Raw genomic sequence first — 221163 nt, 5'->3', positions numbered from 1 at the left:
ACCTTCTATGTTTTAAAGAATACTGTCCTAACCTATTCAATCTTTCCTTATAGCTCAGGTCCTCCAGATCCAGCAACATCCTTGTAAATTTTCTCTGTACTCTACCAGCTTTGTTTGCATCTTTCCTGTAGGTAGGTGACCAAAGCCAAAACTTCCTCCAGCTGCCTGTTTTTTTATGCTCCAGATTCCAGCATCTGCAGTCTTGTGTTGCCAGTTTACAGGTGAGGGCAGTTGGGTAAGCAGTGGTGTGGGATGTGGGCAGCACCATAACAAGGCTGCCCACATTGGCTGACAATAAGGTGGGTGCCCTGTGTCGTCTACCAGCTTGCTCAGATAATGGGATGTTGGTGATATGGGTGGAAAGCTAATGAGCCTGACCTACATTTCCAATGGCCAGAGTGTGGCGACATTGCTTCTTCCTTTTCAACCCCCCCCCCCCGCCCCATCAGTGGGATGCAAAAGTACAGTAATAAACCCAGAGTCCAGTAAGGCAGGGGTTCCCAACCTGAAGTCCACACACCTCTCGGTTAAGGGTAGGGTTCCATGGCATAAAAAAAGTTGGGAACCCCTGCAGTGAGAGATTACAGTACCCCAGGGGAAAATTCTCTATTGCCTTAGATGGGTCAGGAGGTCCCATAGATGGTGTGCTATCTTATGCTCCTGTCAGGAGACCAGGGGTTGCTGGGTGACACAGCTTGAAGGGACTCTTCTGTATCTCAAAATAAATTTCACTCTTCTAGCTTTAAATTTGTGCCCTCCTGTTTTAGACTCCCTGACCCTGGGTAAAAGACTGTGACGATCTACCTGATCTATGACCCTCAATTTTATGAACCTCTGTAGGGCCATTCCTTCAGCTTCACTTTAATGGAAGCAAGTCTTGTCTATCCTTGTAGCTGAAGCCATTCCAGTCCGATCAATGTCCTGTTCTGCACCATCTCTAGCATAATCAAACCCTTCTTATAGCCATTGAGTAGAACTGCACATAATACTTCGTGTGGTTTCACCAATGCTGGGACTTGTAAGTTTGGAACAGATGTTAAGGATTATTAGGCGCCACCCTAATGTAGTGGTTAGCGTGACACTATTGCAGCTCGGTGTGTTGGAGTTTGGAGTACAATTCCAATGTCCTCTGTAATAAAGTTTGTACTTTCTCCCTGTGGTATGCATGGATTTCCCCCGGGTGCTCTCACAGTCCAAAGCTGTACTGGCAAGGTTGATTGGGCACTAAATTGTCCTGTGATTAGGTTAGGGTTAAAGCATGGTTGTCATGAGTTGCTGGAGTGCCTACTCTGCACTGTATGGCTGAATAAAATTTTAAAACTGTTACTCTGATGTTAGCCACAGCAGTAAGTGCTACAGTGTACAATCAATCATAGCTGGGATATTTTCTCCTCCTCCTGCCACTCATTAGATTTACCCCTACCTTTGTTGGTGTTTCATTATGGATCCTTTATCCCTTTGTGTCTATATGCTGTCCTGTTTCCTCTTCTCATTCCCCACTCCTATTTCCAGCCACCAGGCTTCTGTGCAGCTTCCTCCACTTACCCCTCCTCTCCACTCTGTGTGCTTCTCAAGCTTCAACCTCTTTCCCTCAGCTTAACATCCAGTTATTTCCACTGTGTAGGGACGCAGTAAAAACACACATTTTTATTTGGGATAAAGATTAATTTATTGATTGAATGAATGATTGAGATACAGCACAGAATGTGCCCTTCTGGTCTTCTGTGCCATGCTGCCCAGAAATCCCCCGATTTAATCTGAGCCTAATCATGAGACAATTTACAATGACTAATTAACCTACCAACCAGTACATCTTTGAACTGTGGGAGGAAACCAGAGCACCCGGAGGAAACCCATGTGGTCACTGGGAAAACATACAAACTTCTTGCAGGGAGCAGTGGGGGTTGAACCTGGTACCATAAAGCGTTGTGCTAACCACATGGTAACTATGCTACCCTGCCGCCCCATCTAAGATTGCTTTCGCATAAGCAATGAATAACATGGGCTTCCATCATACTTTTAGTGAACTTACTCTTCTTACTGGAAGATCTATCTGAGGATTGCCTGCACAACCTCCAATTTCTTGTTGAACCGTCTTGCAACCAAAGTTCCTCAAGCAACCATTGTATCTTGCAGACAGAGATAGGATAAATGGCTCTAAAATATGCAAGACAAATTTGACAGTAATCCACCCCTGCTTCATAATGGGGGGTGGTTTTGAGATCTGTCCTTGAACTGGAGGTCTTGCTTACTTCTGGTGTGAGATGGAGGTACATATAAAAGACAAATATTCGAGCTTTGTGTCATTGGATGGGAGTGGATAACAGCACAGAGAAAATCCCTCTGGCCCTCACTTGTCCATGCACTCTGAGACATATATTCAGGTTAGTCCTTATTCTGAGCATGTTTGGCCCATATCCCTCCAAACCTTTGTCATCCACAACCATTTAAATATATAATGCATCAGCCTCAATCACTTCCTGCTTCCATATACCTACTACCCACTGTATATAAAAATAAAGGCACCTTAGATCAAAATGAACCTTTCACTTCTAACATTAAAACTATGTCCTCTAAGCTTTCAATTTTGGAAAAAAGGAGCTTCATGAAAATGATATTGGGATTGAAAGGCTTATCACATGAGCGTTTGATGGCTCTGGACCTCTACTCACTGGAATTCAGAAGAATGAGGTGTGACCTCACTGAAACCTATCAAATGTTGAAAGGCCTCCATAGTGCGGAGGTGGAGAAGATGTTTCCTGTAAGACAGCCTCAGAATAGAGAAATGTTCTTTTACAACGGAAATGAGAGAGAATTTCTTTAGCCAGAGTGTGGTGAATCTGTAGAATTTGTTGCCACAGGTGGCTTTGGAGGTCAAGTCATTGGGTGTATTTTAGGCGGAGGTTGATAGATTCTTCATTAGGACATGAAGGACTGCAAGGAGAAGGCAAGAGATTGGGGCTGAGAGGGGAAAATGGCTTAATTCTGCACTTATATCTTATGGTCTTGCAAGAGGGAATGTGTATACTTCAGAAATGCGTTTTTCCTTTCCAAATTACTCTAGAGAATCAGTGCCGAAGAACATTTGCACACGATGCCAGATTGTTGCTAAGGTGCACCGGTCACATTTTGTGATCAGTTCCCATTCCAAAGGCATGTACATTAGCCAGACCAATGCCCATAAATGGAAGCATCCTGAAAGAGTGCTCCCCTGTCACTGGAATCTTCCATGAAAATTGAAGCTGAATCCCACGGTCTTGTTTATCACTCTGTGTTTAACCCTGGGAGTGTGGGATGAGACAAACACCCACCATTTCAGGAGGATTGAAATTACCTCAGAGTGTTCTGAAAAAATCTGAACTGCTTCTATAATGTACTGATGTTGGTATTTAATAATCAACATTGTATGACCGTTCTGTGCAGAAAATCATTGCCCTATATTTGAAATAGTGGTGGCTCTTCAAAAGGTTCCTGATAGAAGTTCTATTGGGCATGCTGAATGATGTGGTAAAGATGTGTGCAATCTCTCCACATTCTCACTGTATTTCATCCTATACTTAAGGCTGGGACAGTGGAGGTGTACAGAGTACCAGGTTCTAGTGGTGGTTTGGCTCAACTGCACACAGAATGATCCCAAGTGTGAGCCTTATTGGGAGAGACATACGTTCAACGGCATGCCAGTTCATGCTTTCCACTGCCTCTTACTTGAGCTGTCCCTGCCCTGGGAGTGTGTGATGGGACAGTGTAGAGGGAGCTTCACTCTGTGTCTGACCCTGGGAGTGTGTGATGGGACAGTGTAGGGGGAGCTTCACTCTGTGTCTGACCCTGGGAGTGTGTGATGGGACAGTGTAGAGGGAGTTTCACTCTGTGTCTGACCCTGGGAGTGTGTGATGGGACAGTGTAGAGGGAGCTTCACTCTTTGTCTGACCCTGGGAGTGTGTGATGGGATAGTATAGAGGGAGCTTCACACTGTGTCTGACCCTGGGAGTGTGTGATGGGACGGTGTAGAGGGAGCTTCACTCTGTGACTGACCCTGGGAGTGTGTGATGGGACGGTGTAGAGGAAGCTTCACTCTGTGTCTGACCCTGGGAGTGTGTGATGGGACGGTGTAGAGGGAGCTTCACTCTGTATCTGACCCTGGGAGTGTGTGATGGGACAGTGTAGAGGGAGCTTCACTCTGTGTCTGACCCTGGGAGTGTGTGATGGGACAGTGTAGAGGGAGCTTCACTCTGTGACTGACCCTGGGAGTGTGTGATGGGACAGTGTAGAGGAAGCTTCACTCTGTGTCTGACCCTGGGAGTGTGTGATGGGACAGTGTAGAGGGAGCTTCACTCTGTATCTGACCCTGGGAGTGTGTGATGGGACAGTGTAGAGGGAGCTTCACTCTGTGTCTGACCCTAGGAGTGTGTGATGGGACAGTGTAGAGGGAGCTTCACTCTGTATCTGACCCTGGGAGTGTGTGATGGGACAGTGTAGAGGGAGCTTCACTCTGTGTCTGACCCCGGGAGTGTGTGATGGGACAGTGTAGAGGGAGATTCACTTTGTATCCCACCCTCTGGGAGTGTGTGTTACTGGGCTCTTGAAATAGAAAGAATTCTTTATCTGCAGCATCTACATTCCTTCCTTTCGATGAGCACAAAGTGTAAATCACCCAAACCAAAAATAGAGGGCATTGGACAGAAATGAATGGAAAGATTTTCAGTTAATTATTCTGTTGAAATTGTTAATTTCTTGCGCCAATGGACAGACTTCTTTGGAACTTCTGTGCTTAATCTTTGATTTAATCTATACAATATATATAAACTTTTTTTTAAAGAAGCATGTAACTTATATGAAGTATTACCTTTGGGGTAATAAACAAGTTCAATTACTGGAACAATTGTTGAAAGATTGGTATCTTTTGCCTATTTTCGAACAAATTACTTTTATTTTTTTTCTCACTGCGGTAACAATAAATATATTCAATGATGTATTGACCCTGGGTAATCTTGTTTAAAATGTGTCGTTTGTGTCTGTTGCAGACAACAATCATGCTGTTGATTGTAGACCACTTGTAACACCTCATAGCCAACTCCCTGAGCAGTTGTTTAGGAGGGGACAGATTGAGAATAAGGTTCGATATCACTGACATTTGTAATGAAGTTTAACTTTACAGCAGCAGTACAATGAAATACATGATAAATAAATATAGAGAAAAAAACTATTACATAGTTAAGTTTAAATAAGTAGTGCAAAAAATAACAAATAGAAAAGCAGTGAGGTAGTGTTTATGGGTTCAATGTCCATTTAGAAATTACATGGCAGAGGGGAAGAAGCTGTTCCTGGATCGCTGTGTGTGTGCCTTCAGGATCCTGAACCTCCTACCCGACAGTAACAATGAGAAAAGGGCATTCGGTGGTGAGGATCCTTACACGCCGCCTTCCTAAATCACCTCTCCTTGAAGGTGTCTTTGATACTACAGAGGCTAGTACCCTTGATGGAGCTGACTAATCTTACAAGTTTCTGCAACTTACTTTGATCTTGTGCAGTAGCCACCACCCCACCCCTCATACCAGACGGTGATGCAGCCAGTTAGAATGCTCTCTGTGGTACATTTGCAGAAGTTTTTGAGTGTTTTAGTTGACACACCAAATCTAGTCAAACACCTAGAATGAAATATAGCTGCTGTCTTGCCTTGATATCCGCATTGATATGTTGGGTCCAGGTTAGGTCCTCGGAGATATTGACAGCCAGGAACTTGAAATTGCTCACTCTCTCCATTTCTGATCCCTCTATGAGGATTGGTGTGAATTCCCTCATCTTACCCTTTCTAAAGTCCACAATCAGTTCTTTGGTCTTGCTCATGTTGAGTGCAAGGTTGTTGCAACACAACTCAACTAGCTAGTAAACCTCACTCCTGTACGCCCTTCCGTCACCATCTGAAATTCTGCCAACGTTGTCAGCAAATTAATAAATGCCATTTGAGCCATGCCTACCCACACAGTCATGGCTGCAGAGAGAGTAGAGCAGTAGGCTGAGCACACATGCTTGTGCTGCACCGGTGTTGATAGTGAGGTCGAGGTGTTATTTCCAACCCACACAGATTGTGGTCTTCTGGTTGGGAAGTGGAGGATCCAGTTGCAGAGGGAGGTACAGAAGCTTCGGTTCTATAGTGTTTCGATCAGGGCTGTAGGATTGATGGAGTTAAATGCTAAGCTATAGTCAATAAACAGCAACCTGACGTGGGTGATTCAAGGCAACATGGAGAGACATTGAGATCGTGTCTGCAGTAGACCTGTTGTGGCAATAGGCAAATTGCAGTGGATCCAATTCCTCCCTGAGACAGGTGTTGATTCTGGCTGTGACCAACCTCTCAAACCATTTCATCACTATAGATGTGAGTGCTGATGGATGATAGTTGTTAAGGCAGATCACAATGCTCTTCTTGGGTATAATTGTTGCCCTGCATGTATCAGTCAGGCCAAATGACTTCTCTGCTGGAGAGTCCAGAGGAGATCCGCAGGACTTTGCCTGGACTAGAGGACTTTAGCTTTGAGGAGAGATTGAATACCCTGTGCTTGTTTTTTCCCGGAGAGAAAAAACTTGAGGCAGTGACAAGATTGGTAATACTATGCGAAGGCATAGTTTGATGTGCAGTTTTGGTCACCTACCTATAGGAAAGATGTAAATAAGGTTGAAAGAGTACAGAGAAGATTTACAAGGACGTTGCCAGGTCTGGAGGACCTGAGTTATATGGAAAGATTGAATAGGTTAGGACTGTATTCCTTAGAATGTAGAAGATTGAGGGGAGATTTGATAGAAAATTATGAGGGGTATAGATAGGGTAAGTGCAGGCTTTTTCCACTGAGGTTGGGTGGGACTACAACTAGAGGTCATGGGTAAAGGGTGAAAGGTGAAAAGGGCAACAGGGGAAACTTATTCATTCAGGGGTCATGAGAGAGTAGAACAAATTGCCAGTGCATGTGAGCTCGATGTCAACATTTAAGAGAAGTTTGAATAGGTATATGGATGGGAGGTGTATGGAGGGCTATGGTCCAGCTGCCGCTCGATGGTAGGGGCAGATACATTGGGCACATTTAAATTCAAATTTAAAATAATCAAATCAAGTTTAGCTATCATTCAACTGTACATGGATACAGCTGAATGAAACCCGGTGTCCCTCTAGAGTCAAGGTACAAAACATACACAGTACATTCAAAATAGCAAGCAAAAAAAAGTATAGTCATGAAAAAAAAACATATGGCCCAAGACCCTGAACGACACGTCATGCAAATTGATGGTATAATTCCCGGTACTGTGCAGACACACAGAATCTAGCCTGTCATTCCACCGATGCGTTAAGAGATTGGCACATGGATGAATGCAAAATGGAGGGCTATGTCAGAGGGAAGGGGTGCATTCATCTTGGAAAAGGTTAGAAGGTTGGCACATTGTGAGCTGAAGGGCCTGTACTGTGCTGTACTCTAATGAAGAGACATTCAGATGGACACTTGTATAGTGAAAATATAGAAGGATATTAAACATAGAAACATAGAAAATAGGTGCAGGAGTAGGCCATTCGGCCCTTTGAGCCTGCACCGCCATTTATTATGATCATGGCTGATCATCCAACTCAGAACCCAGCCTTCCCTCCATATCCCCTGACCCCTGTAGCCACAAGGGCCATATCTAACTCCCTCTTAAACATAGCCAATGAACGGGCCTCAACAGTTTGCTGTGGCAGAGAATTCCACAGATTCACCACTCTCTGTGTGAAGAAGTTTTTCCTAATCTCGGTCCTAAAAGGCTTCCCCTCTATCCTCAAACTGTGACCCCTCGTTCTGGACCTCCCCAACATCGGGAACAATCTTCCCGCATCTAGCCTGTCCAATCCCTTTAGGATCTTATACGTTTCAATCAGATCCCCCCTCAATCTTCTAAATTCCAACGAGTACAAGCCCAGTTCATCCAGTCTTTCTTCATATGAAAGACCTGCCATCCCAGGAATCAATCTGGTGAACCTTCTTTGTACTCCCTCTATGGCAAAGATGTCTTTCCTCAGATTAGGGGACCAAAACTGCACACAATACTCCAGGTGTGGTCTCACCAAGGCCTTGTACAACTGCAGTAGTACCTCCCTGCTCCTGTACTCGAATCCTCTCGCTATAAATGCCAGCATACCGTTCGCCTTTTTCACCGCCTGCTGTACCTGCATGCCCACTTTCAATGACTGGTGTATAATGACACCCAGGTCTCGTTGCACCTCCCCTTTTCCTAATCGGCCACCATTCAGATAATAATCTGTTTTCCTATTTTTGCCACCAAAGTGGATAACTTCACATTTATCCACATTAAATTGCATCTGCCATGAGTTTGCCCACTCACCCAACCTATCCAAGTCACCCTGCATCCTCTTAGCATCCTCCTCACTGCTAACACTGCCACCCAGCTTCGTGTCATCCGCAAACTTGGAGATGCTGCATTTAATTCCCTCATCCAAGTCATTAATATATATTGTAAACAACTGGGGTCCCAACACTGAGCCTTGCGGTACCCCACTAGTCACCGCCTGCCATTCTGAAAAGGTCCCGTTTATTCCCACTCTTTGCTTCCTGTCTGCTAACCAATTCTCCACCCACACCAATACCTTACCCCCAATACCGTGTGCTTTAAGTTTGCACACTAATCTCCTGTGTGGGACCTTGTCAAAAGCCTTTTGAAAATCCAAATATATCACATCCACTGGTTCTCCCCTATCCATTCTACTAGTTACATCCTCAAAAAATTCTATGAGATTCGTCAGACATGATTTTCCTTTCACAAATCCATGCTGACTTTGTCCGATCATTTCACCGCTTTCCAAATGTGCTGTTATCACATCCTTGATAACTGACTCCAGCAGTTTCCCCACCACCGACGTTAGGCTAACTGGCCTATAATTCCCCGGTTTCTCTCTCCCTCCTTTTTTAAAAAGTGGGGTTACATTAGCCATATTGACCTGATGCAAGCATGTGGCTTTAGTGTAGACAGAGAAGAGTATCAGCATGGACCTGGTGGGCTTGAAGGTCTTTTTCTGCAGCATCTGCTGGAGGAACTCGGCAGGCCAAGTAGCCTCTATGGTTGGAATAGTTGATGTTTTGGGTCAAAAGCTTTCATCGGGGTTAAGAGTGGAGAGGAGATACAGTCAACAGAACTGGTATGGGAATGCAGGACAGGAGCCTAAAGCCACTGTTGGACTGAGGAGAGGCAAATAACGGACAGTTTACACTGGGAAGGAGAGGTCCATCTAATAGGTGGTAGATAAAGAGCAATGCAGATTGAGCAAGATCACATAGGGTGACCAGTGCTGCATTCTACGTAAGAAAGGTGAGAATGGAGGAGAGGTGAACGGCAGGTGGAACCAGAACCAGGTGGAGAGGAGGGTGTGGAGAAACCTGTGGATGAACTGCCTGTTCATGGTGGATGGAACGAAGAAGAGGGAGAACGAATATGAATGATAGTAATGCGGGGAGGGGGGGTGAGTGGAATGAATAAAAGAAGATGAATATTGGAGGATTGAAAGGAGGGGGTGCCCACTGTTGTCTAAAATTGGAAAACTCAATATCTGGGTTAGCATAGTCTGAGTAGGGATAGTCAACATGTCTTTGTGGGGGAAAGTCATGCTTCAGGAGGCTGATTGAATTCTTCGAGGATGTGATAAAGCACATTGATGAAGGCAGAGCAGTGGATGTGTATATGGATTTTAATAAGACGTTTGATAAGGTTCCCCATGTAGGCTTATTTAGAAAGTCAAAAGGCATGGGATCCAGGGAAAGTTGATTTAACCATCAAAGACAGAGGGTGGCAGTAGATGGAATGTATTTTACCTGGAGGTCAGTGACCAGTGGCATTCTACAGGGATCTCTTCTGGGGCCCCTGCTCTTTGTGATTTTTATAAATGACTTTAAGAAATTATGTGTGGGTTAGGTTTGCAGATGACACAAAGGTTGGTGGAGTTGTGGCTAGTGTGGAGGATTGTTGTAGCTTGCAATAGGACATTGATAGGATGCAGAGCTGAGCTGAGAAGTAGTAGATGGAGTTCAACCCAGAAAAGTGTGGCGTAGTTCATTTTGGAAAGTCAAATTTGAAGGCAGAATGCATGGTTGCTGGCAGGATTCTTAGCAGTATGGAGGAACAGAGGGATCTTGGGGACCACATCCATAGATCCTTCAAAGTTGCCGCACAAGTTGATAAGAGTTGTGTTGCCCTCAGTAACTGAGGGATTGAGTTCAACTGCAGCTCTATAAAACCCTGGTTAGACCACTTTGTATTTAGTTCTGTCACCTTATTATAGGAAGGATGTGGAAGCTTTAGAGAGGATGCAGAGGAGATTTACCAGGATGCTGCCTGGATTAGAGAACATGTCTCTTGAGGGAAGGTTGAGCAGGCTAGAAATTTTCTCTTTGGAGAGAAAAAGAATGAGAGACAACTTGATAGAGATGTACAAAGTATAGGGAGTATACCAGAGATAGGTTCTTTAGACAGAGTGCTGGGTGGGTGGAATGTTCTGCCAAGGGTGATGGTAGAGACATTAAGGACATTTAATAAACTCTCAGATAGGCACATGGATGATAGAGAAAGGGAGGGCTATGTAGGAGGGAAGGGTTAGATTGATCTTAGAATAGGTTAAAAATTCAGCACAATATCATGGGCCAAAGAGCTTGTACTGTGCTGTTATGTTTTATAAGATTGTAAGAAGCATAGATGAGATGAGTGCTTGTTTCAGAGGGTGGCAGTGGCAAATACCAGAGGACACAGCCTCAGAATAGAGGGGTGTCCTTTTAGAACGGAGATGAGGAATTTCTTTAGCCAGAGAGTGGTGAATCTGTGGAATTCATTGCCACAGAGGTGTGAGAGCTAAATTTTCATGTATACTTAAGGCAGAGGTTGATAGATTGTTGATTGGTCAGGGCATGAAGGGATACAGGGAGAAGGCAGGAGATTGGGGCTGAGGGAAAAATGGATCAACAAAATGAAATGGCAGAACAGACTTGATAGGCCAAATAGCCTAATTCTGCTCCTATATCTTTATGGTCTTGTGGCCATCCGTTTAATGTGATTGGAGGAAAGTTTAGGGAAAATGTCAGAGGTAGCTTTTTTTTACAGGAAGTGGTAAGTACCTGGAACACACTGCTGGGGTGGTGGAGGCTAATTTATCAGGAAAATTTAAGAGACTCTTAGTTAGGCATATGAATGAAAGAAAAATGGAGGGAAGGGTTAGACTGATCATGAATCAAGTTGAAAGGTTAACACAACATTGTGTCTGAAGGGCTTGTATTGTACTGTTCTATGTTATAAGTAAAACTTCCTCTTTCCGTAGTGGTTACCTGACCTACTGACCGTTTCCAGTCTTTTCTGTTTTTCTTGCCAGATCACATCTTGGAAACTACTGTAGATTGAATTGATTGCTCAATGGCCATGGAGTTTAGGTCTTCTTGCCCCGACTATTGGCTTGAAACCTGACCGAGAGGTTATTCAGAGACTGAAGTCTTAGTGATTTCTGGGGTCAACCCAAAACTAATTCCAGAAGCATTCCCCCTCTCTCTGTGGTCCTGTATCTGTCTACCCCACTGCCCTGCTCTGTCCTCACAGCACTCAAAGTTCAAAGTAAATTTATTATCAAATTACATATATGTCTCCATATACAACCCTGAAATTCATTTTCTTGTGGGCATACTCAATCAGATAACCATAATAGAATCGATGAAAGACCACACCAACTGGGTATACAACCAGTGTGCAAAAGAGGGGGAAAACTGCAAATACAAAAAGAAAGAAATCATAATAAATATCAAGACCATGAGATGAAGAGTCCTTAGAAGTGAGCTCAAAGGTTGTGGGAATAGTTCAGTGTTGTTTCAGCGGTGAGAAGAGAGCATATTCTGGGAGATGGGGGTCTCTAACGATAGATGCTGCTTTCCTGCAACAGCATTTCATGATGTGCTCAATAGTGAGGAGGGTGTTAGGTGTGATGGACTGGGTCATATCTACTATGTTTTTTTTTAGTATTTTCTATTCTAGGATATTGGTGTTTCCAGATCAGGCTGTGATGCAGCCAGTCAATATACTCTCCACTACACTTCTACAGAAGTTTGTCAAAGTTTTGGATGTCATGCTGAATCTCTGAAGACTTCCAAGGAAGTAGAGGTGCTGCAGTGCTTTCTTTGTAATGGTACTTATGTGCAGGATCCAAGACAAGTCTCCTGAAATGATAACATGGAGGAATTTAGAGTTGCTGACCCCCTCCACCTCTGATCCTCCGATGAGTACTGGCTCATGGACCTCTGGTTTCCTCCTTCTGAAGGCAATAATCAGCTCCTTAGTCTTGCTGACATGGAGTAAGAGGTTGGTGTGGCACCACTCACCAGATTTTCAATCTCCTTCCTATATACTGATCCATCACCATTGCTACCTTGTACCAATCCCGCTGCCCTGTGCTCCCCCAACAGCCCTGAATCAGTCCTCAAACTAATCCCACTGCCCCACTCTCTCCCCAGACCTGAATCAATCCCCAAACTAATCCCACTGTCCCACTCTCTTCCCACAGCCCTGTATCAGTCCCCAAACTAATCCCACTGTCTCACTCTCTCCCCACAGACCTGTATGTCCTCAAACTAATCCCACTGCCCCACTCTCTTCCAACAGCCCCGTATCAGTCCCCAATCTAATCCCACTGCCTCACTCTCTCCCCACAGACCTGAATCAGTCCCCAAACTAATCCCACTGCCCCACTCTCTCCCCACAGACCTGTATCAGTCTCCAAACTAAACCCACTGCCCCCACTCTCTCCCCACAGACCTGAATCAGTCCTCAAACTAATCCCACTGTCCCACTCTCTCCCCACAGCCCTGTATCAGTCTCCAAACTAATCCCACTGCCCCACTGCCTCCCGACAGACCTGAATCAGTCCTCAAACTAATCCCACTGCCCCACTCTCTTCCCCACAGACACAGACCTGTATCAGTCCCCAAACTAGTCCCACTGGTCCACTCTCTTCCCACAGCCTTTTTACTTCTAAAAATCACTTTTGCAAACTTTAAATTATGATTTAACCCCAACCTCCCCCTACTTCCTTGCTGAAATGACGAACAGTTCAGAATATATTATGGTTTAAACTACAGGGGTTGAATCTTAAGAAAATGACATTTTACTTGAAACAAGTTAATTGATCAATATTTTCTGCAATGATAATCTTTATTGGTTTAGCTTCAATGGCAATGAGTTCTTTGATTCAGATAATTTTCCATTTCTTCCACTCTGTTGACATTTCATCAGTTCAGAATCATCAGAAGTTGCTTAAAAACAATTTGGAAAAAGATTTTTTTCAGAAATACCATTTAACATGTGGGCACAATGCACAATTTAAAAACTTGCATTTATGTGGTGCCTGTCTTAACTCCAAGCCAATTCAAATTACTGAGGCCCCAGTGAAATCCTGTCAAGGTGAAGCCACTGTTGAAGATTCAGCAACTAATGAATTCCAGTAAGAATGAAGAACCCAAAATAGGAGCAGGTCATTTGGCCTCTCCAGCCTGTCCTATTACTACAAGGTTGATCCACCCCGGGCTTCATCTCCCCAGGTCTCCCTGATCCTTTAAAAAAATGATTATCTACACTCAGTGGCCAATTTATTAGGTACACCTGTTCAGCTTGTTAACACAATAATCTAATCAGCCAATCATAAGGCAGCAATTCAAAGCATAAAAGAATGCAGACATGGTCAAGAGGTTCAGATGTTGTTCAGACCAAACATCAGACTGGGGAAGAAATGTGATCTAAATGACTTTGACCATGGATTGATTGCTGGTGCCAGATGGGGCGGTTTCAGTATCTCAGAAACTGCTGATCTCCTGGGATTTTCACGCACAACAGTCTCTAGATCAGGGGTTCCCATGGACCCCTCGGTTAAGGGTAAGGTCCATGGCATAAAAAAGGTTGCTCTAGAGTTTACAGAAAATGGTGTAAAAAAAAACAAAATTAAAAATATATGGTCCAAAGCTCTGAGTCCATGGACGTTGCAGCAGTCTGTAGCTGAACACAATACAGCTTGTCATGGGCTGACCAAACACTGGGGGCAGCACTCCAACGCCTCATGGTGGAGCATGCTAACTCCAACGCCTCTCTCCATGGCTGTAAACAAGTGACACCGCAGAAGCATGCAGACTTGGTGAAAAGGTTCAGTTGTTGTTCAGATCAAACATCAGAATGGGGAAGAAATCAGATCTAAGTCACTTTGACCATGGAATGATTGCTGGTGCCAGATAGGGTGGTTTGAGTAGCTCAGAAAATACTAATTTCCTGAGATGTTCATGCACAAAAGTCTCTAAAGTTTACAGAGAATGCTGTGCAAAACAAAAAAAAAAAATCCAGTGAGCAGCAGTGTGGGCAAAAATGCCTGGTCAATGAGAGAGGTTAGAGCAGAATGGTCAGAGTGGTTCTAGCTGACAGGAAGGTGACAGTAACTCAAATAGCCACGTGTTACAACAGTGGTGTGCAGAGGAACATCTCTGAATGTGCAACACACCAAACCTGGAAGTGGATAGACTACAGCAGCAGAAGACCGCACCGGTTCCACTCTTGTACCTAATAAAGTGGCCACTCAGTCCATAACCACTTGTAATGAACAAGTCTCCACAAACACTCATGTAGAGAATTGCAGAGATTCATCACTCTCTGTGTGAAATGACCACCCCCTAATGCTGCAGCTATGTCCTGTCAGTGGAGACTGCCCCACTGGTGGAAATATATCCACATCTGATTCAGGATTTTGATTTGAAATATCAACCACCATCTACATTGCCTGACCTACTGTGTTTCTCCAGTGGTTTGATTATAATTCTAGATTCCAGCGTCTGCAATATCTTGTGTCTCTGCATTGCCCCCGTCGCATCCCCTTTGGAGTATGTTGTAATAATATCACCCCTTATTCTTCTAAATTCTGAAAGAGAACTCCTGGAGGAGGCAGCAATGAGAAAGTTGGGCACATACTTTATTTGAAGTATGGGACCAATATTGACCTCCAACCACCAGGGGACCTCACTTGCTCTTGTTTAATATGGAGGCAAAGGGCGATGGCGTATGCGAGACTGAGATGGTGCAGTAGGGAGGTTGGGGGAGGGATGCATCAGTTTAACATTTCATTTTACAGGGGTTCCTGCTCCAGACTGGCTTTTCCTATACACTGCTGTTGGAATATTGGATTTTTCCACATCCCAAAGAGCATGGTAGTCCTTTGGCCATGTAGTCTGTGTTGACCTGTTTTACTTCCTAGACCCATCTACCTGCACCTGGACCATAGATCCTCAGACCCCTCTCATTTATGTACCTATCCAAGCTTCTCTTAAATGTTGCAATCAAACCCACATTCACCTTTTCCTCCAGCAGCTCATTCCACACTTCTACCCACCTCTGAATGAAGAAGATCCCCCTCAAGTTCCCCTTAAGTACTTCACCTTTCATCCTTAAACTACAACCTAGCATTTTAGTCTTGCCCAACCTCAAAAGAAAAAGCCTGCATGTATTTATCTGTATTCCTCATAATTTTGGATATCCCTATAAAATCCGACCTCATTCTCCTGTGCTCTACCGAATAAATTCCTAACCTATTCAACTTTTCCCTATAGCTCAGGTCCACAAGACCTGGCAACATCCTGGTAAATTTTCTCTGCATATGTTCAAGCTTATTAATATCTTTTCTGTACATAGGTGACTAAAACTGCACACAATACTCCACATTCAGTCTCTCAAACATCTTATACAACTTCAACATTACATCCCAACTCCTGTACTGAATGCCCTGTTGTATGAATGCCAATGTGCCAAAGGCTTTCTTTATGACCTTATATACTTGTGACGCCACTTTCAACGTATAATGGACTTGTATCCCCAGATCCATTTGTTCTATCACACACCTCAGTGCCCTATGCTCATTGTGTTAAGACCTTTCCTGGTTTGTCCTGCCACAGTGCAACACCTCGCACTTGTCTGCGTTAAATTCCATCCGCCATTTGTCAGCCCCTTTTCCAGCTGGTCCAGGTCCTGCTGCAAACTTTGATAGCCTTTCTCACTGTCCACAATATCCCCAATCTTGCCATTGTAAATCCTGCAAATTATCATCATTATGTAGCATATCATATGTCATGGGTGATCATGGTCTTTCCATGACCATGATTGTTCTTCGCAAATTTTTCTACAGAAGTGGTTTGCTTTTGCCTTCTGGACAGAGTCTTTACAAAGCAGGTGACCCCAGCCATTATCAATACTCTTCAGAGATTGTCTGCCTGACGTCAGTGGTCACATAGCCAGGACTTGTGATATGCACCGGCTGCACCCATGGCTTCACATGACCCCGAACAGGGGGGCTAAGCAGGTGCTAATCATTGCCCAAGGGTGACCTGCAGGCTAGCGGAGGGAAGGAGCACCTTACCTCTCCTTTGGTAGAGATGTATCTCCATCCAGCCACCCAAAAGTCTCAGCCTACCTTTATAACTCAAGTCCTCCAGTCCCAGTAATGCCCTTGTGAATCTTTTCTGCTTTCTCTCCAGCTTAATGACATCTTTACTATCATGGGGCAACCAGAAACACACTGTCTCACCAACGTCTTGCTCAGCTGCAACGTGACCTCCCAACTTCTGCATTCCACACGGTTCCTGGATGAGGTCACAGTCTAAAACACTGGTCCTTTAGTTTCCTCCCCTGGGCTGACGATTAGATAGTGCCAGAACTTTCCTAATCCTAATGCCACAGATTCAGAGAGGCACTCAGGTCAGAAAACTGTTGGGCCTATGCTACACTCACCTGATTTCCAGAGCACTGTGTCTGGCTTGGCAGAGAGCTGCGGAGGCTTGGTCTGCCGAAGACCTGGGAGGCAGAGGGGGTGTTGTGGGGAATGGGGTGGAGGGTACGGTCTACTAATACCTCTTGCGTTGTCTGCGGTGCCTGGGTGGAGCTACCAGCTCATACTCTGCAACACAAGGTAAGACATCAGCAAGACCATCTCTGTCTAATCCCTGACGAAGCTTCCTCCTGCCTCTCTGGACAGTAAAACTCTGATAATCCGTCACACTCTGGGATGTGGTACTCGCAAATAGCAGATTTTCTCCACTGCTGGACATTATTCCAATACATCAGTTTTAATTTTGATGTCACTCAAAATCAAAAGTGACCCCGCTAACTTTAAAGGGAAAGAAAGAAATGGGGTCGCGGTGGGTTTAAAGGGAGCAGGAGCTAAGGTTCTGGAGGGCTTAAAGAGTGCAGGGAACAGGGTCCTAGTGGGTCTTAAGGAAATGGGAGAAGGGGGACCAGTGGGTTTAAATGAAGTGAGGAATAGGGTCCCAGTGGGTTTAAAGGGAACAGGATACGGGGTCCCAGCGGGTTTAAAGGGGGTGGGAGACAGGGTCCCAGTGGTTCAAAGGGAGTGGAAATGGGGTCCCAGTAGGTTTAAAGGGAGCAGGAGACAGGATACTGGTGGGCTTAAAGGGAGTGGGAGATGGGGTCCTAGTGGATTTAAAGGGACCGGGAGATGGATCCTGTTGGGTTTCAAGGGAATGGGAGCCAAAGTCCCGGAGGGTGTAAAAAGAGTGGGAGATGGGGTCCCGGCGGGTTTCAAGGGAGCGAGAGATGGGGTCTCAGTGGATTTCAAAGGAGTGGAAAACAGGATATAAAGGGACTGGGAGACAGGGTCCCAGAGGGTTTAGACGGAGCAGGAGCAAAGGTCCTGGAGGGTTTAAAGGGAGCAGGAGACGGGGTCCCGGCAGGTTTAGAGGAGTGAAAAACGGGTTCCTTTTGGGTATAAAGGGAGCAGGAGACGGGGTTCCGGAGGGTTTAAAGGGAGTGGGAGACGGGGTCCTGGCGGGTTTAAAGGCAGCAGCAGGCGGGGTCCTGGTGGATTTCAAGGAAGTGGGAGATGGGGTCCCGGCAGGTTTAAAAGAAGCGGGACATAGGGTCCCAGCAGGTTTAAAGGAGTGGAAAACGGGCTCCCGTTGGGTATAAAGGGAGTGGGAGATGGGGTCCCAGAGGGTTTAAACGGAGCAGGAACCAAGGTCCCAGTGAATGTAAAGGAAGTCTGGGACACGGGGTCCTGGTAAGTGGGAAGAGAGTGCAGGACTTGGAGCCTCCGACAGTTCAAATAATACCATACTACTGGAATTTCAAATCAGTTGGACAGTGAATTATTGGCATTTTACAGAAAAAATGTATCAGGACACACCACCATGAAGTCCTTTCTGCCCACCCCCATGCTCCCTGTCCAGCTGGAGTGCCCATTAGCAAAGGTACAGAACCAAAAGAGGCCATTCGGCCCTGTCCTAGGCTCTTCCAGCTCTGCTGCCCTGCCCCACAACATTAATTCGATTTTATTCACTCCCTACTCTCCTCAAAGATTCTCCCACCAAAACCACACTCTCGAGGGGGAACTTACAGCAGGCAATTCACTTAAGTGGATGTGGGAAGAAACGGGAGCATCTGGGGAAACCCACGTGGCCGCAGAGAGTATGTGGACATAACTCTACAGAGAGAACATGCAACCTCCACATGAAGCTCTCGAACCCGAGTCTCTGGCGTGATGTGACAGCAGCTCTACCCCCTGCACCACTGAGGACCTCAGAATCATGATCCATCCACTGGCCTGGCAGGTCACAAACTCAGAAAATGCCCCAGGCCACGTAAGGTGTGCAAACTCTCCATCGCTAAGCAGCGCGAAAAGAAAAACGAACAACTTTGATGATCCCACCTCTGATAGGCTCCTGGTCCAGTTGGAGATTCCGCACAAGGCAGCACTCTGAAAATTGCACGTTACTGTGTTCTTTGCCGGTAAACCAATTAATGATCGTTCTGAGGGGACCTTTCACATAAGCTAAACCAACTAAGATGCCTGCCAGATGGCCAACAAACGAAGATCTGGGCAGAAAAGAGAAAAGAGTCTGTACAGTTAGTTCATTTGTAACAATTCCAGTACCAGTCTAGATCAGAACAATTCAATGCTCTGCAGATATTAAATTCAGAGACAGTAAGTACACCGTGTAGTATATGGTAAAGGACTTGAGAGTAATGTTGTTAGTAGACATATAGAGACAGACCCATTCCCCTGAGCCCATCAGTCCTATACCCTGGTGTTATACAGTGACAGACCCATCCCCACCCGTACTGTACCAAGGTGTTATACAGTGACAACAAATCCCTATGGATACTGTACCCCGGTGTTATACAGAAACAGACCCATCCCCACCCATACCATACCCAGGTGTTATACAGTGACAGACCCATCCCCACCGGTACTGTACCCCGGTGTTGTACAGTGACAGACCCGTCCCCACCAGTACCATACCCCGGTGTTATACAGTGACAGACCCATCCCCACCGGTACTGTACCCCAGTGTTACACAGTGACAGACCCATCCCCACCCATACCATACCCAGGTGTTATACAGTGACAGACCCATCCCCACCGGTACTGTACCCCAGGGTTATACAGTGACAGACCCATCCTCACCGGTACTGTACCCCAGTGTTATACAGTGACAGACCCATCCCCACCGGTACCGTACCCCAGTGTTATACAGTGACAGACCCGTCCCCACTGGTACTGTACCCCAGTGTTATACAGTGACAGACCCATCCTCACCGGTACCATACCCCAGTGTTATACAGTGACAGACCCATCCCCACCAGTACTGTACCCTGGTGTTATACAGTGACAGACCCGTCCCCACTGGTACTGTACCCTAGTGTTATACAGTGACAGACCCATCCCCAGTGGTACCATACCCCAGTGTTATGCAGTGACAGACCCATCCCCACTGGTACTGTACCCCAGTGTTATACAGTCACAGACCCATCCCCACCGGTACTGTACCCCAGTGTTATACAGTGACAGACCCGTCCCCACTGGTACTGTACCCCAGTGTTATACAGTGACAGACCCATCCTCACCAGTACCATACCCCAGTGTTATACAGTGACAGACCCATCCTCACCGGTACCATACCCCAGTGTTATACAGTGACAGACCCATCCCCACTGGTACTGTACCCTGGTGTTATACAGTGACAGACCCAACCTCACCGGTACTGTACCCTGGTGTTATACAGTGACAGACCCAACCTCACCGGTACTGTACCTCAGTGTTATACAGTGACAGACCCGTCCCCACTGGTACTGTACCCTGGTGTTATACAGTGACAGACCCATCCCCACTGGTACTGTACCCTGGTGTTATACAGTGACAGACCCAACCTCACCGGTACCATACCCCAGTGTTATACAGTGTTACTCAGTGTTAATCTATCTGTCCACATTCTCACTTCCCCTTCTGTGCCAGTTCCCCATCACCTGCATTCCACCAATCTTCAAAAAGTTCCCGTCTTTTTATTTACATCTCCCTGTGTTCCGGCCTCCACAGCTCCCAGGGTGTGGAGTATCCCAGCGATTCAGAGGTTCCTGCACACCTCAGTGATAAAAGTCCCCTTCCGTAACTTTGTCCCCACCTTCGAGAATCTCCCACTGAATAAAATATCTCCACATCCCCTCAGGGTCTGAGATGTTTCAGTCAGAATGTTTCTCATTCTCCTAAACATTAAGAAATGACCCAATTTCCTTTGATACTGGAGATGGGACAGGGGTCTCTTTCCATGTTTGACCCAGTAAATTTCCCTTGGACCGTCTCCAGTGCCAGAGTGTCCTGACTTACAGGACAGGATGAAACATGTGCCCAGCACTCCAGGTGTGACCTCTTAACAAGCTGCATCTCCGCTTGGTCCGGAAACTGCACTGCAGTGGACAGGAAGGCTTCACACCGGGTCGTCACATCACCATCAAGGACATGCTGTATATACTGAACAGTGCTAGAAAAGGGCCAGTAACATCATAAAGGATCCTACCCTGCTCATGTCCCACTCCCATCAGGAAGGAGGCTCTGAGGCATCTACGCCAGGACCAGACTCAAAAACAGTTACTTTCCCTAATCAGTGAGGCTGATCAACACCTCCACCCACCAACCCACCCCAGCACACATCCAAGCACCACTGCTTTACCATTTCCTGTCAGAGTCACAGACATTCCTGTGCCCCATGTCACTTTATGGACATACAATCAATCTATATAGATAAACTATCTTACATATTTGTATTTATTGTGTTTTTTATTGTTGTGTTCTTTACCTCATTGTTTTTTTTGTGCTGCGTCAGATCCGGAGTAACAATTATTTTGCTCTCCAGACACTTGTGGACAGGAAATGACATTCTTGAATCCTACCGTATCTCTGAACTCCAACGCCCTTGCGATAAAGGCCAATGTACCACTTGCCTTGTTTCCTACCTGTTGAACTTGCCTGCTGGCCTGTGATTTATGCACCATAACAGCTAGATCCCTCATAACATCACTGAGCTCCAGGCTTTCCCCTTTAGATAATAATAATATTCCTCCCATTGGCTCCTCTCCCCATCTCCCTCCTCCTGTCCCATACCTTCCCACCATCACTTGTGTTATGTTGGTCTCTATACCAAAATCGTTACAGTCATAGAGACATCATCATCATCATCATCATGTCCCATGTCATGTGACGTGGGTGATCATGTGCTTTCCATGACCGTGATTGCTCTTGGCAAATTTTTCTACAGAAGTGGTTTGCCATTGCCTCCTTCTGGGCAGTGTCTTTACGAGATGGGTGACCCCAGCCATTATCAATACTCTTGAGAGATTGTCTGCCTGGCGTCAGTGGTCACATAACCAGGACTTGTGATATGCACCGGCTGCTCATACACCATCCACCACCTGCTCCCATGGGTTCACGTGACCCTGATCGGGGGTCTAAGCAGGTGCTACACCTTGCCCAAGGGTGACCTGCAGGCTAGCAGAGGGAAGGAGCACCTTACATCTCCTTTGGCAGAGATGCATCTCCACCCCTCCATTCACCATAGAGAGATAGAAAGCACAAACAGGCCCTTCAGCCCATTGAATCCATGCTGACCATTAACCACTCATTTACACCAATCACGGTTTATATTCTCCCCACATTCCCATCAACTTCCCCACTCCCCACCCCCCACCCTCAGATGCGACCCTCGCCCTCACACACTAGGGGGACAATTCACATTGGTCGATCAACCCACCCACTCTGCACATCGTTGGGAGGCAGGAGGAAATCAGGTCACCAGGGGGAAAGCTCATGCAGTCACAGGAAGAACATGCAAACTGCACACATGCACATGCACACTCAGTGCCAGAGGTGGGGATCGAACCAGAGTCTCTGGAGCTGGGAGGCAATGGCTGTTCCTGCCGTGGCACTCATCACTCCTCCAGTTCTGGGTCTCCTGAGATCTTCTCCACCTCCCACCTCCCAGCAATGTCCTCCCGTCCTCCACCCCAACTCACACATCCCGGTCAATCCCACCTCCCAGCAACGTCCTGTCCTCACACGTGTGTGTAACCCACATCCCAGTCACTCAGGGTGACACTTTACCTTGGAGAGAGTAAGTGGATCAAGGCGAGCTCTGCCCAGCAAGCGTCTCGTTTCTTGATCTGGAATGGCCCTGGGATGTTTCCGTCTGCACAGTGGCCATTATTAATCACCTTTAGAGCAAAAAGGATTCCTGTTGGAGAAACAAGAGGAGGCCAATGAAACAGTTGCTGGGCATTCCCTCTTCTCCCCTCTCCCAAAGGGCAGAAGGTACAAAAGCCTGATAGCCTGTACCACCGGTCTCAGGGACAGGTTCTGTCACACTCTCTCTGAGGACCTCCACTGGTTGGGGTCGACCATGGATGTTCCCTATGAGAGGGGCAAACCAGGGCAGTACGATATGGAGAGCAAGCTGTTACCCATGCAACAGGCTCCCCCCTCCACACAGCTGATGAATCCAAAGCTACGGCAAAGACCGAGAGAGTTTGGAACCAGCGGATTCGCAGGAGTTGCCAGTCAATGTTGAACTCAACCTGCTTTCGGGACTCCAGCTCCAGAATTTTTCCTCAGGGTTTACTCCTGAAACCCTTCCTATGAGTGGGTATAGCAGTGGAGGTTTGAGATCAGGGTTTTTCTTCTCCTTGGTGAGCTGCCAACCACAGTTGAAGAGCCCCACCTGCCCAAAGAAATTGGGTTTAAGGCGCCGGTAATCCGTGTTTGCCTCTCCTCTTGTCAGTTGAAACGGTTCCACTGGGCTTGGTAGCTAAGCCGCATGTGAAGGCCAGGAGTTGGACTTGGTGGTCAGAGGCTGTCTGAGGTGCTCCCCATTGGGAGCGTTTAATGGGTAGTGGGAGCTTGTCCCCACTACCTCCCCCAGGTTATAACAACCTGAATGAACCCACTACCCCACTATTAGAAGAGTACAATAAGATAGACTCTTGACCTCGCAATCTACTTGGTTATGGACATTGTATACTGTTCGTTCTCTGTCACTTTAACACTCAGTTCTGTTACTGCTTTTCCCTTGTGCTACCTCAACATACTGATGTGAGGAACGGTCTGTATGGACAGCATATTTATTCCCCTCCACAGATGCTGCCTGACCTGCTGAGTTACTCCACTATTTTGTGTGTGTTGTTCAAGAATCTCTTGTGGACCTTGGTTCATGTGAAAAATATTGACTGATTTATCAATTGACCAATTTTAATCCGTTTCTTGATTATTGAATTTCTATTGAGGTGGAGTGTGTTTCCACAGAGTCCAAGTTATTCTCTATTGGAAAACAGGCCCTTTGGCCCATCAAGTCTGTGCCAACCATCACCAACTTCTCTACACCAATCTCATGTCATTGTCCCCACATTCCTATCAATTCCCCCCAGATTCCACCCCTCTCCCACACACTAAGGGAGGGCAATTCACGGCAGTTGATTAACCTATTGACCCTGCACGTCACTCAGATGTGGGAAGGAACTGGTGTACCCATGGACCAAGGGGAAACTCACGCAGTCGGGGGAGAAGGTGCAAAATGCGCACACGCATGATCTCACACACACACACACGCACGCACACACTCACTCTATCTCTATCCCACTGTCTCTCTCTTCTTTCTTCCCTCTCTCCCCTCCTCCCTCTGCTTCCCTCTGTCTCTCTATCTTCCCCTCCCTTTTTCCCATTCTTTCCCTCTTTCTCTGTCTCTCCCTCTTTCTCTATCCCACTGTCTCCTTCTCTCTCTCCTTCCCTGCCCCCAGCCTCTCTTCCTCTGTCTCTAGCATTTCCTCTCTCCCCCTACTTGTCCTCCCCCCTCCTAACCCTCCCCAAACACCACCCAACCCCGTGATTTCCTGGATACCCATTGTACCCTCCTCCCCTCAACACCGCCCCCCCGCCACCGGTCCCGGGTCAACGGTCACGGTCACCAGCCCACACCAGTATCCTTGTACACTCTGGCCCGTACCACCTGAGAATCCCACAGCATAGTCCGTGTTTTCCCAGATACCCATTGTATCCGGCCCGTACCACCTGAGAATCCCACAGCATAGTCCGTGTTTTCCCAGATACCCATTGTATCCGTCCCCCCCCCCCCCAAGTCCCCAGGTCAATGGTCACGGTCACCAGCCCACACCGATGTCCTTGTACACTTGGGCCCGTTCCACCCGAGAATCCCACAGCATAGTCCGCGTTTTCCCAGATACCCATTGTATCCGTCCCCTCCCAGACCCCGGGTTAACTGTCACGGTCACCAGCCCACACCAGTGTACCTATATGCCCACACTACCTGAGAATCCCACAGCGCAGTCTGCATTGAAGGTTTCGTTGAGCAGGTGGGAGAGGCCGGCCTTTATGGACAGGTAGATGAGGCCGGTCAGCAGGCCGAAGACGCAGACGGAGATCATAAAACGGGCGCTGCCAATCCGCCGCTCCAGCCGGCTGCCCTTCCACACCAGCGAGGCCATGTTGAAGCCCAGGTGATCGATATCGATGTGATGCAGGGGGGCGAGCAGCAGCCGCTGCCACTCACACATGTAGACCGTGGTGGTGACGCTGAGGCAGACTTCGCCCACGCTGAGCTCCGGCGCCAGGAAGATGAACATGTTGAGAATGATGAGAGCGAGGGTGGCGGGAGGGATTCCTTTGGTTTCAATGAAGAGCAGGATGAGGAAGATGATGTAGCTGCCCAGAAATTCCTCCATCGGTCATTTCCTGGAGAGCTGCTCTGTCCTCCTGGTGCTGAGTACTTTCCTCCCCGTGCCTTTTGCAGTCCCTGCAACACCAAGAGATCAGCGGAGGCTAAGTAAGGTGACAAAGACAATCGAGAAATTCAAGTTCCTAGGAGCGAACATCATCAATAACCTGTCCTGGCTGTACCACAGCCAGAAAAGTTCCCAGTTCCTCCTGTGCTCATTCTAATATTTGTTTAGCTGGGGTTCCCAACCGTTTTTATGCCACGGACCTTTACCGTTAACCGAGGGGTCCGTGGACCCCAGATTGGGAGCCCCTGGTTTACAGATGCAACGTGGTATCAGGCCCTTTGAGCTCTTACCGCTCAATTCAGCAGGACCAGCCAGGGTGAACGGTAGGGCACTGAGGAGTGTGGCGGATCAAAGGGATCTGGGAATTCAGGTACATAACTCATTGAAAGTGGCATCACAGGTAGATAGGGGCAAAAATAAAGCTTTTGGAACATTGGCCTTCATAAACTAAAGTACTGAGAAAAGGAGATGAGATGTTGTGTTGAAGTTGTATTAGACACAGGTGAGGCCTAATTTGAAGTATTGTGTGTCACCTACCTCCAGGAAAGATGTAAAGGTTGAAAGAGTACAGAGAAAATTTACAAGGATGTTGCCGGGTCTGGAGGACCTCAGTTATAAGGAAAGATTGAAAAGTTAGGACTTTATTCTTTGGAATGTAGAAGGTTGAGGGAAGATTTAATAGCGATATACAAAATTATGGGGAGTATAGATAGGGTAGAAGCAAGTAGGCTTTTTCTACTGAGGTTGGGTGGGACTACAACTGGAAGTCAGGGGTTAAGGGTGAAAGGTGAAAAGTTTAAAAGAAACGTAAGGGAAACTTCTTCACTCAGAGGGTGGTGAGAGTGTGGAATGAGCTGCCAGCACAAGTGGTGCTTGCGAACTTGATTTGAATGTTTAAGAAAAGTGAAGATAGGTACATGGATGGGAGGGATATGGAAGGCTATGGTCCTGTTGCAGGTCGATTGGAGTAGGCAGTTTAAATGGTTTAGCATGGACTAGATGGGCCGATGGGCCTGTTCCAGTGCTGTACTTTTCTATGACGCTATACAGTGTGTTATCAGGCCTGATTGGCCCAACCATCCAGACATATCATTGTGTACACAAATATTTTGGGGTAGTGTAAAGCAAACCAGAATGCAGAATAGAGTGTTACAGTTACAGAGAGAGTGCAGTGCAGGATGACAGTAAGCTGCAAGGGTCATGATGAAGTAGACCAGGAGATCAAGACTTCATTTTTTTATGTATTCGTTTGTTTTGTGCCATGTCGGATGACATGGGCGACCATGATTGTTCTTGGGAATTTTTTCCTGTGAAGTGGTTTGCCATTGTCACCTTCTGGGCAGTGTCTTCACAAGACAGGTGATCCCAGCCACTATCAATACTCCTCAGAGATTGTCTGCCTGGTATCAGTGGCCACGTCACCAGGGCTTAGGATATACAACCATCCACGACCTGCTCCCATGGTTTCACCTGACCCTGATTGGTGGCGGGGGGAGGTGAGGCTGAGCAGGGTGCTTGCCCAAGGGTGACTTGCAGACTATTAAATAGACCTTTTGTATGATAAAATGAAATGTCTGATAATAGCAGGATAGAAGCTGCCCTTCAGCCTGGTGGTACATATTATCAGGCTTTTGTATCTTCTGCCCGATAGGAAAGGGGAGAAGAGATATGGCTCTACCAAAGGAGCTCCTTCCCTCTGTTAGTCTGAAAGTGCTGTCTCTCTGCACTGCACTTCCTCTGTAACTGTAACGATTAAAGATTAGCTTTATTTGTCAGAGGGGCTTCGAAACCTTAGGTTCCTTCAGGTTGTTCTAGCTGGTGGTGGTAATGGGGATAAGCTCCCACTCCCTATTAAATGCTCCCAGTAGCGAGCACCTCAAATAGCCTCTGACAACCAAGTCCAGCTCCTGGCTGTCACGTGTGGCTTAGCCTGGAGGAGCCATTTCTACTGACAAGAGTAGGGGCCAAGGCAGGTTACTACCACCTTAAAATCAGTCGCTTCGGGCAGATGGGGCTCATCAGCCTTGGTTGACAGCTCACCTGGGAGAAGAAAAACTCTGATCTCAAACCTCTGCTGCCTTGTGGCTCGACCCACTCATGGGAAAGGCTTCGGGATTCAACCCTGAGGGAAAATCGAGCTGGAGTCCCTAAGGCAGTCTTAGATTGAGTTCAACTTCAGTGATGCCACTGGTGCCAAACTGTATCAGTCTCTGCCATTCCTTTGGGCTCATCAGATGTGTGGAGAGGGGGAGATTGCTACATGGGCAACAGCTTGCTCTCCATATCTTCATAAGAATTAGGCCAAGTCTGCTCCACCATTTCATCATAGCTGGTCTATTTTCCCTTACAGCCCCAATCTCCTGCCTACTCCCTGTAAACTTTCATGCCCAGACTAATTAAGAATCTATCAACCTCTGCCTTAAGTATGTCCAATGACTTGACCTCCACAGCTGCCAGTGGTAACAAATTCCACAGATGAAGGTAGGGCAGTGGATGTAGTGTATATGGATTTCAGTAAGGCATGTGATAAAGTTCCCCATGCAAGGCTCTTTCAGTAGGTAATGAGGCATGGGATCCAAGGAGACCTTGTTTTGTGGATCCAGAATTGGCTTGCCCACAGAAGACAAAGGGTGGCTGCAGATGGTTTGTATTCTGCATGGAGGTCAGTGACGAGTGGTGGTTCATGGGAATCTGTTCTGGGACCCTCCTGTTTGTGATTTTTATAAATGACCTGGATGAGGAAGTAGAAGGGTGGGTTAGTAAATTTGCTGATGACACAAAAGTTGGGGCTATTGTGGATAGTGTGGAGGGTTGTCAGAGGTTACAGCGTGACATCGATGGGATGCAGAACTGGGCTGAGAAGTGGCAGATGGAGTTCAACTCAGATAAGTGTGAAGTGGTTCATTTCGGTAGGTCAAATTTGAAAAAAGAATATAATATTAATGGTAAGACTCTTGGCAGTGTGGAGGATCAGAGAGATCTTGGGGTCCATGTCCATAGGACACAAAGCTGTTGCACAGGTTGACAGTGTTGTTAAAAAGGCATATGGTGTGATGGCCTTCATCAACCATGGGATTGAGTTCAAGAGCCGTGAGGTAATGTTACAGCTATACAAGTCTTTGGTCAGACCCCACTTGGAGTACTGTGTTCAGTTCTGGTCACCTCACTACAGGAAGGACGTGGATACTATAGAGAGAGTGCAGAGGAGATTTACAAGGATGTTGCCTGGATTGGAGAATATGCCTTATGAAAGTAGTTTGAGTGAACTTGGCCTTTTCTCCTTGGATCAATGGAGGATGAGAGGTGATCTGATATAGGTGTATAAGATGATGAAAGGCATTAATCATGTGGATAGTCAGAGGCTTGTTCCCAGGGCTGAAATGGCTAACACGAGGGGGCATAGTTTCAAGGTGCTTGGAAGTAGGTACAGAGGGTATGTCAGGGGTAAGTTTTTCACACAGAGAGTGGTGTGTGTGTGGAATGCACTGCCAGCGACGGTGGTGGAGACGGATACAACAGGGTCTTTTAAGAGACTCTTAGATAGGTACATGGAGCTTAGAGAAATAGAGGACTAGCCAGTAGGGAAATTCTAGGCAGTTTCTAGAGTTGGCTACATGACCGGCACAACATTGTGGGCTGAAGGTCCTGTAATGTGCTGTAAATTTCTATCCTATTCACCACTCTCTGGCTAAAGAAATTCTTCTACATCACCGCTCTAAATGGATATCTCTTTATCCTGAGGCTGTGTCCTCCGGTCTTGGACCGCACCGCCCCCCGCCCCCACCATAGGAAACATCCTCTCCACATCCACTTCATCGAGGCCTCGATAGGTTTCAATGAGATCCACCCTCATTCTTCTGAATTCCAGAGAGTAGAGGTCCAGAGCCATCAAACACTGCTCATATGATGAGCCTTTCAATCCCGGAAACCTCCTCTGAACCCTCTCCAATGTCAACACATCTTTCCTTAAGATAACTGGCCCAAAACTGCTCACAATACTCCAAGTGAGTCCTCACCAGTGCTTTATAAAGTCTCAACATTGCACCCTGACTGCCCTCGCTTATATATCCAGACAAATCGGATGCAGCGTCCATGGTTGACCCTGACCGCCGGGGCTCTCAACAGCATCAAAACATACAGTGAAACCTAGCATTTGCGCCAAAGACCCCACACAGTTCGAGGATGTGCTGCGGGCAGCCCGTGAGTGTCACTATTCTTCTGCTGCCAACACAGCATGTTCTTAACTTCGTATCCCACACGCTTTCAGGAGCTGGGAAGCAAACCGGAGTACCTGCAGGAAACCCACATGGTCATGGGAAAACACAAAAATTACTTGCAGACAGTGGCAAGAAATGGACCCCAATCGTTGTAAAGCATTATGCTAACCAGACGTTGCCATAGCGCCCCTTCTGAAAAACTCGATTCCGCAATGCCTTATTGCTTATCCAGTGTACGACCTCAATCTTCTGATTAGAACCAGAATCAGAATCAGGTTTAATACTACCGGCATATGTCGTGAAATTTGTCGTCTTTGTGGCAGCAGTACAATGAAATATATGATAATACATGAAAAAACTGTGAACTACAGTAAATTATATATATATTTACTGTAATTCACAATTATTTCTATATTATTATATATTGTATCGTATACATAGTGTGGTTGTGTGTGTATTTAGTTAAATTAAATAAATAGTGCAAAAATAGACATAAAAAAGTAGTGAGGTAGTGTTCATGGGTTCAATGTCCATTTAGGAATCGGGTGGCAGAGGGGAAGAAACTGTTCCTGAATCATTGAGTGTGTGCCTTCAGGCTCCTGTACCTCCTCCCTGATGGTAGCAATGAGAAGAGGGCATGTCCTGGGTGATGGGGGTCCTTAATGATGGATGCCTCCTTTCTGAGGCATTGCTCTTTGAAGATGCTCTGGATACGACAGCAGCTAGTGCCCATGATGGAGCTGACCGAATTTACAACTCTCTGCAGCTTTTTTCGATCCTCTGCAGTAACCAACTCCCCCCACCCCCAGTACCAGACAGTGATGCAGCCAGTTAGAATGCTTTCCATGGTACATCTGTAGAAATTAGCGAGTGGCTTTAGTAACATACTAAATCTCCTCAGATTCCGAATGAAATACAGCCTCTGTTGTGATTTCTTTGTAATTGTATCAGGTCCAGGTTAAATCCTCTGAGATGTTGACATGCAGGGATTTGAAAATGCTCACTCTCTCCACTTCTGATCCCTCTATGAGGACTGGTGTGTGTTCCCTCATCCTACCCTTTCTGAAGTCCGCAATCAGTTCTTTGGTCTTACTGACATTGAGTGCAAGGTTGTTATGAAATTATCTGTATGGACACCCCTGTCAAGCTGAAGGCACAAAAGCCAGGAAATACACAGCATCCAGGTAGGACAGCTTCTACCCCACTGTTATAAGACTATTGAATGCTCCCCTCGTAAGATAAGATGGACTCTTGACCTCACAAGTGATTTAGTGATTTGGTATGTCACCAAAGACACTCACAAGTTTACTGCAGAGAGCATTCTAACTGGCTGCATCCCCCCTCTCATATGGACAGGGTTGGGGAGTTGGTTACTGCACAGGATCAAAATAAGCTGCAGAGAGTTGTAAACTCATTCAGCTCCATCATGGGCGCCAGCCTCCGTAGTATCCAGGGCATCTTCAAGGAGCAATGCCTCAGAAAGGCAGCATCCATCATTAAGGACCCTCATCACCCAGGTCATGCCCTCTTCTCATTGCTACCATCAGGGAGGAGGTACCGGAGCCTGAAGGCTCACACTCAGTGATTCAGGAACAGCTTCTTCCACTCTGCCATCTGATTTCTGAATGGACACTGAACCCCTGAACACAACCTCACTACTTTTTTAGTTCTATTTTTCCATAAATTAATTTTACAATTTAATATATGTAGTTACTATAATTCACAGTATTTTTTCTATTATCATGTTTTGCATTGAGTTGCTGCTGCAAAGTTAACAAATTTCATGACGTATACTGGTGATATTAAACCTGAGTCTGATTACTTGCAGGTACAGACAACAGACAGAATATGAATTATACATGGACTGTACAAGGTAGTGAAGGGAAGACTGTGTCAGAGAGGTGCTCAGGGTCATATCCATGGTAGAGCAAGAGGCGGTCCATTGCTGAGGTTGGCTTAGAGTCAGGATTTTGACCATTTTCTGAACATAGCCATATCCGCTTGAAGTGTCCTCAAGTCCTCTTCACTATGATCTCCACCTTTTTGCGTGTCATGGAGTCATTAAGCATTACTGCCTTTCGGCCCATCTAGTACATATCAACCTGGTTTTCTGGCTAGTCCCGTCGATCTGTACCCAGACCATTTCTCTCCACAGCCCTCCCATCCACGTACTTCTCTTAAATGTTATAATTGAACCCACATCCACCTCTTCCATGCAGCTTGTTCACACTCGCACAAACTTCTGAGTGAAGAAGTTCCCCCTCAGGTTCCCTTAAACATTTCACCTTTCAACTATGACCTCTAGTACTAGTCTCATCCAAGCTGAGGAGGGAAGGCTATTCACACTATCTGTACCCCTTTTAATTCCTTATTCCTCCTTATCATCGCCCCTCATTTTCCTGCACTCTTGGGATTAAAGTCCTAACCTATGCAACCTTTCCCCACAACTCAGGTCCTCCTTGCAAATTTTCTCTGCACTCTTTCACGTCCACTGAAATCCTTCATGGGGGTAGGTGACCAGGACTGCATAGAGCAGTCGAAATTTGGCCCCACAAACTGGCTGGAGTGTTCACTGAGATCTTTAACCCCTTGCTTCAGCAGTCTGAGGTAACCAGCTGCTTCAAGCAGGGTTCGATTATACCGCTGTCTAAGAAGAACTTGTTAACCTGCCTTAATAACTATCATCCAGTAGCACTTGCATCCACTGTGATGAAGTGCTTTGAGAGGTTGGTGATGAAACATTTCAACTCCTGCCTGAGAAGTGACTTGGATCAACTCCATTTTACCTACTGGCACAACAGGTCCACAGCAGATACCTTTTCATTGGCTCTTCATTCAACACTGGAACATCTAGACAGTGAAGATGCATACATCAGTATGCTCTTTATCGACTACAGCTTGGCACTCAACACTATCATCCCCTCAAAATTAATCAATAAACTTCTAGACCTTAGCCTCAATACCTTTTTGTGTAATTGGTTCTTGGATTTCTTTGTGCGCAGACCCCAGACAGTTCGGACTGACAACAACATCTCCTCCATGATCTCCAACGACACAGGTGCACAAGTCTGCGTGCTTAGTCCCCTGGTCTACGTACTTTACACTTATGACTGTATAGCTAAGCACAGCTCTAATTCCATGTTTAAGTTTGCTGATAACACTACTGTCATTGGCTGAATCAAAGGTGGTGATAAATCAGTAAATAGGAAGGAGATTGAAAATCGGGCTACGTGATGCCACAACAACAACCTCTCACTCAATGTCAGCAAGACCAAAGAGCTGATTATTGACTTCAGGGGGAGGAAATCAGAAGTCCATGAGCCACTCCTTAATGGGGGATCAGAAGAGGAGAGTGTCAGTAACTTTAAATTCCTTGATGTTATAATTTCATAAGACTTGTCCTGGGCCCACCATGTAAGAGCAATTAAGAAGAAAGCACGTCAGCATCTCTACTTCCTAAGGAGTTTGCCAAGACTTAGCAAGAAAGGCTGTACTTGATCTGGTATTGGGGAATGAACCTGGTCAGGTGTCAGATTTCTCAGTGGCAGAGCATTTTGGAGATAGTGATCACAATTCTATATCCTTTACCATAGCATTGGAAAGGGATCGGGACAGACAAGTTAGGAAAGCATTTAATTGGAGTAAGGGGAAATGTGAAGCTATCAGGCAGGAACTTGGAAGCATAAATTGAGAACAGATGTTCTCAAGGAAATGTACGGAAGAAACATAGCAAATGTTCAGGGGATATTTACATGGTGTTCTGCATAGGTACCTTCCAATGAGACAGGGAAAGGATGGTAGGGTACAGGAACCGTGGTGTACAAAGGCTGTTGTAATTCTAGTCAAGAAGAAAAGAAGAATTTATGAAAAGTTCAAAAAGCTAGGTAATGATAGCAATCTAGAAGATTTATAAGGCTAGCCAGCAGGAAGGAGCTTAAAAAAGAAATTAGGAGAGCCAGAAGGGGCTCGGTGGACAGGATTAAGGAAAATCCCAAGGCATTCCACAAGTATGTGAAGAGCAAGAGGATAAGACATGACAGAATAGGACCAATCAAGAGTGACAGTGGAAAAGTGTGTATGGAACCGGAGGAGATAGCAGAGGTACTTAATGTATACTTTACTTCAGTATTCAATATTAAAAAGGATCTTGGCGATTGTAGGGATGACTTACAGTGGACTGAAAAGCTTGAGCATGTAGATATTAAGAAAGGATGTGCTGGAGCTTTTGGAAAGCATCAAGTTGGATAAGTCACCGGGACCGGACGAGATACACCCCAGGCTACTGTGGGAGGCGAGGCAGGAGATTGCTGAGCCTCTGGCGATTATCTTTGCATCATCGATGGGGACAGGAGAGGTTCTGGAGGATTGGAGGGCTGCAGATGTTGTTCCCTTATCCAAGAAAGGGAGTACAGATAGCCCAGGAAATTATACACCAGTGAGTCTTACTTCACTGGTTGGTAAGTTGATGGAGAAGATCCTGAAAGGCAGGATTTATGAACATTTGGAGAGGCATAATATGATTAGGAATAGTCAGCATGTCTTTGTCAAAGGCAGGTCATGCCTTACAAGCCTGACTGAATTTTTTGAGGATCTGACTAAACACATTGATGAAGGTAGAGCAGTAGATGTAGTGTATGTTGATTTCAGCAAGGCATTTGATAAGGTACCCCATGCAAGGCTTATTGAGAAAGTAAGGAGGCATGGGATCCAAGGGGACATTGCTTTCTGGATCCAGAACTGGCTTGCCCACAGGAGGGAAAGAGTGGTTGTAGATTGGTCATATTCTGCATAGAGGTCAGTGACTAGTGGTGTGCCTCAGAGATCTGTTCTAGGACCCCTACTCTTTGTGATTTTTATGTGACCTGGATGAGGAAATGGAGGGATGGGTTTGTAAATTTGCTGATGACACAAAGGCTGGAGGTGTTGTGGATAGTGTGGAGGGTTGTCAGAGGTTACAACGGGACATCGATAGGATGCAAAACTGGGCTGAGAAGTGGCAGATGGAGTTCAACCCAGATAAGTGTGAGGTGCAAACAACAGGAATTCTGCAGATGCTGGAAATTCAAGCAACACACATCAAAGTTCCTGGTGAACGCAGCAGGCCAGGCAGCATCTCTAGGAAGAGGTGCAGTCGACGTTTCAGGCCGAGACCCTTCGTCAGGACTAACTGAAGGAAGAGTGAGTAAGAGTGAGTAAGTGTGAGGTGATTCATTCTGGTAGGACAAATATGATGGCAGAATATAGTACTAATGGAAAGACTCTTGGCAGTGTGGAGGATCAGAGGGATCTTGGGCTCTGAGTCTATAGGACACTCAAAGTTGCTGCGCAGGTTGACTCTGTGGTTAAGAAGGCATAGAGTACATTGGCCTTCATCAACCGGGGATTGAGTTTAGGAGCCGAGAAGTAATGTTGCAGCTATATAGGACCCTGGTCAGACCCCACTTGGAGTACTGTGCTCAGTTCTGGTCACCTCACTATAGGAAGGATGTGAAAACCACAGAAAGGGTGCAGAGGAGATTTACAAGGATGTTGCCTGGATTGGGGAGCATGCCTTATGAGAATAGGTTGAGTGAACTCCGCCTTTTTTCCTTGGAGCAACAGAGGATGAGAGGTGACCTGATAGAGGTGTATAAGATGATGAGAGGCATTGATCATGTGGATAGTCAGAGGCTTTTTCCCAGGGCTAGATTGGCTAGCACGAGAGGGCACAGTTTTAAGGATTAAGGAAGTAGGTACAGAGGAGATGTCAGGGGTAAGTTTTTTACACAGACAGTGCGTGGAATGAGCTGCCAGTGACAGTGGTGGAGGCAGTTATGATAGGGTCTTTTAAGAGAATCCTGGACAGGTACATGGGCTCAGAAAAGTAGAGGGCTATGGGTAAGCCTAGGTAATTTCTAAGGTAAGGACATGTTCGGCACAGCTTTGTGGGCCGAAGGGCCTGTATTGTACTGTAGGCTTTCTATGTTCTATGTTCTAAGACATCCAAAACTTTAATAAACTTCTATAGATGTGTGACAGAGAGTATACTGACTGGTTGCATCACAGCCTGGTATGGAAACACCAATGACCTTGAAGGAAAAATCTTAAAAAGTAGCGGATATGTCCCAGTCCATCACAGGTAAACCCCTCCCCACCATTGAGCACATCTACATGGAGCGTTCTGCAAGAAAGCAGCATCCGTCATCAGGGACTTCCACCTCCCAGGACACACTCTCTTCTCGCTGCTGCCATCAGGAGGAAGGTACAGGAGCCCCAGGGCTCACACCACCAGGTTCAGGAATGGTTACTACCCCTCAACCATCAGGCTCCTGAACCAGAAAGGATAACGTCACTCAACTTCACTCGCCCCGTCACTGAACTGTTCCCATAACCTATGGACTCACTTCCAAAAACTTTTCATTTCAGGTTCTCGATATTTATTGCATATTTATTTATTATTATTATTTCTCTTTCTTTTATATTTGCATAGTTTGTTGTCTTTTGCACACTGATTCTATTATGGTTGTTGGATTTACTGAGTATGCCTGCAAAAAAAAAGTTTCAGGGTTGTATATGGTGACATATATGTACTTTGACAATAAATTTAGTTTGAACTTTGAACCAAGCCCCACACAACCCCAATGCAACATCCTAACTCTTGCACTCCAGGTGATGTTGAGAACTACCAGAAGGAGTTCAGGTACAAGGTTCCCTCATAGTGTCACAGGTAGACAAGATGGTGAAGGGGGCGTTTCACATGCTGGCCTTCATCAGTCAGGGCACTGAGTACAGGAGGTGGGGGGTCACACAGCAGTTGTACACAATATCAGTAAGACTGCATCGTGTTCAGTTCCACCAGCCCTGCTACAGGAAAGAAGGAATTAAGATGGAAGACTCCAGAGGAGATTCACGAGGATGTCGCCAGGGCTCAAGGGACTGAGTCACGGAGAGCCGTTGGGCAGGTCAGGAACACATTCCCTTTTGCACGGGAGACTGAGGGGTGACCTAACAGAGATGAACAACATCATGGGAGCACAGACATGGTGAATGCGCACAAATCCCTCCTCACCCCTGCCCCCTCCCCCAGAAGCAGAGGACACAGGTCCAAGGTGACGGGGAGAAATTCAACAGGGATCAACCCGGACAGCAGTTCCCTGTAGGACGAGCTGTCAGAGTAAATGGTAAAGGAAGGTACATTGAAACTTGGACTGGTATATGAACAGAGAACAGGAGAGGTTCACAGGGACCTGGACCAAATGTGGTGTCCTTAGCAACCAGACCTTCAGCAGCTTCATCCACTCCAGGACAGTGAATGAAGTTGGGTTGCTGACTGTGTTTAAGAAATTTTCTAGATGATTAGGGGTGGGAGGCTAAGGTCCATGTGCTGAACATGGAATTTCTGCGGAAGGGTTAACACACTGGTTGGAATGGATAAGTTGGGCCGAATAGCCTGTTACTGTGCTGTCAGTTCCATTTTTCTGGGCGGCTCAGCTTGATGTGAGATGAGATTGTAGCCCACCACTATCAAGTACTGCCTTTGTCAGAGGGTTTGACATTGGCTACACTTCATTAGGAGTTTGAGGAGATTTGTTACGTCCACCAAAGACTGCAGCAGATTTCTACAGATGCACGACAGAGGGCATTCTGACTGGTTGTCTCATTGCCTGGTACGCAGCCTTCAATGTGTAAGATTGAAAGAGGTTTCAGAGGGCTGTAGACTCAGCCAGTCCGTCACAGGCACAAGCCTCCCCTCCATCAAGAACGTCATCAAGAGGTGGTGCCTCGAGAAGGTGGCATCCATCACCATCCAGGACATGCTCTCTGCTCACTACTGCCACTGGGGAGGAAGTAGAGGAGCTGGAAAAGCCCCGCTCAATGTTTAGGGAATGGCTTCTTCCCCACCACCAGCAGGTTTCTGAATGGCTCATGAACACTGCCTCACTATTCCTCTCCTGCACGTTTTTTAAATTGATTTACTTGTAATGTATAATAATTTTTATGTATTGCACTGAGCACGTGGCCAAGTGGTTAAGGCATTCAACTAGTGACCTGAAGGTCGTGAGTTCGAGCCCCAGCCGAGGCGGCGTGTTGTGTCCTTGAGCAAGGCACTTAATCACACAGTGCTCTGCGACAACAGTGGTGCCAAGCTGTATCGGCTCTTGGGCAACATCGGTGTCGTGGAGAGGGGAGACTTGCAGCATGGGCAACTGCCGGTCTTCCATACAACCTTGCCCAGGCCTGCGCCCTGGAGAGTGAAGACTTTCCAGGTGTAGATCCATGGTCTCGCAAGACTAATGGATGCCTTTAATGCACTGCCACAAAACAACAGATTTCATAACATATGTCAGTGATAGTAAATCTGTCACAACATGATCGCGTAGAGGTTGGCACAAAGGAAGATACATTATCAAAGTACAAATATGTCACCGTATACAAATAAGATTCATTTTCTTGTCGGCATACTCAATAAATCCATAACAGAATAACCGTAACAGAATCAATGAAAGGCCGCACCAGCGTGAGTGTTTAATTAGTGTGCAGAAGGCAACTATCTGTGCAAGTACAAAAATAAATAAATAATAATAATGAATAAATAAGCATAAATATCGAGAACATGAGATGAAAAGTCGACAATGAGTCCGTTGCTTGTGGGAACATGTTAATAATGGGGCAAGTGTAGTTATCCCATTTGCCAATAAGGGTGCTGGGTAGAAGAGGCCTCATTCCTCTGCATTTTAGCCTGGCTTGTTGTCTCCCCCACCCACTCCTGGCCATGAACCTTCACCCTCTTAAAGCCGATGATCACCACATCATTTTTACAGTGTCAACAATCGGGAGATCTGGTTCAATTTCCGCCGCTGTCTGTAAGAGTACATTCTCCCTGTGACCATGTGGGTTTCCTCTGGGTGCTCCAGTTTCCTCCCACATTCCAAAACGCTGTACAGATTCACCATAGTCAATTGTGGGCATTTTATGTTGGCACCGGAAGCAATGGCAACACTTGTGGGCTGCCCCCAGCACACTGCAAACTATGTATTCCGATGTACCTGTGACAAATAAAACCGATATAAAAAATAGATTTAACTTTTGAACCTGAACTTCCCATCTCGGTGTAGTCTAATCTTCTGGTTGATGTTCCTCACTCAGCCAGCAGGGGGAGGTATGGCCCGTTTATTCAACTGTGCTCTGGCCATTGACATCACAATGTTTTGTAGGATTCCTCATTGAAAGTCTTGCCCATATTCCTATCGTTTCCCGCTGTTGTAAATGTCACGCATGCAAAACGTTTGTCAGAATCATAGCCAATTGAGCCTGACTTCAACAGCTGAGGAATCCTATAACCATCGTAACACACACAAAATGCTGGAGGAACTCAGCAGGTCGGGCAGCATCTTTAGAAATGAATACACAATCTACGTTTCGAGCTCAGACCCTACTTCAGGGTTGAGAAGGAAGGGGGAAGATGCCAGAATAAAAAGGTGCTAGGAGGGAATGGAGGCTAGCTGGAAGGTGATAGGTGAAGCCAGATGGATGGGAAAGGTTAAGGGCTAGTCAAGAAGGAAGTTGTACATCAGCTATATGGGACAGAGTAGGGTATCTAACTCTCAGAATTTTACCATCAACTGAACCAAGAATCTTCAATCCCAGTCACCCTCCATGTTATCTGTTTAGGGGAATTAAGGTTTTAAGGAGCCATCTTAAGCATACTTGCACCTCAAGTTTCATAAATTTATTGTCCCTCCATGGACTGTCTATACTCTCACTGCCTCAGTAAAGCAGCAGCATAGTCAAAGACCCCTCCCACTCCAGATACTCTCTCTTCTCCCCTTTCCCGAAAAGCCCGAAAGCACGTATCATAGATGTTGACAGTAACACTGCGTGTGCATGGATTGAGTGAAGAGCCAGCGTCTTTTTCCCAGTGTGACAATGGCTAACACGATAGGAAGGGTATGGAAACACCAATGCCCTTGAACAGAAAATCCTACAATAAGTATTGGATACGGCCCAGTCCATCACCATTGAGCACATCTACATGAAACACTGTTGCAGGAAAATAGCACCCATCAAAAGGGACCCCCACCACCCAGGCCACTCACTGCTGTCACCAGGAAGAAGGTACAGGAGCCTCAGGAACAGTTATTACCCCTCAAACATCAGGCTCTTGAACCAAAGGGGATAACTTCACTCAATTTCACCTGCCCCATCATTGAAATGTTCCCATAACCAATCACTTTCAAGGACTCTTCGTCTCATGTTCTCGATATTTATTGCTTACTTATTATTATTATTTCTTCTTTTTGTATTTGCACAGTTTGTTGTCTTCTGTACTCTGGTTGAACGCCCAAGTTGGGTGTTCTTTCCTTGATTCTGTTATGGTTTGGTTATTACTCTGTAAATTTACTGAGTATGCCCACAGGAAACTGAATCTTAGGGCTGTATATGGTGACATACATGTACTTTGATAATAAATTTACTCTGAACTTTGAACATAATTTTAAGATGTTTGATGTTGTGGTGTCCTCAGAGCTGGGCAGTTATCTTGCAGATGTTTCATCACCAGTCGAGGTGACATCCTCAGAGTGCAGAGTCAACCGAACGGGGACTTATGAACGTGAGTACTCCCAGAGAGAAACGCCAACAACTGCACCCTGAGGATGTCACTTTGACTGGTGATGAAATGTCAGCAAGCTAATTGCCAGGCTCAGCAAACATCGCAACATCAACCGCCTCAAAGTGAGCTACCAATATTCATCACCAACCAAGATCATCTTAAGATGATTGGAGGAAGGTATAGGGGGTGGCATCAGAGATTGCCTTTATACACAGAGAATCGTAACTACCTAGAACACGCTGCCAAGGGTGGAGGTAGAGGCAGATACATTCAGGACATTTAAGAGACTCTTAGATGGGCACATGGATTTTAAAAAGTTGGGTTTTATGGGAGAGAAGAGTTGGATTGATCTTGGAGAAGGTTAAAAGTTTTGCACAATGGTGATGGCTGAAGTGCTCGTACTGTGCGGTACCATGTATCACCAGGTTCAAGGACAGCTTCTATGCAGCTGTAAAGGATTATTGAATGGTCTTCTTGTATGATAAGATACTCTTGATCTCACACATCTTGCTTGACTTGGTCTTTGAACCTTATTATCTGCCTGCACTGCACTTCCTCTGATTGTTACGGTCATGTCAGTAATATTTCAGTAATATCTGAGCAATCTTGTGTGTGTGTGTGTGTATGTATACATATATATATATATGTATGTATTCTCTCTCTCCTTTTTCTCCCTCTGTCCCTCTCACTATACTCTTTGCCCATCCTCTGGGTTCCCCCCCCACTCTCTTTCTCCCCGGACCTCCTGTCCCATGATCCTCTCATATCCCCTTTGCCAATCACTTGTCCAGCTCTTGGCTCCATCGCGCCCCCCCCCTCCTGTCTTCTCCTATCATTTTGGATCTCCCCCTCTCCCTCCCACTTTCAAATCTCTTACTATCTCTTCTGTCAGTTAGTCCTGACAAAGGGTCTTAGCCCGAAGCGTCGACTGTACCTCTTCCTAGAGATGCTGCCTGGCCTGCTGCGTTCACCAGCAACTTTGATGTGTGTTGCTTGAATTTCCAGCATCTGCAGAATTCCTCGTGTTTTTGTAAAGAAACAATCTGTGCGGCTGTCATACAGACCAAACTTTTCCCACTGCACTTCAGTACACGTGTCAATATGAAACCAATTTGCCAGTATGCAACCCAGCATCCAGGGCACATTCAAAAAGCGATGTCTCAGAAAGGCAGCACCCATCATTAAGAACCCCCATCACCTCTTCTCATTGCTACCATTCAAGCAGGGGGTACAGGAGCCTGAAGGCACACTCTCTCAATGTTTCAGGAACAGCTTCTTCCCCTCTGCCATCAGATTTCCCAATGGGCATTGAACCCATGAACATTTCCTCAGTATTCTTCTCCCTTTTTGCTCTACTTACTTAATTTAATTTTCTTTTTTATATACACTTCCCATTGTAATTTGTAGTTTTTATTACGTATTACAATATACTGCTGCTGCAAAACAACAAATTTCATGACATATTATGAGGGGTATTGATAAGGTAAATGCAAGCAAGCTTTTTTCACTGAGGTTGGGTAGGACTACACCAGAGGTTATGGGTTAAAGGTGAAAGGTGAAAAGTTTAAGGGGAACATGAGGGGAAACTTCTTCACTCAGAGGGTTGTGAGAGTGTGGAAGGTGCTGCCAGCACAAATGGTGCATGTGAGTTCAATTTCAACAGTTAAGAGAAATTTGGATAGGTACATGGATGGTAGGGGTATGGCGGGATATGGTCCCGGTGCAGGTCGATGGGAGTAGGCAGTTTAAATGGTTTGGCACAGACTAGATGGGCTGAAAGGCCTGTTTCTGTGCTGTATGACTCTACAGGCCAGTGATATTATGGTGTGCAGCCTAGCACCGCCATCTGCAGGAACAGCTTGGAAGGTGTGCACCCTCGGGGAGCAGCCCCATCTACATAGAAACATAGAAAACCTACAGCACAATACAGGCCCTTCGGCCCACAAAGCTGTGCTGAACATGTCCTTACCTGAGAAATTACTTAGGCTTATCCACAGCCCTCTATTTTTTTCTAAGCTCCATGTACCTGTCCAGGAGTCTCTTAAAGGACCCTATTATATCCGCCTCCACCACCATCGCCGGCAGCCCATTCCACGTACTCACCACTCTCTGAGTACAAAAAAACTTGCCCCTGACATCTCCTCTGTACCTGCTTCTAAGCACCTTAAAACTATGCCCTCTCATGCTAGCCATTTCAGCCCTGGGAAAAAGTCTCTGGCTATCCACACGATCAATGCCTCTCATCATCTTGTACACCTCTATCAGGTCACCTCTCATCCTCCGTCGCTCCGAGGAGAAAAGGCCGAGTTCACTCAACCTGTTCTCATAAGGCATGCTCCCCAATCCAGGCAACATCCTTGTAAGTCTCCTCTGCACCCTTTATATGGTTTCCACATCCTTCCTGTAGTGAGGTGACCAGAACTGAGCACAGTACTCCAAGTGGGGTCTGACCAGGGTCCTATATAGCTGTAACATTACCTCTCGGCTCTTGAACTCAATCCCGTGATTGATGAAGGCCAATGCACGTTTTGCCTTCTTAACCACACATTAACCTGTGCAGCAGCTTTGAGTGTCCCATGGACTCAGACCCCAAGATCCCTCAGATCCTCCACACCGCCAAGAGTCTTACCATTAATACTATATTCTGCCATAATATTTGACCTACCAAAATGAACCACCTCACACTTATCTGGGTTGAACTCCATCTGCCACTTCTCAGCCCATTTTTGCATCCTATCAATGTCCCGCTGTAACCTCTGACACCCCTCCACACTATCCACAACGCCCCCAACCTTTGTGTCATCAGCAAATTTACTAACCCATCCCTCCACTTCCTCATCCAGGTCATTTATGAAAATCACAAAGAGAAGGGGTCCCAGAACAGATCCCTGACCCAGTTCCTCACCAATTTTGCCAACTGAAGCTGTGTGGGAGACTGAAGTACTGAGACAGCAAGTGGTGTGTTCGCTAATCTTCAGAAGAAGATCCCTGTACTCAAGCAATCCCTCTCTCTTTTGATGGTGAGTGAGAACCTGTCGATCAACGAGAAGGCGGGTGGTGGATAGGGGGTCTTGGAGAAGAAATGTAGAAGATTGTAACATCGGAACAGTGAGCTGCTGGTCTCCTCTCTCATTGTTGCACGAGTAATCTCTGTCTCCCTTGACGGAGAGAAAGAGCCCGTCTGAGATACCAACGTGCTGATTTATGCACTGTGGTTTTGATGGACTCCAGATCAAGGTCTCCTTGGGGGTTTTGATGTTGTTTGCATGGTGGTGTGGTGGGGGGGGGGTGGTGCTTGGTACTCCTGGCATGTTAGTGTGGGGGGAGGAGAAGGGGTTCGATGCATTTGCTGCTGCTTGAGCCAAGGGAGGGGGAAGGGGGCTTCAATGTCTCTATCATTCATTCTGTAGGGTTCTTGTTTCGTGGATGTCTATGAAGAGTGTGAATTTCAGGTTGTATACTGCATACCCTACCCTGAGTCCTCAAGGTTGTTATAGCCAGGAGTGATAATGAGGACAAGCTCCACTACCTACTAAATGCTCCCAATGATGTGCAACTCAAATAGCTCTGACAACCAAGTCCAGCTCCGGGCCTTCACACATGGATTAGCTACCAAGCCTGGTGGAACCGTTTCTACTGAAAAGGGGCAAAGGCGGGTTACTGGCGCCTTAAAACCAGTTGCTTTGAGTGGATGGGGCTCATCAGCCGTGGCTGGCAGCTCACCTAGGAGAAGGAAAACCCTAATCTCAAACCTCCGCTGCTTTGTGGTTATATCCACTCATGGGAAAGGCTTTGGGAGAAAACCCTGAGGGAAAAATCCAGAGAAGACAGTCCTACGCTGAGTTCAACGCTGACTGGCAACTCCTGTGATGCTGTTGGTGCCAAACTGCATTGGCCTCTGCCGTCCCTTTGGGTTTACCAGGTGCGTTGAGAACGGAGCTTGCTACACGGGTAACAGCTTGCTCTCCATATCGTACTGCCAGGCTTGTGTATCGAGACAGCCAGGATGCAAGATCCATGGTCGACCCTGACCAACGGAGACTTCATCACTCTGATATTAAATGAACCTTTGATATTAACCCTCTCTCTGGCTGTGACTCTGATAGATTGGTTTAATATTGTCACATGTACTGAGGTACAGAGAAAAACTTTTTGCCATCCAAACAGATCATTTCATCACAACAGCGAGGTCTGACTTGCAGCAGTGTCACAGGCACAGAGGTACAGACAACACACAGAATACAGATTATGCATAACATTCAACAGGTTAAGACTTTAATCCTTAGAACGGAGAAGACTGAGGGGAGATTTGATAGAGGTATTCAAAATTATGAGGGGTATAGGTAGGGTAAATGCGAGGAGGCTTTTTACACTGAGGTTGGGTGGGACTACAACCGGAGGTCATGGGCTAAGGGTGAAAGGTGAAATATTGCACAGACTAGATGGGCCAAAAGGCTTGTTTTTTTTGTGTTGGAGTGCTCTACAACGCTATGACTCTACCTTACCTTCCTTCTGGAAGCGATGTCTTCATTGAGACCGAGTGTGTGTCTCCTTTGCATCGACACATTGCCTCCCCACCATGTGGTGATGATGTACAATGGACAGTGAAATCACCCCTTTGTTACATCACTTGTGATGTCTCGTGAAGTAAGCAGGCTTTGTCCATCCCTCTCCACCTCTGGACCTCCTGCTCAACCACAAGGAGGCCGTTCAACCCATCAAATCCCTGCCTGCCCCTGGAGCAATCACCTGCAGAGGAGGCAGGAGGACCTGCAGATGCTGGAATCTGGAGCAACAAACGATCTGCTGGAGGGTTGAGCAGCATCTGTAGGGGGAAAGGAACAATGGGCATTTCGAAGATTCAAAGTACGTTTATTATCAAGCAACACACACAAAATGCTGGAGGAACTCAGCAGGCCAGGCAGCATCAATTGAAAAAAGTACAGTTGACGTTTCCTGCCAAAACTCCTCAACAGGACTTCCCAGCTCTTTTCCTCATTCCCCCCCCCCCGCCACCAGGTTTCACCTATCACCCTATGTTTCTCTCTCCCCTCCCCCACCTTTAAAATCTACTCCTCATCCCTTCTTCTCCAGTCCTGCCGAAGGGTTTCGGCACAAAATGTCAGCTATACTTTTGTCCATTGATGCTGCCTGGCCTGCTGAGTTCCTCCAGCATTTTGTGTGTGTATGTTGGGCTCCTAGCATCTGCAGGTTTTCTCTCGTTCATTTATCAAAGTATGTATACAGAATACACCTGAGATTCACCCTCCCACACCACAGAACACTGTGGAACCCGTTCAAATAAACACCAAACATCCAAGAAAAGAACGTTTTGAGTTGAAGCTCACTTCAGGGCTCTTGACCCGAAATGTCGAGTTGTTTTCTCCCCATGGATGCTCCGTGACCCACTGAGTTCCTCCAGCAGATTCTCTGTTCTCAAGATTTGTCCACAAGCTTCCCCACTCGCATGTTCTTCTTTCCCCAACAACCCACCAGGGATCACTTACAACGGTGATAACCTACCGACCCATGATTCTTCCCGCTGTCACCTCCTGATCTCCCCAATTCCTCCTAAACCCACCTTTCCCCTCCCACACCCACTCCATCTGCCTGTCACCCACACTCCTCGCACTGACCATCTGCCCTCCCACCTCCACCTTCCTCTATCAGATCCCACCATCTGCAGCCCTTTGTCACCTCCACCCGTCACCTCCCAGCCTCTGTCACTATTCCCACTCTCCCCTCCTCCATCTGTCCATCACCCCTCCTCACCTGGATCCACCCATCACCTCCCAGCCTCTGTCACTATTCCCACTCTCCCCTCCTCCATCTGTCCATCACCCCTCCTCACCTGGATCCACCCATCACCTCCCAGCCTCTGTCACTATTCCCACTCTCCCCTCCTCCATCTGTCCATCACCCCTCCTCACCTGGATCCACCCATCACCTCCCAGCCTCTGTCACTATTCCCACTCTCCCCTCCTCCATCTGTCCATCACCCCTCCTCACCTGGATCCACCCACCAACTCCCAGCCTCTGTCACTATTCCCACTCTCCCCTCCTCCATCTGTCCATCTCCCCTCCTCACCCAGATCCACCCACCAACTCCCAGCCTCTGTCACTATTCCCACTCTCCCCTCCTCCATCTGTCCATCACTCCCCCTCACCTGGATCCACCCATCACCTCCCAGCCTCGGTCACTATTCCCACTCTCCCCTCCTCCATCTGTCCATCTCCCCTCCTCACCCAGATCCACCAATCACCTCCCAGCCTCTGTCACTATTCCCACTCTCCCCTCCTCCATCTGTCCATCTCCCCTCCTCACCCAGATCCACCAATCACCTCCCAGTCTCTGTCACTATTCCCACTCTCCCCTCCTCTATCTGTCCATCTCCCCTCCCCACCCAGATCCACCAATCACCTCCCAGCCTCGGTCACTATTCCCACTCTCCCCTCCTCCATCTGTCCATCTCCCCTCCTCACCTGGATCCACCCATCACCTCCCAGCCTCTGTCACTATTCCCACTCTCCCCTCCTCCATCTGTCCATCTCCCCTCCTCACCTGGATCCACCCATCACCTCCCAGCCTCTGTCACTATTCCCACTCTCCCCTCCTCCATCTGTCCATCTCCCCTCCTCACCTGGATCCACCCATCACCTCCCAGCCTCTGTCACTATTCCCACTCTCCCCTCCTCCATCTGTCCATCTCCCCTCCTCACCTGGATCCACCCATCACCTCCCAGCCTCTGTCACTATTCCCACTCTCCCCTCCTCCATCTGTCCATCTCCCCTCCTCACCTGGATCCACCCATCACCTCCCAGCCTCTGTCACTATTCCCACTCTCCCCTCCTCCATCTGTCCATCTCCCCTCCTCACCTGGATCCACCCATCACCTCCCAGCCTCTGTCACTATTCCCACTCTCCCCTCCTCCATCTGTCCATCTCCCCTCCTCACCTGGATCCACCCATTACCTCCCAGCCTCTGTCACTATTCCCACTCTCCCCTCCTCCATCTGTCCATCACCCCTCCTCACCTGGATCCACCCATCACCTCCCAGCCTCTGTCACTATTCCCACTCTCCCCCCCTCCATCTGTCCATCACCCCTCCTCACCTGGATCCACCCATCACCTCCCAGCCTCTGTCACTATTCCCACTCTCCCCTCCTCCATCTGTCCATCTCCCCTCCTCACCTGGATCCACCCATCACCTCCCAGTCTCTATTCCCACTCTCCCCTCCTCCATCTGTCCATCTCCCCTCCTCACCTGGATCCACCCATCACCTCCCAGCCTCGGTCACTATTCCCACTCTCCCCTCCTCCATCTGTCCATCTCCCCTCCTCACCTGGATCCACCCGTCACCTCCCAGCCTCTGTCACTATTCCCACTCTCCCCTCCTCCATCTGTCCATCTCCCCTCCTCACCTGGATCCACCCATCACCTCCCAGCCTCTGTCACTATTCCCACTCTCCCCTCCTCCATCTGTCCATCTCCCCTCCTCACCTGGATCCACCCATCACCTCCCAGCCTCTGTCACTATTCCCACTCTCCCCTCCTCCATCTGTCCATCTCCCCTCCTCACCTGGATCCACCCGTCACCTCCCAGCCTCTGTCACTATTCCCACTCTCCCCTCCTCCATCTGTCCATCTCCCCTCCTCACCTGGATCCACCCATCACCTCCCAGCCTCTGTCACTATTCCCACTCTCCCCTCCTCCATCTGTCCATCTCCCCTCCTCACCTGGATCCACCCATCACCTCCCAGCCTCTGTCACTATTCCCACTCTCCCCTCCTCCATCTGTCCATCTCCCCTCCTCACCTGGATCCACCCATCACCTCCCAGCCTCTGTCACTATTCCCACTCTCCCCTCCTCCATCTGTCCATCTCCCCTCCTCACCTGGATCCACCCATCACCTCCCAGCCTCGGTCACTATTCCCACTCTCCCCTCCTCCATCTGTCCATCTCCCCTCCTCACCTGGATCCACCCGTCACCTCCCAGCCTCTGTCACTATTCCCACTCTCCCCTCCTCCATCTGTCCATCTCCCCTCCTCACCTGGATCCACCCATCACCTCCCAGCCTCTGTCACTATTCCCACTCTCCCCTCCTCCATCTGTCCATCTCCCCTCCTCACCTGGATCCACCCGTCACCTCCCAGCCTCTGTCACTATTCCCACTCTCCCCTCCTCCATCTGTCCATCACCCCTCCTCACCTGGATCCACCCATCACCTCCCAGCCTCTGTCACTATTCCCACTCTCCCCTCCTCCATCTGTCCATCTCCCCTCCTCACCTGGATCCACCCGTCACCTCCCAGCCTCTGTCACTATTCCCACTCTCCCCTCCTCCATCTGTCCATCTCCCCTCCTCACCTGGATCCACCCATCACCTCCCAGTCTCTGTCACTATTCCCACTCTCCCCTCCTCCATCTGTCCATCTCCCCTCCTCACCTGGATCCACCCATCACCTCCCAGCCTCTGTCACTATTCCCACTCTCCCCTCCTCCATCTGTCCATCACTCCCCCTCACCTGGATCCACCAATCACCTCCCAGCCTCTGTCACTATTCCCACTCTCCCCTCCTCCATCTGTCCATCACCCCTCCTCACCTGGATCCACCCGTCACCTCCCAGCCTCTGTCACTATTCCCACTCTCCCCTCCTCCATCTGTCCATCTCCCCTCCCCACCCAGATCCACCAATCACCTCCCAGTCTCTGTCACTATTCCCACTCTCCCCTCCTCCATCTGTCCATCTCCCCTCCTCACCTGGATCCACCCGTCACCTCCCAGCCTCGGTCACTATTCCCACTCTCCCCTCCTCCATCTGTCCATCTCCCCTCCTCACCTGGATCCACCCATCACCTCCCAGCCTCGGTCACTATTCCCACTCTCCCCTCCTCCATCTGTCCATCTCCCCTCCTCACCTGGATCCACCCATCACCTCCCAGCCTCGGTCACTATTCCCACTCTCCCCTCCTCCATCTGTCCATCTCCCCTCCTCACCCGGATCCACCCATCACCTCCCAGTCTCTGTCACTATTCCCACTCTCCCCTCCTCCATCTGTCCATCTCCCCTCCTCACCCGGATCCACCCATCACCTCCCAGTCTCTGTCACTATTCCCACTCTCCCCTCCTCCATCTGTCCATCTCCCCTCCTCACCCGGATCCACCCATCACCTCCCAGTCTCTGTCACTATTCCCACTCTCCCCTCCTCCATCTGTCCATCTCCCCTCCTCACCTGGATCCACCCGTCACCTCCCAGCCTCTGTCACTATTCCCACTCTCCCCTCCTCCATCTGTCCATCTCCCCTCCTCACCCTGATCCACCCACCAACTCCCAGCCTCTGTCACTATTCCCACTCTCCCCTCCTCCATCTGTCCATCACCCCTCTTCACCTGGATCCACCCGTCACCTCCCAGCCTCTGTCACTATTCCCACTCTCCCCTCCTCCATCTGTCCATCTCCCCTCCTCACCCGGATCCACCCATCACCTCCCAGCCTCGGTCACTATTCCCACTCTCCCCTCCTCCATCTGTCCATCTCCCCTCCTCACCTGGATCCACCCGTCACCTCCCAGCCTCTGTCACTATTCCCACTCTCCCCTCCTCCATCTGTCCATCTCCCCTCCTCACCTGGATCCATCCATCACCTCCCAGCCTCTGTCACTATTCCCACTCTCCCCTCCTCCATCTGTCCATCTCCCCTCCTCACCCGGATCCACCCATCACCTCCCAGTCTCTGTCACTATTCCCACTCTCCCCTCCTCCATCTGTCCATCTCCCCTCCTCACCTGGATCCACCCGTCACCTCCCAGCCTCGGTCACTATTCCCACTCTCCCCTCCTCCATCTGTCCATCACCCCTCCTCACCTGGATCCACCCATCACCTCCCAGTCTCTGTCACTATTCCCACTCTCCCCTCCTCCATCTGTCCATCTCCCCTCCTCACCTGGATCCACCCATCACCTCCCAGTCTCTGTCACTATTCCCACTCTCCCCTCCTCCATCTGTCCATCTCCCCTCCTCACCTGGATCCACCCATCACCTCCCAGCCTCTGTCACTATTCCCACTCTCCCCTCCTCCATCTGTCCATCTCCCCTCCTCACCCGGATCCACCCATCACCTCCCAGTCTCTGTCACTATTCCCACTCTCCCCTCCTCCATCTGTCCATCTCCCCTCCTCACCTGGATCCACCCGTCACCTCCCAGCCTCGGTCACTATTCCCACTCTCCCCTCCTCCATCTGTCCATCTCCCCTCCTCACCTGGATCCACCCATCACCTCCCAGCCTCTGTCACTATTCCCACTCTCCCCTCCTCCATCTGTCCATCTCCCCTCCTCACCTGGATCCACCCGTCACCTCCCAGCCTCTGTCACTATTCCCACTCTCCCCTCCTCCATCTGTCCATCTCCCCTCCTCACCTGGATCCACCCATCACCTCCCAGCCTCGGTCACTATTCCCACTCTCCCCTCCTCCATCTGTCCATCTCCCCTCCTCACCTGGATCCACCCGTCACCTCCCAGCCTCTGTCACTATTCCCACTCTCCCCTCCTCCATCTGTCCATCTCCCCTCCTCACCTAGATCCACCCATCACCTCCCAGCCTCGGTCACTATTCCCACTCTCCCCTCCTCCATCTGTCCATCTCCCCTCCTCACCTGGATCCACCCATCACCTCCCAGCCTCGGTCACTATTCCCACTCTCCCCTCCTCCATCTGTCCATCACCCCTCCTCACCTGGATCCACCCATCACCTCCCAGCCTCGGTCACTATTCCCACTCTCCCCTCCTCCATCTGTCCATCTCCCCTCCTCACCTGGATCCACCCATCACCTCCCAGCCTCGGTCACTATTCCCACTCTCCCCTCCTCCATCTGTCCATCTCCCCTCCTCACCCGGATCCACCCGTCACCTCCCAGCCTCTGTCACTATTCCCACTCTCCCCTCCTCCATCTGTCCATCTCCCCTCCTCACCTGGATCCACCCATCACCTCCCAGCCTCTGTCACTATTCCCACTCTCCCCCCCTCCATCTGTCCATCTCCCCTCCTCACCCAGATCCACCCACCAACTCCCAGCCTCTTTCAGTATTCCCACTCTCCCCTCCTCCATCTGTCCATCTCCCCTCCTCACCTGGATCCACCCATCACCTCCCAGCCTCTGTCACTATTCCCACTCTCTCCTCCATCTGTCCATCTCCCCTCCTCACCTGGATCCACCCGTCACCTCCCAGCCTCTGTCACTATTCCCACTCTCCCCTCCTCCATCTGTCCATCTCCCCTCCTCACCTGGATCCACCCATCACCTCCCAGCCTCTGTCACTATTCCCACTCTCCCCTCCTCCATCTGTCCATCTCCCCTCCTCACCTGGATCCACCCATCACCTCCCAGCCTCGGTCACTATTCCCACTCTCCCCTCCTCCATCTGTCCATCTCCCCTCCTCACCTGGATCCACCCATCACCTCCCAGCCTCTGTCACTATTCCCACTCTCCCCTCCTCCATCTGTCCATCTCCCCTCCTCACCTGGATCCACCCATCACCTCCCAGCCTCGGTCACTATTCCCACTCTCCCCTCCTCCATCTGTCCATCACCCCTCCTCACCTGGATCCACCCATCACCTCCCAGCCTCGGTCACTATTCCCACTCTCCCCTCCTCCATCTGTCCATCTCCCCTCCTCACCTGGATCCACCCATCACCTCCCAGCCTCGGTCACTATTCCCACTCTCCCCTCCTCCATCTGTCCATCTCCCCTCCTCACCTGGATCCACCCATCACCTCCCAGCCTCTGTCACTATTCCCACTCTCCCCTCCTCCATCTGTCCATCTCCCCTCCTCACCTGGATCCACCCATCACCTCCCAGCCTCTGTCACTATTCCCACTCTCCCCTCCTCCATCTGTCCATCTCCCCTCCTCACCCAGATCCACCCATCACCTCCCAGCCTCTGTCACTATTCCCACTCTCCCCCCTCCATCTGTCCATCTCCCCTCCTCACCCGGATCCACCCATCACCTCCCAGCCTCTGTCACTATTCCAACTCTCCCCTCCTCCATCTGTCCATCACCCCTCCTCACCTGGATCCACCCATCACCTTCCAGCCTCGGTCACTATTCCCACTCTCCCCTCCTCCATCTGTCCATCTCCCCTCCTCACCCAGATCCACCCATCACCTCCCAGTCTCTGTCACTTATCCACCCATCACCTCCCAGCCTCTGTCACTATTCCCACTCTCCCCTCCTCCATCTGTCCATCTCCCCTCCTCACCTGGATCCACCCATCACCTCCCAGCCTCGGTCACTATTCCCACTCTCCCCTCCTCCATCTGTCCATCACCCCTCCTCACCTGGATCCACCCATCACCTCCCAGCCTCGGTCACTATTCCCACTCTCCCCTCCTCCATCTGTCCATCTCCCCTCCTCACCTGGATCCACCCATCACCTCCCAGCCTCGGTCACTATTCCCACTCTCCCCTCCTCCATCTGTCCATCTCCCCTCCTCACCAGGATCCACCCATCACCTCCCAGCCTCTGTCACTATTCCCACTCTCCCCTCCTCCATCTGTCCATCTCCCCTCCTCACCTGGATCCACCCATCACCTCCCAGCCTCTGTCACTATTCCCACTCTCCCCTCCTCCATCTGTCCATCTCCCCTCCTCACCCAGATCCACCCATCACCTCCCAGCCTCTGTCACTATTCCCACTCTCCCCCCCTCCATCTGTCCATCTCCCCTCCTCACCCGGATCCACCCATCACCTCCCAGCCTCTGTCACTATTCCAACTCTCCCCTCCTCCATCTGTCCATCACCCCTCCTCACCTGGATCCACCCATCACCTTCCAGCCTCGGTCACTATTCCCACTCTCCCCTCCTCCATCTGTCCATCTCCCCTCCTCACCCAGATCCACCCATCACCTTCCAGCCTCGGTCACTATCCCCACTCTCCCCTCCTCCATCTGTCCATCTCCCCTCCTCACCCAGATCCACCCATCACCTCCCAGCCTCTGTCACTATTCCCACTCTCCCCTCCTCCATCTGTCCATCTCCCCTCCCCACCCAGATCCACCCATCACCTCCCAGCCTCTGTCACTATTCCCACTCTCCCCTCCTCCATCTGTCCATCTCCCCTCCCCACCCAGATCCACCCATCACCTCCCAGCCTCTGTCACTATTCCCACTCTCCCCTCCTCCATCTGTCCATCTCCCCTCCCCACCCAGATCCACCAATCACCTCCCAGCCTCTGTCACTATTCCCACTCTCCCCTCCTCCATCTGTCCATCTCCCCTCCCCACCCAGATCCACCCATCACCTCCCAGCCTCTGTCACTATTCCCACTCTCCCCTCCTCCATCTGTCCATCTCCCCTCCCCACCCAGATCCACCCATCACCTCCCAGCCTCTGTCACTATTCCCACTCTCCCCTCCTCCATCTGTCCATCTCCCCTCCCCACCCAGATCCACCAATCACCTCCCAGCCTCTGTCACTATTCCCACTCTCCCCTCCTCCATCTGTCCATCTCCCCTCCCCACCCAGATCCACCCATCACCTCCCAGCCTCTGTCACTATTCCCACTCTCCCCTCCTCCATCTGTCCATCTCCCCTCCTCACCCAGATCCACCAATCACCTCCCAGCCTCTGTCACTATTCCCACTCTCCCCCCTCCATCTGTCCATCTCCCCTCCCCACCCAGATCCACCAATCACCTCCCAGCCTCTGTCACTATTCCCACTCTCCCCTCCTCCATCTGTCCATCTCCCCTCCCCACCCAGATCCACCAATCACCTCCCAGCCTCTGTCACTATTCCCACTCTCCCCTCCTCCATCTGTCCATCTCCCCTCCCCACCCAGATCCACCAATCACCTCCCAGCCTCTGTCACTATTCCCACTCTCCCCTCCTCCATCTCCCCTCCTCACCCAGATCCACCCATCACCTCCCAGTCTCTGTCACTATTCCCACTCTCCCCTCCTCCATCTGTCCATCTCCCCTCCTCACCCAGATCCACCAATCACCTCCCAGTCTCTGTCACTATTCCCACTCTCCCCTCCTCCATCTGTCCATCTCCCCTCCTCACCCAGATCCACCCATCACCTCCCAGTCTCTGTCACTATTCCCACTCTCCCCTCCTCCATCTGTCCATCTCCCCTCCTCACCCAGATCCACCAATCACCTCCCAGTCTCTGTCACTATTCCCACTCTCCCCTCCTCCATCTGTCCATCACCCCTCCCCACCTGGATCCATCCATCACCTCCCAGTCTCTGTCACTATTCCCACTCTCCCCTCCTCCATCTGTCCATCTCCCCTCTTCACCTGGATCCACCCATCACCTCCCAGCCTCTGTCACTATTCCCACTCTCCCCTCCTCCATCTGTCCATCACCCCTCCCCACCTGGATCCACCCATCACCTCCCAGCCTCGGTCACTATTCCCTCTCTCCCCTCCTCCATCTGTCCATCACCCCTCTTCACCTGGATCCACCCATCACCTCCCAGCCTCAGTCACTATTCCCTCTCTCCCCTCCTCCATCTGTCCATCTCCCCTCCTCACCTGGATCCACCCATTACCTCCCAGTCTCTGTTACTATTCCCACTCTCCCCTCCTCCATCTGTCCATCTCCCCTCCTCACCCAGATCCACCCATCACCTCCCAGCCTCTGTCACTATTCCCACTCTCCCCTCCTCCATCTGTCCATTACCTCTCCTCACCTGGATCCATCCATCACCTCCCAGCCTCTGTCACTATTCCCACTCTCCTCTCCTCCATCTGTCCATCACCCCTCCTCACCTGGATCCACCCATCACCTCCCAGTCCCTATCACTATTCCCACTCTCCCCTTCTCCATCTGTCCATCACCCCTCTTCACCTGGATCCACCCATCACCTCCCAGTCTCTGTCACTATTCCCACTCTCCCCCCTCCATCTGTCCATCTCCCCTCCTCACCCGGATCCACCCATCACCTCCCAGCCTCTGTCACTATTCCCACTCTCCCCTTCTCCATCTGTCCATCACCCCTCCTCACCTGGATCCACCCATCACCTCCCAGCCTCTGTCACTATTCCCACTCTCCCCTCCTCCATCTGTCCATCTCCCCTCCTCACCTGGATCCACCCATCACCTCCCAGCCTCTGTCACTATTCCCTCTCTCCCCTCCTCCATCTGTCCATCTCCCCTCCTCACCTGAATCCACCCATCACCTCCCAGCCTCTGTCACTATTCCCACTCTCCTCTCCTCCATCTGTCCATCTCCCCTCCTCACCCAGATCAACCCATCACCTCCCAGCCTCTGTCACTATTCCCACTCTCCCCTCCTCCATCTGTCCATCACCCCTCCTCACCTGGATCCACCCATCACCTCCCAGCCTCGGTCACTATTCCCACTCTCCCCTCCTCCATCTGCTGATCACCCCTCCTCACCTGGATCCACCCATCACCTCCCAGTCTCTGTCACTATTCCCACTCTCCCCTCCTCCATCTGTCCATCACCTCTCCTCACCTGGATCCACCCATCACCTCCCAGCCTCTGTCTCTATCCCCACTCTCCCCTCCTCCATCTGTCCATCACCCCTCTTCACCTGGATCCACCCATCACCTCCCAGCCTCTGTCACTATTCCCACTCTCCCCTCCTCCATCTGTCCATCACCCCTCCTCACCTGGATCCACCCATCACCTCCCAGCCTCTGTCACTATTCCCACTCTGCCCCCCTCCATCTGTCCATCACCCCTCCTCACCTGAATCCACCCATCACCTCCCAGTCTCTGTCACTATTCCCACTCTCCCCTCCTCCATCTGTCCATCTCCCCTCCTCACCTGGATCCACCCATCACCTCCCAGTCTCTGTCACTATTCCCACTCTCCCCTCCTCCATCTGCCCATCTCCCCTCCTCACCTGAATCCACCCATCACCTCCCAGTCTCTGTCACTATTCCCACTCTCCCCTCCTCCATCTGTCCATCTCCCCTCCTCACCTGGATCCACCCATCACCTCCCAGTCTCTGTCACTATTCCCACTCTCCCCTCCTCCATCTGTCCATCTCCCCTCTTCACCTGGATCCACCCATCACCTCCCAGTCTCTGTCACTATTCCCACTCTCCCCTCCTCCATCTGTCCATCACCCCTCCTCACCTGGAACCACCCATCACCTTCCAGCCTCTGTCATTATTCCCACTCTCCCCTCCTCCATCTGCCCATCTCCCCTCTTCACCTGGATCCACCCATCACCTCCCAGCTCTTGCTCCGCCCCTTCCAATCACTACTTTATACTGACTCTGTCTCTCTTCAATCTTCTAGTCCAACGTCAGTTACTGGACCAAACCGTTGACTGTCCATTTTCATAAGACCATAAAGCATAGGAACAGAATTAGGCCATTTGGCCCATCCAGTCTCCTGCACCATTCCATCATGACTGTTTTTTATCTTCTCAATCCCATTCTCTACCTTTGCCCTGACTAATCAAAAACCTATCAAGCTTCTTCCACAGATGCTGCCCAACCCGCTGAGTTGCCCCTGCGACTTACATGTTGCTGCAGGCTCCAGCATCGGCAGTCTCTTGTGTCTTGACAATGCAATAGTGTCGTGGCCAATGCAACGACCACCCTCGCAGGCTGTTGTAAAATTTGCATGCTTCTCTGGTGTACTGTGTGGGTGTGTGAATGGCGTCATGCATCTGGTGCTGCTGGATGAGGGTACACTTTCTGACTCAGCACCTCCGACCTGTGTGAACACACTTACCTCTTTTCAACACAGGAGCATCATCTGTCATCATTTGGAGAAGAGTGGGCATGGAAACAGGCCTTCAGGCTCATTGAGTCCGTGCTGACCCATTTACACCAGTCAGACCCGTCCCTATTGGTACTGTACCCCGGTGTTACACAGTGACAGAACTGTCCCCACTGGTACTGTACCCCGGTGTTACACAGTGACAGAACTGTCCCCACCGGTACTGTACCCCGGTGTTACACAGTGACAGACCCGTCCCCACCGGTACCGTACCCCGGTGTTACACAGTGACAGACCCGTCCCCACCGGTACCGTACCCCGGTGTTATACAGTGACAGACCCGTCCCCACCGGTACCGTACCCCGGTGTTATACAGTGACAGACCCGTCCCCACCGGTACCGTACCCCGGTGTTATACAGTGACAGACCCGTCCCCACCGGTACCGTACCCCGATGTTATACAGTGACAGACCCGTCCCCACCGGTACCGTACCCCGGTGTTATACAGTGACAGACCCGTCCCCACCGGTACCGTACCCCGGTGTTATACAGTTACAGACCCATCCCCACCAGTACCGTACCCCAGTGTTATACAGTTACAGACCTATCCCCACCAGTACCGTACCCCAGTGTTACACAGTGACAGACGCATCCCCACCAGTTCTGTACCCCAGTGTTATACAGTGACAGATCGGCCCCTACCTGTACTGTACCCCGGTGTTATGCAATGACAGACCGGCCCCACTCTTCGGGTATCCTTGCATTCTGCCTATCAGTGTGGATTGGAAATCGATAAGCTGCAGACACTGGAAACCTGAAATAAAACTGGGAACGTTGAAGGACACTGGAGGTCAGGCAGCATCCGTGGAGAGGAAGACGGGACAACATTGCAGATCAGAGACGCTGCATCAGAAGCGCCTGTGGATTGTCCCTACAACCATTGCACATGAGTGCACTGCGTTACCTATAGCCTGGCGTGTGTAAATGGGCCAAGGTGAAACACCTACTCTTCTTGGGAAAAGTAACGTGCCCAGTTTGATAACTGTGTGGAAGTGTCTGGCTGGATTTCCAAGGGCAGCTGCCATTGGCCCAAGCTCAGCAGGTTTGGACCATTAGGAATGCAACAGGGAGCCAGATTGGTTGGCGTGGCAGACACTGCCCTCCCTGCTGCTTATATTTGCAGACAGGGCGGTGTCGCTGGGTCCTAGTGCCCCTCTTATTCCAAGGCTCGTTGGATGGATTTACCTGAACGATTTGACAATGCAAGCAAGGAGGCTGGTAAATCTTCACAAAAGCATCAACAAAAAAGAAAAATACAATGGAAATATTCAGCAGGTCACGCAGCAATTATGGAAAGAAAGTAGCGAACAGTTAACGTCCATGAATGACCTTTCATCAGAACACAACTGTGGGTCTTGTATCCCAGCAAAATCTTGCAACTTCTTAAAACACTGGTTCGGCCGCATCTGGAGTATTACATACAATTCTGGGCGCCTATGGGAAGGATGTTGAGGCTTTGGAGAGGGTGCAGAAGAGGCTTACCAGGATGCTGCCTGGTTTAGAGGACATCTGCTATCAGGAGAGGCTGGATAAACTTGGGTTGGTTTCTCTGAAGCTGAGAAGGCAGAGGGGAGATCTGATGGAGGTTTATAAGATTATGAGAGACAGATAGAACGGAACTGATAGAATCTTTTTCCCAGGATTGGAATGTCTGATAGCAGAGGGCATGCATTGAAGGTGAGAGGGGAGCAGGTTCAAGGGGGATGTGAGGGGTAAGTTTTTTACTCAGAGAGTGGTGGATGCCTGGAATGCACTGCCTGGTATGGTAGTACCATACCAAGTATATTGGCAAGTATATTGGGGGCTTTTAAGAGATGTTTGGACAGGCACATGGGTGTGAGGAAGATGGAGGGATATGGACATGGTGTAGGTAGGAGTGCTGGGCCGTTTTTGTTTTGCTTTTTAGCTGATTTGGCACAATCTTGTTGGCCAAATGTCCTGTTCCTGTGCTGTATGCCTAGTAAGAAACAAATTCAAAAGGGAAGTTTGCATCTTATAATTTTGTGGGAGTCTCTGATTATACACTCTGCATGTTTCCAATAGTTGCAGTGCTGTGAAGAGGTACCTGGACTGTTACCAGCCAAGTGGCGGTGGGGGGGGGCGGGGGGAAGAGACAATGTAGAACTTCGTCATACAGATGTACAACATGGTAACAGGCTCTTCGGCCCAACTACTCCATGCTGCCCAAGCTGCCTGTCCAAGCTAGTTCTTGCATTTGGCCGACATCCCTGCAAACCTTTCACTCTCTCTTCACCTCTCTTCCCTCCCATGTTCTTCAGTTTCCTCAGCCCCAACTTTATTTGTCCTACCCCTCCAGCTTTTAAAGGTGTAACCCCAACTTTTTACTTTTTTTCATAGAAACCTTCAAATCAGTCTGGACCACCCAGCATCATCCAAACTTCCAAACATCTCTCAATTGTTCCCTGTGTTAGCACAACTAAACAGGAAATGTTTCTGTATTTCTGATAGAATAGGCACTTAAGCAGCTTATTGTCTTATTTGAGATGGCAATATATTATGTCACAATATAGGAGGAGGCTATTTGGCCCATCAAGTCTATGCTGGTCCACAAAACAGTCCTTTGCTGACTAAGTTTTCCTGTTACCTCTTGTCTACACATTCCAATCCCACCTAAATGGGAACAACTCACGTTAACCCAGTCACCCCACACCCGGAGCACCCCAGGGGAAACCTACATGGTCACAGGAAGAAATCTGCAGACTCCATAAACACACACACACACACTCAAAGTCCAAGTTAAATTTATTATACATTGTACATATACGTCACCATATACAACCCCAAGACTCATTTTCTTGTGGGCATTCACAGTAAATCCAAGAAACACAATCAGATCAGTGCAAGACTGCACCCAACATGATGCACAAATAACCAGTGTGCAAACAAACCCACAAGTGCAAAGTGCAAATACCAAAAGAGAAAATAAGCAATAAATATGGAAAACATGGGATGAAGGGTCCTTGAGAGTGAAGAAATTACCCCTCAGATTCTCCTTGAATATTTCATCTTTCACCCTTAACCTATGACCCATGACCTCTAGTTCTAGTTCTGGTCTCACCTAACCTGATTCTCTCCCTGATAGGAGGGTTTGTGGGAGGAGGGTGGGGACTGAGAACAATTGATAAGTTCAGATCTGGGATGGGGTTGCTTATTGCAACACATAGGGTTTATATGATCAGTGGAGCAGTAGGTTGGAGTGGCTGAATGGCTTTCACTCCTACATTCCTGAGGAATCCTCAGGTCCCATCGTTAGGATCTGTGGTAAGAGATGGGATGGCCTGGCTACAGCAGTGTCACCAGTCTGTTTAGTGCCTTGTGAAGACATGTTCATTCATTCTGTGTCGTGTTGTATGACGTAGCCGATCATGATTGCTCTTGGCAAAATTTTCTACAGAAGTGGTTTGCCATTGCCTTCTTCTGGGCAGTGTCTGTACAAGACGGGTGACCCCAGCCATTATCAATACTCTTCAGAGATTGTCTGCCTGTTGTCGGTGGTCGCAGAACCAGGATTTGTGATCTGCACCAGCTGTTCATACGACCATCCACCGCCTGCTCCCATGGCTTCACATGACTGATTGGAGTTGGTGGGGGGCTAAGCAGGTGACCTACAGGCTAGCGGAGGGAAGGAGTGGCTTACACCTCCTTTGGTAGAGATTTATCTCCACCTCACCACCCAATGTGGAGACATTAGGGGCTGCAAATGCTGGGAGCCTGACACCAAATGCTGGAGGAACTCAGCAGGTCAGTCAGCATCTGTGGAAGGAAATAGTCCGTTGATATTTCAGACTGAGACCCTTCATCTTGACTTAAGAGTCTTGATCTGAAAGATTAACAGTCCACTTCCCTCTTAAGCCTTAGCTCATCACATCACAGATTGAGGTCTTTGTCGGTGGGATCCTGGTTAATACCGACACAAAGTTCAAAGTTCAAAGAGGTGGAGACAAAAGTGACGACAGTGCTGGAACCTGTGTAAATAAATAAGCTGCTGGAGGAACTGAGTGGGTCAGATGCTGGCTGACTTTGTCTCTTAGCTGGCACACCTAACGGTATCAGCAACCCCAACAACACGTGCCTTCAATCTGGCAATCCGTCCTAAGCACTGTTCTTCGGCTCCTATGAGATGCTACAATGGGTGAGCAATTGCTGGCTTTACAGAGTGATGGGAAATAAAGAGAGAGAGATACAGGGGAAGAGAGGGGAGAGAGGGGGAGGGAGATATAGAGCAAGAGAGGGGGAGAGCAAGAGAGGGAGGGAGGGAAGGAGGGAATGACAGCGGGAGAGAGAGAGAGAAAGAAAGAAAAATGGAGACAGTGGGTGCATGAGAGAGAGAGAGAGAAAAGAGAGGTTCAAAATGATAGTTCCAGGGCCTGGGAGCTGGAGGTCTGTCCTGCAATTGGAGGGACTATCCATGAGAGAGAGAGAGAGAGAGAGAGAGAGAGAGAGAGAGAGAGAGAGAGAGAGAGAGAGAGAGAGAGAGAGAGAAAGAAAGAAAGTGTGTGTGTGTCTATGTTTGTCTGTACATGTGTGTGTTTGTGTGTGTATACGTGTCTGTGTGTGTGTAAGTGTCTGTCTGTCCGTGTGGGTGGATAGCAGGGAGAAACAGGATTTGTTTTGCTGTTGTTCTTTTGTTGCTTGTTGTGTTCTGTGTTGTTGCGCTGAACATTGTGGACACGCTGTGGTGGCGCCGGAGTGTGTGTCGACACTTGCGGGCTGCCCCCAGCACATCCCTGAGTTGTGTCGGTCGTTTCACTGTATGTTAACGTTGAACGTGTGAGAAATCTGAATGGGAGTGGGGTAGCCGAGAACATCCCGACAATGGTGGTTCAACATTAGCAGTGGATGCGCAGGGGTGCGGGAGAGAGAGACTTTAAATCGGGGTTCCCAACCTGGGATCCACGGATCCCACGGTTAATGGTACGGCTCCATGGCATTAAAAAGACTGCGAACCCTTTAAGGGGTGCAGCGATCGCAGGCGGTTGCCGGGCTGCAGGGAGTTAAAATACAGGGGGAGTCTGAACGAGTCTAAGTAGTGGGGCGCGGGGAGTGCACACGAGTGGGAGTGATGGGCCACTCGGCGCGTTGTACCTGCTCTCCCATTCAATAATCTCACGGGTGGTCATTTGACTCAGCCGTGAAATATCCGCCCCCCCAAAAAAAACCCTCCATCTTGAACAGTGACTCAGTGACTTGGGTAGAGAACTACAAAGACTTGGCTTTGTATTGCTATTCTGCAGGACCAGGCGCTGGCCTGGCAGTTCTGGCCAGAGGAAATGTGATCAACAGCTTTCCTCCAGTTACGCTTCATCAGAATTTTGCAAGTTTTAATGAGAATCTCTCATTAAAAGTTAGAGGAGTTTCTTTTAATCTCTGGAGCTCTTCCACGAACTCCTTGTTTAATGGTATTGGTCCATGGCATAAAAAAAAGGTCGGTAACCCCTGGCCTAGAGGGTACCTGGGCAGTCAAAGTGAGCTAGTTGAACTCCCTCCATATATGAGAGTTACCGAAACAGCGAACTATGCATTTTTGGGAGCGCAGAGATCGTTCTTCAGAGTATCTCTTTTGTATAACGGCGGACGCTAGGACCCAGGTTGCGCAGACTTTATTTTTCTCTCTATGTGTGTGTCTGTGGGTCCTGGCTCCCTATTTAGAAATGCAAATCTACCCCAGCAGTTAAAAAAATCCACATGCACCCGAAATATAGTGTGTATGTGTATAAATCTGCAAACGGACCGGTCAGAGGCGCTTCTTCAGAAATTAACAGCAAACCAGGAGCAGGGTGGCAGATCGCTTGTGTGGGGAGGTGGCGAGGGACAGCGATTTAGAGAGAGAAAAAAACATTATTGCAAAGTTTTATTTGCAGTACGGGGTGGGTGTGTCGTGCGCACAAATTAATCGGGAGCAAAACCAGGAGGCAAGCAGAGCGAGGAATGTGAAGGAGAAATCGAGACACGGGGCGGGAGAAGGACTGATTTTTTATTTTTGCATGTGATATATTTTTTTGCAATGGCGAACCCTGCAGAGGATTGCCTGGACGGCGACGTGAGGAAGTGCGGGAATCTCCGCAAGTGCAAGAGCCTGCACCGCAGGTACTTCGTGCTGCGGGCGGCGAGCGAGCGCGGCGCGGCCCGGCTCGAGTACTACGAGAGCGAGAAGAAGTTCCGACGCGGGGGCGCGGGTCCGAAGCGCGCGCTGCCGCTTCACAGCTGCTTCAACGTTAACAAGCGCGCCGACTCCCGCAGCAAGTACCTGCTGGCCATCTACACCCGCGACGAGTGCTTCTCCGTGGCGGCCGACAGCCCGCAGGAGCAGGACAGCTGGTACCAGGCCATCGTCGAGCTGCTGGCCCCAGGTACGGTTCAAAAAAGAAAAATCAGCGCGACGCTTCGGCCCGTCAGGCGCCGGCACGCCCCCACCGCCTCACCACAGCCGCGCACCGTGAATCTTTCCGCCGCTCCCGCGCACTTCGGTGCGAACTTCATCATTCACTCAAACTCTCATTTCCTCCGTCCCTCAAACCCTCATAAATCGCAAAACTTCATCGTCACACAAACCCTCATAACTCATTGCCGCCCTCATTACTGCGTCTTTCAAACATCCCCTTCGACTCTCACGCCTTCATCCCCCTCCGTCCCCCGCGCTTCCCACACCCCAGTACCTTGAACCCCCGATCCCTCGCATCCCCCGTCCCTCCGTCCCTCGCACCTATGTCCTTCCTTCCCTCGCAACTTCATCTTCCATCCCTCCGTCCTTCACAAATTTGTCACTTCATCGCTCAGACCTTTATCATTCCGTCCCTCTGTCCCTTGCAACTTCATGCTCTGTCCCCCTGCTCCCTCGGTCATTCCGCCCCTCCGCGCCCCTCACGCCTCCGCCCCTCCATTGATCAAACTCTCACAACGCCTTTCCTCTGTCATTACTTCGTCCCTCAAACCTTCGCTGTGACCCTCATACCTTCATCCCTCCATCCCTCACACCTTCATTACTCTGTTCCACCATCACTCACACCTTCGTCACTCCCGTTCGTTTATTCCTCACACATTCATTACTCCATCCCAACGTTCCTCACACCTTCATCACTCCGTCCTTCTGTCCCTCAAATCTTTCCTCCAGCACTCACAGATCATCCCTCCGTCTACTAACCTTCGTCCCTCACACCTTTGTTACTCGGTACCTCTGTCCTTCACATCTTTGTCACTCTGTTGTCCATCACTCCCTCGCACCCACCCTCCCTCCATCACTTCCTTGCATCCTCCATCCTGTTTCCCCCCGCACCCACCTTCCCTCCATCACTCCCGTGCACCTTCCCTTCCTCCATCACTCCCTCGCACTCTCTCCCTCCCTCCTCCGTTCGTCACACCTGCCTTCTCTTCCTTGCATCCTTATTCCATACTTGCATGACTTCCATTCCCATCTCCCCTCTTCCCCTCCATGACTCATGCCTCACCTCTTAGATCTCCCTCTCCCCTCTCAGCTTCCCTGCCCCTTCCAATATCCCCCTCCCCTGCCACACTACTTTCCTCTCCCTTCCCCTCCCCTTCCTTCCTCCTTCACCCTCTCCTCACCACCTTCTTTCTCCCTTCCTGTCTCCCCATTCCCAACCCTCTCCTCCCTTCCTCTCGACTAGTTTCCCCATTCACTCTCTCCTTCTCCCCCTCACACTACCTTCCTTTCCGCCTCCCATCTTCCCCATCCCCCATCATACTCGCACCACTGCTAATCCCCAACGACCCTCCCTCCCATCTGTCCTCACTTTCCCTGTCTTCTCTATCTCCTTCCTACACACCCACACACCGCCTTCTCCACCTCTCACCTCTACACTCAGTCTTGTTCACACGCGCACACCTTTCTCAGCTTCTGCCATGCTCGCATCTTTCCTATCTCCATCACTACCCAGTTTCCTGTCTGCTGTCTGCCTCGTTCACAGGACCAACCTCCTCGTTATGTACACGTTGTCCTCTGTGGTTCAGTTTTCCCTTTCTCTCATCCTCCTCCTCATCTGGTATTCTGCCAAGTCTCTTTGTGCCTCTGAAACTCTTTGTTCTGGGTTTAATATTTTCACTTATCTGCTCCCCTGCTTACTTTCTGTCCTTTTCCCGTTAGCTCCCTCTCTGTGTGTACCATTTTATACATTTGTGAGACAATCTTACTTTATACTGCAGAGCAGGGGTTCCCAACCTGGGGTCCACAAATCCCTTGCTTAATGGCATTGGTGATGGCAGAAAAAAGGTTGGGTTTCCCTGCTGTAGAAGGAAGGATGCAGAACTGATGAGGTCTCACTTGGAGAATTGTGTGCAGTTCTGGCCATCCTGTTATAGGAAGGATGTTGAGGCTTTGGAGAGGGTGCAGAAAGGGTTCACCAGAATGCTGCCTGGATTAGAGGGTATGAGTTTCAGAGGTGGCTGGACAAACTTGGGTTGTTTTCCATGCAGCAGTCAAAGCGGAGGGGAGACCAGAGTTATAACCCATGAGAGAGGGAGATAGGCAGTTCTGGAGGACATTTAGAAGGTGGGGAGAAGAGAGAGGGAGATGGGCAGAGAGAGCTCCCCAGAACAGAATTGTCAATTCTAGAGGACATGTAGAAGGTTTGGGATGGGTGTTTAAAGGAGATGTGTGGGGCAAGATTGTTCGCATTGAGCAATGAGGGACTGGAACATCGTCACAACGGATTCTGCAGATGCTAGAAATCCAGAGGAACACACACACAAAGCTGGAGGAACTCTGCAGTTTTGGATCAGGCCGCATCTTTTGAAAGGAACGTTTGATATTTTGGGCTGAGATCTGATGAAAGGAATAAAGATAGACACTCTATTTTTTTTCTATAGATCAGGAGTTCCCAACCTGGGGCCCAGGGACCCCTTGCCTAATGGTATTGACCTGTGGCTCAAAAAGATGATTGGGAACCCCTGCCGTAGAAGGAAGGGTGTTTGATGGTAGTAGTACAGCAGTTAATCAGTTAATGCTTTGTCCTCATAACTCCCACATCCAAGGTTCAATCCTGTGATCCATTGCTGCCTGTGCAGAGTTTGCAAGCTCCCCCTGTGAGCACACGGGTATAGGTTTCCTCGAGTTGCTTTGGTCTCTCCCCACACCTCAAAGATTGGTTCAGTCATTTGGCTCTGCTCTGTAGGGGTGTGCCAGGTAGTATAGTGGTTATCACAACGCTTTATAGTACCAGTGACCTGGGGTCGATTCCCACTACTACTTGAAAGGAGCTTGTATGTTCTCCCCGTGACTACGTGGGTTTCCTCTGGGTGTTCTGGTTTCCTCCCACAGTCCAAAGACATACCGGTTGGTAGGTTAATTGGTCATTGTAAATTGCCCTGGGATTAGGCTCCGATTAAATCAGGGGTTGCAGGGCTGCGTGTCTGTAAGGGCTGGAAGGAACTCAGCAGGTCAGACAGTATTTATGAGCGGATTAAACAGTTGACATTATAGGCTGAGACCTTTATTAAGAAGTGCTAGTGAAGGGTCTCGGCTGAAAACACTGACTGTTTATTACCCTCCATGGGCGCTGTTTGACCTGCTGAGATCCTCCAGTAGTTTGTATGTGTTTATTCAAGATTTCCAGCATCTCCAGAATGCTGTTACCGACTCTGCTTCAACCACTGTCTTCCAGGTATTCACCTCTCTGGGTGAAGAAGGTCCCTTCATATCTTGCTTAGCAGGAAACACAATAAAAACTCGTTTATTCTCTTCCAAAATAAGTTTAGTTTAAGGGATGCTGTAGACAACACTTTAGGGAACTTGTTAATTCTGCAACTGTCCCCCTTCAAGGTTGGCGATGTGAGACATTGATATATTAAACATCTAAGACTGTATATCCAACCATTAAAGAAGAATTTCTTTAGCCAGAGAGTGGTGAATCTGTGGAATCATTGGGTATGTTTAAAGTGGAGGTTGAAAGGGTTTTGATTTGTCAGGGTGTCACAGGTTAAGGGGAGAAGACAGGAGAATGGGGTTGAGAGTGATAATAAATCAGGCATGCTCGATGGGCTGAATGGCCTTAATCTGCTCCTATGTCTTATGGTCTAAGATCGAAACCAGCGGTCAGAAGCCTGAGCTAAATAGCCAAGTTGTTGCAGTGTGGTGGAAATTGTTCAGTTAAAATGTTGTAACAATGACCATCACTATCACTGAAGCAAGCTAAGATGTTATAGGGGCAACACCATTTGTTACACTAGTTCCCTCATATTTCTAACAAATCAGATGACTTTCATATGTAACTGCAGGATGAGGTATCTGGTAACTCAGAGCATTTATGTTGGACTGACAGAATTTCTGGAATATTGGATATTCATGTGCAATGTCGTATGATGTGGTCGTATGATGTGGCCGATCATGCCCTTTCCATGACTGTGTTTGTTCTTGACAAATTTTTTTCTACAGAAGTGGTTTGCCATTGCAACCTTCTGGGCAGTGCCATCATCAATACCCTTCAGAGATTGTCTGTCTGGCCTCAGTGGTCGCATAGCCAGGTCTTGTGTTCTGCCCCAGCTGCTCATCTGGCCATCTACCCCTACTCCCATGACTTCAGGTGACCCTGATGGGGGGGGATGGGGATGGGGGGGCTGTGCAGGGGCTACACCTTGCCCAAGGGTGACCTTTAGGCTAGCAGAGGGAATGAATGCCTTACATCTCCACCGCCACCCACGTTAGTCCTTTTAATACTCCAGCACATTTTTAGTTCACAGTTTGTAAATGTCACCCAGTAGTACAGAAAAGTTTAGATGTAGGGCAGGCGACAAGGCTCCAGCGAGATCAAAAGGAGCATGAGAATGGACTCTTGCTGAGTTTTTAAAGGGAGCTATAAACAGGACTTGGTGAGTTTAACGTGAACCCAGGACACAGGACCCTGGCAAATTTAGAGGGTGATTTTGAAAGAGGACCTGGTAACCAGATGCTGAAGCGTCGAGGATTTCCAAACAATCGGTTACCAGACTACTGGCGTTTCTCTAATTCCTTTACCAGCGTAGACACAACTAGGCCAGCTGTCAGGTGTTACCCAACCCAAGCCTGATGAAACTTGACCATGTGTTTCGTGTTCTGATCTGGTTGGCTTTGACGAAAATACAAGTCCTTGGGCTTGGTTCATATCAGACCCTGCTTGTTTTTTTATAACTAAATCAATCAAAGTCTCTGCTGTTGATTTAAATGCTGGCTAGTGGCCTGCATTCTAATGATACAGTCATAGATCACTACAGCACAGAAACCGGTCCTTCAGCCCATTTATTCAGTGACAAACTATTATTCTGTCTAGTACCATCAACCCGCACCTGGACCAGGGCACTTCATACCCTTCCCATCCAGGTACCTCTCTAAATTTCTCTTAAATGTTGAAATCAAACCTGCATCCACTATTTACGCTGGCCTTTTGATCCACACTCGTACCATCCTCTGATTGAAGTAGTTCCTCCTCAGGTTCCCCTTTAACATTTCACCTTTCACACTTAACTATTGACCTCTAGTTCTTGTTTCACCCAACCTCAGTGGTTAAAGCCTGCTTGCATTTAGTCTATCTATACACCTCATACTTCTGTATACGTCTATCAAATCTTCTCTCAATCTTTTACATTCCAAGGAATAAAGTCCTAACCTATTCAATCTTTCCATATAACTTAGGCCCTCCAGACCCAGCAACATCCTTGTAAATTTTCTCTGTACTCTTTCAATCTTGTTTACATGTTTCCGATAGGAAGGTGACCAAAACTTCGCACGATACTACAAATTAGGCCGCAGCAATGTCTTATCCAACTTCAACATAACATCCGTCTCCTGTACTCAGTATTTTGATTTATGAAGGCCAATGAACCAAAAGCTTTCTTTATGACCTTATCTAGCTGTGACACTACTTTCAAGAAATTGTGGACCTGCATTCCCAGATCCTTTTGTTCTATCACATTCACTGTGTACGTCCTACTGTGGTTTGTCCTCCTAAAATACACCACCTCGCACCTGTCTGCATTAAATTTCATCTGGTATTTTTCAGCCCATTTTCCCAACTGGTGTAGATTCTACTGCAAGCCGTGACAGTCTTCCTCACTGCCCACTGCACCCTCAGTCTTGGTGTCACTTGCAAATTTGCTGATCCAGTTAACCATATTATCATCCAAATCATTGATATAGATGACAAACTACAATGGACTCGGCAGTGATCCCTGCAACACTGCACTAGTTACGTCTCCAGTCAGAGAGGCATCTCCTACCACTGTAAATCCAATGTCAAGTCCAATTTAGCACAATATTCTGAATGCCAGCTTGACCAGCTTCCCATGAGAGACCTTGTTAAATGCCTTGTAAAAATCCTTATATTGTACACAACATCCACGGCCTTTCCTTCATCAACTTTCATGGAAACCTCCTTGAAAAACTCTACAAGATTGGTGAGAGACGACCTACCATGCACAAAGCCCAATTAAGTATCCCAGTCCACACCACCCAAGGCATTCAAGTCTCTGAGCCTATCCGCTGCCAAATGGAAAATTGAAAAGGGAAGGCAAAGTAGCAACTTAAAAGTGTCCTTAGGGTGAAGGATAGTTCATATATGATGGTACAAATATGGGTCAAGGATGTACAGTAGTCATTAATAAAGGAAAAGGGAATCTAAGAGCAAAACGTCAATACAACCAGAAATAGACAATTCAACTTCTCAAGGCTGGTCTATCAATCAGCAAAACTCTAGATGATCTTCCACCTCTACTCTGATTTCCTACTCAGTGCTTGTATCCCTCAATTGCAGGGGTTCCCAACTTGGGGTCCATGGACCCCTCAGTTGATGGTAAGGCTGATTGGAATAAAAAAGGGTGGGAACCCCTGCTCTAATATCTTGATGTCTGCTATCTTTTAGTGCAATGACTGGACACCTACGGTTGTCTGGGATGTAGGATTTCAATGAACCAAAGAATTTCTCACCAGCTCTGTCGTAAGTGGTCTTCTTCTAGGACCCTCAGCCAGGGAAAATTCACCCTATAGCCTGCTGGAAGACCTCAGTAGCTCATGTAACATCTGTGGAAGGAAACAGAGAGTTGATGTTTCAGATCTACGAAAAAGAGTACAGTCAACATTTCGGACCCAGATCCTTCAGCAGCACTGGAGAAAAAAAGATGAGTAGATTTAAAAGTTTGGGGTTTGGGAGGAAGAAACACAAGGTGATAGGTGAAACTGGGAAGGGAGGGGTGAAGTAAAGAGTTGTAAAGTTGATTGGTAAAAGAGATACAGGGCTGGAGAATGAGGAATTCTCATTCCCATTCTGATATGTCAATCCGTGGCCTCTACTGTCGTGATGAGTCCACACTCAGGTTGGAGGAGCAACACCTTATATTTTGTCTGGGCAGCCTCCAACTTGATGGCATGACATTGATTTCTCAAACTCCTGTAATGCCCCACCTCCTCCCATCACCCCCCCCCCCAATTCTTCACCATTCACCATCCCCTTTGCCCTCTCTCACGTTATCTCCTTGCCTGCCCATTGCCTCCCTCTGGTGCTTCTTCCCCCTTTTCTTTCTTCCATGGCTTTCTGTCCTCTCTTATTAAATTCCCCCTTCTCCAGCCCTGTATCTTTTCCACCAATCAACTTCCCGGCTCTTTACTTCACCCCTCCCCCACCCAGTTTCACCTATAACCTTGTGTTTTCCCCTCCCCTCCCCTACCTTTTAAATCTACTCAACTATTTTTCTCCAGTCCTGCTGAAGGGTCTTGGCCTGAAACGCCAACTGTACTCTTTTCCATAGATGCTGCCTGGCCTGCTGAGTTCCTCCAGCATTTTGGGTGTGTTGTTTGGATTTCCAGCATCTGCAGATTTTCTCTTGTTAATGTTTCAAATCTGTTAAGGTCCTCCAGTAGTTCTTTATTTTGTTTGTTCTAGATTCCCGCAATTCCAATTTCTTATCTTTCTGAAAATTATCCCTGTTTGGCCCCCAATAATACTTTTTATATTTTAATGAGATTTTGTACTCTGCTAAACCCTCGAGAATAGATGCTAGTTAACTGCTCCTGATATGATAGACCACCAATCTCAAGAACCAGACTGGTGAACCTTCTCCATGTCCCCTCTTTAGCAAGGGTCTCAATTTTTTCAATAAGGAGATTAAAATTGTGCTTCACACTCCAGATACATTTGCACCAGTGCTCCGTATAATTGTAATGTAACATCCTGAACCAGAGATCAGTGGAAGTAGGGTGCTTGCTCCCAAATGATTGCTGCAGGTGACGTGGGTGCAGGTGCCTTCAAGGGAAGTGAGAAGTTAATGACACATGAACAGAAAGATGTGGTGTTTGGCTGAAATGAACAACAGTCCATTGACTTGAATGGACTTTTGATGTTGTAAATAGCTGTTTATGTATTTGACCATTCTCTGATGCATTTTTTAAAAGTTCATTTCATTTTCTCCCTCACTCGTTTCCATGTGGCAAACTTGATTTCTGATTTCGTTGCTTTTTGTATAAGTCAGAGAATGTTGTCACTAACTGATTGATCGATTGATCTTTGAGGCTGTGCAGTTGGATATTGATCCTGTCTCTGCCTGGTACAAGCTTGTATTGACTGGTTTCTTATGGGTGTCAGTGTCTCCATGCCAACTCATCTGCATTCTGTCTGCAGGTTGTAAGTGCTGCCTTTGGACTAAAAGCTCAGCACTGGGGATAGGAGGAATTGATGTGCTATTGTGATATACTATCCATGTAATGGGACAGTGTATATGGAGTTTCACTCTGCATCTAATCCATGCTGTCTCTGACCTGGGAGTGTGTGATGGGACAGTTTGGAAGGTGGTTCATTCTTTATCTAACCCGTACTGTCGCTGTCCTGGAGTGTATCATTGTACAGTATAGAGGGAGTTTCACTCTGCATCTAACTCGTGCTGTGTCTGCTCTGTGAGTACAGAGAGAGATTCAATCTGTAACTGATGCTGTTCCTGCCTTTTGGAGTGTGTAACAGGATAGTATAGAGAGGAAGCTCTGTTCTCCATCGGACTTCTGCTGCTGCTGCATTGGGAATGTGTAGCTACACAGAGGGAACTTTACTTTGTGTCTTGTCCTGAGGGATGGGACAGTGCAGCGAGAGTTTTCTTTTGCATCTAAGCTTGGACTGTTTAATGATATGTACGGAGTTAACAATAGTTACCAATATGCATGGTGTTGCCTGCAGCCTATAGTTCAAAAAGTAGGAGGAGTAATCTGGAGGGGCAGAGTATTTTTTAAAATTACAGTGTTCACATAAATTGTACATTAGCTCTAAGGAAGGACAGAATAAGATATCTTTAAAAGATTAAGACAACAGATCTATTCATTAGGAAAGCAGCAGCCTTATTCTGAGACCCCCACTCCGTGACTGTTCTACTGATTTATGACAGAAATTCAAGTGTTTTCTTGAGAATCAGAATCACTGACTGACCTACTTATTTACTGCCTGTTACTCCACGGGTGTTTAGGGCATCAGTGAATATCCTTCATCTCTGGTGGTGTTCAGGGCTTCCTTCATTGTGTGAGCAGCTTCCTCATGGTTTTCACTACGGTCAGTTTTGCACGTCCTGGGTGGAGACTCAGGAATACCATCACATCAGATGTAGAAGGATTCTTCCTTGCTGTTTCTGTAACAATTTTGTTTGACCAGTCAGGGTTGTTAGCCCTCAGCTGAACCCCAAACCTGGAGAACTGTTGGGTCACTCTTAGTCTGGCCTCTACCTTTTGGCCTGTTTAGCATGGGTGACCCTACCAAGAGCCAAAGCATAAAGCCCTGACTGCAGGCAGTATAGTTCTCCAGGTCATTAAGGCACGTAAGCCTCCAAACCCTTCAACAAGGTTGTGGTCCTCTTGGAAGAGAATCACTGGCAAATGTCGTGAAATTTATATGGTGTGAGACATAAACATTCCTGTAAGTTACAATAAGAGATATATGAAAAATAGTGCAAGAAAGCAAAAATAGTGAGGTAGTGTTTTCAGATTCAATGTCCATTCAGAATTCTGATGGCAGTGGGGAAGGAGCTGTTCTTAAAACATTATGTGTACGCCTTTGTGCTCCTGAACCTCTCCCTGTTCGCAGTCATGAGAAGAGAGCATGACCTGGATGGTAAGGGTCTCTAGTGATGAAGGCTGCCTGTTGCAGGTGACCTCCAGTCGAAAGGTTTGTGCTTGTGATGGAGCTGGCTGAGTCTCCAGATAGTGGAAGATGGATAGTAGGAAGGAAAGGAAGAGGACACATTAATATCTGTGAATATCTCTGAGGACCTAACCTGGACCCAACATATTGATGCAGCTACAAAGAAGGCAAGACAGCGGCTATATTTCATTAGGAGTTTGAGGAGATTTGGTATGTCATCGAAAACACTCGCAATATTGTACAGATGTATGGTGGAGAGCATTCTAACTGGCTGCATCACTGTCTGGTATGGTGGGTGGGGGCTACTGCAGAGGGTCGAAATAAGCTGCAGAGAGTTGTAAACTCAGTCAGTTCCATCATGGGCACTATCCTCCGTAGTATCCAGGACACCTTCAAGGAGTGATGTCTCAGAAAACAATGTCCATCATTAAGGGACCCCCATCACCCAGCTCATGCCTCGTTTTCAATGTTACCATCAGGTAGGAGATGCAGAAGCCTGAAGGCACACACTCAGCGATTCAGAAACAGCTTCTTCTCCTCTACCATCCGATTTCTGAATGGACATTGAAACCATGAACACTACCTCACTACTTTTTTATTTCTATTTTTGCACTAATATAATTTAATGATTTAATTACACACACACATATATATATGTACTCACTGTAATTCACAGTTTTTCCCCTCTATTATTATGTATTTCATTGTACAGCTGCTGCAAAGACAACAAATTTCAATACATATGCTGGTGATAATCTGATTCTGATTCTGAATCACTTTCTGATTTTAGAATTTCAAAACATTGCGAAGAGCTTTTAAGTGTGCTGTTGGATTTGTACAGGAAGTATCCAAGTAGCCTCTCCCCACCTGCCCACATTACACTGACAAAGCAACTGTGAAATCTTTGTGCCTGGCTGAATTCACCTGAATATCACTTCTCTGTTCCACTCACCAACCACGCACAATACAGTAGCGGGAGAAATCAGTGCGACAGGATATTCGGGCAGATGGTGAGATTTTGTCTGGAAGCTGAAGCCAGCTGTCTCGATCCAGTTCAGCAAGTGACAAGAGTGATTTTAAAAACTGAGAAGAGGCTACATTCCGTCACTGATTTGAGGGCGTAATCACAGAATAATAGGATGGGAAGTGTATGGTCATGCACCTTGGTAGAAGAAATAAAAGTGTAGACGATTTTCTAAATGGAGAGAAAAATTCAAAACTCTGAGGCACACAGACTTGGGAGTCCCAGTGCAGGATTCCTTAAAGGTTAATTTGCAGGCTGAGTTGGTGAGGAGGAAGGCCAATACAATGTTGGCATTCATTTCAAGAAGACTAGAATATAAAAGCAAGGATGTAATGTTGAGCAATGCACGCAAAATGCTAGAAGAACTCAGCTAGCCAGACAGCATCTATGGAAAAGGATAAACAGTCAGCATTTCAGGCCGAGACCCTTCATCAGGACTGGAGAAAAAAGATGAGAAGCCAGAGTAAGAAGGTGGGGGGAGGGGAGGAAGAAATACAAGGTAGTAGGTGGCTGGTGAAACCGCGGGAGGGGTGAGGGGGTGAAGTAAAGAGCTGGAAAGTTGATTGGTGAAAGAGATAAAGGGCTGGAGAAGGGGGAATCTGATAGGAGAGGACAGAAGGCCATGGAAGAAAGGGAAGAGCGAGGAGCACCAGAGGGTGGTGATGGGCAGGTAAGGTGATAAGGCGAGAGATGGGAATGGGTAATGGTGAAGGAGACGGGAGGGGGAGGGCATTACCAGAAATTTGAGGATTCGATGTAATGTTTGAGGCTTTATAAAGCAGTGGTGAGGTCTCACTTGGAGTATTGTGAGCAGTTTTGGGATTTATCTGAGAAAGGATGTGTTGACATTGGAGAGGGTTCAAAGGAGGTTCTCAAAATTGATTCTGGAATTGAAAAGCTTGTCATATGAGGAGCGTTTGATGGCTGGGCCTGTACTCACTGGGATTCAGAAGAATGGGGGGGGGGGATCTCATTGAAACCTATCGAATGTTGAAAGGCCGTGATTGAGTGGATGTGGAGAGGATGATTGCTATGATGGGGGAGTCTAGGGCCAGAGGACGCAGCCTCAGAATAGAGAAACGTCTGTTTAGAACGGAGGTGGGAAGGAATTTCTTTAGCCAGAGAGTGATGAATGTATGGAATTCATTGCCACAGGCAGCTGTGGAGGCCAAGTCATTGGGTATATTTAAGGCAGAGGTTGATAGATTCTTGATACATCAGAGCATGCATAGTTATTGTGAGAAGGCAGGACATTAGGGCTGAGAGGAGAATGGATCAACCATGACGAAATGGTGTAGCAAACTGGATGGGCCAAATGGTATAATTGTGCTCCTATGTTTTATGGTCTTATGGTCATATAACTATTTGATTGACTAGTTAGTAACTGCTTGTGGCAATTGTTATTAAAGTCTGTCACGAGCCTTGTGGCCCATCAGGCCGGTGCTTATGCCGGTTTTCATGGCGTGAAGCAACTGAGAGTACGAGACTCCCCCCTCCACCCCCCACCCCCCGGATAGGACGCCAGTCTATCGTGTCTGGCAATTGTTGGGTGACAGAAAATCTCAACTTTTCAGATTGGAAAATTGGGGAAAATCTGCTTTATTTATTTTATATGATCCATGGAAAACTCTATGTGTGAATTTCAGAAAGATTTGTTAAATTAATTCAGGGTGAAAAATACCCTTAAAAGAATTGTTGCTTGCCTATGCTACACAACAAAAAAAAACTCTGATCATCAGCTGTTGTGGTAACTCTAGATTTGTGGTTTGCCTGTAGTGTTCTCTGACTGAGTTGGAATGTGAATTTATGTTTAGACTTCAGCTTTAAGCTAGGTTGTAGTCTTGGAGAGATGTTTTCATTTAGGGGCCAGCTCATGGTTAATTGTGGAAAGTGTTTTTTATCGAAGGGCAGCACTTTTTTTTAAATCCTCTTTTCAAGATTTGGAAACAAGGATTATCATGTTTATATAAAAAAATGACTGACTTTCTTTGGTTTATTTTTAATATCTTTATCTCCTTTGAGAGTCTCCCATGATTGAGGTTGACATGCTTCCCCTCTGGTCTTGTGGGTTGTGAGGTGGCTGATAAGGCCAATGTGAACTATAGATGGTGCAGGATGTGCTGGTTAGACGGGTGAGTGTATAGTCTGTAAGATGGTACATTCTTTCCAGCATTCGCGCAGGCCTTCTGATGCATGTACCCCAAGTTATCTTTGTAATTCCGAATGCTGTTTCTGTATGGTGTGTTCATGAATCAGAGATTTCATGGAGTTAGTGAAAATGTTGTATTTCGTCAGGCAGGTTTCGAGCACATCCTTGAATTTTTCCTTATTTTGACCTACACGATGTTAGAAAGTATTTCTTCACCCAGAAGAAAGTTATAGCCTGGAATGTGGGAAGTTGAATTAGACTTGGGGATCTGTGGAGATTTGGCATGACATCTGAAACTTTGAGAAACTTCTATAGAAGTGTAGTGGAGAGTGTATTGATTGGCTGCATTATGGCCTGGTTTGGAAACGCCAATGCCTTTGAACAGAAAATCCCACAAAAGGTAGTGGATTCAGCCCATTACATCATGGGTAAAGCCCTTGCAACTATTGAGCACATCTATATGAAATGCTGTCATAGGAAAGCAGCATCTGTCTTTAGAGACCCCTACCACACAGGACTTGTTCCCTTCTTGCTGCTGCTCTCAAGCAGAAGGTACAAGAGCCTCAGGGCTCACAGCACCAGGTTCAAGAACAGTTACTGCCCTTCAACAAAGGGGATAACTACACTCACTTACCCATGCATTGAGGTGTTTCCATAAGCAGTGATCTCACTTTAAGGATATTTTATCTTGTTATCTCACTTTCTTGTCATTTATATTTGCATTTGCACAATTTGTTGTTTTCTGCACTCTGATTGATCTTTCACTGATCTTGTTATACAGTAATTACGATTCTATAGATTTGCTGAGTGTGCCCGCAGGAAAATGACTCTTGGGGTTGTATATGGTGACATATGTGTACTCTGATAATAACATTTATTTTGAACGTTAAACTTTGAATCATTGATCCTCCACTCAGTTCCATTTACCTCAGCTCTATCCTTGTAACCTTATGATTTATCTTCTTCCTCAAAGTAGGAAAATCTGGAACAGTGCTTTGAAACTAGGAGCCTTCTATAAACTTCAAATCTGCGATTATTAAATTTATGTTAGACAAGAGTGTTAATGGTTACGGAAGTAAAACAAATAGATGTACTGAATGTATTGGTCAGCATGCAGATCAGACTTGAGGGAGTAAATGTTATTTTTCTTGGTCCAATCTTTCTTTTGCTACTTGCTGTGAATAGAATCTCTCTTTGTATTTATGTATATATGTGTATTTGTTTAATCTAAGTACTCCTACGCGCGATAGATGTTGAATCAAGGTTAAAATGTCTGAGCCACATCTTCTCTTGCTGCTTTGACTCCCACTATATCTTTTACCGCAAGGTGCAGGCTGATTTTTAAAAACTTTTCCCAATGGGGGGCTCTTCAGTTTTTAAGTGGACCGAAAGTGGAATTCTCATCAATAAAGTCAATAGGAAATTTCGGGGAAAGTCTTGTTTATACAAGGGCACTGGGGGTGGTGTAAGAAGAAATATTTGCAATGAAAATATCAGAACTAAGCAGTTATAAAAGTCAGGTACATTGGAATAAGCTGCGGCTCTTGGCAATAACTGAGGTGATCCAATAATAATCTGAATAGTCTGAATATCTTTTTCCTAGAGGCTAAAAGGTGGTTTGATAAAGGACCAAACGTGAATGGGGTTGATAAGGTAGACAGTAAAAATATTGAGGAAAAGTGGAGTCCAGATTTGGGCGGGTGGGGGGGGTGGGTCTGTCAGTGCAAGATCACTAATAAACCACGGTAGCAGAACGGTTAGTGCAACGCTGTTGCAGCTTGGGGCATCAAAGTATGGAGTTCAATTCCGATATCCCTCCCATGGAATGCATGGCTTTTCTCTGGGTGCTCCAGTTTCCTCCCACAGTCTAGAGATGTACCAATTAGTTATTGTAAATTGTCCCGTGATTAGGCTAGGATTAAATCACGGGGTTGTTGGACGGTGTGGCTCGAAGGGCCAGAAGGGCTTATTCCACGCTGCAGCTCAATAAATAAATAATAAACAATCCAGCTGGGAAAGGTAACCCTCTTTATCCAGAGGGTATGAGGAGATTAAAGTTCAGAATTGCCTGCTCTGAGGCAAATATCAGAGATATGTCTACAGAAGCTGAATATGTTTGAGGGTGAAATCAGTTCTTTGCTCTTTATTTGCCCCAAGGTTCACCTGAGGCATTAATACTAACTTACACCTGTTGGGTAAATTATCTGCTCCTGTTAGCTGATATTATTGTATTTTGTAAAATCACTATTTAACCCCTGTCTATGTCCAGCCATTTAAGGATTCCGTAAAAATGGGTTTTGTGTTCCATGGGCTGGGATTTGCGTACTTACTTACTACCCGTTATGCCTCTGGTGTTTAGGGCAGCAATGAAGGTCCTCCAAATCTGGTGGTATTCATTGTGTCAGTAGCTTTCTGTGGATTTTCACTACTGTCAGCCATGTAAGTCCCGGGTTGAGACCCAGGAATACCATCGTGTTCAGATATAGAAGAATTCTTAATTGCTGTTTCTGTAACAGTTTTGTTTGACTGTTCAGGATTGTTAGCCCTGTGCTCAACCCCCCAACCTGGAGGACTGGTGGAGCACTCTTAGTCTGGCCTTTACCCTTTGGCCTGTTTGGCATGGGCGACCCAACCAAAAGCCCTGTCTCCAGCCAGTACAGGTCTCTGGGTCTTTGAGGCACACAAGCCTCCAAACCATAAGGTCATGGTCCTCTTGGAGGTTTCATGGGCTGGGAAGGTGAAAATTGGCCAGGCAACGAGGGTTGTAAATTCGCATAAGCTTTACAAACTAATTTCCCGCGACCAAATGCATTGGATGGTGACGATATATGATCTGTATAATAGCTCTGTACCTCAACAAGTGCATATACCTTTAGAGCCAAAAGGGAGACTATATTTGGTGTCTTCCTCCATTGTTAATCTCACACCACCAGGCTCAGGAACAGTTACTACCCCTCAACCAGCAGGTTCTTGAACTAAAGGGATAACTTCACTCAACTTCACTCGCCCCATCATTGAAATGTTCCCACAACCAACGGACTCACTTTCAAGGACTCTTCGTCTCATGTCCTTGCTATTTATGGCTTATTTATTTATTATTATTCTTTCTTCTTTTTGTACTTGCGCAGTTTGTTCTTGTTTCCACTGGTTGAACACCCTAGTTGGGCAGTCTTTCACTGGTTCTGTTATGTTTATTATTCTATAGATTTACTGAGTATGCCCACAAGAAAATTAATCATAGGGTTATATATGGTGACATATATGTACATTGATAATACGTTTACTTTGAACTTTGATCCATCACCCTTGTGTTCACTGCTTCCTCTGCCCTCCCATCTCTACTGCTCAGTTGAGCAGGCCTTGATTTTTAAAACTCCCCCCCCTCCCCCCCCATCCAGGCCTTGCTCTGTTCTCAGTGCTGCCATTGGGAAAGTGTTACAGGAGCCTTAGATCACACACCACCATGTTCAGGAACAGTTGAGGCTTTATGCAGGGAGAAGGCAGGAGATTGGGGCCGAGAACATGAAATGATGGAGCAGACTCGATGGGCAAGATGGCCGAATTCTCCTCCTATGTCTTATGGTTTATTGGTCTTATGACCCTTCAGTTATCAGGCTCCCAAATGCTTGTGGATAAGTTCATTCACCTCAACACTGAACTGATCACTGAACACAGCCTGTGGACTCATTTTCAAGGACTCCACAAATCTTGTTCTCAGTGCTATAGATTTATTCATTTGTTTGTTTGTTTATTGTTTGTTTGTGTTTTGCACATTGGTTGTTGCCAATCAGAATCAGGTTTAATATCACCAGCATATGTGGTGAAGTTTGTTGTCTTTGAAGCAGCAGTATAATGCGATACATAATAATAGCAAAAGATGTGAATTACAGTAAGTATAAAATAATTAAGTAAGTTGTGCGGAAATGGAAATAAAAAAGTAGTGAGGTAGTGTTCATGGATTCAATGTCCATTCAGAAATTGGAGCAGAGGGGAAGAAGCTGTTCCTGACTTGTCGAGTTTGTGCCTTGTTTGTGGTTTTTCATTGTACTTCTTCGTTCTACTCTGAATGCCTGCAAGAAAATGAATCTCAGGGTTGTATATGGTGTCATATGTGTGCTTTCATAATAAATTTACTTTGTGAACCCTTCCATCCCTTTAATTGATTAGAGGTTATAGACAAGTGACAATGCTGTTGTGCTTAAGAGCAGAGAAGCCTTAGGGAAGTTTCCTGAAGTGGTTCAAAATGTTTTCGTAGAGAAAAGAAGGCAAAACTAGTTCCACTGATGGTGTTTCTACTGACAGAAGAATACAGTTTTAAGGGAATAAAAGATCAGGGAGATTTTCTTAGGCTCTATCACTTCATTATTGGTAATGCATCCCTTTAATAAACGGTTGGAGGAATCAAATGCAGCAGCAACTTTTAAGAAAAGCTTTGGTAAATATTTGAAGGAATATCGGGATGGAGAGGACAAAGAATCTGGGGCTGGGAGGAAATAAGCTGACGGGGCATGATAGGCCATATGGCTTGCTTCTGTGCTTCGAGATTAGATGATTCAAACCACACACAAAACAAGGTGCACAAACAAATTTGCTGAGTGACTCAGCAAGTTGGAAAGGCCAGCATCATGACTTTCAGACAATGCTGAGAGTCAGTCTCCTTCACAGAAGATTCACTGAGCTTGAACTATATGATCATCATCCAGAGTTGAATAGGTTTATGATCTGAGGGATGGGAGGGGGTTAAGAGGGAGAAAGGAAGCAATTGGGACTTTATTCCCTGGAGCGCAGAAGATGGGGAGATTTGACAGAGGTATACAAAATCATGAGGGGTATAGATAGGGTAAATGCAAGCAGGCTTTTTCTGCTGTGGCTGGGAGGGATGACAACCAGAGGTCATGCATTAAAGGTGAAAGGTGAAAATTTTAAGCAGACCATGAGGGGGAACATGTGAGAGTGTGGAACGAGCTGCCAGTGTTAGTGGTGCATGCAAGCTCAATTTCAACATTTAAGAGAAATTAGGATGGGTACATGGATAGGAAGGGGATAGAGGGCTATGGGCCCAGAGTAGGCCGACGGGAGTAGGCAGTTTAAATGGTTTGGCACAGATTAGATGGGCAGAAGGGCCTGTTTCTGTGCTGTACTTTTCTATGACTCTAAGTGAGATTAACTGTTTTAAAGAATTGGTACTGGTATGATGAGCTGAATTTCCATTGTGTGACTATGACTTTATTTTCACTTGCATGTAGCAGATTTCACTGCACAGAAACTGTCCAACATTGAGAGAGGCTGACAATCAATTTAACTGAGCTTACATTGTTTGTTACTAAGAGTAGTATCATGAAGGATCCCACACACCCTACTCATGTACTGTTTGTCCTACTCCATCAGGGACGAGGCTACATAGCATCCATGCCAGGACCACCAGACTCAAAGACAGTTACATCTAAGCCACCAGGCTGATCACACCTCCACCTATTAACTTATCACACCACCACTACATCACCTAGCATCACTTCACGTACATAGAAACAGTCCGTGTGTACAACGCAAAATGCTAGAGGTCCTCCGGACTGAAGAAGGGTCCAAACCCGAAGTGTTGCTCTGGATTTCCAGCAACTGTAGAATCTCTCGTCTTTATGATGACAACATTTATTTGTATCTCATGTTTAATAGGATTGCTTTTATATTTATTGTGTTTTTTAATCTTGTGCTTTATGCTTATTTATTTACTTATTGTTTATTTATTGAGATACAGCACAGAATAGGTCTTTCCGGCCCATCAAGTCACACCGCTCAGCAATCCCCCGATTTAATCCTAGCCTACTCACAGACCAATTTACAATGACCGATTAACTTACCAGCCAATACATCTTTGGACTGTGTGAGGAAACTGGAGTGCCTGGAGGAACCACACACAGTCACGGGGAGAACGTACAAACTCCCTCGAGGCAACTGTACTCTAAAGTGTTGTGCTAGCCACTACGCTACGTGCTGCCCCAAATTATTGTTTTTTTTAATGCTGCATCAGACCGAGAGTAACAATCACTTTGTCCTCCCTCACACTCGTGTACTGAAGAATGACAATAAACCATCTTGTATCTTGAACGGTATTGAACTAGAAATTAGATTTGAAGTATGTTAGGTAGGAGTTAATTGACCGAGGCTAAAATATGGAGTAGAGTTTTCTGTGATTGTCCCATCAAGCAGACCCAGGGTAAACTCAGCATAGATTAGATTAGAGGTTTCCAACCTGGAGTCCACAGGGCCCCTTGCGTAATGGTATTGGCCAATGGCATAAAAAAGGTTAGGAACCACTGGATTAGATTGAAAAGTTAATAGTGCTTCTTTATTCCCAATTAAAGATTTCTTGGGACCCCCTTGCAAAACTTCCCTGGTATGGGTGTGGGGGGGGGGGTGCTACTTCACAGGATCAAAATAAGGTACAGACAGTTGTTAACTTAGCTTCATCGCAGGCACTAGCCTCCGTAGTATCTAGGACATCTTCAGAAAGGCGGCATCCATCATTAAGGAGCCCCATCATGCAGGACATGCCCTCTTCTCATGGCTGCCATCAAGGAGGAGGTACAGGAGCCTGACGGCACACACTCAGCGATTCAGGAACAGTTTCTTCTCTCCTGCCATCCGATTTCTGAATGGACATTGAAACCATGATCACTAACTCACTACCTCTTTTATTTTTGGTTTTTTTGGCACTGCTTATTTAAATATACTTGCTGTAATTCACAAATACAAGAAATTTCATGACACGTGCCGGTGATATTAAACCTGATTCTGATTCTGGTCCTCCTACTACTGTTCCCATATCCAAGGAGAAGCAGGTGGAGCTTTAGAGAAGGAATGCTGGTGTTGCAGCTGATCAAAGGGTGCTTCTCAATATTCTGAATGTCTTTGTTGAAATAGTTTATGAATTGCTTTGCTACGCTGCTGTCTGCCATTAAATGTGATGAAAGAAGTCTGTGCTATATCATTAAGTCCTATTTTTTAATTCCAGGTAAAGGCCACGTGGAGAATGGAGACTCTAACTACTCTGTGGCACCCGGCCCAGCTTTCAAGGAGGTCTGGCAGGTCAATCTCCGCCCTCGGGGCCTGGGCCAGTCACGGAACATGAGTGGCATTTACCGGCTGTGCCTGACCGAGAAGACTATCAACTTGGTGAAGCTCAACTCTGATGCCGCGGCCGTGGTGCTGCAGCTGATGAACATCCGCCGCTGCGGCCACTCGGACAACTTCTTCTTCGTGGAGGTGGGCCGCTCGGCCGTCACGGGGCCCGGCGAGTTCTGGATGCAGGTGGACGACTCGGTGGTCGCCCAGAACATGCACGAGACCATCCTGGAAGCTATGAAGGCCATGAGCGAGGAGTTTCGGCTGAGGAGCAAGAGCCAGTCGTCCAGTTCCAACCCTATATCTGTGCCCACCAGGCGGTACCACCTGGCCAACTTGCCACCCAGCCAGGTGGGTTTCTCCACCAGGAGGAGCAACGCCACCTCGCCAGCCCAGCGCAGCAACTCGGCCAGAGCGCGGACCTCGAGTGACGGCAGCGGAGCCTCTTCTTCTTCCTCCTCCTCCCGCCCTGCGTCGGCTGATGAAGTCCCTGCTAGCCCCTCCCCTGGTACTGGGTTGGTCCCCTCCCGGCAGGGGATGAGCAAAGCCCACCCACCGCTAGGCCAGACCAGGTCTACCCCTGACCCCTACTCCCGGCGCTCTCCCTGTGCCGCAGGCCTGGTTTTCGGCTTGACTGCTGACCGCGGCTTCTCCTCCCCCTCTGCCTCCTCCTCCCCACCGTCTTCGTCTGACGGCGAGGGGGAGCTGGGCTCCAGCCCCACGCGCTTCCCACTGGATGGCCCTCCCCGGGACTACGTGGCACTGTGCAGGCCAGCTCCAGCTGAGGCGGGTGCCCTGCCACGGCGGGTGCTAAGGCGAGCTTGCAGTCAGGGCGAGGAGGAGCTGGGGGAGCGTGGCCCGAGCAAGCAGGCCTTAGCAGGCAAGGGAAATTGGCGAACCTCCAGAACACCTGAGCCAGCAGAGGGAGCCTGCAAGGATGTTGTAGACAATGGGTACATGGCCATGCTGCCCGGGGTGGTGCCTGCTCAGGGCCAGGGAGGAGATTACGTGGCCATGAACCCAAAGGGTGCCTCGGCTCCCCAGCAGATTCTGGGCCCCCGGCCTGATGACCGCTGTGGAGGGGGCTACATGCTCATGTCGCCCAGTGGGAGCTGCTCCCCTGAGGACTGGTCCCGAGCAGTCGATCGGAAATTGGGCCTGGGAGATGGAGTAGGGGACTACATGAACATGTCACCCGGCAGCCGCTCGGCCTCCAGTACACCTCCAGAGAGCCCCCATGCCCCACTCCCTCCCCGCGCAGAGCAAGGCGAGCTCCCGGACACCTCTCGCCATGGCTTCCGCTCACTGCCCCGCTCCTACAAACAGCCAGCCCCTGCCGGCTCCTGCGGCCAGCTCTCCTGCTCCTCTTCCTATTCCACAGGAGGCAGCAGTGACAGCCTGGGGGAGGTGGAAGGGCGGCGTCTTTCCTCCGTGTCTGCCTCTGGCCAGCAGGCTCACAGGCTGGGCAGGAAGGGTGGGTGCCGCCCGACTGGTCTCTCTATTGACGTGGCCAAAGCAAATACCCTGCCACGCCGGCGTGACAGCCCGGAGCCCCAGAGCCCGGGGGAGTACGTCTGCATTGAGTTCCGGGATGGGACCCGCACCACCCGGACTCTGCCCAGTCCTGGATCCCGAGCCGGTGTTTTCCAGCACCTGCCGGCACCAGCCTCCGAGTACGTCAATGTGGGACCCAGCAAGGCACCGCGCGGGGATCACACCATCAGTCCTTCTCCCAAAAGCACCCTGGAGCCCGCTGGCGTGTCGGAACTGAGCCCTGACCGCCACCGAGGAGCCAGGGTGATCCGCGTCGATCCTCAGGGGAGACGACGCCACTGCTCCGAGACCTTTCTGCCCACGTCCCCTGCACCTCCTCCCCCTGTGCCCTCCGCCGACCACGCCAGGCGCTGTGGCTCGGCGTCCTTTGAGAATGTCTGGCCAGTAGAAGATGGCAGGGGTGGGAGTGTCACCGAGGAGCCGTGCACGGGGATGTCTCGTCACATGTCGATTGGCTTCGAGAATGGCCTGAACTACATAGATTTGGATCTGGGTACAGACAGCAGCCAGTCAGAACCATCAACTGCGCAGCAGAGGCTTTACGCACAAGCAAACAGCAGTCCTGTGTTGAATGCTTATGCCAGCATTGACTTTCACAAGTCCGAGGAATTACGAAGCCATAAAAGTAACAAAGAAGGTAAGTGATTTTCGTTCAACTGATTTCAGCATTTTGTTACAATTGATTAATCTTACCAAGTTTGCATTTTACAAATTTCCCTTTTAAAGTTGTAATATTGCATATGTATACTTACTTACTGCTGGCGTTTTGGGCAGCAATGAAGGTCCTCCATCTCTGTCTGTATAGAAGGATTCTTCATTGCTGCTTCCATAACAAGCTCGTTTTACCAGTCAGGGTTGTTAGCCCTGAGCTGAACACATGAACCCGGAGGACCGGTGGACCACTCTTAATCTGTACTCTACCCTTTGACCTGTTTGGCATGGGTAACCCCACCAAAAGCCAAAGCACAAAGCTCTGACTCCAGCCAACATCGCTGTCCAGGTCATTGAGGCACACAAGCTCCAAACCCTACGATAAGGTCTTCTTGGAGGTGCATATGTATAATAAAACTGTTAATCTGGCACGCATGGATCTTTGGTGGAGCTGGAGTGGCAACTTTCAGTAATAAGTGTGATTCAAATTAATATTGCAACAAATATTCCAACATGTACTTTCAGTTCAGATTTTTTTTCAGGTGTTCTGTGGTTGGATGATAAATTTTCCAGTGAAATTGAAAGGGAGTGCAAGAAACACAAACTAATGTGCTTTAGCAGAACATGAAATCAGGGCCTTGCCGTGTTGAGGGAAGCATGGGAGAGCAGGGAATGTAGGAAAGCTGGGTCCCACTGTGTACAGGGGAGGGGTGTAGGGTAGCTGGGTCCCACTGTGTACAGGGGAGGGGTGTAGGGTAGCTGGGTCCCACTGTGTACAGGGGAGGGGTGTAGGGTAGCTGGGTCCCACTGTGTACAGGGGGAGGGGTGTAGGGTAGCTGGGTCCCACTGTGTACAGGGGGAGGGGTGTAGGGTAGCTGGGTCCCACTGTGTACAGGGGGAGGGGTGTAGGGTAGCTGGGTCCCACTGTGTACAGGGGGAGGGGTGTAGGGTAGCTGGGTCCCACTGTGTACAGGGGAGGGGTGTAGGGTAGCTGGGTCCCACTGTGTACAGGGGAGGGGTGTAGGGTAGCTGGGTCCCACTGTGTACAGGGGGAGGGGTGTAGGAAAGCTGGGTCCCACTGTGTACAGGGGGAGGGGTGTAGGAAAGCTGGGTCCCACTGTGTACAGGGGGAGGGGTGTAGGAAAGCTGGGTCCCACTGTGTACAGGGGGAGGGGTGTAGGGTAGCTGGGTCCCACTGTGTACAGGGGGAGGGGTGTAGGGTAGCTGGGTCCCACTGTGTACAGGGGGAGGGGTGTAGGGTAGCTGGGTCCCACTGTGTACAGGGGGAGGGGTGTAGGAAAGCTGGGTCCCACTGTGTACAGGGGAGGGGTGTAGGGTAGCTGGGTCCCACTGTGTACAGGGGGAGGGGTGTAGGAAAGCTGGGTCCCACTGTGTACAGGGGGAGGGGTGTAGGGTAGCTGGGTCCCACTGTGTACAGGGGGAGGGGTGTAGGGTAGCTGGGTCCCACTGTGTACAGGGGGAGGGGTGTAGGGTAGCTGGGTCCCACTGTGTACAGGGGGAGGGGTGTAGGGTAGCTGGGTCCCACTGTGTACAGGGAAGTGTAGGAAAGCTGGGTCCCACTGTGTACAGGGCAGTATAGGAAAACTGGGTCCCACTGTGTACAGGGGACTATAGGGAATGTGGGTCCCATTGCATACAGGGGGACATGAGCATAAGCATTCTGTGAGCCAGATATTGTGCTGCCAGTATTTCTGAACCATAAGTTAGCAGATGGTGAGGGGTTTGCTGTAATTATGCAGTTTTGCCATCCCTCACTAATGGTGCCACTGCAGCAGCTGAAGATGGGTGTAAAAAAAGATTGTGTTGAATGTGCTTCTGTCACCTTTCTGTGCATCGTGATCCAAGTTGTTAGAACTCACTGCTTGTCTCCTTCTTCCATGTGATATTGCACTAGCTATCTCCAGTTTATCCGCTCTCTGAGAAATCGCAGTGTCTTTTGAGATCAGATCTCCTCTATTAAATGCCTCTTGTCTCTCCACAAGGTCACTCAATGCTGGTCCTATTCTAATAAAACTTCTCAGCACCCAGGTAGTCTTGATATTGTCCTAATGAGTGTTGACCCAAGTCAGCCATGAACAATCCTGTAGGACTAAATGGATGCCTCCTGTTGCAACATTGTGTGTTGCGATGACACCAAGGAGCATTCTGTACGTCTGTATTCCAAGTATTGTACAATGATAATTGATCCTGGTGAATGATTGGAGATGGTGGGAGATGATCTCGGCCAAATTGAAGTAATTGTCATTTACTGGGGAACATCACGTTTGCATGCAGTGTCTGGAAACGAACTTTTTGCAGTTGGAAAGTAAAAGGTTTCCTTCTCCTTTGCGAATCCAACAGATTTATTTGTTGAATGGGCCTTTCCGGCCCTTCAAGCTGTGCTGCCCAACAATTCCTCCAATCTAACCCTGGCTTAATCACAGGACAATTTAAAATGACCAATCAACCTACCCACTGGTATGTCTTTGGACTGTGGGAGGAAACCGAAGCACCCGGTGGAAACCCACTTGGTCATGAGGGAGATCGTACAAACTCCTTACAGAGACTGCTGGGAGTCGACTCTGTACTGTAAAACATTGTGCTAACCACTATGCTACTGTGCCGCCCCTGATCCCTGACATTGACAAACTCTGTACATCCCTCAATGCAGTGGTTTGAGAGTTCAGGGTCATAACTTTCCAATGCTGGTTGAACGGGGCTGGCTATTTTCTGGTAAGGGAACATTACATTTGTTCTTTACTAGAACACAAGGGAGTACTTACCTACCTCGTGCCTGTTATGCTCTGGTGTTTAGGTCAGCAATGACGGTCCTCCATCTCTGGCGGTGTTCGGGGCTTCCTTCATCAAAGGTTTCCAGGGTTTCAAAGGTACATTCAATGTCAGAGAAACGTATACAATGTACATCCTGAAATGCTTTTTCTTTGCAATCATCCATGAAAACAGAGCAGTGCCCCAAAGAATGAACAACAGTTAAATGTTAGAACCCCAAAGTCCCTCCCCCCAGCTCCCCTCCCTCCCACATGTAAGTGGCAGCAAGCAACAATCCCCCCTCCCCTCGACAGGCAAAAGAAAGGCTTTGGCACCGGCCACTGAGCACTCAAGCATGAGCAAAGCAACAGTAAAGACACAGACTTGCAGTACTCCAAAGTCTACATTGTTCACCCGGCATTCGACATACCACAAGCCCTCTCTCTCCCGCTAATAAGGGAGAAAGAGGTGTCTCCGTTTCACAGCGAGAGAGGAGATGTAACAAATAGCTCACTGGTTTACTATGTTAAAAGTCCGCTGCGTCACTTTTTTCAAGTTCTGTGCCCAAAGATCTCGGGTCTTCTGACTCCCCCGACGACATACGGATCTCCTGCCGTCTCCAGAGCCCCGAGATCCTAGGCCTCTGAAGGTGAGCCGAACTCTTAGGCCATACCCTTAGTGTACCGAACAACAGCCAGTCGTGAAACCCTTGAGAGTGGGTCCCATTTCCTCAAAGAACCATAGTCAGCGTGTAACTCTAGGTCAGGGTCTTCAAAAGAACCCTGAAAGGCAAAAATAGAGATATTAAAGATGGAAATAGAGCTGTTTCCGAAGATGCAAACAAATGAGTTGCTGTTTTGGCGCCATTAACCCCCTAAGCGCTGCCTCCGAGTCATCATGTCTGTAGCTCAGTTTTTGCTGCTGTTGCACATGCAGTCATGCGAGTTCCAGGTGGAGAGTCAGGATTACTGTCACAGTCAGATATAGAAGGATTCTTCATTGCTGTTTCCATAACAGTTTTGTTTGACCAATTGTTAGCCCTGTGCTGAACCCCCGAACCTGGAGGACTGGTGGACCACTCTTAGTCTGGCCTCTACCCTTTGACGTGTTTGGCATGGGTGACCCTACCAAGAGGCAAAGCACAAAGCCCTAACTCCAGCCAAAGTAGCTGTGCGAGTCATCCAAACCCTGCGACAAGGTTGTGGTCCTCTTGGAGGACAAGAGACTACAGATGCTGGAACTGGCAGCAAAATGCAACCTGCTGGAACAACTCTGCAGGTCAGACAGCATCCTTGGAGGTAAAGGGACATCTGACGTTTTGAGTTAAGACCCTTCATCTCAACTCAAAATTGTTGGCTGTCTCCCTCCACAGATGGTTTGTGATTGTGCTGGAGAAAACGTTTATGACCTCTACAGCATTGCTTTGACCGGATTCCATGACATAGGTTGCAGTCCTTTGGTAGCACGGATGGGATAGGCCTACTAAGCATGATGTCCCTATAATAGTCATAGGCTTAGATATCCATCTGTGCAGAAATAGTCAAAGTGGATAGATGCAGAGATCAGTTAAAGCTCAGTGGAGGCCATTTGGGTGGCAAGATGGAGATACATCTGTACCAAAGGAGGTGCAAAGTGATGCTTCCCTTCGCGAGCCTGCATGTCACCCTTGGGCAAGGTGTAGCACCTGCTTAGCACTGCCCCCGCCCCCAGATCAGGGACACGTGAAGCCATGGGAGCAGGTGGTGGATGGTTGTATGAGCAGCTGGTGCATATCATAAGTCCTGCTGATGCGACCACTGATGCTGGGCAGATTATCTCTGATGAGTATTGATAATGGCCAGGGTCGCCCGTTTTTATAACTTCATTGCCCAAAAGAAGGCAATGAAAAAACACTTCTGTAGAAAAATTTGTCAAGGACAGTCATGGTCACAGAAAGATGATGATCACCCATGTCATACGACACGGCACAGAATCATGATGTCATATGACATGGCACATAACCCCACTACGTTGTTTGCTTTCTTGAGCTCTTAGTGAGAGGCTAGTTTACAGTTGCGTACTACACTCAGAGACCACTTTATTATCTACCACCTGTACCTAATAAAGTGACCACTGGGTGTGTATGTTGGTGGTCTTCTGCTGTACCTCATCCACTTCAAGGTTTGTCATGCTGTGCATTCGCAGATACTCTTCTGCACACACTGTTGTAACACATGGTTATTTAGGTTACTGTCATCTTCCTGTCAGCTTGAACCAGTCTGGCCATTCTCCTCTGACCTCTCTCGTTAACAAGGCATTTTTACCCACAGAACTGCTACTCAATGGATTTTTTTTTAGTTTCTCGCACCATTCTCTTTGAACTCTAGAGCAAGTGTTCCCAATCTGTGGTCCACAGATGCCTCGACGCCTCGATTAGTGCTAAGGTCGCATGGCATAAGAGAAGGTTGGAAAGTTGGGAACCCCTGTTCTGGAGACTGTTGTGCATGAAAATTGCAAGGAAATCAGCAGTTTCTGAGATGCTCAAACCACCCCGTTTGGCACCAACAATCATTCCATGGTCATTCCTTCCCCGTTCTGATGTTTGGTCTGAGCAACAACTGAACCTCTTGGCCATTTCTGTGTGCTTTTATGCATTGAGCTGCTGCCACATGATTGGCGGATTTGATAATTGCATTAACAAGCAGGTGTACAGGTGTGCCTCTGAGTGTAGGGCAGTGTGATAACGACCAGATAATCTGCTTTTTAAGTAATTCTGTTTAATGTGTAGATATTAAGGCCATTTTCCATCTCAGCCCTAATCTCCTACCTTCTCCCCATATCCCATCATGCCCTGACTTATCAAGAATCTATTGATCTCTGCCTTAAATATACCCAGTGACTTGGCCTCCACAGCTGCCTGCAGCAACGAATTCCACAGATTCACCACTCTGTGGCTAAAGAAATTCCTCCTCATCTCCATTCTAAATGTGCACCCCTCTATTCTCAGCCTGTGTCCTCTGGTCTTGGACTGCCTCACCATAGGAAACATCCTCTCCACATCCACTCTATCAAGGCCAAGGATTGGCCAGGATATTAGGATACCAAGGTGAACTTTTAGGATTGAAATACTAACTTTGGGATCTGTTGCAAGGGCAAATAAGTCTCCTCCTAAAGTGGATTGATAATTTAATACTCCCTTAGACCTGACATTGGGAGTATCCACCTCTGGTATAATACATGCAAAATGCTGGAGGAACTTAGCAGGTCAGGTAGCATTTATGCAAAGGAATAAACAGTCAGAAGAGGTAATGAAGATGCTAAATCTAAAGCAAAATCTAGAGCAATACACACGCTGTGCTGGGGAAGCTCAGCAGGTCAGGTAGCATCTTTGGAGAGGATTAAACAGTCGATCTTTTGGGCTGAGGCACTTCATCGGGTCTTTGTATGTGTTACTCTGGATTTCCAGCTTCTGCAGAATCTCGTGTTCACCTCTGGTGATGACATTGAAGCCATAGTCTCTCTCAGCAAGAGCTGAACTCATTAAGTCATGGCTGGCATTGGAGTAAAGTGAAAGCATTTCCTTTTATTCCTGAGACCCAACCGAAGGCAGAAAAAAATTACACCAAAGGTAGGGGAGAAAGGAAACACGAGAAAATCTGTAGATGCTGGAAATCCAAAGCAGCGCACACAAAATGCTGGAGAAACTCAACAAGTCAGGCAGCATCTATGGAAAAGAGTAAACAGTCAACATTTTGGGCTGAGACCCTTCTCCAGGACTGGAAAGGAAGAGGGAAGGAGTCAGACTAAGGAGCTGGGGGGAGAGGAGGAAGGAGTACAAGGTGGCAGGAGATAGGTGAAACTGGGAGGGGCAGGGGTGAAGTAAAGAGCTGGGAAGTCGATTGGTGAAAGAGATAAAGGGCTGGAGAAGGGGAAATCTGATGGGAGAGGACAGAAGGCCATGGAAGAATGGGAAGGGGGGAGCACCAGAGGGAGGTGATGGGCAGGTAAGATTAGGAAGTGAGACAGGGATCAAGAATGGGGAATGGTGGAGTGGGCAGCCAATTACCGGAAGTTCAAGAAATCGATGGTCATGCCATCAGGTTGGAGGCTACCCAGAAGGAATATAAAGTGTTGCTCCTGCAATCTTAGAGTGTGGCTTCATCATGGCAGTAGAGGAGGCCACAGACTGACATCTGGGGATGGGAAAGAGAAATGTGAGACTAACGAGTGAGTAACCAAGATCTTTTCCTGTGCTGTGTTATTCTATAATACAATCTGGACTCCCCATATACATTTTGTTCCTGATCAGCTGGCTTTAATACTCAGCTGATCAAAGTGCAACGGATCTTGGTGAAGATAAAAGCTCTTATCTGTGTTTTGTGTGTGTTTGACCTGTGTTTCCTACTGTTTGTACTGCGGCTCAGTGTTTGGATCAACGATTGCAATTTGAGGTGCAAAGATAGTCAGATATGTTCTTATTGCTACTTCAGTTGGTTTCTAACCCGAACAGTTCAGCAGTTCTCTTCACTGTAGTGCAGTCTGTTACCTTTAAAGAGGAGACACAAGAGATTGCAGATGCTGGAATCAGGAGCAAGCCAGCAAAAACTGAAGGAACTGAATCAAGCACTTCATTTATTTAGTTAGAGATACAGGCCCTTCTGGCCCAATGAGCCACACTGCCCAGTAATGCATCTATTTACCCCAGGCCTAATCCCAGGACAATTTACAATGACCAATTAACCTACTACCCAGTACCTCTTTGAACTGTGGGAGGAAACCAGAGCACCCGGAGGATGCCGACATCCTCATGGAAACTTTCTTTCAGAGGGTGCCGGAGTTGAACTCCAAACTCCGATGCCTTGAGCTGTAATATGTGGCGCTAGCCATTACACTACCATGCTTCAGGTAGCATCAATGGAGACTTGGTCATAAGCCAAAGTGTGGTGCTTTCCGCTACACTACCATGGTTCAGGTAGCATCATTGGACACTTGGTCTCGACCCGAAGTGTGGCACTAACCGCTGTGCTACCGTGATTCAGGTGGCATCAATGGAGATTTAGTCTTGACCCAAAGCACCGACTTCATTTACCTGCAGACCTGCTGAGTTCCTTTAGCTTTTAATGCCTTACTCCAGATTTCAGCTCTTTTGCACTCTTGTGTATCTATTTTGCTACTCGGCTGCGAAATCCCATCAAGGTTTGCCCACCTTGAAGAAGTTTTCCTCCTCTCAAGTCTTGATGAATGATCTTGACCAGAACCGTTGACTGTCCATTTCCCTCCATAGATGCTGCTGACCTGCTGAGTTCCTTCATCTTATTTTTGTGTTTTGCTTCAGTCAAAGAGTGTTGAGTAAGCAGTGGTTACAGAGAGGTGACAATAATTAGTGCTCATCTATCTTCAGTCTTTTGGTATTATGAAGTTCCGTTGAAGTAAAAATCTAATCCATTTCATTTTTTGGTCACGAACCCAGTTATCCTCAAACATGGACTGTGTCTTAGTTGGGAGTTGGAAATGCCATGTGTACTTTGGTTAGCAGGTATCTAACAAAGGTCCATATCTGTGAAGAAGTGGGCTGTTGGTCGACTTCAGATCCATAAAGCATCAAGCCAATGATTTGGGACATGACTGTTAACTGGAAAGGATTCATGTTCTGAGTATAATTAGACATATTTATTGGCTTTCATTCAAATCTATTACTAGAAACATTGGTGTCAAAGAGCATTTGGCCTGTAACTAAATAGATTCCTTAATCTCCAAAGTGGGTGTTTGTTGTTCAGGATGAGTGTAGTTTAAATGACTAAACTGTTAACTTTGCCACTCCATTCCTGACTGATTCTGCGGTGAGGTTTTATCAGATTTTCTTCATGTTTCCATTATGCAAACCTGGCCGACTGCACTTAATACAAGGCAAATTCATTTGCTTTTCTGCAACAGCAGGATGTGGGATCTTTCACATGCACCTTAAAGAATATTCAAGGCTTCAGATTAAAGTCGTATCCTAAAGCCTACCCTACCGAAAGTGTTGCATTCCCTCGGTGGGAGTTTTGGACTGTATAGATAAATGCATGTCTCAGATCTTGCAACCAAGGCTTACTGACAGTTGGCCACTACAGCTAATTGAAGATGAAGCCAGGAATTAAAAACCTGTGTGGCTAGGCACAGCTCAAATGCCATTTATAAATTTGCTGACGACACAACCTTTGTTGGCAAAATCTCAAATGGTGACGAGAGGGTGTGTAGGAGTGAGATGTACCGGCTAATTTAGTGCTATCGCAGCAACAGCCTTGCACTCAATGTCAGTAAGACAAAAGAACTGATTATGGGCTTCAGAAAGGGTAAGATGAGGGAACAAACACCCGTCCTCATAGAGGGAGCCCAAGTGGAAAGAGTGAGCAATTTTATGTTCCTGGCTGTCAATATCTCTGAGGATCTAACATGGACCTAATATATCAATGCAACTACAAAGAAGGCATGACAGTGTCTATATTTCATTAGGAGTTTGAGAAGATTTGGTATGTCACCAAAAACACTTGAAAATTTCTACAGATTTACCTTGGGGAGCATTCTAACTGGCCGCATCACCGTCTGGTATGGCAGTGGGGGTGGGAGTGCTACTGTACAGGATCAAAGTAAGCTGCAGAGAGTTGTAAACTCAGTCAGCTCCATCATGGGTACTAGCCTGTGTAGAATCCAGGACATCTTCAAGGAGCGATGCTTCAAAAAGGGGGCATCCGTCATTAAGGACCCCCATCACCCAGGACATGCTTTTTTCTCACTGCTACCATCAGGGAGGAGATATGGAAGCCTGAAGGCTCTCAACAATTCAGAAACAGATTTATCCTCACTGCCATCAGATTTCTGGAATGGACATTGAACCCATGAACGCTACCTCATTACTTTTTTATTTCTGTTTTTGCTCTACTTATTTAATTTAACTACTTAATATATATACTTCCTGTAATTCAGTTTTTTCTCTATTATTATGTATTGCATTGTTTTGCTGCTGCAAAGACAACAAATTTCACAAAATATGTTGGTGATATTACACCTGATTCTGATTTCCTATTTCCCAAAATGTGAAAAAAAAGATCAGACATTGGAGCCAGTATTTCCAGAATTAGGAAATGTTAGAAATCAAAATATTTAAAGTTTGCAGAGAAGGGTGGGAACTGGAGGGGGCAAGTGGGAATGCCCGTGATAGATTGGGGAATGAAGGAAGACTGAAGTGGTGCCTGCTGTGAGAGAGAAAAACACTTGTTAATTAGTGCTGGTTTGTCTGGAAAAGATGTCAATTGGAGATGAATGGAGACAGGAAAGCGGGTAAGAAACCAATACTGGAACTATGAGGAACATAGCTCCTATGTAGGTGCTAGGGATGCGGGAAATGTTCAGCAAGTCAGGCAGCATCTGTGGAGAGAAAACAGTTGATATTAGCTGATCTTTCATCAGTATTGACCAGCTTTGATATGTAGAACATAGAACATTACAGCACAGTACAGGCCCTTTTAACCTCCCCTACGATCAATCTAACCCCTCTTTTCCACATAACCCTCAATTTTTTTCTATCATCAATGTGCCTCTTGTGTTTCTGCCTTTACCACCACCCCTTGTATTAGCCATTTCCACCAATGGAAAAGTCTTTGGCTACCCACATGATCTATGCATCTTGTACACCTCTATGAAGTCCAGAGAGAAATGCCCTAGCTTGCTCAACCATTCCATTGACTCCATTCCAGTTTCTTTAGTAAATACAGATGCAAAAACCCATTTAAGATCTCCCCTATTTCTTTTGGTTCCATACATAGCCGACCACTCTGATCTTCAAGAGGACCAATTTTATCCCTTACTATCCTTTTGCTCTTAATATACCTGTAGAAGCTCTTTGGATTATTCCTCATGAGACATGCTCTCTAATTCTGGCAGTGTCCTGGTAAATCTCCTCTGAACTTTTTCTGAAGTTTCCACAGCTTTCCTTTAATGAGGAGACCAGACTGAGCACAATATATCAATTGTGGGCTAACAGAGTTTATTAGACGTATCTCCACCCTACCACCCACTGCCTTTTGGTAGGCAGCTAGAGGGAATAAGAGGATCCTTTTCTGGTTGGCTGCCAGTGACTTGCGGTGCTCCGCAGGGTTGGTGCTGGGACTACTTCTTTTCATGCTGTATAGCAATGATTTAGATGATGGAATAGATGGCTTTGCTGCCAGGTTTGCAGAAAAAACGAAGATTGGTGGAGGGGCAGGTAGTGTTGAGGAAACAGGCTGCAGGAGCACTTAGACAGATTAGGAGAAAGGGCAAGAAAGTGGCAATGAATTATCATACACTTTGATAGAAGAAATAAATGTGCAGACTATATTCTAAATGGGGAGAAAATCCAAAAAATTGAGATGCAGTGGGACTTGGGAGTCCTTGAGCAGAACGACCTAAATGTTAACTTGCAGGTAGAGTCGGTGGTGAGGAAGGCAAATGAAATGTTAGCATTCATGTCAAGAGGTGTAGAATACAAGAGCAGGGATGTGATGCTGAGGCTTTATAAGGCGTTGTTGAGGCCTCACCTTGAGTATCGTACGCCAGAAGAAGCAGGATCTCCCAGTGGCCACCCATTTTAGTTCCACTTTCTATTCCCATTTGGATATGTCAATCCTTGGCCTCCTCTACTGTCGTGATGAGGCCTCACTCAGGTTGGAGGAACAACAACTTGTATTCTGTCTAGGTTGACTCCAACCTGATGGCATGAACATCAATTTCTCTAACTTCTGGTAATGCCCTCCTCTCCTTCACCATTCTCCAGCCCCCTTTTCCCTCTCCCACCTTATCTCCTTGCCTGCCCATCGCCTCCCTCTGGTGCTCCTCCACCCTTTTCTTTTTTCTTTCATGGCCTGTGTCCTCTCCTATCAGATACCCCTTCTCCATCCCTGTATCTCTTTAAGGAATCAATTTCCCAGCTCCTTACTTCATTCCCCCCCTCCCAGTTTCATCTATTACCTTGTGTTTCTCTTTCCCCTCCCTCCACCTTTGAAATCTACTCCTCATATTTTTTTCTTCAGTCCTGCTGAAGGGTCTCAGCCCAAAATGTCAACTGTATTTTTTTCCGTTGATGTTGCCTGGCCTGCTGAGTTGATCCTCTCATATCCCTTTTGCCAATCACCTGTCCAGCTCTTGGCTCCATCCCTCCCCCTCCTGTCTTCTCCTATCATTTTGGATCTCCCCCTCCCCCTCCCACTTTCAAATCTCGTACTAGCTCTTCCTTCAGTTAGTCCTGACGAAGAGTCTCGGCCTGAAACGTCAACTGTATCTCTTCCTAGAGATGCTGCCCGGCCTGCTGCGTTCACCAGCAACTTTGATGTGTGTTGCTTGAATTTCCAGCATCTGCAGAATTCCTCGTGTTTTTTTGTGTGTGTTGTTGTGATTCCCAGGATCTACAGATTTTCTCTTGTTTGTGATTGAGTATTGTGAACAGTTTTGGGCTCTTCATCTAAAAGATGTGCTGGCATTGGAGAGAGTTCAGAGGAGGTTCACAAGGATGATTCTGGGAATGAAAGGGTTATTATACGATGGTTATTATATGGGTCTGTACTTGCTTTTAGAAGGATGACGGGAGGATCTTATTGAAACCTTTCAAATGTTGCAAGGCCTTGACATGCTAGATGTGGAAAGGATGTTTCCCATGGTAGAGGAGTCTAGGACAAGAGGGCGCAGCCTCAGGATAGAGGAGCGTCCATTTGAAACAGAGATGCGGAGAAATTTCTTTAGCCAGAGGGTGGTGAACTTGTGAAATTTATTACCACAGGCAGCAGTGGAGGCCAGATCATTGGGTGACTTTAAGGCAGAACTTGATAGGTTCTTGATTGAACACAACATCAAAGGTTTTGGGGAGAAGCCCAGGGAGTAAGGTTGAGGAGGGGAAAAATGGATTGAATGGCGGAGTAGACTCAATGGGCCAAATGGCCTAATTCTGCTTCCATGTCTTGTATGGCCTTCTATGGGCAAACCAATTCTGTACCCACACAGCCAAGCTTCCCTGAATCCTATGCCTCCTGAATGACCCCACCATGGGGAACCTTATCAAACGTCTTCCTAAATCTCAAATACACCACATCCACTACTTTGCCTTCATCAATGTGCTTTGTCACATCCTCAAACAATTCAATCAGACTCATGACCTGCACCTCAGAAAGGCATGCTGACCTACCCTAATCAGACTGTGCTTCAAATACTCATAAATCCTGTCTCTAAGGATCTTCTCCAATGATTTTCCACCATTGAAGGAAAACTCACTGGTCTATAGTTCCCAAGTTTATCTGTACTCTCTTCCTGAACAAAGTAAGACCATTTACACCATCTAATCATCTGGTGGTTAGATCACCTCTCTACCAAAGGAGGTGTAAGGTGCTCCTTCCCTCCGCTAGCCTGCAGGTCATCCTTAGGCAAGGTGTAGCACCTGATTAGCCCAGGGTCATGTGAAGCCGAGGGAGCAGGTGGTGGATGGTCATATGAGCAGCCAGTGCATATCACAAGTCCTGGTTATGTGACCACTGACGCCATGCAGACAATCTCTGAAGAGTATTGATAACAGCTGGGGTCACCTGTCTTGTAAAGACACTGCCCAGAAGTGTCCAATGGTAAACTACTTCTGTAGAAAAATTTGTCAACAGCAATCATGGTCATGGATATAGACCATGATCACCCTCGTCATACGACAGGGCACGTAACGAATGAACAAATCATCTGGTACTACTCCTGTGGCCACTGGGGACACAAAGATCATCGTGAAAAGCGCAGCAATCTCTTCCTTCACTTCCCATGGTGCCATGAGTTATATCCTGTCTGGCCCCTAAGGCCTTAACTATCCTAATGTTTTTCAAAAGCCCCAGCACATCCTCTTTCTTAACATTGACATGCCCTAACATATCAGCCTGTTTTACACTGTCCTCGCATTTGGCAAGGTCCCTCTCGCTGGTGAATACTGAAGCAAATTGTACATGCCGGTTATCCGATTTCTTGAATTGGTTATTGAGTCCTGAGGGCTGTGACGTGTCATTCCTTCAGCTTATGTTTTCACTCTCATTCACCTTATTTATTTAGCGATACAGCGCGAGTTGGCCCTTCAAGTCACCCTGCCCTAGCAGCACCGGACAACCCCAATTAATCCTAACCTAATCACGGGACAATATATGATGACCAATTAACTATCCTGGTATGTATTTGGACTGTGGGAGAAACCCGGAGAACATGGGGAAAACCCACGTATCCCACAGACTCTTTATAGAATGGCGCCAGAATTGAACTTCGAACTCTGGAACAACCCCCCCCCCCAAGCTGTAATCGTGTCATGTTAACTGCTACACTACCGTGGTGCCCGCGGTAATTCTTCTCTTTATGCCTGGAGACCAGTAGTTTGCAGCCCTCCACAACCCTTTCCCAGAAGGTACCACTGCGCTTTGGTCAATTGGTTCTTGCATGGCTTGTCCTGACCCCTGGGTCCCCTCCTCCTTCCCTTTCTCCTCTTGTCCACTCTCCTCTCCTATCAGATTATTTCTTCTCCAGCCTTTACCTTTCCCACCCACCTGGCTTCACTCTTCACCTTTCAACGAGCCTCCTTCCCCTCCTCCCACCTTTTAATTCAGACGTCACCCCCCGCCTTTCCTCTGAGTCCTAAAGAAGGGTCTCAGCTGGAAACGTGGACTATTTATTCTTTTCCGTGGATGCTGCCCGACCTGCCAAGTTGCTGCAGCATTTTGTGTGGGTTGCTCCTGGTACAGACATTCCCTTCTCTCAGCCCTCCCCTCTCCCTGCATTTCAGAGCAGGTTTGATTTCTTGTTCCTGATGATTGAATGTACTCCTCACTCCACAGATGCTACCAGGGGTGCTGAGTGTTCCCGGCATTTCCTGTTTTTGTTTTCGATCCCACTACTGTCAAAACGTTAAGTGGTTGATGGCGCTGTACAAATTAATCTCTCTGACCCATCACGTGTGCATAATGGTTGTTGTGCCCCTTAATAATTGCTCCAAGTCATCGTTCGTGATTATGCTGCCATTAAGATGTTTCATTTACTGGAAATATATTGAAAGCACTGTCTGATACAGAATGCAGTGACTGCTGCATCACCTAATAACTGCTTGTTTAAACTTGCAGTCTTTCCTCTGGGCACTTAGGAACAGAAGAGCTGTGAGAGACATAGAGTTACTGATGCTTTTCATCTTATGAATCTGCAGAGAGATTTAACCTTTTCTCTCCCAGCAGCAGCCTTTGTTCCTGGTCTATCGTTTGTCTTATCATTATTCCCTACCACTTTTATAACCACCATTTGAGCTGATTTTGGAAGCATTTTGTGTCGTAGAACAGAGAACCGTAGAGCACAGGAGCAGGCCCTCCAGCCCATAATGTGGTGCCGAACCAGGTAAAAAGAAAATCAAAACCCCCTCTGATATTACTCTCAAACCTTGATCTTTCCGAGGTGGTCAGCGAGGCTGAGGCATTTGCAGTTTGGAGTCAAAAAGTTATACAGAATGTAACCAGTCCCATGGCCCAACTTGTCTGTGCCGACAGAGTTGCCTACCTGAGCTAGTCCTGTTTGCAACACACACAAAATGCTGGAGGAACTCAGCAGGTCAGACAGCATCTGTGGAAACTGAGAGGGAGAGGGGGGATATGCCTGAATTAAAAGGTAGGGGAGGAGAAGGTGACAGGTGAAGCCAGGTAGATGGGAAAGGTCAAGGGCTGGAGAAGAAGGAATCTGATTGGAGAGGAGTGTGGACAATAGGAGGAAGGGAAGGAGGAGGAGATGCAGGGGAAGTAATAGGCAGGTGAGTAGAAGTAAAAGGTCAGAGTGGTGAATAGAGGAAGGAGGAGGGCAAATTTTGTTCACTAGAAGAAGAAATCGATATTCATGTCATCGGGTTGGAGGCTACCCAGACAGAACATAAGGAGTCATGCCTTTACCCTGAGGGTAGCTTCATCTTGGCACAAGAGGAGCCCATGGATCAACATGTCGGAATGGGAATTGGAATGAAAATGTTTGGCCACCAGCAAGTCCTGCTTATGGTGAATGGTGCAGAGGTGCTCAACAAAGTAGTCCCCCAATTTACAAAGGGTCTCATCAATGTAGAGGCAGAGGCTGCATCAGGAGCAAAGGACACAACAGACGACCCCAGCAGATCGCAGGTGAAGTGTTGCCTCATCCAGAAGGAATGTTTGGGGTCCTGAATGGAGGTGAATGGGCAGGGGTATACACACAAAATATCCATCCCATCCTTTGTACTCAGTCTTCCAGAACTATGCACGTCTGCTATCATGAGAGGCTGGACGAACTTGGGTTGTTTTCTCTGGAGTGTCAGAAGCTGAGGGGAGATCCAATAGAGGTTTATAAGATTATGAGAGGCATAGATGGGGTGAACAGAGAGTATCTGATTCCCAGGGTTGAAATGTCTAATACCACAGGGCATGCATTGAAGGTGAGAGGGGGTAGGTTCAAGGGGGATGTGAGGGATAAGTTTTTTTTACTCAGAGTGGTGGATGCCTGGAATGTGCTGCTTGTTATGGTGGTAAAGGCAAAAACATTAGGGGCTTTTAAGAGATGCTTAGATAGACACATAAATGTGAGGAAGATGGAGGGATATAGACATGGTGTATGTGTTTGGGTATTTTTGATTTGCTTTTCAGCTGGTAAGGCACAACATTGTGGGCTGAAGGGCCTCTTCCTGTGCTGTAGTCTTCTATGTTGACATTCACACTCCCACCCCACATCAGAAATAGAAGCAAAAACATGTTATTCTGTACCATGGCCAAACTGCAACATTAGCTATCCCTTCACCCTCTGTTCTGAGGACACAGCCTCAGAATAGAGGGACGTCCATTTAGAACGGAGATGAGGAGCAATTTCTTTAGCCAGAGGGTGGTAAATCTGTGGAATCATTGCCACAGGCAGCTGTGGAGGCCAAGTCATTGGGTATATTTAAGGAAGAGGTTGATGGATTTTTGATCAGTTGGGGCATGAAGGGAGAAGGCAAAAGATTGGATCTGAGAGGGAAATGGATAAGCCATGATGAAATGGCAGAGCAGACTCCATGGGCCAAGTGGCCTAATTCTGTTCCTATATCTTATAGTCTTAAGGTCTTTTTGACTTAACCCTTATATCTCCTAACTTTTGTGTTCAAAAATCTATTGGACTTATGGAAATATATATGTAACCCTGAAGTCTTTATGAATTAGTAGCTTTTGTAAAATCTAATGTGACAAAATGGAGTCCATGAGATCCCAAGGTACTTTACTGGTTTGGATGAGAAAACTTACAAGTATGTGTGTGTTTTATGGGAGGAAGCTATTTTGTTTTATGACAAGTGATTTATTTTATGGCTGGTGAGGATATTTTGACCACAGAGTAAACAGGATAGAGCTTCTAAAAGCACATGTGAGAATGAGATAACAGAGGAATATAATGTTATGGAATGGAGCAACCTAATTACCGTTCTTCTTATTAATAAAATGTGCAAAAGTGCTTTGGTTGAAAAATAAGATTGAAGTTATTTTCCCAGACAAACCTCAATTGGAAATATATCTCCCCTTGCAAGTAAACTAATTAATGTATTAATAATGTGATTCCCCCTCAATTTGTTGTAGTTTGTTTCTGTATATTAGAAGACCCAGCTGATTGGTACACGACAGAATCTTGAAAGTATTGAACAATCATATGTAGATGCATGAAGCACAGAAGCAGTCGATGCCTGCTCAGGCAAGCATCCAATCAGCTCTTAATTGCGACTTGAGGGTAATTGTGGATATATAGACGACATATAACTCGTGATAATCCAGCATCCTAACATATTAAGCTTTGCAACATATAAGAGGTCTGGTTCATGGCTTAATCAAAATATCATTAAATGCTGAGGAGGGTCTGAAGTTTATACATTGAACACAGGTCGATGCCAGTGCTGACGGAGCACTACAACTTTGGAAACACTCCCTTTTGGAATAAGACAATAAACTGAGGCATATTTGCACCCTCCGGAAGGTGAAATAAGGCAACTACATTGCAGAGAGTGCTCCCTTCTGATCAAGGCGACATTTTTCTCTCAACTAACACAACTAAAAAACTGATTAATTGATCCATTGCCTCATTGGTATTTGTGTGATCCTGTTGTGCATGGATTGGCTGTCATAGTAAGATTAATGGTGCTTCGAGCACAGTTGATCTGCTCTAAACTCCTTGACCTTGGGACACGAAACACCAATGCCTCTGAATGGAAAATTCTACAAAAACTAGTGGATTTGGCCAACTATATCACGGGTAAAGCCCTCCCAACCATTAAGCACATCTACGTGAAATGTTGTCGTAGGAAATCACATTATCCATCATCAGAGATCCTCACCACCCAGGCCATGCTCTTTTCTCACTGCCACCATCAGGTAGAAGGTACAAGAGCCTCAGATCTCACACCACCAGGTTCAAAAACAGTTACTACCCCTCAACCATCAGGCTCTTGAACAAAAGGGGATTACTACACTCACTTGCCCATCCACTGGGATTTTCCCACAACTGATGATCTCACTTTAAGGACTCTTTATCTCATTAGCTCATGTTCTTGTTATTTATTGCTATTTATTTATATTTGCAATTGCACAGTTTGTTGTTTTCTGCACTCTGGTTGATCTTTTATTGATCCTTTTGAAGTTACTATTCTGTAGGTTTGCTGAGTATGTCCGCAGGAAAATGACTATCAGAGTTGTAGATGGTGCCATAAACGTACTCTAAAATAACTGATCAAATAATGGAGCCAGAATAACTGATGCCAATATTAAGGAAGGCATTTTGGTTGGTCCACAAATCAAACAGGTCATATCAATACAGGCAATTCAAATAACTTCCAGTGGGACTGGAGAAAATCACATGGAAGGCATTCAAGGATGTTGTTGAAAATCATGGCATCTTCAGAGCAACTACGTGCAGCTGGATGACAGCATGCTTCAAAGATACCAAACCATGAGGTGCAACATGCCACTAAAGATTCATTTTCTGCATTCCATTTAGACTTCTTCCCTGCAAGTCTTGGTGCTGTCAGTGACGAGCATGGTGAAAGTTTCACCAGGACATTGCGGTCATGGAGAAACAGTATCAGGGGAACTGGAATCCATCAATACTGGCTGATTATTGTTGGACACTAAAGCAAGAAGCCTCAGACACTTTGACTACAAATGAAAGTCATCAACAAAACATTTTTAGCGGTTAGTTGAACTATTGCAAAGCATCAGCACTGGTATGCAATAAAATGCATTATATTCAATAAAAGTTAATCTCTTGTTTCTCCAAATTCCTATCTGATGCAAGAAGTCTTAAATTTATATTTGTGTTCAGCTTCAAGCGGTCTACCATAAACAAAAAAAAATTCTGAGGAAGTAACACTTCTGAAAAAAATGGTTGCCCAGTGATATCAGGAGTGAATGAGAAGAGGTTTTATTAAATGGAGTTTTCCTCAACAGCTATTATCCCTTGTAATAGGAGTGGTGAATGGGGGAGGTTTGATTTTAAGATTCTGTGTGATGAGAGAAGAAGAAAATATCTGTTCTTGTTGAATGTTTTTAGAATGGGGAGAGAAACAAGTGGATGGTGTTTGATGGAATTTTAAACAAGGCTTGTTTCAGTGGAATTCTGTACACTTAGCATGTCTGAGGAATTTACTCCTGAGGTCTCTTTGCTATTTGATCCATTAGGTTTCTCCGTGATGTAGATCTAGGATAAATAAGGAGAGCTATGGGCAGAGAGATTATTTCATGTGGGTAAAACAGAAAGGAATAGACAGAGATGGGTAGAAAAAATCGTAAATTTGGATGAATCACATTAGAGAGTCTGCCAATGCTGAAAAATCCAAAGCAACGCACAGAAAACGCTGGAGGAACTCAGCAGATCAGGCAACATCAATGGAAATGAATAAACAGTTGATGTTTCGGGCCAAGTTCCTTCATCAAGACTGAAATGGAAGGGGAAGACACCAGAGTAAAAAGGTGCAGGGCAGAAGGAGGCTAGCTGGAAGGTGATAGGTGAAGCCAAGTGGGTGGGAAAGGTAAAGGGCTGGAGGGGAAGGAATCTGATAGGAGAGGAGAGTGGACCACAGGAGAAAGGGAAGGAGGAGAGGACCCAGGGGGAGGTGATAGGCAAATGAAAAGAGGTAAGAAGCCAGAGTGGGTCAGAGAAGAAGAGGGGAGAGAATGGGGAAAAAATTTTACTGGGAGGGGAAATGGATACTCGTGCCATCAGGTTGGAGGCTACAGAGATGGCATATAAGGAGTTGCTCCTCCACCCTGAGGACAGCCTCATCTTGGCACAAAAGGAGGCAATGGACTAACATGTCATAATGGGGGTGGGAAGCAGAATTAAAATATTTGGTGACAGGGAAGTTCCGCTTTTGGTGGATGGAATGGAGGTGCTTGATAGAGCAGACCCTCGATGACAGTTCTCACCAAATTTGAGGAGGCCTCATTGGGAGCACTGGACACAATAGATGACCCCTGCAGATCTGAAATGCTGCTTCACTTGGAAGGACTGTTTCGGTCCCTGATTTGAGGTGAGGGAGGAGGTGAATGGGTAGGTGTAAATTTCAATGCAAGCTTATCGAAATCGAGTTTGGGAGAGTGCGTGGGTGAGAGCAGTAGATGGAGATAGGTAGAAGAGAGAGAGGTTGAAAGAAAACACCCCAGCAAAGCACAGGATCAGAATCAGGTTTATTATCACCGGTGTTATGTCATGAAATTTGTTAACTTTGCGGCAGCAGTACAATGCAATACATGATAATATTTTAAAAAACTGAGAATTACAGTTAAAAATATATATAACAGTTAAATAAGTAGTGTAAAACAGAAAAAAATATGGAATATTCATGGTTTCAATGTCCATTCAGAAAGCTGATAGCAGAAGGGAAGAAGCTGTTCCTGAATGGTTGAGTGTGTGCCTTCAGGCTTCTGTACCTCCACCCTGATGGTAACAATGAGAAGAGGGCATGTACTGTGTGACGGGGGTCCTTAGTGTTGGGCGCTGCATTTTTGAGGAATCGCTCACTGAGCATGATTTGAATACTATGGAAGCTGGTGCCCATCTTGGAGCTGACTGAGTTTACGACTCTGTGCTGCTTACTTCGATCGTGTGCAGAAGCCCCACCCCTATACCAGGCGGTGATGCAGTCAGTCAGAATGCTCTCCATGATACGTCTGTAGAAATTTGCAAGTGTTTTAGGTGACATACCCAGTCTCTTCAAACATCTAATGAAATACAGCTGCTGTCTTGCCTTCTTTAGAGTTGCATCGATATGCTGGGACCAGGTTAGGTCCTCAGAGACATAAACCCCAAGGAACTTGAAATTGCTCACTCTCTCCACTTCTGATCCCTCTATGATGACGGGTGTGTGTTCCTTCACCTTACCCTTTCTAAAGTCTACAATCAGCTCTTTGGTCTGACTGACTAAAATAAGAGAGAAAGATGAGGTGAAGGAAGCAGCTACAGCCAACGTGAGAATTGAGAGAGCTGGGGAAGCAGGCAGTGTGAGGGAAGGAGAAAGTCACAGTATGAAGTGAGTACTGCAGAGGTCAAGTGAAACACAGCAAGTAACTGGGAAAAACAAGATGGAAAGATTCAAGTGAGCAATTAGTTTGAATGTGAAGCTGGATCACTACCAAAATGAACATGCACGGGCATGCTAAGTATTGCACAAGCACCAAGCTTCGCTGTAAGCTATTCACAAACGGGCTCTGTTAAGTAACTACTTGATTACAATTGATAAATTGGCAGATGAAAGGACCATGAAATTTAGGGTATTAGCTGTAGATGGATTTTTTTCAAAAATATACTTTATTCATAAAATACTGTATGACAAAGTGGTATCATCTTTCAAAACATCACACAAATCTGTTGACAGAGAATTATATCAATTGTTCTTGCACACATTTCAGGAATGGTGAGCTGAACAATTTTCCACATGGGTTTTACTGCTTCCCAACTGAGCCTTTGTGGTGGCTACCCTGAACTTCAGTGAGTAATTCTGACCTGAGAATGTGCCAGTTTGCAAACTCTGGGCTTGGACACTTCCTTACAAAGGAAAATCACCAGGTTCCAGATTGACCAGTGGGTCAATACAATGGATTCAAAGGTTGCATTCTTTGATATGTGCATTGTTTACAGTATTATGGGATGCGGAAATAAGATAAAAATTGACCTGTTTTTGCAGGACAATGGCTCATTCCCCTCTGTAGGCAGCAATTGCAAAAATGGTCCCACAAGAGCGATGATTTCTTATCGATATATAAGACATTGGTCAGACCCCACCTGGAATTCTGTACTCAGTTCTGGTCACCTCACGACAGGAAGGATGTGGATACTAAAGAGAAAGTGCAGAGAAGATTTACAAGGATGTTGCCTGGATTGGAGGGCATATCTTATGAGAATAGGTTGAGTGAACTTGGCCTTTTCTCCTTGGAGCGACAGAGTATGAGAGGTGACCTGACAGAGGTATATAAGATGATGAGAGGTATTGATTGTGTGGATAGTCAGAGGATGCTTCCCAGGGCTGAAATGGCTAACATGAGGGGACATAGTTTTAAGATGCTTAGAAATAGATACCAAGGGGATGTCAGGGGTAAGTATTTTACACAGAGAGTGGTGGTGGAAACAGATACAGTAGGGTCTTTTTAAGAGCCTCTTAGGTAGTTACATGGAGCATAGAAAAATAGAGGGCTATGTGCTAGGGAAATCCTAGGCAATCTGTAGAGTAGGTTACATGGTCGGCACAACATTGTGGGCCGAAGGGCCTGTAATGTGCTGTAAATTTCTATGTTCTAGCTCCAGCTTGGGTATTCTATTGTGGGAAGGCAACTTTGCCATGACTGTTCAAGAAGGTTTAGTAGCAGTCTCCTTGTAGCAGACATAGTAAACTAAAGCTGCACTCCAGTTCAGTGCATGGGGTTCAATCGACTCAGTGCACACAGTGCCACACTTCTAGCTGCCTGCATGTCTAGATCCATGAGGAAGGGCACCGTCACTTCATCTACAGGCATAAGGAAGGCAAGAAAGCATTACAAAGTTGGTGACTTAGCAAACAGCTTAACGGTAATTACAGGGTTCTGTATAATGTATTTGCCAATCAAGTCAAATCTTTTCTGACAATAGTAATTTTGCACTGTGGTGTAGTGAGATGGCATGGTAGTGTAGAGGTTAGCACAATGCTTCATAGTATAGGTAATCCGGGATCAATTCTTGCCACTCCCTCTAAGGAGTTTATACGATTTCCCCGTGACCCCATGGGTCTCCTCGGTGCTCCAGTTTCCTCTCACAGTCATATCTGTTGGTAGGATAATTGGTCATTGTAAATTGTCCCATGATTAGGCTAGGATTAAATCGGGGGTTGCTGGGCAGTGTGGCTCAAAGGGCTGGAAGGGCCTATTTCGTACTGTCTGTATGTATGTATCAATAATTCAATAAATAAATAACCCACCAGACCCCATGTGGTGCAGGAAGTTCTCTGACAGCCTTTAGTTGATCAGGAATACAGTCTGTATTTAATGCTTGCCTAATCAACTTGGACCAAACGAAGCATTTGGGAGTTAGATCTGGGTGTAAGATGAGTGAAAATCCCAGCAAGTGGTGACACGGGAACTAAAGTCGCCCTGGGTGTGGATGATAATGTGCCCAGGTCTTCTGTCAGTCCACAGATTGATTAGAATCTGTAGCCAGTTTGACCTGGCCTTGGGGAGCATAGTTAATCATAGCAGGAGTGAAGCCATGCTCTCTGCAGCTTGTCTAACTCATTCTTTGATTCCTCTACCATCAGGTGTAATTGCCTGAAGGTACTGGGAATGGGGTTTTGAGGAATCAAGTTATGTAACGTGGAGTATGAAGGTGAAGCAGAGGCTGGACTGTGGGACTCCTCTCTCCTCTCAATTGCAGGTGCAGATATGAAGTGCTCTGGGTGTTTCAGTGTATGGTGCAAGTGTGGTGCACACACAGCTCTTGTGCTGCTGTGGTCACTCCAGCCATCTTCCTTGTTAAATGGTCATCAAATTAGATCAGGTTTGCCAAAACACCAAAGAATGTGGGAAATAAATAGCCTTCATCTTGATAGCTAGGTACATAGATGGTAGGGGTATGGAGGGCTATGGTCCCGATGCAGATTGATGGGAATGGGCAGTTTAAATGGCTCAACATGGACTAGATGAGCCAAAAATGACTCTATTTACCCATATCTTTTCAAAGTTCTTCTTAAAATGAATCCTTTTGTTGAATCTCTCAACATCTAATATGTTGTTGTGATTTAGTGCCTTTTTTTGTTGTTGTTGTTAACAGTCTCTCCCAGAGTTACTCATGATGTTTTATTTTCATTCATGCAAAGTGTCTGTGGCTAGTGAGGCCAGCGTTTTACACCATGACTAATCCAGCTTGAGCAGAATTGTGCTTTGGCCACATCAGAGCTTGATGGACAGTGCACAAGTGGTACAGAGCTGCCAAATGGGCCACACTAGCAAATGTTCTTCCTTAAACAGCATTCCTGAAGCAGTTAGGATTTATCATTCCGTAATTTCACGGTTAGAATTATGGTGTCACTTTTTTAAAATTCCAAATTTAATTAGGCTTCTGTGATATGATGTTAACTTCTGTCTCCGAATGACTATCTGAGGCCCTGGATTTCCAGTTCACTATATTGCCTTACTCCACTATGTTAATATGCTCTATAATGCCAAGTTTCCTGTAATGAATTATCACCACCACTTACAGATGCCTGATAGAGTGTTTAATGAACCTCAGGGTAACTTAATAGAGATTCAGTACAAATCAAGCTGCCATTGTAAAATAACCATGCCCTGGCTGCCGTCTTACACATCATAAAGAAGTCAGCAGAAGTTGATTGGGTTCTTGTGCATCGTGCTGTGTAAGTGAAGTGGTGAATGTAAAAAGTAAGGGATTCTGCAGACGCTGGAAATCTTGAGCAACACACACAAAATGCTGGAGGAACTCAATCAGCCCCCACATTCCTGTGTCCCCTCCTCTCAACTCTCTCTTCTTGTCCCACACCCCCTCTAGATCCCACCTTCTTCCCTGTAACCTACAGTCCATTGTCCTCTCCTATCAAATTCTTTCTTCTTTAGCCCTTCACCTCTTCCACCTGTCACATCCAAGCGTCTCACATCCTTCCCTTTCATTCCCATTCCCCACACACTTACCTTCTCCTTTCACCTGGACTCACCTGACACCTCCAGGTTTCTCACATCATCCGCTTTCATCCCCATTCCACATGCACCTACCTTATCCGCCCCCCCCCCCCAGCTGGACTCACCTGTAACCTGCCAGCTTGTGCTCCTCCCCCTACATTTATTCTGGCCTCTACCCTTCTTCAGTCCTGGAGAAGGGTCACGGCGCAAAATGTCGGTTGTTCATTTCCCTCTATAGATGCTGCTTGACATGCTGAGTTCCTCCCACATTTTGTATGTTGTTTCTGTGTGTTCTATTTTACTTGGTTAGCCCACATGGTTTCACCGTTACTTATCCCCAGCCATTAACCAACATGGCTTCTCTGCAGTGTGTATCCATATCCAGATCGTCGTTCTGTATTTGCAAACTCACCTCTCCCTTTTCATCTCCTTTGTTTTTCCTCTCCCCCTCTCCCCCTCTCCGCCACCCACCTCTTCCCCCTGCCACACACTCTTCTTATCTGTTACCAACCCTTTCCTTTTCTAAACCAGGGTGGGGCTATAGTCACCTGTTATTTTATCTCCTTTTCTTTTGTGTTATTCCTTGCCATCATATTGCCGGAACTGAGTTACTGAGTGCCGGTAGATAACTTGCTAACTAGCTTATATAGCAGAGGGGAAGAAGCTGTTCCTGAATCAATGAGTGTGTGCGTTCAGGCTCCTGTACCTCCTCCCTGATGGTAACAATGAGAAGAGGCCATTATCTGAGCAATGGGGACGCCATCTTTTTGAGGCACCGTTCCTTGAAAATGTCCTGGATACTATGGAGACTAGTGCCCATGATGGAGCTAACTAATTTTACATCTCTCAGCAGTTTATTTCAATCCTGTGCAGTAGCCCCCCACCCCTACACCATACCGGGTGGTGATGCAGCCAATTAGAATGCTCTCCACAGTACATCTATAGAAATTTTTAAGTGCTCTTGGTGACATACTAAATCTTCTCAGTCATAAATATAGCTGTTGTTATGCCTTCTTCATAGGTGTATCAATATGTTGGGACCCGGTTAGATCCTCAGAGCTATTGACACTCAGGAACTTGAAATTGCTCACTCTCTCCACTTCTGATCCGTCACTGAGGACTGGTGTGTGTTCCGTTGTCTTACCCTTTCTGAAGTCCCCAATCAGCTCTTTCATTTTACTGACACTGAGTGCCAGGTTGTTGCCGTGACACCACTTAACTAGCTGATATATCTCGCTCTTGTACCCTTTCATCACACAGTGGTCTTGTGTTGGAACATGTGCAGTGGGTCAGAAGGGAAATGAATCAGGAACGCAGACTTTTCCTTTTAAGGCATGGCTCTTTCCTAGGAGAACATTAGGCTTCTCCATTGCCTTTACTGTTCCTTGAAAGCTCGTCCAGTTTTATGACTAATTTTTCTGTTGGGTGACAGCAGGACTGATTCTGTTCATTGGTAATTTGTATTTCCATGGCCCATAAATTATGGAGAAAACCCATGTGGTCGATCTGCATTGACTGGATAAGAGGACTTAGCTGGATATCAGCTCTCTTTTGGAGTGTTCCAACCTCTACTTGCTGGTATTGGGCATCAAATCCCATACATTCTGAATCCAAGACAGCAATTGCATAAATGACTGAATAGTCACTTAACGGAGGATGCAATTCCAATGAGCCAAGTTACCATTTTCTGTCTTTTAAATAAAAACTGCATAATCTGAAAGGCATTTCAAGACAGTGAAATGCTTCTGAAGGGTAATTATTGATATAATGCTGGAAACTCAGCTGTGCATTTGAGCTTGCAACATTCCAAGAATTTGGTCTCCTATTTCGGATTTCACTGTGTTCCAAGCAGCACTCTGCCACGGAAAATATGCTCTGGTTTAGTGATGGTAAATGCATTTGCTGCTGTCAATAGGCCTCAAATCCTATCCAGAGACTTGAGCCTGTATTCCAGACCAATGCTTGAGATAAGTAATCAGATAGTGTTGCCCTGCTGTAGATTTGAATAAGATAATTACTCTGGAATTGATATTGGTTTATTATTGTCACATGTACTTAGATTCAGTGAGAAGTATTTTGTTTGTGTGTCATCCAGACTGATCATTCCCTACATTGAGGTAGCAAAAAGTAAAACAGAATGCAGAATATAGTAAACATGAGAAAGTTTGCAGATGCTGGAAATCCAGAGTAACAGATGCAAAATGCTACAGGAACTCAGCAGGTCAGGAGCAAATATGAACAAGTTAGGATATAAACACCTACAATGGTTGTTACATAGGCTTACATACAACATTTTGGACCAGAAGAAGTGTTCAGAAGAGATATATGGAAACTATTACTAATCCACTATTATTACTATTTTTCTTAATAATTAATACCATTACTTAGCCTAATAGATTAGAATTTCCACTGTACATAATTATCTATTTAAGTGTCTAATTTCTTTTTATATCATCTCAATGTGTACTTAAGAATGTATAAATAATTAGTTTTATACATATAAAAAAATGGAAAAGGTTATACATGTGAAAAAAGTACATGATACTTATGAATTCCTTATCCAAATAAAAATAAAATTTAAAAAAAAGGAACTCAGCAGGTCAGGCAGCATCTATGGAAATGAATAAGCTGCCAACTTTCTGGTATTTTTGAAGCACAAATTATTTGTATTCTATTTGGATACGGCAGGGCCAGCTCAAATGATAGGTGCCGTGCTTAAGCAATTGGTGTACAATTCTGAGAAGCCTTGTGGTTCTTCGCCAGAATGCTTCTGCATTGCACCAGATAAAGATAGGAGTCCCAAGAAGCAGAAATAGAGGGTGAACTGGAAAAAAGGGATGGGCTATTCCTAGAAGGAGATTTGACTGTTGAGAAGCCCCCAGTCAACGTCATTATGATCAGAATGAACAGGCAAATTTGACTGTTGAAAACCACCACTCTACATCATTATGATCAGAATGAACAGGCAGCAATGCGGAAGGAGTAACTTAAGGGAGCAGTAAGAGATAAAGGTGCACTACTGCTAAATTTTCAGTTTAGGTACATAGAATTCCACCAAATACTCTCAGGACAGGGATGGCACAGCCCAGATACAATTAAAACTTCAATATGCCCCTCAAATATGGAAGAGAAGTTTTTAAGGTAGTACCTTTCAACATTTGATAAGGTTGGTCAAGAAGATTTAGTTGCTTGGCATTCAAGATGAAGTAGTAAATTTAGTCAGACATTGGCTTTATGGGAGAAGGCAGAGAGCAGTAGTAGATGGTCCCTCCTCTGACTGGAGGCCTGTGATTAGTGGAGTGCCACATGGATCAGTGCTGGGTCTGTTGTTGCATGTCAACTGTATCAATGATCTGGATGATAATGTGGTTAACTGGATAGGCAAATTTGCGAATGACACCAAGATTGCAGATGTAGTGGACAGCAAGGAAGGGATCTAGGAATACAAGTCCATAATTCGTAGATAGGATCGTAAAGAAAGCTTTTGGCATATTTGCCTTCGTAAATCAAAGTATTGAGTACAGGAGATGGGATGCTATGTTGAAGTTGTATAAAACGTTGGTGAGGCCTAATTTGGAATATTGTGTGCAATTTCAGTCACCTACCTCCAGGTAAAATGTAATAAGCTTGAAAGAGTACGGAGAAAATTTACAAGGATGCTGCCGGGTCTAGAGCACCTGAGTTTTAAGGTAAATTTGAATAGGTTAGGACTTTATTCCTTGGAAAGTAGAAAATTGAGAGGAGATTTGATAGAGGTATAGAAAATTATGAGGGTTATAGACGGTAAATGCAAGCGGGCTTTTTCCACTGAGGTCAGGGGTGGGGTGGGTAGGGGATCTTGCATCGTATGTCCCTTGCCTACAAGATCGTAAAAGAGAAATTTGGGCCAGTCATTGTGATTTGTATCTAGCACAAGGGAACTAAGAAAAATAGGATCTTGGTGCACAAAGGTTTGATTTACTGTATCCAGTATTGTTCTAGATTAGGCACAGAATGTGAAATACTGGATCAGAAACTGTGAACAAGTTTTTTTGCCAGAGCTAACTAACCTGAGTATGGAAATTACTGCTTGTTGTTTGAAATCTGAGCAGCTGGCCCAGGAACTGCAGAGTGAAGCAACAATTCCTGTCTCTACTCTCTGTTACGCTGCTGGCATTTAGAGCAGCAATGGAGATCCTCCATCTCTGGTGGTGCCCAGGGCTTCCTTCTTCATTGCTGTTCCTGTAACAAATTACAAAGTTCAAGGTACAAAATCAACTTTATTATCAGAGCACACATATGTCACCACATACAACCCTGAGATTCATTTTCCTGTGGGCAGACTCAGCAAATCTATAGAATTGTAATTATAACAGGATCAATGAAAGAAGAGTGTAGAAGAGAACCAACTGTGCAAATGCAAATATAAATAAATAGCAATAAATAACAAGAACATGAAATAACAAGATACAGAGTCATTAAAGTGAAATCATTGGTTGTGGAAACACAAACACGAGGAAATCTGCAGATGCTGGAATTTCAAGCAACACACAAAAGTTGCTGGTGAACGAAGCAACTTTTACCAGCAACTTTTATGTGGGTTGTGGGAACATCTCAATGGATAGTCAAGTGAGTGTAGTTATCCCCTTTTGTTCAAGACCTGATAGTTGAGGGGTAGTAACTGTTCCTGAACCTGGTTGTGTGAGTCCCGAGGCACTTTGTATCTGATAGTAGCAGCGAGAAAAAGAACTTGACATGGGTGGTGAGGAACTCTGGTGATGGATGCTGCTTTCCTATGACAACATTTCGTGTAGATATGCTCAATGGTTGGGAGGACATTAACCGTGATAGAAAGTGCTGAATCCACTACTTTTTGTAGGATTTTGCCAGACGGGGTAGTTACCCCTGAGCTGAACCCCTGAACTTGGAGATCCTTTGGATCACTCTTAATCTGGCCTTTACCCTTTGACCTGTTTGGCATGGATGACCCTACCAAGAGCCAAAGCATAAAGCCTTGACTCCATTCAGCAAAAATCTCCAGGTCATTGAGCATACAAACCTCCAAACCCTGCAACAAAGTTGTGGTCCTCTTGGAGGAACAGTTCCCATATCCAGTATTCAATAAATTGATTGGAATGAACCCAAACTCAGTGAATCAGGCCGCGTTTGTAGGACAGAAGGAATTGTTGACATTTCAGGTAGAAACCACACATCAGGACTGAGAGGGAGGATGGCCAGAGGAGAATGAGAGTGGTGAGACAGGAACCCTGCATAATTGGTGGATTGAGGAGGGGTGAAAAGATAACAGGCAGTTTGATCCAGGGAGGGGAGGGGAAGGGAGGCTTGTGTTGGAGTCAGGCCAGGCAGCATCTCTAGGAAGAGTACAATCGACGTTTCAGGCCTGACGAAGGGTCTCGGCCTGAAATGTCGACTGTACCTCTTCCTAGAGATGCTGCCTGGCCTGCTGCGTTCACCAGCAACTTTGATGTCCTGGGTGATGGGGGTTCTTAATAATGGACGCCGTCTTTTTGAGGCATCGCTCCCTGAAGATGTCCTGGATGCTGTGGGGGCTAGTGCCCTTGATGGAACTGATAAGTTTACAGCTCTTCTGCAGCTTATTTCGATCCTGTGCAGTAGCACCCCCCTCCCCCATATCAGACAGTGATGTAGCCAGTTAGAATGCTCTCCCTGGTAGGAGACCATAAGACCCTAAGATATAGGATCAGAAATGTAGAAATTTTATGTGGCATACCAAATCAGTGATTAATGTCATTTAATCTGAAACAAATTTTGCTTTGCATACCGAAGAGCCAAGTTATTTCCAAAACCACATGCGTGTCAATGCACGTCTATGATGATTCATGGAAATTGAGAGATGGGCAAGAGGCCAGCGTTGGAGCAGTGCAAAGACGTTACCTCTGGCCAGGAATGTTAGATTGGCTCTTTATTCCGTTCCACGGATGCTGACTGACCTGCTGAATCCCTCCAACAATTTGTGTGCATCACCACTGTTCTTCCTCTTTCCAGATGCTGTCTAGTCTGCTGAATATCTTCAATGTATTCTGTTTCCTTTCTGGTGATGGGCAGTATTTCTGTTAGTGATTGGTGGAAGGGAGCAGGTGGGGGAAGAGATGAACTGCTAGATCACCTACTCGTTGTCTTCATGGGTGATCATAACCTGACATGAGCTCTTGTTCCCTGTCACGTGGGTGGGATCAATTCCGAGCTTGTGTGCAAACACACAGATGGCACTTCACTAGAGGGTGAGGGAGGTGTGGAGTTTGACAATTTGCGGCTCATTAACAATTTTTTTGCTCATTTTGTTGTAGATTTAGGCTGGCTGGTGAGGGTGTGAAAGGCAGCAAATCTGGGTCATGAGAAGAGTTAACCCTTTCCTGGAATCTGATTTGTCTGCACTGTCGTGTTTTGTGTGTGTCGCTCTAAATTTCCAGCATATGCAAAGTCTCTCGTGTGTACTGGTCCCTTAAGGTTGTCATTGTCGGGGAGGTAGTGGGGATAAGTTCCCAATACTTATTAAATGTTCCCAATTGCGTGCGCCTCAAATTGCCTCTGACAACCATGTCCAGCGCCTGGCCTTCACGTGTCGCTTAGCTACTAAACCTAGTGGAACCATTCTACTGACAGGAGAAGGGGCAAAGGCAGGTTACTGGCACCTTAAAGCCAGTCGCTTTGGGCAGATGTGGCTCGTCAGCCGTGGTTGGCAGCTCATCCAGGAGAAGGAAAACTCTGACCTCAAACCCCCGCTGCCTTGCAACTATACCCACTCATGGGGAAGGCTTCAGGAATAAACCTTGAGGGAAAAATCCAGAAATGGAGTCCCTAAGACAGTCCTACTTTGAGTTCAAAGCCGACTGACAACTCCTGTGATTCCACTGGCCCTGAACTGTATTGGTCCCTGTCGTTCTTAGGATTCATCAGATGTGTGGAGAGGGAGAGCTAGACGCAATATCCATAATTAACTTCGACCAAGGGATGTGCTCAATCGGAAGAACTCAGCCAGTCAGGTGGTATCTGTAGGTGGGGAGGGTGGAATATGTATGTCAACATATTAGATTGAGACTGAGAGGGGAGAGAAAAAAATAACCCCTTAAAGCATAAAAGGCACAGTTGATAATGAAATGTTTCTGAGAAACACCTTGGGATATTTTAAGTTCTCACGTTGTTGCAAGCTGAAGAGAAAACAGAAAAAAAGTGAGTTCCTTTGAAGTATTTTAGGAACACAGAGATAGTGGTTTCATTCTTTCACATACCACAGTCTATTCCAAGCCCTATTGTCTATCTGTCTCTGCCTGTATTTCTCTCTCCCCCCTCTCTCCCCCCTCTCTCCCCCCTCTCTCCCCCCTCTCTCCCCCTCCCCTCTCCCCTCCGCCTCCTTCTCTCTCCCTCCCTCTCTCTCCCTCCCTCTCTCTCCCTCCCTCTCTCCCTCCCCCTCTCCCTCCCCCTCTCCCTCTCCCTCTCCCCCTCCCTCTCCCCCTCCCTCTCCCCCTCCCTCTCCCCCTCCCTCTCCCCCTCCCCCTCCCTCTCCCCCTCCCTCTCCCCCTCCCCCTCCCCCTCCCCCTCCCTCTCCCCCTCCCCCTCTCTCCCCCTCTCTCCCCCTCTCTCCCCCTCTCTCCCCCTCTCTCCCCCTCTCTCCCCCTCTCTCCCCCTCTCTCCCCCTCTCTCCCCCTCTCTCCCCCTCTCCCCCTCCCCCCTCTCCCCCTCCCCCTCTCCCCCTCTCCCCCTCCCTCGAGACATTCAGTGATCACTTACAGTTAACCAAGCCCATTGTTCTCCTGGCAATAGTTCCTGTCACTCACATGACCAGGGGTTGAGACCCTGAATCAGGGCTGAAAGGGGAGAGAAGAAGTAACCCCATAAAGCGTAAAAGGCACAGTGGAGTTTTCTTTGGGGAGGAGGGGATCGAGGGTTTGGAGCGGCTACAACAAATGGACATGCCTGAAACCTTGCATCTGTTTTGTATGGCTTTGAACTTCACCAACAATGCATCTCCTACCCCCACCGTCCCAAGTGTTAACAGATCTTATTTTCTATTGAAAGGAATCCACCGACATACCACTTGGTGAAACTAGTTCCTCTGAAGTCCAACACTGGTAAAGACATTTCATGCTTTAGACATTGTACAGCTGACGAAATACTTTGTTGTCTCTCATTGTTTGAAGCACGATAGCAAAAATGCCCAGGACAAAGTCCCACAAATATTGCTGAACAAATTATTTGTTTAGTAAGGCCTTAGTGATAAATCTTGGCCAGATTCTGCTGGTTACTTCATTGTTCTTCTTTTAAATAGTAATCAGTCTTCTAGCACTGCACTTAGACGGTGAGACAGGCTGTGCGCTCAAATTTTAGGAACATAGAACAGTACAGCACAGGAACAGGCCATTTGGCCCACAATGTTGTGCTGAACCATGTAAAAAGCAAATCAAAAACACCCAAACACAAATCCCTCCTACCCACACCATGTCCATATCCCTCCATCTTCCTCACATCCATGTGCCTAATCGAACATCTCTTAAAAGCCTCTAATGTATTTGCCTCTACCACCATACCAGGCAGTGCATTCCAGGCATCCATCCCTCTCTGAGTAAAAAAAAACATCCCCGTTGAACATACAATGGATGTTACATACAATCAACATACATACATACAACATACAATCCATCACCTTCAATAGATACCTTCTGGTATTAGACATTTCTACCCTGGGAAATAGATACTCCCTGTCAACTCTATCTGTACCTCTCAGAATCTTATAAACCTCTATCAGATCTCCCCTCAGCTTCTGGCACTTCAGAGAAAACATCCCAAGTTTATCCAGCCTCTTGTGATAGCATGTGCCCTCTAAACCAGGCAGCATCCTGGTAATTGCACCCTCTCTAAAGCCTCAACATCTCTCCTATAGAGTGGCGACCAGAACTGTATGCAATACTCCAGATATGGCCTAGCCAGAGTTTTATAAAGTTGCAACATAATCTCTTGAGTTTTGAACTCAGTGCTTCGACTAATTAAAATAAGCATTCCATCAGCCTTCTTAACCACCTGTGTAACCACTTTCAAGGAGCTACGAACTTGGATCCCAAAATCTCACTTGGTTAGTGGAATTCTAACCCACAACTTATTGACTGAGCCATGGCTGACACTGGTCTGTGTCTCCGTTCTTCCTAAATGGAGAGAAGATTTAAAAATCTGAGGTGCAAAGGGACCTGGGAGTCCTATTGCAGGATTCCTGGGATCTAAAGGCTTATCATATGAGAAGTGTTTGATGGCTCTGGGCTTGTACTCACTGGAATTCAGAAGAATGAGGGGTGACCTCTTTGAAACCTATTAAATGATAGAGTGGATGTGGAGAGGACATTTTCTATGGTGGGAGAGTTTAAGATCAGGGGATTACCGCCTCGGAATAGAGGGGTGTCCATTTAGAACGGAGATGAGGAGGAATTTCTTTAGCCAGAGAGTGGTTTGTCTGTGGAATTTGTTGCCACAGGTGGCTGTGGAGGCCAAGTCAGTGGGTATATTTAAGGCAGAGGTTGATAGGTTCTTGAATAGTCAGGGCGTGAAGGGGTACATAGGGAAGCTAAGAGATTGGAGCTGGGAAGGAGACTGGATCAGCTAGGAAGCAGCAGAGCAGACTTGAGGCCCAAATAGCCTGATTCTGCTCTGGTAATTTATGGTGTCATTGATTACAGTTATGTTTATATATTAAGCATCTTTTTTACCCTTTGCAGATCTACTGCAGCAGGGAGTGTGGGGCTGGAAAAGGCAGGGGAAAGTGGTATGTTGGCAGAGCGTCTATGGGATTATGGAGATGAGAATACAATTTAGTACATTGATCCAGAATAACCTGCTTAATTGCTTCAAACATTCCATTTAAGCACCACAAGAGCGGTAATTGCCTGCTTGTACAGCTTTATTTTATTAGATAGTGCCATGTACTGGGATGGCTTTGATTGACTATTTTTATAAGGCAGCCTTGCTTATTGTTCAGATATGATTATCAAAGATCCAAGCACAGGAGATTTTTTTTATTATTTACGGGATGTGGGCGTTGCCTTTTAAGCCAGCATTTATTGCCCATCCCTAGTAGCCCTTGAGAAGGTGATGAGCTGCCTTCTTGAACTGCTGCAGTCTCTGAGGTGTAGGTACACCCACAGTGCTATTAGGGAGGGAATTCCATGATTTTCACCCAGCAACAATGAAGGAATGGTGATTTGTTTCCAAGTCAGGATGTGAGGGGGATTTCCAAGTGGTGGTGTTCCCAGATATCTGCTGCTCTCAGCCTTCTAGATGGTAGTGGTCGTGGGTCTGGAAGATGCTGCCTTAGGAACTTCGGTGTGTTGTTGCAGTGCATCTTGTAGATAGTACGTACTACTGCAAATATTCGTCGATGGCGGAGGGATTAGATGCCTGTGGAAGGGGTACCAATCAAGTGAGCTGCCTTGTACTGGACTGTGTTGATGTCAAGCTTCTTGAGTGTTGATGAAGCTGCGCTCATCCAGGTGAGTGGTGAGTATTCTATTACACTCCTGACCTGAATCTTGTAGATGGTGGACCGGCTTTGGGGAGTCAGGAGGTGAGTTACGCATCCCAGGATTCCTAGCCTTTGACATGCTCTGGTAGCCATGGTGTTGATGTGGCTAGAGCAGTTCACTTTCCTGTCAATCTTGATTGTAGGGGATTCAGTGACAGTGATACCACTGAATGTTAAGGGGTGATGGTTAGAGCCTCTCTGGCTGGAGATGGTCATTGCCTGGCACCTGCGTGGCTTGAAAGTTACTTGCCACTTGTCAGCTCAAGCCTAGATATTGTCCAGGTCCTGCTGCATTTGGGTGTGAGCTGCTTCACTATCTGAGGAGTCACGAATGGTGCAGAACATTGTGCAGTCATCTGTGAACATCCCCACTTCGAACCTTATGATGTCATTGATGAAGCAGCTCAAGATGGTTGGTCCTAGAATACTTCTCTGAGGACCTCCTGCAGTGATGTCCTGAGGATGAGATGATTGACCTCCAACCACCACAACCATCTTACTTTGTGTTAGGTATGATTCCAACCAGCAGAGGTATGTCCCCTCTAATTTCCATTAACTCCATTTTAGCTAGGGCACTTTGATGGTATACTTGGTCAAATGCCGCCTTGATGTCGAGGGCTATCGCTCTCACCTCACCTCTGGTATTTAGCTCTTTGGTCCAAGAAGGTGATGAGGTCAGGAACTGAGAGGCCTTGATGGAACCAAAGTGGGCATCCGCAAGCAACTTATTGCCGAGTAGGTGCTGCATGATAGCACTGTTGATGACCTCTTCCATCACTTTGCTGATGTTTGAAAGTAGGGCGGTAATTGGCTGGGTTGCGCATGTTTTGTTTCTTGTGTACAGGACATACCTGGGCAATTTTCCACATTGCCGTTGTTGTAGTAGTACTGGAACAGCTTGGCTAGTGGCATGGCAACTTGCAGATCTCCATATAAATTGTGAAACTGGCCAGTTGAAAGTGAATTCATAAAGACCCATTTCCTGCTTTTTTAGAGAATAATGTAAACTTTGACGAACTTTTATAGATGTGTAGTGGAGAGTATATTACTGGGAGCATCTCAGCCTGGTATGGAAACGCTAATGCTCTTGAATGAAAAATCGTACAAAAAGTAGTGGATATGACCCAGTCCATCATGGGTAAAGCCCTCCCTCCCCACCATGAAATGTTGTCGCAGGAAGGAGCATCCATCATCAGGGACCCCCACCACCCAGGCCATGCTCTCTTCTTGCTTCTGCCATCAGGTAGAAGGTACAAAAGCCTCAGGACTCTCACCACCAGGTTCAGGAACAGTTACTAACCCTCAACCATCCGGCTCTTGAACAAAAGAGGATAACCTCACTCAACTTCACTTGCCCCAGCATTGAAATGTTCCCCATAACCAATAGACTCACTTTCAAGGACTCTTCATCTCATGTTCTTGATATTTATTGCTTGTTTGTTTGTTTATTTATTATTATTGATTTATTTTTGTGTTTGCACAGTTTATTGTCTTCTGTACACTGAATAAATGCCCAAGTTGGTATGCTCCTTCATTGATTCTGTATTGGTTATTATTCTATAGATTTATTGAGTATGATGTTGTATACAGTGACATATATGTACTTTGATAATAAAATTACTTTGAACTTGGCATGAATGGAGGCTTTTCAGCCTATTACACCTGTGATGAGTTTTTGAATGCGCCATTGAAGTAATGTTCTCTTGTCCGATTTTGCTCCTTGAATTATTGATCAAATGCCCTTTTATAAATCCCGGTTCAATCTGCTCCCATTGCCTTTTCAGATGGTGCATAACAGATTGAAACTTACTAAGCTTATACTAAAATTCTAGCTTTTCCTTTTGGTGCTTTTGCTAAGTAACATAAAGCTGGTTGCAGGTTGAGTCTGTGGAGAGGAAAGCAAGTGCAATGTTAGCATTCATTTTGAGAGGACTAGAATATAAAATCAAGGATGTAACGTTGAGACTTTATGAAGCGCTAGTGAGGCCTCACTTGGAGTATTATGAACAGTTTTGGGCCCCTTATCTAAGAAAGGATGTGCTGCAACTGGAGAGGATTCAAAGGAGGTTCACAAAAGTGATTCCAGAATTGAATGGCTTGTCATATGAAGAGCCTTTGATGGCTCTGAGTCTGTACTCACTGGAATTCAGAAGAATGAGGGGTGACCTCACTGAAAAATATCGAATGTTGAGAGGCCTCAATAGAGTGGATGCGGAGAGGACGTTTCCTATGGTGGGGGAGTCTAAGACCAGACGACACAGCCTCGGAATTGAGGGGAGTCCTTTTAGAACAGAGATGAGGAGGAATTTCTTTTGCCAGAGAGTGGTGAATGTGTGGAATTCATTGCTATGAAAGCCAAGTCATTGTGTATATTTAAGGCAGAGTTTGATGGATTATTGATTAGCCAAGGCATGAAGGGATATGGGGAGAAGGCAGGAGATTGGGGCTGAGGGGGAAAATGGATGAAATGGTAGAGAAATTCTGTTCCTATATCTTATGGTCTTATGGCTACTCATACTTCTTCCCTGGAAACAACTTTTCCTTACTTGCTATCAAAGCTCTGTGGAGTCTGTGGTGCAAGTTATGATGTGTTTTGGTTCTCTGTTCACACCTTGTTTTTTTTGGTGCTATTTTGGGTGATTTTTGATCGGGGCAGCCTGCCGATAACGAAAAGATTATGCTATAACTGAGCTGAACTGAATACGCCTGAGTTTGTGTTTTATATTCTGTGTTTCTCTCTCGTATTTGTGTGATTTGTTTTTTTGCATTTTGGAAAGTGATATTTTTTCTTTGAATTGGTTTCATGATTTTTTGTTTCGTAGTTGTCAATGGGAAGTTGTCAAGTTGTCAATCCTAAATTGTCAAATCTTAGGATTGTATATTGCATACATACTTTGATAATAAATGTACTTTGAATCTTTGAAGGATTTTAAGTACCTCTATTAAACCTCATCTTAGCCTACTCTATCTAAAGAGAATGACCCTGGTCTTCCGCACAATGGAAAAGCCTTATCCCTGTTGCATTCTAGTAAATCTTTTTTTGTTTCCTCCTATTATCCTATTCACACCTGGAATCTGTGTTCTCAACACCACTTGAACCATGCAATGTGCTCGTTATTATCCCCAATTCAATATTAGCATCTACAGCTGGGAGCGATAGAGTGACCTCTTGCCGTCTGCGCCGTGTGTTCACCGCCCACATGTGTGTTCATACAGCGTGTGCATGGTTAACAACTAAGTGTGCTCGCCCAGGCCGTATGCCACACTTGATAAGAACGCTGTATCCAGGAGATCAAAGGTTGTAATGATGGTTTCCTGCTTAGTAGTTTTATAGTGCTTCTCAATTTAAAGTGGAATGTTGGTTCTAAAGGTCAGTGAAATCCATCTCTCACTGTCCTCACGCGCACTGTGTGGGTGTATATGTGTGTATGGTGTTATTTCAGTCAAAGATTCATGAACAACTTCTTTCCTTCTGCCACCAGATTTCTGAATGGACATTGAACACATGAACACTGCCTCACTACTACATTTATTTTTACTTTTGCATTACTTATTTAATTTAACTATTTAATATATATACTTACTGTAGTTCACAGTTTTTCTCAATGTTACTGTAATTCACAGTTCTTTCTCTGTATTGCATTGTACTGTTGCTGCAAAGACAAGAAATTTCATCATGTATGCCGGTGGTATTAAACTTGATTCTGATGGTAAACTTCAGAAGAGGGAAACCAGAGGTCCATGAGCCAGTCCTCATTGGAGGATCAGATTTAAATTCCTGGGTGTCACTATCTCAGATGACCAGTCCTGGACCTATCATATAAGTGTGATTGCAGAGAAAGCACGGCAATGCCTCTACTTCGTTAGGAGTCTGCGGAGATTTGGCATGACATCAAAAACTTTGACAAGCTTCTATAGAAGTGTAGTGGAGACTGTATTGACTGGCTGCATCATGGCCTAGTATGGGAACACCAATGCCCTTGAACGGAAAATCTGACAGAAGAGAGTGGATTCGGCCCAGTACCTCACGGGTAAAGCACTCACAACCATTGAGCACATCTACATGAAACACTGTTGTAGGAAAGCAGAACCCATCATCAGAGGTCCCCACCACCCAGGCCATGCTCTCTTCTCACTGCTGCCATTAGGAAAAGGGACAAAAGCCTCAAGAATTAAATCACCAGGTTTAGGAACAGTTATTACGCCTCAATCATCGGGCTGTTGAATAGAAGGGGTTAACTACACTATTGAGATGTTCCCACTACCAATGATCTAACTTTAAGGACTCTTTATCTCATTATCTTGAGTTCTCATTATTTATTGCTGTTTATTTATATTTGCATTTGCAGTTTGTTGGCTTCTGCTCTCTGGTTGATCTTTCACTGATCTTGTTATAGTTACTATTCTATAGATTTGGTGAGTATGCACAGAGGAAAATGAAACTCAGGGCTGTATGTGGTGACATATATGCACTCTGATACGTAATAAAATTTCTTTTGCACTTTGAAATTTGATTTGATTCTTCCTCACTCATGCTTTCACATTCTGCTTACATATTTTTGTCTCTGTGCTCCTTTCTGTGCACACTCTTCCTTTTTCCTTGTCTGCATTCCTCTGTCTTTTGTGGACATTACTGCCTGTTTATGTGTTGTGTGCATCTGGTCTGTGTTCCCTGTCCTGCTGTCCAACTGTTAGTGCACTTGTTCGTGTTTGATGGTGGTGGATGTATTTATGTAACAGATTGCACTCTTTTTTCTTGCCCTACATGTTCCTCTTTCTTCATCCCTCTTTCTCTGTCCATTAAGGCGGCACTTGTTAAGGTAGGGTGGCATAATACTTCACAGTACAGGCGACCCGGGTTCGATTCCCACCGAAACAAACAGTCAACATTTCGGGCCGAGACCCTTCATCAGGTGTCGGCCGGAAACGTTGACCGTTCATTTCCATGGATGCTGCCTGACCTGCTGAGTTCCCCTAGCGTTTTGTGCATGTTGCTTGGACCCCAGCATCTGCAGAATATTTTGTGTTTTCTATTCCCACCGCTGTCTGTAAGGAGTTCATACGTTCTCATGAGTTTCCTTCAGGTGCTGCAGTTTCCTCCCACATTTCAAAGACATGCAACTTAGTAGGTTAAATGGTCACTGGGTGTAATTGGGTAGTATGGGCTTGTTGGACCAGAAGAGCCTGTTCAAAGGTCAAAGTAAATTTGATGACCAAAGTACATATATGTCACCATATACAACCCTGAGATTCATTTTCCTGTGGGCATATTCACACTGAGGACCTCACCTGGTCCCAACATATTGTCGCAGTTAAAAAGAAGGCAAGACAGCATCTATACTTCTAAAGAGTTTGCAGAGATTTGGTATTTCAACAAGTACACTCAAAAACTTCTATAGATGTGCTGCGGAGAGCATTCTGGCAGGCTGCATCACTGTTTGGCATGGGGGGAGTGGTGGTGGGGCTACTGCACAGAACTGAAAGAAGCTGCAGAGGGCTGTAAGTTTAGTTGGCTCCATCTTGGGTACTAGTCTACAAAGTACCTGGACATCTTCAGGGAGTGGTGTCTCAGAAAGGCAGCGTCCATTATTAAGGACCTCCAGCACCCAGGGCATGCCCTTTTCTCACAGTTACCATCAGGTAGGAGGTACAGAATTTGAAGGCACACACTCAGCGATTCAAGAACAGCTTCTTCCCTTCTGCCATCCGGTTCCTAAATAGACATGGAACCCCTGAACACTACCTCACTTTTTAGAAATACAGTGCATGCAAAAGTTTGGGCACCCCTGGTCAAAATTTCTGTTATTGTGAATAGCTAAGCGAGTAAAAGATGAACTGATTTCCAAAAGGCATAAAGTTAAAGATGACACATTTCTTTAATATTTTAAGCAAGAAAACTTTCTTATTTCCATCTTTTACAGTTTCAAAATAACAAAAAAGGAAAAGGGTCTGAAGCAAAAGTTTGGGCACCCTGCATGGCAGTACTATACTTAGTAACACTCTCTTTGGCAAGTATCACAGCTTGTAAATGCTTTTTGTAGCCAGCTAAGAATCTTTTAATTCTTGTTTGGGGGATTTTCACCCATTCTTCCTTGCAGAAGGCTTCTAGTTTTGTGAGATTCTTGGGCTGTCTTGCATGCACTGATCTTTTGAGGTCTATCCACAGATTCTCGATGTTTAGGTACCTATTCTAAAGGTTCAAAGGAACGTCTAAACAAGCCTGATGCATTTTGGAAACAAGTCCTGTGGACCAATGAAGTTAAAGTAGAACTTTTTGGCCGCAATGAGCAAAGGTATGTTTGGAGAAAAAGGGTACAGAATTTCATGAAAAGAACACCTCTCCAACTGTTAAGCATGGGGGTGGATCGATCATGCTTTGGGCTTGTGTTGCAGCCAGTGGCATGGGAAACATTTACTGGTAGATGGAAGAATGAATTCAATTAAATACGAGCAAATTCAGGAAGCAAACATCACACCGTCTGTAAAAAAAAAAAGCCAAAGATAAAAAGAGGATGGCTTCTACAACAGAATAATGAACCTAAACACACCTCAAGACCCACAACGGACTAACTCAAGAGGCGCAAGCTGTAGGTTTTGCCATGGCCCTCACAGTCCCTTGACCTAAACATCATCGAGAATCTGTTGATAGACCTCAAAAGAGCAGTGCATGCAAGACGGCCCAAGAATCTCACAGAACTAGAAGCCTTTTGCAGGGAAGAATGGGCAAAAATCCCCCAAACAAGAATTGAAAGACTCTTAGCTGGCTACAAAAAGCGTTTACAAGTTGTGATACTTGCCAAAGGGGGTGTTACTAAGTACTGCCATGCAGTGTACCCAAACTTTTGCTTCGGGCCCTTTTCCTTTTTTGTTATTTTGAAACTGTAAAAGATGGAAATAAAAAAGTTTTCTTGCTTAAAATATTAAAGAAATGTGTCATTTTTAATTTTATGCCTTTTGGAAATCAGTTTATCTTTTACTCACTTAGCTATTCACAGTAACAGAAATTTTGACCGGGGTGCCCAAACTTTTGCAAGCCACTGTCTGGCCTGCTGCGTTCACCAGCAACTTTGATGTGTGTTGCTTGAATTTCCAGCATCTGCAGAATTCCTCATGTTTTCTGCTTTTTGCACGATTTTTAATCCATTCAATATATGTATACTGTAGTTGATTTACCTATGTATTTATTATTATTTTTTCTTCTTCTTCTTTGATATTATGTATTGCATTGAACTGCTGCTGCTCAGTTAACAAATTTCACGACACATACCGGTGATAATAAACCTGGTTCTGATTCTATAGAATAGTAACTGTAACAGGGTCAATGAAAGATCAACCCCGAATGCAGAAGACAACAAACTGTGCAAATGCAAATATAAATAAACAGCAATAAATAATAAGAACATGAGATTGTGAGATAAAGAGTCTTCAAAGTGAAATCATTGGTTGTAGGAGCATTTCAATGATGGGGCAAGTGAGTGCACTTAACACCTCTGGTTCAAGAGCCTGATGGTTGAGGGGTAGTAACCGTTTTTTGAATCTGGTGGTGCAAATTGTTACTGTGTTGTATCTCTAAATAAAAATAAAAATAGGTTCTGTGTCAGATCATTGAAAGGGACTTTCATGCCATCACTTAGTCGAAAATCAATTTAGGTTTATAGGAGTGTAGCAACTCTTTCCATAAGTTGAACACCCAGGTGCCGCCTCATTTTAATGTGCTCGAATCTGGTAAATAAGAGACTGCCAACCCTTATACATAAAACAGTACAAGACAGGAACAGGCCCTTTGGTCCACAGTGTTGTGCTGAACCAGCTAAAAAGCAAATTAAAAAACGCCCAAAAATTAATCCCTTCGACCTTCATAACGTCCATATCCCTCCATCTTCCTCACATTCATGTGCCTATCTAAACATTTCTTAATAACCTCTAATGTACTTGCCTCTGCCACCATACCTCTCTGAGTAAAAAACTTAACCCTTTACATCCCCCTGGAACCTACCCCCGTCACCTTCATTGCATGCCCTCTGGAATTAGACATTTCTACACTGGGAAACAGATACTCTCTGTCTACTCTAGCTATGCCTCTCAGAATGCCTCTATCATTTCTCCCCCCAGCCTCTGCTGCTCCAAAGAAAACAATCCAAGCTTGTCCAGCCTCTCGTGATAGCACACACCTTCTAAACCAGGCAACAGTACTCCAGATGTTGTCTAACCAGAGTTTTATAAAGTTGCACTCCGTGCCCTGACTAACAAAAGCAAGCATTCCATAAGCCTTCTTAACCACCCTGTCAACCTGTGAAACCACTTTCAACGAGCTATGAACTTGGATCCCAACATTTCTCTGCTTAGCAACACTGTTAAGTGTCTTGTCAGTGTCCAGATGCCATAATATCTGGAACATTCACAGTATTGGGTTGTTGAAGCCCAGTTAACACTATTCCACCTACTGTATATTGTGTTAAAACTGATGGAAGGTAACAGCAGCTTTTATTTATAATCTTCCATGAAGCACATTGGGACACTTTTGCTTCGGAGGACAAGGGGAAGATTTTATGGAAGTGTTCAAAATCGTAGGGTGCTGCTAATGAGTAAAAAGCTGTGTGCTCTGGTGGGGAGTTGGTTACCAGAGGGCATAATTAAGATCATTCTTAGAAAGAGGAGAGGTGAGGAGAAGTTATTTTATTGCAACAAGAAAACACTACCTGAAAATCTGGTACAAGCAGATTCTGTAATAACTGAAAAAATTGAATTGGTACTTAATTCCCCATCACCCAGGACATGCCCTCTTCTCACTGTTACCATCAGGAAGGAGGTACAGAAGCCTGAAGGCACACACTCAACGATTCAATAACAGCTTCTTCCTCTCTGCCATCTCTTATTTGAATGGACATTGAATATGTGAACACTACCTCACTATTTTTTATATCTATTTTTGCACTACTTACTTAATTTAACTATTTAATATACGGATATATACATATACTATAATTCACATTTATTTTCCAGATTTATCATGTATTGCAATGTACTGCTGCCGTACAGTTAACAAATTTCACGACATGCTGGTGATATTAAACTTGATTCTGATTCTGATTCTAGTGTTAAAAGAAAGAACTAGTGAGAAACATTGGAGGTTGCACAAACTGATGGCCAAAGAGCTGATGTAGGCTTCTTATGCCATATTGAAAAGAGACAGCAGCAATTCTTTTCTAATTTCAGACCATAAGGCTACATGATATAGGAGCAGGATTAGGCCATCTGGCCTATCGAGTCTACTCTGCCATTTCATCATGGCCCATCCATTTACCCTCTCAGCCCCAATCTCCTGCCTTTTCCCCATATCCCTTCATGCCCTGACTAACCAAGTATCTACCAACATCCGTCTTAAATATACCCAATGACTCCACAGCAGTCTGTGGCAATGAATTCCACAGATTCACCACTCTCTGGCTAAAGAAATTTCTGGTCATCTCTGATCTAAATGTACGTCCGTCTATTTGTGGCTGTCCCTCTGGTCTTAGGCTTTCCCCACCATAGGAAACATCCTCTCCACATCCACTCTATCGAGGCCTTTCACCATTTGATAAGTTTCAATGAGATCCCTCCCTCATTCTTCTGAATTTCAGTGAGCAGAGGCCCAGAGACATCAAAATCTCCTCCTATGACAAGCCTTTCAATCCCGGAAGTACTTTCATGAACCTCCTTTGAACCCTCACCAATGTCAGCACATCCTTTCTTAGATAAGCGGCCCAAAACTGCTCACAGTATTCTAAGTGAAGCCTCACCAGTGCTTTATAAACCATCAATGTTACATCCTTGCATTTATGTTCTGTTCAATATAAAATTTGTTTTCAATCTATTGGAGTTATAGAGTCATAGAGAAGTACAGTACAGAAACAGACCCTTCAGCTCATCTAGTTCATGCCAAAACCATTTAAACGTCCTACTCCCATCGACCTGCACCCGGTCCATAGACCTCCATGTCCCTACTATCCATGTGCCTATCCAAACTCTATTTAAACATTTAAATCGAGCTCGTATGCACCTTCCACATTCTCAGGATCCTCTGATTAAAGAAGTTTCCCCTCATGTTCCCCTTAAACTTTTCACCTTTCACACTTAACCTATGACTTGTGGTTGTAGTTCTACCCAACTTCAGTGGAAAAGCCTGCTTGCATTTACCCTAACTATACCCCTCATAATTTTGTATACCTCAATCAAATCTCCCCTCAGTTTTCTATGCTCCAAGGAATAAAGTCCTCACCTATTTAGTCCTTCCTCATAAGTCAGGTCCTCCAGACCCGGTAACATCTTTGTAAATTTTCTCTGTACACTTTTAACATTTACAGCTTTCCTGCAAGTAGATGCCAAAACTGCACACAATACTCCAAATTAGGCCTCACCAACTTCATTATAACATCCCATCTCCTATACTTAATAATTTGATTTATGAAGCCCAATGTGCCAAAAGCTTTCTTTATGACTCTTTCTACCTGTGACACCACTTACAACGAATTATAGACCTGTATCCCCAGATCCCTTTGTTGTATCACACTTCTCAGTGCCCTACCGTTCACTGTGTAAGACCTGCCTTGGTTGGTTCTACTGCAACACCTCGCACTTGTCTGCATTAAATTCTATCTGCCATTTTTCAGCCCATTTTTCCAGCTGGTCCAGATCCCACTACAGCCATGAAAATCTTCCTTGCTGTCCACGACCCGCCTCCCTGCAATCTTGGTGCCATCCGCAGATTTGCTGATCCAGTTAACCACATTATCATCCAGATCATTGATATCGATGACAAACAACAAAGGACTCAGCACTGATCCCTGCATTACATCACTAGTCGTAGGCCTCCAGTCAGAGAGGTAACCCTCTACTATCTAATTTTTTGATTTGAGAAAGCTGAAGCAACTATGGGAAGCCAAATGTAGAAGCTACAAGGTCTTTTAATCCTTGTGATTCTGCTGCTGCGATCACCACTAAATCAATGTTGTGTTCAGTAAAGTTTGATAACCAGAGATAATTGACCTGATATTAATGAGATAAGCGTGCCAAAATTCTTAAGCTGTTTTTCTCCACTAACCAAGAGCCTGCGTTAATTAGGGTAAATTAAATGTTTATTTGAAAAGCTTTGATCCTAGTGTGTTTTAATGAATTTTGGCATTATTTTGAGTGGATGATTAAGTGCCAGTTTCGTTCTGGGTAGGGTAAATTATTGTCTCTGAATCAGAAGGGCTGAATTTGAATCCTGCTCAAATAATCCAGCTCCAAATTCACTGCCGTACTGAGAGGGCGTTTCACTGTTGGAACTGCATTTTTTTGGATCGGGAATTAAAACTGAATCTCCCAGGCGATTACCCACCCTACCATTATACTCTTTGTCAAATTATGTTTCACGGTGCTCCTATGAAGTGCTTTGCGATAGTTAACTATGTTAGAGGCACTGTAATTACCAGCATAGCACAGCTGCTGGGTTCAAAGCTAGATTCTGCCTGCTTTAATATCACTCTTCTGCAGTTAGGAGAAGTATTTTAGGTGGATGTAAGGTTATCAAATCAAAAGTTTGGAAGAAAGATAGGTGAGAGTACTGGCACAGACATGATATGCAAAATGTCTCTGTGTTTTAATTCAGTGGAAGTGGGTGGCACGGTAGTGTAGCAGTTAGCACAATGTAATTACAACTCGGGCTTTCTGGAGTTCGGCGTTCAATTCTAGCGCTATTCTGTAATGAGTCTGTATACATCCTCCCCGTGGAATGCCTGGGTTTTCTCCAGGTGCTTTGGCTTCCTCCCACAGTCCAAAGATATACTAGGAAGGTTAATTGGTCATTGTAAATTGTCCCATAATTAGATTAGGGATAAGACCACAAGATCATAAGATATATGAGGAGAATTAGGCCATTCGGCCCAGCGACTCTGCCCTGCCATTTCTTCATGGATGATGAACGAGGGGTCACAGTTTGAGGATAGAGGGGAAGCCTTTTAGGACCGAGATTAGGAAAAACTTCTTCACACAGAGAGTGGTGAATCTGTGGAATTCTCTGCCACAGGAAACTGTTGAGGCCAGTTCATTGGCTATGTTTAAGAGGGAGTTGGATATGGCCCTTGTGGCTACAGGGGTCAGGGGGTATGGAGGGAAGGCTGGGGCGGGGTTCTGAGTTGGATGATCAGCCATGATCATAATAAATGGCGGTGCAGGCTCGAAGGGCCAAATGGCCTACTCCTGCACCTATTTTCTATGTTTCTATGATCCATTTTCCCTCTCAGCCCCAATCTCCCCGTATCCCTTCATGCCTGGCTAATCAAGAATCTATCAAACTCTTCCTTAAATATACCCACTGACTTGGCCTCCACATCAACAAATTCCACAGATTCACCACTCTCTGGCTAAAGAAATTCCTCCTCATCTCTATTTTAAATGGACATCCTTCTATTCTGAGGCTGTGTCCTCTGGTCTTTAGACTCCCCCACCATAGCTTATAATACTCCAAGTGAAGCCTCACCTGTGCTTTGTAAAGCCTCAACATTACATCCTTGCTTTTATATTCTAGTCCTCTCGAAATGAATGCTAACATCGTATTTGCCTTCCTCACCACAGACTCGGCCTCCTTTAGGGGATTCTGTACATCCTTCTCATCACCTTGTGTTTTCCCTTGGGGTGCTCCAGTGTTCACTTAAAGTTCAAAGATGTACCTGGGGGGTTAACTGGTCATTGTAGAGTGTCCCTTGATTAGATTAGGGACAATGGGGGTTGCTAGGCTCAAAGGGTCAGTAGGGCCTATACTGCACTGTATCACTAAATAAATAAATAACAAGCAAATAAAATGAACCTCTAGGATTATCGTTACTTGCAAAGAAGACTGAGGGAGCACAAGCTTTCAGTTTGTCCTCATTTACATTGCCCAGCTACCAACCTTCCCATGGAATTCGTTGTTTAAGATTCAAGATTGCTTAATGTCATTTCCAGTGCACAAGTTAAAGCAGAACAAAATAATCGTTACTCCGGATCCGATGCAATACAAAAAAAACGCAATAAGATAACACAATAATAAAAAAAAACAATAAATGTAAACAGATAAGGTAGCTTATATACGCAGATTGATTGTATGTCCATAAAGTGACACTAGGTACAGGAGTGTCTGGACACAAGGTGACTGACGGGTAATTATAAAGTAGTGGTGATTGCAGGTGTGGATGGGTGAGTTGGTGGGTGGAGGTGTCGATTAGCCTTGTGAGGCCTCTGTCAGTCAGGGTCGACCATGGATGTTGCATCCTAGCTGTCTAGACACATAAGCCTGGCAGTACGATATGGAGAGCAAGCTGTTGCCCATGTAGCAAGCTCCCCGCTCCACATATCTGATGAACCCATAGGATCGGCAGAGACTGATCAGCCTTACTGCTTGGGGAGAGTAACTGTATTTGAGTCTGGTGGTCCTGGTGTGGATGCCACTTAGCCTCCTCCCCGATCAGAGTGGGACAAACAGTCCGTGAGCAGGGAGGGTGCGATCCTTCATGATGTTATTGGCCCTTTTCCAGCACCCTTCTGTATATATGTCCTTGATGGCGGATAGGCTAGTGCCAGTACTGATGTGCTGGGCAATTTTGACTACCGGTTGTAGAGCCTTCCTGTACACCATAGTGCAGTTCTATCGTATGTGTGATTGTATAAGACAGAACAAACTGAAAATGTTATTTCTAAGGTCCTGCAATTTGGCAAAGATAAAACCATCTGTTTATTAAAATAAACTAACACTCCATCTCATTCTTAGCTCTGTACTTCACTTATTAACACATTCAGAAGTGTTTTGAGTGTGATGAAATTGGTGCGAGAAAGTTTTCCCAGAGGTTTTTTTTTCAGGATTTCCCACAGGAAAATAGCAAGTTTGAACTTCCTGAAACTTTTTTGTTAATGGACTCTTTAATTATTTTTTGTTCCTTTACTGTGTTGAGGCGGACAAGCCAAGTGGTAGTAATTCACATGTTTCTCTGTTGCATTTCTGCTGTGATAGGGACCCCTAGGCCAATGGATTCAAGTTCTGTTTCAATGTTTGTGGGGTGTGGCATAGGGCATAATCGGAGCTGCCGCAAAGGGACCAGGTTCACGGTTAGAAATGCACCCAGGAAACATAGAAGCAGAATTAGGCCATTGCTCCACTATTCTAACATAGCTGATTTATTATCCCCCTCAACCCTATTCTCCTGCCTTTTCCCTGTAACCTTTCACACCCTTACTAATCATGAACCTATCAACCTCTGCTTTAAGCACACCCAGTGGCTTGGCCTCCACTGCCACCTGTGGCAATGAATTGCACAGATTCACCACTCTCTGGTTAAAGGAATTCCTCCTCATTTCCATTCTAAAGGGATGTCCTGAGGCTGTACCTTCTGATTCTAGATCCCACCATTACAAGAAACATCCTCTGCTCGTGCTTTCTATCTAGGCCTTTCGATATTCAATAGACAATTCATGAACACCCTTTCAATTGCAAGAAGGATGTCATGGTACTGTTTCAAGAAAGAGTCAGTAATTCTCTGAGCAGTGCTTTCCTCACAGGGAAGACTGGTGATTAACTGGCCATCAGTTGCATTCCGCTGCACAGTTTAAATGGAAAACCACATGAATTGATCTTAAAATATTTCAATGGTTTTGAAGTGCTTTAGTGTGTCCTGAGGCATGAAGGGTCACATACAAATGCCATAACCAATCAAAGGATGTTTTATGGAAAGCCAGGTGCAGAACTGAGGGGCTTGGGTTTCTTGAGTTTGAATGTCAAATTAATTAAGTTCAAAGTTCAAAGTACATTTATTATCAAAATAGGTATACGTTATATTGAGATTCATCTCCTTAACAGGTAGTCACGAAACAAAGAAATCCAAAAGAACCCCTAAAAAAAATGACGAACACCCAGTGTGCAGAGAAAAAAAAATGCTCAAACAATAAAAGCAAGCAAATAGCATTTAGGACAAAAGTGAGTCCATATGCACAAAGCCCAGAGCAGCTGGAGCAGGCCCACAGCCTAGGCCTCAGTTCAGTGTGTAGTAAATATCGTGGAGCCCACAGACACGGAGCCTAGAGCAGGCCCACAGCCTCAGCCTCAGTTCAGCGTGTAGCAGAATAAACATCGTCGAGCCCACGGACACGGACCCAGAGCAGCCGGAGCAGGCCCACAGCCTCAGCCTCAGTTCAGTGAAGAGCAGAGTTAACGTCTCAGAGCAATGAGCAGAATCCTTGCCTCCAGTCCCGACACCCAGTCTTTTCAATCCATTTGTCCTGGCGTTTAGGTCACACAACCATCAGGTCGTTCCTTGCTGTAAGACCCAGGCCCTGTCGCATCGATACACTCTGGGCCTGGACCTCACTGCGACATTCTGGCCCGTACCCGGCCTTTCCAAATAAGCCTGGCGCTTAGATTGATTAAATCTTGCTCTCAGTTTAGGTGGACGGGCTCCAAATCTACCTCTCCTCCACTCCCCATGCTCCAACTCAGTCTTGAACGTGCCTCAACCTTTTCCCGACTTGCACCTGCATGCTTCGATTCTCGCCTTCACTCGCCTCTTCATTATTTGTGGTGATTAGCATCAATTTGCATTAATTAGAATGAATGCATTAATTAGCATCAATTTGAGTGGCAATAGTGAGTGCTACATTTGTCCATGGTTGGGAGGAAGGCGCCAGTCAAGATTTCTGTAATCTGACTAGAGAGACGTTGTATAGTGAAACAGCATAGGAAAAGGCCCTATCGCCCGCTCCTATTGAATGTTGAATGGCCTAGATAGAGTGGATGTGGAGAGGATGTTTCCTATAGTGGGGAAGTCTAGATCCAAAGATTCAATATACATTACCAAAGTATGCATGCAGTATAGAGCCCTGAGATTCATCTCCCCCACAGTCACGATGTAAGGAAACACCACGGAATCCGTTCAAAGAAAAACATCAACTCCCACCCCCCGCTCCACATGCAAAAAAAAACAAAATGTGAAATGGCAATAAAAAAAACAGGCAAACACTACAGAATATAAAATGCAACATTGAAAGATATCAGGCATATTCACTTCAGCTCAGTGTTCAGATAGTAAGTACATGCGGAGGATGTTTCTAGTAATGGGAGAGTCTAGGACTAGAGGACACAGCCTGTGAACAGAGGGATATCCATTTAAACGGAGTTGAGGAGGAATTTGTTTAGCCAGAGAGCGGTGAATCTGTGAAATTCTTTGCCACAGGCGGCTGTGGAGGCCCAGTCATTGGGTGTATTTTAGGTGGAGGTTGATAGATTCTTGATAGGCATGGGAGAAGGCAGGAGATTGGTGTTGAGAGGGAAAATGGAGCAGCCATGATGAAATAACAGAAGAGGTTCAATTGGCCAAATGGCCTAATCCTGCTCCTATCTCTTACCATGTTATGGTCTAAACCAGTCGTTCCCAACCTGGGGTTAATTTCCATAGCATAAAAAGGTTGGGAACGCGTGGTCTAAATTCCTGCTGGCCATTGAGCACCCATTTTTATATGAATCCTATTCTAATGTACTTTATTCTTTCATATTCCCATCAACTTTTCCTCCCATTCTACTAGTCACTTACCTACCAGAGGCAACTCAGGGTGATCACTCAATCTACACAAATAATGTTGCGAATAACATTGAAATAGCTTGAAGAAAAGCTTGATAAGACTTGAGGGTTAAGATTGAAGGGTATACTGATCATGTTCAGTGTAGAAGGGAAGGAGGTAGTTTGGGTTGGATCAAGACTTCCTTTGGTCAGGGTCGACCATGGATGTTACACCCTAGCTGTCTAGATATGCAAGCCTGGGCAGTCCGATATAGAGAGCAAGCTGTTGCCCATGTAGCAGGCTCCATCTCTCAATGCATCTGATGAACCCAAAGAAACTGCAGAGACCGATACAGTTTGACTGCAGTAGCGTCGCAGGAGTTGCCAGTCAGCGTTGAACTCAATGTAGGACTTCCTTGGGGACTCCAGCTCCGGATTTTTTCTTGGGGTTTACTCCCAAAGCCACATGAGTGAGTATAGCCACAAGGCAGTAGAGGTTTGCGATCAGAGTTTTCCTTCTCCTAGGTGAGCTGTCAACCACGATTGTCGAGCCCTATCTGTCCGAAGCAACTGATTTTAAGGCACCAGTAACCTGCCCTCTGTCAGTAGAAATGGCTTTGCTGGGTTTAATTGCTAAGCCACATATGAAGGCCAGGAGCTGGACATGGTTGTCAGAGGCTGCTTGAGATGCATGCCATTTAATAGGTATTGGGAGCTTTTCCCCACTACCCTCACCCCTGACTATAACAACTTTAAGGAACTGATGTAAATGACAATGTGGACTAATTAGACTGAATAGCTTGTTTCTGTGTTGTAAGTTCTCTCGAGCTTGTCATCCATTCATTCGGTGACTCCCTTTCCCTACCACCATAGTTCCCTTTCCTTCATCAATTCTAAGAAGCAGAAATAGTTTTACTTTTGAGACCTTGGTTTCTTTCTTGGTAGGACCATAGTGTAGGCAGCCATTGAGTTGAGAAAGACACATATTGAGTGCCCTGGTGCCTGTGGATCTGAAAGGCTTGAGTTCGGCACCTTTGGGGAAAGTCTGATGAAGGAGAATACCAGAGACAAAGGTGGCATTTAGTGACACCTGGGAAAGGCCATCACTCAGGTTCACTAAGACAAAGGAAGGTGTGCATTAGCTTGGCATCTGATCTGTTACTTTCACAGTGTTGCAATAGTCATTCTGAACACACCATACCTTGCTTGAATTTCATTTATTGCTGACGTTCTGTAGGAGTGCTTGTCAACAGAAGTGCAGAAATGCTGTGATTTAGTGTATGTTCCCCTGGGGTACTGGTGAGAATTCAATGGCCATGTGTGACCACACACACACACACACACACACACCACCCCCCGCACTCCCCCCCCCCCGTCATCCTGCTGTCATTGTGCTGAGTGTACATACTTCAGTGTCTTCATTGGTATATTCTCATAGTGGGTTTGACTTTATGGTGCCTTTCCCGCCATACACAGAAGATTATTCCAATATTCCATTTCTTTGGTCGTGGAGATGTGCAATTGTGCGTATGTTGCTTCTATACTGCATTTAAGGGAAATACCTCTGGTTATTTTGTAATATGATTATAACCATATTGTGGGATGCAGCATATTCAAATTCATGTGTAGCCTGAAGTTAACTTTGTGGGTAATTAAAGATGATGTGTCCTGGTGCCTTAGAAATGAGGCTCATTGCCAGAAAGATTGGGACTAGCAGGAGTTCACACTGAATAAAATAGTATGGAGCTATTGTTTTTTTCTCTCTGGTAGATATCCTTTTGTAAATGTTGGCAGATTTGTTCAACTATTTTGGCTAATTTTTGTAAATTTGATTTTTGACGCACTTAATAAACGCCCTTGCACAGAAGTGCTAAGTGACTCGAGCCATTTTTCCTTTGGTGACAACCCATGAATTTAACACCATGCGATAACCTTTAATTACCACCCCCGCCCCCCCAGAAGATTTCAGTTTGACATCTATCCAACTTCTGGCAGTATACTGGCTGCCTATTGACACGAGTTATTGGTTTCGAATGAACTTTGAATTTTCAAATTGCCGAGAGTGAACCATTAAACCATAGGTACTTCTTGGCTGAGGCCAGTAATTGTCCTACCTGGGCCAAATCTAAAAAGCCCAGAAGAACACAGGTTAGGGTTGCCAACTTTAGTTGGATATATCCTTGACAGTTTATTTACATAAGTCCATAAGATATAGGACCAGAATAGGGCCATTTGGCCAATTGAGTCTGCTCCACCATTTCATCATGGTTGATCCATTTCTCTCTCAGCCTCAATCTCCTGCCTTCTCCCCATGTCCCTGCATGTCCTGATTAACCAAGAATCTATCAATCACTACCTTAAATATGCTCAATGACTTGGCTTCCACAGCTGCCTGTGCCAACAAATTCCACAAATTCACCACTCTCTGGCCAAAGAAATGCTCTCTTATCTCCATTCTAAATGGACGTCCCTCTATTCCGAGGCTGTGTCTTAGACTCTTCCACCACAGGAAACATCCTCTCCACATCCATTCTGTCAAGGCCTTTCATCATTCGATAGCTTTCAATGAGGTCACCCCTCATTCTTCTGAATTCCAGTGAATACAGGCTTGGAGCCTTCAAACACTCCTTATACAATAAGCCCTTCAATCCTGGAATCATTTTCATGAACCTCCTTTGAGCCCTCTCCAATGTCAACACATCCTTTCTCAGATAACGAGCCCAAAACTGCTCACAGTACTGCAAGTGAGGCCTCACCAGTGTCTTATAAAGCCTCAGCATCACACCTTTGCTTTTATATTCTAGTCCTTTATATGTTCCCCAGCTTTCAGCTGGTCATCCCCATCTCTCACATGATTGTCCAGCTTGGATCGCCCATTCTTCCCAAACCATCCAGAAAGTTACCCGATCCACCATTAGGTGACCCTGGTTCTTTGTTTCAGTTTTGTGCGGTTGCATATTGATGTGCTTGTGTCCTCCCTCTCTACCTCATCCTGCTTTTCAGGGAAAATAAACTCTTTCCACAGCTGGAGAGGCCAGAAATCTGTATCTAAAATAATTTGGTCAAAATAAAAGGAGGCAAAATACAGCTTTACATACTGCGTACAGTTTTGGTCGCCCCACTACAGGAAGGACGTTGAGGCTTTGGAGTGAGTGCAGAAGGAGTTTACCAGGACCCTGCTTGGTTTACAGGGCATGTGCTATCATGAGAGGCTGGATAAACCTGGGTTGTTTTCTCTGGAGTGCCAGAGACTGAGAGGAGATCTGACTGAGGTTTATAAGATTAGATTATGAGAAGCATAGATAGAGTAGACAGAGAGTATCTGTTTCCCAGGGTTGGAATGTCTAGTACCAGAGGGCATGTATTGAAGGTGAGAGGGGGTAGGTTCAAGGAGGATGTGAGGTAGAAGTTTTTTACTCAGAGAGGGGTGGATGCCTGGAATGCGCTGCCTGGTATGGCGGTAGAAGCAGATACATTAGAGGCTTTTAGGAGATGTTTGGATAGGCACATGTTTGTAAAGCAGGTGGAGGGATATGGACGTGTTGTAGGTAGGAGGGATTTGTGTTTGCGTGTTTCGCTTTTTGCTTTTTAGCTGGTTCGGCAGAACATTGTGGGCTGTATGGCCTGTTCTTGTGCTGTACTGTTCTATGTTCTGTGAAAGAGCGAGATGAGAACTTTTTTACACAAAGAGATCTGTTGTAATCAAGAATGCATTGCTTGAAAAGGGCAGAGAATGCAGATTATGTAGTAAATTTCAATAGAAAATTGGATTAATCCTCGTAGAAGTGCCTTTGGTGGATGGAGAAGGGGGTGTGGGACTAATTGGTTAGCCTTTTCAAAGAAGCAGCCCAGACATGCTGACCTCCCCTTGTAACATCCGATGATTGTACAGGAAGTCCCCAGGAGATTAAACCACAGGGCAATCCTAGAGACTTCAGTAAGAACCCTTTTTGAGATTTCTTTTCCCTCTTTGTGACAAATAAAGCTTCTAGTGAGTGGAATAAAAGATCATGTTTCTTGCACAATTAAAGTCACTTCCAGCAATCAAAGATCCATGCTCTTCATTTCAATCTTCTCCATGAGACCTCACATAATCATTCCCTGTCTGCTTTCTCTCCAGCCCTACCCCGTCACTCTTTCTCTCCCTCCCTCCTATCTATCCCTCCCTCTTTTTGTCTCTCTGCCCCTGCCTTCGATTTTCCACCTCTCTCCCCCTCCCTTCTCTGCCTCTCTGTCTCTCCTCTCTGCCTCTCTTTATCTGTGTCTTACAGCTCTTTGCTCAGTGTCTCTCTGTAATTGATCTTGGCCAAAGATCAAGAGGCTGGGCTACTTGCTTATACATTTATTATCACCTCCCTTGGCCTAATGGCAGGAGCCTTATGCAGTCAGCACCAATCCTATGCCGAAATGCATGGCTGGATCTCAGCACCGCCCCCCCCCCCCCAAATCACAGAGCACAATAGCTCCCCTTGTCTAGCCCTGTGTGCTCGGGATGTTTCATTTTTAAATTTCGTCTTTAATTGGACTTTGATTTTGTTTAAATGTATTGGTGCAAGTAAGAGCAATTTGTGAATGAACACTCCCGGGACCCTCATCAGAGCTGTTAACACCATTTCAAAGACTGTCTGTTGCTTTTAGTACACCCCAGAATATATTACAACTGGAAATTCAGCCAAGATTATGTTTATGTGCTTCGGGGTGATTTCGTGGACAGACTCTCAAGAACAGTGGATCAGTGTGTTTTTTCTCCTCGTTTATTCAAAGAGGAAACCTCAGTGACTGTAAATACTATGTCCAGGAATGTTGTATCCAGTTACACTTACTGTATACTGGAATATAATAACTAGTAAAATAAATGTTACTACACAGTGTGTTATAGGGTATACTTAATATTTTATTTGTGGGACTGCTTTAGTCAGTAACAGTTTATAATTAACATGTCTTATACTTAGTACCATATAATGGGATATTATATGCAGTAAAGCATATGGGAAACTTATACCAGGTATCTGAAGTTTGTGTGGTTGTCTGTTGTGTTGGACGATTACAGTAAGCCTGTGCGGGAGAATTTTTAAAGTGGAAAAGCCGTTGCACTGGGGTAGTTCCACTCCCTCCACCTCAGAAGTCCAGGTCGAGTGGCACGAACAAGTGTCACAAATTGGGGTCTTCCTTGGTTGCAGTGGACAACCATGATTTATTCTGTAGTCGATGGGCACGCATTTCCTAGCATGCGAAGTCAGCTCTGGAAGACTGGGTGGATGAGGTCTACAGTGAGATCTAACGGCCAGGATGGTGGCTGTGCAATGCTCCAATAGAGAACCCTCTGTGCTTCAACTCCCTCTTCACTCTCTATGGACTGTTGCAGGGTTGCCTTCTTGGCTGTTGGATCTCTCTGTAGATCTCATCCAGCAGGTCTGCTGGAGCTGACTTCACATGCTAGGACAGGCATGTCCCTGTCTCGCCAGGGTATGAGGCCCACTGGCTACCCTCACCTGGTTTAGCCTGCCTTTTGATGGTATACTGGAGTGTGGCCACTGTCACATGCAAACAGCTACTTGGAGCAACTGGTGAGAGCTGAGTGTCTCAAAGGTGACACTACATGCCCCTTCACCAGAGGCACTACCCCTTCTTGGACATCCCATACACCCCATCCGCCCCATCCAATAATATATTTTACATTAATCCACAATGTCCTTCAAATCCACTGGCAGGATTAGCAAATAAACATGAATGTCGTTCTCCAGGTGAACATCCCTCATATTGGAGAGTATTCTGTCCACCTGGCTCTGACAGGCGGGTTATTTGCCTGCCTGAGGCCAGTCTCCCTAAAGCAGGGACATCGTTCTGAGACCTGTCACATCTAGAAATTACCAGCTGGACTAAGGCAAAGGTTCGAGGATGGTCCCCAAATCCCTTTTGGAAAAGTTTAAAATGTCCACCAATTAGTGGCAATCTCAAGTTCCAGGAGGAGTATTGAAAGGGGTTTTGATAAAGCTTGAGACCTGAGTATTTGATGGTAGGACCATACATCTTCCAAATTAACAAATCCAGTCATGGATGACCCATGTATGTGCAGAGGGGAGATAGTTCATCTGCACTTTCCTGCAAGTCCACAGTCATATCCTTGGTCTTCTGCACGTTCAAATTTAAGTTGTTCTCACAACAGTCCACCAGAAGCTCACTTCCTCTTTGTACTCCGACTTGTCATCATTACTGACGAGGCCAACCACCGTTGTGTCTTCCACAAACTTGATAACATGGTTTGAGCTGAATCCTGCGACATAGTCATGCTTCAACAGTGTGAACAGACAGCCCTGGGAAGCGCCAGTGCTCAGCGTAATGGGACTAACGTAATATGCTGCCCACATGGACTGAATGTGGCCTTTCTGTTAAGAAGTCCAGGATCCATTTGCAGAGGGAAGTGTTGAGATGCAGCGAGGACAGTTTCCCCACCAGTTTCTGGGGTATGATGGTGGTAAACGCAGAACTAAAGTTGATACACAGCAGCCTGGCATATGAGATCCCGTTTTCCAGGTGAGTTGAGGGAAGAGGCAATGGCATCATTTATGGATCGCTTCAAATGATAAGTGAACTGGGAAGGGTCCATTGTAGCTGAGAGTAAGGCTTTAGTGCGCTCCATGACCAACCACTAAAAGCTTTTCATAATGGTTGATGTAGTCCCACCTACCTGTTAAACTGGTCAGGATTAACAAAAATAAGAGAAAGCTTCTGGATCATATATTACTGGGTGTAGCACTCCCATATAAAGTATATGTTACATGGCATAATGCTGTTGTTCAAAGTAATATCTAAGTAAGTACAGTATAATATTCCATCATCAGGGAGGAGGTACAGGAGCCTGAAGGCACACACTCAATGATTCAGGAACAGCTTCTTCCCCTCTGACATCCAATTTCTAAATGGACATTGAATCCATTAGCACTACCTTACTACAGGTCCACGGCCTTCTCTTGTGCTGGGATATGGCCGCCCTCAAAATGGGGGACCTTATATTCTGTCTGGGTAGCCTCCAGCCTGATGGCATGAACATCTATTTCTCCTTCCAGTAAAAAATTTCCCCCCCCTCCCACCCTCCTCCTCTATTCCCTGCTCTGACCTTTTATCTTCTCTCACCTCCCCGGAGTCTCCTCCTCTTTCCCTTTCCACTGTGGTCCATTCTCATCTCCGATCAAATTCCTTCCTCTCCAGCCCTTGACCTTTCCCACCCACCTGGTTTCACCTATCATTTTCTAGCTATCCTCCTTCTCTTCCCTCACCTTTTTCTTCTGGCATCTTTCCCCTTCCTTTCCAGTCCTGATGAAGGGTCTCATCCTAAAACATCAACTGTTTATTCATTTCCATGGATACTGCCTGACCTGCTGAGTTCCTCCAGCATTTTGTGTGTGTTGCTTTTTCTCCCTTTTCACTACTTACTTAACTATATATATATATACAGTGGCATGCAAAATTTTGGGCATCCCTGGTCAAAATTTCTGTTACTATGAATGTTAAGTGAGTAGAAGAACTGATCTCCGAAAGTCATAAAGTTAAAGATGAAACATTCTTTTCAACATTTTAAGCAACATTAGTGTATTATTTTTGTTTTGTACAATCTTAGAGTGAAAAAAAGGAATGGAAGCAACATGCAAAAGTTTGGGCACCCCAAGAGACTTGAGCTCTCAGGTAACTTTTACCAAGGTCTCAGACCTTAATTAGCTTGTTAGGGCTATGGCTTGTTCACAGTCATCGTTAAGAAAGGCCAGGTGATGCAAATTTCAAAGCTTTATAAATACCCTGACTCCTGAAATCTTGTCCCAGTAATCAGCAGCCATGGGCTCCTCTAAGCAGCTGCCTAGCACTCTGAAAATTAAAATAAATTATGCCCACAAAGCAGGAGAAGGCTATAAGAAGATAGCAAAGCGTTTTCAGGTAGCCGTTTCCTCAGTTGGTAATGTAATTAAGAAATGGCAGTTAACAGGAATGCTGGAGGTCAAGTTGAGGTCTGGAAGACTAAGAAAACTTTCCGAGAGAACTACTCGCAGGATTGCTAGAAAGGCAAATCAAAACCCCCGTTTGACTGCAAAAGGCCTTCAGGAAGATTTAGCAGACTCTGGAGTGGTGATGCACTGTTCTACTGTGCAGTGACACCTGCACAAATATGACCTCTATGGAAGAGTCATCAGAAGAAAACCTTTCCTGCATCCTCACCACAAAATTCAGCGTCAAAAATTTGCAAAGTAACATCTAAACAAGCCTGATGCATTTTGGAAACAAGTCCTGTGAACTGATGAAGTTAAAATAGAACTTTTTGGCTGCAATGAGCAAAGGTATGTTTGGAGAAGAAAAGGTGCAGAATTTCATGAAAAGAACACCTCTCCAACTGTTAGGCACGGGGGTGGATCGATCATGCTTTGGGCTTGTGTGGCAGCCAGTGGCACGGGGAACATTTTACTGGTAGAGGGAAGAATGAATTCAATTAAATACCAGCAAATTCTGGAAGCAAACATCACACCGTCTGTAAAAAAGCTGAAGATGCAAAGAGGATGGCTTCTACAACAGGATAATGATGATCACCTGTTGTAATGATGAACACCTCAAAATCCACAATGGACTACCTCAAGAGGCGCAAGCTGAAGGTTTTGCCATGGCCCTCACAGTCCCCTGACCTAAACATCATTGAACATCTGTGGATAGACCTCAGAAGAGTAGTGCATGCCCAAGAATCTCACAGAACTAGAAAAATTTTGCTTCTGGCCCTTTTCGTTTTGGATCTCTCTGTAGATTTCATCCGCCCAGTCCACCAGAGCTGACGTCATACACTAGGATAGTCATGTTATACCCAGTAATATATTATACTGGAGTTTTATCTTTCTTGCTTTTCATTATTGCTTTTTGTGAATAAGGCGTATCTGGACAATTTTCTTTGGGTTGCTCCTTTTTTGTTATTTTGAAACTTTTGCACGCCACTGTGTGTGTGTGTGTGTGTGTGTAGATACACACACACACACACACACACACACACACACATAGTGAAGATCTGGGCATAGATATTCTTATTCATTTTGAACTGTTTAATGACATATATGAGTCTGGTATATTGCCTGACAATCTCTTGAAATCAGTATTTATAACTCTGCCAAAAATTCCTGGAACTATTGACTGCGAAAATTATAGAACAATCAGTCTTATGAGTCACATAACAAAGATTTTGCTGAGAATTGTTCTGAGTCGAATGAAAACAAGTCAAGGCCAGAAACTTCTAAACTACAGTATGGGTTTATTGAGGATAGAGGAACTAGGAATGCAATTTTCATACTACGAATGCTTTCAGAAAGGGCAATTGAATATCAAAATGATGTCTTTTTATGTTTTATTGATTTCACTAAAGCATTCAACAAAGTGTAACATGAAAAATTATTTCAAATTCTCACTAAACTAAACATTGATTCTCAGAGAATCAGAGAAATGATTCTCAGAGGAAAAGAAGACGTAGATGGGATAAAAATTGGAGGTGTTAACATCAACAATATAAGATATGCAGACAATACCACTCTAACAGAAAGTGCTGCAGAAGTCCTACAAATTCTCCTAGACAAGGTAGTACAAACAAGTGCAGATTTTGGTCTAACTGTCAACTGTTTAAAAAAAAAACACCAAGTGTATGGTAATATCAAAACAGCAGTATATTCCCAACTGCCAATTGTACATCGGTAACCAAGAGATTGAACAAAAGACCAGCTTTAATTACCTTGGTAGCTTTATATCACAAGATGCTAGAAGTAAAATAGAAATAAAAGGAAGAACTGCCATTGCCAAAACCAACTTCCAAAGAATGAAACCCATTTTTACCAACAGACACATTTCTATGACAACAAGGCTTAGGCTACTAAAATGTTACATCTGGTCAATCTTGCTGTATGCTTCCAAAACATGGACTATAACACCAGAACTCCAAAGAAACTTAGAAGCAACAGAAATGTAGTTTCTTAGAAGAATGCTGAAAATATCATATAGAGATAGGGTAACTAATAAGACAGTACTCCAACGTGCCCATACAAAAAGATCTTTAGTGACAACATTTTTTAATATATTTTTATATATATATATATATATATATATATGTATATATGTATTTTTACACACACACGTACAGTGACATGCAAAAGTTTGGGCACCCCGGTCAAAATTTCTGTTACTGTCAATAGCTAAACGAGTAAAAGATGAACTGATTTCCAAAAGGCATAAAGTTAAAGATGACACATTTCTTTAATATTTTAAGCAAGAAAACTTTTTTATTTCCATCTTTTACAGTTTCAAAATAACAAAAAAGGAAAAGGGCCCGAAGCAAAAGTTTGGGCACCCTGCATGGCAGTACTTAGTAACAACCCCTTTGGCAAATGTCACAGCTTGTAAACGCTTTCTGTAGCCAGCTAAGAGTCTTTCAATTCTTGTTTGGGGGATTTTCGCCCATTCTTCCTTGCAAAAGGCTTCTAGTTCTGTGAGATTCTTGGGCTGTCTTGCATGCACTGCTCTTTTGAGGTCTAGCCACAGATTCTCGATGATGTTTAGGTCAGGGGACTGTGAGGGCCATGGCAAAACCTACAGCTTGTGCCTCTTGAGGTAGTCCGTTGTGGATTTTGAGGTGTGTTTAGGTTCATTATCCCGTTGTAGAAGCCACACTCTTTTCATCTTCGGCTTTTTTACATGATGGTAGTGGTTGTGGGTCTGGAAGGTGCTGCTTTAGGAACTTTGGTGTGTTGTTGCAGTGCATCTTATAGATAGTACACACTGCTGCAACTGTCTGTCGATGGTGGAGGGATTGGATGCTTGCGGAAGGGGTACCAGTCAATGGGCTACCTTGTACTGGATGGTGTCAAGCTTCTTGAGTGTTGATAGAGCTGCACTCATCCAGGCGAGTGGTAAGTATTCCATTACACTTCTGACCTGAGCATTGTAGACAGGCTTTGGGGAGTCAGGAGGGGAGTTACATGCCGCAGGATTCCTAGCCTTTGACCTGCTCTGTTAGTCATGGTGTTTATATGGCTAGACCAGTTTAGTTTCCCTCCCTAATATCACTGTGGGTGTACCTACACCTCAGGGACTGCACTGGTTCAAGAAGGCAGCTCATCATCACCTTCTCAAGGGCAACTAGGGATGAGCAATAAGTGCTGGCTTAGCTGGTGACACCCACGTCCCGTAAATGAATAAATAAATAAAGACCATTTCAGCTTCCTGTCAATGGTAACACCCAGGATGTTGACAGTGGGGGATTCAGTGATGGTGATGCTACTGAATGTCAAGGGACAGTGGTTAGTTAGAGCCTCTCTTGTTGGAGATGGTCATTGCCTGGCACTTGAGTGGCTCAAATGTTACTTGCCACTTGTCAGCCCAAGCCTGGATATTGTCCAGGTTCTGCTGCATTTGGGTGTGAACTTCTTCTGAGGAGTCACAAATGATGCAGAACATTGTGTAGTCATCTGCAAACTTCCCCACTACTGACCTTATGACAGAAGGAAGGTCATTGATGAAACTGCTGAAAATGGTTTGTCCTAGGACATTTCTCCTGCAGTGATGTCCTGAGGATGAGATGATTGACCTCCAACCACCACAACCATCTTCCTTTGTGTCAGGTATGATTCCAACCAGCAGAGAGTTTTCCCTCTATAATTCCTATTGACTCCATTTTAGCTAGGGCACCTAGATACCATACTCGGTCAAATGCTGCCTTGATGTTGAGGGCTATCACTCTCACCTCACCTCTGGTACTTAGCTCTTTGGTCCATGTTTGAACCAAGGAAGTGACGAAGTTAGGAGCTGAGTGGCCTTGACTGAGCCCAAACTGGGCATCCGTAAGCAGGTTATTGTCCACTTCCATCCTTAGATGCTGCCTGACTTGCTCTGGCTTTTAGTGTGACACTGTCCTTCTCACTGATATCAGTATATGTGGTTACCACATTGCATTAAACAGCTACTTCAGAACCCCACTGGAAGCACATTACCTCCTAATTTGTGAAGGAATTCTTAAGAGGAAACATAATGGTTAGCACAACGCTTTACAGTACAGGCGACCCACTCCTGCCTGTAAGGAGTTTGTACGTTCCCCCCATGACTGTGTGGGTTTCTCCTGGGTGTTCAGGTTTCCTCTCTCAATCTAAAGACCTACCGGTTGCTTGATTAATTGGTCATTGTAAATTGTCCCGTGATTAGGCTCCGATTAAATCGGGATTGCTAGGCAGTGTGACTTGAAGGGCTGGAAGGGCCTATTCTGTGCTGTGTCTCAATAAATAAATACTACATTTTCTTCTCCTTCACCTGTTTCCTTCCACCACACCCCAACCCATGGGGGGAGCATTCTGCCCTTGCTTCCACCCACATTTAGGGGAAGTGGGGGTCTGCTGGACCCCTGGGTGGGTATGGTGGGACAGACCCCGCCTTCCTAGCTGATGGGATGTGGTGTTGGGGAGTAGGAAGGGTGTAGTTTAGACCCAAAAATAGTTTATTTATAACAGTTCCACACTGACTAGATTGGCCGATGGGCCTGTTTCCATGCTGTGCTCTATGACTTTACATTTGGCAGTTTTACGTCGACTTAAGTATAATTTCAACAGCAGCAATAAACCAGGTGGTGGTTGTCCATCAGGTCTGAGGAGAACAGGAAACCTGTGCAGGAGAGTTTTTAAAGTGAAAAAGTTATTGCACTGGGGCATTTCCACGCTCTGGATCTCAGAAGTCCAGGTCCAGTGGTACAAGCAAGCATCCCAAACTGGGGTCTTCCTTGGTTGCAGTGGATGACCTTGATGCCTTCTGTGCCTTGTCATGCCCTTCACTCTCCATGGAGCATTGCAGAACTGGGTGTTGGATCTCTCTGTAGATTTCATCCGCCCAGTCCACCAGAGCTGACATCACACGCTAGGATAGTCATGTTATACCCAGTAATATATTATACTGGAGTTTTACCCTTCTTTCTTTTCATTATTGCTTTTTGTGAATAAGGCGTATCTGGACAATTTTCTTTGGGTTGATACCAAATTTGGATCAGTTGGATCAGAGGTACAATTAGTTCTAGAGCACAAGGATCCAGTAATAGATTTTGGATGTAGACTGGTTCTATCACCTTTGCTGCATCAAGTGTTCCAAATCACTTCTTGGAAATCAGATTATTGAAAAACAGAGTTGTAGAGTTCTCTGAAAGAAGCCAAGATAGAGCCTTCATTTGGGCTTCTGGCTGAACGTGCTTGCAATTTGTGTAAGGAGGAGCAAGATCCCAATAAAGGCAAGTGTTGGACCTGGTTAATAAAGATGTGGGCCAGATCAAAGTGGCAGGGTTGTGTGGCACTGAATCTTAAGTAACGAGATCATGAAATGCAAGAGGGATAATTTTCCCACTACCAGCAAAATTACAACCTAACCAACCCCTGCCTACACACCCTGTACATCACTTGCGAATACACCCTGACCATCCCTTGCCTACACTCCATGACCTACCTGTGCCTACACACTCCGACACACCCTGACCATTCCTTGCCTACACTCTGTGACCTACCTGTGCCTACACACCTTGACCATCCCTTCATAAAGGGCCCAAAACTGCTCACAATACTCCATGTAAGACCTCACTAGTTCTTTACCAAGCTTCAACATTACATCCTTGCTTCCTTGTTCTAGTCCTCTTGAAATGAATGCTAACATCACATTTGCATTTCTCACCACCGACTCAACCTGCAAATTAACCTTTAGGGAATCCTACATGAGGACTCCCAAGTCCCTTTGCACCTCAGATTTTTGTATTTTCTCTCCATTTAGGAAATTGTCTACCCTTTCATTTCTTCTACCAAGGTGCATGACCATACGCTTCCCGACACCTTGTGAAAGGTTAATGGAAACTGCAGCCCTTTTTATTCCTAGCTTGCTAGGCAGGGCAGTATTTCTTCTAACCAGAATAGACTACTGTTTCTGATTCACTAACTGATGAGTACCTATTATCCTGGAATTCCACCCAATAAACCCATAGGGGATTCTCCCTCAGTCCGGATACTGGGAACGTAGGATCAGGATTAGGAAAACCTTGGCAGCAGGAGATCACATTAGAACTCCACGACACAACGCTGAACAACAAATTTTTTTGGAAATGCTGCTTACTCAGAATTTTTTTTTTGTTTATGATAAACTGCTTGAAGCTGAACACAAATATAATTTCAGACAACTTGTAGAAATTTGGAGAAACAAGAAATTAACTTTCATTAAATATAATGTGTTTAATTGCATAATGGGGCTGATGCTTTGCAATAGTTCAACTAAGCTAAAAATGTTTTGTTGATGATTTTCGTTTGTAGTCAGTGTCTGAGGTATCTCTCTTAAGTGTCCAACAATAATTGGCCAGTATTGATGGATTCCAATTGCCCTGATACCGTTTCTCCATGACTGCAATGTCCTGGTGAAACCCTTCACCATGCTCGTCACTGACAATGTTGAAATTTGCAGTGAATAAGTCTAAATGGAAGTGCAGAAAATGTATGATTAGTGACATGTTGCACTTCATGGTTTTTGAATGCTTGAAATATGTTGTCAATCAGTTGCACATAGTTTGGTGCTCTGTAGTTGCCAAGAAAATTCCCTCTCATTGTGGAAAGGTGACACCTCTGTGTCCCTTGTTAGAGAGAGAGAGAACATGGCATGTTGAAGACCATAGTTTTTGGTGGACTACAGATCATGGACTCTTTGGGGGTTTTGCTATTTCTTGCTTGGTGGTGGTGCATACTGATGCTTCCTGCTGAAACAAGTAGGGGGAGGGGAGGGAGTTGATGCTTTGCTGCTGCTTGGGCATGGGACTGGGTGGGGGCTTTGCAGTTCTCATGTTTTTCTGTCACTCATTCTTTTGAGGGTTTCTTCTGTTTCTTGGATGTCTGTGGAGAATAAGAATTTCAAGTTGTATACTGTATACATTATCTGATATCAAATGGAACCATTGAATTGTTAAATGCCTTGCATGCAATTTTCTCCGGTCTCACTAAAAGTTCTTTGAATCACCTGTCATTGATGTCCTGTTTGATTTGTGGACAAACAAAAATTACTTCTTTAATCTTTGCATCAGTTATTCTGACTTGAATTATGAATTGAAATAACAAAAACAGGTAATATTTTAAAAAATAATGTGTGATAGGGAAATTTCAGAGTGATTTTCATGATCAGTAGCCCAAAAATCTAGAAGATATACCCAAGTATTCAGGAAGTAAAATCTTTGTTGTCCAGTGTATTTATTTACATACTTCATAACCTGAGTATCCTCTATTCCAGCTTCACTGGATAAATCATTTTGCTTTTATGAGAAGATTTTTGTCACAAGTCTGCTCATGCAGACCCTTTTCACAATAAACTCAGTGAATAGCTTCCTACAGTAGGATTGTTTAAGTAGGTTTTGTAGACTGCTTGCTGAATTGGACTGTTTGAATGGATAGCCCTTTTGTTCTAGTGGATGATTTAAGCAGACTCCATTTCAATAGTTCAGTAGTTCCGTTTAATGTCAGAGAAATGTTGAAGAGTGCCTCAAAGAATGAGTGACAGTGGAAACATTAGAACCCCAAAGCCCCAATCCCCCCTCCCACGCACAAGCAGCAGCAAAGCCACAACCCTCCCCCTTCCCTACTTACTCCAGCAAAAAAAAGCATCAGCATCCTCTACCCACCAAGCAAATAATAGCAAAGTCCCAAGAAAGACCATGATCTAAAGTACAACAAAAATTAATTGGTCACCTGACACTTTGACATATGTCAGGCTCTCTGTCCCCAATAAAGGGACAGAGGTGTCACCCTTTCACAGCAAGAGGGGAGACATAAACAGAACAACTCACCAATTTACGATGATAATGTCTGCCGCATCACTCTTTTCCCCGAGTTCTCCAACTCAAGAATTGGTAACAAACTGTCCCCCATCAACGACAGAGAGAGAGAGAGAGAGAGAGAGAGAGAGAGAGATTGAGATTGATTGATTGATTGATTCGCTGAGTACGGAGTTCTGTTTTCTCCTGTGACACTTCAGTCAGTGGCACCAGCTTAGAGTTGGCTCGTCCCTAGGGCTGCAAAGCCTTGGAACCCCGAAGGTGCACTCATCTTCTAGGCCGCATCCTAGGGATGTCGAACAACTGCTGGTCGAGAGCCCCTGAGCTCAGTTCCCACCACTGCAGAGAACCGAAGTCTGAGTATAGTTCTCAGTCGGGGTCTTCAACAAAACCCCATCCACCTTGAAAAGAAAAAAAGGGACATTAAAGTTAGAAATTAAGTTGTTTCTGCAGATGAACTCAAAGGAGTCGCTATTAAGCGTCATCGTAGCTGCGCTGAATAGATTAGCTTGAAGTAGATTTCTGCAACTTGTTCAGTGTATCCACCCTGTCTCCTATTCAAAAGCATTCAGGAAGCAAAATCTTTGTTGTCTAGTGTAATTAGTCCATGGCGCTTGTCACTGGAATATGATTACATTCGCAGAGGTGAAAAGTTTGGCGCTGGGGCTGGTGAAATTTTAGTTATGAAGAGAGATTAGTAGAGCTGGGAATTCTGTCCTTTAGAGACCAGGAGGCAGAAGGGAAATATAAATAGGCATATTCAATTTCTGAGAGGTCTGTTAGAGCGAACAGGAGAACTGATTTCCCTTAGCAGGGTGATTTTGTTTACTTGGAGAATGTTGGGGTTCGAAACATACTGTCTCAAAGGAGGCTGGAGGCAAAACCCTTTCTGTGTTCACAGAGTATTTGAGTGGTCACTTGGGGGCTGAGAAGAATTTTTGTTTCATTGATGAACCACAGAGGCAAATGGCAGGCACTTGTGACAGTAACTTCAATGACACTCTGAACATTTTGCTATGTGTTGCAAAGCAACACTACCATATTCATTCCAGTTTCCTGTTGAGAACCAAGCCGAATAACTTGCAGTCCATCACAGGAAAAGCTTTCTCCGCCGTTGAGCACATCTACAAACAGTGCTGCCACAAGAAAGCAGGTTCCATCATCAAGAACCCCACCATCCAGGTCATGCTCCCTTCACACTGCTGCCATTGAAACTGAGGTAGAGGAGCCTCTGGACTCACACCACCAGGTTCAGGAACAGTTATAACCCCTCAATCATTAGGCTCTTGAACCTGAGTGGATAACTTCACTCACCCCAACACTCAACCTATGGACTCGCTTTCAAGGACTCTACAATTCATGTTCTCAATATTATTTATTTATTATTGTTTTTTGTGTATTTGCACATTGGTTGTTTGTCTTTGTTGTGGCTTTTCATTGATTCTATTGTGTTTCTTTGTATCTACTTGAATGCCCACAAGAAAATGAATCTCGGTGTTGTGTCTGGTGACATATACATACTTTGGTAATAAATTTACTTTGGCCTTTGAACTTTAATCAGTTATATTAACCCCAGTTTAATAATCAAGTTACTTATGAAATCTGGCCCTGCACTGTATTAATCCTAAACTGCTATGGCACCAGTCAATTCTCCAAAGTTCAAAGTAAAATGTATTTCAGAGTACATATATGTCAGCATGTATAACCCTGAGATTCTTTTTCAGCAGGCATACTTAGCAAAGTACATTTATTAAAGTATGTATATATGATGCAACCTTGAGATTTGTGTCCTAACAGACAGCCACAAAACAAAGAAATCAAAAAGAACCCATAAAAAAATACCGTTAAACACCCCAATTTGCAGAGATAAGGAAAAAATGACAAATCAAATCATGCAAACAGTAACTTCAAGCAAGTAGTGTTCTGAACTGAAGTCCACAAAGAGAGTCCGAGACCCATAGCGTGGAGTCCAGTAAATCTTGCAGAGCAGCGAGCTGAAACAGCCCGTTCCTCACCTCGGGTCCTGACACCTAGACCTTTTCAATCTGGCCTGGCGTCTAAATTGTCATCCATGCATGTGGCTTTGATACACTCTGGGGCCTAGACCCCACCACCTCATTTCAGCCCGTACCCTGTCTTTCTGATTCATTCTTGTAATTGTTAATTGGTCTAAGCAACAATTGCACCTTGAGAGAGGGTTTCCCCGAGCAATATCACTGGCTGTAACTCTTGGAGATGAGGAACAGCTGATAGTTACACAATGGAGACGAGTTATTAATCTGAGAACTACAGAAATTTTATAGTGCAGATGCAAACCCAAGTTGATCATGCCAGTATCTAGTGTTCTTTCTCTTTGTCTATCAATGGAGCTTTGTCTCAAGTACATTCTCTGCTTTGGCTACACCAACAACTGTGACAGTAGAGAAGTTATTGTTAAATTTCTGGCAATACACACAAAATGCTGGAGGAACTCAGCAGGTCAGGCAGCCTCTATAGAAAAGCGTATAGTTGACATTATGGGCCGAGATCCTTCATTAGGACTGGAGAAAAAAAGACGAGGAGTCAGAGTAAGAAGGTGGGAGGAGGAGAGGGAGATACACAGGGTGATAGATGAAACTGGGAAGGGGTAGGGGTGACGTAAAGAGCTGGGAAGTTGATTGGTGAGAGAGGTAAAGAGCTGGAGAAAGGGGAATCTGATAGGAGAGGACAGAAGGCCATGAAGAAAGAAAAGGGGGAGGAGCACCAGAGGGAGGTGATGGGCAGACAAGGAGATAAGGTGAGAGAGGGAAAGCAGAATGGGGAATGTGAAGGAGGACATTACTGGAGGTTCAAGAAATCGATGTTCATGCTGTCAGGTTAGAGGCTACCCAGATGCAACATAATGTGTTGCTGCTCTAATCTGAGTGTGCCGTCATTGCGACAGTAGAGGAGGCCGTGGATTGACCTGTTGGAATGGGAAGTGGAAGTAAAATAGGTAGCCACTGGGATATCCTGCTTTTTCTGGCAGATGGAGTGCTAGTGCTCAGCGAAGTGGTCTCCCAATCTACATAGGGTCTCACCAATATAGAGGAGACCGCACCAGGAGCACCAGATGCAGTAGATGACCCAACAGACTCACAGGTGAACTATCACCTCACTTGGAAGAACTGTTTGGGGCCCTGAATGGTAGTGAGGGAGGAGTTGTAGGGGCAGGTGTGGCATTTCTTCTGTTTACAAGGATAAGTGAAAGGAGGGAGATCAGTGGGGTGGGATGAATGGACAAGAGAGTCACATAGGAAGCAGTCCTTGCAGAAAGTAGAAAGTGGGGGGAGAGGAAAAGATGTGTTTGGTAGTGGGATCCCGTTGGAGATGGTGATCCTGTTACAGAGAATTATGTGCTGGACGCGGAGGCTGGTGGGGTGGTAGGTGTAAACAAGAGGAGCCCAATCCCTGGTGGGGTGGTGGGAGGATGCAGTGAGGGCAGACATGCACAAAATGGAAGAGATATGGTTGAGAGCAGCGTTGATGGTGGATGAAGGGAAGCTGCTTTCTTTGAAGAAGAAGGACATCTCCTTTGTTCTGGAATGAAAAGCCTCATCCTGAGAGCAGATGTGGTGGAGACGGAAGAATTGAGAGGATGGGATGGCATTTTTATAAATAACAGGGTGGGAAGAGGAAAAAATCCAGGTATTTGTGAGAGTCGGTGGGTTTATAAAAGACATCAGTTGATAAGCTAACTCCAGAGATAGCAATAGAGAAATCAAGAAAGGGGAGGGGGGTGTTGGAAATGGACCAGGTTAATTTGAGGGCAGGGTGGAAGTTGAAGGCAAAGTTGATAAAGTTGATAAGCTCTGCATGGGTGCAGGAAGCAGCACCAATGCAGTTGTTGATGTAGTGTAAGAAAAGTTGGGGTGTGACCGGAACATAGATTGTTCCATGTAACTGTCAGAAAGGTAGGCATAGCTGGGACCCATGAGTGTACCCATGGATAGACCTTTTGTTTGAAGAAAGTGGGAGGAGCCAAAGGAGAAATTATTGAGAGTGAGGACAAGTTCTGCCAGATGGAGGAGAGTGGTGGTGGAGAGGAATTCGTTGGGTCTGGTGTCCAGAAGGAAATGGAGAGTTTTGAGGCCTTCAGGTTAGGGATGGAGGTGTATGGGGACTGGACATCCATGGTGAAAATAAGATGCTTGGGGCCAGAGAACTTGAAAACATTGAAAAGATCAAGAGCGTGTGAAGTGTCACAGAAGTAGGTAGGAGGGGACTGAACTGGGGGATAAAATTGAGTCGAGGTATGCAGATATAAATTCAGTGGAGCAGGAACAAGAATTCCTCCAGATTTAATATCACCAGCACAGGTCGTGAAATTTATGGCAGCAGTACAATGAACTACATGCAAAATAACAGTAATAAAAAAGTAGTGAGGTCTCGTCCATGGGTTCAATGTCCATTTAGAAATTGGATGGCGGAGGCTGCTGTCTTGCCTTCCTTATAGCTGTATCAATATCACGGTGATGGTCTATAAATTTTGGGAAAAATGGTTCTTACATGACTTCAGTTTTGGTGTTTTAACAGATGAGTGACCTGTCTCTGAATCGCTCAGTGTGTGCACACCCTTCCCGATGGTAACAGTGTGAAGAAGGCATATCCTGGGTGGTGGTGATCCTTAATAATGGACGCTGCCGTCCTAAGGCACCACTCCTTAAAGACGTCTTGGATACTATGGAGACTGGTACCCATGATAGATCTGACTAATTTTATAACTTATGCAATAGCCCGCTCCCCCTCCCCCCAGCAGATGTTGATGCAGTCAGCCAGGATGCTCTCCATGGTCCATTTGTAGATGTTTTCGAGTGTTTTAGTTGACAAACTAAATCTCCTCAAACTCCTTATGAAGTATAGCCACTGTCTTGTCTTCTTTATAGCTGTATCAATATCGCATTGACAGTCTGTAGATCTTGGGAAAAAAATTCCTGCATGACTTCAGCTTTGGTGGTCTAACAGATGAGTGACCTGGATTAATATTAGGAAAGGTATTGCCTGTTGCACAATTCACGGAGTGTGACATTGCAATGAGAGGGGATTAACATCAGAAGAGATACTGTCAGTAACTGATACTCGGCGCTGTGTTGCTGATGCGTTGTTTCTGTGGAGGGTTTATGCTGGTGACACACTTGCTCCCGAAGTTCACAGTGAGCACTGTCTGGGGTATTGACCTCTCAGTTATTGATATCACCTACCGAATGACAGAAAGGGAAAGTCATCTCCCTGGCAACCAAGGTGAACATGCGTCAGATGAAAGTGAGCAAAGATGTGCAGTTCGCCCGTGTGGATCTGATTTTGATTTCAGTGTTTAAGAGAAGATTGGATAGGTACATGGATTGGAAGGGTGTGGAGGGCTATGGTTGATGGGACTAGAGAGTTTAAATGGTTCAGAACAAACTACATGGGTTGAAGGCCCTGTTTCTGTGTTGTAGTGTTCTATGACTCTATGATGGAAGTGCTTGGGAGTGACATTGACAGTAAACTCATATTGAGTGGCCTACAGGTAAATTTTAAGGTAGAAGTAGATTATGGTGACATGTACTGTGATAGGCTGACAATTGGAGACTTAGTTTAAACCCACAGTATCATATTTTATTTATTTATTGAGATGCAGCGGGAATAGGGCCTTCCGGCCCTTTGAGCCAGGCTGCCCAGCAATCCCTGGTTTAACCCTGGTCTAATCACGGGACAAATTACAATGAACAATTAACCTACCAACTGGTATGTCTTTGGACTGCGGGTGGAAACTAGAACACCCATGCGGAGAAAACCCACGCAGTTACAGGTAGAACATACGAACTCCTTACAAACAACGGTGGGCATTGAATCCAGGTTGCCTATAGTGTAAAGCGTTGTGCTATCCACTACGCTACTGTGCCACTAAGTAAACTTGAATTCAATAAAATGGAATCAGAATCAGATTTAGTATCACCGGCTTATGTGTGAAATTTGTTACCTTTGCGGCAGCAGTACATTGCAATACGTGACAAATATAGAAAATTCGGGAGTTACAGTAAGCACATGCGTGTGTTTGCATTAAATAGTTACGTTAAAATAAGCAGTGCAATGTAGTAGTGAGGTAGTGTTCGTGGGTTCAGTGTCCATTCAGAAATCAGATGGCAGAAGGGAAAGAAGCTGTTCCTGAATTGTTGAGTGTGTGTCTTCAGGCTCCTGTATCTCCCTCTTGACAGTAATAATGAGAAGAGGGCATGTCTTGGCTAGTGGGGGTCCTTAATAATAAATGTTGCCTTTCTAAGGCACTGCTCCTTGAAGATGTTTTGGATACTGCAGAGACTAGTGCTCCTGATGGAGATGACAAATTTTACAACTTTCTGCAACTGACTTAGATCCTACCGCCCTATACCAGACAGGGATGAAGCCAGTCAGAATGCTCTCCGCAGTACATCTGTAGAAGTTTACAAGTGCTTTAGGTGACAAAACAAATGCCCTTAAATTCCTAATGAGATATAGCCACTGTCTTGCCTCCTTTATAGCTGCATCAATATGTTGCGACCAGGTTAGATCCTCAGAGATATTGACTCCCAGGAATGGATGACATTTGATAAAATTTAGTGATACTAGATTATCAGCAAAATAGAAAATGGATTGCCTTGAAATCACAGAAACTTTGTGGTAGGACGTATCATGTTCACCAACCTCCTTTGGGGGCAGGAACTCTGTCATGCTATCGAGATTGGCCGGATTTCAAAGCCATGCTGTGAAGTTGGCTCCAGGCCACTAGGGTTGGATTGCAAATGCTGACAGGTGACGGGTTTGCATATCCACAATATCATCATCACTTTTGATCAGGAGGGTTAATTAATAGAGACTCAGTCAGCCTGCAAACAACAGAATGATCATAGCCTGTAGGACTCTTTTAAACTTTAAACTTTTCCAGGTCCATATCAAACTAATGTCACTATCATTTACGTCGCTCTGTTTGATATTTATGTTTTTATATGCCCATGCTTATGTTTTTGTTTATTTGTACTTGCTGGCATTTGGTGTGCTGAACCATTCTAAACAGGTCCCTGAAGTTAAAGGAGTTTATTTTGTTAATTATTCAGTTAATTATTTCCAGACAGACCAGCATGGCAAACAATGTTGGAGTTGCTGGGACCCGATGTAAACTTTTGAAATCTTGCTTTCGGGCCAAGAGAAGGGAAAATACTCAAAAGCCTTTTCTAGTTTTGTTGGTGGAACAGACTTAAAAGGGCAATTATTTTCAGTTCAACACAATAGCCCGTATTTGAACATGCTTGGAACAGTACCAGTGGGCAGAATCAGAATGAGATTTAATGTCACTGGTATATATGTTATGAAATTTGTTAACTTTGCAGCAGTTCAATGCAATGCATAATAATAGAAAAAAGTGTGAATTACAGTAAGTATATATATATTAAATAGTTAAGTTAAAGTAAGTCATGCAAAACAGAAATAAAAAGTAGTGAGGTAGTGTTAATGGGTTCATTGTCCATTTAGAAATTGAATGGCAGAGGGGAGAAGCTGTTCCTGAATTGTTGAGAGTGTGTCTTCAAGCTTCCGTACCTCCTCCCTGATGATAACAATGAGAAGAGGGCATATCCTGGGTGGTTGGGGTCCTTAATGATGGACGCTGCCTTTTTGAGGCATTGGCTCTTGAAGATGTCTTGGATACTACAGAGGCTATTACCCATAATGGACATGACCAATTTTCGAAATTTCTGTAACTTATTTTGATCCTGTGCAGTAGCACCCCCCCCACCCATATACCAAACAGTGATGCAGCTTGTCAGAATGCTGTCCACGATATATTTGTAGAAGTTTTTGAGTGTTTTAGATGACAAACCAAATCTCAAATTCCCAATGAAATATAGCCGTTGTTTTGCCTTCTCTATAGTTGCATCAATCTGTTATGACCAGGTGAGATCCTCAGAGATATTGACACCCAGGAACTTGAAATTGCTCACTTTGTCCACTTCTGATCGCTCTGTGAGGATTAGTTTGTGTTCCCTCGTTCTACCCTTTCTGAAGTCCATAATCAACTCTTTGGTCTTACTGATGTTGAGTGCCAGGTGGTTGCTACGACACCACTCGTTAGTTGATATATCTCGCTCCTGTACTCCCTCTTATCACCATCTGAGAAATTTAAATTTATACGTGGCATTAGAGTGAGGAGAAGCACTGTGCTGTCGTTATTAATGATGCATTTACAGAGAATGTGTCCTTCTACAGCAGGGGTTCCCGACCTTTTTTATGCCATGGACCAATACCATTAAGCAAGGGGTCTGTGGACCCCAGGTTGGGAATACAATAATGTATCCCACTGTCCAATTTTCAGGCAGACTTTGATATTATGCTGCATTGACTAATTAAGACGGTGATCAGGTGAGAGGTTTTAAAGACTATTTTAAAGAAAGGGCAAGTGGACATATTTAGGAAGGTATTTCCAGAGGTTGGGTCCTAAGTTGCCACAAATGTGGTTGCTATTGGTACAGCTATGGAAGTTTATTTATTTATTGAGATACTGTGCAGAATAGGCCCTTTAGGTCCTTTGAGCCACGCCGCCCAATTTAGCTCTAGCCTAATCATGGGATCATTTTTAAAGACCAATTAACCTACTAACTAGTAAGTCTTTGGACTGTGGGGGGAAACCGGAACATCTGGAGGAACCCCATGCCATCACAGAGAGAATGTACAAACTCCTTACAGGCAGCTGTGGAAATTGAAACTGGGTCGCCTCTACTGTAAAGTGCTGTACTAACCACTAGGCCACCGAGCACTGGAGGGCAAATGTTTAAACGCATGGAGAAGCAGACAAGGTCGTAGAGGGATGTGAAAACAGGGATGAGATATAATAGGTGGAATGAATGGGAAGGGAGGGAGGAGAGTGAGCATGGCTGCATTTTGTTTTTTTTCCCTTTGAGGATAGTTCTAGTTTCCAACTTCCCGTGAGCCAGCAGATTTCACTGCCAAAGAAATCTTTCTCAGTAATAAGCCTGCTGAAGGCACTGTGTTATAGACGAGGTGTTAAACCCTCCCCTGCTTGAATAAAAGCAGAGGCATTCTTACTGTGTACTGGGTCAATATTTATCCCTTAGCCAACATTCTTCAAAACGTAACTCCATCAGCATCTCATGCCCGCTTGAGGTATGTTGCTGAGTACAAAACTGCTGTTGTGTTTTCTGCATTGCCGTACTGACTGTGCTGCAAATTGCTTTTAACTTGTTGATGCAAGTGTGGAAATATATTTGTAACCCTGAAATGTTGATGAATTTTGAACTTTTGTAAAATGTAATGTGACAAAATGGAACCTGTGTGACCCCAGAGTTCTTTGCTAGTGTGTTAATGTGTTTGGAAGGGAAGCCTGCAAGCATTTAATTTATAGTAGGGTATGTGTTTTATGGCAGGGAGTGTTTTGACAGTAAAGAGAAACAGAATACAGCTGTTGCGGAGGGTTGGGGGGTTGAGAAGCGTTGAAGACAATTGGGGTTATTAAAGACAAATGTGACTCATTCAAGATGGATGAAGATAAGATAGGAATGCAATTTAGAAGTAGAACAACCTCAAAGACATGAAGTTGATGAATTACTGGAGTCCGTAAACATATGAAAATGATCTGTTTTAGCTGTAAGATTGAAGTTACCTACCGGCAACTTGATGTATGGAGGTAAACTTTTCCTTACAAGTAACAAATGCACATATAATTTGATCCACTCTGAGTATGTTGTAGTCTGTTACTGTACATTAGAAGGCCTAGCCGAAAGGTACATGCACAAGTTAGTTTTTCTTCATAATGAGGCTGCTTTCATAACTAATCCAATAGTTTTGAAATGGGGACCTAACTTGACTTCATCTGCTGCTTCCATCTCCCTTACATCTATTTGTGGGAAGTCAAATCTGTATCTCTTCTCCATTGAGCAGAGAGAACAGCCATGAGTATAATGCTAACTCATCCCCTGGAAGCTCAGTACCTATCTAGCTTTAAAAATGCCACGTATCTGTGTGATCTCCATTGTGAACATGCATCGCCAGTGTGCCAGGAAGTGTCATGCTTGACTGTGGTTTGTGCATAAATCAGTTTCTTGTGAGCCAGAGATTTGGACCATCATTTAGTATCTCAGTCCATAATTCAGAGAGAACCAATACAAAGCAAAATATGATTTTAAAAACAGTAGCAAGATTCGTGGAATATTCACAGTGGACTACAATGAGTGCCATATTTTGAGTTTTGAGAACCAAGTCAAGTTTGTTGTCATTTAACTATATACACGTATACCGCTAAATGAGACAGCATTTCTCTGAACCAGGGTATAAAGCACAGTAGTACCCATAATGCACGTAACCCACTATAACTATGAAAGTAAGGATAAAATCTACAGATGGATTACACATAAATAAACAACCAAAGTGCATAGATTGAATATTGTAAGATTCAGAATGTTCAGGTTAACCAGTGACACTTTGAAGCCGACGTGACAGAAAGTTCAGAAGCCTAATGGCCCGGGGAGAAGAAACTGTTTCCATCCTGACCATTCTTGTTTTTGTACATTGGAGTCTCCTGCCTGATGGTAAAAAGTCTAAGAGGATGCTGGATCAATGGGTGGGATCTTTGATAATATTAAGGGCCCTGCGTACACAGCGCTCCTGATAAATGTTCCTGATGATTGGTATGGGGACCTCTATGATCCTCTCAGTCATTCTCACAGTCCTCTGTAGGGACTTCTGGTCTGCTGCTCGGCTGCTCCCATACCAGATGGAAATAAAACTTGTCAGGACACTCTTAGTGGTTCTCAGTGTAAAATTCAGTTAAGATGGGGGCAGTGGGGGGAGCCTCGCTTGCCTCAATTTCCTCAGGAAGTGGAAGTGCTGCTGCGTCTTCTTATTTAGAGAAGTGATATTGAGGGACCAGGTGAGGTCATCCATGATATAAAATACGGAACCATGATAGGAAAGAATGGGAAATATTACAAGCTCAAGCTTTGTCTGCTTGCTACAGCTTGACTGCTGAAGTTTAGCTAACCTTGTTCTGGAGCTTGGTTGAGCTTCAAGTTATTACCTTTGAAGACATAGTTTAAACTAGAGTCGCATGGGGATGGGAATAATTCGTTGAATGTGGCGTCACCTGTAGATAGGGTCGTAAAGAAAGCTTTTGCCACATTGGCCTTCTTAATCAACGTATTGAGTACAGGAGTTGGCATGTTATGTTGAAGTTGTATAAGACATTGGTGAAGCCTAATTTGGAGTATGTTGTGCAGCTTTGGTTATCTACCTACAGGAAGAATGTAAACAATATTGAAAGAGTTCAGAGAAAATTTACAAGGATCCTGCCAGGTCTGAAGGACTTGAGCTACAAGGAAAGATTGAATAGGTTATGACTGTATTCTTTAGACTGTCGAAGTTTGAAAGGAGATTTGATAGAGGTGCACAAAATTATGAGGGGTACAGATAGGGTAAATGTAAGCAGGCTTTTTCTACTGAGGTTGGGTGGGACTACGACCAAAGATCATGGGTTAAGGGTGAAAGGTGAAAAGTTTAACGGGATCATGAGGGGAAACTTCTTCACTCAAAGGGTGGTGAGAGTGTGGAACGGGCTGCCAGCACAAGTGGTGCATGTGAGCTCAATTTCAATGTTTAAGACAAGTTCAGATAGGTCCATGGATAATAGTGGAATGGAGGGCTTAGGTCCCAGTGCAGTCGATGGGAGTAGGCAGTTTAAATTGTTTCGGCATGAACTAGGTAGGCCGAAGGGCCTGTTTCTGTGATATACTTCTCTATGACTCTCTAGGTGCTCTACCAACCTGCCTCACTGCACCATGCAATCCTCTGCCAGAAAACTGTCAGGGAAAAAATGGATAACTTCCGTAATCTGGCAGAAGCAGATGATAAAATTCAACATTACCTTGAATTCACCAGCATAGCCTGGTGAGAAAAAGGGTATTTGAAGATTAAGATCTTTGACGTTAAAGGATTCTTGCCCTTGTGCAGGATTCCCTAAAAGTTAATTTGCATGTTGAGTCGGTGGTGAGGGAGACAAATGTGATGTTAGCATTTATTTCGAGAGGACCAGAATATAAAAGCAAGGATGAAAAGCTGACACTTTATAGAGCACTGGTGAAGCCTCACTTGGAGTGTTGTGAGCAGTTTTGAGCCCCTTATGTAAGAAAGCATGTGCTGAGATTGGAGGGGATTCAAAAGAGTTTCATGAAAATGATTCCGGGTTTGAAATGCTTGTCATATGAGCAGTGATTGATGGCTCTGGACCTGTATTCACTGGAATTCAGAAGAATGAGGGGGAATCTCATTGAAACCTATCAAACGTTGAAAGGCCTCGATAAAGTGGATGTGGAGAGGATGTTTCCTATGCTGGAGGACTCTAAAACCAAGGGACACAGCCTCAGAAAAAATGGGCATCTTTTTAGAACGAAGATGTGAGGAATTTCTTCAGTCAGAGAGTGGTGAATCTGTGGAATTTGTTGCCACAGGTGGCTCTGGAGGCCAGATCATTGGGTATATTCAAGGCAAAGATTGATAGGTTCTTGATTGGTTAGGGCATGAAGGTTATACGGGGAGAGGGCAGGAGAGGGAAAATGGATCAGCTGTGATGAAATGGCAGAGCAGACTCAATGGGCCAAATGGCCTAATTTTACTCATATATCTTATGGTCTTATGACCTGGCAGAGAACTCATGGTCTGTTGGGAGACAGTGAACCATACTACCTTGTATGATCCCGATACCAACAACTCATAGCACTGGTAAAAATACCATCTATACTGTCTCCGTAAATTCTGCCAAATTCACTAGAAGAATTAAGTGAAATAAGTGCCTTTCCCCAGGCTATCATCACAAGTAATGAGGTCAAAGTTAAGTTCATTTGGCTGTGTTAAATAGGCCATAGCATTTACATGGCTGATCCCAGAATCAGAGACCGATGCTGCATTCCAAGCTCTTCCACACGAAGGGTTAACCAGATAAATAGAGGGAATGACTCAAGAATGTACTCAAAGGCTCTTTAAAGAAATGCAAAGTTTCCTGGTATTCAGTGTGCTGAAGATACAAAGGTAATTGTGAACCTCGAGGCTGTCTATGCATTGGGAGCACATACATAGTTAGCAAAAGGAGAGAACCACCTCACCTGCCTATCAGCCACCACCTGCACCATCCATTGAAAAGCCATTACTTCTTATTTCGGCTTCATTAACCACCTCAGAAGCCACAACAAATGGTCACCTCAATCCTAAGCAACTATGTTAAGAAAAATTCCATTAAATAGGAGAGACTAAAAATAGATTTGGGCTGTTCAAACTCTGCAAAATGACAATTTTTCCAGCACTCAGGAATCAGTTTGATTTATTGGGATCTTGTGAATCATGATTGAATGGGAATAGATTTGGTCTGCACACAGGAAATGCTGGTGGACCAACTCAGCAAGTCAGGCATCATCTGTGGAGGGGAGTAGAAGTTTTGGGTCAAAACCTTCCATCAAGACTGGAAACAAAAGGGAGCAAGGTCTCCGTCAGAACGTTGGCTGTTTATTCGCTTCCATACATGCTGTCTGACTTGCTGGATTCCACCAACAATTATTTTGTTATGTTGGCATTGAGGGAAAATTTGTTGCCGTGACAACATGTTACTAAGCTCTCCATCTCCTTCCTGTACTTCGATCCATCGAGATATGTCAAATAAAAATGAGTGGTATCATCTGCAAATTTGTAGATAGAATTAGAGCAGAATTTGGCCACACAGTCATGGGGAATAGGGAACAGGGGGCTGAGGATGCAGCCTTGTGGTGCTTGGGCTAGCATTAGAAGCTGGATAGTTGTTGCAGGAATGGAATACTGAGAAGGGAAGGAGGTTTAGAATGTGACAAAAGGAAATGTAGAGGAGGCTGGGGAAGTACCCTGATGTAATGGAACATGTATACAGAAACATGGACTACTCTGCTGTATCCAACTTTGGATTGGCAGGAAAGAGTTAACTTAAGGTAGGTCTGAGTCTAATGTGTTAGAAGGCATGAAAACTTTTGAGAATAACCTTGCAGCTTGTGTTTTTGTTCACAACAGAAATACTTCCGTGACTTCCTCATGTAAATAGGCCTTCGGGACACTCGGCAATCTGGGAATGCCTTTACCTCGCCTCTGAAATGCACACATCAAGGAGGCCTTTATAAAGTGTTCATGGCTACTGAGCACCAGTGGGAGTGGGGTAAAGCAGAAAGGTCAGGGTGGGGAGAAGGGAGTTCACCGAGGTCAGTCCAATAACTGTACAGTTTTGATTAGTCTCTTTTCAAGGTGAATTGAATTTCACTGGTTACTGTATGCCTTAGAGATCCTTAACTGGATTAATCCAGCGAACAGTAGGTTTACAGTGAAGAGGATAACTGAATTTAACTGTTGGTATATTTAGTATACTTAGACCATAAGATAAGGAAGCAGAATTAGGCCATTTGGCCCATCGAGTCAGCTCCACCATTTCATCATGGCTGATCCATTTCCCTCTCAGACCCACTCTCCCGCCTTCTCCAAGTATCCCTTCATGCTTTGACTAATTCACCATCCTCTGCTTTAAATATAACCAATGATTTGGCCTCCACAGAGGGCAATGTATATTTCCCCAATACATTGCTCCCTGCGGTCAACTTTTTTGGCTACGTACTTCCAGTTATGCTAAGGGCAGGTATCAGGGCAGAATGCACATTAGTCTTTCAACTAAAGAGTCTTGAGGATCCACCTCGAAACATTTATCTGAAAGGAACATTACTGTAAACTAGAGGAAGTTAAAGGTGCCCTGAGCTTTACATTAATTAGAAATATAATTGATTGTAAAGTATCATAAATTAGGTGAAAAAGACTAAGGGCAGGTGAAAAGTTCTGCCATGGGTGGTACATAATGTCTCTGAAAACATGTTGATCACTTGCATTATTATATCATCTCCCTCTCTCTCTCACCCCCCTCCCTCCCTCTCCCTCCCTCCCTCTCTCCCACTCTCTCTCCCACTCCCCCTCCCTCTCCCCCCCTGCCTCTTTCTCTCTTCCCCTCTCTCTCCCTCTCCTGTTGGGGGTGGTCTCGGACAAGCGACAAGGCAGTTTGTAACATCGAAACAGCAAGCTGTTGGTCTGCCCTGTCGTTGCAGGGGTGATACCTCTACTCTCCCTCACTAATGAGAGAGTCTGTTTGAGATATTGAAGTGACAGTAGTTTTTGATGGACTACTGGTCTGTAGGGGCATTGCTATTGCTTGCATGGTGGGGGGATTTATGCTTTTGCTGGAGGGTTGTTGGCGCTGCTTGTGCATGTGGGGGGAGACTTTAGGGGTTCTAACATTTACTGTCATTATTTGGGGTTTTTCCTCATTTTTATGTCTGTCTGTGAAGAGTAAGAATTTCAGGTTGTATACTGTAAGCATTAAGTTATTAAAGTCTGTCATGAGCCTTGTGGCCCATCAGGCGTGAAGCGACTGAGGGTTTGAGACCCCCCCACCCCCCGATAGGACACCAGTCTATCACGAGGTTAACCCCCAGCATTTTTGCCGGTACCCATTCTCAGCTGGGTAGACTGGAGCAATGTGTGGTTAAGTGCCTTGCTCAAGGACACACACGCTGTCTTGGCTGAGGCTCGAACCCACGACCTTCAGATCGCTAGTCCAATACCCTAACCACTTGGCCACACACCACACATACTGTAAACATTCCCTGATATTAAATTGAACCACTACTACATGGTCAATAGCTTTTAGGCAGGTAACTCTGTCCCTAAAAGCATTATGCAAATACCTTCACCAGAACAACTGCCCCACCTTCTCGTACGAGCAATTTGGAATGAGCCTTAACCTTGTAGATTGCACTCACATCATGAATGATTGGAAAAAAGGCAGCTTAGAGACAATATCTTATGTATGACGTGCACTTTAGTAAATTGGTTTATGATTGTCACGTGTACTGAGGTACAATGAAAAATTTATCTCGCATGCTATACTGATAGATCAACTCATTGCAACACTACTATTGAGGCAGTCCCAGGTAAAACAATAACAATGTGCAGAATAAAGTGTTACAGTACTGTGCAAGTAGTCAGTAAGGTGCAAGGTCACAGTGAGATAGATTGTGAGGTCAAGAGTCCATTTTAACATACTCGGGAATAGCAAGATAGACTGGCGATATGTGCTTTCAGGCTTTGATATCTTAGAGTCATAGAAAAGTACAGCACAGAAACAGGCCCTTCGGTCCATCTAGTCTGTGCTGAACCATTTAAACTGCCTACTCCCATCGACCTACACTGAGTCCATAGGCCTCCATATCCCTACTATCCATGTACCTACCCAAACTTCTCTTATATGTTGAAATGGAGCTTGCATGCACCACTTACGCTGGCAGCTTGTTCCACACTTTCACAACCCCTCTGTGAGAAGAAGTTTCCCTCATGTTCCCCTTGAACTTCTCACCTTTCACCCATAAGCCATGACGTCTGGTTGTAGCCCCACCCAACCTCTGTGGAAAAAGCCTGCTTGCATTTATCCTATCTATACCCCTCATAATTTTGAATACCTCTATCAAATTTCCTCTTAGCTTTCTACACCCAAAAGAATAAAGTCCTAATCTTTCCATATAACTCAGGTCCTCCAGACCCGGCAATATCCTTGTAAATTTTCTCTCTACTCTTTCAGCGTTATTTACATCTTCCTTTAGGTAAGTGACCAAAACTGCACACAATACTCCAAATTAGGCCTCAAAATTGTCTTATTCAAATTCAACATAACATCTTATCTCCTGTACTCAGTACTTTGATTTATGTGAGCCAGTGTGCCAAAAGCTTTCTTTACGACCCTATCTACCTGTGACGCCACTTTCAATGAATTATGAACCTGTATTCTCAGATCCTTTTGTTCTACTACACTCCTCGGTGCCCTACTGTTCACTGTGTAAATTCTACACAGCTTTGTCTTACTAAAGTGCAACACCTCACACTTGACTGCATCAAATTCCATCTGCCATTTTTCAGCCTATTTTACTAGCTGGTCCAGATTGTGCTCCAAGCCATGTTAGTCTTCCTCATTGTCAGGGAGTTGAGTAAGGGATCTTGGACACAACCCTGTAGTGTTGAGAATAATCCTGACAGGGGCGTTTCTGCCTATCCTTACTGATTGTGGCCTGTTGGTCAGAAAGTTTAAGGATTAATTTGCAAAGGGAGCTGTTAAGATCTTTTAATTTGAAGATGAGTTTGCTTTGACTTATAGCACTGATGGTAAAACTGTAGTCAGTAGACTGTAATCTAACATGGGTGTCTTTACTGCCCACACACTCCACGGATGAATGTAGGGGCAGGGAGACAGTGTCCACTACAGTCCTGTTCTCAGGGGCAGGTGAATTGCAGAGGGTTGAGGTTGTCTGGGTGGTTGGAGTTAACGTGTGCCATGACCAGCATTTTAAAGCAGTTCATGATAGTGGATGTTAGAGATACCAGGCGTAGGCATTAAGGCATGTTTTTTTGATACTGTAATGATAGTGGTGTTCCTAAAGCAGGCAGGGATCTCATATTGAAGCAGGGAGAGTTTAAAAATGTCTGCAACTATACTGCCAGCTGATCTGTACAGGATCTAAAGACACGGAGAGGGAGACCACCTGAGCAACTAGCATTTGGTGGGTTCACTCCCCAGAAGACTAATCCTACATCCGTAATGATGGCTGTGGGTTTGGATGCATTACAGGCAAAAGAGTATAAAGTACATTTATTATTGAAGTATGTATGTGCAATACAACCTTGAGATTCATCTCCTTATAGGCAACCACAAAACAAATAAAGCTCCAAAGAGCCTACCCAAAAAAAGGACCATGTATGGAGGGGGAAAGGGAGAGAGGTCACCAATAAACAGTTGATATTTCTGGCTGAGATCCTTCTTCAGGATGTTAATAATGTTAGAACATATTTATGTTTACTTCGGGGAGGGGGCTGTATCAGAGACAAAGGGAAGTTCATAAATTTTAAAGGAGGTGTATGGGGCAAGTTACCTTTACACATTGTATGGAAGGTGCGTGGAACTGGCTGCCTGGGATGGTGGTGAGAGCAGATACAATATTGGCATTTAAGAGGCTGTTAAGTACACAAATATGTGGGAATGAATGTATCATGTGCAGGTAGGAGGGGGTTAGTTTAATTCAGCATTGTGGTCAGCACAGGTATTGTGGACCGTAGGGCCTGTTCCTGTGCTGTACTGTTGTACATTCTATGAATATGTCTCTAGTACTTAAGGAGGTGGCTTTAGAAATCGTGGACACATTGGTAGTCATTTTCCAATGTTCTATAGATTCAGGATCAGTTCCTGTGGATTGGAGGGTGGCTAATGTTGTCCTGCTTTTCAAGAAAGGAGGGAGAGAGAAAACAGGGAATTATAGACCGGTTAGCCTGACGTCAGTGGTGGGAAAGATGCTGGAGTCAATTATAAAAGATGAAATTACAACACATTTGGATAGCAGTAACAAGATTGGTCCGAGTCAGCACGGATTTACAAAGGGGAAGTCATGCTTGACTAATCTTCTAGAATTTTTTGAGGATGTAACTATGAAAATGGACAAGGGAGAGCCAGTGGATGTAGTGTACCTGGACTTTCAGCAAGCCTTTGATAAAGTCCCACATAGGAGATTAGTGGGCAAAATTAGGGCACATGGTATTGGGGGCAGAGTACTGACATGGATAGAAAATTGGCTGGCTGACAGGAAACAAAGAGTAGTGATTAACAGGTCCCTTTCGGAATGGCAGGCGATGACCAGTGGGGTACCGCAGGGTTCAGTGCTGGGACCGCAGCTGTTTACAATATACATTAATGATTTAGATGAAGGGATTAAAAGTAACATTAGCAAATTTGCAGATGACACAAAGCTGGGTGGCAGTGTGAAATGTGAGGAAGATGTTATGAGAATGCAGGGTGATTTGGACAGGCTGGGTGATTGGGCGGATGCATGGCAGATGCAGTTTAATGTGGATAAATGTGAGGTTATCCACTTTGGTGGTAAGAACAGGAAGGCAGATTATTATCTAAATGGAGTCATTAGGAAAAGGGGAAGTACAACGAGATCTGGGTGTTCTTGTGCATCAGTCACTGAAAGCGAGCATGCAAGTACAGCAGGCAGTGAAGAAAGCTAATGGCATGCTGGCCTTCATAACAAGGGGAATTGAGTTTAAGAGCAAAGACGTCCTTCTGCAGCTGTACAGGGCCCTGGTGAGACCACACCTGGAGTATTGTGTGCAGTTTTGGACTCCACGTTTGAGGAAGGACATTCTTGCTATTGAGGGAGTGCAGCGAAGGTTCACAAGGTTAATTCCTGGGATGGCGGGACTGTCATATGTTGAAAGATTGGAGCGACTGGGCTTGTATACACTGGAATTTAGAAGGATGAGAGGGGATCTGATTGAAACATATAAGATTATTAAGGGATTGGACACACTGGAGGCAGGAAGCATGTTCCTGCTGATGGGTGAGTCCAGAACCAGAGGCCACAGTTTAAGAATTAGGGGTAGGCCATTTAGAACGGAGTTGAGGAAAAACTTTTTCATCCAGAGAGTGGTGGATATGTGAAATGCTCTGCCCCAGAAGGCAGTGGAGGCCAAGTCTCTGGATGCTTTCAAGAAAGAGATGGATAGAGCTCTTAAAGATAGCGGAATCAGAGGTTATGGGGATAAGGCAGGAACTGGATACTGATTGTGGATGGTCAGCCATGATCACAGTGAATGGTGGCGCTGGCTCGAAGGGCCAAATGGCCTACTCCTGCACCTATTGTCTGTCTATTGGCACAGGTGAATTCTTGATCAAAATCAGAATTAGTTTAATATCACTGGCAATGTCCAGAAATTTGTTCTTTAGTGGCAGCAGTACATTGTAATACATAATAATAAAAAAAACTATAAATTTCAATAAGAAATCTTCAGTCCTGTGCAAAAGTCTTAGGAAAATACAGTGGCATGCAAAAGTTTGGGCACCCCCGGTCAAAATTTCTGTTACTGCGACTAGCTAAGCAAATAAAAGATGAACTGATTTCCAAAAGGCATAAAGTTAAAGATGACACATTCTTTAATATTTTTAGCAAGAAGACTTTTTTATCTCCATCTTCTACAGTTTGAAAATAACAGAAAAGGAAAAGGGCTTGAAGCAAAAGTTTGGGCACCCTAATGGCAGTACTTAGTGAAAACCCCTTTGGCAAGTATCACAGCTTGTAAATGCTTTTTGTAGCCAGCTAAGAGTCTTTCAATTCATTCTTCCCTCTACCAGTATATGTTCCCCGTGCCACTGGCTGCAACACAAGCTCAAAGCATGATCGATCCACCCCCGTGCTTAACAGTTGGAGAGGTGTTCTTTTCATGAAATTCTGCACCCTTTTTTCTCCAAACATACCTTTGCTCATTGCAGCCAAAAAGTTCTATTCCAAAGGTAAAGGAACATCTAAACAAGCCTGATGCATTTTGGAAACAAGTCCTGTGGGCTGATGAAGTTAAAATAGAACTTGTTAATTCAAGTAGAGGGAAGAACGAATTCCATTAAATACCAGCAAATTCTGGAAGCAGACATCACACCGTCTGTAAAAAAGCCGAAGGTGAAAAGAGGTTGGCTTCTACAACAGGATAATGAACCTAAACACACCCCAAAATCCACAATGGACTACCTCAAGAGGCACAAGCTGAAGGTTTTGCCATGGTCCTCACAGTCCCCTGACCTAAACATCATCAAGAATCTGTGGATAGACCTCAAAAGAGCAGTGCATGCAAGACAGCCCAAGAATCTCACAGAACTAGAAGTCTTTTGCAATGAAGAATGGACAAAAATCTCCCAAACAAGAATTGGAAGACTCATGGCTGGCTACAAAAAGCATTTACAAGCTGTGACACTTGCCAAAGGGGGTGTTACTAAGTACTGACCATGCAGGGTGCCCAAACTTTTGCTTCAGGCCCTTTTCCTTTTTTGTTATTTTGAAACTGTAAGAGATGGAAATAAAAAAAAAAGTAATCTTGCTTAAACTATTAAAGAAATGTGTCATCTTTAACTTTATGCCCTTTGGAAATCAGTTCATCTTTTACTCGCTTAGCTATTCACAGTAACAGAAATTTTGACCGAGGGTGCCCAAACTTTTGCATGCCACTGTATATATAGCTAGGGTGCCTAAGATGTGTGCATAGTACTGTAGTAATTTTATGTATTATACTCTGGGTGATAAACCTGATTCTGATGTGGGTCTCTATTGTGGACTGAGAGTGGGAAGAGGGAAGGGAGAGGGGAATCATGGTTGGGGAGAGGGGAGGGATCGGGAAGCACCAGGGAGACATTCTGTAATGATCAATAAACCAATTGCTTGGAATCAAATGACCTTGCCTGGTGTCTCAGGGCTGGGTGTGTCTGCATCCACGCCACCCTCTCCACCCCTGTTGGGTGTTTGGTGGGTTGTGACTTTCCAATCCTCTTCTGATCAAAACTTGCATAGAATGTGTTTGTTCCATGGGAGGAGATTTAGAGTTGATGGTGTTGCTGACTAGCTTAATTTTGTAGCTCTTTATAGTATGTAAGCCCTGCCACAATGGATGGCTGCTCTGTGACTCTATTTTTAGACTGGTATTGTCTCTTAGCTTCTCTAATAGGTTTACAGAAATCATATCCCAATTTCTCATAAAGGTCACGGCCACCTCATTTGAATACTACAGCCCTAGATTTCTGTAGGGAGTGGAACTCCTGGCTCATCCATTGTTTCCATTCTGTACTCTTTAGTTAGACTTGCTGGTAAAGTCCGTGATGGTGGAGACTGGCTGGCTGCTGAGTGTTTGAATGTGGACCAGTTATGCATCCTCCCTTTTCGGCTTCCATTTGTTTGCAAGGGGAAGGAGCCCAGCCTGGTGTTCTGATTTATCAAAGTGTGGGTGGCGGTGGCTTGGCAGGCATCTTTGATGGTTATGTAGTAATGATCAAGGGTTTTGGGGCTCCTGATGGGGCAAGAAGCATGTTGGTAGTACTGTATTTTGGGAACACACACTTGAAGTTGGCCTGGTTGAAGTACTGGCAGTGAAAAAGGGGGGCTCAGGCTATTCTGTTTTCAAGGAGTATAATTCATTTTGTGAGTTGCTGCCCACTATGCTGCTGGTGTTTAGGACAGCAATGAAGGTCCTCCATCTCTGGTGGTGTTCAGGGCTTCCTTCATCATGTCAGTGGCTTCCTCTCAGTTTTTACTGCTGTCAGTCCTGCAAGTCCTGGGTAGAGACTCAGGAATACCGTCACACTCAGATGTAAAAGAATTCTTCAATGCTCTTTCTGTAACAATTTTGTTTAACCAGTCGGAGTTGTTAGCCCTGAGCTGAACCCCCAAACCTGGAGGACTAGTGGACCACTCTTAGTCTGGCCTCTACCCTTTGACCTGTTTGGCATGGGTGACTCTACCTAGCCAATATATAAAGCCCTGACTCCAGCCAGCATAGCTCTCTGGGTCATTGAGACATGCAAGCCTTCAAATCATGACAAAGTTGTGGTCCTCTTGAAGGATAAATTCATTTAGTACAAGAAATTAAATAGTCTTAAAAATAATTTTTATTAAGTATATATTATTTATGCTTTGTTATCAAATTCTGATAGGCCTTTGCAGTTATATTGAAAATGGTTCAATAGGTGACATGAATCAGTCAATGGGTTAAGATCACCTCTCCAGAGAATCTCTCAGCCAACATCACTGAACTGATAACCAAATCATTTAATGCACTGGTGTGGGAAAACTGGTTTCCTAATTTAGAGCAGTCACTTATAAAGGTGTGAATTAGATGTAAAATACCACGAGATTGTGAAAACAGTAATATAAGTGGATAATCTTTTCTTTAACTAAAGCAAGAAGTGTCAGGTCAGGTGTCAGGTTTTATCTCTTGTCTCTGTCTCCACGTCAAGCCTCTGGCAAAATTGAAATTCCATCCATCCGGTTATTAGTGGTGATGCCTTCAGCTGTCGAACTGTTGAATTCCTCTTTTAAATCTTCCTGCTTCTGTGGTTTTTGCTTAAGAGCCTCTATAAAACTTATTTCCTGAATGAAGCATCAGCTAATATTTGGCTTGACTTCAAATGCTATGAAGTGCTTTAGGATGCTGTACTGCATTAAAGGTGCTGTATAATTGACAACAGTTATTCAAAGATTCAAAGTACATTTATTATCAAAGAATTTATAAATTATAAAACCTTGAGATTTGTTTGTTTACAGGCTGCCTCAAAGTAAGAAACCCAAAGAACCCAGTTACAAAAAAAGACCAGCACCCACGGTGCAGAGAAAGAGGAAAAACACAAATCAAATAGAAGCAAGCAACAGCATTCCGAACCAAATTGAGCTCATAGACCCAAATTCCTGGAGCAGTCCAGAATAGGTTCGAGCTTTGGTTTAGCAGGGCTAATTGCTGTGAAGTTAGTAGACTCAAAGCACAGCAGCCGATACAGTCCTATAGACTTAGCACCACGGAGAGAGGAGTGACAGGCGAAATCAGCCTGACCCTTGCCTCCAGTCCTGACGCCCTACCTTTTGAATCTATCTGGGCCGCTGTTTAAATTGTCCAGACAGCGGATTGTGCCTCACATTAAGACCCGGACCTTTTCACAGCGATATGCTCTGGGTCTAGACCTCGCCGCCCAACCCGAATCCGTTCTCAACCTCTCCAAATTAGTTCATCACTTAGAGTGATCCAACCTTGCACCCGGGTTAGTTGGACGGACATCGAAACTCGTCTGCCTCGACTCCTCTCTGAATCGCTCAGTCCAATTCCATTTGTGCCGACTTCACAATGCACCAGCACGGCTCATCCCTCGAGTCAGCGTCACCTTCTCTTGCCTCCTCATTGTTTGTGGTGATAGTTTACCACAATTTACTTCAGAAAAGGTGTCATTAATAATGTCTTTAGTCAAATTTCTTGCCTTTCAAACTCGCATTCAGTACCGTCAACTGGAAGTCGCCATCTTAAGTTGTTATAACAATAGAGACAGTACTCCAATGACCCTTGTGGTTTTGATATATGGAGACAATATCACCAGTTTCTGAATTCTCATGTAGCTATTGTTAGACAAGATATAACCATGAATTCTCACTTAGAACCAGGTATAACACAGCAGTGGGTATAACATCTTGCCATGCTGTTTGCAGACAAGCAGCTGATCATGAGAATTGGTTTGAATCTTGGACCAAATCAGTCCTCATTGAGGGATCAGGTGGAAAGAGTGAGCAATTTCAAGTTAAGGAATGTCAATATCTCTGAGGATCTATCCTAGGTCCAAGAATTCGATGCAGTAACAAAGAAGGCACAACAGCGACTATATTTCATTCAGAGTTTGAGGAGCTTTGGTATATCACCAAAAAATGGCGGTCCCATCATTAAGGACCCCCATCATTCAGAACATGTCCTTGTCTCATCAGGGAGGAGGTACAGAAGCCTGAAGTCTCACACTCAGTGATTCAGGAACAGCTTCTTCCCCTCTGCCACCTGATATGTGAATGGACATTGAACCCATGAACACTACCTCTCTACATTTTTTTATTTCTGCTTTTGCACTACTTATTAATTTAACTATTTACTACATATCTATATACTTCTGTAATTCGAGTTTTTTTTTCTTTTATTATGTATCGCAGTGTTCTGCTGCCGCAAAGTTAACAAGTTTATCAACATATGCTGGTGATACAAAGCCTGATTCTAGTTCTCGTACCACTCCTTTCCTCTCTCGGTTAACTGGCATACCAAACAACCAAACACGAGGAAATCTGCAGACGCTGGAATTTCAAGTAACACACATAAAAGTTGCTGGTGAACGCAGCAGGCCAGGCAGCATCTCTAGGAAGAGGTACAGTCGATGTTTCGGGCCTGACGAAGGGTCTCGGCCCAAAACATCAACTGTACCTCTTCCTAGGGATGCTGCCTGGCCTGCTGCGTTCACCAGCAACTTTTATGTGTGTTACCAAACAACCAAAGCTTTTTCTCTGTACAGAATCCCTTGATTAACCAAATCCCTTCATGTTGTGTATACCCTCACCTCAATGACTGCAGCGCTCACCACCACCCTCTCTTTGGGATGGGAAAATAAATGCTGGTGCCTCCTTCAAAGCCTGTATCCTTCGGTAAATATATGAAATAATGCTTTCTTCTACAAAGTTCAAATGCCTTCCCATTTATTGTAACTGTACGCGCTCCCAAAATGAACCAATTCATTTCCATTTTGCAGGATTCCAAAGAATCACACTGCCGCTTGTAAGGAGTTTGTACATTCGTCCTGTAACCGCGTAGATTTCCTCTGGGTTCTCTGGTTTCCTCCCACAGCACAAAGGCATATCAGTTGGTAGGTTAATTGGTCATTGTAAATTGCCTTGTAATTAGGCTAGAGTTAAATTGGAGGATTGCTGGGAGGCACGGAACAAAGGACCGGAAGGGCCTACTCCATGCTGTATCTCAATAAATAGATAATATTTTCTATTCATTGCAACACACACAGAACACTGGAGGAACTTAGTGGGTCAGGCAGCAACTATAGAAAAAAGTAAACAGTTGATGTTTCGAGGTGAGACCCTTCTTCAGGACTGAGAAGGAAGGGGGAAGATGCCAGAATAAAAAGGTGTGGGGAGGGAGGGGAGGAAGGTGATAGGTGAAGCCAGGTGGGTGGTAAAGGTCAAGGGCTGGAGAAGAAATAATCAGATAGAAGAGGAGAGTGAAGAGTAGGAGAAAGGGAAGGAGGAGGTGATGTAGGGGAAAGTAATAGGCAGGTGAGAAGAAGTGAAAGGTGAGAGTGGGAATTAGTGGAAAGGTGTGAAATTTGTTCACCAGAAGGACAAATTGATATTCATGCCATCAGGTTGAAAGCTACCCAAATGGAATATATGGTGTTGGTTCTCCACCTTGAGGGTGTTCTCATCTTGGCACCAGAGCAGGCCATGGATCAACACATCAGAATGGGAATGGGAATAGGAATTAAAATACTTGCCCACTGGGAAGTCCTGCCTGTGGCAGATGGAGCAACGTCCCCCAATTTACCATGGGTCTCACTGATGTGGAGGAGACGGCACAGAGAGCACAGGACACAATAGATGACCTCAGCAGATCACATTCATTCCCAATGTACAGAATCCGAATGGACCCTAACCCTAACCCTCTCCCATTTACTGGTAGTGCGGGCGCTCCCAATGAGTTAAGCCTCTTCTAACTCACATCCATCAGTAGAATTCTCTCCAAGTATGTTTTGCTGATCAATTTGTATTGATATTAATTAATATCAATTAATATTGAACACTGCAGTTATTGAAGGTAATTTGATCAGTTGTTTCGTGCTGAATGGATTAACATCATTTGAAAAAATATTTATCCATTGCTCTGGTTTGTTTTGCTGATTGAATAGTTAACAGAGTGGTATGATTGAGATTGTTATCAGAGTTTGAAAGCAAGAGATTTCAAAGTTCAATGTTCAAAGTAAACTTATTGTCAAAGTACATATGTGTCACCATATACAACCCTGGGATTCCTTTTCCTGCAGACATTCGCAGTAAATACAGAGAAACACAATAGATTCAATGAAAGACTGCACACAACACAAACAACCAATGTGAAAAGGACAACAAAATGTACAAATACAAAAAGAGAGAAGAAAAATAAATAAATGTCAAGAACATAAGTTGCAGAGTCCTTGAAAGTGAGTCCTTAGGATTTTGGAACTCTTCAGTGTCGGGGCGAGTTACCCCTCTGGTTCAAGAGCCTGATGGTTGAGGAGTAATAACTGTTCCTGAACCTGGTGGTGTGAGTCCTGAGGCGCCAGTACTTCCTGATGACACATCGAGAAAGAGCATGACCTGGGTGACGGGGGCCCCTAACGATAGATGCTGCTTTCCCATGACAGTCTCCGTGTAGATGTGCTCAATGGTGGGGAGGGCTTTACTTGCGAGGTTTCTAATGGTATTTGCCTCATTGTTTATTAGACTCCAGTATTTGAGTACTCTTCTGCCCTGCATTACCCCAGATCTTCTTTTCAATGTAATAGCAAGAGGGGAAAATATACTCCTCTCTCCCTGCATTTTAATCACTAGGCTTCTGTTTGAATTCTGTAGCATGGTAATTGTTTTGCCTGTGTATGTATTTGTATTTGGCTCTTCATGTGCCCGTGGACATGTACAAGGAGGTTGTACCTCCCTTTGCAATTGGATCCTCGACTTCCTAACTGGAAGATCACAATCTGTGCGGATTGGTGACAATATCTCCTCCTCGCTGATGATCAAAACTCAGGGGTGTGCTTAGTCCACTGCTCTACTGTCTCTATACCCATGACTCTGGCTAGGCGTAGCTCAAATACCATTTATAAATTTGCTGATGACACAACCATTACTGGTAGAATCTCAGACGGAGACGGGAGGGTGTACGGGAGCAAGATATGCCAACTAGTCGGGTGGTGTTGTAGCAACAACCTTGCACTCAACGTCAATAAGATGAAAGAGCTGATTGTGGACTTCAGGAAGGGTAAAATGAAGGAACACATACCAATCCTCATAGAGGGATCAGAAGTGGAGAGAGTGAGCAGTTTCAAGATCTCTGAGGACCTTACCTGGTCCCAACATAGCAATGCAGTTATAAAGAAGAGATTTGGTATGTCAACAAAATACTCAAAAACTTCTGTGGATGTGCCATGGAGAGCATTCTGACAGACTGCATCACTGTCTGGTATGGGGGCAGGGGGGCTACAGCACTTGACCGAAAGAAGCTGCAGAGGGTCGTAAATTTAGTCGGCTCTATCTTGAATACTAGCCTACAAAGTACCCAGGACACTTTCAAGGAGCGGTGTCTCAGAAAGGCAGCGTTCATTATTAAGGACCCCCAGCACCCAGGGCATGCCCTTTTCTCACTGTTACCATCAAGTAGGAGGTACAGAAGTCTGAAGGCACACACTCTGCAATTCAGGAACAAATTCTTCCCCTCTGCCATCCGATTCCTAAATGGACATTGAACCAGTGAACACTACCTCACTTTTTTAACACATTATTTCTGTTTTTGCAGGGTTTTTAATATTTTCAATGTACATATACTGTAATTGATTTACTTATTTATTTTTCCTTCTTCTATATTATGTTTTGCATTGAACTGCTGCTGCTAAGTTAACAAATTCCACAACACATGCCAGTGATAATAAACCTGATTCTGATTCTCATTCTGAGAACATAGAACAGTGCAGCACAGGAACAGGCCATTTGGTCCACAAAGTTGTGCCGAACCATCTAAAAAGTAAATTCTTTTAAAAATCCAATAACTGACTCCTCCTACCTATACAATATCCATATTCCTCCACCTTCCTCACATTTATGTGCCTATCTAAACGTCTCTTAAAAACCTCTATTATATTTGCCTCTACCACCATACCAGGCAGCACATTCAAGGCATCCACTATTCTTGGAATAAAAAACTTACCCCTCACATCCCCCTTGAACCTACACCCTCTCACTTTCAATATATGTCCTCTGCAATGAGACATTTCAACCCTGGGAAACAATAATGTCCACTCAATAATGCCTCTCATAATCTTATAAACCTCTATCAGATCTCCCCTCAAGTCTCCGGCACTCCAGAGAAAATAACCCAAGTTTATCCAGCCTCTCGTGATAGCAGATGCCCTGTAAACCAGGTGGCATCCTGGCAAACTTCTACTGCACCCTCTCCAAAGCCTCAACATGGGGCAACAAGAAGAACTGAAGAATCTCCTAACTGAGATTCATCAAAGTTGCTGGTGAACGCAGCAGGCCAAGCAGCATCTATAGGAAGAGGCGCAGTCGACGTTTCAGGCCGAGACCCTTCTCGGCCTGAAACGTCGACTGCGCCTCTTCCTATAGATGCTGCTTGGCCTGCTGCGTTCACCAGCAACTTTGATGTATGTTGCTTGAATTTCCAGCATCTGCAGAATTCCTGTTGTTAACTGAGATTCAGATGATTCTGATACTGATGCAGTGTAAGTATACCCTCATTCTCTAAACCAGGGGTCCCCAACCTTTTTTCATGCTGTGGACCTCTACCGTTAACCGAGGGGGCCATGGATCCCAGGTTGGGAAACCCTGCTCTAAATTGTGAGTTTTTCCCTCCCAGTGAATGAACAGTTTTATTCCATTAAGAGTCAGAAGCAGAAAGGGAAAAATAAGTAAAGCTGTTCCTAGCAGTCAATGTGCCCTTTGCTCTTCCCTCCTTTCTAAACAGGTCTGTTACTATTTATTGGGAAACATTCCACAGATAATCCTCATTCTTTGGACTGTTGTACAGCAGACTGATAACTCTCTGCCTTCCAATAGCATTATTACATTCCACCTTTGAATAGGTGAGCTATTGTGAGCAACGACCTGACTGTAATCATATAGTAAAGGAGGAGGTTATGTAGACAATATTACCCCTTTGAATATTCCTTGTTTGTCTGTTGTAAGCCATGTCATATGACGTAGGTGATCATGGGCTTTCCATGACCATGATTGTTCTTGGCAAATTTACGGTTTGCCGTTTCTTTCTTCTGGGCAGTGTCTTTATAAGACGATTGACCCCAGCCATTATCAATACTGATTGTCCGCCTGGTGTCAGTGGTCGCATAACCAGGACTTGTATATGTATCAGCTGCTCATATGACCATCCACCACCTGCTCCCATGGCTTCACTTGACCCTGATTGGATGGGGTGACTAGCAGGTTAGTGGAGAGAAGGAGCACCTTACACCTCGTTTGATTGGGACATAGTTCCACCCCTCCACCCGAATACTCCTATGTCTGCCATTTGAAAGATTTGTCCAGTTGGCCCCAGGTTCCCTGCTCTTTCCTTAGAGCTTAGTAGTAGACTAGTACAGTAATGTAGTGGTTAGCACAATGCTTTACAGTACTAGCGACTCAGGTTCAATTCCAGTCTCTGCCTATCAGGATTTTGTATGTTCTCCCAGTGACTGGGTGGCTTTCCTCCGGGTGCTCTAGTTTCCTCCCACAGGCCAAAGACATACCAGTTAGTAAGTTACACACAAGAAAAATGCTGGTGAACGCAGCAGATCAGGCAGCATCTATAGGAAGAAGCAACGTTTCGGGCCGGGACCCTTCATTGACTGTACCTCTTCCTATAGGTGCTGCCTGACCTACTGCATTCACCAGCATTTTTCGTGTGTGTTGCTTGAATTTCCAGCACCTGCAGCTTTCCTCATGTCCCAGTCAGTAAGTTAATTGGTCATTGTAAATTGTCCCAAGGGACAATTAGACTAGGTTTAAATTAGGCTTGAAGTGCCTAAATGAACAAACAACTGTGGAATGTGCAGGTTGTCTTCTGAAGTAAGGCTGGGCAGCCAAAGCTGGCTTCCTCTGGAGTTTAAAAGACCTAAGTTACAAGGAAAGATTGAACCTCTGCTCCTTTAACCTCCAACACAGGAGTCCCCCAGGGCTGTGTCCTGAGCACCCTTCTTTACTCCCTATACACTCACAACTGTGTTGTCACGCACAGCTCCAATCTGCCGATCAAATTTGCAGATGACACGACATTGATAGGCCTGATTTCTAACCATGATGAGACAGCCTACAGAGGAGAAGTCAACGTCCTGACACAGTGGTGTCAACCTCTCCCTCAATGTCGATAAAATAAAGGAGTAGATCGTGGATTACAGGAAAAAAGGAGACAGGCTAGCTCCTATTGACATCAATAGGACTGTAGTCGACAGGGTGAGTAGTTTCAAGTTCTTCGGTATACACATCTCTGAGGATCTCATGTGGTCTGCAATTACCGGCTGTTTGTGAGAAAAGCACAACAGCGCCTATTTCACCTCAGACAGCTGAAGAAGTTCGGCATGAGTCCCCAGATCCTCTGGACTTTCTACAAGGCCAACATCAAGAACGTTCTGACTGGCGGTGTCACCACCTGGTAGGGGAACTGCACTACCCTCCATCTCAGGGCACAGCAGAGTGTGGTATGGAGCCCAGCAAATCTGTGGATGTGAATTTTCTTCTATTCAGGACATTTGCAGGTGCATAAAAAGCCCCGAGGATTATTAGGGACACCAGCCACCCCAACCACAAACTGATTTAGCTGCTTCCGTCTGGCAAATGGTACTGCAGTATTATGGCCAGGACCAACAGGCTTTGGGACAGCTTCTTTCAGATTGATCAGTAATATTGATCTGATTGCCTACCTGACTGTACATATATGTATACAAAACAATAATGTGTACAATCTTTGTGTTTAGGCAATAGCCTCCCATGTTTCCCTTCCTTATTGCTTCTACATTGCGAGTGAAACACAACATTAAGATTTTTACTCCCTCCTGTTGTGAGATAGATGTAAGAAATATAATTATTTGATATTCCATTTCATTCTAATAGTTTAAGACTTTATTTCTTGGAACGTAGAAAATTGAGAGGAGATCTGAGAGGTATACAATAATTATGAGTAAGATTGGGTAACTGCAACCAGGCTTGTTCCACTGAGGTTCAGAGGTCATGGGTTAAGGTTGAAAGGTGAAAAGTTTAAGGGGAACATCAGGGGAAATTTCTTCACTCAGAGATTAGTGAGAGAGTGGAACGAGCTACCAGCTCAAGTATGCATGCGAGCTCGATTTAAATGTTTAAGTAGAGTTTGGATAGGTACATGGATAGTAGGGATATGGAGGGCTGTGGTCCCAGAGCAGGTTGATGGGAGTAGGCAGTTTAAATGGTTCAGCATGGACTAGATGGGCCAAAGGGCCTGCTTTTGTGTTGTACTTTTCTATGGCTCTATTGAGAGGAACCTACTTCTGTCCTAAGGGGCAGAATTGGGAAGGATTTCCTCTTCTAAAATCAGGAAGTAAGGACTCAACAATTAAGGAGAGAGATAAAGTCAAATTATTTGACTGGAGGGTTGTGACACTTTAGAACTCTCTAACACAGTGTAGTCTGAATATTTTTATGCCCTTGTTACATAGGTACTTGATGAATTAGTGGTGACAGTTTATTGTGGGTAGATGGAATAAGGAGTTGTGGATACAGTTTGGTCAGGTGCTGTTTTATTAAATGGTAGAACAGCTGTGGAGAGAGAAGTGGTCTACTTCATCCCCCAGTATATATGTACGTCTGTGATAATGGAGGCATTAATAATGGAAAAACACAGCAGGTTTTTGTGTGAAAGAGTAAGAGAATCAGAATCAGGTTTAATATCACTGGCAAATGCCGTGAAATTTGTTAACTTTGTGGCAACAGTACAATTCAATACATAATCATAAAGGAAATATGTGAATTACAGTAAGTTTTTATATATATGTGTGGGTGTGTGTGTAACTATAATATAAATAAGTAATGCAAAAATAGAAATATAAAATTAGTGAGATAGTGTTCATGGATTCAATGTCCCTTTGGAAATCAGATGGCAGAGGAGAGAAGCTATTCCTGAATCATTGAGTATGTGCTTTTAGGCTCCTGAAACTTCTCCCTGATGGTACAATGAGAATAGGGCATGACCTGGGTGATGGAGGGGTCCTTAATAATGGATGCCGCATTTTTGAAGCATCGCTCCTTGAAGATACCCTGACTAGTGCCCATGATGGAGCTGACTAATTTTACAACTCTCTGCAGCTTCCTATGATCCTGTGCAGTAGCCACCCCACCACCTCCATACCAGACAGTGATGCAGCCAGTTAGACCACGGACATTGAAACATGGACCAGTCCAGATAAATGTTCTCAACCTAAAAAGTGAGTGTTCATTTCCCTCCAAAGATGTGGCTTGACCTTTTTGAGTTCCTTTAGCATCTTGTGTTTCACCTGGAGGATTATAGGCTTTCCATACTCCCAGAGTGAGTTGGATAGAGTTATTTTCTTTAATATTAAAACAAGCCGATGATGCTTCCAGGATGCTGCATCGGCAAGTTTGCGGCGCTGGAAGCTCATGGCAGGGAGAATTTTCTTCCTTCTACCGTCTGCGTGAGATGATGGGACTTTCGAGAGTCTTTGAGACTTTTTTTTACCGTGCCCATGATCTGCTCTATCAAATTACTGTATTGCTTGCACTGTTGTAACTATATGTTATAATTATGTGGTTTTTGTCAGTTTTTCAGTCTTGGTCTGTCTTGTGTTTCTGTGATATCACACTGGAGGAACATTGTGTCATTTCTTAATGCATGCATTACTAAATGACAATAAAAGAGGACTGCATGTCCTCATAATCTAATCTAATCTAAAAGCTTCAACTCTGGTTGTTCAGGTGTTAAAGGTGCTCACAGACTCGGGTACCATTTTTCATAAATGGCAGCCAATGCATGTTGTACTGCAATATTTATTTATTGAGATAGAGTAGGCTCTTCCGGCCCTTGGAGCCGCGTTGCCCAGCAATCCCTGATTTAACCCTAGCCTAATCACGGGCAATTTACAATGAGCAAATAACCTATCAACCGGTATGTCTTTGGACTGTGAGAGGAAACCGGAGCACCCGGAGGAAACCCATGGGGTCCTGGTGAGAACGTACAAACTCCTTACAGGCAGCAGGGGGAATTGAACCTGTGTCACCTGTACTGTAAAGTGTTGTGCTAACCACTATGCTACCGTGCCTATTATGTGCTTGACGTCCACCATCAACTCCTTCATCAAGCATCAATTCTGGCTTTCAGTCAACGTAAGTGCTGAAATTGCCCTGCTTACAAAGTTTGTGCGTCCTTATAGACTCTATGATATAGGAAAAGCTCAACATACTTGTTCGAGTTGTATCGGCCTTTGGTTTAATAGCATTTTGCAGAAGCTAAGTTTCTACTCTATGTCTGGAAATAATTCGGAAATTGTGTAGCTCAGGTGGCTGATGGTTAGGTTGAGTTGTTCTCCAATCCTGGCAATTTATTTGCAAGCGTTTTGTCATCATGCGAGAAGACTTTGTCAGTGCGTTGTGGAGGCCCTTATGGCCCAATGAGATGTACCGACCAGCAACCTCCCTATTTAACCCTTGTCTCATCATAGGACAATTTACAATGATCAATTAACTTACTAACTGGTACATCTTTGGAAAGTGGGACGAAACCAGAGCACCCAAAGGAAACTCATGCATTCAGAGGGAGGAACATACAAACTCCTTACAGACAGCGTTGGAATTGAACTCTGGACTGCAACACCCTTGGCTCTAATAGCGTCACACTAACCACTATGCTGCTGTGGCACCCCTCTTTTCTAACCTGTGCAGTGTATGTTCCCTGACAGGACAGTGTTTCCCGAACTAGTCTGCAACTCCACAAGTCACCAATGGTTTTAAGCCTTTAATAATATTAAGGTAATTTGTTGAGAAATTTTGCAAAAAAGTCAAAAGTAAATAAAAATATATTCTCTACAGTATTTGCAGTGGCTTTAAGGCAGTCCTTAGTAGCCCTCAATATTGCCCCAAGTCTTTAAAAGGACCTTGTCATTAGCATTTGGTATGTGCATTTTTTGCCAATTCATGAACAAGTAGGGCTTTCATTAATTTAGCTTGGGAGCCCACTAGTGTAGAGGAAACGTTAATCTGTATCTAATTCATGCTGTGGCTCTTCTAGGCATTTTTCATAGCATAAACCACTAAAACTTTAGTCTGTATCTAACCCGTGTTTGAATGCAAAGTGCAGAGGTCTTACTCTGCACTCTCCCTAGGAGTTTGTAGAGAATTTACCCTTTCTCTTGTCCACCTGTTTGACTGGTGTTGGGTATGCACAGTTAAAGGCAGCTAGACGCTGATGAACCCTGTAAAAAAAAATACCAATTGTGCAAAGTCCTGTTATTGCTTGAAGCAAGGTTGAACTGAGTGACAACAGCTGTGGGCTTGGAGCCGAGTCGCACATTAACAGCTGTTGTTTCCATTGACTGCAAAGGTTACAGATGCTGAGTCTCGATTCTTTTTGAGAGCCCTGCATGGTTTAAATCACTCTTGCTGTGTTGCTAACCCAGTCTGCCCCTTGATTAAAAGTTATCATTTGTTTAAAGTCTTCAGGCAACTGTTAGTTAGTTAGGGTCACCCATGGATGTTGTGTCCTAGCTGTTCAGATACACCAGTTTCATACAATATGGAGAGCATGCTCTTGCCCATGTAGCAAGCTCCCCTTTTCCATGCAGCTGATGAACCCAAAAGAACGACAGGGACTGAAACAGTTTGGCATCAGCAGTGACACAGGAGTTGCCAGTCGATGTTGAACTCAACATACGACTGCCTTAGGGGCTAAAGCTTGGAATTTTCCCTCAGGGTTCACTCCCAAAGCCTTCCCCATGAGTGGGTATAGCCGCAAGGCAGTGGAGGTTTGAGATCAGACTTCTGCTTCTCCTAGGTGAGCTGCCAACCACGGCTGATGAGCCCTATCTTCCCAAAGTGACTGGTTTTAACCCATTTTTGTCCCTTCTCCTGCCAGTAGAAACTGTTTCACTGGGCTTAGAAGCTAAGCCACACATGAAGGCCAGGAGTTGGAATTGGTTGTCAGATCTGTTTGAGGCTATTGAGAGCATTTAATTGGTAGTAGGAGCTTATCCCCACTACCACCCCTGGCTATAACAAACTTGGTTCCTTAAGCAGTTTGCCAAAGTCCTCTGTCCTGGTCCAAGGTGCAGTCAATCTTCTTTCCTCTCGTAAGGATGAAGCCTTTTGGAAGTTTTTTTGGCGTTTCTGTAGCACTGCTTTTTTTACAGGATGGTGTTGCTAGCCCCATGCCCAGCCCTCCTCTGTTTGCAGCCAGGCTTGGGACCGTCCTTGGTAGAGTTCCCTGAGACACTTCATGGAAATTTGAGGCAAGTGTTTAGCAGCTAGTCGTGGAGATGATGTGACAGGGAAACAAAAGTTTGATTGAAGAAATTAGTAATTTCGATATGGAGGCAGAAGCGGAGACATGCATTGAGGAAATTCTAGAATTCAGTCTGAAGTTAGTTGAAGGCATTCTGCCACTGGTGAATCAAAGGCAAGAAGGAGAACTCAGGAATCTAGACATCCAAGATGGGGCTGCTGATATACTGTGACGTTTTGCAGGCAGCTTGCAAAACTTTTGGATATTTCTTCTTCTAAACTACTATTACTGCAATCTGCAGCCTGTTATCTCCCTTTAAGAAACATACTTTTGAACCATCTGAACAAACTAGCGATTTTACGATCTCCTGAAGGATTTGACAAACTTGATTCTCAGGAATGCAAGTATGGCACTTGATGCAGATAAAGGGCAGCCATCACCAGAAGAGAGGGTGCCGGGGCAGACTTCAAGCCAGATTAAAAGTTGAGGTATGAGGCTACCTCTTGCAAGCATCCTCCTGGGCAATTTGCAGTCGCTGGAGAACAAGATCAAGGACCTAAGGGCAAGGTTGGTGTTTCGGAGGGAAATGAGGGATTCCTGCGTTCTCTGTTTGACTGAGATGCAACTCATCCCCAAGCCTCTGGACACGGCGCTCCACCCCGAGGGGTTCTCGATCCATCCACCAGGTAGATTGAACTTCAGAAATATGTCAAGACTGGAAAAGGTTTTGAAGATGGGGGCGGGGATTCAGGATAAGGTGTTTGAAAGCATAGATGAAAGTTTTAGAAGTGTGGTATTTAAGATTAGAAGACAATTAAGTTCAGTGAATATCTTATTCACTGAAGTGCTGGCAAGTGTGTTCAAAATGATGCAATCTTTAGAGCTGATTTCCAAAAGTTATGCGTAGTAGTAGTGCAGCCTGGATCATTTGAAGTCAGGGAATCAGAATCAGGTTTAATATCACCAGCATATGTCATGAAATTTGTTAACTTTGCAGCAGCAGCACAATGCAAAACATAATACTAGAAACTGTGAATTACAGTAAGTATATACTGTATATTAAGTAGTGCAAACAAAATAGAAATTAAAAAGTAGCGAGGTTGTGTTCACGGGTTCAATGTCCATTCAGAAATTGGATGGCAGAGGGGAAGAAGCTGTTCCTGAATCATTGAGTGTGTGCCTTCAGTCTCCTGTACCTCATTCCCAATGGTAGCAATGAGAAGAGGGCACATCTTGCGTTTTGGGGGCCCTTAATGATGGATGCCGCCTTTTTGAGGCATCACTCCTTGAAGATGTCCTGGATACTACGGAGGTTAGTGCCTATGATGTAGCTGACTGGTTTACTTTGATTCTGTACAGTAGCCCCCCACCCCACTACCTCCCCGCCTCCATACCAGCCAGTGATGCAGCCAGTTGGAATGCTCTCCATGGTACATCTGTAGAAATTTGTGAGGGGAAATTTGGCTGAATCATCCAGAGGCCCAGTTACTTCTGTTTATTGCACCTGCATGCTGCTCACTATCATTGGAAATGATCTGCTGAGTTGTCTGATGTTGAGGACAGATGTTAAGGTGATTGTGGAAGAGTGAGTGTAGGTTTTGTGGGATAGACACTGGGAGAAGGAATGGGTGCCTAATAATCCATACAGACTTCCGTTCCCCCCACCTTCCTCTCTCTTCTTCCCAGACTCAGACCACAATAACCACACTTCACCCACACCTCAGTTTCCTTGCATTTCTAGCTCCAGTCTAAAGAGCAAATCTTTATTTTTCACTTGTCTGCCCCCGATTCTGAGAACCAGAAACGAATGGGGCCCAGAGTGAGGGGAGCGAGAGACAAACTGGAGACCCAGTCTTTCTCGTTTAAATGTTCCAGCAGGAATGTCTCGGAAAATTAAGAACAGTCTAATCCTTTCATGATACCCAATCCATGTTGTGTCATATTCCAGCTTGACATTTTATATTAACCCTATCTTATCCTTCCCTTTATCCGATTTAATCCTCATGTCGTCACCCTGCAGACTGCCCCTTGCTCCTAACACATCCCACTCTCAACTGGTGGTTCAGTGTGTCACCTCCAAATAAAAAATGTTGAATGTTTGTCCAGTTTTATACACCGTCTGTCCTCTCAAGTAGATGTGAAGATGCATCACTGTCTGGTAAAGGTTGATGGGGGTGCTACTACACAGGATTGAAGTGAGCTGCAGAGGTGGTAATATTAGTCAGGTCCATCATGGACATCAGATTCCATGGTATCCAGGACACCTTCAGGGAGCGGTAGCTCAGAAAGGCAGCTTCCATCATTAAGGACTCCCTCCACCCAGGACATGCCCTTTTCTCATTGTTACCATCAGGAAGGAGGTACTGAAGCCTATACGATTCAGGAACAGCTTCTTCCCCTCTGCCATCTGATTTCTGAATGGACATTGAACCCATGAACACTACCTCACCACTTTCTTCTTATTTATGTTTTTGCATATATATACTTAGTTAATTTTATTATTTAATTAGTTAACTGAATTTCACAACATATGCTAGTGATACTAAACCTGATTCTGATTGTATTTGACACACACACACACGCACACACACACACACACACACACACACACACACTTACTGTAATTCACAGTTTATGTTCTTCCTATATTATCATCTATTGCATTGTACAGGTGCCTCAAAGTTAACAAAGTTCATGACATATGCTGGTGATATTAAACTTAATTCTCATTCAAATAATATTGCCATAGCCATATTATCTGGTCATTAAAGCAGTACTGTTTCTGTTCACTTTGCACAAACTAGCTGCAATGTTTTCTTTCATTACAACATGGTTAAAGTATTTCATTGGCTGTAAAGTGCTTGGGACGTCTTGAGACCATTAACATCAGGCTATATTTCCTGTTAAAGATAATCTAATCAAGGTGTTTATGAAGTTGTAGAGTAAACACGCAGAAAATGCCAGAGGAACTCAGCAGGTCAGGAAGCATCTATGAGAGGTAAAAAGTGTCTTCATTAGGGTATCGGCTAGAAACATCGACTCTTCATTTGCTTACACAGATGCTGCCTGACCAGCTGAGTTCCTCCGGCATTTTGTGGGTGTTGTTCTGGATTTCCAGCCTCTGCAGAATACCTTGTGTTTATTAAATTTACTATTTATAGAAATAAATAATTATCTTCCGTGTGAAACCTAGAACAAGGAGAAATAACCTAACAGAGATGGTTCAGGAAGTACTAGAGATCTTAAAAGTCCTGCCCAGAACAGCTCTGGGTATTGGGGTCAAATAAATGCTCAGACTCATTTTGATAGGATTATTGGCTCAGGCCATCAAGTAACATGAGGTAAAGGTGTAATGGAATTGAGGTACAGATCAGCCGTGATCTAATTCAAATGCTGAAGCAGGCTTGAGGAATAAATGGCCCTTTTCCCTATCCCATTCTCTCGTGCTTCGTTTTTTTCGTTAGTTTCATTAGTAATTCTTTCTTTGTTCTGAATCTGAAATTCCTCAGTCCTGCACTCTCCTCCTACTCACTGTGCCATCTCCTCCTCAAGCTTTTGGATGTATGGTCATCTCCATCATTATGTGCATGGGCGATCATGGGCTATGACCAGGATTGTTCTTGGCATCTTTTTTCTACGGAGTGGTTTGCCATTGTCTTCTTCTGGGCAGTGTCTTTACAAAATGGGTGACCCCAGCCATTATCAATACACTTCATAGATTGTCTGCCTGATGTCAGTGGTTGCAAAACCAGGACTTGTGATATGCATCAGCTGCTCATATGACCATCCATCACCTGCTCCCATGGCTTCGTGTGACCCTGAGTGGGCAGTGGGCCTAAGCAGGTGCTACGTCTTGCTCAAGAGCGACCCGCAGGCTAGTGGAGGAAATAGAACAGGGTAGAATTTTTAAAAATCCCATATTTACATGCAACAGGTGACTTTGATAGTCCATAACACTCAAAGGCCATTGGCAAGCCGGGTGTAGCCTTATTCCACCAAAGGAGTGCCTTACACCTCCTTTGGTGGAGACATATCTCCATACTGCCACCCATACTGTGATCTCCAGGGTTCATAACGCAAAAACATTGCATCAATAGCCACTTCTTGATTCAACATTCTGCCTCAGAATCAGAATTTAATATCGCCGACATATGTCGTGAGATTTTTTAACTTCACGGCAGCAGTGCAATGCAGTAAATGACAATAGAGAGAAGGAGAAAACTGTGAATTACAGTAAGTATATAAATATAAAAAATAGTTAAATAAGTAGCGCAAAAACAGAAATAAAATAGTAGTAAGGTATGTTCATGAGTTCAATGCTCATTCAGAAATGGGATGGTAGAGGGGAAGAAACTGCTCCTGAATCATTGAGTGTGTGTCTTCAGACTTCTGTACCTTTTTCTTGATGGTAACAGTGAGAAGAGGGCACGTGTTGGATGGTGGAGGCTAGTGCCCAAGATGGAGCTGACTAATTTTACACCTCTTTGCAGCTTATTTCCATCCTGTGCAGTAGCCCCCCCCCCGCCAAACCCTCATACCAGATGGTGATGCAGCCAGTCAGAATGCTCTCCATGGTACATCTGTAGAAATTTACGAGTGTCTTTGGTGATATACCAAAACTCCTCAAACTCCAAATAAAATATAGTCGCTCTCTTGTAGCTGCATCAATATGTTGGGTCCAGGTTTGGTCCTCAGAGATATCGACACCCAGGAACTTGAAATTGCTCACTCTCTTTACTTCTGATCGCTCTATGAGAACTCGTGTGTGTTCCCTTGTCTTACCCATTCTGAAGTCCACAATCAGTTCTTTGGTCTTACTGACGTTGTGTGCATGTTGTTGCTGTGACACCACTCAGCTAGTTGGTATATCTCGTTCTGCACACCCTCTCATCACCATTTGAGATTCTGCTAAAAATGTTTGTACTCTGCAAATTTATAGATGGCATTTGAGCTGTGCCTAGCCACACAGTCATGGGTGTAGAGAGTAGAACAGTGGGCTAAGCACACACCCCTGAGGTGCGCCAATGTTGTTAGGCCACACTGTCATCAATGACTGATACTTTTTGATCAGCACCTTTAACAATTGAAAACAATGCTTCATGTGAGCTTTAAAGTGGTAACAGTACCAGAGAGTATCAGACAAGGCGTTCCCACTTCAGAGAAGGGTAGGATATCTTACAGCCAATGAAATACATTAACCATGTTGTGATTAAAAAAAGTGGGAGGTCTTCAGATAGTGTTGTTAGATTAAAGATGGAAAATAAACTTCCACTTCTGAGGTCAACATGAAGGGATATAGATGCGATAGTTACTACTCCAATAAATAATTCAATGGATTCTTTATCCTAGAAGTTAGGAAGTTGAGCCAAGTAACACAACTCACATCAAGGGGAAACTAGGGCTGAGAAAGTAATTTACACTGCTTTGTCAGCATTAAAATGATGTCAGGAATCTCCTTAAAGTTGTTTCAAAAACATCATGAAATTTTTAGGACCTTTTTTTAAAAAACTGTTCCAGCAGGTTCTCTCATGTAACACTACTCAGTTTCAGAAATAGAGGGGGATGAGGTGGGGGTGCGGGGTCAGATTTCACGCATTACTGCCAATTTAATTCGCAGCCCTGGCCTCAGGAAGTAACTCTTAAAATGACACTCCAAAATACAACCAAGATGTGGCTACTGTGAAGCATTGTCAAGGAATGATTGTATGCTACAGTGATGGTAAGACAATCCTCTAGGCTTCTAAGGAACTGGGCAGGAGGCAATCCTCTAAAGGGCATTCAAGATCAGAGGTTGCCAGGGAGGTATTTGCAAGGACGTGAGTGCCTTCATCAAAGCTCACAGTTCAGTAGCACTAGCTTTGCAGTTAGATCCTCCCATGAGATGTGAACATGCGAACAGATCGCTCTGAAAGACACAGTGAGGTTGAGTATCACTCTTAGAAACGTTACTATTGTACGCATGCATACTCTGTCCGCTCAAATATGCAATTTGTGAGACATTGCTTCTCACTATGCAGTGTAGAATAGTTCAGTTAATGAGATTGGGAACCATTCGGTCCTAGAAGAAACATTTGATTCAGGACAGGCATTCATTGATGGCGAAAATGCTCTTTCAGATACCTTCCTGGCAACTTCAAAGATTCAAAGTACATTTATTATCAAACAATGTATAAATTATTCAACCTTGAGATTTGTCTGCTTACAGATAGCCACAAACCAAGAAACCTGAAAGAACCCAATTAGGGAAAAAAAAGAATAAAAATAAAAGAAAAAAAGTCAAATTTCAAATTAAATTTACTATCGAAGTACATTTATTTATTTATTTATTTACTCACTTACTTACTTACTGGGCTACAACATGGAATAGGCCCTTTTGGCCCAGTAATCCCCCTTTTTAATCCTAACCTGATCACAGGACAATTTACAATGACCAATTAACTTACCAACCAGTACGCCTTTGGTCTGTGGGAAGAAATAGGAGCACCCGGAGGAAACCCACACAGTATCAGGGAGAATGTACAGACTCCTTACAGACAGTGGTGGGAATGGAACCAGGTACTGTAAAGCGTTGTGCTAACCACTGCGCTACCGTGCCACCCATATATGTTATCATAAACGACCCTGAGATTCATTTTCTTTTGAACATAATAAATGCATTCACCAGTTTACAAAAAACAACAAATTGTGCAAACATAATAAGAAAGAGATAATAATAATATATAAATAACCAATAGCTATCGAGAACATGAAATGAAGAGACCTTTGAAAATGAGTCCATAGGTTGTGCTTTCTCTCTTGCCACTTATTCTCCATCAAAACAGAAATATAGACCTCTGTTTGCAGGATTTCTTCCGGCACTTCGGGCCACTGATTTCGTTCTGAGAGGGAACATGCTGAAACCACTGCGGTTGTGGTGACCAGCAGCTCAGTTTGGGCCATTCTCCTTGAGCTTCATGTGACAGAGTCTGTCTGTGACTGAACGGGGAATGTATCTTACATAATGTTGTTCTGAGCCTTCAGCATTATCAGAAGCAATTCTTCCCTGTGTTTGTAGTGCCAGATATGATTCTGATCAGCACAGTTGAAAATGTTCACCAGAACCGAATTTTAGACTTTTGGTAAACTATTTAACAGAGAAATGGTGCTAAATGCATGAAATTCTTACGCCATAAAGACTCATTAAAGTTTGCCATGATCTTCAAAGTTCAAAATACATTTATTACTTGGCGTGTGGCCAGGTGGTTAAGGCATTCATCTAGTGATTTGAAGGTCGCTAGTTCGAGCCTTGGCTGAGGCAGCGTGTGTGTGCTTGAGCAAGGCACTTAACCACACATTGCTCTGCAACGACACCGGTACCAAGCTGTATGGGTCCTGATGTCCTTCCCTTGGAGAACATCGGTGTCGTGGAGAGGGGAGACTTGCAGCATGGGCAACTGCTGGTCTTCCATACAACCTTGCCCAGGCCTGCGCCCTGGAAACCTTCCAAGGCGCAAATCCATGGTCTCATGAGACTAACGGATGCCTATTAAATTAATGAATAAATTATGCAACCTGAGATTCGTCTGCTTGCAGGCAACCAGGAAACAAGAAACCCGAAAGAACCCAATTAAAAGAAAAACCAACACCCAATGTGCAGACAGAGAAAAAAAAACAAATCATGCAAACAATAAAAGCAAGCAGCAGCATTCAGAATGAAAATGAGTCCATAAACCCGAAGCCAGGAGCAGCGGAGCAAACCCATAGCCTCAGCTTCAGTTCATCACACATGACCAGGAAGCTCAGAGACGCGAAGCCTGAAGCAGCCAGAGTTGTCTCACAGCTTCAGCCTCAGCACAGAGGAGAGCAGAGTAAACACCATGGAGCAGCGCACAGGAATGCAGTGCATTGCTTTGAAACCCCGGCAAAATTGTTTACAATTCTGTTAGTGACTTTCACCTATGCAACAGTTTTATGTTGATAATAGCACCGATGTATTTCTAGGCCTGGGTGTAAGAACGTGAGGGATGGGGATCTGGTGGTAGAATGAAACCGAGGTAATAGGTGGCTTGTATGAAGCATGAACAGAAGCAGAAATTAATTAGGCAAAGAGACCTGCATGTGTGATGAAAATCCTCAGTTAATCAGACAAAGCCTGACAACAAAGCAGACAAAAGGCAAGTGACCAAGTGGCAAGTCATCAGTAGAAGGGAATGTCCCTGTCCTGGGACCAGCATTAAGTCCAGTTATGAAGTAAACACGGCAGTGCCTCCACTTCCATAGGGGTTTCCAGAGATTCAGCATGACATCCAAAACTTCAACTAACTTCTATAGATGTGTGGTGTTGAGCATGTTGACAGGCTTCATCACAGCCTGATATGGAAACACCAATGCCCTTGACAGAAAACCTTTCGAACAGTAGTGGATATGGCTCAGTCCATCACAAGTAAAGTCTTCCTCACCATTGAGCACATCTACAGGAGAGCAGCATCCATCATTAGGGACCCCCACCACCCAGGTCATGCTCTCTTCTCACTGCTGCCATCAGGAAGAAGGCACAGGAGCCTCAGGACTCACACCCACCAGATTCAAGAACAAAACCAGCAGGCTCTTGAACCAGAGTGGAAAACTTCACTCAACTTCTCCTGCCTCATCATTGATATGTTCCTACAACCAATGGACTCACTTTCACAGACTCTTCACCTCATGTTCTTGATATTCTTTGCTTAGTTATTTATTATTACATATTTCTTTTTGTATTTTCACAATTTGTTGTCTTTTGCACACTGGTTGAACACCCAAGTTGGTCTGGCCTTTTATTAATATGTTAAGGTTATTATTAAGGATTTACTGAGTATGCCTGCAGTAAAATGAATCTCAGGGATATATATGGTGACACTCAGCAATGGAGAATTTGGATGGAGGGGAAAGTAGGGCTGTTGAATAGTGTTGGACATTTCACGGGGCTTTTACAACGCACCACCCTTCACTTTCACAGTTATTCATGGCCCCCTACACATTTTCCCACAACCAGTTGGGATAAACAAAGACTCCTGATATGTGACTAAACATTTCCTTAACTTTTTCAGCATGGAGGCAGAGTCTCAGGATGAAGGGCTGCCCATCCAAGACTGAGGTGTGGAAAACTTCCCTCTCTCTTTGGAATTATGTACCCCAGAGGGTAATAGGTGGTGGGGTATTGAGTATATTCAAAGATGAGGTAGATTTAGCTTACAGTAGCTTGGGACCACAGAGGAAAGAAGAGTTCAGGTCAACAACCGGGTCAGCCATGATTTTATAGAATTACATCTTTTGTTCTTCAGTCAAATGACTCCTGTACTTTTGTGAGGAACTGCACAATGAAAAGGAAGCATGCAAGCAATATTTTCCAAAAGCCCCTATGCTTTCTTCTCTGGCACATTGATGATAGCAGTGATTAGCCTTTAGTTCCTCGAGACTCCAGACCAGTACTGAAGGCTTGACAACTGAGCATTGCCTTGAAGAATAGACCGTACAATCAAGTTGTTAAATAATGAAGGGGGTTGGCATGGGGGTGGTGGTGTGGGGAGTGGCTAAAGCAATTAGTAGCCCCAAAGACTTGATAAAGAATCCCAGGTATGTCGATTAACTCCAAACAGAAATCATGACTCATGTTGCAAACATCCCATAATACAGCACCTTATGTCAGATAGTGTTTCATTCATGTGGTCTTTGTATGGCTATCCGTTTAACTGAGGCCTTTACTCACTGAGAATCTCAAACAGATTTCTTTGGGGATGTACTTAACAGCTTATATATGAGTGTGTATCCCTTTCAGACTATTTTTAACTAAACTCAGTGGGCAGCCCTCTTGCTTCCAAGAGAAAATCATGCACTTGGGTCTCAACCAAGCCACCTCTCCCAGATTCAGTACTGAAATAGCATTGCTCTTCTAAAGGTGTCATAGTCATAAAAAAAGTACAACACAGCAACATACCCTTCGGCCCATCTAGTCTGTACCGAACCATTAAACTGCCTACTCCCATCAACCTGCACCCCAGACCATAGCCTTCCATAACCCTCCCATCCATGTACCTATCCAAACTTCTCTTAAATGTTGAAATCAGGCTGGCATGTACCACTTGCACTGGCAGCTCTTCCGCATTCTCATGACCCTCTAAGTGAAGGAATTTCCCCTCATGTTCCCCTTAAACTTCTCTCCTTTCACCCTTAATCCATGACCTCTAGTTGTAGTCCCACTAAATCTCAGTGAAAAAACGTGCTTGCATTTACCCTCTCTATACCCCTCATAATTTTGTGTCCCTCTATCAAATCTCCCCTCAGTCTTCTACGTTCCAAGGATTAAAGTCCTGCTCAATCTTTCCCTATAATTCAGGTCCTCCAGTCCTGCCAATATCCTTGTAAATTTTCTTTGTATTCTTTCAATCTTATTTAGATTTTTCCTGTAGGTAGATGACCAAAACAGCACACAATACTCCAAATAAGGCCTCACCATAACATCCCATCTCCTGTACTTAATACTTTGATTTATGAAGGTCAATGAGCCGAAAGCTTTCTTTATGACCCTATCTAGCTGTGACGCTACTGTCAGTGAATAATGGATCAGTATTCCCAGATCTCATTGCTCTACCACACTCCTCAGTGCGCTACTGTTCACTGTGTAAGACCTACCCTGGTTGTTGTCTTTCAAAGGAGATGTTAAGTCCCTAGTAAATGCACAAAATGCTGGAGAAACTCAGCAAGTCAGGCCCCTATGGAGGGGAAGAAGCCAGAATAAGGTGGAGCGGGGAGGGAAAGAGGACAAGCTAGAACGTGATAGGCAAAGTCAGTTGAAAGGGAAGGTAGGTGGGTGGGGAAGGGGGATGAAGTGAGAAGCTGGGTGATGATAAGGGGAAAAGGTAAAGGTCTGAAGAAGAAGAAATCTGATGGGAGAGGAGAGTGGATCATAGGAGGAAGGGAAGAGGGAGGTGACAGGCAGGTGAGAGGGGAGCCAGAATGGGGAATGGAAATTAAAGAGAAGGGGGAGGGTGAAGAAATTACCAGAAGTTGGAGAAATTGATGTTCATGCTGCCAAGTTGGAGGTAACCCAGATGGAATATGAGATGTTGCTCCTTCAGCCTGAGAGTGGCCACCTGGAAGATCGACCTGTTGCAGACTGAGCAAAGGTGCTTGACAAAGCGATCCTCCAATCTACATTGGGTCTATCAATGTAGAGGACACTGCACTGGGAGCACCAGATATCGTAGATGACTCTGACAGACTCATAGGTGAAGTGTTGCCTCACATGGAAGGACTGTTTAGGGCCCTGAATAGAGGTGAGGGAGGAGGTGAATGGACAGGTGTAGCACTTAGGCCTCTTCCAGGAATAAGTGCCAGGAGGGAGAGCAGTGAGGAGGAATGAGTGGACAAGGGAGTCCCGGAGAGAGCAATCCCTTTGGAAAGTGAAGGGTGGGGGAAGGGGAAGGTAAAGATGTGTTTGGTAGTAGAATCCCTTTGGAGATGGTGAAAATTGCAGAGAGTGATGTGTTGGATGCAGAGTCTCATGGGTGGTAGATAAAGACAAGAGGAACGTTGTCTCTGATGGCAACGGGAAGATGAGGGCAGATATCTGGGAAATGCAGGAGATGCTGGTGAGAGCAGCATCAGTGGTAGACAGGTGCACAAAGTCCCCGTCTGCTTACTTGGGTGAGGTACAAGCTCTCCAGATTCTGTTCAAACCCAAACACAAGATTTCTCCGAGTTACCATCCCAATATTTATTCTTTAAAGAACAAGAGTCATTGATGTGTTATTGTTTTTGGAACTTGATTAATACAAGTTAGTGGCTGCATTATCCATGTTTGAAGAAGGACAGAAAAGACTTCACTGTCTGTAACATACTTTAAGATCAGAAAAGGTGCTATATAGGGTGTTTGTTTTTGAACCATTTCTTATTCACTGAAACTTTATCTAGGTTGATGGAAGTGGAGGCATTTTGGGAGGGAGTTAACAAAAATGGATGAATGGGGATGGAGGGGAATGGGATTAGAGGATTGGAGAGCCTATATTTCATGAGGAGTTTGAGAAGATTTGGTATGTCACCTGAAACAGTCTTAAATTTCTATCGATGAGAGCATTCTAACTGGCTGCATCACTGTCAAGTATGGGGGGTTGCTACTGCACAGGATCGAAATAGCTGCAGAGCGTTGTAAACATAGTCAGCTCCATCATGGGCACTAGTATCCAGGACATCTTCAAGGAGCAATACTTTAAAAAGGCGACATCCAATATTAAGGACCCCCATCGCCCAGGACATACCCTCTTCTCATTGCTACCAGAAGCCTGAAGGCACACACTCTACGATTCCAGACCAGCTCCTTTCCCTCTGCCATCCGATTTCTGAATGGATATTGAACTCATCAACACTACCTCACTATTTTTTTTATTTTCATTTTTGCATTACTTATTTAACAATTTAATATATATATACTTACTGTAGTTCATGGTTTGTTCCTCTATTATTATGAACTACATTGTACTGCTGCCACAAAGACAACAAATTTCATGACTTATGCCAGTGATATTAAACCTGATTCTGATTGGAAGGAGAAGAGAGAAGGGGGAGGTGGGGAGGGGGTGCTAGGAAGGGAGGGAGAGGGTTTTCTGAAATTTTCATTTATGTCTATGTGTGCCTAGGGATGTTAAGTCAAGGCCCCAGATTGGGCCTTCAAGTGGATATACTGTAAATAGTTCCATTGTCCTACCTTGAAGTCCTAGGTCAATATTACTCCATTCATCATTATCAATAACACTGTTAACTGGCCAATATCACCTCGCATGTTGGAACATGCTCTGTGAAATTTAGCCAGTTCATTTCCTACAAAATAATTATGCTTATGTAAGAAAAATATATTGGGACACACTGGAAATCATGAAATCAATATGATGTGTGTGCGTTTTTACTTGGACAGGGTTCTTGGCTGGTGGCTGCGTTTCTCAGCTGTAGTGCAGAGTTGGTCAGTGTGTTGGTGAACAGCCAATTGGGCAAGCAGAGTATGTGCTGAGGCACAGAATGTACCCAAATTATCATTAAAAAATTATGTTTGCAGTCTGCAGCCCCGCCAGAGAATTGAGGCTGAGGGAGCCCGGGGAGTCTGCAGAATGAAAGCATTTAAAATGTGACTCGTTTCTAAGCCATTTATATGATAGTTAGGGTAGACGGCTTTTTACAAGATAAGCACTCTATTCAGAAAGTTCTATGACTTTTAGCTCTGCTCCAGTGCAAGAATGCTCTAATTTCCAAGTTCACACAAATTCAGATGAAAGTAAACACCTTTCACTTTGTATTCCATGGCCCTGAGTATTCAACTTGCTCCATTGCGTCTTTCTCTGCCTTTCTGCAGCCTCACAACTCTCAGGTCCATGTCCTTTTCAGTACCTCTCCACTTTACATCTTCACATTTCCATCAGAATCAGGTTTAATATCACCAGCAGTTGTGAAATTTGGTGTCTTTACAGCAGCAGTGTAATGCAATACATAATAATAGAAAAACTGTGAATTACAGTAAATTTATATATTTAAATAGTTAAATTAAATAATTTGTGCAAAAAAGAAATAAAGAGTAGTGAGTAGTGTTCATGGGTTCAATGTCCATTCAGAATTCGGATGGCAGAGGGAAAGAAGCTGTTCTTGAATTGTTGAGTGTGCGCCTTCAGGCTTCTGTACCTCCTCGCTGGATGATGGGGGAGCATTAATGATGAACACTGCCTTTTTGAGGCACCAGTCCTTGAAGATGTCTTGGATGCTATGGAGGCTAGTGTCCATGATTGAACTGACTGAGTTTACAGCTTACTTCGATCCTGTGCAGTAGCCGCACCCCCCCCCCACATACTGTTGGTGATGCAGCCAGTTAGAATGCTCTCCACAGTAAATCTGTTGAAATTAGTGAGTGTTTTTGACGACATACCAAATCTCCTCAAGCTCCTGATGAAATATAGCCACTATCTTACCTTCTGTATAGTTGCATTGATATGTTAATTTGAAATTGCTCACTCTCTTCACTTCTGGTCCGTCTATGAGGACTGGTATGTGTTCCCTTGTTTTACCTTTTCTGAAGCCCACAATCAGCTCTTTGGTCTCTCTGACACTGAGTGCCAGGTTGTCACCAATAAACATTGCAACACAGTACAGGTCCTTACCAACCTGTTAACTTACTCTGAGATCAATCTAACCCTTCCCTCCTATAAAGATCTCCATCTTTCATCCATGTGTTTACCTAAGAGTTTCTTAAATGCTCCTAATGTACCTGCCTCTGCCACTTTAAATAAGATGTAAATTGCCTCTCACCTTTCCTCTGGTGTAAGTCCATGTTTGGACAAGATTGCGGCTAAGAGCACTGTGTATTTTCCCGGTGGACACCCATTTTAATTCTACTACCTATTCCCATTCCGACACGTTAGTCCGTGGCCTCTTCTACTGCCGCAATGAGGCCAGACTCAGGCTGGAGGAGCAACACCTTATATCTCATAACACGCTGGAGGAACTCAGCAGGTCGGGCAGCATCCGTGGAAATGATCAGTCGACGTTTCGGGTTCCAGCCCGAAACGTCGACTGATCATTTCCACAGATGCTGCCCGACCTGCTGAGTTCCTCCAGCGTGTTGTGAGTGTTGCTTTGACCCCAGCATCTGCAGATTATTTTGTGTTTACCTTATATCTCATCTGGGTAGCCTCCAACCTGATGGCATGAACATCGATTTCTTCTGTAATGCCCCCCGCCTTCACCATTCCCCATTCCTGTTTCCCTCTCTCACCATAACTCCTTAACTGCCCCTCTCCTATCAGATTCCCCCTTCTCCAGTCCTTTATCTCTTTCACCAATCAACTTCCCAGCTCTTTACTTTACCCCCTTCCTCTCTCCCAGTTTCACCGATCACCTACCAGCTTGTACTTCTTCCTCCCCTCCCCAACCTTCTTCCTCTGACTTTTCCTCTTCCTTTCCAGTCCTGATGAAGGGTCTCAGCCCGAAACGTTGACTGAAACTCTTTTCCACGTGTTGCCTGACCTGCTGAATTCCTCCAGCATTTTGTGTGTATTACTTTGGATTTCTGGCATCTGCAGATTTTCTCATGTTTTTAAATAACCTCCTGACATTTTCACCCCTTCCTGAGCAAAGTCCTACCTGATGGAGTTGAGGATCTGGGTGGGGCTGGAGGGGTGGGAGTTCAGGAGAAGATACTGAAATATTTTGAGAGCTCTGCAAAGATAGACCTTGGCTCCAAATCAAATATTGCGCAGTGTCTGCTTGGGGTTGTCAAGAACACTAAGCCTTTGGGAATTCTGCTGGGATCAGCTTTTATTTTTAACCAGGTTCATGATGCTATTGCCCTGAGTAATGTGATCCATAACATGGTGATCCAAAAAAGGCAACTGTGTAAAATTAACAGTGCTCTTAGGCCTGAGGCCTGAGGCCTGAGCAGTGCTGTTACTACGAGAGTTCTGTTATGAAATAGCTCTTTCTGCAACAGGGAAGTGTATGTGTAGACTTATTTACTCCCACTCTTTGGGGGTGCGGGTTCTCAGTGTTAATGGGCCCTTGGCCATCCTGTTCCTCCTTGATGAGGCCTAAATTTCTGCCTAATACCCATGGCACCCTCTCAGTAATGCCTGTGTAAACTTAATTCCCTTCTTTTTGCTTTCAGATTGCTGATGATATCCTCCTTTGCCTTCTGAAGTATCGAGGAAACACTTCACAATCGACCACCTGCCAACCACTCATGGTCTTAGGTTTTACGACTGAGAAGGAAGTCCCAGCCTTTTCAAGCTTACAGACAACTCACCTGAGAAGCAGAGCCTCAGAAATAAGTGATTGCATTCACTTTGCACATTGAGGTGTTCTGCACCGTGGATGGACTCTTGAAGAACATCTTTGGCATGGTTCAGACTGCCAGATACACTTTGAGAGGTGGGTGGAACTGGGGAGAAATGAAAAAGAAACCTATGCCAAGCTGATATTTGTAGGGGCAAGTGGCCCGTTAACTGGACGCAAGTGGTTTAATCTTCATGCTTGATTCTTGAACTGACTTCTCTTTGCCTGATCGCAGGCTTATGTAGGAATGTTCAGCAGCAAGTTAAGGAAAAAATGGGCATGGAATCTACATTTCCCAGCACCTGCTGTACTATCATGGCCTTGTCTGACTCAAGAACATAGATCTTTTCATGAATTTAAGTAACATTGTGTCATAGCCACGAGCAGCTTGTAATGGCCTTCATTGGGGGGAGATGTTAAGCCAATCAGTTCAAACCTCCCTTCATTTCCATGTCTCCCCCGCACCCCAAATCTGTAACCCATAAAAAGGAAATCTATTAGATATGCACCGTCAAAGAATTGGCATCTTTGAGGCCTTCTACATCCAACTTTTCAGATCAAAGATGGCCATCCGCCTTGGCTGAGCTGCGTCCAAGGCCAATCTCAAACACCAGCTTGAACTTCACCAGCACAGTGGTTTATGAAGCTACTGCCATGTATGTGTCATGTATCCCATACTTAGATGTTGAACTCTGAAAACATAAAAAGTGGCAGTGTGTTTTCTTTTCAAATGTATTTGTGAGTTTTTCTGAACATATGGCAAGTTATTGTGATAACCAAACGGACCTTAAAATTTTCCTGGAGATTCTAGTAGGACTCCTACCAGTAACCTGCCTTATCCCCTCTGTACAGTCTCAGTAGTCTCGAGATGGCTCGTTTCTGCACTGACTGGACCAAGTCTTGATTACCCAATTGGATGATATTTGACCAGATGTCAGATTTTTATTATATCATCTCCTAATAAATTATAGTCAATTAATGTTCAGAAAGCAAAGAATTTTGTCTAATAGGCCCTCAATGAATTTTTGTTCTGCATCTTCTGAAGATTAATTTTAACTCCACACCGATTTTAGAGGGTTGTTAACCTTACATGAGCATGTGTCAGCGATCCCCTGCTGTACCCTGGAGCTGACTTTGAAGTGAGTGCAATTAGTCTACTACTTAACAATCGCTTTAATGAAATTGGTAAGTGATTTAATTAGATTAAAACCATATGCCTCATTGTGAACACCATGGGCCCTTGTTCGTTGAAGCTTGGCCATTGACAATTGGCCGACACAGTTCCATTGACTCCACCAAAACAGAAACTTGGACTTTTGGTTTCTGTTATTTCTTCATTTTTCTGCTGCTATCTCATGCTATTTTATTCTGTTTTACCTTCTATCCCCCACTCCCACCTGTTTTTTTTCAATGTTTCTGATCAGTTTTCTTTCATTCTAATGTTTTGTCGTTCTCTCATTTTCTTTCCTCTATTATTGCACTTCTATGTACCATTCTGCCTCCTTCTTTGTTGTTTTCCTTCTCTCATCCTCTCCCTCTGGATGCAACTCCTCCTTTTGAAACCTTGTCTTTCCAGCACCCTGGCTGAGTTCATAACAACTACCCCAAGTTCCTGCAACAGCACCTATTGTCATCTATAGACTCTATCCTATCCACATCTATTCCAATCTGTCCGTGGCCCCCAGAGTGAGGTCCAATGGAATCTAAAAGACAACATCTTTTCTTCTGTCCAGCCACTTTGCAACCTCCGACCATAAACACAGAATTTTCCTGCATGGAGATAAACTGCTCTTCCACCATTTACCATTCTCAACCTCATGTTCCTTCTCCCATTTCTCAAAAAACAATGTCTCATTTGTGACCTGATCTACCTTAACCTATCTGCATGTAGTCTTTTGATTGACACCTCATTGATCTCTCTGGCTCTGCATTGAAAACTGTAAACCCTCCCACTCTTTCCCCAGTTCTCTCAGAGTCCCTAACCTGAAATGTTGACTGGTTTCTCTTTCCACAGCTGCTGCTTGACTGAGTTCTTCCATCATCTCCGTTTTCGTTTGACTGAACCCTAGTACTCAAACCAGCCCCCTCAGCTTTATCCAAAAAAGAAAAATGACAACAGAAATATTAGTAAGGAATTTATACATTAATTAAGACCATAAGATATAGGAAGAGAATTCGGCCATTTGCCCATCGAGTCTTAAACATAGAAACATAGAAAATAGGTGCAGGAGTAGGCCATTCGGCCCTTCGAGCCTGTACCACCATTCAGTATGATCATGGCTGATCGTCCAACTCAGAACCCTATACCTGCCTTCTCTCCATACGCCCCGATCCCTTTAGCCACAAGGGTCATATCTAACTCCCTCTTACATATAGCCAGTGAACTGGCCTCAACTGTTTCCTGTGGCAGAGAATTCCACAGATTCACCACTCTCTGTGTGAAGAGTCTTCTCTGCTATTTCATCATGGCTGTTCCATTTTCTCTCTCAGCCCCATTCTCCCCCTATCCCTTCATGCCTTAACCAATCAAGAATCTGTCAACCTCTGCCTTAAATATACCCAGTGACTTGGCCTCCACAGCCACCGTGGCAACAATTCAAAACTCTCTGGCTAAAGAAATTTCTCTTTATCTCTGTTCTAAATAGACGTTCCTCTATTCTGAGGCTGTGCCCTCCGCTGTTAGACTCCCCTACCATAGGAAACATCCTCTCCACATCTACACTGTCGAGGCCTTTCAACATTCGATAGGTTTCAATGAGATCCCCTCTCATTCTTCTGAAGTCCAGTGAGCAGAGGCTCAGAGCCATCAAACACTCCTCATATGACGAGCCTTTCAATCCCGGAATCATTTTCATGAACCTCCTTTGAACCCTGTCCAACATCAGCACATCCTTTCTTAGATAAAGGGCTCAAATGCTATGTATATTGTTTTAATTAAAGTGATTATTTATTAATCAGGTTGAAGGAAGCTGGAAACAGTCTCGTTGTTTAGTCTGTTTTGGTAACTGTGCTTAGTCTGTCCTCAGATAATCATCTTATTCCTTATCCATACAGACATGTATTGCCCAGTCAGACATAACCTGTTTCAATTTCAGGGTCCAGATCCTTCATCAGCCAAACAATGTATCTGTACTATTCTTAGACCAAAATCAAAGGCAGATCCTACTCCACTCTTAAGATCCTGATTCCTGCACCCTCCAGTCTGTCCAACTGTAAGGTAGCATTTATATTAGTACCATTAATACCTATGGTTGGCATGAACACAGTGGGCTAAGGAGACTTTCTGTGTGCTGTATGACACCGCTGTCACTAGCATGCAGCCTGTCCTGCCCAGATGTTACTTTATGAGATACCATATCCTCTAGGATTACAGGTATTCCATACTACACACAGCATAATCCCATTCCCAGATTCCAACACTTCCATCACCCTCTCAGTGCATTGGCTGTTGGCATAATTATCTCATCTTTGGAAATAATTCAGAAGACCTGTAGCTCGGGTGGTTGATGGTTGGGTTGACTTGCTCTCCGATCCTGGCAATTTACTTGCAAACCGTTCATCACCATGCAAGGAGACATTGTCAGTGCACTGTTGATTTAATTAAGTGAACAGTGCACTGATGATGTCTCCTCATATGGTGATGAAACGTTTGCAATTGCATTGCCAAGATCGGAGAGCAACTCAACCTAGTCTTTATTAAGATTCAAAAATTCAAAGTACATTATGATGTACTTTGAATCTTTAAGTGGGAAAGAATATGCAAAAGGTCCTGGAGAACGTTCCCAGTACTGGAGGGATTGAGATGTGGAAAAGATGCTGGAGAATGTTTCCGGTACTGGAGGGATTGAGTTGCGGAAAAGGTCCCGGAGAATGTTCCCGGTACTGGAGGGATTGAGATGTGGAAAAGATGCCAGAGGATGTTCCCAGTACTGGAAGGATTGAGATGCAGAAAAGGTCCTGGAAAATGTTCCCGGTACTGGAGGGATTGAGATGTGGAAAAGGTCCCAGAGAATGTTCCCGGTACTGGAGGGATTGAGATGTGGAAAAGGTCCCAGAGAATGTTGCCGGTACTGGAGGGATTGAGATGTGGAAAAGATGCCGGAGAATGTTCCCAGTACTGGAGGGATTGAGATGCGGGAAAGGACTGGGCGAATGTTCCCGGTACTGGAGGGATTGAGAGTGTGGAAAAGGTCCCGGCAAATGTTCCCAGTTCTGGAGGGATTGAGATGTGGAAAAGATGCCAGAGGATGTTCCCGGTACTGAAGGGATTGAGATGTGGGAAAGGACCCGGAGGATGTTCCCAGTACTGGAGGGATTGAGATGTGGAAAAGATGCCAGAGGATGTTCCGAGTACTGGAGTGATTGAGTTGTGGAAAAGATGCCAGAGGATGTTCCCAGTACTGGAGGGATTGAGAGTGTGGAAAAGGTCCTGGCGAATGTTCCCAGTTCTGGAGGGATTGAGATGTGGAAAAGATGCCAGAGGATGTTCCCAGTACTGGAGGGATTGAGAGTGTGGGAAAGGACCCGGAGGATGTTCCCGGTACTGGAGGGATTGAGATGTGGAAAAGATGCCGGAGGATGTTCCCAGTACTGGAAGGATTGAGATGCAGAAAAGGTCCTGGAAAATGTTCCCGGTACTGGAGGGATTGAGATGTGGAAAAGGTCCCAGAGAATGTTCCCGGTACTGGAGGGATTGAGGTGTGGAAAAGATGCCAGAGGATGTTCCCAGTACTGGAGGGATTGAGAATGTGGGAAAGGACCCGGAGGATGTTCCCGGTACTGGAGGGATTGAGAGTGTGGGAAAGGACCCGGAGGATGTTCCCAGTACTGGAGGGATTGAGATGTGGGAAAGGACCCGGAGGATGTTCCCAGTACTGGAGGGATTGAGATGTGGGAAAGGACCCGGAGGATGTTCCCAGTACTGGAGGGATTGAGATGTGGGAAAGATGCCGGAGAATGTTCCCAGTACTGGAGGGATTGAGATGTGGGAAAGGACCCGGAGGATGTTCCCAGTACTGGAGGGATTGAGATGTGGAAAAGATGCCAGAGGATGTTCCCAGTACTGGAGGGATTGAGATGTGGGAAAGGACCCGGAGGATGTTCCCAGTACTGGAGGGATTGAGATGTGGAAAAGATGCCAGAGGATGTTCCCGGTACTGGAGGGATTGAGATGTGGGAAAGGACCCGGAGGATGTTCCCAGTACTGGAGGGATTGAGATGTGGGAAAGGACCCGGAGAATATTGCCAGTACTGGAGGGATTGAGTTGCAGGAAGAGGCTAGCTGGGTTGGGACTTATTTCCGTTGAGTATAGGAGGCTGAGGTTAGTGCCACAGTCATCTTCCCAGCATAGGGGAGACTAAAATGAGTTTGTGCTACTTTAAGATAGGAGAGGAAAGATTCAAAAGAGACTGAGAGACATCTTTTTCCATACAGAGGGCATTTGGTAAATGGAAGGAACCTCGAGGAGAATCGGTAGAGGTGGGTACAACTACAATGTTTAAAAGACCTTTCAGAGTAGTACATGGGTAGGAAAGGTTTAGTGGGATATGGGCTAAACATGGGGAAAGGGGACCAGCTCAGGTAGACTACATAGCCAGAATGGATGATTTGGGCCGAAGGGCCTGTTTCTATGCTGTATAACTCTGGGCCTGCATATCAAACAGGTTAATTTTTATCTTCTAGTTCATGAACAGTGATTTATGTCAACCCCCTGTGAGATGGGAATTTGATGGTCAGCCTTCTAAAGAGCAAGACCATGTTAGTGAGTGATGTGCTAACTAGAAGACCATAGAATACAGTATAGGAGCAGAACTAGGCTATTTGGCCATTCAAATCTGCTCACCATTTCATCATGGCTGATCGATTTGCCCGCTCAGCACCAGTCTCCTGCCTTCTCCCCATATCCCTTCGTGCCCTGACTAATCAGGAATCTATCAACCTCTGCCTTAAATATACCCAATGACTTGTCCTCCACAGCCGCCTGTGGCAATGAATTCCGAGGTGGCTGTGGAGGACAAGTGATTGCCTCTGCAGCCATTTGCTCAGAGTTTGGTACATAGTGACATTGTGTCTTCATCAAAACTGCATTACACAAGAGCTACATTAGTGTAATGCATATCTTTGGCAGAGAAAGGCCGATGTTGGCAAAGATACCTTTGAGCAGTACATGGGGTTAAGTGTGTCCTTAATGTACATTGCCTCTGTAAAGAGAAGCACACACTAATTTGTTACAGGCTCCATTTGGAATCATGAGATTGGATGTCTTGACAGTATCTCCAGTCCTGTCTCCTTAACGCAGTGACACCACACAATCAATCCTCTAACCTACCCACTGTGTTGTAGACCTGTCTCCCTCACACAATGACACCTTACAATCTCTAACCTACCCACTGTGTTGTAGACCTGTCTCCCTCACACAATGACACCTTACAATCTCTAACCTACCCACTGTGTTGTAGACCTGTCTCCCTCACACAATGACACCTTACAATCTCTAACCTACCCACTGTGTTGTAGACCTGTCTCCCTCACACAATGACACCTTACAATCTCTAACCTACTCACTGTGTTGTAGACCTGTCTCCCTCACACGGTGACACCATACAATCTCTAACCTACCCACTGTGTTGTAGACCTGTCTCCCTCACACAATGACACCTTACAATCTCTAACCTACCCACTGTGTTGTAGACCTGTCTCCCTCACACGGTGACACCATACAATCTCTAACCTGCCCACTGTGTTGTAGACCTGTCTCCCTCACACAGTCAATATCATAACCTATCCATCGTGGAAGCAAAAAAAAAGAAACTTCTCTAAAGTGCCTATCTGCAGGACACCCTCGTACCCTTTTCACTTTCTTTTGCTTCATTTCTTGCCTCAATATTCTTTCCTGTAAACTTTGATGTACAAAGGACTTGGGATTCATGTGGTGTGTGTAATTTTTTAAAGCTTGCCTTTCTCTTTAAATCTGTCATACTGTAAATATGATGTATCATCAAAATAACTTTCTCTTAATCTTGCCCAGAATCTGTTGATTTTTACTGATTAAATTGATCATAAAGCAAGATGTGCTTTCCTTTTGTACGTGGTTCTGAGTGAAATATACCTTTTTCTCTTTCAATTAATGTATGGAAAGAAACTTGGTTTTAAGGCAGATTACATAATGTTTCGATGCTTGTAGCGAGAGTTCATGTTTTCGCTCTTACTGATAAACTAGATGTCGCTGAAACAGATTGACAATAAAACTTTCCCTGTGGTACTGGTGTTGACTAGCCTTGTTATTCAAATGATTCAAAGTACGTTTGTTATCAAAGTATGCATATATTATACAATCTTGAGATTTGTCTGCTTGCAGGCAGCCACAAAGCAAGAAATGAGAAAGAACCCAATTTAAAAGAAAGACCCAACACCCAATGCGCAGAGAAAGAGAGAGAAAAAAACATCACAAATCATGCAAACAATAAAAGCAAACAACAGTGTTCCAAATCAAATTAAGTCCATAGACCTGGAGCAGTAGAGCAGGAGCACAGCTTCGGTCTCAGTTTATCACTCAGTGGGGCAAATCACCGCGAAGCTGGCAAGCACGAAGCACCTAGCGGCCAGAGCAGTCTCACAGCCTCAGCACCGCGGAGAGAGGAGTAAAGGTCACAGAAACAGCCCAACCCTTGCCTCCGATCCTGACACCCTGCCTTTACAGTCTAGTGCTTAAATCGTTCGAACACCGGGTCGTCTCCCACGCTTGGACCTGGACCACACCGTAGCAATACACTCTGGCCCTGTACCCCATGGTTGAATTCCACCCATTCCTTGATGAGATGTTCTCCATGTAAAGTGTGAATATTGCAATACAATTACACCAGCACATGTGAAGTGTGAGTTTAAAACCTTGCAAACTGGCTTTATAGAGGTTCGTAAAATGTGAGATAGGATGAAATCACCATCTTTTTCCCAAACTAGAGGGACAGGTTTATGGTGAGAGAAGAAAGATTAAAGGGTACCTTTTTCACCCATATGGGATGCTGCCTGAGGAAGTGGTTGAGGTAGGTACATGACAACATTCAAAAGACATTTTGACCAGAACATGAATAGGATAAATTAAGAGCAAGGGTTCCCAGTCTTTTTTTATACCATGTGTGACAAGAGACCTCAGCGAGTATAGTTAGGACCCAAGTGTGGAGTATCTGAGACTAGAATTCAGACAATGCAAAATCGAATCCAAGACAGGCTTCTTAACTTCTTAGCTCCAAAGTTGAGCTGATGATTGAGCACCAAACCTCAGTTCAGGTGCTCTTTAAATATTAAAATCCTGGCAGCAAAACTTGGGCGCCAATTAGCAGAGTCAGACTGAATCTTTAATGGGGCTGCGGCAGCTATCCATACTCCAGAGAGAGCGTCTGAACCCTGGAGGCTGGTGTGTCGTAACACCATGGACCCCCACCATTAACCGAGGGGTCCGAGGACCCCAGGTTGGGAACCCCGGGAGGGATGTAGGCTAAATGCAGGAAAATAGAACTAGCTTGGATGGGCATTTTGTTCAGCATGGATGGGCTGCCCCTTTTCTGTGCGGAATGACTCCATCAGTGCATCATTTGGTCCCTTTTGACTGCTCTACCATTAAATGTAATTGCTGCTCTGTGACCTCAGTGCCACTTCAACTACTTCAAATATCAATCAATCTCTCTCTTGAACTCTGAGAACTTTCAGCAAGGTCACCTCCCATTCAAAGGTACATTTACATTTAATGTCAGAGAAATGTATACAATATACATCCTGAAATACTTTTTCTTTGCAACCATCCATGAAAACAGAGTGCCCCCAAAGATCGAATGACAGTTAAATGTTAGACCGAAAGCAGCCCCCCGAGCTCCCCCATGACGCGTAAGCAGCAGCGAGCAACAATCCCCCCCTTCCCCCCCACCAGCAAAAAAAACATTGGCACTGGCCACCGACCACTCAAGCGTGCAGCAAAGCATCAATGAAGACACAGAATTGCAATACCCCAAAGTTTACTCGTTCACCCAGTATTCGACATACCACAGGCACCCTCTCTCCGTAATAAAAGAGAAAGAGGTGTCACCGTTTCACAGTGAGAGGGGAGACATAACAAACAACTTGCTGATTTACAATGTTAAAAGCACTCAAGAGTACAATTCCAGAATACTTAATCTTGTGTGACAAACCTGATGCTTGGGAATCTCTTTGGGCAAACCTTCCATACACCCTGTCTATTGCATGTATTGTATATCCAAGATAGTGAGAGCACACCTCTTGCTAGAACAAAGGGATCTGGGAAAACGGGTCCATAATTCATTGAAAGTGGCATCACAGGCAGTTAGGGCCATAAAGAAGGCTTTTGGCACATTGGCCTTTATAAATCAATGTACAGGAGATGGGATGTTACGTTGAAGTTGTATAACACATCGGTCAGGCCTAATTTAGAGTATTGTGTGCAGTTTTGTTCACCAACCTATAGGAAAGATGTAAACAACGGTGGCACAGTGTAGCGATTAGTACAACACTTTACAGTACTAGTGACCTGGGTTCAATTCCCACTACTACCTGTAAGGAGTTCATACATTCTCCCCGTGACTGCGTGGGTTTCCTCTGGGTTCTCCGGTTTCCTCCCACAGTCCAAAGACGTACCAGTTGGTAGGTTAATTAGTAATTGTAAATTGTCCATCATTAGGCTAAGATTAAATTGGATTGCTGGGCAGCATGGCTTATCTCAACAAGTAAAAAATAAGGTTGAAAGAATATCTTACAATGGGAGTAGGCAGTTGGATCAGATCAGATGGGCCGAAGAATTCCATACTTCTCCATGAGTCTGTGACTCTAACTGTGCACAGTATTTTAGGAGCAGTGTCCCCAGGGCTGTACATAGGAAGTTTAGCACTAGCGAGCCCATTAGTCCCATAGCCCACCGCCATTGTTTGTGGTCTACAAACCTCTATTACCATTGTTTGTTTGTATTGTCATATGGTTTCTCCCTCAACCCCTACTCCCACAACATGCATTGATACAATGTACTTGCTTTTTCAGTTTCTTTCCTTAGATAGACACTGAATTTATGGACCCCCCCCCGCACCCCCGTACCACCAAGAATAGATTTCACCTCTACTTCCGATGGTCTTCTGTCCTCCCCAAACCTTGTAGCCTTGTGCTTCTAGAGATCCTTCACAAATGACCATTGGAGATGAAGAGGAGGGATTTCTTCTCTGAGGTTGAGGAGTATTTAGAAAGCCATAGTAGCTGAATCATTGAATCTATTCAAGGGCAAGGCAGGTCTTTGGTCTACAGCAGGGGTTCACAACCTGGGGTCCATGGACCGTTTGCTTAATAGTATTGGTTCATGGTATAAAAAAAGGTTGGGACTCCCTGGTCTACAGAGAGCCATGGGTTATAGAAGCAGTCCAGATGCTGAGCTCCATTTTCAGACCAGACCATAAAATATAGGACCAGACTGCCCATGAACCCATCAACACTACCTGAGATGAAGAGGAGGGATTTAACAAGTATCCAAATCAGATTTGTTATCAGACTTATTACTTTTTTACACTATTCCTGTACTCTATAATCATTTTACACCTTTGAACTGTACTGCTGCCACAAGACAACAAATTTCACAACACTCTAGTTAGTGATAATAATCTGATTCTGATACTTATTAAATCCTTTCTCTTCATCATAAGGTTTGGGTATGAGTCACTGCCTCCACGACCTCCTCAGGAAGTTCCCAGTTCTAATCACCCTCTGGGAGAAAACGTTCTTCATCCTATCCCCTCTAAACCTCTTGTGTAATCTAAACCCACACCCTCTGGTTTTCAACATCTCTGTTATGTGACAAAGTTAACAACTATCAATCCAATGGCTACCCTACAGAATTTTGTACACCTCTATCCCACACTTTCACTTCTAAGAGGACCTAACCTGTACCCAACATATTGAAACAGCTATAAAGAAAGCAAGACAGTGTCTATATTTCATTAGGAGTTTGAGGAGATTTGGAATGTCAGCGAAGACACTCGCCAACTTCTACTGATGTACCGAGGAGAACATTTTAACTGGCTGCATTGGTGGGGGGCGGGGGGTACTGCACAGGATCGAAATAAGCTGCAGAGTTGTAAAAATTGTCAGCTCCATCATGGGCACCAGCCTCCGTAGTATCCAGGGCATCTTCAAGAAGCAATGCCTCAAAAAGGTGGCATCTGTCATTAAGGACCCCCATCACCCAGGACAAGCCCTCTTCTCATTGTTACCATCAGGAAGGAGGTACAGGAGCCTGAAGGGTCACACTCAGTGATTCAGGAACAGCTTCTTCCCCTCTGTCATCTGATTTCCGAATGGACATTGAACCCATGAACACTACCTCACTAAACAACACACACAAAATGCTGGAGGAACTCAGCAGGCCTCTACTTTTTTATTTATGTTTCTCTGCACTAACTATTTAACTATTTAATATATATACACTCACAGATTTTTTCTCTCTTTTATTACGTATTACAATGTACTGCTTCTGCATAACAACAAATTTTACAACAGATTCTGATTCGGATTCCCAGTTCCACTCAAGATCTGAAATGCAATGTAATGTGTTAGAACATAGAATAGTACAGCACAGGAACACAATGTAGTGCCAAACCACCTAAAAAGTAAGTCAAAAGCCTCCCAAAATGATCCCTCCTCCCTACACAATGTCAATATCCCTCTATCTGCCTCACGTTCATGTGCCCATTAATCTAAAAGCCTTGAATGTATTTGCCTCTACAACCATAGCAGGCAGCACATTCCCAGACTCCCTGAGTAAAGAAGGAGTGGTTTATGCCTGGGATGGTTTGCTAAGTGTTAAGGAATGGTCTAACACAGAGCATTTCTTCACCGGGGCAGTTCCAAGTCCAAGTCCACAGGTATGAACAAGCATCACAAACTGGTTACTGTGGATGGCCATGGCATCTTGTCATGCCCTTCACTCTCCACGGAGCGTCGCAGAGCCACCGTCCTGGACATTGGATCTCATCCACCCAGTCTGCAGGAGCTGACTTCACATACTGGGACAGAGATGTCCCTCTCTGACCGGGGTAGGAGACCCCCAGGCTGCCCTCACCTAGTTTAGCCTGCTTGTCGAAGCGGTGTACCCATGTGGCCTCTGTCGCATGCAAACAACTACTTGGAGCCACAGGTGAGAGATGAGTGTCCGGTGGGGATCACAGGTGAGTGAGCTGCCCCGGACAAGCCCTTACACCTGAGGTGCTACCCCTCCCTGGACTCCCCATACACCCCATGTGGCGGAGGAACGGGAGCCTGAAAGTGCTTGTTCAACATTTTAGGAATAGTTTCTTCTAACACCCGATTCTGGTTCTGGGACATTTTCGTCTGTCTCAGGCGATCATAAGACAAAGACCAGAAGATATAGAATCAGAATTTGGCCCTTCGAGTCTGCTCTGCAACTTTGTCATGGCTAATCCATTTTCCCTCTCAGCCCCAATCTCCTGCCTCTCCCCATATCACTTTATGCCCTGATGAATCAAGAATCTATTAACCTCTGCCTTAAATTTACCCACTGACTTTGCCTCTATGGCCACTTGGGGCAACAATTCCACAGAGCTCCCTGACATAACTTAATTTGGTGACCTAGCATATCAAGCGTTTGATTGTGTGCTCAGAAAGTCAGCTCTCACAATACTAATTTTGGTGTCTAGTTCCCTGCCTTCTGAGCTTTCAGATCATCTGTGTGAATGAGTTTGTCCCAGTAACCTTCAGAGCTATCTGCTTGGCTACAGTGTACGATCACTGTAAATATGTACTGTACTTCAATGGAACCATCTGTCAGACTCAAAATAATGTAAAGCATGTCACTGAGCCTTTGAAATTGTCTCGACTCACTTGCTGTTATCAATGTTCTCAAGAGCATAAAACTGATGTATTTGCATTTTGGAGAGATTCTACTGAGGGACTGTCCTCGAGAATGTTTGCTTGTCCCTTAAATGCAAAGATTCAAGATTCAAAGTACATTTACTATCAAAGTATGTACAGTGTGTAGTACACAACCCTAAGATTTGTCCCGCAGACAACCACGAAACAAAGAAAGAAAAATCATGGATCCCATTCAAAGGAAAACATCAAACCTCCAACGTGCAAAATAAGAAGAAGTTGCACAAAAGGCAAAAAAAAACAAGCAAAAAACACACAATTTAAAACACTACACCACAAATCATCAAACCAGTCCAGACATATTCAGTTCAGTTCAACTTAGCATGTGTTGTTCATTAACTTCAGCGGCAGAGCCCATCTGCCCCGATCTAAAATGCACAAAGTAGCAACATAAAAAAAAGAATGCTGGAGGAACCCTGCAGGCCAGGCAACATCTATGGAAAAGAGTACAGTCAACGTTTCGGGCCGGGACCCTTCATCAGGACTGGAGAAAAAAAGGTGAGGAGTCAGAGTTAGAAGCTGAGGAGAGGGGAAGAAGAAACACAAGGTGGTAGGTGAAACCGGGAGGGGGACGGGTGAAGTAAAGCGCTGGGAAGTTGATTGGTGAGAGAGATAAAGGACTGGAGAAGAGGGAATCTAATAAGAAAGGACAGAGGCCATGGAAGAAAGAAAAGGGGGAGGAGCACCAGAGGGAGGTGATGGGCAGGCAAGGAGATAAGGTGAGAGAGAGAAATGGGAATGGGGAATGGTGGTGGGGGGGCATTACCGAAATCGATGTTCATGGACTGGAGGCTACCCATTCACATTCATGCCATCAGGTTAGAGGTTAAAAGGAGTGGCTAGAAACCGGAAACACATCATAACGTGAACTACAGAGTCCAATTCACAAACCTTGTTGGTTAAACCTTGCCCAAGACCCAGGACTCTGGCAGTATTGTGCGAGAAAGAGAGAGAGGATTTGAAGGTGAGGACATTCCGCTGGGAGCAACAAGCAAAAGGGATAGGGAGAAGCCATCACACACAGCGCAGATACTTTCCTCCGGCAGCAGGCTGGTAGGCGGCGCTGAGCACCCACTCGCCTTCTGCTCTCGCCTCGATGATTTCAATCTTCCCCGATGCTTTAATTGGCGAGGTAGCTGAGAAGTGGAATTGATCATGGGTTTGTGCTCCCTCTCCAGGCTGCACACTTTGTTCGGACTCCCCCAGAGACAGCAAGGCACCAGCTCACCCAATCGGCCCCAAATCACGGCACCAAAATGCAGATATGTTGTATAAATGTACGTACCTTCATATATAGCATACCAGTCCCTCAGATTCACATTTATTATTACTCTCTCACATGTCGTGAATTTTGTATCGTGTACGTGCGGCAGCAGTACAGGGGCAAAGGTGTAAAATTACCATAAATTACAAAAATATAGGATGCAAAAAAAAGGTTCAATGAGGTAGCATTCATGGGTTCATGTAAGGTTCCTCCCACACCTCATTTTCTGGTGCATGGGATGGCAACTTTGCCTTTTCTTTATCATTTGTCTGTTTTACAAGGCTGAGTTGTTAGCTCGACACTCACCCCAGCATGGATGGCAAGCAAGGAGCCGTCTGGATTCGAACCCGGGACCTCTCGCTCCGAAGAGTGGTGTGGATACCACAGCAGTACTGGCACAGTTCATGGACCATTCAGGAATCTGCTGGAGGAGGCGAAGAAGCTCTTCTTGCAACACTGAGTTTGAGACTTCAGGATTCTAAAGAGAGCATGTCCTGGATGACAAGGGCCCTTAGTGGAGATTGCCACCTTTGGCGGGGAGAGTTGTGACCATGATGGAGCTGACAGAGTCTATAAGGCTCTGACATCTCTTGTGATCTTGTGCATTGGAGCCTCCACACCACCCGGTAATGCAACCAGTCAGAATGCTCCTCACTCCTCATCTATAGAAACTTGTAAGCGTCTTTGTTGGCATACTAAATCTCCTAACATTGTTGAGACGTTGGCATGCCTTCTTCATGACTACAGAAATGTGTTGGGTCCAAGGTAGATCCTCCAAGATGCTGACACCTAGGAACTTGAAGTTATTCACCCTGTCCACCATGGATCCCTCGATGAGGACAGGGGTGTATTTTCCTGACTTCTCCTTCCTGAAGTCCAGAATCAGTTCTTTGTCTTTTCTGATGTTGGATGTGAGGCCAACTCAAACATCTCACACCTGTACACCTCCTCATCACCATCTGAAGTTCTACCAACATCAGTGGTGAACTTACAGTTCTTTCAGTGGCTTAGTCACAGTCACAACATGAAGGAAATTGGTCATTTTTTTTGGGTTACCGGCTATTTTATGGATCACTGGGATTTAGGATGGCGTTGAATATTGGCAGCTTGGGTTGAGGTGCTTAATATTGTGGTGTTCACCGAGCTTGGCAATTAGCTAGCAGATGCAGTCAAGGTGACATCTTTGGTGTTTCTCTCTGGGAGTGATTTCAATAATATACTCCCCCCCCGCCCCCGCCCCCACTCCCGTGTCACTTGCCTCAGTCCTGATGGCTGCCCCTTCAGTTGACATTTGGATCCTATTGGCTCGTACTTCTTTGCCTCTTAGGGATTCGTAGGTGACGTCTATTTCGAGATGTTTGTTTATCGGGTTATCAGAAGAGAACCACCCTCCTAAAAATTCTTGTGCCTGCTTCACATTTGCCTGCACAGTGTCCCAGTTAAAGTGGTGCCCTTCCCGGTCTTCATGTACCGAGATCAGCGACAGTGGATCACGTCTCCGTATCTCCAATCTGTGCTCCCATAAATGAGTGAGAGTTTACGTCCTGTCTGGCTGACGTAGTTCTTCTCCGCAGTCTCCACAGGTGGCCCAGTCCTTTCATCGGTTGTCTGTCCTCCATTACAGATCAATAGGTTTGTCAAAGTTTTAGATGTCATGCCAAATCACCGCAAACTCCTTAGGAAGTAGAGGTGTTGCCGTGCTTTCTTCGTAATTGCACTTCCAGGACAGGTCCTGTGAGATAGAAACACCAGGAATTTAAAGTTACTGACCCTCTCCACCCCTGACCCTCCGGCGCTGAGAGCTCATGGACCTCTGGTTTCCTTCTCCTGAAGTCCACAGTCAGTTCCCTGGTCTTGCTGACATTGAGTGAAAGCTGTTGTCATGACACCACTCAGCCAGATTTTCAATCTTGTAACTTGTGTTTTCAATGGTTGTAACTCTGGTTGTGCTTTGCTACCCGGCCCTGTAGACACATCAGCACTCCACAAGAAGAAACAAAAGGCTTCCTCTATTTCAGAATATAGAACAATACATCACAGTATTGAACCATGATATTGTGCCGACATACTCTGTGATCAATCTAGCCCTTCCCTCCTCTACAGTCCAATACCCTCCACCTCACCACTTAAGAGTCTCCCAAATGTCCTTGATGTATCTGCCTCCACCACCAATCCCAGCAACACGTTCCTGGCACGCACAACTCTCTGTGTTAAAAAC

General features: G+C 45.3%; 2 protein-coding genes across 9 annotated transcripts; one reads left to right on the top strand and one right to left on the bottom strand.

The window, feature by feature from the left end:
• Nucleotides 1–13192: 13192 nt before the first annotated feature.
• Nucleotides 13193–57694, bottom strand: LOC134346272 (rhomboid-related protein 4-like). Of its 4 annotated transcripts, none has more exons than XR_010017889.1 (7): nucleotides 57399–57694; nucleotides 44475–44794; nucleotides 24687–25172; nucleotides 22475–22604; nucleotides 18749–18915; nucleotides 16816–16981; nucleotides 13193–13313 (listed from the first exon to the last, which is right to left on the bottom strand). XR_010017889.1 is itself a non-coding variant. In XM_063047618.1 (6 exons), exons 3-6 carry the CDS (start codon nucleotides 25099–25101, stop codon nucleotides 16929–16931), a joined length of 765 nt encoding a protein of 254 aa, XP_062903688.1. In that variant the 5' UTR covers nucleotides 25102–25172; nucleotides 44475–44794; nucleotides 57399–57694; the 3' UTR covers nucleotides 16080–16928. The 4 variants fall into 4 exon arrangements, 1 of the variants encoding a protein (XP_062903688.1); XR_010017890.1 differs by having other exon boundaries at nucleotides 44719–44794; XR_010017892.1 differs by lacking the exon at nucleotides 44475–44794.
• A 3081-nt stretch (nucleotides 57695–60775) lies between these two features.
• On the top strand, nucleotides 60776–211519 carry LOC134346963 (insulin receptor substrate 1-B-like). 5 transcript variants are annotated; one of them, XM_063048868.1, is made up of 4 exons: nucleotides 60776–60909; nucleotides 62798–63127; nucleotides 83057–85357; nucleotides 104152–114093. In XM_063048868.1, exons 1-4 carry the CDS (start codon nucleotides 60906–60908, stop codon nucleotides 104283–104285), a joined length of 2769 nt encoding a protein of 922 aa, XP_062904938.1. In that variant the 5' UTR covers nucleotides 60776–60905; the 3' UTR covers nucleotides 104286–114093. The 5 variants fall into 5 exon arrangements, with proteins under 5 accessions (XP_062904938.1, XP_062904941.1, XP_062904939.1 ...); XM_063048871.1 differs by lacking the exon at nucleotides 62798–63127 and having other exon boundaries at nucleotides 60797–60909; nucleotides 104152–114094; XM_063048869.1 differs by lacking the exons at nucleotides 60776–60909; nucleotides 104152–114093 and adding an exon at nucleotides 204581–211519 and having other exon boundaries at nucleotides 61749–63127.
• The last annotated feature ends 9644 nt before the right edge of the window (nucleotides 211520–221163 follow it).

Source organism: Mobula hypostoma, chromosome 5 (assembly GCF_963921235.1).
Source record: "Mobula hypostoma chromosome 5, sMobHyp1.1, whole genome shotgun sequence".
NCBI classification, from domain to species: Eukaryota; Metazoa; Chordata; class Chondrichthyes; order Myliobatiformes; family Myliobatidae; genus Mobula; species Mobula hypostoma.
Note: the sequence above shows the minus strand (reverse complement) of the source record. Positions and strands in the feature narration are given on the sequence as shown.

What these genes read in the sequence shown, in the direction of transcription:
- LOC134346272 (XM_063047618.1), bottom strand. Translation starts at nt 25,101, where the DNA reads ATGGAGGAATTTCTGGGCAGCTACATCATCTTCCTCATCCTGCTCTTC. An exon ending in CTGCGCTGTGGGATTCTCAG is followed by an intron (nt 22,605 to 24,686) that starts GTAGTGTGGGCA and finishes TTTCTCCAACAG; the next exon opens with GAATCCTTTTTGCTCTAAAG. An exon ending in GGACCAGGAGCCTATCAGAG is followed by an intron (nt 16,982 to 18,748) that starts GTGGGATCATCA and finishes CTTGTGTTGCAG; the next exon opens with AGTATGAGCTGGTAGCTCCA.
- LOC134346963 (XM_063048867.1), top strand. Translation starts at nt 62,782, where the DNA reads ATGGCGAACCCTGCAGAGGATTGCCTGGACGGCGACGTGAGGAAGTGC. An exon ending in CGTCGAGCTGCTGGCCCCAG is followed by an intron (nt 63,128 to 83,056) that starts GTACGGTTCAAA and finishes TTTTAATTCCAG; the next exon opens with GTAAAGGCCACGTGGAGAAT. An exon ending in CCATAAAAGTAACAAAGAAG is followed by an intron (nt 85,358 to 104,151) that starts GTAAGTGATTTT and finishes CATTCCATTTAG; the next exon opens with ACTTCTTCCCTGCAAGTCTT.